This window comes from Platalea leucorodia (assembly GCF_965183815.1).
Source record: "Platalea leucorodia genome assembly, chromosome: 1".
Classification (NCBI taxonomy): Eukaryota; Metazoa; Chordata; class Aves; order Pelecaniformes; family Threskiornithidae; genus Platalea; species Platalea leucorodia.
In genome coordinates, this window is record NC_138823.1 from 51318808 (window position 1) to 51573238 (window position 254431).

The window sequence follows — 254431 nt, forward strand, 5'->3', positions numbered from 1 at the left end:
AGTACAGTGTTGTCCAGTTAAGTGGTGGTTTTCGTAGTGTGAGGTCTCCTTGGCAGTCAAGCAGCATGCTGGGGTGCGAAAGGCAGAAAGCTGCTCTCGACACTATCACATATCTCAAAACCCCTGGGGATTTTCAGGCCATTGGCCAGTTTTGGTTTATATCCATCTTCTTGTTAGACATTGAAACAACCTTTTCCATGACATACTCTGAACTTGAGGAATTTACCCACAGATTTAAACCTTCACTGATCCACAGGGAGTTGGTCAATGAGTGGTGTCTTTCTGTCACCTGTGATTCCATTCTATTTCAGAGAGATTCCTTCTCAGAAAATAACTGCAAAATTAAATACATTTTAAGGTTTTTAAACTTTTCTTGGGGATTTTATAAGCATAAACACATGCCTCCATATTTATACACTAGTGTCATAGCATCTGCATGCATCCATGATACCTAAAATTAATATGTTTGTTGCAGGGAGAATAGCATTCTCCTTAAATCCTTGAGGCATTGAAAACATTTCCAGGGGACGCCTTTTGGTTTCTGTAGAATCCTGCTGCTTCCATCTCTATCAAAGTCTGTGACACTGCTCCTGAGGATTTGCTTCTGCAGAAACACAGGTGTTAATTCTCAGCAACTCTGCATGTCCAACCCGCTGTGAAAATTACAGAAACTCAGAGCTGTTCTAATTTATTCTGTGCTTCCCACTGCCTCCGAGGGAGCAGCTCTCCAGCGTTGTCCCATTTCTTCTCCGTGTTTCCTTCCCTGATGTCTCTTGGACTTTACAAGGGAGATGATAGATAGAAATCATAATGCTGCATATCTACCAAAATCAGGGAGTCCCTGAGTACAACAGCTACATCCTACTGTGAAGATCCACTGCCATCAAAGCCCCTTAACCTAAGCAAGTTAATACAAAGGTTCCCTAAAGTAGCAGATTCTCAAGTCCGTTTTCTTAATAGAATAATTGTTCAAGCAGCTTGTGAAAGTGGGAGTAAATGTTGATGTTCAATTCTAAAAGGGTAAGATGGAAAACTCCTTGACGTACTGAGCAATATTTTAGCTATTCATGCAGACCTTTTATGCTTACCTGAAACGAGGAGGAAGATTAGACTGTTATATACATTTCCGATTTCACTAGCCTTGTACATAACTAAACTTCTCCAGTGTAAGTCCATAATTTAAATACCACTGGAACATCAAAACAAACCAAGCTTCCCTTCCCAGGACCACAGGATGCCTTGAAGTCTAGATCCAAACCCAAACTGCCCCAGAGTTCTGAGAAGCTCAAATGTGGCCACATTATTGATTAAAAGTGGACTTTTTTTCATATAACTCCCTAAGTCTGGTGCCTACTTAGGTGCTATCTAACGCAGAATTATTTGACTGGGAAGCCATCGCATCAGGGGCGCAGAGAGCATTATCTATCATACTTGAAGCAAGTCCATGGATACTTGAGGCTTTTCAGGCCATTCTGGATTAATATTGTTCAAATTAAGGACTCTTAGCCAGTTTATTGACAGGAATATTCTGATTAGTCATATACCAGTCCTGACTCTATGCCAATGGCTTCAACACCCACAACCTTCCTATCCTCCAGCTTCTCTACCTTCATTTCCTTTCTAAACTATCAATCTTCCTTCTCCTAGTCCATCCTTTCATCCTGTTTTCCTTCAAAATTCTCTCTCCTTTCCTTTTTCTTGGCTTTCTTAACCTATTAAAAAAGAAATTGAACTCACATGACATTTACTACTGCCATGACGTATATCTTCATGGTGGACCACATCCCTTCCCAATACTGTATCTGGATTGTTTTTATAGATTTATGGCACAGACTATATTCCCCTGTCTGTGCAGTATAGCACAACAAGGCCTGATTTTTCAGTTGGCCCTTATGAATTACGGATAATTATTATTCATTATTAACAATATGAAAATTTCTAGAGCATCCCTTCTCACAAAGATCTTGATCCAAAGATCACTGAAGCTAGAGGAAGGACTCCTGCTGATGTGAGTGGTCCTTACATTAGATCTGGGCACTGTGGTTGATATAGCCCAAAATGAGAACTCAACACTTGGGAAGCCAATGCGCACTAAATCAAATCTTTTGAGGATGAGTCATCACTATACTCAGCTCTGCTCAGTGACATTTAATAATAGTGTTACAGATTTCCCAAAGTAGCCTTTTATATCTGCATAAAAATGTAAAGAAGCAAATACCGAATCATCTTGTTGTATAATGAAGAGGGTAGAATTGTGCAGCTTTTACCACTCTGATTCTTTTATCTCTTTTCAATTTAACTTTCAGAGATGGTGCTTTTGAAATAGAAAGCAGTTTTTTTAAGGGATAACAACACTGCAGGGCTTGGAATTACACAACTGAATAAGAATATTGAGAAGGCTGCATACATCTCCCAGTCAAACACTTCCAAGTAACCATCATCGGTAACTGAACATAGTCCCTCGGCCCATCTGGATGTGAATATGGTTTTCAGAAAGTACTGGCTCATGCAGCACTGTTGCAATAAAAATATTTATTTATAGACTTTTAATAGTTTCTCTGCCACAGTTGCAAATTCTGACTTCATTCTCATGCCCCACCAGAGCATTATTTGCTTATGGAGGAAGTACAGAAATACAATGGAAAACAACCCATTAAAAAAAAAAAAAGTCTATTTGATTTCATCGCTTTGTATGCACTACTTTGTGGCTTTCCAAAGGATGATGTAAAGCATTAAACCACAGTTGTCCAGTATATCCTGCAAGTTCTGGGATTTCAGATGGTCTGGTGACCTGCTCCTGGAAGAGAAGTGATGTTGAGTTCCCTGAGGTCAGCTCCAGTGGGAGATGGAGCTCATTTGGCATTTTGTGGGTTTTGTGTTGGCCGTTGTGCACAGGAGGTCTCCCTGCCTGATCAAGCACTGAGAAAAAAAGACCTGAGAAGGGCTGTCAGGTCTTTTGTATAAGAGAGAGCCCAAAAGTAAGATTTCCAAAAAAATGCCAATACAGGAAAAAACCATGCGGTGGATGGGCACAGTGTGGGGAGAGATGTTTTGTAGTGATGGAGTCACAAGAAATCCACACTTTAGAATAGCAGTAAGCCAAAAATCCACAGTGAAGCACAGTCTAGTTAATGTGAGACTGATTAGATCACTACAGACATAGTGATCACTAGATCACTGTAAATGTATATCAGTGACTGTAAACAAATATTAAGAGTCTAAAAACTAGGATGGATGAGCTGAGGTGCCTTGTTTAAAATGAAAGTTTCCCTATATTTGCAACTATGATTTAGGGGCATAAAGATGATCAGTGAGACATTGTAATGCTATGATACAAAGGAGACTCAGTCGACAAGTCAATTCGTTTTTTAAAGTATTGGGGAATATAAGATTAAATCTTAGAAATAACTTGGGACATGGCTTAGAATTCTACACACGTTAGGAGTGCAGGGTTATAGTCTTCCACAAGCCACTGAGGAAGGGAGATTAAGAAATCTGTGAAGGCGTACAATGATCAGATGCTTCCACATAAACATGCTACATCTCTGAGTCAGCTGTAATGCAAGGGCTAGTTTTCAGACATGAGAAACAGGTCCTCCTCGGAGCAGCTAGTCTGATCATTTGCAAGAAGATCAGTAAATTGTAGCTTTACTTGGTTTTAAGCAGGACTTTAAAAAATGTCCAAGATTCAACCATGACTCTGTAATAGTGACTATAATGCACTCAAATTCAGTGTCATGTCTTTTCAGAGGAAAAAATTTTTGGAAACCACACTATGTACCATTTGATTTTTAAAATAGAGCTACATAAAAATGAGGAAATAATTTAAAGCAAAATAAAGGGAGCTGCTAAAATAGATAAAATGTTTTTTGCTGTTGTGGAGGCTGTCTAAAGACTCCACTTCGCAAGCTCAGGTTAAAGGTATATTACTCCAAAAGATCCTAACATGCCAGTATGGATAAATGTCAGAATAAAGGAGACTATTATGAGTAAAAAGGCATTTGTCAAAAAAAGGAAATTCATGTATAGGTGTGGAAATAGATGAGAATATGGACTTTTAAATATAAAATATGCATCTAAATATATATATATATATATATATATATGCACACGCTAAAATATAAAACACACTAATGCAAGGCAAGAAAGACTGAGGAGCATCTACCTTTACAGCAAGCAGAAAGCCTACAAGAAAGTTAGTGGGATCAAAAATCATCAAAGACAAGCACATCACAAAAAGCTAATTGACTTATTTGTATTAGCATGCACATCAGAAGCCAGAAGTTTTTCACACCAAAGTAACCCTATATGGGGAATGATCTTGAAAGATATATTGCAAAAAAAGTGTCAGTGAAGATGTTTCAGAGAAATTGTAAGAAATCAGGAGGTAGGATATTTTTTTTTTTTACCCAAAAGCTCCAAATGAACTCAAATATGAAGGTGATCACAACTAAGTTTGGTTTGAACAATAGTTTATCCAACAGTCCTGTTTCATAACACAGGACTGAAAAATGGCAGTTATGACACCAGTTTTTCGATAAGCCTTGCAGGGGTGATTCTGGGAACTACAGACCAGTAAACCTGACTTCTGCACTAGGAAAATGCTCAAAGCTATAATAAAGAATGGAACTGGTAGACACAGGAATAAATAAATTTGGGGAAAAGTCAACACCTATTAGTCCTCTTGAATCTATTTTGAAGAAGTCGGTGAGTGCACCAGTAAGCAGCATTCACTTAGCAGGGTTTATTGGTGGCTACCAAGCATGATGAAACTTCCAGCTCACAAACCCACTAGGCTTTCAATTGATGGAAGATGGATGTCTTTTCTGGTTTTATAAGGCAGCACATGATGATTTCCCAAGGCTCTCAGTGATATCCCTGTCTCCACTCCACCAAAGCAAATGGTAGTCTTGCTAGGAGCAGGATGAGGCTAGGAGCTTTTAAGTTTTTTGTGTTTTGCCTATGCATTTGCAGTGGCACATCTTTCCTCCCCTTGTACTTCTTCTGTATGTGCTTTATTTATCATCTTTCTTGTCTTCATTTTAATGAGCTATTTTTATTTGAATTCTATTTTTCAGTTGCTTATCACCCCAAGTGCCTCTGCAGGAGAGTGGGGCATACTGTGCCCTTTATAAATTAAGTATTAATTACATGACTAATTATTATTATGTTCCATTCCCTGGAAGGTTTTATACAAAGACAGTTAAAATGCATATGTTCTCTAAGGTACATCTGTAGAGTGATTATGGACTTCATGCTTACACAAAACTATTGATTTTTCTCATGTACTGTAGTCTATAATATCATGTTCTGTTCCAAATAGACACTACTTTAATATGTTCCTCCTCTTTATGATCAAGTTTTTTATAAAATTTTATGGAAAGAAAAAAAAGAAAGCTGCATAATTTCTCACGTGTAGACAGAAATTTGTTTCCTGGAAAAAACCTGTTCCCTTGGGAAGCAGGGAAATTGTACTTAACCTTTGCTTTCATTAGTTGCTCTATATTGCCATTTTGCTTCCACGCAATGCAATGATGACATTAATGAACCTTGCAGGCAGCGAAAGGATTTGCACTCGTAGGTGAACTTGTAAGAAACCTTGCAGGTGTTTTTAAGCAAGGTCTGCTTTCACTGTCATTGCCACCTCAACAACAGCCTTGGGCCGCGGGGGGTTTACACTCTGTAATTTATTTCAGAGGCGCTTGCGAACCCTGTTGGATTTTTGTGCTTCCCACTATTTATCCAGTTCTCCCTCAAAAGCTGAAGAGCAGCGCCTGCATGTTGGAGGGTGAGTACAGCCCTCCCCGGGCTCAGGGGCACCCTGTGCTTGCCCCACTACTGGGGCTTCACAGCATTCAAAGGGAGGAACCTCTCTCCAACCATTTCCTTCCCTTCAGTAAAGCTAAGAAGGCGGAGGCTTATGAAAACCGCAAAAGAAAGAGATGAAATGAGGACTATGGAAATCCAAGGCAATAGAGGGGCACAGACGGCATGGGCTGGAGACCCTTCCCCATGGGACTTCTCCAAGAGCAGTGCTCAGGTATGGCAGCCCACACTCATGAGCACCACAGATATGGAAAATGGGGCTCCTTGCACCAGGAAGGGTTTCACCACATCCTCTTCCCATCTGATTCGAGCACTGTTCTGTTCCTCCTCCTCCTGATCCTCATGTGGTGGTGGTGAGGGGGGAAGATCTTAGTTAAAGGATCAATTTGAGAGAGCAATTCATATTCTCAGCAGTACCTGAGGTTTATCTAACCCTATCAAACCTCATTACTACTGTCATATCTTACCTTCATCAGCAATAATCAAAACAATATGAAACCATACAACATCCCCTTCCTGGGGAGAGGGATGTTCTGTTTTGTAGGTTAGAAATATTTTTTAAAAAGCCAAAGATTGTCATCAATTCCTCTAAAAATGATCTTGCTTAACAACATGCAAGTAGAGAATTGCCTCCTCCTCATGCAAGAGCATGGATGCCATCCACCTCACTGACAACTAATCCTCTGCCCTGGAAGGAAAAATCTATCTGCTTGTTTGTCTGTCCTTTAAACCATTTGACCTGGTAAGCTTAGCTAAACAACTTCAGCACCATTTGTCAACTGGAGCTTGTGTGCAGTACTCGTAGGCATTTTAGAAGCTATATTAAAACCTTCTGCTGTCTCTCCTGTAGTCCGTGGCTACTGGGCAGGTGACAGCAAGGTGGACAAGCATGTTGTGGTAAATATTTGCACTGTCATTTTCTTTTTTCTACCAGTTCTTTTTTTTAAAGATATTGTACAACCTTTGGTTGTGCAGTAACAGCCTTTGATTAAATCAGTCCTTTTATTGCAAATCATGTAACTAATCGTTTTCAGTTATTTAAATATGTTTACATGCAAAATAATAAATTACCATAATAATAACTATGGTGTGAAGAGGGCAGTACTGCCTGTCTGAGTTGTCCCAGTGGCCCAGGGGTCAGTACCTACCTCTGATCAGGTTCAGACTCTAGATATTGTACAGAAGCTAGATATTGATACCAGAGCCATGTATTTACAGCTTAAGAGTACTTGTCTCCTGAATATCAGGCCGGAGAAAGTGGTTTTCTGCGCCTATGCCTGCACTCCCACTGAGACAAGTTAGAAGTGAGGGAGACAAGGCTGTTCTTTCATCCTAACAGCAGGGCTAACCACTGCCAGGCGTCAGCCGGTGCTGAAATGTGGTACGGCGGGTAAGTAAGAGCAACCCTCCGTAAAACAATGAACTAGCACAATCCAGCTGTCACCACTGCACTTGAAGTCCCATTAGAGAGATGGAAAAACACTGCTAGAGGGCAACCAAGTAAGTCATACTTTAGGTACTCGGCAGACCAAGTAACCATTGCCTGGAGGAAACATCTTCAGCTGACCTACTTGTGCAACGGGAGCTGGAGTCCTGGTCTGGACTCGTGTAAGGAGCCAAAGCAAAAGCAAAACTAATTTCTTCCAAGCAGCTTTAACACGTGAATGAGAGTGCTGCTGGAGGGGGACACCTTCAGTCCACAGGTCACTCTGTCCAGCAGAGCCAGTGCAGGGAAGGAGAGGTGGCAGGAGACGTGAGCACCGGGGCTCGGAGGCCAAGCCAGTTGCCCTCTCTTGCCTCCAGTGCCTAGATTTGAGGCACTCTCCCATTACTCGTCCTGTAGCAGCACGTAAAGCTCCATCCCAAAACATGCAGCGTGTGCTCAACACAGTCGCTTGAGGCAGAAAGTGGCAGGAGAGGAAAGGCGTCGCAGGCGTCACAACGAGGGAGCAGGGCCCACAAAGGACTGCGGCGATAATTGACAGCAGCAATACCTCCACTGACCTTCTCTGGGGCCGAAGAGATCATCCTCAGCTCCTGAAGCTCGGCCCTGCTGGTCCTGAGCCAGCCCAGGCCCCCTGCACCAGCTCTGCCCTTCATGCCGGGGGGCTGCTGGTGAGCCACCGTGCCTCTCAGCGGCTCGGCCACGTACCGGCTTGTGCCACCACCTTGGCAGCACGTCCAGGAACAGCCGCAGCCAATGGTAAGTAGCAGTTGTAAAGCGGGGATGTTCATGGGCTCAAACTTTAAGCTCTGTCCCTAAAATGAATTGGAAGCATCTGGCTGTTTTGCTGTCGGTGGGTAATGATGCAGCCCCGTCGCAAGCCCAGATGTGATTCTACATTCCTGCAGCTGTTCTGGTGGGAGTTTCAACACCCGAAACATCTGCTACTGGGAATCAGAGGCACGATACTTACATGATCTTTTAGGGCTGTTATTTTTGTATGTTTGCAATTTTGTTTTTCCCTTTCCTCTGGAAAATACATTTTATTTATGTAGCGTCATTTTCTGTTTGTCCGGCAGTGACTGCTCCCCCAGTGAGAGGGGATCCCCACGTAAAGTTGTGCTATGCATCTGCAGCACCGGGTGCAAAAGGCAGCAGATTCAGGGTGTCGCAAATGAGGTTTATGGGGGTTGACACTGCAGAACATTATGGTCTGTCATGTAAATATATATGTAGGGAGCTGCTAAAATGAAGTCATTACTGTCTGCTGCATAAATATGTATTTAGACCACCTTAATAATATAGAAATGCCCATCTATCAAGTAATTACATGTTTACACTGTGGGAGAAAAGGCTGTTTTGACATCCAGTAGTTACTTAAATCCATTAAAAAAAAAAAATCATCAAAGCAAAAGAGATGAGAAGACCATTCCGTGACTTTACAAGGACAATAAAGGGAAGATAAGAGTGTGCAGGAGAAAGCGAACTCTGGGCTGTGGGAAGGTGGTAAAGCCTTATGATGACCAGACTGATCTACTGAATTTTGTAAAGGGAAAAAACACAGTCCGGCTGGGACCTCTAAATTCCAGGATTAATCCTGAAGTGAAAGTTCATGACTGTATTACTCAAACCCATTAGAAAAAGATTTTCTAATGGAAATGCTGACTTTGCACTGTAACACAAGCAGTAGATATTATAATTTCTTATTTCCTGTTACCATGGACAGTTAATACACTGAAAAGAAACAGAGGACCTGGAAAATTTATGCAAGAGACCACGTTGTGCCATTTGTTACCACGCTGTTAATTACACTTCGGTTCCCAGTGCGCAGCTCGGCACAGGCTCGCCAGCCCCCTGCATCTGGAAGCCATCCCTTGCCCTCCCACTTCAGGCAGTTAATTCTACACCTTTTAGGCACTGCAAAGGACACACAACCCTGCCAAGTCTTCTACATGCTGATCAACTCCCAAGCACCCATGAAGTGATAATCATTGTGCCTCTGGTCCCCGTGTTACTGTATAAAAGTAAGGTGCTGGGAGGCCATGGTGGTGGTCGCAGGGCTGTTGGGAGGGTCCATCCGCGCGGGACTGGCAGGCAGCACCACACCCAGGGGAGAGGGAAAAAGCCAGAGCAGGTGGTAGGAGAAGTTGGGGACATCAAGGACAAGGTGGTAGGGGTGGCAAGAGAATGGAGGGAAAAGGCAAGGAATGAGAAGACAGGAAAGGCAGGTCAGAAAAAGAAGGAAGGCAGCCTGGAAAAACTGCTGCCCTCAGAAACATTGCCTTACTCATGCACTGTGTGGTGGGGCTGCCTGGAGAAAAGCCACTTCTGGACAGGGTAAGGGCTCCTGGGACAAACTGGGAAGCCCTGAATTATCCACCCCAGCATAGGGAAGTAATGAGGTAATGGAGCTGAAGGGGGAGGTGGGGGAGCAGAGAGGAAGGCACATCAAACAGACCAAGCAGAAATATTCTCTTCATTTGCAGTAGGGGAGGAAGCCCCGATTTAACTTTTCCATGTTTTCTTTGGATTGTTTTCAAGTGAGGCACCCTGGGTTGCATGCTACATCTCAGGCAAAGAAACTCCAGCAAAGCAAGCCCGGCTCCTCACTTTGGCACTTCAGTCAGCAGTAATTTATATTGCTGTTCCTCCTTAATAAAATCCATCGTGCACTCCAAAAGAGTAACTAGGACACTTAGTTTTTATTCCACATGCATCTCATTTGTCTTCAGCAGGTTCTTCCATAATCTCATCATTATTGCAATCACCCTCTGAGGACAGCTGACTTGCATTAATCAGCTAGGCCTCTCATCCCTCACTAGATTCTTTACAGTTTTACTGTGCCCTTGGGCATCCTAACTTTACTTGAAAAATTAATAAACCTCCCCTCTCTTATCTTACCTTATTAATGTCTGTCTTTGTAACCCATTATCCCTGCATCTCTTCGGTGACCATTTGAGAATGTGGTTACCACCAAAGGATTGTGCCCTGGTGAGGCAGCACACAAGAGTGCCCTACATAATTGGAAAAAAAAAAAAAAAAAGGAGGGGTGGGGGTGATGAGAGAAAGAAAGAAAAAGGCCATAAAAACTTTCAAGTCCAACATCATTGTTTACAACACAGAATAAAAATATGGCAATTGCTAAGAACCCAATATAGACTACTAAGACTCATCAAATAGTTCCTTCTTGCCTTATTCCTCTTTCCATGTAAGCAGCCCCTTGCCCTGCAACCCCCCCATGCATACCCCAGCTCCCACCCTTCCTTTCCTGCTCCCCTTCCCTCTCATGCACCCTATTAAACCTGACTCGTTCGTTTTAGATGTTTTGAAATCCTGGTACATTAATCACTTGTGTTTGCACACACTTTATGTGGGTTGTTGGTCATGGTCTGTAGTTATACTGGCTGTCTCCCTTGCTTACTTAAAAGTACAATCCAATTGAAAATAAAGATTTTGCAGGTTTGCTCATTTCACACAGCGATAGCAGCTGGTAAGTGTCTTTTGCAATTCATCAGAGGCCTCCCAGACCACCTGCTCTTGGCATCCTGCAAACAGCTGGCTCTGTGTAAGTACCATAAGCTATTATCTTACTCAATAAATAATGAAATAAAGAAAGAAAGCAGGACAAAACCACGTCTTTGTAAATAACATACATTCATGACTAGCCACCTCTCCTGTTTCAGAGAAGAAAATCAAGTTAAGATCCTTTGCTGGATTTAGCAGTACCTTATGACAGAAGATGGAAATAAATCAACACCAATACATAGGGCTCTGTATTTTCTTTCTTTCTTTCTTTTTGAAACCTGCTCTATTTCTGAAAAGGCCATAGGGAGCTTTTATGAAACTTCAGCTAATGTCACCAGATGTCCCACTATTGAGAGGTGACTCTCGGTCTTTGAAGGACTGCCCCACTTAGGTTTTTTTGAAATGAACTTTTGTCCTCTCTTTCTGGTCCCAAGAGTAGATACAAGGTCGCTTTCTCCTCCCCAGTGCTCTGCTGCCCGTGAGGCTGCTGCAGGGTCTCCTCTGGGCAGGAGATGGGCTGGAGCTGAGGTCGGAAGGGCCATGGGCTGCTGGAGCTGGAGCACAAAATGCATCCCTGTGACGGGGAAGGAACTTCAAAGGTGAGAAGGAGAAAGAAGATGATCGGGGAAACGGTGCCAGAATATCCCCCCTGAAGATGAATAAAGGTTTTAATAGGAAAGTGCTGCATTTTGGGCACAAAGCCTGTATCTCTTAAGGATTTTTATTTTTTAATCTATGAATTCTATGAGGTGCATCTGACAGATTTCTTACACTGCAAACAAAGGCAATAAATAAATGCAATCTGTTGCATGAATGATTTATATCAGCACAATTTAAATTTAGGGTCTGATTTATCTTATTTTTTTTAAATGGCCTCCTGTTTTATGTTTGCCATAAACTGAGGATGCGAGAGATGGCCGTTGGAGATCCGACTGCCCGAGCTGCAGAGAAAATCGGGAAGTTCAGTCCCTGCCACAGTCTGCAGACACAGAGCCACTCTTTTTCCCGCAGAGGAAAGCCTTGCTCGGCAGGCTGTCTCATTCCCATTAATGGCAGTCCTCTTGTAGTAAGGTATTAATCACTGTGAGAAAGGATGCCTGACCCCAGCTCCTGTTATTGCAAGTGAGGACTGGGAGAGGAGTGTTTAAAAGCAGGCTTTTAACATCGTGTAAAAAAAATACTTGTGGTGGTTTTCAGAACGAGTATTTTCTCCCTCTTGCCTTGCAACCACCATATGGGATTTGCTACTGAAACTGCAGACCCAGGTATCATCCCCTCTCCTTAAATCGGATGGAGTGGCTGACTCCGAAAAGGGGGTGGAAGGGAAGGAGCCCTTGTTTGATCCCATCTGTGCCAGGCAGCACAGCTGAGCTGGCACTGGGATGTTTTAGTTTGCTCCTGTCATAGATCAGTGGCGAGTTAATACCTTTCTGACACGGCATGTAGCCAGGAGAGGTTGAGGCACGTACTCTGCCTCAGAGAGATGTCTCTGATGGGCCCCTTAAAATCCTGTGATTGACAGGGCCATGCCATGCACTTCTAACAAAGCATTTAAATGCCCCAGTAAGTACAGTAAATGTGCATGACATCCCTGCAAGTTTTTCTGTTTCATTTCAACCTTCCTGCCCTTTCCAACCTCTCCTCTTGTTTCCAAGAGCAGTCAATTCCACAGGCCAATTCACACGTAAACATAAGATGCAAACAAACCTGCCCAGCACTTACCTCTCCTTTCCATAGATGCTGGGAACAAACAGCCACAAAGAAAAGACTTAAGAAACCCCTGGTGCGAACAACACCAGTGGCTGGTTTCTGATAATGCTTTTTAGGGCTGGCTTCCAAGCCTGCAACATGGCAGACTATCTCTTTGGGCCATTGCTATTCCAGCAGCAGGGCGGCCCATTCCGGGAGCACGGCTGGCCGGAGGCCTTACAGAGGGAACCCCTCACCCCAGCCTCTGCAGGCGGTGTTTTTCTGATGAAGCGGGAGTGAAGAAGAAATGGGCTTTGACAAGTGTTGAGCAGTTCAGCTGCCTTGATGAATCCTGCAAGGTCTCAAGAGAAAAATAGCAGAATGGGTGGCAGCATCTCTGTGGGTGTCAGTGGGATCTGCAGAGGGTGGAGAGAAAGACCTAAATTGGTCTCAGATACTGAATGTTTTGTGACTCCCCTCCTGTGGCATTTATATACTTCTGCCACTAAGGAGACGTATGCTGTCCTACTGAACATTATGGCAGCATTAGCAGTGGTTTCTTGTGCTTGCACTAAACTGGAGCCTGAAGCAAAAGCACAGACCTAAATGTTCCTCCATTCTGTGTAGCAGATTTTCTTTATGCCCTATATCTTACAGCTTTTTCTCTTTTTGCCACTAAGCATTTTCTGAAACTTGTGGCTAGAAGCTATAGTTTTTATGATATTTTTAGTACACTGCATGGTTGTTTAAAGTGCACCTTATAAAACTTCAGTCCTCAGCCAGCTCCCTATAAACTGGTTCTGTTTTACATCAACAGGCTTCAAACCTTCCTTGCTGTTCCCCACCCTCCCCTTTTAATAACGAGGCAATCTATAGCAACAATTTCTCTTGCATGTGCTGATGCAGCCTGCTCAGAATTCAAGACAGGAGGCTTTTACTTTACTTTATTATTTCACCAAGACTAAAATCCTCCAGACACTATTTTCATTTTTAAGAGCAGCCTGGGTAAACACTGAAGATGGAATTAAGAATTTTGCTCTTGACAGAAAGAAGCTTGAATAAAATGAACATGGGACATAGCATAACCTAGCCAGGAACCCGAAAAAAATAGCTAGCAAAAAAAAAAAAAAGCTAGCAATTCATTATGAGCACAGGCTTGCTCTATCATAACTCAGGCCCCAAATGTCCTGAAACACATGGGCAGTTCAGATCTCATTTCTGGTCTGGCCAAATCTGTGGTCGAACTGGTCTTTCAATATTAATTTTGAAGAGTTTGGCTTTGCAGCCAGCAGCTCATGTTTTTCTATAAAAAGCAATGACGGGCAAAGCTCAAAGGGTATGAGCTTTGGTTTACATCTATCCTTCAATGGCAAGGATATTTCTTTGAGAGTTAAGTGAACTACTGCCAGCACTTAGATCTGCAAAACTGGGTTAGAAACACCACAGTTTTTCTGATGATATTGACTTCTTTTCCATCAAGACGGAACTATCCAAGTATCCTCTCCTGGACGATACTGATGTCTCTAATTAATGTATTACAATATTTCTGTTGGACACTGCCTAGAACACCCAACCAAGGCCAGAGCACCACTGCAGCAGGCACATAGTATGTATAACTAATAAGAAAATTAATGCTCTGAAAAAATAGCCATCAGTGAATCCCATTCATCACTTTTGCACTGACCTCAGTGGGGTTTCTTTTCTGCTTGGATGGGGAGCACATGCTTGCAAAACTGGAACCTCGTTAGACTAAGGATGCCAGAAAGGAAGTCTTTTTACTTTCTCTATCATGGTTATTGTTATTATTTTGTTCTAGTGTTATTTTCACTGAGGGAATGGAGTATCAAACTCTCACTTGTGGAAGACCTTCGCTTCTGAATATCGTATTCCACTCCAGCACTTCAGCGCTTGCCTCCCTTCCTCCAAGCATCATCACGCACAAGGCAACATGTTTTTCAAGCTGCCTGCAACTCCCATACTTTAGTTAAAAACCAAAAGTAAATGGAGGATATGGAGTATCAATGGGAGGTAGCACTCAAGCTGATGGTGCAGCACTGTTAATTACACAATACTTTTATTGAGCAATTCAGTGGTAATTCTTACTGCTATTCCTCCTTAATAAGATCCATTGTGCACCATAAAATAGTAACTAGGACACAGTTTGTATTCCACATGCATCTCATATCTCTTTAGCAGGTTCTTCCATATCCATAATCTCATCGTTATTACTATTACCCTCAGAAGACAGTTGACTTGCATTAATCAGACAGGCTGCCATTCCCTTGCCAGATTTTCTGCAGTTTTATTGTGCTTTTGGACATTTTAATTAACTTGAAAAATTAATTAAAAATCTTACCTTATTAATATCTCCTACCTTCCCCCTACTCAGTAATCTATTATCACTGTTTATCATCGCTGACCATTCGATTCCAGAATGGTCTTGTAATGAGAGAGCACACCAGAATGCCCAGGTAATGCTAAAAAGATAGGGTGACTAAGACATCTTAAAATGCTCAATTTGGTCTTTTACTTAAAGTATGCATGACTATCAGAGAAGTAAAACCAAACTGCTACAGCTCATTAAAGACTGTTCCAATTCCTTCCCACTCACAATCCAGCTTAAATGCTCGGATCTTTCTTCTGTTCTTGTACAGTTGGTTGGAGATTGCCAGAGAATGGACTGAATGAAATGAAGGCAAACTCATTTAAAGATGCCATGACACATCCCTGAAACTTGGTCACCAATCACATTAGTTAGAGTTTTACAATCTTCTTTATGAAAAAAAGAAAATTAAACAGGGAGCTATAGAAATTAATAAGGAGTCCATGGAAATTACTCTTAAAACATATGTAGTTTAATAGAGAAAAAAAGCCTTTCTACCGATATTTTTCAAACAAGTTACAGAAGTTGGTAAAGAACAGTTGCCCCAACATGAAATTCTTTAGGGTGGTTTAAAATTCTCAAGAGGCTGCAATATTTTGTACAAAAAATACAGTGCTTGGCAGAAAGACTGTTTTTCATGCATATTTGTCTTTTCTGACATGCTTCTCTCAATTGCGCAGCACTATTAATATCATTAAATCATGATTGTACTAGCATGAGCAGTTCCACTGGAGCCAGCTAGACTAACAGCAAAGAAGAGCGCACCATGCCACGAAGGTGCACTGGCTTGTCCTCAACATTTTTGTTTGAGGTGCCAGCTGGGATCTCACCCCTGTTCTCCAGCTCATACAAAGTGTGATGCCTGAACTGAAAGATTTGCAAATAAAACATCAGATTTTTGATTCAGTGCACCATTATTTTGAATTGTCTGCTTTTAGTGACCATCCACTGATATGTCAGTGGAGCCACTACATATTTCACCAGCTTTAAAATTTACTTAATGTTGTATCTTGGTCTTTTGTTGAGAAGGGCCAAGAGACACCTGAGCCAGTTCCTCAGGTTTCAGGAATGGGAGTCCTCAAGCTGCTGAAGTGATAGAAGATCACTCTCCTTGCAAGGGCTCATCTCCCTTTTCCCTGAGAAGGAGAGAGAGAGCACCTGCTACTGTAGTCATCCACACAGGGTTTCTATAGGGAAAATAAAGAAATAAACCCAGGTTCCTACAGATGTTGCTTGTGATGCTGAACTTCTTTTAGAAAGAAATGGGACCTGCTGGACACCTGGTGAGATTCAAGCTTTACTTTCCTAACACTAAGGAAAGCTTGTTCCATGGTAAAGGCACTTGGCTCATGGCTTAGGAGACATGGGTTAAATCCCACCTATGGGCATCCTGTGTGTACAAATAATTTAGACATTGCCTATCTCTGTCCCTCACCTGTAATCAGAGACGTGTAAGCAGCTGTAACTAACACTAATGCTCAATGGAGAAAGCCAATAGCAGGGAAAAAAATGATTTTATTATTGATAATTAAAAAAAAAAAAAGTTCCCAGCAGATACAATAGAAATATTCAGAGCACGCACAGCACACTTGCAGCTCCTCCCAAACAGGACAATTCCAAGAGGTCTCCATAACGGAGGATGATCCAAGAAAGAGATACCCAAACTGCCTATGGTTTTAGTCCTTCCAAGAACAAAGAATTTGTTTTTTAATTGGTGTCAGAGTTTCATGCACAAAGGCCTTCACCCACTTTTCATCCAAGTAAACACCTGGATTACCAGAAGACAAAGAAAAAGGAGTGACCAGTATAGCTTAATTCCTAACAAAAAACACTTTGAGGTAGTTTAAAGCCATGAATCCTATCACAGCCAGGAGAGAAGCTTCTGAATTATTTAATAACCTCAGGCCTTTCAAAAGGAGAAGAAACTCATTGCCCGGTTCCATGGGACTTAGATGAAGTTGTGTGGGTAGGAGTATTAGATATTTATTCACCATGGACTTTGATAAATAATTTACTGGTTCAGCTGTGACTAACAAGATCGCTGAATGGTGAAATCTCTGCAGTAAGCAAATAGAAATGTTTCCTCTGACGACTGCACAGGTGAGGTCCCAAACTCATCAAAAGAAATCCAGGCTTCATTTAGTAAAAAACAGCCAGGTAGCCAGAAAGCTTCATGGCAGTGGACAAAAGTATTCTGCTTCATAGTTATCATTATGGACTCAGTCTTACTTGGCGTTATGGTAAATTCAGAGGTTTATTAATATAAGCCTGGACTACTGGATCAGAGGGGCCCTCTGCCCCGTACCACAATGCTTTTTACACAGAGGTGGCAGAGAGATGAGGAAAATGTCTTGTTCTTACAGTGAACAAGCGAAAAGCGTGTGAATCCTCCCACTCAAAACCCAAGACAGAGCACTTTCAGCTGTGCGTACAGAAAGGGAGTTCTCCACTAACGCTGCTAAATGTACAGAAGCAGAATTTATGCGCATTCCTAAATAGTGTATCTTTCTCGCTCCTTTTAAATAGATGGCCCAGAGGCCTCCTTTAAACCCCCTGTCCCACTCTTCTTTTGAACTAACCCCATTTATACTCTTGCAGTTGCCTGTTCCATGTGCTCATTGTCAAGCAATAGTGACATCAAGTGGTCTAGCTTAGCTGATCGCTAGCATTTTTGTTTCCTCGCTCATCCGGAGAACAGATATCGATCGTCATCAATCCTTTGTGTAAACAGATCTGAAATAAATCCACTATCAGACATTTATCCTGTTGAGGGTATTGCTCATCAGCTTGATTTAAGTTATATTTATATGTGAGTATAGTATGATTTACAAGAGACCTTCCAACTTTTCACTGTATGGTAGTTTAAAAGTTCTCTATCAGAAATATACCTGTATAATCCTGACAGTAAGAAGATTAAGAGCCACCTTCTCCCATCTGATCTATAGCACAGGTAGACCAATGCAGCAGGAACGAGTATTATTTATTGTCTGTATTTCTTGAGTGCCTAGTATCCACCAGCAGAGATCGGGGCTCTGTTGTGCTAGATACTGCAAACACATGGGGAAAAAAGCTCCCAGCACCAAGAGACCTCGTAGTATCCCCGACGAGAAATGAAAAAGGAAGAAGCAGGCAGCAGATAGGAGAGCACAGGACTATGAAGAGGCAAAAGCAATATAGCAATGCAGTCCTGCCCCACCAGCTCCCTAAGTAACAAGAAGAAGGCATAAAACCTTCTTTTATAGCTACACAACCCCTAAAAATATGAAGACAATTGTGATGGCAAAACCACCACTGTCGGCTGAAGGTATCTGGCAATGGAACAAACTGCCAGAAGAGATCCAATAAATCCAAGGTCTAACCATCACCTGGGGACATAGCCAAACCTTCTCTTTTTCCCTAGTGATACCTGCAATGGCAGGTCCACCTCTGCTTCTCAAAAACAACAGCTGAAAATGTTTAGCCTTTCCCTCAAACATACCAGCTCTTTGAAGATTTCAGAGAAATGTGCTAACTGGTGAATATAACCTATTTTAAGATATTTTCAGCATATCCATAGTGATATATTCAGTTTGCTATTTCTTGTGAGCAGTAAGTCACCTGATATATTTGGATGGCCACAAATGCTACTTCAGTAAACTCTCCCTGAATTCTGAAAGTTTTCTGGGCCAAAGGGTTAAATTCCTAAAGGTAGCCATTCCTCAGAAGTACTCTGACCAGCATCAGAGAGTAGGGCATGGAAAAGGAGTTGCTTAGCAGGCAGCAACTCCACCACACACATTTTCATCTAAATCACAGACTTTATGAGCCCTAGCAGGTTTAACACATGCCTTCAGTCCCTCTGGAGAGAGGGCTTAGCACAGCATATGAGGAGGGTGAGCTAGTCCATGAACTGAAGATGTCAATACAGAGAAATAAGGATAGATGCTTTTGAAAGGAGAATGTTTTTCTCTACACTCCTTCATCAATGACTGTGATGGTGTATATGAACTATACTTACCATCTTTTCAGAGGTACCTTTGGGTCTCAGCAGCAGTGGACATGGCTGCAAAGCAAATTGGGGGAGGTGATATCATGAGCATGCCAGCTTTAACCTAGTAGTGGCAAGCGTAAGATCATGGAAGACACAAGAGAACACACCTAAGAAGGATGAATAAGGGTGGTAAGAAGGAGAAAGGTGCATGATCAGGGATGCTTTTGCCTTCCACATTAAAGGTGATGGTCACAGCCACATGACTGCACAGCCTCTCGAGTCTGGCTGCAGCTGTCCTACCTCCAAGCTAGTCACCAGGCACATACCCATGTCCCTGGTTGCCAGCGGGTGTTGAAGACTGTGCAGTGTGCCTTCAGGGGAACTGATAGTCATGCTGGTTAACTGGCACCTAGCACTGATTCCTCTTCTTGTGCTAAAATTACATCTTCAGTTTGCTGTGGAGGTACATCCATGGCACCACTTGGTTCCTCTGCATCAGAACTGCAATATGAGGGAGCTGGATTTCCTGCTAGAGTAAAGCGTAAGGGGCTGGGTTGTCCATGGTCTTGTCCCATGTTTCTTTCCTGTTTCCTAACATTTAAATAGCCAGATTCCCATTTTCTTCCCCCTATTTTGAGAAGTTAGCTGGTTTATATACAAGTGTCTACAGGTGGAGCCCTCGTATGGGTTCCTGAGGCCCCAAGTCCAGCCGAGCAAAACAGTAGTGTCTTATGGCACACAGCAACATGCTACACACCCAGAGTGACCTGTATGGCACATGCACAGCAAACACAGCACCACAGCAGGGGGAAAAGAAGCCTTTGGAGCTGGGAGGACCAGGTTACCGGCCCCACCACCCCATGCTGTAAGACAGCCCTGGTTATTGCTGAGTACAGGTGCAAGTGAGAGAACATGTTCCTCGTTATTAGCTATTCACCATGTGTGCTCCAACATTCATTAGTCTCCTGTTTAACTAGAGTTATTCAAGTAAGGAGCAGAGACAATACCATATGACTTATGTGAACACTCACACACCATGAATAATGAATAGCGAATAGCCAAAGTGAACCTCTCACTGGACTGAAAATGCTTTGTCCAAGCTGTTTAACAAATACTTAGGAATAATATTCCCATTGACAGAAATTGGATCTTGTTGAGGAATAACTGATGCACGCACAGAAGAAAAGGAAAAAAAAAATACTGCCCCCATCCCCCCTATTTACTGAATTTACTTACAGTGAATAATCTCAGTAGGCTCTGCTTTCCTGTAACTATGGGAATCCTCCCTTGGATCCACAAGAGGAGGAAATACAGCTTTATATATCTACACACCATCCTTGGTTTTGCTGCTGGTATGGCTTTTTGTAGTTTTCTAGACAGTAGTAGTACTGAAATAATTTCCTCTGACAGCAGACTGTTAAGTGGAGGCACAGTGGAAAAGTAGGACAATGTTGCAGCCACACAGGGGCTCATTCAGCTTTTCAGGCTTTGGGGAGCAGGGGTATGTTCCTTTCAGTAGTGAGTTGCCCAGGTAGGATGCGGGGACTATGCAAATGAATGGAGATGCCTGGGCACAGACCCGCTCTGTCATTCGGGTCTGTCAGGGGATGACATTTACTCTGGCTTTCTCATGTTGGGTTGTCATTTTGTGTCCAATTCAGTACTCGACCCAGAAATGAGAGGTGGCAGGATCAGAATGGTGAGACAGCTAACAACGAAGATTACATGAGCTGGAAATTATCTCTTACAAAGCAAAAAAATAAAACTAAAGCTAGCTGTATCTCCTGGTTATTATACTAATAACAGGTAGGTTGGGCAGATATGCACGGGCTATGCATGAATGCATTGGATAGCAGCTTGAAAATGGCTCCAAATGGCTTAAGGGAGCTGCTGAGGAGAAACTAATGTGTAAGACTTTCAAAGCAATCAAAACTCTAACAGAATCTGAAATGGTTGCATCTTCTGCATCGTGTTCTGCCACAAAGTGCTGTGAGCCTTGAATTAAATCACTGAGATGCAAGCTGAAAATGAGGAGCTGCAGCCACAGCTTGATCCTAATGTAAAGGTTACCTCACCTTACCAGAAGGATCCAGGATAGCGTTATAAGCCAAATTTTCACATCCTCTGCACTCTGGCATAGCGCATAGCATCATCCTTGGAAAATATATGACTTACCAGGAACAGAAATATATAGATCCAGGATGCCAAAAAAATTTGCCCTTTGCAATCAGGATCAACTTTTGTTCTTAACACATCTCTTTGGTCCATTTTATTTCATATTGGTCTGTTTTGGTTTTTTGCACAGGAGCCATGGGTAGTGCTGCAGATAGAGGGGGAAATCCCAGGGCTGTGTTAAAAAAATTCCAGACGTAAAGCAAAATGGATTAATACACTTTTCTACAAAGTGGTAAAATGAAAACACAGCTGATGGACTTCCACACAGTTTGCCTCAGGCAAAGAGCATTCCATTAAAATAAAAATACATTTGGTTAGAGCAAATTAAATGTTCCCAAGGAGGAATAGCTTGAGGTCAAAGGTGAAGCCACTTTACTTGCACACATGTTTTCAATCTGTTTGACCTCTGTGATCAGCAAAGCTCAGATGTGCAAAGGGGAAGAAGCTTAAAAGAGATTGGGAAGAATAAAAAAATAAAATACAAAGAAATTCATAAAAGATCTGCATAACATAGCTGTAAACTCCCTGTACTGACAGAAGAAAAGTTGTGATTAGTTTTTCTGTGATCCTTCTCTGGGTAATAAAAAACCTGGAAGATCTTAACCATATTGCAGAATAATGTTTTTTCTCATCAGCTGGGACAGAAAGAATCACTCTTAAGCCCTTGTGGCAGGGATTTGTGTGGCTGATGGTGAGCACGCCTGAAAAGACTCAAGGAAAGTGGATCAAAAAGAAGAAAAAGAGCAAGTGAAAGACTTTCTGTTGAACCAGTGCCCCGTTTCATGCACACTCCCTGCTGAATGTGCTCCAGCTGCTCTCTTACAGACAGGCTTCTGGGGCAGGTTAGTGCCCAAGAAACCAGGGGGCTGGAGCAATCAGGCAGAGGACTGCACCCTGCCAGCATGCCGGGTGACAGCTTCCAACACAAGCTTTGCTGTGGCTTAAATTCACAAGGGAAGAGCAATCATGCCCTGCCTCCTTTATGAGACTAGCCTAACCTAAGGTCGTATTCCTGCACTCTGGAGAGATCCAGCAGGCTCAAATATGGCCAAAGAAAAACAAAAACCCAAGGAAATCCCAATGAAGGCTCTTCTGGAGCTTGCTCACTTCAGCATATATAGCCCAGAATGCTACAAGCTACAGACCCTTTTATTGCCAGCCACGGGTTTATGATGCCTGCTAACACTGCACATTCGCTGCCCTGGCAGCCTGTGTTAGGCTGGCTTTCCCCTGCGGCTGGTGCTTGAGAGAGAAGCCTCTCAGCAGTGGCTGTTCCTTGCAGCCGAGCCTTAATCGGGTCAACAACAATGGATTTTGCTTCTCACTCCCAATGAAAGGCTGTCGCGTGAGCAGACTAGAAGTCCATAGATCCTTTGGACAAGCTAGGTTTACCCAGGAGCCACGTTTGGTCGGATTGCTATTTTGAAGCCAGTCAGTTTAGCTACTCAGTATTTCACAACTCATCTGTTTGCTATGGGTTAGCAAATCCATTGGCCCCTCTCCATCTATGACAGCTGTGTTATTGCCTGTGTCACTGCAGGAAAAAAAGAAAGGTGCTTTACATCTTTCCCAGGTTATTACTGTGGATTGATCCACCTACAGCCCTGCAGCTGCAGGTTGCATCCCCTGTGGCTCACTACCCACCCACATGCTAGCAGGCACCAGTGCAACCAGTGCATCTGCTGTGCAGAGCCCTGGGCTCAGTTGGGGGTTCAGGGCTCATCTGTGCACCCATCTGGGCTCGGAAGATTTGAGTGGCATTTCCATCAAGACTTTCAGCACTCTTTTTTCTTCTCAGCTGCTTCAAAGCAGCAGATAACCATAAATGCATTTTTCAAAAGGGGAGTGTGTCTGCATCTCTGCTAACTCCCGATCAAGAAAAACAGCTCTGTGTTTTGTCACAAATCCTGAAATCCCAAAGCCAGCACCTCAGCCAGCATGAATGAGAGGGCCTGAATCAATCTCAATTATATGATATGGGTTAAAATCAGCTGAAAATCTGGGAGGCAGTGTTCAGAAAGTGCATGACCATCTAACACGTGGTTCGGCTGCAAATCAACCCCAAACTTCGGATTGTAATTCACCCTGCTTTGAGTCAGTCCCAAACCCCACACCCCTGAGCTTTGGGGCAGAGGGGATCCTGAAATTAGGCTTGAATCGTTTGCAAGATCAATGCTATTTACGCCTTACCCGATGGCAGCAACACATCCAAAAGGGGTGTGCTACACCTCTCTTGGAGTAGCCTGGATCTGTGAGGTCGGCTTTTTTATTAACAGGTAAGTCTGTGCCATGTGAGGAACAGCAGAATTTACACTTGCCATCTGCAAAATGAATTACGTGTTCCAGGCATCTGCGGCTTCATAAATTATAACACAGTGTCAACAGTGCACCTGTGAGGAGATTTTAGACAACAGGAGCAAAGAAACTGCCAGTGCGCCGAGGGGATGCGCAGGCAGAAACGCTGGAAAGGCATTTGGCCGCTCCCTGCTTCAGCTTGCTGAGCTTTTCCCTCCTGCGTGCCAGCAGATTTGCACCACCCTCACCCAGAGTGGGAGAGGGCACACTTTTATCAGGCTTTTAAATGCCCAGCTCCTCTCTGTAATTAGGTGTGGTGATGAGGCTCTGCTTGGCATTCCTCTGTGGCCCCCCTTGAACACGGCTGGTGAGGGCCCTTGGGGGAGAGGGGAGCAGGCCGGGGGGCCGAGGGGGGCTGGGGTTTTGCATATGAGATTAAGGACTGAAGATCCCGTTCATTTCCCTTTTATCTGTCTGTGTGCTGTAGCACTGAAGTCTCTGCTTTCCCTGTGTTATATTCAGTGTGCAGAGTGACTCATCTGCAAGCGCAAATTACCTTGCTAAAGTATTCTTAGGAGAAATAATTAGCCACAAGCACCTCCTCTCCAGCCTCCTGTATGTGCCTCCGGGGACTGGGGCGCTTGACATAAATCATTTAGTCCCGAGCCCTAGCACACACCTTTCCCAAAGGACTCCATAATTGGCAAAGTAGTTGCCAACCGGGTTTAAAGTGATTTGAAATTGTTTTCCATACAGCCTTGCTGATAGCAAAAGGTTTCCCCCTTTCCTCAAGCATGAGTTACAGTAACATGATTGAATGTAACCCGTTATTCAGTTCAAGCTGTGATTCTGATACGGTATAGACAATATAAATTCCCCAGAGCTCTGTGAGGCCACCTCAATGGTCCATTTAAGTCCAATTCAATTAGGCTCACTATAGTTCTTAGGATTTCTTAGGTGTGTTTGCAGCAGCCTTGGGGTTTGAATGTGAGAACAGTATTCATCTAGGAGTTTTAAATTAGGTCTCAGGTGTCATCATTCTAAATGAATTATTACAGTGGTGTGTTCATGCCATTACAGGTAAGGTTATGTTAGTATCTCCACTCAGCCATATTAATGCACCGAGGGCTGGAGCTTGGTATGTAAGGTCCTTGCCTTACAGTGACTTTTTTAACCCACTTTTCAAAATAATCGGGCTGCCGGGCACCGAGCTGTATTTAAAATGCATGTAAATAAGTTGTTTACTTTCAGCTTCTGACTGATTGTCAGCGATGTGGTTTAGGAGATGCTGTTATGCCCATAGCACTGCCAGTGTGCTCCCCTCCACAGAGAGTCAGGGGGAAAGGGTCCCTGCCCTGCCTGGCTCAGCGTCATTGCCCCTGGCAAATAAGTAGGCAGCGGGGAAGGGAGCGCTGGGACAGGCAAAGTAATGGAGGAAGAAGTGCGAGCCGCTGCCTTGCTCACGTCTTCGTTTCACTGGCTGGATTTTGAAGTCTTGGGTTTGCTTTATTTCCCTAGCCACAGCTGGTGGGGTGGGAATCATAAAGATGATGCTTTATTTTGCTTTCCCCAGCTTTTCTCCATTTGTGCCTGAATCTGATCTCTCTCCGGTATTTAACACTCCTCTCAGCGCTTTCAGGAATGAATGTGGTGAGGGGAGGGAAGCACTTCAGCAGCCCAGATGGCCCCTCCATATTTTGTGTCTGCAGATGGACACCATTTGGCTCCTCTAACAAGGCAATGCAAATGCCAGGTATGCAGATGAAGCTTACTTCAAAGAAGGAAGAAAGAAGAAGAAGAGAAGATGTTTAATTTTTGGCAGGTAACTCTGGAAGCCTAACTGACATTTGGGTTGATTCCCGAGACCAGTATTTAAAGGGTAAAGATAATATGTCTTTATTGGCCTACATGGCAAAATTATTTTCATTATTTTACTCTGGTCCCCTCTAGTGGCTCCAACAGAAAGTGAGACCCCCTTGGTCCATCGCTGTATTAACGGGAAAAGTCACAGTCCTGCTAGGGCTAAATAGAGAAGGGGCAGGGGACATTTCACGGGTGGGGAGCTGAGGAACGAAACAATCAGGTGGCCTTTACATAGTTTTACAGAGGCTGTCAGGTCTCCTGGATCCAAGCCTCCTGGGACCCATGTTGTACTTTCTAGAAGAGTATCCTACCCTTCATAGCCCTAACCTTTTCCTATTGCTTTTATCCTAGAAATTTCACTTAGTTTCTCTCCATTCAGATTTGCTATGTCCTACCCCTATGCTCCTGGGAGAAACATGCCAATATTTTGCCTGTGTTATGTAGGGGAATAGTCGGAAGAAAAGACTCAAAAATCTCTTTCCTCCGATCTCTGTCATATCTTTGCTAGGGCAGACTGTAGCCCTAAGATCCTTCCAAGATCAAATAAATGCCTCCAGGAAGAAAAGATCAAAGGAGAAAAAAGCTTAAGAAGTCACTAGTCTGGGTATTTCCTTGTATTAGAATGGCCCATTACGATTCAAGCAGTCTCCTGGGTTACAAAAATTAAGGGGCAAAGTGTGCTTCTCCAGGGACTGAGGCCCCCAGGTGAGGGAGCGCATCCGTAGGGCACATCCACACAGACAGGAGGAGACCTTGTGCACTCACTTTTCCCCTCTCTCAGCCATCTAGAAAAGAGTCAGACCCTACCCACGGGCCAGGTAGCAGCGTTAGTACAGATTATTTCCAAGATTCACAGCAAGTCTTGTGAGCAGCACAGCACTAGCATGATGGGCTCAGAGAGCCAGACACCTCACTGCCTCTTCTGCCTGCCACAGCCACAGTCCCATTCTGGTGGAGCACAGAGACATGGGGACCGGGAAGGTCACAGTTCCTCCAAATGCGTTCAGGGAACACACCAAGGAACGGCTCATTTGTTTCTAGACCTCAGCTGGGATGTCCTGACAGCCCCATTATGCCATGGGAGCTTTTCTGTGGGTTTAACGCTAACCCAGGGATGCCTGCACTGCGCACAGAGGACCACTTAACCAAACATGTTAGGTCACCTGCTGGGTGCTGGATGTTTTCCAGCCTTTCTTCAGTATCCATTTCTAGTAATGGAATGTCAGCAATTCATTTTCTTTTAGCTGACTTCACTTTTCTATCTTAGTTTTGTTTTCCATGGCATCTTCCTCACTCCTTTTAATACTGCTAGAATTAAAGTGCAATCACAGTCATTTTAGGGTGTCACTCGTAGGACTGTCCCTTGTTTGCAGAAACCCAAGGGAATTAGATCCAAAAGACTTAAAGTTAGTCACATATTTAGATATCTTATTGAGTCATGATTCCAGTGAAAGGGAATGTGTTAAAAGAAAAAATAAATATCTCCTAAGGAGCAGTGTTACTTTGAGACATTTTACCTTGTTCACCAGAATGTTTTTTCTTCAGATACTGGAAAAGCTTATGCCTTCCTGAAGTTTTACTTAAGTAATTTATTTGCACAGATGTGGTTTTTTCCCATTTAACTATGTCCTTTTGCTAGAAACACTTTTGGAGTTTTTGCATCAACTGGACAACGAGGATTTAGTAGGAAAACAACAGGCATCCACTTTCTGTCTTAAGAAAGGTAGGACATTTCACATGAGAAGACAAATCTTGACATCTCTCCGGAGTTAATCTAAAGCCGGACTGGCAATTGGGAGCAAACAACCTTCCCTAAAGCACAGAAGCACAACAGCTCTGCGTTGGACTCTCAGATCTACAAACCAATCCTCGTCAGTCAGGGGCTTGTGTTCAGCACAAGTATTGGGGATGAGGAAAAAAGAAAAAATTACGTCTCCACTGTCTCTCTGCTTCTCCTGCCTTACAGCCTGCTGGGGCCTAACCTGTTCCTACAGAAAGCAGGAGTATTCACAGGTTTGTTTAATGTTGTACTGGCTGCAGTCATCTTCTCTGGACAGCCCCGGTGGTGTTTGTTGACGGTCCTCTGCACTGGGAGCACCCAAAGGCACTTCCCGTCTCCCTAACTGGGCAGCCCAGTTGCACCCCAGCCCCTTGCCGAGGCAAGGCTGGCCACACGCTACCTCTTGCAGGCCTTGCTTGCCCCGGGAAGCGAGGGAGGGTGTGCTGGCAGGGGGTGACATGCTCTTCCCAGCCCCTTTCCTGGCACCCTGCAGCTCAGCCCCAATGCTCACTGGTCCGTGAGCCGCAGCCTGGGTGCCCTGGCCGGACTCCCGCTGCCCTCAGACCTCCGTGTGTGGTGGGAAAGGATGAAGTGAGCGGCCACAGGAAATGTCAGAGGCACCCTAAAGCTGCTGCTGGGGGATCCTGCTGGCTCTCTTGCTGGGACTGGCTGAAAAGAGGCTTCGTTTGAGCCAGAGATTTGTGTTGCCTTATTTCTTCCCTCTTTGTGTCAATTGTATTTTTGCAGGCTGTGTGCCAGGCAGCTGAGAATCCTCTGAACCGGTCCTCAGCCCAAACCTGTCACTCCAGGGAAGCTCTTTCTGTCCTGTAACTCAGCTGATTTCGTCACGGTTTCCTTCCAGCGTCCATAAGGAACAGACTCTCTCACAAACAACGCGCGGCACCGGCACAGCACAGCCTCAGAGCTTACAAAATGTGGCACCCATAGCATCCGTACCCCACACCCACAGCATCCATACGACCCTTTGCGTGAGGCTGGACTGCTCGGAGCCACTTCATCCGGCAGACCCCGCAGAGGGTGTGAAAATCTGTGCCCTGCCACCCAGTCGCCACCGCACCGCCGCCGTGGGTGGCTGCCGGGGGGGTTCCGCGGAACAACAGTGACATCCAGTGGCCACAGCCACCCGGCCGAGCCGTGTCACTCCTGCTGGAGGCACTACGCGGGAGCGTAGAGATGCTTTGCCTGCGTTATGTAAAAAAAAAATGTATGCAAAGTACTGCCAGGCTGGTGAGACAGCAGCCTTACGGGAAATGCAGGTCTCGCTTTTCAGCAGCAAACCTGCCCGCTACTAAAGGCAGCTGAAAAGGAGATTTAGGATGAGAAACTGCATAAAGAATGCAGTATTTCGGGGAGCAGGGAGAGGGTATTTCTGGAAGGGGAAGGTCACCTCCATGCCTCTGGCCACTACCCCCAAAACCAAAAAAGTGATGGAGTGCAGCCCCACATAAGGAAAATTGGCTTGGAGTTATTTTTCCTTCTCATTATTTCAAACCTTACGACTGTGGCTGTAAATATTCCAGCCACAGTCAAGGGACTTTAAAAAATAAAAAAAAAAAAAAAACAAAGCTGTGATTCTCCTGATATCCGCCCATCACTGGAACCTTGGCTCCAAAATAGTGAGTACTGGGAAACAGGCAAAATCAAAGGACCAGTGATGCTGCAACCTCTCTGACTTTTTTTCCCCAACAGTCCAGCTTTAGCGTAAATGATGACAAGAGCTACCCTTACAAAAGTGACCTGAGGCTAAGTCTACACTGGAAACCTCTATCTGTGGAACCACATTGGTTTAAGCAGTGACATTTTTATTCCTGTTTTTTATTCCTGGTAAATCCCTAGAGCAGGATTAGCCGTACTAGCAAAAGCTCCTGTGAAGGAGTGATGGGAGGCAAGTTAATAGGCAGTAGTCTCTGCTCACTAGCGGTGCCTGGGGCAGCCCTAGCCCAGTCTCAGTGTCCTTTCCTTCTCACTCTCCTCCCTCTGAACCACAATCCACTGCCTGTGAGCTGTGCCTGTGCTGGAGGGCTCTGCGGCTGCGCCAGCTCAGCTTTCCTACTACAAAGCAGCCCTTCATCATCACTCTTGCCTGTAAGATCCCTCAGACAGCAACATCCCAGTATTTCCAAGAATATGAATTTACTGGCAATAGTACTGATTACAAGTACTTCAAGGTAATTTACCACAACTCCTACACCAATCTTTCCTCTCGTAAGATCTCTAATGGTAAAAATACTCATCAGGTGGAAAAATGCCATCATAAAGGAGGGAGAAGGGCTCCATGTGTCTGAGTCGTTGCTTGTGCATTAAAGATCAAGGACTGGAGAAATTACATGAGAAGCCACTTCCCAATGTCATCACCCTTGGCTGCACTGTAGGTATCATAGCTCTAACATTTAAATAAGTTGCATGGATGTTGAGAGAGGAATCCATGACCCATGAATGTTGAGAAGTGGCTTCTTGGTTTCTGAGAGGAAAGAAAAACAGATAATTAATTAAGGTAACTAGCAGCTTGCTTTCTAGCTTTCCCAGTAGTCCCAGGGACGTTCAGGACTGTCAGTGAATTGGAAGAAAATCAATAACTAATTGAGAAGTAAACATTTGCTGTTACAGATCATCCCCTGCAACCACAAGCCGTGGAAAGGGATCCCTGTTCTTGTAAGATCTCCATCCCTGGAGCTGCTTGAAGACATTGCCAGGACGTTATTGTGGCCACCTCCTCCCATCATATGGTAGGTCTGAGGGAGGAGAGGTCCCCTTGGGGCATCCTGCTAGAGCAGAAGGTTGCAATTTCACTCCAAATCATTGCCTGCTTCTCCCATTTGTGTGCCACTCACAAGAGTGCCTGGGACATCCCTCTTGCCCCGGCCTTGCTCTAGCCCTGCTCGCACCTCGTAAGAATCACTTTCTTTCTAGAAATCCTGGAGGTGGGTTCCTCACTAGCAGTGAACATTTTGGGGATGCCATGAGCACCTGAGCAGAGCTGGAGCTATCCTGGATGAGATGGCACCAGCAGGCGACTGATGGCACAGGAGAGCCTGCACAGGTGCCACTTCTGTGGGTACACACCCAGGACATGAAAAACTCCCCTTTCCCAGTTTACGCCTCACTGATCTCATGATGATAAGATGGATTTTTACCACTGCCACTTTCATAGTTACCATTGCTGGCTGCTCTGGCAGGCAGAGGGGTATGCTCCCTGTCCTCATCAGAGAGCTACTCCCATCGCAGGGCACCTGCGACTGCTCCATGTATGAAGGCCAAGAATGAGGAGAATGGACTCTGCTTTCTCACTCCTCACTCAGCAGCTGCAGTGAAAGATGGACTGACCGAGCCCGTAAGAATAACCTTCTTACCCAAGTCGCTTGTTTAACAGTGTTGGCTACTGCTGCTGTCTTCCCTCCCCAAACCTAACAGGGAAAAACCCATGGGAAACCAGCTGCTGCTAGGTGCACAGAAGCTCCAGTGAGAGGCCTGGGTCAGCGACAGCGATGGTAACGTGCCAGGACTCCTGGAGACAGGGTACGGCTGTCAGCGCAATAGGCAGGCACCAAAATTATGCCAGCGCCTCATTAACCTGGAGAGGCAGCTCTGCGCAGCAGAGGAGGCAGGGATGGCCGAGGAAGGGGGAGGCCAGGCTGCTGCTCGGGTGTCAAAGCACAGGCGATAATTGACAGCTCCATGCTGGCAGGCAGCAACAAAGGAGAAATCTGTAGACTTGTCCTCCCAACATGAAGAAAGAGCTGCGTGGTTCTCTTAACAACCTCGCTTCGGCATCACCTTCCTTTTCATGTGCGTAATAGCTACCAGCAGCAGCAACGGCATCTCCTGTCAGTCGCTGACAAAGGACCCCACCTGGCACCGTGCAGATGCTGCCTCACGAACAACAGGCCACCAGGAGAGAGGTGTTGAGTGTTGGAAGATTTATAGGAATCAAACTCTTCTTTGTAAAAGAGAAGATATGTGGGTGGCAAGAACAAGAAGGATGGCAGTAGAAAAAAAAGCAGGGAGGAAAACCTGCTGTGAGAAAGTACAATAAGGGAAATAAACTACAGGAAAGAAGACGGTGCTTGTTGCTCTTTGCTGTCATGATCCTACTGACTCCTGGTATATTTAGCCCAGCAGTCCTTCACGAACTCATGATATCCCACTGGGGTTTGAGTGGGGAACTTCTTGGAATATTTTGCTTATGTATGCAATAATATGCAATTCTTAAATAAGTCCATATTCAACTTGGTCTGGCACCAAGATGATGTTACAGCAGCTCTGTCTTCTGCCTTAGTCTCTGCAGCCAGCAAAAATCTGCAAATCTGCTGACTTCTACCCTGTTTTGTCTTTCGCTTTTAAACTGTCAGGATCTTCAGTCACAGACACTGCCTTCTAGATGGAGGTCTGAATTTCCACAGATAGCTCCTACAACTCTTTTTAACTTATAAAACTTCCAAGCAGTTGTCATATCCCTTCCTCCAAGAGGGCCCAGTAGGTGAGAGGAAAGCCCCAGCATGCAGTGGCATTTTACCTGGGTACTTCTCCATTCTTTCTTCTCATCAGTTTAAGTTTCAAAGGTGCTGAGGGCTTTTCCTCCCCAATAAATGTCAGTAGGTGTTGTCAGGTACCCACTGCACCTATGCCCACAGACACAGCTCTACAACATGCCTTCATTTTTCACCTTTTTGTTTTGCGGAGGCACAGCCCCTCTTGCTCACCTGGCAGACTGAGTCATCTGACATTACATTTGCACTTTCCCAGAGGCCAGCAGGCTTCAGCTACTAAGCCATCATCATCTAGCCTCCCCCTATGGGCATAATATGCTAATTTATACCCACAATCAAGCATCTGTGATACCATTTGTGTTGCAGATACTGTGGAGGGAATTGATGGTTATTCAAATCTTGTGTTAACTGAGGAAAAACTGATTTATTTCTCCACTGAGTGGAGCAGTTACTAAAACCAGTGTGGATGAACTCTCCTTTTTCAATGTGCCTTGGCTGCATGCTAATAGTTTGGAGTCTCGGTGACTCATTCATTGGAGAAACTTTGCTCTCTGAATTATTCACTTATTCAGCCTACTAAGCCAGATAATAGGAGATGGCAGAACCTTTCCTCATCTCTCAGAGGGTATATTATTATCTTTTAAACATTCATACTCTGCCCAAATACATATATTTCAAGACTTATTTGTGCTTGCATTCTTTTTCTTTAGTCAGTTTGATACTTTTTTTTTCTAACTTTGCTTGTATCACAAAAGTTTGGCTGGGGATAGAGCCGTGCTCCCATACAAAGAAAGAAGTCTGGTTTCCTTTTTTACACAGACATCTTATGTGTGAGGATGCTCAGCATTTATTCCCTATGATGTGGAAAATCCTAGCACCATCGCCCTCTTTCCTGCCCTATAGATGTAGTCTGTATCCAAAGATACAGTCACTTCACATTTATTTTAAAACAAAAAAGCCTCCAGCTGTATGATTGAATCCTTCATCATCATTTACATTGCTCACAGCAGCTTTTCTCTGAGGTAAAATCCAAGATACACATTACTTCTTGTGTCTATTAAAAACAGATCTTATGACACCTTTGTAGCTGCCTGCCCTTTTCCTTATGCTGATCCCCGTTTTGAGTTCACCTCCTGCCTTACAGTCCTTTGCTGCACCAGGGTCAAGCTTCCCGAAGTGCAGACCCCCTCTGCCTGCCCTCCTCTTCCCAAGGGCGCCGCTCCTCTGTCTGCTTTGCTTCCCCTTTTCAGCCACAAGCAGGAAAATGAACCTACTGCTCCCTCCTCTCTCCTTTTCACACCTTCCTTTACGCTGATCTTTTGCCTGGAGCACGCTCTCCCCACCACACACTGGTCACTCGCTGAGTCCCCAAGCTGTTCCCAGCTTCTCCAACAAAGATGAATCACCAAAACTCCACATCAGGAACATTCGAGCCCCAAAGGAGAGAGAAAGGTACCAGAAGACCCTGTGCACTGGCACAGACTTCAGCATTGCTATTGCTCTTACATATGTATCACCACATATTTATATATTACCACATATTCTGTTAGTGAGGAAAAATACCGAACCCAACAACAGACAGATAGACAACATATGTCTGGCCCACCATCCTAGATCCCTCTTCAGGACCCATCTCTTCCAGGGTCTCTGAAGGCTGAGAAGGAGTTGCGGATGGCCGAGATGCTCTTCATGTACTGATTTTATTTTATTGCATGAGTATCAAGGCTGTTAACAATTCTTCAGGCAAGGACCAGATCATTATGTGATTATAAAGCACCTAGCACAGCCAAATCTTGGTCCAGCTTGTCTGTCAGCCTCCAGTTATGCAAACCATGACAATATCTGATTGCCTGCCTTTCCCTTTGTCCCTCCCTTGGAGCATCAGGTCAGAAAGTCAACCAGGGACTGAGTCACCTTTTGCATTTTCTGTTGCAACAGACTCTTGTCCCAAAAGTTAGTTCCTCTACGAAACTGAGAAAACATAATAATATATAGAAAGTCTTTACTCATACTGCTTTTTTTCCATTTACTTTTACTATAGAAACTTAGCAAGATTACATATAATGATAATGAGATTAAGTGTAATTTTGAACATATATGAGGACAATTCCTGATCACAATAAGGTGAAACGCGCTTTTTTTTTCCTGCTGAGGCCTATTTGCTCTGAGTCATTATTTACCTCTGGCTCTTCACAACCCTGCTGTGCTAATACTGTTTCAACAGAGATTTTTAACATTTAACAAAGGCACTATGTTAGCTTTTAACCAACTGATTGTTGTATTCTACGTTGCTGAACTTAATTTTTCCCCTTCACTTTTTTCAGCCTAAGCATTACATTTCATTTCAACCAAGTCAGTCTCTGAATAGCCCAAATTTAAATATCTGCAAACTTTCTTGTGTTTTATCCACTTTGGGATAGTAAAGCAGCACATGAAATGAGTGTTTCTGAAGTTTAGTGATGAATGACACATTGAGAAATAAATAACACAGACGGAATGGGTGAAAGAAAGAAACAACATGATGAGTGCTGTTTTAAGAAGAATTAACACTTTCAAGGAGAACAGGAGACACACAGGGACTGTGCCTGGCCTGTGGATATGAGCACAGGAGACACTGAAAGGAATTCCGTCTTGCGCAGCCAGTGTAAACCATAGCAATACCCTTTGTGTCTGGTTGCTCCTTGCAGGGTAGAGAAGCAGTGAAAATCCAATGCAGAGAGAGAGAGAGAGAGACACTGGTAGAGCCAAAAAAAGAGATCTTCCTCAGAGGTATTCAGAGTCCTATGGGTCCGTGCTACTGCACTATCTAGCTCAGAGCAATTGCCATCCCTTTACAGCAGGTGAATACAGGAGAGACAGTGTTAAATTTTCTGGTATGTAGTTTAACACATCTTCCATTCTGGGACCTTAATTATATCCAGGTGGTGTCCAGGTGCAGTTGTCTGGACTATCTATCTCCATTGGGCACATTTGCTTATAGAATAGTCTGGTTGGTGTTTTTTTGTTTTAGAAAAATGTGCTCTCCTGGCCATTCATTATGGGCTTCCACTCTTCCCAAATTTTCCCTATGTCCCCAAACTGAATAACAGCTAATCAAAGCCATAAATAAAAGAAGCCCGCTTTGACAAATGAGAACACTTCTAACATAGTTTATGCAATATGCTTGGCCTCACTGATTTTTCCAAAATCCACAGCAAGGGTGTATTTTAAAGCATGCAATATTATTCCTGAGATGAATATAGTTGGGTTTTTTCCTTTTTGTCCTTGGGACCACTGAATTTCACCATGAAATTTAAAAAATAACCTGAACTTTATAAGGCAGTTATATAAGAAGGAAGCCGTAATAAGACAGAAAGATGGCACCAATATACAAGAAGAGCTTGAGCATAAAAAAAATCACTGTTGAGGGACAAAAGCATTTTCCAATGATAAGCCACTGAATTCTACCACCACATTTGGCTATGCCCAACAATCTCACCAAGGTTGTTCAAGAGGTAAGTGCTGTCAGAAATGTTATTATGGCAAACTGTGACAGCCTAGATATAGGTTAGCAACCAAATGCTTCTAATGGTATTATGGTCTGACAATACCATTAGCTGGGATGGCCAACAAGTGTCTTCATCCTCAGCAACCTTCATTCAACAAACATGAGATATCACAGTCTAGACTTGGTTTGGTTCATATTAAAGGTGCTATACAAGACAGCTGATCATAGAAAATATTTTTTACGAAGTTATTACGAACTGTTTCAGCTTAAATTAAATGGGAAACACAGCAAAAATGTTTTTTAAGTAAGAAAGATCATTGATTTCAAAGAACAAAAGTGCGGGTAAGTCAGCCAAACAATACAAAGAAAACGTGCAGCTTCCCTAAGACAAAGGTGACCAGCATGCTCAAATAGGAAGGATGAGGAAATATCCTGCTTTAAGTAAGGAAAACTCTGTCAGGTGATTTTTCAAGTCTGTTAGTAATTTGATAAAGTAATCAAGTTGTGGACAGTGCCATGGAACTGGGGAACAGCAAGGGTATGACCTGCAATTAAGAAGGTGAAAAAATTGACCCATATTTTCAGGTCTATTAGAGCCACTTGAACAGCTTGCTAGGCTTTAAAATAGCATTCTGTGGGGAGTCTAATTAATGATGCAGAGGTAAAAGCAATATGAGATAAAATGCAACATGGGTTTACTAAAGGTAGACCTTGCCGGACTCACTCAATTTCTTTTTTTGAAAAGGTAACTGTGAGGGCAGCAGGGGAGGTATTTCCAGTAAAAATAGGGAAGCATTCATGTCTTTGTACGAGGCCCAGGTGATACCATATGGAAAACTGCATACAATCCTGGTCACCCACATTTCAGGGAGATACCTTCTAGCTGGAAGAGGCACAGAGAGGTCAGCAAGAAGGTTAGGAAAATGGATGTGAGTCTGGCTGTTCAGCCTAACAAGGGGTGGCTGGCTGAGGATGCGGCTGCAAGAAGCAGCCCGAGGAAAGGAGACCTACCTAAAATAAAAGACAACACTGGCACAGAAGCTATGCATACAAAGTGGTCAAGAGTAAATTTAGGCTAGAATGAAAAAGAGCTGCAAAAGCTTTGCAGCTCAGGCAAAGGTTTCCAAGAAGAGCTGTGAGACAGAAAGCTAATTACATATCAGGATGAGCAGTGGATATTTGAGAAGGGGTGGCCCAACAGTGACCTGGGAGTAGGGAACTGTCAGACACTTGGAGATTGTCTTTATTTCCACAGTTCCCACTCAGTGCTTTTCAAAGACCATTGCTATGGTTTTACATAAAACACGCACTCTGAACTAACTTTAAATTCAAATTATTCAAATTAGATCATGTTAAGAAATACAGCATAAAACTAGCATTACTATTAATTTTGCAAAATGGCAATTAAATGCAAAGTTACTTGAGAACCAATATAAGTGGGTCATTTTAATACTTCACATAATTTGTATTCAAAAATTCCTGTATTTTAATGTCAATTAATATTATCTTGAAAATAATTTATCACGTGAATAAGTTAATAAAATTAGGAATGGAAATAAAGCCCAGCAGCAATACACAGTTATTGGTATAGGTATAGGCTGGATGTTACTAGCCGTTACCATGAACTTCCCATATGAGTAAGCGAAGTTGCAAAGAGCCCAGTTCTGTTTCCAGTTAAATCAGTTGGACAAGAGTCAAACGCTCCCCCACTCTTTGATTCAGTTTCCCCATCTGTAGCACTGTAACGAGGCATAGCATTTTCAATCAAAACTTTACTAAGGCTGACCAGGTTGTGAAAGAAATTGTGGTAGCTTACAGTGCTCTGTAGGTGCACGAAGTCTGGGAGACATTGACATAGTAAATGCAAGGAAAGCCCTGGAAAGAAACAGGGGAAAAAGTTGTTTTCATGTTGTGGCTACTACCACTTTCAATACTTTCCATCTTTAATGTCCAGTTTTCACTAGAGACCAACTACGTTATCAGGTAACTAGTCAACAAAATAGGACCTGTCAGCAGTGGCAGAAAGGAGGTGAGGTGGCAGGAGGTGTTGCTGGCTGCTCACAGAGTGCCCTGGACCCGTGACACCCCATTTCCCCCTCCGACGGGGCAGGGTGCAGTGGGGAGGTAAGTACCACACTGTGGTGGATCCCATGTATAGCGATTCCCATTTCGCTGCTTCAGAAGCATTTCCCACCATTTAAAATTTGTCTTTCTGTAGAAGCCTCTTAAATAGGAAAACAGTTGTGAACTGTAGCACTGTACTTTCTGTGCTTTCACTTATTATTCACTCCCTCAGAGGATCAAAAGAACTGATACAGAGAAAGAAATGACAAAAAAAAAAAAAAGTAAAACTTATTTATACATTTAAAGCATTCTCTCTTGAACTAGATGACCTTCACAGGTCCCCTCCAACCAAAATTATTCTGCAATTACATGAAGTGGTACTACTGGCCCCTTCAGCCTCTTCTCCCAGCTGACCACTATCACAGAAGCTGGAAAAAACAGGGAGCAGGAGAGCTCCATTCAGGGCCAGGTAGTCTACCTTCAAGGGTGACACTGCAAGACCAAGCCGTAAGAAAACTGCTTGCAGCACCCCTAAGATCATGAATGTTTGGGGGAAAAAATTAAACTTTGGATAACAGTCATTTCAGTGGCATAGATCACTTTGAAAGGGACGTAACGTGTAACCGAGTCAGCTTTGAAACATGCTGGATTTTAAGAAATCTCTGCTACACAAGGAAGCCTTAATATATTTAAAATATCTGAGGGATGGCCTGCAAAGCTGCAGCTAAGCTGCGTTAAAAGTCTAAAGACAATTTATTATTTTCTGCTGGTCTAAATCCTTAAATCACCTTAAACTCTTAGCTCATGTAAGACCTTAAAATGAAAGAACTTAAATTCCCTCTGTCGCTGTATCAAGCATTAATCTGATCAATATTTATTAAACTTAAGTATGTAAATAAAAGTATAAACTTTATGTTATTAAAAAGTTGTGAGGTTTTAGAAATGTCATGACTGAATGTGGCTCACAGCTGACTTTACAAAGGCAGTCTGCATTCGTGTGAAGGTTCCAACTTCAGAGATAGTTTACTCTCCGTATTGCAGACAGCCCTTAAGTTTGGGGACCCCTCTTTCTTTGTCATTTATGAGGTTGGGGACCAAAATGAATAATAAAATGATACCATAGCATTTTGGTTTTATGAATAAGGAATGCATTCCACAGTATTTGAAGCTTGTATGAATAACTGCACTCTGTCATTTTGTTTTCCTTCAGTGGGGTTTTAGTCACACGTTGCACAATAGTCACCAACAGTGTGAAACATAAATAGGCTTGCAGCTAGTCTTCTGCTTTCTTTTTCAAATCTTCCCTTGTTTTTCAGAGAAACTTTACTTTCCCTACTCAGTGTTAAGTAGCCTTGTACTTCCTCCTATCGCATCTTTTGTTGTAAATAAAGGGTAGCTTTGCTTCTTCTTCCTCTTCCCTTACAAAACCACACAGATGGAGAGAGATTTTGCTTTCCCCAGCACTGAGGAGACAACCAGAGCAGTTAAGGATGAGATAAGGAAAAGAAGGAAAGAAAAGAGGCTTTAAAGGACTAGCAGCTCCTGTTACTGGAGCCACCCTGAACATTGCAATGGAGGGGGAATTCACGGCTCAGCAGAGAAAAGGGACTGCAGCGCCTTCATACACCCCAACAGTGTAGAAGTAGCCTAAGGACCCAGCCAAAGTGTGTGGTCAGCCAAACGTCTCCCTTGCTGGCCCTCGTCTCTTTGCTTCACCCTGCAAGAAAACAGCTCAACCCCACTCACTCTTGACCAGCAAATAAACAGATTATAGACTGGAAACCTCCTGAGGAAGCGTTTGCGGCATTAATTTGAGGTAGTAAAGAGGAGTCAGTAGCTTTTGGTTATAAATTGGAGCAGGAATCAAAGAAAAGTTTGCAGGCAAAAAAAAAGAAGTTATTTTTTTTGTAAAGCCTGAAATTTAGTGCAAAACGAAAGGAATCAGAGGACATCATTGCCCAGCTTTGAACTCACAAGCCCAAGAAAAATCCTAAGTTAGGCAAACCTGCCCTCGATGCTTGTTGTTACATGTGAAGATAATTTAGAACTGGAGCCCCTGCAGGCTGGGCCATCCAGGTCCCCACACACAGGGTACTCAGCTCCTGAGAGGTGCCTCCTGGGCATGGTGCCATGTTGCCCACCTCGCATCTCTGCCCTCCTCTCTCGGGGGCAGGGCACAGCTTTCAAATTCGCCTCATAGCTGTGGAGCCCTTTTTGCCTATTAGAAAAACTAAAGTGGATGCTAAAAGTGCCCTGATTACCAGCAAAGCACAGCTGACGGCAAGAGCCACCTGGGCAGTCTGAAATGTAGCACTTCTCTTTGCAGGCTGCTGCCCCACCGCAGCTCACCAGCAGCCCTTTGGGTGGCTGGGCCATGGTGGCAGCTTTCCTTTTAATTAATAATTCTAAACTTGGAAGAGCCATGGAGAGGCAGGAATTATGCAGGGCAGTCAATGGGGACAAGGCAAAGGCTAATGGCCTGAAGTGAGAAAGAAAGACAGTCCAAGATGAAAAGATCCTCACAGCAAGGTCCACCAAAAAACACCCACAGGAACTCTTACACTGGTGATTTACACTTTGGGAGGATCAGGAGGAGGAAGGAGATGAGGTGATGGCCTATATGAACACTTTGTGGCTTCAAGTGCAAGAAATAAACAAACAGACTTGCTCCAGGAATACTAATCACTACAGAGAGACTTTGAGATGCTCCACTGTGGGTGAGGTGGTCCCCTCTCCTCGACCTGACCATAAAGCTGTGATATTATCAACAGTGCAAAAGTCCAACACACACTTTTCCCTCACTGGATATTTCTTTACACAGCTGACATGTCAAAAATTAGAGAAACCATCTTTTTCAACCCCAGAAAACTAATAAACTACACCTATGTTACTAACATCCTTTTTAAAAGGCACTTAGCTAAAAACCTAGCAAATTTTGGAAAAGAAAAAAAAAAACAAAAAAAAAAAAACCAAACCAAAACCAACACAACCAAACCAAGAAAGACCCTATTTAACCTGTCAGATCTTTTTCAGCCCAGAACTGGATATGGCACAGCATGGAGTCGCACCTGTTGCTCTGCTGGGTCCCTTTCTCATGAAAAATACATCCAAAGAAGTCTGCTAGCTCTCTCTGTGGCAATTGATTCAGCTGATCTACAGACAGTCCTTTCTAGTGTCTAAGAAGCTATGCGAGAAGAGACATTCAGATACAGCTCAAGGTCTTTACCAAAACCAGACATTTTTTGCCCATTTACTGTTTTAATAGGCAACTAATTACTCTGCCTCGCATCCCCCATTTGGTTCAGGATTTTCCTTTCGACCTTTCAAGATCTGTGCGGTCCAAACAGAAGTACAGCAATTCAATGTTACATTCATATATGCCAGCAGTCTGTGTATGGTAGTCTATGTGTCTTTTACTCACCCATAAAAGAGATTATATGTATTTTTATCCATTGGAGCACTGGTACGTAAAATGCATCTTATTGCTCGATATTCCAGGTCATTCAGTTAAAAAAAGTAAACAATATTTTTGCCAAATTAGGAGTAGCAAAACTCCCCTGGAGCTGACCAATGGTACTGGCTCCAGCACCCCAGTGCAACAGGAACAAAATGCACAATCACTCCTCAGATGGAGCTATAGTTTCAATGTCATTCTCCTCCCACCTCCCATCGTCACTGGAACCCTGAAGTCCTATCAGTATGAGCGTCAGTAAAACCACTGATTTCAGCCTGTGAGCCCATTCGAATTAGACATGAGTTTTTTCCTAATAAGCCCTGCCTTGGTCAGCAAGGGACCAGAAGAAACCTCCTTAGCTCTATCTGAAAACTCATTGCCCTCTCCAAGTTGGTCATGGGTTTATTCTATATTTTAAATGACAAAGCAGCTCCTCAGATCAACATCACATCTTTTTGCAGGTCTATTACCTTGGTGATTTGCTCTCCACACTGGCTCCCCAATGGAGTTCAGGTCTCTCTTTTAAGGCTCAAAAGCTGGAATAAGCTTAATCCTAACCTTCTGCTTTTTCTCCCTGTGCAGATATGGCCTCCCACAATACCAAGGAGCAACAAATCTAGTAACTTCACAAGAAATAACTTGCACAGAGACCAGGGCCTAAGCTCTGGACATGGCAAGAATCTCTGAAGGAAATTAAAGCACCTTTTTGCTTCAGTTTTGGTTTAAATTCTCCTTTCTTCAGTCTCTTATATGCACAGATTCAAGTGGCAAGGAAGACATAAACCTGGGTGCTAGATGGGAGGAATATTTAAAAAGATAATATTGCCATTCTTCATCAAGAAAAAAACCAAGCATTTACACGCAGCTCCTCAAAGGACCATATTTCCAGTTTCTCCAACATGGTAGAGAGGAAGGGTACAACACTAGGTGTAAGGTTGTAAAAGGAGGTGAGCCAATGCTGTTTGCTATCAGGATACACCTAGCCTGGTGGTCTGGTGCAAAGGGGCAACTGCCCAGGCAGAACACAGCAAAGGAAACCTGATGTATAATAATGAAAAAATTAACCAGTGTGAACAACGCACCGATAGAGAATAGAAAAGGAACAGTGTGCCTGTCAGTATAATACCAGAAAAGCCAGGCAATGAGTTAACCTGAAATAGCAATAGTAGAACAGGTTGAAAACTGATTGATCTGTGTACGCCAGAAATTATTACTGAAATATGATACAAATAATGCAAACAGTTAAACTTCAGAGGCTACACCCATTAACTTCCATGGCATTATTCCAGAAGTTAATTTGGCTCATGTCTTGTAACGCATGCATTGGCACTGACATACTGTCTTTTTCATATACTTGAGGACTTGACTCTACTTGCAGTCAGTTGTCAAAAGCGGCAGAATCAGTTGAATGTAAATGTCTCAGCAGGGAACTCCACTAATTTTAACAGTTACGGACAGTTTCCCCCATACAAAGGGTGCAAGACAGAGCTAAAGTTGATAAGACCCTTAGCACACCAGCGAAAGCAGTAGAACTGAGATCTGTCCCACTGGGGAAGTCCTCCATCCCCAAAAGCCCAGCTGAGCTGATCCTCTTGAAGTTGTCCACTGTACAGATCAGGCAAGGTCCTACTCCATCCTAGTTTGGCACAACTTTGCTAAGGTCACCGGAGGTTTACCAAGACAGCCAGGCTAAAGCTCTGAACTGTAGCAATGACTGAGAAACATATCCAAGTACTCATACCCAAAGCTGCAGCTTCATCATGACTTTAAGCTGACCCAAAAGTAAGCTGCTGATGAAGGGAGAGGTCTCGCCTCTTCTGTTACACCAGCAGCTAGCACCTCTATGCTTGTGTGATAAGCTAGATAAGGTCCTCACCCTAAACTAACCAAGTAAACAGAGAAACGGTTACTTGTCACCTGGATCAGCCCCTAAACTGAATTTCCTGCACAGCTGCACAAGCCCTCACCCAGGATGGCAGCAGGGCAGGACCACGGGGCCAGGAGCAACAGCAACAGCAGGAAGGCCAGGAGAGACGGATGGCTGGTTTAGCAGCAGTCCACAACTAGAATAGCCTTATAGCAATCATGAGACCAAAGCCTTTTATATCAGAGGAGAGGACACATTTTTTCAATGAGCCAATACTGAGGACCTGCTCTCAGCTCGGCATTTCTTTCCTTTTCCAAGGGAGATATAAGGCTCTGTTTTAAATGCAGAGCACAAGATGATTTCTATGCAGGGAAACTTAGGAAGAAGTCCTGCACTGACTTATGATTATCTGTATGACTAAAGTCTCCCTTTCTTTGCCAAGGTAATAAGCCCTACCCCTAATCCTTTCTGCAGCAGAGTAAATATTAGATGTGATATAACAGATCTGGTGGCGTTTCTAGCAGAAAGGTGCTGGTGTCATGTCATGCAGGATTGTACGTACATATGGCACCTTTTGAAAAACTCATGGATTTGCAAGGTTTAAAAATACCATGTAGCACTAGTGACATCTGCAGGAGCATGTCAGTTGGAACAGCGAGAGGAAAATGACAAAAATCAAGCTTCTGCGAGAATCTCTCATAAGGCAAACTGGCAGATATGTTCACAGCGCCTACCTTCACAAGCCTACCAGGGGATGAACAGGCCCTCTCAACTGTTGTCTCAAGAGGTTAAATCAGATCCCTCCTCTAAATCACACTCTGGAGGAACTTCTTATTTTGTTGGCAATATAGGTGGTGAGGAAAAGTTGGCCTCTTGTTTTACAAGGCACGCACTTACACAGCAGTGTGACTGTTCTCCTTCCTAGGAGTGAGAAATAAAAGCATGATCTTCAGGGGGAGGTTGTGTTGTTTCCTCGGTCAGACCTAGGTAGGGTGACCAAGAGACACCAGTGTGAAGGGGACAAACACAAATCATTGCACCTTGTCCTATAGAAAATGGAGGAAAGGGAGAAGCTGATCTAAAATGTTTCCACAGCTCAAGAGAGAACACATCAGTGAAGAGTCACTGTTGGTTGTATTGAGTCTTGTTGCAACCGATAGGTCTAACGAACGCTCTTCTTTAAAGATATAGTGATAAGGGAGAGTTCCTACCAAAAAAAAAAAAAAAGAAAAAAAAGCATACTCAAGATAAAAACTTTGGGCAGAGTTTTTTAGCAAGGAGAGAAAATGAGTGAGCGAGTATGCACACGACTGAAAGTCAGAGCACTGTGCAAACACTTGAAGGCAAGAAAGTTTGATCCATCCTGAAGTACAGTAGCCAGATCCTGAAAAAAGAGCTAGAGGGGAAAATACCTAGATTTGGTGATGTAAGGAAGGAGACAATCTGCTTTTTTCATTTCCCCTCTGTTCAAGAAAGCAATCCCTTTTGCACAGTAAAAAATTGAGCTTCCTCTTCTCTCATTATGTGATGCTGTTCCAGTTTTGCCATACACAAATCCAGCCACTCTAGTTTATAACACTTTACACTACTTACGCAAGGAAAGCTATTTCTAACTCACTTCATTAACACTGCTGTTGAAACATTGTTTTTAAACTAGAGGCACACAGGTAGAAAACCAGAACAAAGAGGAATTGAATTCTTTTGTTCTGGATACACCTGTTGTGTTTCTTTGCTTAAAAATTATTAATTTCTGATCTTGGTTGATTTTTTTTTTTATTATTTTAAATTTTGCCTTAAATAAAAATTTTGCATTTTACATCATGTTTAGTCCAAGTTCTCAAAACCCTTACAAAATCGTGTGCCAGAACCTTCACACCATCAAAGGGAATCAGCTATGATTATTTACATCTGTTAGGAACAGAGGTCATTAAGTTTGGGCATTTGTGAGATAAGGCAGCACTGTCATTTTAGTGATGATATGCAAGAATCCTGTGTTCTACCCCAAAATTACAGCAGCCTTACAGCAAGCAGGCTACGAATGGTAAAGTTTGTATAAGTTAAGGGAGGTATTTATGGTTGTGTTAGACTGCTAACATGTTAACAACAACAGATTTTACCCAGGGAATATTCAATTTCTGTGTAGATCTCTTAAAAAGATATTTTTACAGTACAGGAAATGAGAAAGAAAATGGTAATATGAGTGAGAACAACAATCAGATCTATGATATGTTTAGTGAAAAAGCTCTACCAATATGACTGGGGAACTGTTGAGCAAAGCACACAGAAATATGTGCTGTAGCAAATCTATAGGCACTACAACAATATGGAGGAACACAAAGTACCTGATGCAAAATGGAAAACCACGTACTACAGGAATACAAGAAATGTGGTGAGGTGGCAAGGAAAAAAACAGTGTTGAAGTATGCAATAGTAAGGGAAGACTGATATAACAATAAAGTAGTAGGATAGCACTGCACTACGTGCCATGGTAACCTGATAAAAATAAATAAAAGGAAAGGGTGGGATTTGGAATTGTTTTGGCTGAAGAATGGCAAGAGACCCTTGTCAAGCAGAGCTCAGGAGTCCCTGATCAGGCTGGATTCACTTGGAAATCACTTGTGTAATTTGTCTCTGAGAGACAAGCAATATAATAGATAGTCTTCCACTGTGGAAGACTTGAGTTCCCCAGGTACGGCTGGGGGAGATCATGACACAAACATGATCTGATGAGCTGGGTCCAAGGCCAATCTCAGAAGTCTAGTCAAAACCTCAAAAAAATGCAAAAGACAGAGCTAAGAGCAGCCTACAGGCACTCACATGGCTCAGACCAGGACTCCCCCAGTCTCACAGTGCTCCAGGGCCCGAGGCTGATGTTGATGGTGCGGGTCCAGGTGAGGGTAGTCATGGCAGTTAAGACCTATTGGGTGCCCACAGGGCCCTCACACAAATAGCGATAAGACTCAGTTGTTCTTGACTAAGATTTGCTCAGCAAGAGGTCTTGCCCTTCTTAATTTCTTTTGGTTAGATCCCAAAGAAGATTTGTTAATGAAGGATTATGCTGCTGTTCAGTAATGAAGCCAAAAAGCCATGTCTCCAGAATCTGGACAGATTCCTCCTAAAAAGCATGACACTGTCTTTTATTCAACTCTAGCTTTTGCACTTAGATACACATCTGAATTTTGTTTATAAAAGCTTTTTCTTCACACATTTTCACAGCAATTTTCAAGTAAACTTTGTACTTCAAAATAAAGTTTTACTCCAGTATTTTGAAACAGTATTTTTTTTTTTTAAAGTGTAAGAAAGAAAGGAAGTTGCCTGGTCACTCTCACTTACCAAATAAGGCATATGTGAAAAGGCCCACATGGTTCTGTCAAACCAAGGGAGAACTGAAATTTGAATTTGACAGCAGAATCACTTTGCCCTTTAACCAGCACCCTTACTGATGCCTTTTACCAGTGTGGACCCCATGCCATGGCTTGCAGGATCTGCACTGACCATGAGTTCAGAGCAGGTGTAGAGAGAATTTCACATCATCGGCACTTAGGTCAGTAATGCAGCTTACTTGTGCAACTTCCATGGGGACTCACAGTCCACAAGAACCTTCTTGGACCAAACACTCCCTCTGACAGTTTCCAATATTTCTGCTGCCTGGCTGAAGGATACGGAGTACAATGTACAGAGATCCTGTGCCTTTGCTGGTAATAACTTCTACATCAGAAGAATAAGGACTAATCTAGCCCCTTACCTAAAACACTCCACTTCTCTTGCCCATGAGCTTGTTTCTTACTCCTCTGTCCTACAAACAATAGCTCACAAAAAGTGAGAGAGACAAGAGCAACTAGATTCCCAACTTATTTGCCAGTACAGTTGCAAAGGGTGCCAGAAATAAGCCAGAGATATTAGTGAAATGTCTGCCCATGCCCCTAAAACCAAGTTTGCATCAAGAAGCACTGTCCAGTTAGAGTAATTATTCTGGCAACTTCAAACATGTCAAGTAAGCCCAAGCAGAGGCAGCATTAGTGACTCCACTGCCCCTCAGAGGACCTAGGTTTATACTCAGTATCTTCTATCAACTAACTTCAACTTGCTTTTCCTAGGCCTTGCACAGTGCACTGCTGCAGGCTTCATGAGGCCTCAGGCTGCTTAAAAATAAGTCCCTGTTGATATCAGCATTCAGCTGTTGTTCTGGCCTGTACGAGCCAGTTGTGGCAGAGACCAGGCTGGTATGAGAAGCAAGCAAAAGACAGAAGCAAGGAAGAGGAAGAATAAATTAAAAAAAAAAAGTAATAGATATAAGAGTATGTGTCCTTATCTACACAGGACAATGGCTTAATTTCATAGACAGCCTTTTTATAAGCTAACCAGAATGAGATCTTTAACTCCCTGTTGCTAACACTATCAAAAGCATGTCTTATAAAGCGTTTTGCTTATAAAGCCATTTGCTCTTAAGGCTGACACAAAAGGATTTGTTTGCACCTGTTCAACATTACTGAATTTACAAGTTACATTTTAAAAGAATGACAAAAGCTTTGCGGGGTGAAAAACTGGTACATGCTGCACTTAAAAAATGGGTGTAGTGGCCACTTGTGTTTTGTGTTCTGACCTGCTTTGGACATATCTGTTGACTTTTAGCAGTAATTACAAGCCCAACTCATTGGCCAAGACCCTATAATGGCGTTTAGACATCCACTAAAAAGATTACATCTAGTCTAAAGAACAAATAAGAAGTGTATTCAGAGAACGCCAGAGAGGAGGTAGAAAAGCCAATATGCTTTTGTAAACCTCTCCGTTACCCATAGGCTTCCTAAGTTTACATTTTAGCCTATGTTAATCCAAAAAGAAACGTCACAGAAAGAAAGAAAAAAAAAAATCAAAGGGAATGATAATAGGCCAGAGTCTGTAGAAGGAAAGAACTTTTCACCTCAACAGCTGAGTGTGACAGTGGAACAAGACCAGGCTAGGCTAGGTAATCACCTGGTCTGCCTGGAGAGGATACCAACAGAAGCACATCTTTTTCCTGTATTTGTCATAATGCAGCTTTTCATTAGTTATTAGACAGGCAAATAAGGGTTGTGTCCCTTGCCATCATTCTCCTGACACTGAACTCATGTTCATGTTTCCACCTGCAGGTGTAAGAATGACCGTCCTTCCTCAGCACTTCACACCTGAATCTTGGGCAAGTTTATTCCCAGAGGGCTGACTACCCATCAGTGTTTCCTAGCATTTAAAAAAAACTTTAAAAATATCACCACTGAGATTCTTCCCTTTAAGTTTAGAAAAAAAAAAAAAAAAGTATTGCTTTCATGTATTCTTTGCATTATGTTGTTTTTGGTTCATATGTTGTATCTCATGATTAACATCTTCAGCAAAGCTCTATCATCTAAAAAATAGGCTTTTGAAGTAGTTTCTATCGACTCTTATGGTTCTCAGCTCATGTTTGAGAGACACTTCCTACATTTGTGAATACATGGGTAATTTGTGAAACTAGACGAGTTTAGCTTATCATACAGTATAGCAAGACAAATAACCGTGATTAATTGGTAGTTCAGCCCAAAAGGAGAACATTCAGAACAGTGTTAAGTAAAATATGCTAATATACTGCATGAATATACACTAAACAAAACCAGAAGATAAAAGGGACATCCACTACCTCTCACATTTCTTTAGTATTTATTCTTCCATTTATTTGCTGCCCTTCTACTCACTGACAGTATGATGAAAAGAAACCATTTGTATTTTAAAGAGTTACACTGTTTATTTAGTAAGGAATCTAGTACCTGGTAATTCCAGAATTGTGCAACTAAATAACCCTTAACACCTTGGAAACTGGGTATTGAAAGACCGTTACCTTCATGCTGTCTCAGCTAAGTCACCACACCTACTGCAGGGAGTCGTCAAGGTCACTCATTTTCCTGGCTCATGCAGCAAACCAAACACAGCCTTACATAGTGTGTAAGAAATTTACCCATTTATCATAACCTCCAACAAATGGCTTGTAACAGAAATAGAAATAGTACAGAAGAGGACAAATGAGATATAATATTAACTTTTAGCCTGTTTCTCAATTATTTGAATTGCTCGCCCGTTGGCACACTGAACCAAACAGGGATTTGCTCAGGTGTGGAGTCGAGTTGGTCCCTGTGCATTACGTCATATTTGGAAGTGAGCGGGGCTTTAAGACCAGCATTTTTTGCAGTATGGGTTACAGCTTCACTGGGAGTCCCAAAATGATCCAGAAGGGGCTATGCAGTGTTAGAGCTGCTCGGACTGCTGCACATATCCTGCCCTGGGCCAGCAGCAGCAGATTTTCTCCCTCAAGGAGTAAGAAAAAATACTACTCTTTTCTATGAGCTCTCAAAACGATAGCTGTAGAAGGCTTGTTTCTTGAAGAATAGCTGGAGATGCACATAAATGCTTTACATACCTAAATTCTCTACTGCTGCATCTGAGCAAGTACACAGATTAATGCCCTTCTGCAGAGAACATCTTCACTCAAGTTTTTAAAAGTAAGCCCTGTGGTCCCCTGATGTCTGAACATCCTTAGTGAAAGGAAGTAATCCTGCTATGCACTTGACAACAAAAGTCATAACTTAACTGCATGTTTTATGATAAGGAAAAAAATGCTTCTGAATGCAGTACAAACTGTTCAAAAGAAACAGAATAGGGAAGATATTAACTTTAGAATATCATTGACTTTACGGCAAATACCCACCTTTATTGTATTTTTAACTAATACCACCCATGAACACAAATATAAGCTGTACTGCAATTGAAGACAGCGTCTTCAACAACCAGAATGAAGATAATGTGGACAAACTACTAGGGAAAGTCAGACTGAGGCAATACCCTTTAATGGGCCAATTAAAATAGCTGGAAAAAGTACACAAACTTTGAGCATGTATGTTTGTCTGAAGGAGGACATATTTCATGGAAGGCTTATCTAGGCTTTCTAACTAGACTAATCTCCTGGAAGAGACTAACTCTAATTTCAAACTGTGGCTTCTCACATCCCTCATCCAGCTCTTCTTGAGCCTTTTTTTTCTTTTTCCTTCTAAAAAGAGCCAGATCTCAATGTTGCAAACTTTTTGGGACACAATATTTTCATGAAAGCCATTCGAAATTTAACATGACAGAGAGGGTAGAGAAAGGGATTCAGAGAGGAATTAATCCACAAAAGCCAAAAGGTTATTTCATACAAGGAGTTATGGATGCACTTTCCTCGGCAGGCCCCACGAATAATCATTAGTAAAGTGTAGGGGGCCCAGCAAATGGCAAAGACACATACGATTATGGCAAGTGACTTTGCTCTTCTCTTGTCCTGCTGCAGTTTTGCCCTGGTCATTGCACAGAAAGAAACAGAGAAGTCATTTTCTGGCGTTACAGAATTGCCTCTGGATGGAGATGAGATCTCAGTTACCAAAGATTCTTTCTTTGGCCTCGTGGAGGAAGAAACACTGTCTTCTGCTTCTGATGGAGAAGATGATGCTCCTGGCCTTGGCAGGAGGCAAAATCTCCAGGACAGGCTGCCGCTCCTTGGAGGCTCGCAGTCCTGCATGCTGCCATGCCACTGGCGCCTCTGGATGCTGTGGAAGATGTGCACATTGAAGTAGGTCACTGAGAGCAGCGGCACAAAGAACTCCAGGGTGGACGCGCACAGGAGGAAGTACCAGTTGTGGAAGAACTCGGTGTGGCACTGATCCACTGCTACCACGCTGCATCCAGCCACGTGCTCCCAGAAGAGGATTGCTGGGCAGTAGAGGAGGAAGGCCAAGACCCAGATGGCCACCATCTTGATGACAGGGTTGGATGTTATTCCCTGCTGGGCTCTGTAAGATACCTGTGAAGGAAAAAAAGAAAAAGGTCACTACTGTAGAGACACATTTTGGAACCAACAGAAGTAGGAGGAGAGGAACTTAATAGAGAGCTTGGTAATTTAGAGCTGCGGCTATGCTGATCAGGTGAAGCTCACCCAAGTATGTTTAATTCGTTGATGCTGACATAACACAGGGGTGTCTCTCTACAGGTTAATGTAACTGTGCTAGGGTTCTGGTCCAGGTGATGAAACATGTTCATCCATCAGTACCTAGTAATTTGGTATGCCTTGTTTGAGACATCTGTGGTCTGAAGTGCCAGAGTAATTAGCATTTTATAGTTGTTCAGAGCATGACTCCCATTCACTGACAACTGCATTGCTTTTCACAGCATTTTGCAAGCAAATAGGACTATATGCATCACAGTGGTCAACAGAAAATGTGGCATGTATGTTTAACACCCACTTTTGAGAAAATTGTTTATTGTACACTTCATGTGGAGGTAGGAATAGATTCCAGCTCTGCAATGCAACCTTTAGCTGATGAAACCACAAAATCATCCCTTTTCTTTCTTCTCCCCCCACTCTGGGGCCAGTACATGTTTTCCACTGTATGTTGCAGAACAGACAGATATCTTGTAGGTCACATTCTGCTCCATCCCTTTCACAGGATGACAGGGTGAATGTGTAATTCTGGGAGCTTAGATATCCAATTGAAAAAAAAAGTATGAGTTAATGCCATTAAAGACCACCATACAAATGTCCATAGGTCTTAATTACATTCGTGCAGGTGGTCTTAATTTTGCACTTTGTAAATGCTGAGTCTTTGGCTTTCCAGTATGTTTCTTATGTGCAAAATGTTTTAGTGTTTGATTTCCAAGATTTTTTCCTTTAAATAAAATAAAATAACATAAAATAACATAAAATAATAAAATTTAATAAAAAGGCAAGTGTAATAAGTAAAATTAATTATAATTAAGAAAAATAAAACTGAAATTCTATCATATGACATTATGTTGACATTTTCATACCTCGCCAAAGAGCTGGAACCTTTAGCTCTCCCCGACATTTCCCTGCCACTTGAGCTAACTGAGTGACCAGTGAGAAATTCTGGTCTCCATCCTTAGCATGAACCAAGACACAAAGTACAGGTATGGTGGGTAGGATGCTCTGCAGGAGCAGAGACATAGAGTGAGTATGAAGTTTGGGGTTCTGCCCCAGACACCCAGAGGAGTTTATCAATCACCCCATCTCCACAGGCAGTCTCTGCAGTCTGCCCCTTGTCCCACTCTCTGTCCTGTTTGCTCTTGCTCCCAATCTTCTCCAGGAACATTTGGGGCCATGTCTCAGGCCTAGACATCCTCCCCGGTGTCCTTCACCTCACTGCCCTAGCCCCACTGCCTTTTCCTCCCATGCCTGATTTTTAGGTCCAAACCCAAATCCAATTTATTTCAAATTTCCTCTTTCCTTGCCCCCTTTTTACCAGCCTCCTGCCTTACCCTTTTCACCCCTCAGCCTGCTTTCCCTCAAGCAGTAGCACAACAGTAATCTGCAGCAGAAATTGTGAAAAAAGTCCTGTTTGACTGGCTCTGGGCTGGAGCACGCTTAATGCAGAATTTTCACTGCAACTAGCTTCAAATATCTAATAATCTCCACATGCCAGCATATTTTGGAGGGCTATTATCCCTACTAAATTTGAGCTTATACTGACTAACATGGCAAAGGTTGGTCAGTATAATTCTCCAATGGTCTTGCGACAAAATCAGAGAAGCGATAAACAGGGTACTTACAGCTTTAGTAACTGACAGGAAACGGTCATAGCTGATAAGAACAATGTTAAATACTGAAGCTGTGCACAGGAGATAGTCCAGGGCTAGCCAGAGCTTGCAGGTAACTCTTCCCAAGTACCATTTGCCCGTCAGGCTGTAAGGGATGTAGAGAGGCATGCAGAACGCACCTAGGAAAAGCAACAGAGACACCAGGTGGTTCATATGGACTGCAAATGGTACTCCTGGAAGCAGAGAGACACACTATTCTGGTGTTTGGCTAAAAAAAATAAATCTATAAAGATGAATATGTAATTTATATACAGAAATTCTTACATTCTTGTGAAATCTGACTTTCTATGTATTAGATCTTAGTATATTTGGGTATGCTGATTGTTGGGAATAAGCTCAGGGCAAATCAGCAAAGACCTTCGGCTGGGGCTGCACGGCTAGAAGGCGCGTCCCCTGGCTGGTGGATAGGGGATCCCTCTCTGGAGGGTGCACCGGATAAAATTGAAGAAGATGCCACGAACCAACGCAGCCTAAGGGAAGGCCACCCTGACAGAAAAACCACTGGCCCTCCAAGTCATGGGGGTTGGGCAGGTGGCCAACTACCTCCTCCCGGAAAAAAAAATAAAAAGTTGCAGAAACGACGAGCATCAACTCGGCGATGGAGAAAATCAGTAATGAAGTGAGGAGGAGGAGATGGAACTGGATCGGTCATATCCTGAGGAAAAAACCAACAGAAGACTGCGCTGTGGCCCTTCCAAAGGGAAGAAGAAAGCAGGGTTGCCCAAAAACGACCTGGCATGGGATGGTGGAGGTTGAGAGGAATGGTGCAGGCTGGAACTCTTGGGAAGCGGCACAGCACGCAGCCGCAGACCGATCGAAGTGGAAGAACGATGTTCGCGCCTTGTGTGCCTCCTGGCACTGAGAGAATTCAGATCAGAAATCAGCAAAGAAGGAACGGCTGAAGAAGAAAACTGCAGTCTATCCAACTTATAGTTTCTGAAGATATATAATCAGTGCTGCAGCAGATATGCACCGTGGTTGTGCTCTGACATGTAACCTCATCGCTGTGTAACCTCTAGTCTTTTATCTGTGTTAGAGTTTTCCCCCAAACACAACTACAGATGTTGTTAATGTCGGTTATTAATGTAAGATCAGTTACCATTTGTAAGCTAGATAATATATTGAACAGTCTGTGTGGTATCTGGAAACCTCTTCTACCAAAGATAAAGCAGACACAGCAGGGGTCTGAAACCCTCTCCCACTTTTAAGACATGTTTTAATCTCATGCTGGTTCTCCAGCTGAGATTAACTCCAGAACTACTTTTTGGTTTGTTGCCTTTGTTTTTTCTCCAAAAGGCCTTCCACTGAAGTATTTTTATAACAAAGTCATGTTTGTGTTTTATTTTTAAGCCAGCAACATCTTCATTTTGCCCTTAATATTCTTTCAAAAGTATGGTGCAATATCTTATGCTAAATTCCTGAAAATGCTGATGCACTAGAGACAAATATAAAACTATATGCAGCTTCAAGATCCATTTTTAACTCTTCAGATTATTCTTTTTCAACATATCCATCAAGATGTTAGAAGTTACTGAACATATCCAGGCTGATGTGGCCCACTGACAATAATCCTCTGGGCAATGAGCTGACAGACTGTTATCAACAGGCAAATGCACACAACACTTTCAATACTGGTGGCTTGTTTTAACATATACCTTAAATACAAGCAGCATCACTTTTGTACAAAATACTCATTTTTTCAGAGTTGCTGGTGACAGCTACTGCTCTCATCAACTGTAACGGGATCAATGTTTGGCACCATGTCAAAAAGTAGTGACTGCTTTTAGCTGTAGATATAAATACAGATGCAAGAACCAGGTTTTAAGCATTTATATTTGAAACTGTTCTCATTTTTACTAATTAGAGAATGCAAAAGACATGGGTCACATGCCTGGAAAGACTCCAGTCTTCTAAGAAATTAAAAAAATACCATAGCACCTTTAGAAAATAAAGCATTTTCTGACTGATCCCAGAGACAAAGTGCTAGATTTACATGGTCTATAGGCCAATATAATACTGATACCAATCATTTCCTCTTGGCTGATTTAAGACTCCATGAGGCACCAGCCACAAACAAGAACTGATGTGGAAGGTAGATATTTAAATCTCTTGACTAAACTGTAAGATATGAGGAGAAACAGGCTTTTGCAGAAGACCTGAGCAATGAAATGGCAGCTTTAGCAAACTGTCTGCCTGGAGCAGGAAAGCAAAGGCTCCAGCACGCGTATCGGTCGGTTTCTGCCCCATGGGGTGAGCCCCAGAATTAGGCACCACAGGTTAGAAATGGCATAAATGAAGGAAAATCTTAAAAGTTAAACTAATACACTTCATTACACAGCACTGACAAAGCCACAGCAGTTAGGAGGGATGGTATTGCCAGAAGTAGGTCAATGAGTGCTGTTTCCCTCCTCATGATTTAGTGAATACCGGTCTCTGTGACTGTCCTGAAGACAGAGCACTTATGTGTAGAAATACCCCCTTGCTAGCCTCAAGTCAAGATGTCTGCTGAAATATCTTCCACGGGACTGTGGTTTTGTCAGGCTTTCTCTGCTGCATGGGCTCTTTCCCTGGTCTGAACCCTGAAGGATGGCTGCACAAGGCATTCACGCTCCCCACCTCCTCGCCTGGCATCACCCGCCAGGACTGGGTCCAGGGCACCTCCAGGGCCCAACTCTCCTGGACTTCTGCAATGACACCATGGGAAGAGGGGGCTAATGCAGAAAACAGATGGGAGATGCCAGTGGACTGTTGCTGGCATCGGGCAAGCCACCTGATCTATAGCCTGCATTGAGTTGAAGCCAGTAAAAAGTCATAGTGGTAAGTGTTTTTTTGTAGTATAATAAATACACTCATAAGCCTTTAGTACTATGTAGAGAACTAATTAATTTACCTGGATGTACCACAGCTGGCTGTATAAGAAAACAGTTACACTGTCAAATATAAGGATATTTTGAAGTGTGTGATCTTACAGGAGGAACAAAAGTAAATCATAAACTGTAGCAAACTACCTCTTTTCCTTCATTTGGTATTCACATACAATAGTTGCTCCTTTTTCCTGAAGAAACATTAAAAGTATTTGTATGAAAAAAGGACACATTTCTCATTATAACATGTTTTGAGACATAAGAGGCTGCTAAGACACTTAATGCAGCTTCCACCATTCCTTACTCTTCCCCTAGACACACAGCTGGGAAATAGTTCTCCTAGAAGAAACCACCCAGCAAAAGAAGCCCCATTGCTTCTCCTAAGATTCCTAGGAAACAAATAGTACCTGCCTCCACCGTTAAGACTTACCTACTGCAAAGTCAGAAATAGCAAGGTTGAGAAAGTAATAGTTACTCCGATGCCTGAGATTTCTGTCCATGATGAAAGCAAGGATCACCAGGACGTTTCCGAGGATGGTGATCACAGCTAGCAACACCATCAGGAAAGCCAGCAGCACCAACACGCCCAGCGAAAACTCGGAGCTCGGTGACAGTGTGGACAAAGTCTCATTACACGTTCCAGTCGTATGTGGAGTTTCGGCCGTGCCGTTGTGCATGTTGTGTATCCAGGTCAGTTCAGTCTGGGAAGAAATTCGCATCTGGCAGAGTTATCCAAAAGGTTGAGACAAGTCTATTAACAGGATAGGCTGAATACTGAAACATCAAAAAAAGTTCACAATATCAAAATAAAGGATCACAAGACTTCAAGGCCTGAAGTCTCTAATGTTCCTTGATCTGAATGCACCTATTGGTCTGAAAACAACTATAAAAAAGACACCTCATAAGCAGCAGTAAGTGCACACTTTAAAATAAATTATCTCTTTCTCTCCTGAACGCTGATCCTTATCTACTGAGGTCAGAAAAGTTAGTCTGAAAACAACTCTCTTCACAGTCAAGCAGTTTGCATATTAGTATTGTGTAAGCATTTTTACACATTGAATTCTGCTGAAGCTAAAAAAAGATCTCATTTTCACTTCCCCAGTGGTCAACAGGATTTAAATTATTACAGTTTTATTTCTCTTACAGTAAAATGTCGGCACTCTTGCACTTGCTGTTATACGACTTACTAAATTTTACAGTTAAGAACAGAGACATATATATCTTAATGCTGCTGATTACAGAGCATTTAAAATTCAGTTATATACAGCAGAAGTACCACCAATACCTTTTCAGCTCATCCTAATCAGAAGCAAGTCTAGCCCTGGGCACAGCAAAACAAGTACCTGGACTTTGGAGGACCTTTTAAGCATGGCCCATGTAATCCTCCGCTTCCCAAGTAATTCCAGGTAAGCTCCCACTCCACAAAAAGTGCCACACCCTTAGCCCTTTGCAGGTGTAAGAAGGCGTACCCCTTCCTCATCACACTTTCATTTATTTTGGTAAGAGTGCACAGAAGTCGGCAGGCCATGGCTGCGACTCGTGCCTGCAGCTCACCAGCTCCGTAGCACCATGGCACGCCCTGCGACCGGATTTTTGGACTGCAGCCATAATGGTGGGTGCTTGAGAAGACATAGGGCAAGAAGCAAGGAAAGAGAGGGTGGACAAGACGTGGGGAGGGGAGGTGCGGTCGTCTGATCCTGCCTTGGGGAACAAAGGGAAATATATCGTAAAGAGTAAATAAAGCAAAAGGTGTAGGGCAACAGGAACAGAAGAGACCTCAGGAATGATAAAATGTGGCAAACAGACACCTGTCTCAGGTGCATGTGCACAAATGCAGTCTGGGAAACACACAGGAGGAACTAGAGCTCCCTGTGCAGTCACAAAGCCACCAGTCATGAAGCCAGTGACATGGGTGACATAGTGGCGGGAGTGTGTTGCAGAGCACCCCAATCAGGATGAGGGAGGTGATGAAGTCTTTAAGCAAAACAAGGAAGCCTCTGGATCACAGACCCTGTTTCTTGTGTGGGACTTCAGTGTTCATGACATCTGCTGGAAGGGCAACAGAGCAGGTACAAGCAGTCAACAAGATTCCTGGAGGGTGTCAGGGAGAACTGACACAAGTACTGAATAGGCCAATGGAGGTGACACACAGCTAGATCAGCTGTTCACTGGTAAAGAGGAGCTGGTTAAGGATGTGTAATCAATGGCAGCCTTGGCTGTAGTGACTATGAGGCAGTGGAGTTCAAGATCCTAAAGGGGATCAGGAAGAAGAGTAGCAGAGTACAGACCACGGACTTCAAGTGAGCAGACTTTGGTTTATTCAGGAAAGTGGTAGGTGGGATGCCACAGGAGGCAACTTTGAAGTGCAAAGGAGCTCAGGGAACCTACACAACTTTAAGGACAGCAGCCTCCATGCACAAGAAAAGCGCATCCAAATTCTCAAGAAAACAAGTAGACATATCAGGAGACTGGGTATCCAGGGAAGCTACAATGCAAAAAGGCAGCATGGAGAAGTTTGAAGCAGGGACAGGCTACAAAAGAGGAATTTAGAAATGTTGCCTGGCCACATATGCATGATGTTAGGAAAACCAAAGCTCACCTAGAGTTGATGCTTGTAAAGGACATCAAGGACAACATGAGGAACTTCAGCCACCCCATTAAGAGTAAAAGGCTGAATAAGAAAAATGTAGGTGCTTTGCTGAATGGGGCCAGTGATCTAGTGACAGCAGATGCAGATAAGGCTGAGGGACACAATGCTTTCTTTGCTTCATCCTTCACTAATTAGGTCTCCCTCTCCTCCATGTTTAGTGAATGAGTTCAAGGAGGAGACCTGTCAGGAACAGGAATAAGGCAGGGATTACTTGAGAGGACTTGGCCCGTAAGAATCCATGGGACTCAATGGGCTGCACCCAAGGCTGCTGAGAGAACCAGCTACCATCCTTGCAAGGCCACTTTCTATCCTCTGTGAAAGGTCATGGAGATGAAGGGAGGTTCCCAACAACTGAAGAAAGGCAAGTGTTGCAACCATCTTCAAATGATGTCACAAGGACAAAAGATCAGCCTCTCTTCGGTCCCTGGAAAATAGTAGAGGAAGTCCTTTTGGAAGGCATTTCTGAGAACTTGAGGGAGGAAAAGGTGACTGGGAACAGTCATCATGGGTTTGTCAAGGGTAAATCATGCCTGAGCAACTTGGTTGTCTTCTTTGATAAAATGACTAGATTAGTGGACAAGAGGAGAGTAGTCATTTGCTTTTAAAAATTAGGGAATAAATCAAATGTTGAAGTTTTAATCATAGTTCTTCATGGGGCTGAGGGAGAAATCTATGTGGTCTCTCCTTTCTTTCCTGTAGAGGAAAACCGTAGCCTAACACAAAGGTGACAGACATTAGGAGAATCATTAGGGTTAAATACATATCCCAGAAATAAACAAGCAAAAAAACAAACAAGAGATAACACAATTTCTTCCAACGTGTATGTTTTATTTAGTTTTTTTTTTTTAAGACCTGAGAGGGTCAAGTTAGAAAAACACTGCTGTGGTTTGAGTTGAACCTCACATAGTCATATGCCTACCATCACCAGGTATTTACAAGACCTACTGCAAAGACAGAAGAAAATTCAAGGACATAAAATGGTGAAATGGATGAGTGAGTGGATGGAGACTTGGCTTAGAAATCACTTTGGCAAGCAAAGTCCATTTGTGTCAGTGCATGAAAGGTACACCCAAGAACAAATGCTGAATAAGTATCTTACCATAACCCTGCAAAATGTCTGATAGGGAGGAGAAGACTTAGGATGCCACCTTGAGTAAGACAGCTTTAATGCTGTGAGCACAGCAGCTAAGTGCTCTGACTTACCCTGGGAGCACTGAGCAGAATTTTGACCAATTAGAAAAATACAACAAATTCTTCAAATATACAGGAGTGGTGTGACAAAACAGTTTAAACACTGTGTGTGTAATATAGAACATCAAAAATATTGATCTCTAGTAGCTTCATTACTCTATGTGGATTCAAATTTGCTGTACATTGTGCTCCCTGACAAACTCTAGTTTTCCAGTACTGCAAAATGTGGGTACGGTTTACCTAGTCCATAATTTTGTAGGCCATTTTTCCAAGGTAAAGAACACATTCTTCAATTACAAAATGCAAACTGAATTTTTACGTTAAAAGGATAGGGTGAGAAAAGTAGATGACTCAAATACTTTCCCATTTTGGGCCTACCTACAGTTTCTCTGTTTAAAAGATGTTTGTTTAGTACACCAGCTATTCTATAAATGTTCTAAATGTGTGCGTATGTGAGTGTGAGTGTGTGTTTGGCTTTTTTAAGCCTCCCAGAAAAACAAACCCCACAAAATCTATGCCATCACCTTAGCTCATGACAGTGAAAACAGCTGTGCTGAATCAATGGCCTCCTCCTGAAGCTGTATCTCTCTTAGGAATCAGACTCACAATCCGTAACACTATCCACGTAAGGCACGGAAGAATAACGAGAACGAATGGTGAAAGACAATCTTCCACCAGTGTGAAAACTGGCAAGAGAAGTCTTCAGTTCCAGACCTCTGAACAGAATGGCATTTCAGCTCCTCAAAGCCATCAACTTTTGTGCTATGATTAAGCTGCTTACATGCATTTGAATTGTGCTTGCAAAGGAGTACTCTGCTTTTGCAACACTTCTACAGCCAATTTCAAATTAGATAAAAAATATTATTTAAATTGACTATTGATCTTCATTGTTCTGTGCATTAGATTTCTCTTTCAATATTTTATACATTTCTATATATATACAAAGAGGAAAGAAAAATCATATAAAAGGAGAGGAAAAAAAATTAACCAGTGACTCTCACTTACCCATCCATGAAAGCCTTCTGGGTGAGCTGCAACACCCAACATAAGGCAAGAAAGTTTGGTATGTGGAATGGGTTATAATCAAGCTCCATTGCCTTCACCCACTCCTTTCAGCACTGCACATTCACCCGCATTATTTATTAATAGCTGCTTAAGACACCTCTGTGTCAGCTTTCAGATAGACCTCTGTGAATCCCATTCTCAAGCAGTGAATATGGCCCTTGTTCAGTGATAGAAAAAAATCCAGTTTGATACTGGTTCAGTGGCAGAGAAAATCCATGTAATGTCACAGTAACGGGACACAAAGAACTGATCTAGTATAAAAATCACTATGTCAGTTCAAATTTGTTCCAGACATTTTGATGGAATATCTTTGCACTTGCAAAGCTTTACACCCGAGAGGGTATTGTCCGCTCTTGCACAGCCAGCCAAAATCATAAATCCAACATGAACTTTGTATTGCTTGCTCTGCTAATTCAACAGGAATGTGATCATGTGCCCAAGCCTGGCATATCTATTAGGTAATCAGATAGTGTACAAATCTGCCACTAAATATCATTTAAGCATGACCAAAAGGACAGCCACTGTCAGGAGAAAAGACAACACTGGTGAAAAGAGTAACAACCATTTATGCCTGTGACAATTTTGATAACCAATCTCAACATTCCATTATCACAGAAACTTTCATTCTCTGAAAATCATCCAGAATTACTAACTTACGTGTACTGTGTCCTGCAACACCAGGTATGGACTGTATTAAAATTAGAAAAGGACAGATATGCTGGATTAGGCAGACCATTCACTTGCGTATTGCTCACTGTGGGAGTTATAACGACTACAGGGCACTATCTCGTCTTTGTAATAGTTTTTAAAACAAAATTATACTGCTCCTGTGAGTATTTATACAACTTTTCAAAAATGTAGCAGAACTGCTTCTTCACTGATTGCTTTGGGCTCACAAACAGGACATAAATTTTAATTCATCAAACATATGAACAGGTATCTCCCTCCAATGAACCTCTATGGAGATACATATAGAAGAGTTCTTTCATAGTACCAGCTCTACGTAAAAAAAAAAAAAAGAAGAGAAAAAAAGTACCTCAAACCCACAAACCAAGAAGGATATCCAGCAAAACTTGTTATTCTTTTCATTGCACTAGATGGTGTTTAACTTGGCATCACACTAGCAAAACCAAAAACAAAATCCTGAAAAATAGCAAAATCAGGGCAAATACATGTCTCTGATGCACTCTTAACCAATGCCATTAGTAAACAAAAGTTTTTTTCTCTATTTCTGTTGAAGAGACATATGAAAAAATAGCACTAAATAAGAGGGGAACCTCTTATCTGTAAGTCATTTATTTTAACTCTCTAAAAAGATGGGTTACGTGATCTCATTGTTGCAAACTTTTTGGGACATAATATTTTCATGAAAGCCATTCGAAACCTCATATGACAGACAGGGTAAAGAAATGGATTCAGAGAGGAATTAATCCACAAAAGCCAAAAGGTTATTTCATACAAGGAGTTATGGATGCACTTTCCTCGGCAGGCCCCACGAATAATCATTAGTAAAGTGTAGGGGGCCCAGCAAATGGCAAAGACACATACGATTATGGCAAGTGACTTTGCTCTTCTCTTGTCCTGCTGCAGTTTTGACCCAGTACTTGAACGGAAAGAAACAGAAAAGTCCCTTTTGAGGGCTGTGGGACTGGTTTGTGTTGGAGATGGACAGTTAGCTGTCGCTGCTGATCTCCATGACCTCGTTAATGACGAAACACTGTCTTCTGCTTCTGATGGAGGAGAAGATGCTCCTGGCCTTGGCAGGAGGCAAAATCTCCAGGACAGGCTGCCGCTCCTTGGAGGCTCGCAGTCCTGCACGCTGCCATGCCGCTGATGCCTCTGGATGCTGTGGAAGATGTGCACATTGAAGTAGGTCACTGAGAGCAGCGGCACAAAGAACTCCAGGGTGGACGCGCACAGGAGGAAGTACCAGTTGTAGAAGAACTCGGCGTGGCACTGATCCACTGCTACCATGCTGCATCCAGCCACGTGCTCCCAGAAGAGGATTGCTGGGCAGTAGAGGAGGAAGGCCAAGACCCAGATGGCCACCATCTTAACAACAGGGTTGGATGTTATTCCCTGCTGGGCTCTGTAAGATACCTGTGAAGGAAAAGGACATGTCACGTATTCAGATAACATTCTGGAACAACTATCTCAAAAAAAACATCAGCAAGTCAAATATAATATTCGTTCTGTAATTCCCCAGACACCTACAACATCTTCACTTATGTAAGGTTCATGAAACACTCTGTTAGTCTTGCTCATCAAATACTGTAGCTCTGTAATTGATTTTAATATTTGGGATTGGAGAGGTGCAGAAATTATGATGGCTAAACTACTGTTTGTCTTCCAGGTGTGAAAGGACATGGCTCGTTTTCATCACCACCACAGTAAAGTAGCAATAAGCAATCAGTTTATGATTCATGAAATGCTCAGGCTCAGAAGAGAGTGAAAGCAGCTGTGGGACTTCGTTGCTGCACAGGCAAAGGTAGAAACCTTCTATATTAAACAGATTGCCATGTGAGACTATAATCACTAGACAATGTAGCTTTTAATACTATTTCTTCTTGCCATAGCAGAAAAATCTATCCCACACATATACTTTAACATCTCTTACTTTATTAAAACATTCTGTTTTAACACTCACTTTACCTTGTAAACAGCTCATTGTATTACTGTAAATCTTGATGTTTTTATGTCTACCCAGACTGCATGAATTTATTTTACTCCCTAGCTATAAACAGCTATCTTTGAAAAAAATATTAAGAATTAAAATCATGTCATCCAAAGTTAGCAAATACAAGAGTTAAAACTGCCCTTGTAATAGGCCAGGCAGTATGTACAATACATACTTCTAGCTCTTGGTCCCCTGCATCTTTCACAGCACAAGATGATCAGTTAATGAGAAGCTGGACAATTTTATTTTCTCCATACTGTTCAACATTTGTCATCCCAGGCTTTACTCAGACCCAGAACTACTACATTCCTCATCAGCTTCCTATGTCGTTCATTAACGTAGCACCTGCATGCTATACAAATATTAAGGAATGGTATCTTCATAACCATATACGGCACGAGGGGCATTGTCCCTATTTTACCAGTAAGTAACAGAGCAGTAACGCAGTGTTACACACATTATTTTAGATTCTCTGTAGCCTGAGGATTCAGACTCCTTTACATCTTAAAGCAACATATCGGCTCAGAGCACAGCTCCAGTTCTGCAATAATGAATTTGTAGCCCTTTGTAAGACCACAAGCATCTCAGTTTAGTAGGCAGAAAACAGGAAGCTCAGCACAGCTTCACAAAAAGTTGTCTGAAATGACTGGCCCCTGGCCACAAGCTAGGTTTGCAGCAGAGGCAGAGGTGGATCCCAAGTCCATGAGGAAGCATGATAACTGTTTCTTTTGGGTATCATCAGCCCTATGTTACACACTCCTGGACTCACTCCATCCTAATTACCTAGAGAAGAAAAACAGAATGTGATCACGTAAATGAAGACCATCAACAGTGTATAAGAACATGGAGCTCGGTTGGGTTGCAGAGACCTTTTTAATTTACATTTCTCACATTCTGAGCTCTGCAACTTCATTAGTATTTTTCAATATTACTATTTCTTAAAAACAGGGGTTTTCATACTCCATTGTTCAGCTTTTTAAAAAAGCAGCAACAAACAACCCTAAAACCACAACACTAGGGAAGAAAAACAAGAGATTAGGCATTGCATCAGCACATCCCAAACAAGAACCTCCCGATCTAACACAGCCCATATCACTCAAGCTAGCAGACTCATCAAAAGCAAAGGATGTTGATCATCTTCTGTCTGGACCAAACACCACGTAGAGCTTAGAAATGGTGAATGATAATATTTATCACTGGATTCCCCAGATATCTTCTGAAGCAGAAGAACGATAATACTCAAGAAACACCTCTTACCTCTCCACATATTTTGATACATTCTTTTTGTTTCAAGGGATTAGTTTCCACCCAACTGCTTGTTGGCAGCACATGTCAATCAGCCCTTGCAGTACTGCAGATCCTCATCTGATCTTCAGTCAGTCCATCCCACATCTCTCTCCATACCCTTTTCTCCTTTTACACTTTATCCCAAGTCTAAACACATCCTTGACTCAACCTAGTTTCATTACCACTCTTCTAATGACCAAAGCCTGAATTCTCCACACTCCTGCTGCCCCTTTTCTACCTTGACGTTCCCACCTCCTCTGTAATGTAAATAGTTTCTAATCCAGGCAGCAGGAGGGAAACATTGAAATCATAGGCAAAGCATTGTCCTATCTCTAAGTCCCAGTGCAACACTGAAGCATCAAAGTTTCTGCAGAAAAAAATGGTACAATAATGAAGGACTATTTAGCTTTTAGTGTTCTTGTGAGCACTCTGAGTTTTATAGAAATCTCAAGATATATAAAGAAACAATTAGAAATGCTCTTCTTACAGCTTTTGTAACGGACAGGAAGCGGTCGTAGCTGATAAGGACAATGTTGAACACTGAAGCTGTGCACAGGAGATAGTCCATAACTAGCCAGAGCTTGCACAGGCCTCTTCCCAAGTGCCACGTCCCTGTCAAGGCATAAGGGATGTACAAAGGCATACAGAACGCACCTATGGAAATAAACCAAATGCACATGTCAGTCAGCACTGCAGGCAGTTCTCATGAAAGCAAAGAAACTTTTCTGCGGTATCCAATAAAAGCGCAATACTGACTGGAATTGCCATGTGGAAGGCTTTGTATTCTCATGCAACCAATGAACACTTGACCACAAACTAGGCACCAGTAACATTCTTGTAATTAATACCTTTCTGAAAGGTGTGTCATGTTTATTGTGTATTATTATTACTTCTCCTGTTTATATCACCTGCTAAAGGAAGGAACAGCTGACTTTTTTACCTGTTGAAGCAAACACTACTCTGTATTCAGCTACTGAAATTAAAACAAACAAACAAAAAATCTTTTTTCCTCCTAAAGTAATTTACCAACTGCTTTTTACAATAAACAATCCAACTGCCATGCTTCTATCCTCTTAGAAGCATGATACAGTGTCCAGAAGTGCTCCAGAAGTAACTTTTATAGAAATACAATATGAATTTCAGACTAATTTTTAAAACTATCTAATCAGAAGGCTGACAAAACCTGCACAGTTAATTAAGTACACCCAGTCTAACATTTCTTCTCATCATAATTCTTGATCATAACCGCTTTTCAGCGGTGAGCCGATAGGGTACTATCTATGGGAACACACCAAGCAGCAGGAACATACACGAGTGACCCGCACCCATGGCTATTTAAATTTAAGCTGTTAAATCCAAATGTTGTTAAGTGCCAATATGATCTCATTTTAATGGATTTCTAGGTGATTACACTACACAGAGTCACAATGCAGCCCTGCAAGGCTGAAGAGCTAACGATATAGTTTGCTGTGACGCAGAAATGCAGTGAACAGCATCAACGCTGCAATGAAATGAAATCACTGCATCTACAGAGCAACTAACACTTGCTCCTTCCAGTAAAAGGTTATATTACACATTTTAACATTCACAGGGGACGAAAAAAAGGGTATTATTTCAACGTTAGATTTACTTCATGATAGTGTGCACTCCTGCAACAGGTACCAAAGAGTATCTTGAGAGTTTCTGTTTCCCTAAAAATCCTACAATTCCTGTTATTCTACCTCTACTAAGAATCAAGAGATCTCTATTCAAATCCAGCTATACAGAAATAAAGCAAAAGTTGTCAAAGGTCAAAATCAGACAAATTAAATATATCAAAAGAATAAGCAAGGGGCTCTGCAGGCATGAAAGTGTGTGCTTTTAGCAATTAGGATGAAGTGGAAATTAAGAACAATCTAAGTATATCCTGAATCTAAATAATGTAGCTACAGAACTATAAACCAGTTTGACTCTAAAGTATGCAAAACTTCTGATGAAATTTAGAATGAAAAACTAGACATTCAAGTAAACATAATATCATGAAACAAAAATTTATGGAAGTTAGGTAATGCCAAGTAAGCTCTACTTCCTTCTTTGATAGAGGACATTATTTACTGGGTACTTCTCAGCTAGATGCCGGTATTTGTTCAATACGGTGCTAGATTGTGAGCAAGATGATAGAAGACCACTCTGTCCACATGTTTACTATCACTGCTGTGTTTTTTTTCCCTGTGTACCATAGCCGAACAGCAGGCAGCAAGAGCTCTGTGGCACAACAAGGCAGTTATAAGCTGGAAGAAAACATCGTTCATATGGGGGAAGGAATCAAAACATTATACAAGGAGATCTGGACATCATGAGGACCAGCCTATTAGAAGCCGTGCCCTGTAACAGAATTTCTGACACTGGCAATACATCTTAAGAACAGTTTCTTCAGTTCTTTCAGTAGCCCTTTTAAATGTGTAGGTAAAAGAAGCAGAATAAGAACAGTTTCAAAAGATTTTGTTGTGATGTGACGAGTCAGAATATAGATTTCATGGAACAGCCACACCTGTTTGAAACCATCCTTCTGCCTACTCAACAATTTAACCAGGACATTTACCAGAGACACTCAACTTTTCACAGAATATTGCAATACATCAATCTCTAATTGCACATCTCACTAGTGTTTTAACTGTACTTTTTCTCAGTACAAGTTTCAAAATAAAATGCGTCCCTATGTATAAATATATATGTATAATATCAAACTTCTTAGAAACTGTTTGATTTGTTATTTTTATTTACCTATACAAACACATATTCCTAAGGTATGACTCTAGATAGAGCATGTACAGCAAGATGTTTAAAAATACTATTCATCACTATTTAGTTGCAAACTTCAGGTGATTATCTGTATTGTGTGAGAATAGATTGAAATAGAAGATACCAAGATCTGCCAGATAATACATGCTGTATTCAGTTTGACTACCTAGACTTTAGTCAAGACTCCTCACAAACAACTTCCATTCTTTGTTATTCCACATTGATTCACACACAGTAGTATTTTTTCCTGAAGCAATAACATTAAACATTATCTGTTTACCTGGCAAAGGATCCACTTCTTATGACAATGTATTTCTGAAAAATAGTAGGCTGCTAAAACACTTAGCATGCAGCTTCCACCATTCCTTACCCTTCCCCTGGACACACAGCTGGGAAATAGTTCTCCTAGAAGAAACCACCCAGCAAAAGAAGCCCCATTGCTTCTCCTAAGATTCCTAGGAAATAAATAGTACCTGCCTCCACCGTTAAGACTTACCTACTGCAAAGTCAGAAATAGCAAGGTTGAGAAAGTAATAGTTACTCCGATGCCTGAGATTTCTGTCCATGATGAAAGCAAGGATCACCAGGACGTTTCCGAGGATGGTGATCACAGCTAGCAACACCATCAGGAAAGCCAGCAGCACCAACACGCCCAGCGAAAACTCGGAGCTCGGTGACGGTGTGGACAAAGTCTCATTACACGTTCCAGTCGTACGTGGAGTTTCGGCCGTGTCGTTGTGCATGTTGTGTATCCAGGTCAGTTCAGTCTGGGAAGAAATTCGCATCTGGCAGAGTTATTCAAAAGGTCGAGATTTGTAAGGAGTATAAACACGATGGGCAAAAAATCCAATAAACATCAAAAAAAATTGACTCAGGAGGGCAAAAATTAAAAGGTTCTGATGCTAGATAAATCTAGTTTTCCTAAGATTTTGTACTTTTAATAAATACCAATGCATCTGAAACCATATATATCTCTAGAAGTTACCACTAAGAAATATGTAGCTTTTCCAAGCTCGTATTTTAAAATGCAAGTTCCTCTCTATGCAACCTGATCCTTATCTGTGGAGGTCAAGAGGGCTGATTTGAGACTCTCTCTTACTTTCCTCCCTCCTTTGTTCCCTCCCTTGCAGAAGTGTTTTGCTTCTTAGCATTATGGACATCAACATTTCTAGAAATTGTTCCTTGGTACCTATCCTTAAGCGAATGTAAACTACTTCCTAATTTCATCCTTGTTTATCTAGTGTCATTGTATTTTGGCAAGTCTGTGGTGCCTCTCTATTATGTTATATATTTTTGTTGACCCAGGCCATGGGCAACTTTGTTGTTGCTGTTGTTGCTCCTCTTTCTGTGGACCCTAGGGCTGAAAACTGATATGCTGTTAGTAAGCATATATACAATTACTTACCAGAGCAGTTAACCAGTAATGGCCCAGCCCTCAGAGATCAGTTGCAAAACTCCCACTGAAATCAGTTTCAAAACTCTTAGGAGCCTCAGTGACACAGCATTGGCTGCTGCCGTTGCAGAACTAAGGAACAAAATACTGACTCGCTGAACGTGAATGAGAGCTTGGCAATTAACTCTAACAGGACAAGGCTTTTCCTTCCACACTGGTGGGAGAAATCATGTGTCTTCCACAAGTGCTTATATTTTGTATGAGTAATGAAGCCGCTTGCAGAGAGCTGTGAGTATTCCACAGCTGTAAAAATTCAATCGTTTTTTTTATGGGTCCTAAAAACACTTGGTGTCTAATTTTAGATACTTAAATTTGAAAAATGTTGGCTGTCATGTCTGTGCTTCTGTTGTGGGAACAAATTCATTAGCATTTGCCAAGTGCTTTTATTAAATGTTTGAATGGCAGCAGTACAAAAAATGCAAAATTTTATTATCCAAACAAATATCTTCACAGCATGCATGTCCATTACTGCTTTAAGCTTTATTTTGTTTCCAGGTAATGCTAGAAATATAGAAAACACACTTTGGCATTGACTACTATGTAATACTGCTAATCTTTCTTCTGCTAGCAGTACTGAAGCTGATCTACATGATGTTTTTGAGGTCCAAGCTATTACATGGTTCAAAAGAAAATAAAGTGGTGAACAAATGTGAGGTCAAATTAAGGGTTTGGCCAAGTCTGTATCCTGTCTGTCTCAGCTGTCTGTAGCCTAAGAAAGAGTGTAAGAACGTGGCAAAATACACTGCTGGTGTGCCCCCCATGCCTCCAGTGATTTGCAGCTCAAGGTGCCGATACCAGAAGTGACATTCAACCATTTTACTTTCACTTCATCTTCTAAACAGTCACCTTCTTACCCCAAGAATTCTGCTTCTGCATTTTATTGATAATAAAAGACATCACAGGGCTTCTATAGGCCTCTAAGGAGGGCAACAGTCTTTCTGTGATTGCTTCTCTGCATTCAAACCCAGAGAACAGCAGGAAAATTGCCACGGATACTGCTAAATCATGGATCCTACATAAACTGTTACCGTATTCCAACTCTACTTTTTCTTTCCTCATACCTAATGCAACCAGTCCTTTTTGACTGGTCTCACCTTATCACGGGAGCAAGAGCTCATTCCCGTGCAGTCAAAGTGACAATCCCTTGGTAAGAATCACTGAACCTAGGGCAGCTCATATGCAGACAACATACCTGCTGCAAATCTTCGTCAGTGGGTGCTCAGAAAGTGCATTGAGTCACATGCCCTAGAGGAAAGTACATAAAAGGTTTTCTTCTTTTAGACATGGGGCTGCTTGGCCTCAGTCAGGAAGGGGTTCTGGAATGGGTTTCCCCATCCCAGTAACACTCCCCCCTTTTCAACTGCAGAAAAGGGGAGAAGACCCAAGCTCTTAAGTATTCTTTTCTACTGGAAACTTTTGGATATACTTTCAGTTCTTAACTTGTCCCTGAATGGCCAGAAATGCCAGCTTGAGCTGGCAGGCTTTCCGCAGACTGGTGTCTATGATGAATCAATGCACAGCCACCAGTCTCAGAAGAAAAGAATTTGTTACAGTCTCCTGAAAGCCCCATGAGGACCAAAAGGCTGAAAAAATCTTATAAAAGCAGAAAAATCATAGATCCAAACTGTGTTCCGAAAGAATGTAATTTTGTAAAAAACATACAGATAGACAAGCCGTGAGGCTGAAAGCTAGTTTGTAGCAATTGCAGTTAAAACTGGATGCTCTTAATAGCAAAGCTCTTACTCAAGTTTTATGCATTTTTTCCTTCAGTGAGAATCTATGCTAAAATAATTAAAGCTACAGTGGCAGTTACTGATGCAATTTGCAACTACTGTGCCTTAGAATGTTGCAATTACAGCTCTTTGCAAAAGTGAGTATAATGTTTTGGACCCTGTTCTTCTCTCTCAAGCTGCTTTACAAAGTATAAATAGAAAGGTTCTCATTGTATCTTAACCCAAAATCTTCAGTGCTGAGGAACTGAATTAGGAGAGTACTACAAGCATTAAATACGGAGGCTGCCTACATAATGACTTCCAATATACAAGAACCACATCCTCACTTTTGTAGCATGCAACAAATTATCATAGTTTTAGTACACATATATATAACAGCTATGCTATACCTTGTTAAGGCAAGATACAGAGAAGAATTTAAACAATTAAGCTAAGAAATATGGTATCACTTTGAATTCCCTGCTTTTCTTTGACATTTTTATTTATTGCTGCGAGAATTAAGACATCAGCTTAAGTGCAATAAAGTTTAGCAGTCAGAGAGTCCCCTGGGAACCTGGAAATTCTGGGCTCCACTTCTGGTCCAAGTGGACCCGCCTTGTAACTTTTCAGTCTGTTACCTGATGTCTTTGCTTCAGTTTCCTCAACTCTAAAAGGAAGGTAATGCTTAGCAAGCTTCTCAAAATCTGAAGGATATTCTGCATTATTAGTAAAGCATGTCAGTAAAAGAGAGTAAAAGATACACTGTCCAAAGTACCTTTAGTCTGTTAGTTAAGATAACTCATTTGGGAAGCAAAGAAACCAGATTTCACAGCCTCCAAAATCAAGCTGAAGACAGGATTCATCCTAGCTGAGCACTCTACCCATATGCTCTTCAGTCTCAAGAGGAGGCTCAGCAGCTGCACTGTGTTTCATGAGAAACAGCTGACCTTATCAAATGGCTTAAATCTTAGGCTGCTTTCTAGGAGTATATAGCTACCTAATTCCTTTCTATCTCCCCCCCTCAACATTTCTTCTTGGGGCTAACTTAGATCTAACTTGGTTTCTCAAAATCTTATATATCTCACTCTTCCCCACCATGCTTAGAAAGTCTGTGTGCAGCAGGGCACCTAAAATTATGGATGCCACACTCATGTGCCCTGTGAATGTACCTCCGACATCACAGTCCTATTTTCATGAGTCATGATGCCATGTAACTAAACTGTTCACATCCAGAAGATAATCTACACCAGTCAGCAAGTTTTTTTTAAAACATCAGCAGTGTAAGTGAAGTTTAATAGAAGATCCACTACATAAGCTTTTAGCAGAACTCTCTTGTGTGGCTTTGTGTGACTATAACCATGATTAAACCAATCTAGAACACATGTTTAGCTAGAAAAATATCTGAAGTAGATAACAAACTGCTGATTTTCTACTGGCATCAGGGCAGCATATGAACTGTTCAATTATAACCCTATAAAAAGATATGGAATTTTTATTCAAATAGACATGCTAGACAACAAACACATAGCACAGATTAATATACCAAAAGGATCCACAAGTAAATGTTCCAGCTTTCTCTTCCCTTCCTTCTTCCCCAGGTGTTAAACAAGAACACATACTAACCAGTAAAAGAACCACTCTGAATTACTTGCTTATTAAAGTTTTCAGACTTTGCAATATCAAGAAATTACAAACAGTCCAGAATTGATATGCTGCAATTAGAGAGACAATTATCTTCACTTTTAAAAGTTAAGGGCAGTAGATTTTAAAAACAACTGACCTTTCCATATTTCAGCGTGGAAGATTTCCAGATATATGGTAGGACATTTAGACAAAATGTTCTGTCTCATCACCACTTCTCAAAGAGAAGCTTGTAAGAATGACAGGAGTTCTTTTCCACTGCTCAACTGTCTTGAATTTAGTATTTGAAGTCTCTGATTTACAGAGAAACCACCTGGCAGTTCTTGAGAAGATACTTTGCTAACAAAATACCCCGATTAGAGACCAGATATAAACTCCAGCTCTTGGTCCAGTCACTTAAGTTTAAGCAACAAAGAAAAATAAATCATTCTGATACTACCTTGTAGGAGAGTGAGGTCCTGTAATGGCTAATCTGGTTTCAGCCATACTCCTGATTCATTTCCAGAAGAGCAAAGCGAAAACAGTAAAAGAAAGAGATAAGATAGTGGCAAAAAATATTAAACAGAAGTCGCAATCCACCTTTTTCTGCTAGTGTTTGATTCTTCACGGACATATTTTTATGACAGGCAGCTGTGCTTTAGATATGGATTAATGCTATAATCCTTTTCTTTTTTTTTTTTTTTCCAGGTAATGGAGTTTGTAATTCTTCCACAAGTAGGGGATATGTATACGGCTTATGTTGTCTTAAACAAATTTACAATATTTGACAACAAAAACTCACTGTTAAAACTGCTGCTTCAGTTTAACGTTATACATTCTATCAGGACATTATTTTTAAAGTTAAAGTTGGAACAAGCCATTTTTGTAATCTCTTTCCCTTGCTGGATCCCTTGCTAGTTCACACACACATCATTTATTTAATGCAATCTCGTTTCTCATCAGGTTGCATTGTCAAGTTCTGGACTGAAGAACATTGGCACTCCATTTTGATTAGTTGATTTTCAATATGTTCCTCTAGATCCTTATTTATAAATCTTTAACTTGCAGGAAAATATTAAACCATCATAGTTTACATTGATAAACAAGATTATTACATTGATTAGCAATAGGAGTTTAGAATATCAGTATTTATAATAATGCACTTAACAGGAGTATGGAGATTGCGTCCCCAACTTACTCAAAAGCAAAGGCTGATCCAGCCCTTGTTACCTGGTAGGGGAGGAAGCTGTGACAAACCCAAAGCAGATCTCCTGTCAGCACATTTCACATAACAGAGTGCAAAAATTCACTCCTTTCCCACTGTCAGGGGGACCTTTGCTGATTCTGCTTAACTTCGTTTCACCACAGAAACTTGCAAAAATGGAGGCACATACCTAACAGACAAGGCAAACCTTTCTCTTTTCTGCATAGACACACAGTGAAGGCTACAACTTCTCTCTTAGTATTTGTAAATCACGACAAAACCTTACCCCAAAATATAAAATTATTACTTATGTCAGCAACATAAAAACTAAATGGTTGTTAGTTACCAAAATGACAGGGTTCTTATGATGACAAGGAGTTGTCTATTTTGTTCTCTTCACAATTTTTAATTAATAAAGGAATACCAATCTAAAATTACTATAGTTCAGAGACAAAAGACGTCAGTACTTCCAGTCCGTTCAAGAGCAATACACTGGCTTCAGAATAACACACTTCAAAGGCACATCCTTCAGCACTCTCAAACTTCAGCAGAGATACCAGTCTATCCAAGGTTAGACTACAGGAACCTGCAACTTCCACAAATATTATGAAGTATAATTTCACTTTTTCTTTCTTTTTTTTTTAAGGTATCTGCATATTTTTTTGGAGCAATGACTTACGGCCTCAGAGCACAAGTGACTTAGGAAGTAAGCCAGCTGCTTGTAAGAGTAGGCTGACTTGTTTTCTTTCTCAGATTCTGGGGGACTTCTGTTCTCCACTAAGAGAAACAAAATGTTTTATAGCCCCATTTCTAAAGAATTTACGTTCTTGATTTCTTTGTTAACAAGCCAAATGCATTATAGGCAATGATGAAAACGTGAGGATGAAAATATATTCTGTGTGTCTGCTGCTGCTCTGCTCTACAGGCAGAACAGGTTATTTGTGTCATTGGTTACCAGTCCCAGTGTGAAAACACTCTTGACATCTCAAGGACTTCAACTGCTGCATCAGTGCTAAATTTTTGATCGTGACACATAATGATCACTGCTGCTTTAAGATTCTCTGAATTACAGAGTAGAAACAATTGTATTCAATTAAGTGATGGGATACAGCCTCCTTGGAGCATAGCTAGTAATCAAAGAGCACGAATCACAGGTTCTTTAGGCCATGAGGTACGCTCAGGCGTCGCTCTCAAAGGAAAGGACAAAATCCTGCATTGCAAAACTCTTCTGGAAAGCCACATGAAAACTTGTTCTTAGAATAAAGGAAGTTTAAACTTAGGAAATGCTTTTAAAAAAAAGTAGCAAGAGAATGCAACTTCTCTAACCAAAAGTGTCCACAAGACAGCCAGCCAGCACTTCATGTTCTTCCGGAAATACCAACTGTTTTAAAGAATAGGGGATTCCTTTTGCTCACTAATTGGACGATCTATATGGTCTATTTAATTTATGCAGCAAGTGGTTATCAACAACTTGTTTCTTCCGTTTTGGGGTTTTGGTTTTTGCTAACACACAACACTGAAACATGAGATTCTTGGGGACAAGGATCAGCACCTACTGAAAAAAACAGTCATCATTAAAAAAAAAATAATTAGACACCTAGCTTTCACATACCTCAGACTGAACACCCAAAAGTTCAGACCCTCAGAATCACTTGTTGATTCTGAGCATTCAAGCTAAAAGGATGCTCTTTGGAAAAAGAACATGCATTCCCATGAGTGGAACTGAATCTTGGGCAGCTGTAGCAGAACATCTCACAATTCACCTGCTTCTCATATTAAGTAATTACTGCAATTTCAAACTTTCATAAAAGCAACGGAAACTTTGGAATACTTAAGTTAATAAGGCACTGGAAGTGAATGGCAAAATAAAAGTCTAGCAATAAGACAGACAAACTATGAACAAGAAATACTTGTATGACCCAAAAAATGCAAGACTACTACATACTGTAATATACGGACCTCCTTCCCCGGGACGAATGCCATTTTATTATTACAAGTACAGATGCTAAGCCTGAACCCAAAAGAGCTTTACTATGCAGACAAGGTAATGTAAGTGCATAAAATTGTTTCAATAAATCAATGCAGGATCTATCTGCCAGAGAATTAGTGGTAACCTTTTTTTTTTTAAATCATGTATTTTAGTGGTTACTGAAATTCTTAAGGAATATCTCTGTTGCTGTATCAAACTCCAGAGTAGTTACTTTGATTAGATGAAGTTTGCCCTAAGAAAGGTTTTCTGGGGTACCCCTACTGGAGAACTATAATGAACAGTTCAATGTAAGAACATACTGGCAAAAAGATGTATATCGAACTGGTAGTCAAATAAGCTAGTCTTACAAATACACCTTTAAACTATGTAAGTGTCACTACAGAAATGTCATTAAAATAGTCACAGCCCTGACATTACTATATGAGCAAACTATACAAGGTGTACCTGACCTAAGAAAGCACCGGTGACTCAGCTAGTACTTAATGAATCACAAAGTTTAGAAAATAACTTGAGAAAAAAAAAAAAACAAAACAACAACACAACAGATCATCATCCTCCCCAAGTAGAAGATATCAAGGGAATGTAAAAAAAATTATTTCAATCATCTCATCTAAATAATAATATGACAATTAACTGACAAAAAGTTCTGTTAATTTTTTTGTAATGCATTAGAGAAAAGTCTGGAAGGTATTAATAAAAATTAATAATAAAATTAATAAATTTATCAATTAAATAATTAATAAATAATTAATATTAATAAATAATCAATTTAATTAATTATATGTCACTATAGCGATTATTATATTAATATATTGTATATAATATATTATCGATATTAATATGAATTATATGTAATAATATTAATTCTATTATTAAATAATTAATATTAAAAATTAATTAAAAAATATTCTACAAGCGGTTGGCTGAAGTCTCACAATCCCTAGCCCTTGTTCTCGTGGGAGACTTCAACTTACCGGATATCTGCTGGCAATACAACACAGCAGAGCGAAAGCAGTCTCGGAGGTTCCTGGAGGGTGTGGGAGATAACTTCCCGACGCAGCCGGTAAGCGAGCCACCCAGGGGAGGTGCCCCGCTGGACCTCCTGTTTACGAACAGAGAGGACCTGGTGGGCGATGTGGTGGTCGGAGGCTGTCTTGGGCTCAGTGACCATGAAATGATAGAGTTTTCAGTTCTTGGAGAAGTAAGGAATGGGGTCAGCTAAACTGCTACCCTGAACTTTAGAAGGGCGGACTTTGGGCTGTTCAGGAGTCGGGTTGAGAGAGTCCCTTGGGAGGCAGGGCTGAAGGGCAAAGGAGTCCAGGAAGGCTGGATGTTATTCAAGGAGGAAGTCTCCAAGGCGCAGGAGCAGGCCGTCCCCGTGTGCCACAAGTCGAGCAGGCGGGGCAGAAGACCGGCCTGGCTGAACAGAGAGCTTTGGCTGGAACTCAGGAAAAAAAGGAGAGCTTGTCACCTTTGGAAGAAGGGGCAGGTGACTCAGGAGGGCTACAAGGATGTTGTGAGGTTATGCAGGGAGAAGATTAGAAAGGCGAAGGCCCAGCTAGAACTTAAACTGGCCACTGCAGTTAAAGATAACAAAAAATGTTTTTAGATATATCAGCGACAAAAGGAGGGCTAGGGAGAATCTCCCTCCTTTGTTGGATGCGGAAGGTAACTTTGCCACGAAGGACGAGGAGAAGGCTGAGGTACTTAACGGCTTCTTTGCCTCAGTCTTTAATAGTCAGACTGGTCATCCTCAGGGTTCTCATGCCCCTGAGCTGGGAGATGGAGATAGGATGCAGAATTAAGTCCCAGTTTTCAAAGAGGTGGCAGTCACTGACCTGTTCCTCCACCTGGATGCTCACAAGTCCATGGGGCCAGATGGGATCCACCTGAGGATACTGAGGGAGCTGGTGGAGGAGCTCGCCAAGCCACTCTCCATCATTTACCAGCAGTCCTGGTCAACCGGGGAGGTCCCACATGACTGGAAGTCAGCAAATGTGATGCCCCTCTACAAGAAGGGTCAGAAGGAGGATCCGGGGAACTACAGGCCTGTCAGCCTGACCTTGGTGCCAGGGAAGGTCATGGAGCAGATCATCTTGAGTGCCATTACGTGGCACGTGTGGGACAACTGGGGGATCAGGCTCAGCCAGCATGGGTTTACGAAAGGCAGGTCCTGCTTCACTAACCTGGTCTCCTTCTATGACAAGGTGACCCACTCAGTGGATGAGGGCAAGGCTGTGGATGTTGTCTGCAGGACGGGAGGAAATGGCCTCAAGTTGCACCAGGGGAGGTTCAGATTAGATATTAGGAAAAACTTCTTCACCGAAAGGGTGGTCAGGCACTGGAAGAGGCTGCCCAGGGAAGTGGTTGAGTCTCCATCCCTGGACGTATTTAAAAGATGGGCAGATGTGGTGCTCGAGAACATGGTTTAGTGGTGGACTTGGCAGTGATAGGTTAACAGCTGGACTCGATCTTAAGGGTCTTTTCCAACCTTAACGATTCTATGATTCTATGAAGAGTAGAAAACTCAAGTGTTTTTGATCATATCATTAACACTTGTTTTTTCCCCCCACTCTACACCAACGGAAGTCACTTCAGAATGTTTACTAATGTTCACCACTAGTTGTAACAGTCCGATTTCAAAATCCCCATATTCTTTGTTGAAATCACTTGTTCCTTTAATTATACAACACTTAATCCTCAGCTTTTCCACAGGCTCCTAGAGTCCTGACACTCACAGTACAATCCTCAAAGAAATTTTGAAGTAATTTCTTTACATTTCTTAGTTCATCACCCATGTTCAGTCTTTCTTACGTCACCTACCTAGCATGACCAAGAACTCCATAGTCAGGACCAGGCTCTCCAAGGCCAAATAGCACTGGGCCACACGTTTTCCTTTTAGGTATAAAAAAATGTAAAACTTTGTAAGTGTCCTTGCCTATGAATGACTCCAGTCTTGCCCTCAATACAACAAACTAGGGAATTCAATTACTAATACAAGACAGGTGTTTGAGTTCAAACCCAGGAACAGAGAAGATAAGTAAACCACATTTTAAATTAGCCATTGTTGGGTGGGAGGTGGTGGGAGGGAAAATGGTTCCAGATGTTACAATGCCCTCAAAGCAAGAAGCTGAAATGTGTAAGAATACAGAAAACTTGTGTTTAAGCTCTACTTCACAACAGCAGAAGAAATCACAGAACAAGATGAAAATATATCTACAGCTTTACTAAATTCTCTTTTGAATACAAAATGTCTGTTGTATTTGGATAAGGCAATAGCGTTCATGTTTTCATTGTATAAATATGTGCAAAATAATCTTTTTATAGTTTTAAAAAATAAATTAGTGTTCTGTTCTCTTCTTGTTGTCCTTCCTTATCTTTTTGCTCTTTCCTGCTTGTTTAGATGATTCCTCCTGAAATGAAAAACAAGCATTTCAAAATTTAATCAACATTCTTACATACCGTGAGCATTCTCTCAAGGTCACCCATGAGAATTATTTTTAATATGAACAGTGTTCATAGTTCACTGGGATTTATTGAAGTTTTCAGTTGTATAATATTTAACCACTCAGTTTCATTAATTTGTCTGCTCATCTTGCTATTTAGAAACTTCCGCCTTCAGCAACAAAATTATAGACATAGCTATGCCAACAGATGTATATAATGTAAAAATAATGTAAGCCATTTCTGCTCAAGGAAAAGGTTACCAGCATAGGAATACATCTACACTATACTGCAAAACTGCTTGTAGTGCAGATGTGGCCTTATCAAGAGACATACTGTTACATCAGTACATTAAAACCGTTTCCCTAAGTGAAACAAACCTACACTGGGACAAAATTTCGCCAGTCTTGCTGGATCAACATTGTAATGTACAGCTTACTCTGACTGCCAATTCTGAAAAACAAGTTTTTCTTCAGTAGGCATTCATTGCAAGCACTCCCCAAAATGGTGAAGGAATCTGTCACTATATATGACAGAACCTGGGACATTTTAATCTTCTCCCTTCTACCTCTTGCGCACAGGAGGGAAATGGGACCCTAACAGAATATTTGAATTCTGCTATTCTGAAGAGTTAAGTAAAATACTTTTTCCAAGAGCCACATCTATGGTGCTAGTATAATAATTACCATAAATTCCATCTGTTATTTTTCTGATGGACACTAGTAACAAAACATGTTTGTTAATACACAATAAAGAAATGCAGTCTGATTTAAGTCATTAAAAATAGAAAGGAAAAATGCTTAAAAGTCTTGTTAGTTTCCTTTTATTTTATGAGCAATGCTTTCAAATAAGAGAACACTGATAAACTGCCAAGAAGGTAAATCGATAAGTATATACAAGCACCTCTAAAATGCAAAAAGCAAGTAATTGAAAAGTGCAGGGGCCGGAATGGGGAAGAATGCTCAGCCTTCAGCCACAACAATCTTAGATACGTTCACATAAAAAGGAAAACTGACAGTTGCATACATTTTCAAGTATCCATTAGTAATTATTTCCTACTGTCTTAAACTTTCTATTGTTAGCAATTACATACTATAATGTACATCGACATATCTAATATGCTGTTCTGAGGATGAAGAAAAGAAATGTTGAAAACCAAGAACATTAGATGATTAAATGACCTAAGTCCCTTAAGAAGTAAAATGTCATTTAAAGACATTTGGAACCTTGTCTCCTGAGTTATTTGAGCTCCCTTGAAACATTTTCCCTTAATCATTTCTGTAACAGTTAATGTTACTTTGTTTGAATTCTCCTAGTCTAGATTTTTTTTAAATGGTGTCTATTATCTGTAATTCTGAAAGCTTCTTTATGTGTAATAAAGTTTTCAGTTTTTAAATGCCTACTAGTTACAGTGATTCCCAAGCTCAGTCTGCCACACACTACAACTGGTGCCACAGGTAAGCATGAAAAGCAGCAGCAGCTTCCAGTTTTCTGCACACACAGACAAAGGCATTTCCCCTTCCCGTTCTCCCCCAATCCTCAGATTTGTGTTCTGGACCAATGTCCTCCACGGCTGCCACCCTTCCCTTGCACACCTCACACTTACAAACCAGCTCACTAACTTCTTTGGAAGTTCTTCCAGAGTCTTTGCAGTGATCCTATGCATACTATTAGTGCATCAAAGCAACCAGAGGATGACACAGGTAGTAGTACTTTTCTTCTGGCTTCACCTAACAGTGACAATTTACACAAGTTCACATACAAATGCCTTCATTCCAAGTGGCAGAAACTTACCACTGAATGTACATAGTTGTATTCCACAAGTACATTTCTTGCACAATTGTTTATATGTTTAAAACGATCCGGTCCTAGGAGAATACCTCCATACCAGCGGGACACCACAACTAACACATTGTGGACATTCAAAATCTGTTTAAAAGAAAAGAAAGAAAGAAAAGTTATTATTTTTTACTTGAAGTAGTTTTACTGTTGACACCTATTTTAAACATAGAAATAGTCTACTATCTTGCATTTTTAAGAAGAACTTACAGTCAGGTCTGTTTCACATATATGTTGTTATCAGAGGGTAACGAATAATGACAAGTCAGCAGTTGTGGTAAGTTTCCCTCTCCAAGCTCCTACCCAAAGGTAAATTCAAAGTAAAGTGAGTCAATATATCCCTCAGCAAGAGCACAAAGCTATATCATGTGCACTACAGTTGCTCATTCGTGTGTCAAAGGCTTCAGGCATTACTTAAAGGGAAAATTACTGAGTTGCATTTATTATTCTTTGATATGATGAATTATTATTTCCAGGGAACCTCTGTCACTAAGCAGATTGTCTATCCACATTTTTGGAAGTGTTGGTGGACGAGGCTAGTAACAGCCAGGGGACAGGCATACATATGGATACCTAAAATGCCATAAGCTAGCACTGTTGCCATGTGCAGGACTTAGCAACAGCACCTGGATAATCCATAAACACCTCTGCATTTTCCAGGTTTGAGTCTTAGTCCCTTAGAACCAAGCAGTTGCTTTCTGAATTCAAAAAGGCATATATAAAGTTGACACAACATGAAATAATCGTATTAGCAATTAGGATTGAAAGGAACTAAACAACCTTTATATAGCTTTTTCAAGACTGTAAGTAACAAAATCAAGTACAGAGTTAAACAGAAAGTGATCGTTTCTTTTACTGCATTTAAAGGCAAGAAGCATGGAAGGCCTTCAACAACTTTACTCTTCACAAAATCTAAATGTGACTTGACTAGACTTGAAAACTAGCATTTATTCCGCTCACAGCAATTCTGTGCTCAAGATCTCCCCATCACCAGCAAACACTAGTAACACAGGGAATGCCAACTAAGTATCAGAGTGAAATGCATGGAAACTGTAGTGACAATAGAAACGTGTAGTGACAATCACCAGTTAGCATTTTTGCTCAAATTAGTCTTGCATGATCAGTGGCCACGATCCTGAATCTGTCCCTCAAACTAAGGCATCCGAAATCTCTGCGGAAGGTCTTCACTTATAAACAGCTCTCCCGCAAGTCCTGCGCAGTACTACACTAATGCACACAGATGGCTTGGAGCCAGACAGAGCAAACACAGCTTTATTTGCACAAGGCTGAGCAAAAACACTGTGGTCTGCAAGGTATCAGGCTGGTTTGGTGGAAGTGAGAAAAATCCCTTAAGAGCTAGCTATCAATAAAGCATGTTAACAACCACACATTATCTCCACTAAGGAGAAAAATACATATATTTGGCTACTTTGAACAATACTATTAGAAGATTCTATCATTGTTTGTGAAAACAGAAATATTCTTAAAATTTTAAGGAAATGATGTAAATTTTCTACTCTACATTTACACATTGGCCATAAAGTCTATGTATAGCAACTGTTCACAGTAAACAGGATGCCAAACATAGTTGGGAAATTTTTTAACTCTAACTTTAAGTTCAAAAGAATTAAGCTAAAAAAGAGTTTCTTGTAACCGGAAAGTGCTATCTTGACTGAAGTACTAGGTTTATCTGAAATGAGATAAGATTTCTATTGCAAAAGAAGAACTATAAGTACAGCAACAATAAGTGTATTAAACCACCTAATTTTCATGCCCATATGTGGTAAGTGCTTATAACAAAAAAACTACAAGACCTGTGAACATCTAGAAATCAGACCATAAATGATTTTAATCTTTTCTTACAGGTGAAAATTGCACTTCTCTGATTGCTACAGCAGTACTCTTCCAAAACAAAAATATTCCCAGCACCTAGGACGGAGAGCAACTAGGATGGAGAGAGATGATCTGTATGATTTAGACACATTCACATTTGAAAGGGGAAACTTCATGTCACTTTCTACACTGGAATTTGTGGAATGTTAAGTGCCTAGACACTGTAAGTCTCACAACTTTCAAAAGTATACATTAACATGCTGAGAAAAAGCTGGTAAGCTCAGAACAAATTGAGGTACAGTAAGTGCAAAGTTGTTTCTTTACATTATTTTTATTACAATAGTGTTTTCACAATTACCACATACACTTGCATATATTACATAAAGGAAGTTTTTCTTCCCAAGTCAGGTTTGAGTTACTTAGGAAGTTTCAAAAAGTCATAAATGAAAAATGTCAAAATATTTCCATCAACTATATTTTTTTCAGGAAAAAAAAAAAAGCTTCAAAGTAAAAAAAAAAAAAAAAAAGCTTTAAAACAGTCTCCAGGAATAAGAGTATAACACGTTAAGCAACAGAATATGCAAGCAAGCAAAGGACAGGAAAAGAAAAGCCTGGTTGTGAAGGGGACATCAATCTAAAAATCAAAATTAAAAACAGTAATTAGTGTGCTGATATAGCTAAGTGACTTGAGGCGCTGCATAAGATGTACCCAGCTGATCCCTGTAGTTATGATATTTTACTTATGGCTTTACGAGGGCTTGCATCATGCCAGTGAATCAAAATTTATCAATCTCAATTCACATTTAGTAGAAACTTTGCTGAGGGAATATTATTTCAGCACTTGAAAACTAAAATATATGTATGAGGGCCAAGGACCCAGAACTGGAAACAGCACAAAGAAACAGATTAAATGATCAAAACAACTTAACTCCTTCACTCCCACTACCTTTTGTATTTGAAGCTCTACTCTGCAAGTTCAAACGTAAGTGTCTTTTTATTACGAATATTTGAGGAAACTGAATGAAAGGCTGTGCATAGGTCAGCTGTTACATTCTGTCTATCAGCTTCTTCCAGTCTTCATTTTCTATATACCTTGCACCACATAGTAAGCAGAGGAATCAAAACTTATTTCTCTTTTAAACCATTCAAACTATTACTACCACCTATGAAACACAACTTGTTTCTATGATCCAAGACTTGGAAATCCCAATTTACTACACGCATGCAACAGTCTGTGTTTTTTCTTTCACCTTTAAGAAAGTAATCATCTATTTGGCTAAGAGCAGAGCGAGAATTAAAATAACCGTCTACAAGTTTATTTACATTGTAGTGATTTTTAAAATCTGTTCAAGACTTCCAGAAGTCAAAGATTAATTTCTATAACCTGCATAAGATGAAGAAGACGTCCACCTGCTGCTGTTTCCCCATCATCTTCACAATCCTGTAAGAATGTCTGCTTATCTTCACAGTATATTCTTAAAAAGAACAAAAAGGAAAAAAAAGAAAAAAGTGAACATAAAATAGATTCAAAAAACATCAATCAAGTAACATTTTGACATGATTAATGAAGTCTCAGGGATCTTTCATACGCATGTGTATCAATTCTACCTCTCTACTAGGGACATTTACATGAAAACAGGATGAGGCTTAGGGTAAACCACAAATATTTATCTGAAGCGTAGAACAAGTTTTGAGAAGCTTTTACATAGACTTTAGCTACTTCAGGTTAACTCCAGACTCATTACCAGTATAAAGTCCCTAATAAGAAAAATCCTTAGGTTTTTAGCCTAATAATTACACCTAGCTGAAACCAACTCTATCAGATACAGGTTCAAATTATGGTACACACCCACAAGTTGGAAGAACTCACACAAAAATATTAAGAATAATTAGGTAGGTCTATATTTCAGCAGCAGCATGAAACTATTACTGAAATTCACCTTCGGATTCTCCATGCCATCTACTTCCTCAGGGGGCATTCCAAGAAACTTCAGGGTGTATTGTTTTATACAAAGGTCTAATTTTCCAGAAGCAATGTTCAAAGGTCTACTGTTTGTTACCAGTTGATTTCATAACTTCCAAACTTAGTTAATACACACGTGACACAATGACAAAGAGGCTTGTGGTACGAGATGACAAATATGAAGCAATAAGTATGTTTCTGTTGCTTTTTTGAAGTGTATTTAGACAGTATGAGTGAAAGAAGCTAGATGAGCAGCAGCAGCAACAGAAATCCCCTCTTTACAGAACGTTTTACTTCGGTAGACTTTTTGGTAAAGTAAGTTTTCACTTGCTCTCATTTCATGTTTCATTAGGATCATGCCAGGACATATACAAACAGATCAGTGTCAATACATGCTTTTTCAGATGACTGGTTCCTCCAGTAATGAAAGGGACTCCTTTTACTGTCACTTACATTGCTCAGAAAACCTACATCATTATCTGGACTAAGACCAATTAATTTCACGTAAGCTATGTTCACAAGAGTTGCCAGAAATAGACCATTGCCAAACTCATTTTTACCTGTTTCTCATCTTCCCTGAAGTTTCTCGTATTTCAGCTGTAATTTCATATGCCAGATGCCTGCATCAGGCTTTCTGTTTCAGCTCTTATTTCAACTAAAAATTTTCAGCTATTTTGAAATATAAGGTTGGGGGAAAAAAAAAAAAGTTACTTTGCCCAGGTAAAAACACATTTAGTTCAGGATGATGTAGCCCTTCCATGCTCACACATACTACACAAAGTATAACAACACATGTTCAAATCCATTTTTAGTCTTTTTTTATTTCTAATGCTGCTTTACTATATTAACACATTTCCTACTACATGTTCTACTTTCTTGACCTCAAATTCAAAACGAAGCCTAAAACCTTTACCATACAAATAAGAAAACTACCCCATAAAGATTTAAAAGCAAGGAACTTCTTTGATGGATTTTACTTTTCTCATGCCCTGCACTCATTTGTCAAAGAACACTGGAAAAAAAAAAAAAAAAAAAAAAAAACACACCACTACTCATCTCTCACCTGTATGCGTATATGTTGTGGGTAGCACTTGCAATTTTCTTATTCTCATACAGTTTTTCAAGAACTCTCTTTACCTTTAAAAAAACAGAAATAAGCTTCCTTTTACAACAGGGATTTCATACACACCATCTCAGTATCACTGCTAAACAAACATCTCCTTCTTAGTACTATAATGAAACAGTTTTACACTTTGACATGAAATGAATTAAATATTGTTGTGATTTAACCCCAGCTGGCAATTAAGCACCACACAGCCACTCGCTCACCATCCTCCCTCCCCGGTAAAAAAAAAAAAAAAAGTAAAACTTGTGGATTGAGAGAAAGACAGTTTAATAAGACAGCAGAGAAAGAAAAAATCATAATAATAATGATAGAATAATACACAAAAGAAGTGATGCACAATGCAGTTGCTCACCACCTGCCGACAGATGCCCCGAGCAGCGATCGCTGCCCCTCAGCCAACTCTCCCCAGTTTATATACTGAGCATGACGTCATATGGTATGGAATATCTTTTTGGCCAGTTGGGGTCAGCTGTCCTGGCTGTGCCCCCTCCCAGCTTCTTGTGCACCTGGTAGAGCATGGGAAGCTGAAAAGTCCTTGACCAGTGTAAAGTCTACTCAGCAACGACCAAAACATCAGTGTGTTATCAACATTATTCTCATACTAAATCCAAAACACAGCACTATACCCGGCTACTAGGAAGAAAATTAACCCTATCCCAGCCGAATCAGTATCAGTGTAATAACTCAAGAAGCAGCTTCTCAGTACTCTCATGCGAGTTTCAACTCATTTTTCTGGGATACTGAGAACAGCTATTCCTTGAATTTGTACACCATGTACATTCATGTTATTGCTGAAGATGCAGAAGTGTCAAATCGCTTTACTAAACAAGGGACATGGTAAGATCTAGAAAACATTTTTAATTGGTATTATGTATCAATTACACCTGCTTACTTTTAACTATAACATTAAGCTGGACTATAACACAACTAGAGATGCATTTTCCCATTACACACTGCTTTTACCTATTTCACAAAAAAAATGTGATGTTTAGAAAGCTCTGCTACATTTTGAGTTTTTCTGTTTTCCTCAAACATACTTTTTTTCAGATTTTCCATTTCACAGAAAGAATAATAATAAAAAAGTTCTATTATGGGTCTGAAAGTGTCAGTATTTCCCAGAAAACAGATATTCCCACCATTTCCATCTCTCTGCTCTTAAGAAGTACCAAATTCAAAATATTTATCAATATCCATTCATTTTCTGTTTCTAATTAAACAAGCTAGCAATTGTTCAATGCTTTCCAATTTGGTCTAGCAAAAAGGAGAGCTTTGATCAAGACACTGTTTTAGTACATAATACAAAATTAATATTACTTTGAGCAAAACATTGCTGAAGTTGAGAAAGCTTGGGGAAACATGCTTGGCAAGTAAACCGCCTTCCACTGCAATGGAAAATGTCTCTCAGGAGTAATCAATATACATATTTATTATCTGTCTTAGCTATACTGTGCTATTTCCAATTCTTCTGGAAGAAATTCAACTTACAAAAATCACCTCAAATATAAGATACCTCAATTAAAAAACCTCCTATTATGAACACTTCAGACACCTGTTTTCTCCCTTTTTTTACGGGGAATACTGAAGAAAGACATATTACTTAATACACTTTCATAAATATATTTCAATACATGGACTTAGGGTACAAAACATACAAAATTATCATCACCTTTGACATTAGTTATTTGTCAGCTACCAGGCTCCTGAAAACATACCTTAAAGATTCATTATGTGTCTGTATTAGCAATAAACCTCCAAGACACACATCTTACAGCTAAGCAATATTTTATCCTTTTTCCTGTTGTAGCTCCTGAGCCTTTTTCTCCTGTTCCCCTCTCTATTATTCCTGCTTTAGGGAATTAAGGGATTAATTCTCTACATGTCAATGAGGCACCTGCTCATAAAAGACACAAGATGCTTAAACAACAGATCAGTTCTTAGTCCCACCATACTAAATCAATGTCAAGTCCAAGAACCACATACATTTTAAACGTCAGAATAAGCCAAATTGAGACAAGGAAAAGCAATGGTACCAAATACAGCCTGCTACCTGAAATATGTCTATCACTTTCTTTGCCTCATAAGGTTTATGGTAGCATATTCTATTACGTAAGTAACTACAGTATTACTCTGGCTATCATTATGGAAAACTACATTAGAAGTTAAGTTCCACTATTAAAAATACTCAATAAAGAAATTTACACAGCAATCTGCGTACTGTCTTAAAATATCATTACAGCATATAGATTACACAGATAATTTATTATGGGCACACACTAACCTCTTCAGCTGGTAAAGAAGCTAGCTTTCACACAGGTGCAGTGTTTACCCTATTCCTCACCTTCTTTGGCTTTCTTTCAGAAAAATGAGTCCAACCACAACAAAGCTTTCCTGCAGTCTGAAGGCCAATCACCTCACACTGTACAGCAAGACTCTGTGAAACAAGATGGATTTGACACTTGGGGAATTGCTCTATCTTTATGCTAACCACATACCAAGAAGCCTTGACTGGAAATTCCTAGGTTTATTGAGTATATGTTGTCTTTAAAAAAAGTCATAAAAGAAGAAATTAAGAATGTCTTTGCATGCGAAAGGGAAATTAGTAACCTGCTTTAAGTGAGTACTAGTTCTTGACACAAACCTGGCCTTTTGGAAACCCATGTCTGTGGGTACAGACTTCCTCATAAGTAAGAACAATCTTACTCATACATCATGATCAAAGAGCAAGAGTTTTTTAAAATGAGAAAAGGACATTAAGCTAACGAGTCCAATTTCTTCCCTTTCTAAAGCAACACAGTTCATCGGCACTCACAGTTCATAGGGACTGAGCACAGCTAAGAAAGCCCCTGAAGTGCAGTGCTACTTTAATGAAAATGGTAATGTACTGAGTATTTTAAAACACTGAGTTATTACACATTAACCTAACGAATAAAATTACTTTCACTTTGCAAAGCAGTAAAAGAAGAGCTCAAAAAAGCTGAAAGTGTGTTCAAAAAAGCTCTAGTTTTATCTAGATAGAGAAAAATAAGATAGATGACAAGATAGATGTGAAAAGCACAGCACATTTTTGAAGGTGTAAAAATAAAATTAGTAATATTTTTTTTTCCTCAAACACATAAGCAGCTGAAGCTTACCAGAGATCTGCCAGCAAATACAATATATATAATATATGTAAAAGAATCACTTAAAGAAGATACAGCTGTAGCACAAAAACCTAAATGAATGTACAGTATTTATGAACTTAAAAGGTCAGGCAAGGATGATATAGCGGAGCCTAACCACAGAATAAGGTTGAGCAAGCTGATAAAATGAACAGAAACAAGTCAGCAAAACCAGATCAGATTTATTTAAAAGTTCAAAGGGAATTGGAGTATGCAGCTGTTGAACTACAGCTAAGATATCTAACCTACCAGTTAAAACTGTTTCTGCAGCAGAAGGTGACTGATGAGATACCGACATCTCAAAAGTACTCCAGGAAGGATGTAGGGAACTAAACACCAACAAGTCTTATGTCCATACTAGGCAAACTAATGGAGGTGAAGTAAAACCAAAAAAAACCCCACAGACAACTTAAAACGTTACAGCTTTTGTATAGAGAAATATGCCTCAAAACTCTGTCAATCTGTCAACATTCTTTCAGAGTCACGGAGCATGTAGTTGATGTACCTTACCTGGAATTTCAAAAAGCATTTGACAAGATCCCTTACCAAAAATTCTTAAAGTAAAAGCTAGAACTGGATAAAAGGAAAGAGGAAAATCCTCTCAAGGTTTAACTCTCAGTTAATGAGAAGAAAAGATGAGTAGATCAGTAGTTTCCACGCTAAACAGGGATGATCAAAGGAGAGTGGTGTTAATAGATGCGAAGTGACACACAAAGCGAGTCCAAACTAGTTATTAGCATTTGCAAAAAGAGATCTTGGGGTTATAACAGACATATCTATCAAAACACCACTCAGTGCTCAGTAGAGGTCAAAAAAGTAAACTGAAAGATATTACTAGGAAAAGAATATGGAAAACAGAAAAACTCTTTACACCACTCTATAAATCCTTGGAGTGATTACATCTTCAGTGTTGCGTATCGTTCTAGTCTGCCTCTCAAAGAGGTTAAAGCATACATTACGTGTACAGAACAGCCTACATCTACAAAGCACCAAAATAGCCTGGGGGTCTTCAGCCTGGAAAACGGAAAACTAAGGTCTATAAAATATGATAGATGTCTATAAAAATCCAAACTGCACAGAAAAATTGGAGAGGTGCAACAAACAAAGTTATGAGTGACTGATTCACAGAAAACAGAGGAAGGCATATTTTTACACAATGTTGTTGATTCTGAAAGTTAATTCTGGTGCAAGAAGCAACTGGACAAATTCCACAGAGGCAAAAAAAAAAAAAAAAAAAAAAATCAGTAATATTAAACACAAGGATACTTTCTTTACCTTGTGTTAAACTGCTGAAAGAGAGGAATCATGATAGGAAACAAAATGTAGCAGCCCTTTTCTAGCATTCTGTCTAGGTCTACATTCACCACTGATTCCAGTAAGAGACAGGAACTAGTGCAGACATTTTTTTCTAGTTGTAGGCAAATACAACTCTAGAAGCATGCTTACCCCTCTCACTTAGGTCTAGATAAAGGTTTACTCATGCATTATCCAATTCTTTTTTTCAATAGAATTCCTTTCTGAAGGAGGGAAAACATTTCTAAACTCATTTCAGTTCATTTTCCAAGTAACACAGGGAAGACTCAGTAGCTTCCAAATATCGTATGATAAACTTGCCAACATCCAAAAGTCAAATTTTGATGTCCTATTCTCTTACATCTAATACACTTAATGGTAAAGAACAGCAGGAAGCACTGCAGAGCTGATATTTAGAGCTATTTAGCTGATAGTGAAAGCAAGAAACCGACGACTACTCAGACAACATTAGCACACAAAGATGCAAAGACAGACAGACATATTCAGCTAATCCCAAGTATTTCAGTAATATTTTGTCAAGCTCAAACTGCAGACAAGAAGAGTAGAATTGATCTGTACTAACTTGTCTGGGTGTCACCACAGGAGCCAGATGTGCCTGGAAAGTACTCCTTCGATCTGTGATTGGGTTTCCATGATGTATGGATGGCAGTTCTTCATCTACTGATCGCAAACAAGGAAGTGTTTGTTTTCTTTTAAGGGTACTGAAACAATGTATATGGCTATATAAGTAAAGAATGTCTCAACTTTAAAAAAGGGATTTGTTAAAGTTAAGTATGCAAGATGACATATCACCAAAAATATGTTGGGTTTTTTACGATTGTTATTAATCTTTATTATAATTTTAATGTTATTGATTTTACTCAAAAGCCAAGTAGAAAACCAGAATCTTAAGGTCTCTCTCCTCTAGAATACTTCATCAGAATTAACAAGAACGTATTTTTTACCTTCTTGACTTTCAGATGTAATGTAATTTAACATTTTAATTGGATCTTCCTGAATGGGCTCATAGTCTAGGAGAAAATCATCTCCGTCATCTTCATCAACTTCTTCACTGGTTTTCTTAATATCTGGTTCTATTAAGATACAAGTAGTAGAATTTATTACACATTTTTTTGTGAGACAAGTAAGACAAAATTTCAAATTCTTTTTCTCAAAAATCTCTGCCTTTTCAGTTCAAATCAGTTTGCCATTAAGAATTATGAAATTCAGAATAGTAACATTAATTACAACAAAACCCAGAAATTCTTAGTCCAGTATTAACTAAAATCTTACTTAGAATTAGGAATACAATACTCATGCTATGGGATCCTTGCATAATATCTTCTGTTTCAGTACTAATTAACAGTATTTCTAAGAAGAAAAGAACAATAATGTTTAAGATTTCCATTAAACATTTACAATGCTACCATTAATTTAATCTGAATTTAAAGATCAAAATAGTCTGATATGTCACAAGAACTCCAGTCATTTATTGGTCATTTGGGGAAAAGTGTAGAGCTGTTGTTCAATGCTGCGTCATGAGGTTATAAAATCATTATATTCGAAACATCTCTCTGGGCATGTTTCAAGCACTCTGGGATTCCAAAAATCCTATCTTCCTTCATGCATAGGACATACAAAAAATAATAGTCAAGAGCAACAGAGTAAATATCACACACAGTTAGTTCTCTGGCAACTGGATTTAGAGAGAATCTACCATGCAGACAAGTTAATATATCACAATCTAATTTCCTGTTTAGAGGACTTATGATGTGGTGATGATGCAGTATTTTCAATAAAAAAGCAGAGGGGTGATAGAGCATGTTCAAAAGGCTTAGAAAGATCATTAGATGTATTAAGTAGAAGGCACAAGGCTGCTGTCAAAATACCCAACATCATCAGTACAATTTTCACTTCTCAGTATCCACTCCTTTAGTCATGTCAACAAAAAATGACTTTTTAAATGTCTGTGATGTAGCAACAAAATGCACAGTTTATTGAAAAACTAAAACTGGACCTTATCAGGAGGAAGCACTGAGAATACACATTTTTCTTCCTCTTCAGTCTTTTATTCCTCACAGGACTAAGCTAACATCCATGACATAGAAAAATAGTTCTATTTTCTTTTGCCACAAGTGTGTGCATGCATGCATGCATGTTACTCATGCATTTTATAGCAGTTTAGCATTTTAATGCACAAAAAAAACCACAAAAAAACCCCACTACTTTTTGAAAGAACAACTGCGAATTTACACAAACTCTATCACTATAAGAGTAGCAGCAGAAGAATCACTGCAACTCGAGTGATGTACTTCTCATCCCAATACAGTAAAATGCAATTAAGATGGAATACTTGGTCATTTGTCTCCATATTCCACTGAAGCTTATCTTCTCTTGAGGCTAATTCCAATCCTCCAAGAGTGCACTCAACACCAGAATTTAATTACCGATATGAATGATTCCTTTGCAGAAGAGAGGACAATGCATGATGTATCTGTGAGCAGCACTCTGCTTTCATGCAAGTAATTTAATTCCTGAGAACTGAGGACCTTGTTCTAGTTCACTGAGGCCAGCTCCTTCCTTTGCTTTCCTACTGCTTTTTAAAAAGGGAAGCTATCACTGTAAAACAATAAGCCATGACACTGGAGACTGTTTTCTGTTATTTAGATCCAATACAAAACTGGGCATAAAGGTTTAACTTGTAATGAAATCTTACTTTGCAGTTGAACAAGAAGTAAACTGAAAAACTCGTGTATTTTCTGAAGTACCTGGATCTGATGACTGTGCCTTTTCTATCAGAACTTCTCGTATCTTCTCCACCCATAAATAAAGTATACTTTCACCGAGGTTCTGCCTGGAAGTTAAAACTCACAGTGAATGAAGAATCATTTTTCCAGATTTCACTTGGAAAGTACCCCAAATAACATACAGATTTCAGACATGCAAAAATAGAACATTATAATCTAGTGAGATAAAGAGCTTAGACAGGCTTGTGGAAAGCTCTGTCTCAGCAGTTCACTGGGTGAAACACATGGTATCTGCATCATTATATACTCGCTTTGCGGCTTGCTTTTTTTTTTTTTCTTTTTAAACAGTAAAAACACCAATGCTGGAGAAAAATAGGCAACTGACAGAAACTTTCTGATCACTAAAGAAAGGGAAAGCAACTGCGAGAAGAGTAAGTTGGACAGTCCTCAGTATTTTCAAAAGAACACTAAGCCAGGATGTCTGGCCTTAGAGCTTGCTCGGGATCGGTTTTCTCTACAAAAGGTACCATACCGCCAGTGATGAGCTCCTTCAGCCACTCTGTGGCTGGAGGGGACTCTTTCCCTTCATGTTTGGGAGGGGGGCTCTTCCTTGGAACAGCGCGACGTCTCTTCCCCCTCAAGCAGTCAGTGCACACACAGCAGAGGTTGATCTTGGTGGACTGTGATAGTAGGTCAGTGGCAGTAGACACAGTGGAGCGTTGGACTTACATGCTAGGGTTTGGGTAACAAGCAGTCCTATAGGACAGGGAGGTAAGGATTTAGGTCTAGGAGTCCTTAGTCAGGGGCACAGGTGTGTATTAAGGTACTGGGGGAGGATGGGATGAACACTTTTTTGTGTGCATATTCAGAGTTAAGAAACACTGCCTTAATGTGCAGCAGGACTCAAACAATACAAAATATATTTAAAATGGTGTCCTGAAAAGTTGCCTTTGTAATTATATTTTAATATGTTTATGAACTGTGCATGTTTGTCCCAAAAACAAAACTAAAGATTTAGAGCTGTGGGTTTCTCACTAATTTTATTCTTACTGCCACCACCTGGAGCACCACATATCAGTGACAGAATCACATTTTTTATATCTTACTTTGCTTAATGTATACAGCACTATTCCTGAATGCAATAAGAAATTCAAACAAATATACATATTTTAGAGAAAAATATTCAAGCAAAACCAAGGAATTTATAACCTTGTAGCTCTGTCTTCAAAGTCTGGACAGATTCCAGAACAATTCAATGCCCTGATTTCATGCTGCTTCTTATCATACAGAAGCACTGCTTTAATACATGAAGAACTGTATTTGTTTTAATGATGGCATGAGAGAGATTAGACAATGAATAAGATTTCTCTGCTGTATGCAAAGAAATAGCAATTTCTTCAGCTACAACCCAATTTCAGTTTCTGCCTATTCACGAATTACACTTACTCTCAAAGGTTACCTTTCTATGTTGCTATTTTTCTTTTACTTCTGTCTAAGTCATGAAACAAAGCTTTGTATTGAATAAAAGTCTTACCAGAAGAATATCCGGAGAAAAAAAAAATCCAAATATTTGCTACTATTCTTAACTTCTAAGAACTTTGTGTCTCCCAAAACAGACTTGCGATCTCTAATTATCTGTTTTTTCCAACTCCTCGAGAAGACAGTGATGGACAGCATAGTTCATACTGTTTTAGAATTCAGAACTAAGCAATTTAGATCAGTAGGGACTTGAAACCTGGTAAAACACACATTATAAACGATGCAGAGTATCTCTGTTTACCTGACAGCTATTTAGCCATTGGATACATAAAGGGCTTTCACGAACACTGTGCTCATCAGTGACTACTCCAGAAGGTTTTTAAACAGTCTAAAGTGACGTATATGGCCTAAAGTACAAATGCATCCATTTCCTGCTGAACAACAAAAAGGAGAGGAGACCAGAGAGGGTTCTGAACAGCAACTGATATAGACAGAATGGAGCTGCAAGGGACTGATCTAACTAGCACAATTTAACAGCCTACGAGACTGCAGGTGGAAAGAAAAGGGGGAAAAAAAACCCAAACGCTTCACAACCATGCTATTTCTCCTCACAGTCCTCAGGTGGCAACTTGCGCCAGATGCTCAGGACATTTGAAGAACCACCTACAGCAGCTCTACCTCTAGCAGAGACTCCAGCAAATCCTATTGATCTGGACAGAGTTAAGGACAATCTCTGTACTTTTTGCTCCACTGAATAACTGTGATTAATATGATCCCATAGAACTCTTCACTTAAAATTCTTGTGCATTTTTAACACTTCAAATTCAATTTAACTTGCTTATCTGTTGCTTAATTAGATAAGAAACCCAGCTAATCAAAGTAACTGAGTAATTAGATAAAAAACTCTCATGCAAGCTAAGTGCTCTCTTCCTTATTTTATGGCATTAAAAACCATTCCTTATGTAAAATGTTCAGATTTCAATATTTTGGGCATGACTGTGCTTCCTTATGACATATTTTCATTTCATTCAGTTTATGTTATCTTTGGGATCTGAAAGAATTAAATAAACCATATAAAATTACTACATTTACTACCTCAATTTCACAGCAATTCAAAAACATGTAATTTGAGTATTACTAGATGTTCTGTTTATTCTCATGCATTCATTATGCATTGTTGTTGTTAGCTGCACACTGTGATAATAAACAGTCCGCTATGTTACAGATTCTAGTTAATAGATTCTACATGTTTAATTTGTTTTAAAACCTACTTATCCCTTAGCTATCATTTAAGAAAAACTGTTTTGCCACTTACGCTCTAAGACACGAACAAATGCTTTCACATCCTGTGGTTTAACATTCAAATGCAAAATAGATGGAGAAATCTCATACTTCATAGTACCAATGCATAAGCAATCTCATAGATTTTAAGAGAGAGTCAAAATGAAGACTTCTATCCTTACAGAACACCAGGTCTAAACAATATAAAATAAATTTGTCAGAGTTTAACACAATTTGTTCTTGCAAAATGCTTAGTAAATACATGGCATCTTTAACTGTTAGATTTATAAAAGAAACTTGCTGGTTTATGGCTATTGCAGCAATCACTTCACAAGTACTAGTTCATGCAGGTACTTCAAAAGAATACATTGAGCAGGGCATAAAATTGAAAATACATTGTCGCCTTTTACTATATTCCACAGTCTCTAACTTACACATATATTTCTTCCAAACTATTTGCTAGTTCCATATAATCTTGTCCTCGAAGCCAAGGGGCGCTAGAATGAAAAGAAATGCAATGAAAATTGTGCCCATACGCTGATTCCAACATCTCAATGAACATTAATTTTAAAATAAATGTGATAAACACCTTGAAAATTAAACCTTGTCAATCATTCCCACTTAACAAGATTCCAGTTGTAAATATCCTGATAAAAACATGGTCATCCAGTTCTCCTTCAAGACTCCTAACTTGAGCTGCCTTTTCTTACCTCAGGTAGGAAAGCTGGACTCATTTTTCATGGTAGGCCATTGTCACTCCAGAGTCACCTTACATATTATTAGTTTACCTTTCCAACTCCTTCAGCACCATAGTACCTATTATACTTAGAATGACCGTTCGGTTCTGTACCTGTATCCTCCTGGTCTCATGTTAAACTATAAACTTTGCCTCAAGTTTACCAGCACTATTTTGTATTGCCTTGTCAATACTGCTGACTAAAACTCAGTAGATATGCTGTGTGTCATGCCCTGCAGGTCCCTCTATCATCGAAATCAGGGACCTGGCTAATGCGTCTCTATTCCCATCTCATTTACATGTCAGGAGACAAGGGGAGAGCAGGGAAGGAAAACAGGAAGACGGCACATGCCATGGCACCAGCCCAACAAGAGTCAGTGCTCCGATGAAAAGCATGCCTTACAATCTGTAACAAGGATCCAGACAAGAGGGGTACACCCAAGGAGGCGATGGGATGTCACTGTCCAGCACCACAGCCAGCAGCCACCATACCTCCACAGTCTAATTGCTGCCTTGCCACAAAATAATGCTGCAAGAATTAAGAGTTGAGGGAAGAGAGCAAACTGTCATAGGGAGCTCCATGAGTCTAACTCAGGAGAAAGAATAGAATATTCCTGCTGGGAACACCCCCCAACCCCGGTATAGTTTAATTCAAGGAGTAATCTTAATTAAACTTCAACTTACACTGTAAACAATTAACAGCGGTAATTCAGAAAAAGAAATACAAATGTTTGAAAGAAAACTTGACTTACTTTAGTTGATAAATAGGTGGCTCTGCAGTTGGATATCCTGGTGGCAAAATCACCTGAAAGAAATTCAGGATAAGTATTCACTGGACTACTCCTCTCAGCTAGCTGAGCTTTACTGATGGACTCTGATGTCGAGCACTGGGACTACAATCAGTGTTACAAATTAAGAAAATAGTTGCCTATGTTGTTACAGAACGACAAGAAAACCTGAATATCTATATTTAGGATTCCAGTAATGGTAATGCATACAAATATTATATTTCATGGTGCAATTTTTGCGGATGAAGTGTCATGCAAAATAAAAGTGCAGCAGAAATTTGAAAGGAGCTGCATACATGGTTACTGGACTTATTTAAGTGGCACTGCACTTCCATAAGTAGACACTTCAATGTTTCTTCCACTAAGTAAACATTGTTTTCAGTTCTATAAACATAAAGTAGCAAGTTACTCAGTTAAGTTGATCCGAATTTGGTTTTGTCTCCACACTTTCCAGAAAGTAAATCTAGAAGCAATTCCAGCAGATTCATTGAGGTGTCCTACACAAAGCCAATGTAAAAAATACTTTAAAAATTAGTCTTTGGAGAATAACACTGAAATTAGTTTTTGTCAGATATGGAATTAGGATATGTAGCTACTGAAAACGTCACGTGCGTATTGACGCGTTACAGGAACAATGCCTGAAAAGTCTATCACAGATTCCAATCCAAAAGCTCCTTAATCCAGCTGAGTAGATAATGAATCCTATTTAAAAGGGTTTCACGCAAGCACAAGATTTTGCCTGCATCAGTCCAGCTGCAAATTATGTGCCAAACTCCTTACCACCACTATACCTGCAGACAGAGGGTCCATTTTGGTTGATCCAGACAATCATTAATCCTAATGCAATAGATTTTTTCATCTTCATCAACAACACACCAATCTTCACCATATATGGATGAAAGGGCTTCAATTTCATCAATCTAGAAAAAGCGTTATGCAAAAATAAATAAACCCCCCCAAAGCCCACAACCTTGTGGGCCAATCTGAAAAAGTCTTGCTCTTCTACAGCTTATTTATGAATGTGATGAGACTCAGCATACTGGAGGGCCATAAAGATTGGGGATCCAATCCCGATTCACGGCATAAGTAAACTTTGCTCGGTTCTTCCGTACGTGCGCCAGCTTTTGCATTTCTGTGGACAGTCCTGTAATTCTCAGCAGTGACAAGGCGAGTAAAGCGACACGGGGCCGCTACAACACCTCCCTGCAGCTCCCCACCGCTGCCACTCCCAGCTGGGTCATCCCTCAAAAAACCCCAAGGCCTTGGCACTAGTTCTTACTAAGACTGAATGAATTTACCCAGCAAATTCCCGTAAAAACCGGACGGCCACCTTTCCACCTAGAAATCAGACACCTGAAAGGGCTTTTCAGCGCAGATGTGCAGTCACCCGTCGGCGCCTGAAGGGACACTCGGGCAGCACGGCGGCCCACGCAGCTCCTCACAGAGCCGGGCTTCACCAGAAGCCACCGAACGCCACGGCTTTCGACGCGGTGCTCGCACCGCCTGCCCGAGGACGCCGCGGCCCGGCCCGGCCCGCGCTGCCCGCAGCCCTCCTCGCCCCCACCGCCGCTCACTTGCTGCTGGGCCGTTTCCGCGTCGCTCGCCGCCATCGGTGCCCGAAGGGAGGCCGGGAGGGAGGAGGGAAGGGCGGGCGGCTGCGTGCCCATGCGCCGACGGGGGAGTTTGCGCGGTAGTGGCGGCGAGGCCGCCTGCCCTTCCCTCCGCCAGCACCCCCTCCCCCAGCACCCCCTCCCCGCCGACGGGCGGGCTCCTGCCCAGCGCTTCTCGGGCGGGCGGCTGGTGTCAGGAGTGGGTGTCCGTGCGGGTCGCCGCGGGGCTCGTCCCGTCCCGTCCCGTCGCCCTTTGGCCGGTGTGCCCGGGCGGTTGCTGTTGCGTCCCGGCTGGCGAGGGGATCGAAAGGGCAGAGGCGGCCGCAGCGCGGGGCTCACAGACTCCCAACGGGAGCGCCGGGCCCTGCTCGCCCGCCCGCAGGGCAGGGCCCAGGGGGAGCCGGCGAAGCGTCCGTGGTGTGAGGCGCTCCCGTAGGCCTCGCCGCCCTGCCCCGCCGCTCCGGTTCTGGCGGGGCTGGCCGTGCTTGCCCTGGCGGCGCAGCCCTCGCCACCTTCCCCTCTGCGGCCCGCGTTCCTCACGTACGGTGTGCCTGAGGGCAGGACTCTCCCGTGGCCCAGGCAGGCCTTCAGGGACCAGAGCGCAGCTATGTCCGAGCCTCGCTCCCAGTAAACTACGCGAGCAGTCCCTCTTTCTACTCTTTTCATCCCCGGTGCCCCGCAGTGCTGTGCCCCAGAACCATCCTTGCGCGTCTCTTAAAGAATGAGGGATCATGAGCGATCGCTTCCTTTCTAGCTTAGGTTTAATCGCTGCCCCAAGTAAAAGAAACTTAACATATTCATACAGTAAGTACCCCAAATAAGTAGGTCAAGATGTAGCATTAAATCGTTACAAAATCTACTTCTGTCATGCGTTGCCAGGGAATCAAGGTTACGCTTGTCAGGTGGTATTCTCGCCTTATTCATGACATCCTATTTTAAAAATGAAGTGTATAAGCAGTTATATTTCAGCGATGATTCTGCAGATGCAGACATTTTTACCTTGCATTTATGTCACTCAAAATGAGTGATTGGCATTCTTATAACTACATAATTTCCTCTAAAAGGATTGAAGAAAAATCATTAAGTGTTCCATGCAGTTTTCACTACAGTTATAGAAATGCAGTTCATTTATTTAACACTGACAAGTTTTACGTATCTCTTTTAAAGACAGCACTCATCAGCAAAGATCTCTTTTTGCTTGAGTGCAAAGTATGGGTGTCACCTTTCTTGCAGTTCGCAGTTCATGTGTTTTCTTCCAATGTGTTTTTATAATGACTTAGTTGTGAAGAATTCAAGGCAAGCTTTGTTTTCCCCTTTCTCAAAAGCTGGGAGAATCTGCACCTGCTCTGGAGGATAGGATTAGAGTTCAGAATGATTTCGACAAACAGAGGACACGTTCTAAAAACAAAAAACCAGCAACAAAAAAACCCAGATGCAACTGTGTAGAGACAAACCCAGCGCTGTATTATCAGCTGCATACATTCAGGATGGAGAACTACTGGTTACACAGCAGTTCCACAGAAATTATTTGGGAGTTACAGTGAATCCCAAGCTAAGCATTTGGCAACAGTGCCATGCTTTTGCTTCAAGGAGAACCATCATGCCAGGATGTTCAAACAGTTGTGAGGTAATGTAAAACATGTGAGGTAATCCTGCTTTGTACGGAACCACTAAAGCCGCAACTGGAATTCTGTCTCCAGTTTTAGACACTTGAAGAAGGATGTACGCTAACTGAAGTCTGGATTAAAGCAATGAAATCAATCACAAATCTAGAAAGCCTGATATCTGAAAAGAGTGGAGAGGAGGAGTTCGTTAGTTTAAGGAGAAGTCTGAGAGAGGTAGGCATCCTTACTATGCTACAGATTGCTGCAGAGAAGAGACTACATTTTTCTCCCTCTCAGATGTAGAAAAGATGTGAAGTACAAAGATTTAATTTTGATGTTTGAGAGATTCAAATCAGATGCTACAAAGTATTCGTCGACAATGAAGTAAGTCATCCTGAGTGAAGAGGGGTGGTGGTGTGATAATCACCTTTATTTACACATTGGCTGTTGCAAAGACAGGCACAGCACTATGTGCTGATGAAGCAACACATTACCTTACATTGCAGGAAGGAAGATCCAGCTAATTATGAGGAAAAACTAAGCACTGAGGAACTTATTGAGCCATCATTACTGGAAGCTCTAAGAAAGGTTAGGCCTGGACAAAGTTAATCTTGTCTTGGGGCAGGAAAATGGGATAGATTGCTGTGAAAGCAGTAATTCCTAGGATGCTTATGTGAACGTATCCTTGGGCGTATAGTTCTATTGGAAATTAGATCGTCACTATGAACTACGACCCTAACTTGAGGGCAAAAAGATGAGAGAGATGGTAAAAAAGGCAAAATTTGGTTCCACATTTAGACCTACATTAAAAAAAATACTTAGTTTTCATACTCTTATTTTGGCTCCTAAATTTCAATTAATTGGAATTTGGAAGTATCTAAGAACATGAGTATTTTTATATGCATATCAGAACTTAATGAACAATGCTATTGATGCTATCTGAGCCCGAAATCTTAAATCCCACGTTCAGATTACAGGGATGGAAGTTTGGAAAAAACTTTTGTCTTAGTTTAGCCAATCTATAGTAACTGAAAAAATAAAATAGAACTCTATCCTGATGTTGTTTGAGTACCAATATAGCTAAAGATATAACTTTCCACTTGTGAGATTATAAATACTAAAAATTGTTCCATATTTGATAAATGGAAAGGTAATTTTTCCCAAGATCAGTGAGGCTTCTTTGTCTTCAGTGTCTTGGACAGAGTTGGTTTAATTATTTTTGAAACAATAATAAAAAGAATACACCCAGTTTCAGAACATGACAAAAATGCACATTTTATCAGGTGAAGTCACAGCTTCCACGGGGGAGGAGGGGCTTTTTTAAACAATTGCCTTCTGACCAAAACATAACAGAAAGCTTTAATCTGCAAGGACCTAGAAAAGGTGGTACTGCATCTGTTCGTCCTAATACGAAATTGCCATATAAATTTAAGAGAGGACTATGACACCACAAGACTTTTTTTAACTTTCTGATAGCAATCTCTATATAGTGCTTGCGCTTTATGAGTTGCTAGTTTTGACTTAGCTGAACAAATGAGTTTACATGACTACACACATTATTTGTTATTAAATAACTTAAAGTTGTTATTGACATTTTTTATGACTGTTGTTATCTATAATCCATATAAAAGCATTGATATGAAGGAGTTTAGCAGCCTGCCATAGGGCCAGGAAGAAACTGTACCAGATAAAAAGATGCCAAGAATAAATCACAACAACTGTGTGGACTGTAGACATCTCTGACAGACTTCTGAGGACTCTGTCATTTCCTTTCATTGTCAGTTATATTTGTGATAATTCTTACTATGTTGAAATGGAGATAAATGTGTTTAATGAATCTCCAGCATGTTTATGTATACTAAATTAATAACAGAGTAGCTGAATTGATATGGTGCACAGGAGTATTTAACAGCTAATTACTTTCTTTGTCTGTCTGAGATAAACATTCTGTTAAAGCAGGATATGAAATACATAGCCGCAGCTTTCAAACTAGGGATCACAGCACAGTAGTGTTTATTGAAATATTTCGGGTCTTCTTTTAGTACCTAACTGAACCTCACTGTTCTTTATGGCAAGGCATCTCCTAAACTGATACTCTTCACAGCAATGCATGAACTCTGATATTTAAAATGGTTACTAAATCTAACCTTTGGTCCATCAGTTCTGTCTTTGTGAACTACAGATAGCAAATGAAAACATTCAAAGCTCAAATCAAATCAATTAAGCAAAAGAAGACCCTGAAGGTCAGGAAGTGTCCCAAATTACTATAGGGAATTCGAATTCTTTGTTCTGTCTTGTCAGGACAAGATAAGACACTGGGTAATTACTGATGCCTTTCTGGAACCGGAATCTAATCCTAGAGCACAAAAAGCTTAAACCAGATACAAATAATATTCACATAGATAAGGAAGCAATATTTACACAGAAAGCATAAATAAGAGGAATGTTAAATGTACTGCATGCAAAAGCTACCAACAGTTTTGAAAGAAAAAATTATAAACAATTCAGAAATGCTTTTTTATTTAATGAAATACTGCTTACATTCTACTACCAAATCCGTCCAGAGGGGGGAGGTAAATAGCCACATTTTTATGTTACTCTAAAGAAAAGGGAACTAGCTGAAAACTAGTCATTCTCCCTGTGTATATAGCTTCAGCTCATGTGAGCTTTACTTGTTGCAAAGGATTTTATGTTCGCTAGTCGGCTTTTAACTTCATGATGCAAACCTTATAAACTTTAGATTTGCATAATACACCAAGGTATTACATAAAAGATATTAGGAAAACAGAGGAAGACAGTATAGAGTTTGACAGCACAAAGTAAATGCTGATTAGGAGTAAAATGCCACAATTGATATGAGTGAAGAATTCTGATTTGTGAGAAAGAGTCACATCTAAAGCGTACATCATGAAATCTTAACTTCGCTAGAGCTGATGGCATTTTGACTACTAACTTTGATGGGGCCACAGTATGTAAACATAGAAGGATAAATTAGGATTGAATCACAAATAAGTGAAAAATATAGAACTAAGAAATATGTAAGAACTAAAACGTTGGAGTAAAATATCAATAACCCTGCTTGATTTTGCATACAACAGTTCAAGCAGCATAGTGTATTTGCAACTTCTCTCATAAAAAAAGAAGATGATTAAGAACAAATGAGGACAATGTCATGTTGCGTACTACCAATTCATGCCCTCAGTTCTGTATTCTGTTTTTGAGCAGGATTTTCTTCTACTGAGGCTCTGCCAGTACTGTAGCTTTCTCTTAATAATAGCTCAATGAGAGCATTTTGCTATAGTAACTCACCAACAAAATACAACATTTTTCTCTAATGTTCTAATTCTACTGTGCATCCAATATAAATCTCAGTCTGGGCTATCCAATAAGGAGCATATATGCATTTAAGAACAAAGTAGTTCAGCTGATTTCAGTTTCACAATGATGTGTTTTGCTAGATTGCGATCTAAACTGACATAAATTAGCTATAAGGTTTGTAGTTATAAGCTCTCCACATGCAGCTAATTTATCGTTTTGGAACTAAAACCAAACAAAACCAATTCAACCACAAGAACAAAAAAGTGCATTAAACAAGCCTAAATCTTGGTCTAAGAGTACATGTCTGGTAAGACTAAGGAGAAGTATACGTACAGGTGACTTACACCTTGGTTAAGACTCTTTCTTCTCTTTTAGCCACAGCGCAGTTGGGTACTGGCTATAGCAGTGCACAGTTGTCTTCTGTAGACCTAGAGAAATCCAAAAGCTTTTCTACAAAGTAATAACTGCTAGCAGGTTTTAGGAGCCTCCTGGCAGAAGAGGATCAGTGAATTCTCACATTTTCTCCTGCCATGCCTGCATTCAGATACAAAGGGCATGTTCAAATGAACTCTTCTCTATTATGTGATTTTTTTTTTTTTTCTGCTGGAGGATACCTCCAGAAACAGCCTTAGTGTGCTTCAGCCCTGCTTTGAGCAGCAAAAAGCATTCCTAATCTCAGCAGTTAATCTGGCTCACACCATCTACAAATTAACCACATTACGTGGTTATTTCCTGCAAAGTATGAAATATCAGCAACAGACTCGCATCTGTAAAAATTCCTATTGCAGGCAGTTCAGAACAACATGAAGATTTACTTTCATCACTCACTGGAAGTTGCTCTTGGTAATCCAGGGAGAAGATCCACAGGAATCACGTCTGAGAGCGTCAGTACTCTAATTACTTCTCCTGTGCCTGTCTTCTGCCAGCCTAGTAAGTAAAATCAGTATGGAAATATGGCAAGGCCCTGTGCTTGCTATACTGCTTTCCAGACAGAGTTGAGAAGTAACTTCCTCAGGAAGTACACCAGGGCTGCATGCAAGCTATTAGGGAACAAATTTTTAATTTCCGTCCAATGACTGTTGGTCCATCAACGAACATTCAGTCATTAAACATTTTATTGTGTGAAAATACACGTGCAGCCTGTCATGTATCATTTATTACTTCACTAAGCATTTCCATGTGTACACTCCCTTGCTAAGTGGTATATCTCAGATTTTACCAGTATGCTCTAGTCTGAAGAGGAAGAAAACAAAAAGTGTCAGTGGAATAAAGAGTTGTTGCATCATAAATAAAATTGTGATGTTTCACAGGGGGTGGCAATATAAATGCCCGGTAATTCTTGTCCCTTTCCAAGTTTGAAATGTTTTCCAAAAGTTCTTCAGCTCAGCCCTGGATAAACCATTAGCAACCTAGCTCAACTATGCAGAGGCAGAAACGGGTGTAGGGAGGTGCTGCTTATCTTCTCTCAGCTGCTAATGGTACCTTGCAAAATGAGAAGCGATCAGCATCTTGGCTTGCATAGTTGCTAATGATGACACCAACCACAATAGTGTGGGTTTTTTTTTTTTAGTAACGGCAATGAAGAGTGGTATTATGTCAAAATTTCTAGACAAAATACTTCTAGTCATAGGGTTTGGTTGCCTGCAGCAATGAATTCAACTAGTTGATTACGCACTACACCCAGCAGAAGCTCCCTCCCTAATAAGTTTCTCCTCAGGAAGCGCTCTGGCCTTACAGCTTCAAATTCTGCAGTCAGGTTCCCTATCGCCCCACCCCAGAATATGAGATGATGTAAAATATACTATGCTGTGAAAATCAGTGGCAAAACAGTTCAGTGAGTTCTGTGCAAGGCTGTTTGCCAGTGCATTCGGCCCTAAGATGGGAAGCATTTCATGTTTTCTCTATCACTAATTTCAGCAGGTTATCTGAAAAAGGAAAGACAAGCAAAAAAAGATAAAAGACACGCTCAAAACAGAAAGAACCCTTGATATCAGCAGCGCTGTTTTTCTTATTTCCACACGTCAAAGTCCAAAACACATTATTATTCTGGCATGTGCAAGGATGCAAACCATCGGTGAAAAATAGACGCTCCTTGAAGACACTGGAAGCAGCGGGAGTGTAGCGATTCTGACCAGGAGACCGCTGTACATCCAGGAGTCAGTGATCCACAGCACAGTGAACCCGAGCAGGCGCAGGTCTGTGCTGTGCTGCCTTCAGGCCTCTGGTGCGGCATACAAATCCCTTGGCTGCAGGGTAAACTCCACCAGCTCCTCGTCACAGAGAAGCCTGTGGGCAGCTCCAGCTTGCTGCAGGCGATTACACCACCTGCGTGTCCTTGCCTTTATCTAGAAGTGCAGCAAGAAGTTGTCATGCGAATATCCTTTACGAATAGCTGTTTTCCTGTAAGATAATTAAAATAGCTGGAATGACCAAGGAGGAGCTTCCCTCCACAGGTGGGATCTGTGCAGCGAGCCGTGGGAGAACTCCATCTGGGACATCCAGTCCAATGCTGCAGGAACGTGGGGTCCACAGCACCTAAAGGGCCACAAAGGTTTACTCGCTAGCTGTATTACTCTATTCTGCCTTTTTAAAACAGGAATTTTATTAAGCCATTTGTTGTCAGGCCTTTCTTACTGAGATTCAGAAAAAACCCTGCACCGTCCCTCTCAATTCACTGCCCCTACTCCCTGGTGCAGAACAGGGAGCTACAATATAATTAACTGGCTGAAGGGGAAAGCTCTGTGATATGAACTCTGTGCTGCGTTGCAATGAGTTATAGAGTAGGGGGATGCTTACACTTTCATTTTATTACAAAAATTATAATAAATATGAGGAAATAATATAAATATTTATATATTGTATTTGTGTATGTAAAATACAGTACAAAACAGGAAAAGGGAGGGATGCTTGATTTTATTGTGAGGTTGCTTGGAGCAGTTACGGCATTGTGAAAGATGCCTCAAAGCAAGAGAAGGAAATAAAGGTAAAGAAGCTTAGACAGACTGACAGCGGTGGCTGAGAGCATAAGAAAAGATGGGAACGTGAGCATGAAACAGCTACTGCTCTGAAGTAAGGATGGCAACTTGAAGACCTGCTCCTAAGGAAAGAAAGTCAACGTGATCCTTCACTGAAGCGTCTCAGATGTCATATACTCACTGCTGAAGCACCCCTGGAAGCAGGTCTCTTAACTAAGATAAACTAATTTAAAGTAACGAAAAGCAGGAGAAGTCCAAACGTGGGAAATTTGTGTTATCTCTGCAGGTGTGGAACTATTCCTTTTCTTCTTTTGGTACTTCATTCTTAAAACATTAAAAATACATGTAGCTATAGACAATACAGAAAAATGAAGCATGCCTCATTATTTATGTCTCAAGAGTTTCACAAGAATCGCTCAAGTTTAAACTTGCCCACTTTTGGAACAGAAGTTTAATCCTCATCTTTTGAGATAGTTTCTCATGTAACCTGTGGCTCCTGCCCTGCCTTTTCAGCCCTCCTTCTGCATGTGACACAGGCTCAGGCATGCCTCAACACCTCAGAGCTTCCCTACTTCCTCAATAAATTCCTGCAGGATTTCAAAGGCACTGTGGGAGCTTTCAAAAGGCAAAACCCCTCTCAGGTGCTAAAGGCAGAAAACGAAGGTGCCGGCTATTGGCTTGGAGAAGAAATAGAGGCAGGACAAGCAGATGGGAAGGAGCGGTGGCCCAAAGGGCCTTGAACCGAAGGAGTACCTCATCCCCAGGAGTACCAGGACTCTCGCTCTCTTAGGTTGCTTTGGGGCACGCTGTTTTTAGGAGCAGTGCGGGTGTTCGCCATCTCCTCTTACTTGCTCCGCACTTGTACGTGAGGCTGAAGCCATTTCCGAGGACACCCCCTTCCCCCCCGGCGATACATCGTCCTTGTACTCCGACAGCCCTCTCCTCAGGCCGTTCTGCCCCAGCCCCCTCCGCCAACGCCCGTCAGCCTCTTCGCGTTCCCGCCGCCTGTTCCGCCCCCCTCCCGCAGCCCCCCCGGCAGAGGGCGCGGGCTGCGCGGCTCTTGGGCCAGAGGGGGCCGAGCCGCCCACCCAGCAGCCGAGCGAACCCCGGCGAGAGCCGGGCAGCGTCCGTCCGGCAGCCCCGGGGTCGCAGGGGCGTCCCGGTCCCCCCCCGGGAAGGGCGGCCGCCACCGGCCGCGCCCGCTCTGGGCTCTTGCTCTCAGAAAACGGGCGGGCGCGGGGCCGCGGCGGCGAGACCGGGACCCCCGGGCCCAGCCCCACGCGTGCGGAAGGACCCCGCCGCCTGCCCCCACCCGCCGACGCGGTCCTGCGGGGGGGCCGAGGCGGGCGCCCGCAGCCGCGTGGGCCGGGCCGGGAGGGCGGGGCCGTGGCGAGGGGGGCGGGGCTCGGCCCCGCTGGGCGGTGGCGGCGGGGGGGGAGCGGCCCGCGCTGCCCAGGCGCCGCCGCCGCCGGTCACGTGCGGGACCGGTGCGTATCGCACAGCGGGGGGGGGCGGCGGCTGCGCGGAGCGGTGAGGCGAGGGGAGGGCAGGCTGGCGGCGGGTCAGCCCGCCCGCCCCGGGCGTGTTTCCTCCGAGGTGCGCCGGGGGGGGACGCGGGAGCGGGAGGAGACGCGCCCTCCCGCTGCGGCGTTTGCTCGGTCGCTGCCGTGATGATGTCCCTTGTCGTCCCTTCTCCCCGGGCTGCTCCCGGGCCGGCGCTGCCCGCCCGTGCCCGCGGGGCGGGGAGGGGGCGCCAAGTTCAGCCGGAGCCGGCTGCGGGGGCCGCGGCGGGGCTGCCGGGCCGGGCCGGGGAGGCCTGCGGGGCCGGCGCTGCGGGAGGGGCTGCGTGCCCCAGCCGGGCCGCCCGCCCCGGAGGAGCCGGGGCCGCTGGCCGCCTCAGGCGCCGCCTCTCTCCTGCGACCGTTTGGGGGTGGGAGGGGGGTGCCGCCACTTCTCCCCCCCTCAGAGCGTCCCACAGCGTGACCCGGCAAAGGCGCCCGCCCTGCGGGGAGGCGGCCCGCGGGCTGGGGAGCCGAAGGAGAGGCAGCCTCGGGGGGCGGGCGGGGGGCGGCCTGGCCTGCAGGAAGCGGCGTGAGCGCCCGCTGCGGTGCGCGGGTGCCCCCCCCCTTCCTCCTCCTCCTCCTCCTCCCTCTCCCTGCAACTGCCCCGTCGCCGCGGCGAAGCTGCGGGCGGGCGGCCGGTGCCGAGGGGTGCGGTGGTCTGAGCGCACCTTTCCCGTAGGCAAGAAGTTGCTGCGACGCCCGAGCCTGTCGCCTTAAAAAGCGTTTAGTTACGGGTGCTGAAGGGAGCTGCTCCATTTCGGACGCGCGTAGAGCTCTCCAGCGGTCCTGCTGAAGTTCTTGCTTGCTTGGGACTGTGCTCGCCTGCTGATCCGGTGAGATCTCGCACTAGCCGTGGTTGGTAAGCTTATTCAGAGCTCCTGGGCTGAAAGAAAGCCTTTGATGTAACAGAACTAAACCATGTGCAGAAAACAGCCAGGCAATGCCTAAGAATGAGGATTAGTTTAAATAGCTATTGCCTTGGCAAGGGTATTGAACAGATATTGTGTTATTGCATCCGTGTTAATTGCTACTGAGCAGACAGTAACTTTATTATAGATAGTTGCTTTCACATGAAGTGCCATGAGACTGTCATACAAGCGTGTTCAACTTGTAGAACCCTTTACCTGATGATTAAAATGACTCCTTTTAGATAACGTCACCCGTGCTTCTAGTACTGCAGCTCCTTCTTCTTGGAGCAGCTCCTGTCAGTGCAGTGTGTTGTGTGGGTTTCTAGACAGGTTCTGTCTGTTTGTGCGGTTTGGTGCATTTTGTCCTCCTTCTTTACAAGCATCACTTCATAACGTGTGCTTGCTGGGACATGTAAGAAGTCCTCCTAAGCAGGTATCATCCCTTCCTACAGGAATCTAGTTTTCATTGCTAGAGGGAGATCTCTTGAAATACTAGCCAGTGCTGTGCTTTTTACCAACCTTACTCTTTGTCATGAATAGAAAAATTCCTATGCAACCAGTAGCTGCTGACTCAGAGCCTTAACATTAAATTGGGCAGTGCCAGTACTGCTTCAGTTGCTTGTCAAGCTGCAGCAGAGTGAAAACCAGCCATGTTCTGGTTAGTGTGTATTGTTGCTGTTCTGGGCTGTGTACATGGCAGGAGGTCTCAGCAGGAGAAGAAATCAAAAGCAATAATCAAAGAAATCAAAGCAAAAGCAAGTGGGTCTTATCAATAGTGCTGCCCTGTGGTCAGGGATGGCGCTTTAGGTCTTCGTAGACCGCTTTGTGAGAAAAGCAGCTTTTTTTTGCTTGGACTCTCTCCTAGCAGTTGGGTAAAGTTGGTAGTCTGTATATCAGTAGTTAGGTGGCCTTTCATGGTTAAGTATTCTGCAAAACTCCCTTAAGCAGGTGTGCAGGCAGAATGGTAACCTGGGCTCTCTACTCTGTGTTGGAAACAAACCCTGCGTGAAGACAGACGCTGTAATAGCGTGAGAAGATCACTCTGGTCTACGTCTCATAGACAAAGATAAAAGCAGGACATCTTAATGCTATTCTTTATACCTTCTTAAAGGATAAGATTCAATTAGCAGTCAAGTACTGCTCCGGTAGTCCTAATGAGTTCAACCAAAGTGCCTTGCAGTCACATCTCAGCTGTATAGGAGGCACTAAATATTGGTCTTGTGTTGTTTTCTCATGGTACGCCAGTGACTGTAGAGGGTACCATACAAGCCGTTCAGTAGCACAAGGCATAAAGATGAGCTGTGGAAGGCAGTTTAACCTATATCAGCTGCTTAACGGAATAAGGTAATGCTGGCAAAACCACTGACTGAACAGATGTCCACTCTCTTAAGTGGCTCGTAGCTTTGCATATAGGCAGCATAATTCATATAGATTAACCTGTTAGTAGTATCTTATGGCTAATAAATCCAAATTAAGCTGTTAGGTTTCTCCCTCAGTGCTGCTGGTCTGGCTCGGCACCCCAAAACTGGTGGGTGAGGATTGGGGAGCTCTCTTGGCGGTGAGTCGTGTGACCAAATAAACTCCCGCCTGCAGGGGAACGCGGGTGGACGACCTACAGCTGTAAGCGCACAGCATTTGAGTGCCCGTGTATTGATTTCTTTCCGTACTCTAAACTTGCCACTCAGGTGGTCGCTCATCTCCATTATAGAGCAAATCCTGTTGCTTGAAACAGCATTTTCAAGATTATGCTAAGTTTTGTTAAGACCACCTTTGCTGCCAGCTTCATTTAGGCACTTCATTTAGCTTGTTAGCTAAAACTTTAGCTTCTGTATCACTTCTCTGATGAGTAACTGCACACAGATTCACTTTCCAGCTCCAATTGTAGGAACATTTTCATGCGAATGATCCTTCTAACTATGACTAATAGCCAGACAGTCATTCTTCTGCATCACTGCATGCTTTAAGCTTACAAAGTGTATTTGAGATTGGAGGCTTGGCCTAAACAGCAAAGTCTTTGGGAACTAAAGCAGTGAAGCAGACAGACCTTTCTTAGCCATGTTACTATGCATGTCACTCTACTGCTAATATTTGCTGTAAGGGTACAAACAAATTCGTGATTTTAACCTAGTGACTATTTGGGAGGAGAAAAATCAGGCAAGTAATTTTACAGTGATTCAGCTTTCTGTGTATCTTAAGCTGTTTAAGATTCTGCTCATGTATGTAACTGGCCTTGCTGCATACAAGAGTTGTGCCTTTGGATCAGTTTCTTGGTTCCCTTCCCAAGCAGTCTTTTCTTCCTTCACATCAATATCAAATAGAAACCACAGGTTCTTAATGTGTTGAAAGTGCATTGCTCTTCATACCTGTTCTGCATGTGGGATGTTGACAAATGATACGGGGGGTAATGACAGGAGTGTGTTTCTCTCATCTGAGGCATTTGAGATATCGGTAAAGAAATATTGTGTGGGAGGGGGTGAAAATGAAAGATAAGCTTTGCTGATTCCCCCTCCCCCCCCCCATCCCTGATGAGTAGGCCAGCAAAATGAGCTCTAACTATCCTTTTAGCTTTTGTCTGTACGATTCTCAGTGCTGCATTCTGTGTCCCCCTTAAACAGTATCACTCGGCTTCAGAGAAAGTATTACAGAGTGATTATACATTAACATACTTGATTTTGATCTTTCTCTAGGTGCTGTTAGAACTGAGTCACTGAGGAAAATTATACCTACCCCAGTAACAACAAACTCTGCTGTGTTGCCTCAGAGAAGTGGATAGACTCCTGTTTAAAGGAGAAGGTAGCTTCAGGGCTTGAAGGATTACTAGAAGGACTAGTACTGTTTTGTTTTGGGTTGTTTTTTTTTTTTTTCCTAGTAGAACTGAAAAGCAGGCACAAACAAGAGTGTTGTCTAACCACTGCTGGAGAAGGCATTTGTGTCCTGTGTCTGTGGTAGATTGCAGGTGACTGATCCAGTCTGTTCTTCTGAAACATGCTAGAAAGGGCTTGCTTAGTCTCTCTGTCAAATTCTTTGAAAATGGATTCCCTCTTTCCCTTTGCTGGTTGAGCAAAAGGTAGGGAAAACTCTCTTCTCTGTATTGTTAGTGCTTTGGCAGTCTGTCCTGTTCTAGGCTTCTGTCTCAGTCTTGAATATTACAAGATCTGTCACTTACAGGCTTATTGTTGCTTACCCAGTGTTCTCACTGTCTCTTTTCTTGCTGAGTGACTTCTCATCTTACATTAGTCAAAGAGCTCCCTGCATCTATTTTAGCTGTGAGTGTGTGTGGTGCAATCAAGCTGCCTGTCCGATACAGCAGAGTGTAAACAGTTTGTCGGACCAACCAAAACCTCTGCTAGTATAGGAAAGCTAACTATGTGAGGCCAATAGTGTTCTTTGCAGTCATTAACTGACTTAGAAATCTAGATTCTGCAGGATCTCGTAAACCTAGTGTGTCAGGTGAAGTTGCTAAACTGGAGACACTAAATTTGGGCAACCTCTTATCTTACTGTTGTTTTTAGTAGCAATAAATTGTGTATTACAGCACAGTCTTTTGAGGCTGCTTTTAAAATTGCTTCTTGACACCTCTTAAAAACAGTGTATTTAAATGGGACATTAAAGTTGGGTTTTGCCTGTGCTGAGCTGTGCTGCATTTGGGTCTAGTTGTTGTAATGGCATTTAAAAAATAAAAGGCAAAAGAACTTCAGATTGTGATTCTGTCAGTGTGAAAAGATTGGTCGAGACATTACTTAATAACTGTATTCAGTGAGAGACCTGGTAAGTAGCAGTATCACGTGCCCAAAGGTCTCTGAGAGCAGTAAAAATAACCATGATAACAGGTTTTGCTTTCTCCATTCTTTGAAAGATGTAAATGCACCTTTTTTGTAGTTCAAAAGCAATGGTAAGATGAGAATTAGCTAGTTATGCTTTACAGTCACATGTTAACTTCTTTATATTGTACTGTTGTGCTTAAAGATAAGGTCAAATCTACAAAGTTGTTGAGTATCTGATTCCCCTTCATGTCAAGGTTGGAGGGGCTCAGGTATCTTGAGTTCAAGAGCTGATCGTACAAGTCACTGATGGGTATCTGGGGACCTCCATGTGAAGGTGTATTCTGTTCCCTAGGGTTGGCAGTCAAAATAAGTCTCAGCTAATTCTGAAGAAATACTTGGGCTAAAAGGCATATATCTTGTTTGTTTGTTTTTTATTTGCCTCTGGAAACCTTAAGGGGTAAAGGTGAAAACCTTATGAGGAAAAAGTAAATGCTTACTGCTTATGCTTGTAGCAAAGCTTGCCTCCTTTGTGGCATACAGTTCTAACTCTCAAGCCACACTTAGAACCTAGAAAACGGAGAAGCAAGAAAACACAGATATTTTGTTATTTAACTGCTTTGTTTGTATGAAGAATTTTAATGCCTGTTAGTGGCATGTCTGGGTGGGGGACCCTTGAAAACAGCTTGCACGTTAAATGTGTTCCACATAGGAAATAATTGTGTTTCTCATACCAATGTTAATATCAAATAAGGGAGAAAAGTGACATAATATTGAGCCATAACTTATAGCAGCATAAGAGATTGCAAAATCGGTTCTTTCATGTCTTTATTAGAGATGAGTACTGAAGCAGAACAGCAGCTTCTCCATGATGCTAGAAATGGAAATGCTGAAGAAGTTAAACAGCTGTTGGATACCATGAACAAAGGAGAAATAAGCTTTGATATCAACTGTAAAGGTTAGTAGCCTTCCTCAAATGTTTGTAACCTCACTGTTAAAGCCACAGGTAGTGAAACGTACTGATAGTATAACTTTGCTTTCTTTGGAGTTCTCAACAGAGTAATAAAAAACACTTATACAACTGCTTTTACCCTGTGACTCTTAGGCCATACTTGTTTAGGGGAGAGATCATAAAAGCAGACTACAGATAAATGTAATGTACAGAAAACCTCAGAGTAATTCACAGAAGCTGGAAATGTCAACAAGACAAAGAATCAGTGCCTCTTTCTGCCTGTGTTTGTGCATATGCCAACTTTGGAGCTTTATAATATTAAACAAAACAGACCATGGTGCCAGGGGATGGTTCAAGGAGGTAAAGAGTCTCCAGCAAGGCAGCAGAGAAGATTCAGTAGTTTATTTGTGCTCTGCTAGGTGTGATTTTTTTTTTTTTTTTAAGGCCCATGTTTCATTATCGTGTAGTAAGAGCATCTACATCTCTTGCCACTTGTCGGAATGGTTGGAACAAATGTATACTTCTTACTCCCAGCAGTATACTAGGTTACTGGGAAAAGAAAGTAAAACTGCCAGTCATCTGTGCATCTGTGTCTTTGGCCTACATTAAAGTTTTGCAGATGCATAGCTAACATAGTTATGGCTAAGCAACTTGCTGAGCATTAAGACTTCAAACTGGGGCTGGATTTGCAACCTTATTAGCAGTTACAGACTGCCCTATTTCTTTATTCATTTAGTAACTTTCTATTTCTCTTTATTTACATGACTGTGTTTCTGGTTGCTTCAAAAAAGTGGATGTGTATCCCACTCTTTCTGCATGGGCTGGTATTTCTTTGTTCAGCATTTAACTGTTAAGCAGCACTGAGAAGATAGTGCTGCAAAGGGACAGGGGAGAGAGCAACTATGCTTCCTCTCAGCTATGACAGAGGAAACACCTTGCCCTAAAGAGCAGGAAAGCATGTTATCTGAACAAGCTCTATCCCTTTCCCAACTCTAGTTCTTAATCATCGGTTTACTCATCCTTTTGTTTGACTACTCAGTCATGTGTGTGTTTTCTCAATAGTTAATGTGCTCACCTCCAAAAAACAAGTTGTAAACCCCAAATCGTTGATACTTCATCTTCAGGGAGCTAGTTCATAATTTAAAGGGGGAAGCTAGACAGAGCTCGATCGAGCTAGTCTTCCACCCTCACAAGTATGTCCTTTGCAAATATTCATGACATTGTGTGTAGTGCCTAAACAGCTGGAATAAAAATACCTTAAGATTCATGCAGCAGTATCCATAAATAAGTTGCTGGAGTCTCTTGTGCTTAAAAGAGATTTCAGAGCTTCTCAGATGTGTTCTTAAACATAATCTGAAGTCAAGAAAGCATAATGAAATGGCACAATCTGCAGTCCTGTATTATATCAAGCAGACTGGTCTCTTGTCAGCATTCCTGCTCAAAGTCAAGTGTTAGTATTGTGAAAGTTTGCAGCTAGGTAGAAGAGATTCAGCTAATGAAGGGAAAGATAGATGGTGCTTAGCTGTTAATCTTCCACTTTAGCAATACATGGCCAGCCAGCTAATACATGCTTGCTAATGGGAGGTCTAGGAAACTAGAGGGAACATGCTGGTGATAGTTTAGGTTAAACAAAATAATTCTGAATATGGAATCTATACACAGTGAAATTTCTGTTCTCTATGTTCTGGTTCTTCTAAATGTTAGAGGATACAGAAATGTAACTAAAGTGTTCTCTGGGGGAACTGTTCTGGTTGTGTGAAACTTCAGAGTTAAATCTCTGTTCTTTCACAGTCACTCTTCAGATACTGATTGTTTCAATCGCTTTGCACCTGTGGAATACCCCGTTGGAAATAGTCTAAGACAAATTCAGGCCAGCCAGCCTCTACAGTATAGCTACTCCTGCCATTCTGCCTCCTCACTAGCAAAACCACTATGTCTTGCTACAAATCCTGATCTGTTAGGTACTTACAGATAGTAATTGCACAACCACATGATGATTAACTAAAATACAGGCTGTAGACTGTAACTGACTTTTTGCAACCCTTAATCTTCCTTCTCTTCCCTACAGCCTTTTGTCCTTCTGTCATTACCTTCTGGATAATCAGATATCCCTAGAAAGTCAGGGTATGGGGAATGTCTTCAATGCTGCAGCAGTTCCTTCAGGATTTGCACCTGATGTGGCAATGACACTTGGCTTGGAATAAAGTACTTTTGGAGCAGGTGGGAGACTGTACTGGAGGTAGTATAAACTTTGCCCAGAGCATGCCCTAGGAGACATAAGTCAGACACATTAATGCACCTGGGTGTCAAAGCCTACCTTCAACATCTTGTAAAACCTGTCTTGTCTTTCAAAGGGTGAGTTTATATCTGAGGCTGTGCTCTAGATTTACAAGTGTGAAGTCTGACAAGAGTGATCCCAAACATCCTGATTTCAGCCAAAATGAAGGAAGAGAAAGTAAATCTAGGCTTCTCCTACTTTTTTCTGTTGTGACTAGATTCTAGCCAGTCAATACTTGGAGATAAGCAAGACTTGCTTGATGAGAATCCAGCCAAATGGTGTGAACTTTCATTTCCAGTTTTCTCAGTTCACTGGTTTCAAAAGAAGGTATCCACATTAAAACAGCACTAAACCTGGGTTTCATCCAAAACTATCATATTTGCTAAGGCTATGTTAGCTTATTGTCCTTAAATACAAGGAAATAGAATATCTAGGACTTTACAAAGTAAGAAGTAAAATTATGTCAATGGTCAACAGTGTGTTATGCCAAAATATACATTTGAGTGACTGCGCAGTAGCCTGGCAGACTACAACCAGGAGATGACTGCCTAGTTTGTCTCCATTCTCTAAACAAATGCTGACATTTGAGACTTAGAGCTAACTGGCATCAAAGCAAAGGACTGGGTGGGAGGGCTATTCTGTTTATTCTGCTTTCCTGTCCTTGCATTCTCTTCAGTGTAATGATGTCCTGGTTTAAAATACTAATAAAAAAAAAAATGCAAACACTTGTGGTCACTTGGAGAGAAGTAACTAACACATCAAGAGCTTGAGAAGTAACTGGTCAGCTAACATCAGAAATGCAAACATTCAGAGTGGATGCAGAAAAAGGGCCTCTGGCACTTTATTCAGTAAGAACTACAAATCTGGCCAGGTTCCTTTTTTTTTTTTTTTTATGACCGAATTCCTTAACAGCAGCACTGTCTTGTCAGTGCTGTAACTACTGATTGTCTTGGGCTAACTGTATGAATTCAGTGCAACTTGGACCTCTTTCGTGTTCTTTGAAAGAACCTTCTTCCCTACTAGACTGAGGGATGGATGATGTCCATTTAGTACATTGTCCAGCATATGTAGCTCCAGAATTAGTCATCCACACAGTATTTATCTTCTGTGGTATTTTTAGCCCATCAGTCACATAGGGCAGGAGTTCTGTTGTAGGCCAGACTGGGATGGGGGGAAGATACTAAATCTGGGGTTTGAACAACAGCAGGAGTTGAGAAGAGAGAGAACCAAATAACAAAGTAAATAGCCAACAGAGGGCAGAAATGTTGGCTGGAAACAATCATAAGAAAGGGGAAAATATTTTTGCTGTGAGTCACATCCTAATGTTAATTTGTAATATGAGATGAGAAAGAATGATGAACTTGCAAGACCAGCAGTTCTCTCTTCCCTTGTGCTAGTGGCTTGTCCCCTCAGGGCAAACTTAATGTTATGCATGTTCCAGACTTCAATGCTTGAGGATACATAAAAAGGGAAAACTTAATGGTGGCAGTAACTTCAAAACAGTTTCTAATGCTTCATTTTCATTTTGCTTCCAAATACAAAATTATAGCTTTTAGATGGCACTTGGAATGCTGTGGTCTGTTGCTTAGTAAAAACAAAGCACAAATCAGCTTTGCTTAGTACAGTTGAGTGTTGCAATTGGAAACTAACATGAGTTGTTAAATTAGTAATCTCTAATACTTGTAACGTCTTGCTTTTGAAGAAGTGATTGTAGAATTGTTCTTCAATTTCATTCATACAGCCAGTCCTCCAGGACATGCTTTAAATGCTCTTTAAAGCATAAATGATAGTTTCCTTTGCATGGTCACTTCTGTGCCTGCTTCCTACTTAGGCTTATCATTCCTGCAGAGGCTTGCAGCTGTAGATGGTACGTGAGTTCTGCAGGGCACAAAGATTTCAAATCCTGATACTTAATAAGGCTATCTTTATTAAAATTGAGTACAAGTACAAGACAACAAAAAACCCTAACATTAGGCCATCCCACCTGTTTTGGTTTGAATCATCAGTTTGGAAAGGTGAGTTGTCCTACCTCTCACTTGTGTGCAGGATATAAAATCAGGTAGACCAAACTGGTTTTTGATAAACAAGAGAAATGGGTAATTGCATGTGCTATTTTCATAGTGACTGAAAGTAACTGAAGCTTCTTGCTACTGTTGAAGAACAAGGTATTACATGAAAACAAAAGTTGTATTCTCCATCAGGCCACATGACTTTCTCCTTTCAGAAAGATTTTGTAGGTTTGAATCTAATGTTCTTAGACTGCATCCTGATTTAGTAATTCAGATGACATGAATAGTATTGATGCTTCCAGCCTCCTTGCTCCTCTGTTACTGTGAAGGATGATCATCCATGCCAACCTCCAAGCACGTGACAAGATCTTTTTTGTACCGTGTGACCAAAACTTAATTTACCTGTTTTGTCTTTTAGGCAGAAGTAAATCTAATATGGGTTGGACACCTCTTCACCTTGCATGCTACTTCGGACATGCTGTTGTGGTAGAGGATTTGCTGAAGGTATATTTCTATTTGCCTTTGTGTATAAGGCAGAAAATTCTGTTTTGCTAGAAACAGTTAGTATTTATTCAGGTTTTTGTGATAGAAGAAAGGCGGCTTTGTAGAGAGGTGGAGCCACTCCTACAGTTTATCTGCATGTAACATAGAGATAACTAAGCTGATTATTATAACTAAGGAATGCAATAGTTGTTGTATTAAGATCAGCCCAGTTTACAAGGATTCAAAATAGTGACACTGGAAGTCTATACCATAGTATACAGCTGTTACTCTGAACACTTTTTACAGCTATCAGTACTTAGCTAACTTTCTCATGAAGTGTGTGTGTTTTTTATCTATGTAACCATCTGAATTTAGGAATTAACGACGTGTAGTATATAGGTATGCGCTTGTGAAACCTTCAGCCCTTTTCAGGCTCAGTGGATATCTGCATATAATAAGCCAACATCTGATACTAGTAATGCAAATGTTTCAAGGTCCTGATCTAGCTTACTGTACTACCTAAAGTATGTAACTTAGGCAATTTCGCTTACTGAGTTGCAGGGAAGGCTAAAGTGTTGCAAATGCAAAAACGTCTGTGTTATCTAATTGGATGTTGTGCATAGAAGTATGTTCAGAATTCTGTGCAAAGTAACTTTTATGTGTTTCTTTCCATGCACAGGCTAACGTAGTTTGACTCATATTTCTTTCTAACATCTTTGAAATAATGAACTGTGTGATGAACTTTGAAATTATAAACCTCTGTGGTCAAAGCTGACCTATTTGTATCTTCATAGCCAGATCTGCACTGCATTTGCCGTTGTTTGTCTGAGTTTTTTTGTTTGGTTGGTTGGGTTTTTTTACCCTCTGCTCGCAGGGTAGCTTCAACCAACCTTACCTGTGTTATACTCTATTCCTGTTTGAGAGGTTTTGCTGTAGATGGCAGGAACACACTAAACAGCCTCAAATCCAAAGGTAGCTAACCTAAACTTGAATTTCATCTGGAATAAAGGCTACCAGCCATAATTGTGACTAAAGTAGGAAACAAAGTTGAGATTTCTTTGAGAAGTCCTTCTCTAGCCTACACACCTGCTCAGTAGATAATGCTGTTCTCAATCCAAGAGGGCTACTTAAAGCAAAAGGTAAAGTTTTGTCACTTAATGTGTTTATCAACACTTCCAGAGTTGAAAGAGTATGTGTAACTTTGTGTTTTCTTCTTTGCTGATAAGGCTCTTGAAAGGGTATTATTTAAAGAATGAGGGGAATAATAAAGGAGGCTGTGCACCTCTGAAAGCTAGGCACATATAGGTGTCTCTGTGTACTTGTGCCTAGATTTTGTGCTGAAAGGGCAAGTGAATGAGGTATGGTCAGAAACAGAGCTCTGGAACTAGAGTCAGGTTCATCAGTTAACTTTAGGCAGGCAGCAGTGATCTGGCTAAATTATGTGATCTAAACATATGTGATAAAGTTATATATATCCTGCCCTCTTTCTGACTTTTTGAGAGGCTAGGTAAAGTGGTGCAGAAGAAATGCTTAAAGGAAAGAAGGGTAGGCTTTCTTGGTTTCCTGGAACAATGCCTGTGCAAGCAGTCTTCCTTTCAGAGAAAAGGTATGGGCTGGAGAACGTGTGTGACAGGAGGAAGGGAGATTCAAGACAAAGATTATATAAGAGAAAAGGGAGGAGAAAGGTTAAGTTTCAGATGGTACCATCCTAATGCTAACATGAAAGTTTTCACTTCAAGTGGAAGAGCAGCAATAGGTGCCTAGAGAGAACTCCACTTGTTAAATCAGGAGCACCAAGAGGCTGGTGCTACTGTGTGCATGTCTGTAATAATATGTGTACGCATGTTATCAATAAGTTGTTTGGGTTTTTGTGTTGGTTTTTTTTTTTTCCCCAACACTGCCCCCCCCCCCCAAAAAAAAAACAACCCAAAAACAACCCAAAAACTCCCAAACAAACAAACAAAAAACCCAAAAAACAACACAAACAAAAAAAAAAAACCCTACCAACAGCACCTCCACCCCCTGTGTTAAACTTATTTTCTATATACCTTCTTCTCAAAAGTGAGAGAGATGCCTGGAAAAAACACAGGAGGCTTTTCCTTTTTTAAAATGGTTTATAGAATGCTGGTTATGAATCTTACATATGTATTTTATCTTCATGTCCAGGATGGCTGTGTTACAGTTCTGATCTGATTTGCCACAAGGCCTACATTAGTGTCTTGTCCTCCCTCTTCCCCTGGTTAAAGGCAATAGCTATGTAGTTCTTGTTGGAAGGGATTTGAGATGTCTTTTGGTCTTGCTCTTTAGGCTGGTGCAGATGTGAATGTGTTGAATGACATGGGGGACACTCCACTTCATCGTGCAGCTTTCACAGGACGTAAGGTAAAGTATGTTCCCTTTTTTTAAAGCCTCAATCATAGAATTATTAAGGAAATAATAGCAATAAGATCACTTCAAAATGATGTTTTTACACTGTCTAAAAAGGAGTTATCATCTGTTTTGGTACAGTGCGTTCAAAAGAAGTAGGCATATTACCTAGCTGGTGTAACTGTCCAAAACGAAAACATAGTACAGATATCTTTTCTTGAAGGCAGGAGAAGACTGGTCTGTGTTTTCCTTGGTATACTTTGTCCTTTTTTTTAGCTTTTTATTGACAAAGATTTTGCTGGCAGACAGAAAAAAAATAGTATTTGTCTTCCACTGTAGCCCTGTGCATCAGTTGTGTAACTAACTGATGTTCCTTCTGTTCTGCTTCTGCCGTGTGTCAGAAAATGCTAAAGCATAGCACTACCTTTAGCTGCAGGTGCTAATTACCATGTGGAAACCAGTGTAAAGATCTCCCATCTACTGCTAAAGTACAACAGATTAATTTGTGTTTGTGCCTGGTGTGTTTGACACAGTAAAAGGAGTAAGGATTGCTCCTCCTAACTAACTGCATGTTTACATAGGGAGAAACCATATTGTTTTAATCTTAGTGGCTTCTGGAGGGGGGAAAAACTATAAATTAGGACACAGTGGTCATTTGGTGTCTTGAAGTGCTGTTTCTTCATAGAAAACTAGAACTAAAGAGCTTTTTATAGGCCTGTAACGTGAGACTAGTTTGATTGTTCCCCACACGCCACCATCATTCCCAAACTAGTACTACCTCTATGGATAACCTCTTGGCCCTTCTGAAGGAGTGACTACTTAGTCTCTTATCAAAAGAGCCAATCGTACTATTTTTATCTGCCACATTCAGCATTTGCATCAGGTACACCAGCTTTTAAATTGGAGTGGGTCTGTTCAGCCGTAACTAATCTCCTGTTAGTTCCTTCGGCCTGACTGACGTGAGAGAGAAGGTTGCAGTTAGTCCCACTCTTCAATCTCTCTAAAACATCCCTTCCTGTTTTCGTAAGTCAGCAGTGGTGAGAAGCCGTTATACAGCTCGTCTTACAGGATGTCAGTAGCTGAAAAGACGGATTGTGGCCTTGCCATAGCAGAGATAGATAAGCAGTGTTTTTCAAATTGTTTTCCAGGAGGTGGTGATGTTACTCTTGCAGCGTAATGCTGATACTTCTATTGTTAATGGGAGTGGAGAGACTGCAAAAGAAGTTACTCATGATAAAGACATAAGGAATATGTTGGAAGGTAACTTTAATAGGTTATAGCGTGGTTTTTTTTCAACACTTGTACATTCTAAAAGCTGATTTTTCTCTTGCAAGTTACAGAAGCTCAATTGAATTTTCTTTTTAAATTTGGTCATTAGAAAGAAAAAGTTACAGTTTTTGGTTCCTGTCTGCAGTACTGACAATTGGGGTTTTTTCACAGTATGTCTGCAAGTGACTTGGATAGTTAAGTATCATGAATGCCAATAGCATTATTCAAGTAACTATTTCAATCCTGTTGGGGTAATCCTTGCTACAGCTCTGAACTGTATGTGGCAGTCAAAGCCTTAGCTCACTGGAAGAGGAAGAACTCAAGTCAAGAACAGTAAGTGACTTTGTGTCAACAAAATCATTAAAGAGCAAAATTCTGAACAGTTTGCAAGGGTGACCTAGTTTTGGATCAAGTTTAGGACTTGCTATTGCAGTCTTAAAGGTTATGTCAAAAGGAAAAAAAAGTAAAAACCATTCCCCTTGTTTCCTCCATTGCCTCACAGGTGTTGAAATTGAGGGAGATGGTGTCCAAATACTTACGTAGGCTCACTGCTTATAGTTTTGGAGAGTTCAAGAACTGTGTTGCTTCCTGGTATTACTGTGTGATACCCCTAAATACTGCTGAAGTTCCATGTTCAATACCACAGATTGTATATGTGAAAAGTGATCTCTCTTCTAATTCTACATGCAAGTGCACAGATAACAGTCCTTTCTGCTGCTCATCTGCTGGATTGTTAGAGAAGAATAAAATTTCTGTAGGATGGTAGGAATAGTAGAAGAGAAACTGAAAAGAACACAGGGAAGATCGGATGGGGGTGTCACGTAGTTCTCCAGCTTTCGCTTTTACTAGGGAGCGAGGTTGGGTTTTAAAGTGTTTAATAGTAACATATATATATATATATGTGCACATGTGTATACGCACTCACACATCTTGTCAAATGTTACATGTTTTTGAACATATTTTTGCTCTGACAGACTTTTCTGAATAAGTATTCCATTTATACCTGTCCCAAGTAAATAACACTGGAAACTCTTGTTTCTCTAGGCTTGTTTTGATATAGTTTCTTGAATGCTGTACTTTGTATGTACTTGCTACTTTAGTGAGACTGACCTTAATTTGGGGTTGTTTGGTTTTTTTTTAATAGCAGTGGAAAGGACACAAGAAAGGAAACTGGAAGAAGAACTCTTAGGAGCAGCAAGAGAGGGGGAAACAGGGAAGCTGACTGCCTTGGTAAGAATTCAAGTGCTTGTAACACTTCTGTGTTGGGTGGTTCAAGTCATAGTGCTAATGTAACAGTATGTGACATTAGGCCTTGCATTTCAAAGTGCTGTGACTTCAGAATGTTAGTGCTGTGCACTGTGTTATGTTGGTAAGGTGCTGAACCCTCAAGGGTGTTCCAGCCTCCTTGTTGGAGGCTGCAAAACACTGGTTTTCAGCTTCTTTCATGTTTCTAAATACTCTTCAGTTAGTTGTAAATAGCAGCGTAATGGTTCTAGATCTACTGACGTAAGCTTGTTATGTTTTTGTGGATACCTTAATGTCGTGGGTGCTTAGGTTTTCACCACAGTATGGCTTGTTTTAAATCTTAGTTTTTAATGGACAGTCATCTGCACAACACAATTTCATCCTGAGCAGGACTTGAAAACCGTGTGCACACACACTCTCGTAGTAATTCAAGCTGAATAATACCATGGTAAGGCTATAGGAGAAGCAGATCACAGAAGAATTGAGACTGGAGGGCACCTCTGGTCATGATCTAGTCCAACTCCTGTTTGCAGTGCAGAGGCAACTAGAGCAGGTTGCCCAGGACCATATCCAGTTGGATCTTTGAAGCCAGGTCTCAGTGGTTGAACTCAAGCTTTTGAGAGACCTGAAGAGTTTCCTTGGAAGTAAGATGTGCAGTGGAGAACATTATTCTACCTGGGTAGCATCTTTAGGTAATACCTTTTAAGACATCAAAGCAGGCTGAATGCTTCTACTCACTTCTAATAGAAAATACACAAATGAGATTTGTATGTTGAGAAATTCGACATTCTTTCCTTTTCTGCCTAGAAGCCAGAGTGAACACCTATTCAAAATTGTGTTGTCTTTCCCTCCTCTAAATTTATCTCTTCTAGTCTGAAGAACCCTTGCCTTTCTAAGTCCTTCTTGCATGGAAACTGGTTTTAAATCTTTGGTTATCCTTGTAATTTTAATTTGTACTTTTTGTATTATCCTCTTCGAAATGGAGAGAGAACCAGAGCTGTACACAGTACTTAAGATGTGGAAGAATAGTGCATTAATACACTGGCATGATTGTATTAATTGTAATTAATACACTGGCATAAGTGATCTGTTCTTGATGCTGGTAATTCCTAACACTTGTTGCATTTGATGTTGCATGCATGCTGACTAAGCCTTAAACTGATGCAGGAAAAATTAGAAAAAGGTGAATGCTCATAGAAATCTGTCATTAAAGAACTTGGTGCTTTCTGTCATGTGGCATGCACATGTAACTCTTCCTATAAAGAGTGTAACCATGCATGCACATATAACTCTTCCTATAAACATTTTTCAATTCTAAGTGATCTTTTTTATACTTAGGATCATTGAGCTCTGTATATGTGAGGCCAGCTGTATATTGACCGCTAAAACTTTTCAAAGTACTTATCACTTTTTTTGACCCTGAGGCAGTTTTTAAGTCAAGTCATAACAGGTTTTTCCTGGAGTGCTTCGGTGAGTACTTGGACCTCTGGCAATTGAATTACAATTTTAAAACTCCTGCTGACTCTTGAGGAAGTCCAAGGCACTTTCTCCACTTACAGTTCTGTGGTGTAAACCTCCTTGACTTTCCTGCTCTTAGGTTAATACCTCTGTGGAGAATTTGTGTAGCTCTTCTGAACTGCCCTTTATCTTGAGAATTCCTTACACTTTGGCTATTGATGTTCAGGCCTTTCTGCTCCTACTGTATCTTTTTTTAATTAGCAGACTATGCTTATGAAACTTCTTTAGTTGCTTAAGTCTGCTTTTATTGTGAGACTTAACACACGAGAATTTGTTCTCTACTGCCCTCCTTTTGGAACAGAGTGCCCCTTACTTGAAAGATAACCTTTTATTGTTAATTCTCCTTTATCTTGATTATTTTTATCAAAAAAGACTGTACTGCATATTCTAACACAGTTGTCTGGAAAAGATAATTTAATGGTGCAGTTTCTCTAAACCTTCTAATTTGACTTCAGACCATTCTTTCTCTTTTTCCTGCATGTGCTTTAACTTTATAACTGCTCCTTTTATTGAAGGTTCTTGAAGTCAAATGGTAATGGTGGCTTTTATGCTTCTCTTCTGTCAGGATTCTCAGTAGATCACAGTGTGTTTTGCTACTAAAACCTAGACCTTCAGTAGCTGAATCTTAACCCAGGCTTTTTAGTCTACTTGAGGCAAAACCAGTGTGTTCTTCATGTGAGTTCTCAAAAATGTATTGTACACTTACTGAAATAACCGGAGAGCTTTTATCTCAATGAGTCTATGCTGAAACTTTCTTCAGAATACTGCTTTGTAACAAGGTGTGAGCTGCTAAAAGTAAAAGCACAGGCATGCAGCTTAAAAAGGTGTGGAGGCAAGAAGTCAAAACCTGAGAAGTTCCTTACTCTAGCTGAACATCTTGCTTCATTGTTGTAGTCCTTGCCCTTCTCTGGAAGGGGGGCATAACACTTGCTACATGTCCCTCTTTGTTGCCAGATCTACACTGAAGCACCCTAGTTAGGAACAGCTAGCTTTCAAAAGAATGAACGTGGCATCTGGAGAGGGAGGAAAACTGATAAGTAAGCAAAACTTTGTTTTTTCCAGTTGAACAAGCCCAAACCACCTGATATCAACTGTACAGATCAGATGGGGAACACACCGTTGCATTGTGCAGCATACCGTGCCCATAAGCACTGTGCATTGAAACTTCTGAAAAATGGAGCAGATCCTAAAATAAGAAACAAAAATGGTGAGTACCAAATGAAAGTACATAAAGTGTTAAGAAGAGACAGAAATTTAACAGCTGCTATAAGCTATGTTACTTACCATTCAATGTTCAGGGAAAATCTTACGCTGCTTTCCAAGCTTTGTGTCACTAATAAAGGAAGACCAACACTGACTAAATTGCAAGAGACTTAAGAACTGTAGCAAAATACTTATCATATATGCTTTTATTTTCCAAACTTACCCATTTCTAGAAAAATTTCTGCTGTCCGTCTTAACCATGAAACATGCCTGGCCTTTGTTTTCTTGATGCTAAACACTGAACACGGGTAACAAAGGAGGTGATAAGATTGAAGGTGTGGCCCAGACAAAATGACATTTCAGAAGAAGGCTTCTCATGAAAGCAAATCCAGGAAAATTTTATGCAGATGTTATGCAGACTGTGTACTTGTCATCTAATTAAAGATGCCTCTATGTTGATATTTGTGAATGTTCTGAACTGTTTTATGTAGTTGAAGTGCAAAACCAAACTTAAGTAAGAGCAAAAGTCTCCTCTGTGGCCAGTAGAACTCTGAAGGGCGGTTCAGTGCACTAAAGTTCAGAGCCGTTTTTGGTCTTCTGCCCTTGAGGAGCTTACGTTCCCCAATTCCAGGTAAACTTGGATGCTTGTGGGACCAAACTTGAATGGGTAAACACACTGTCAGAGTGATTATTTTTAAGTTAAATATGTCTAGGTTTATATGCATCAAATTCTCATGCCTCATGTTGGTTACCAAACAGATCAGACACCTCTTGATCTAGCCCAAGGTGCAGAAATGAAACTGATACTGGCAGGTAAAACTGGAAAGGTAGGAACTTTTGTATCCATTTAAAATGCCACTTGCCAAGGCTGTCTCGTTGAAGCTATGCCTGTATAAGCTTTTATTTCTGTGCAGGTTATGAACAAACCCCTGAGACGATACGAAGGTCTCCTATGGAAGGTATGTCTTATTTCCTGTTCTAAAATAGCTTATAAGATCTCAAAGTATGTAATTTTCTGTACTTAAGTGAGTTGATGAATGAGGGAGGTTTTCAATAATACATTTGTTAAATGACTTGATTTTAATCTAGTATATTGGATAAATTATAGATGGGCTGGCTGAGTGGAGAGGTTACTAGATTCATGGCACTGTGATCTTAACCTCAGTCCCTAAAATCTCTCCATTTCTTGATAATTTTTGTGGCAAAGCTTCACTGTGGTAAGGTTTTGTGCCTTGTCTGTGTGGTGGGCAAAATGTTTTTGGTTTGATTTTCTTTTTTTTTTTTTTTTCTTTCCTGAATAGATGTCTTGCTCTCTAATAATCTATAACTAATATTTTACCACAAGTTCACCTTCTTCTGGAAATTTAAAAGCTTAGAGGGAAGATGTCAGTCAAACACTTGTTTTGCTCTGATACTCAAGTGAATCTTCTTTTTTCCCTTGTTAAAAAAACAAGTTTTCTCCATCTTCTACGTGAATGCTTAATTTTTATGTTCCTTAGTGAAATCTTTGAAGACTCTGAAGTTTTCTTCAGTGTAAATTTTCCTATGTATTCACTCACAATTGTAATATAAGGAACTGTTTTTAGACCAGAACTATGTACTAAAGCTTGTGAAAGGTAAAATGTTGTAGTTCGATATCTCAGTGTGTTTTGTTTCTAATTTGATTTTATAAAGTAGAATTATGTGGTGATCAACAACCCCTGTAATGTTAAAAAATGCAGCATTTTAATATTTCAGTTCTTACTGAATAGCAGGCTCAACAAAACTTTTGTCTTTAGGTATTTCCAAAAATGAAAATAGCACTGTAATTGTAAAGTATTCTCAGGTTGCTGTGATCACCAAAATATGTAAAACCTAAAATGTTTTTCTAATGACTGCCAGTTTTACGTAGTAGCCTTCAAGCTATCAAACTTACTGGGAACAGTAACTCTTCAGCTGTTAACCGTACTTGGCCTTTTTTGTTTTGCTTTGGTTTTAATTTTTTTAGAGCTCACGATTTTTTGGTTGGAAACTCTACTGGATAGTTCTAGAACATGGAGTCCTTTCTTGGTATCGGAGACAGTAAGTTCTGTGTTTAAATTTCTGATAAGCAATTTAAATAATTCTCATCTTCAATTTATTAAATCTCTCTTTCTTTCAAAGAGCTGATGCGGTAAATAATGATCATCGTCAGGGATGCAAGCATCTAACACAAGCTGTCTGCACGGTAGGAAGTGACTTGTAACGGCTGGGTTTTTTATGTGCTGGTGTTCCATACCTAGGCAATGAAAACTTCAGCTAGGTTGGTAAGCATGCCTTCTTTATAAAAAAGGGGAAAAGCTTGTGCTGTTGCTTGACAAGAACCAGTGTTTCTTGCAAAGTATTCTTATATGTAAAGTGGCCATAAAGCTCCTTCACTTCTTTCCAAAGTCATAGAGACTTAAACATAAGGCTTCCTAAAAAGCATGCCTCTTCAGTAGTACAAAACAACTGTTTGGAGCATGTGATACAGAATAGCAAAGCTCTAGTTCCTCCTGTAGCTGTCACTGGCTACTTGTGACTGATTGTGTAACTTCAGTTCTCCAACTGAGATGAACTTACCAATTCTGAAGGTGACTTTTGGAAAACTTCCTTAATTGGAAGGGGTGAACAGAGGACAAAGGAAAGACAAGCCAGGTGTCGTGTATAATACACAGGAAGACCAAGTGTTTAAGGAGAATGCATTTAGGATCATTTCAGTACTTTTTTCTTCCATAACCAACCTGTCCTAGTTCTATAGATTGGAGCCACAAGTTCTGTTAAACTACAGTACTATATGAATACGCTTTTCTATATGTACAAATTCCTTAATATTGGTGGTCTTGCACCATTGTTGAGATTCTGTCTGAATCAAGTGGTGCAAATATATGCAAATATAAAATTTTGACATAAAGAACCTCTATATTCTCATTCATGATGTACAGTGCAAGAGAGCACGCTTTGCAAAACTCTTCTGACCAAGCTTTTTGTGAACTGTAGTTTTGCATCAAAACCGAGGCAAAAACTTCTGAGTTAAAAGTAATTCTCTACCTTGCTTACTCTTAACAGTTTTGTCTTTTCTTACTGGTTCATTATACTAATTTTGTCTTTTCTCTGTGTCGCTTTAGGTAAAATCTACAGACAGTTGCTTCTTTTCTGTCAGATGTTTTGATGACACAGTTCATCGTTTCAAGATTCCTAAAAATAGCCTTCCTTCTCAAACGAGAGAGGTAATAATGACTCTTTATCAAAGGCTGTAAAATGTAATAACTTCTGTAATTAATAATTTGCATTCTGCTTACTATGGATGCATTAGTAGTGGGTTCAGTATTTTGATTATCAGGACTTGGTAACGTAAGTGCATATATTAAATCTTTTAGCACAACTATAGACTAAATAGAAAAAATGGACAGATTGCCATTTTCTTCTTTGCAATTAGTGCCACCTTGTTTTCCAGCTCTGTGCATGTATTATGCCCTGTAGTCTAACTTCCTCTTTTTTTTTTTAAACTTCTCCATGTGGTAAATTTCTATTGCAACTTCCTTCTGTTGCACTTTCTTTCATAGTTCATTATCCTGAATGAAAGAATGTTTAATGGTACATTCTACTCTTAGCCATTCTCCAAGATGACCTAATAAATTATATTTTCTTAAAAGGTGGATCTGAAACAAGAGAATAACTTTTTTTTTTTTTGGCGCTATTTGTAGTGTAGTTACTGTTGTACTTCTATAGGCGTACTAACTAGAGATGAAGTAGGGGTGGAGGCAACTGGAGTACTGTGTCCAGTTCTGGGCTCCCCAGTACAAGAGAGATGTTAGACATACTGAAGAGAGCCCAACAAAGGGCCACTAAGGTGATTAAAGGGACCACAGCATCTCTAGTACTAGGAAAGGCGGAGAGAGCTGGGACTGCTCAGCCTGGAGAAGAGAAGGCTCAGGGGGATCTTGTCAATGTACGCAAACACCTGAAGGGAGGGTGCAAAGAGGACAGAGCCAGGCTCTTTCCAGTGGTGCCTGGTGACAGGACCAGAGGCAGTGGGCGCAAACTGAAACATGGGAAGTTCCCTCTGAAGGTAAGAATTGTGAGGGTAACCAAGCACTGGCACACGGTGCCCAGAGACGTCGTGGAGTCTTCATCCTCGGAGATAATCAAAAGCCATCTGGACATGGTCCTGGGCAACCAGTGCTAGGTGGCCCTGCTTGAGCAGAGGGGGTTGGACCAGAGAACCCCCAGAGATCCCTTCCAACCTCAGCCACTCTGTGATTCTATGAACAGGAAAAGAATCTACCTCTTAATTATGATAGTGCTTGAGGTTTTGTACAGAGTTTGTCATGCGTAAGAAGGCAGACATTGTCACAGAGACCTTACTGTCTGAACAGAAACCCAAAGATGCAAAATACATTCCCTAGTCTTTTCTTAATTGATGTGACTTTTTTTATGTGACCTTGGATAGACTGAGGGATGAGTGGCATTTGTGCTTAAGGTTTGATTAGTCAAGTCCTAGATAGCACTCTAACCAGCGAGTATCTCATCTTGAATACATTTTACAATTTTAACAATCTATTTTGTGCTCATTAAGGTGTCCCATTTTACTAATGCGTATCTTATTCACATCAATAGAAAATTTTAATTTGTTCTTTTGCATGTATGCTGTTGCCTTCTGGGGATGACCGTTGAGATGTCTATTAACTCTGGATTTTTTTTTTTTTTTTTTTCCATTCAGAGTTGGCTGGAAGCAATAGAAGACCACTCTGCATATAGCACTCATTATTGCACACAGGAACAGTTGAGTAGTGATGATGAGGAAGATGATACTGTATCTGTTACAGACCTACAGGATACTCTGAAAGTATGTGCTGAGTACTTACTTGGCTCATGCATCTATGCAGTTGCAGATTAGTACTGTTTTGTATTGAAATACCTTAGTGTACTTTTGGCTAAAAGTAATGATTCTTTCTTTCCATGGATGCATAAATACTGCTTGTATTTGCACTGCTTACTGTCATGTATTGCTGTTCAGCCTGTATGCATAAAATGGCATGTTTATCATAGTTACAGGGTTGTGGTTTTCAGTTTTACCAGCACTACTGCAAGGTAGAAAGTTGCTTGGGTTCACCGAGCAGTAGTGCTGGTCAAACTGAAAACCAGCCAGGAGAGGGAGCCGTGTGTACTGTACTTGGTGACACCAAGACTGGAGGATAACAAAGCTAACCTTCAGCGAGCTCTACCTCTATAAGAAGACAATGAAACGGCATAGAAACGATCCTTTAACACCTCAGGTCACGTTAGATGCGTTGTATAGTGATTGTTCAGACCTGCAATGGAAATGAGTCTTCCTTGATAATTCTAGCATTCAGCCTGTGATTCTTGCTTTTTGCCATACATATACTTCTAAAACCCTTTTACTTTAAGGCAAAGTTGACATGGCAACACAAAAATCATGTGACTGAACTCCAGGTGGCTAGTACCATATCTTTTGGTACAAGAACTCAAAGTAGCTCATGGCAGAACAGAGATGGGAGGATAACTGTTGCTGGCAGTTCCCAGCAGCCAACAGAAGAAGATGGTATTATCTAATAGATAACTGTCTTCAAGTTCAAATGCAGGCTTGGAATATGATCTTGGGGTGGGTTCCTACATGTCGCTGTACTTGCCATACATCAATTAGCCTATGCATTTGCTTATTTTGGCCTTAGGTTTGTCAAAGAACAAGCAATGGCTTTTCCTGGGTTTTCAAATTTTTTAATAAAAAAGGGGGGAAAATGCAAAAGTGGTACATACAACATAGCTTTGGGTTTTGGTTTGGTATGCTAATTTAAACAAAAGCCTGTCAGCAATATAATGTGCATAAATCTTCTGTTTGCTTTTGTGTCTTTGAAGGTATTTCAAGTAATTTCTTTCAGTTTTAATGTATCAGTCTCTGTCACTGGGAATCTTTGTAAGATTTAATGTTCTTCAAATGTAAAAATTTCAGTATAGTTGAGAGAATAAGCATACGGTTTCCTTAGAATGAGGCACTTGTGAACTAGCTGTCCTTGCTGTCTTTCAGAAAGCACAAGCATGCCAACAAAGACTCAGTAAAGAGATTTCAGACTTTCTTGCAATGGTTAAATCTTTGGATGCTACAAAAGGTAAAACTTATTCTTCTGAAATGCAGTTTGTTACCAGGCAACTAATTTTTTCTTTTAAGCAGCACATGCTTTAATTTCACTGAAATTAAATTTTCAGGAGCTTGAAAATACAGGACTGTTTTCCTCGTTGAAAAAGATTCAAATAAAGTAACATTATAATAATTTTTAAGAACTAAGATTTCAGATTTGGGGAAACAACTAATAAGTACGTTAACTGAAAGAAATTTTATTAGTGGGTGTAAATGTAGTGAAACTGCCTTTAGATATAGTGCTTACTGAGTAGTATCAGAGGAATATAACGTGGCAGTTCACTTTCAAGGTTCTAAAAAAACTGTAGTTGGTAGCTTATTGCAGAGCATAAGTGTCCACTGACAGGTGCAAAGAGCTAGCTGTCTTACTCTAGCATTCCCCTCAAAGAACTTACCTTGTAGTGAGTAGAGACACAATGAAAGCTGAGGTATGATAAACAGGATGTGAAGTGAAATCACAAAACTATACAGGGAACTGGAGGCATGGTGTGATGGGATATATTCCACAGGCTTCTGCCATGAGTTTTATGCCAGATTTGAACTACTTGGGCTTCATTTTAAATAATAACTCTTAAATTAACATGTAGCTGGATTTTTTGCAGCATAATTGCCAAAAAAATAGCACAAGCATCAAGCTGTTAGAGATTAGAACTTGTTTCATTTAATGCCTTAAACATGTACAGAAGTTGCTCGCGTATTAAACACACAAAGGAGGTCTGTAAGAACTGTTGCTCCTTTGAACCCGAGTCCTAGTTACATGTTGTGACTAAAATTTATGAAGCTCAAACTAGAGAACAAGTTGTTTATCTGTACAAATCCGTAGTCTGTAATAGAATAGTTTTGGGAGGAGAAAAGTTCTTCCTCTTCCATCTCTGTGCCTTCCCAAAAGGAGTCTAAAATACAGCTTTTTCTCCATAAGCTACTGGGGTAAGTTACTGTGTGATGTGAACCTATCTTGCACTAACTGAATTTTTACTGAATTTTTATTTCACAAAGAAAAGTAAGGTTTCATAATACATATGAGTGTTTTATTGGGACGCTTTTGTAATTAATAATATAATAAAACTGAATCCTTCACAAAAAGCAGCTTGAAAATTAGTATGAGGTGGATATGTTTACCTTTGGTAGATGTAGGGACAGTTTCTCTGACCTCATATTGCTGACCTGAAGAACCAGTGAGGAAATGAACTTTTTTTTTAGTACACAACTTGAGTAACCAAAACCCATAGTAAAGCAAAAACAGATACTATCTCTTTCCTAGAAACTGCTAGTCTTGGCCAATAGCAGTAATAAGTTCCTATTTTCCTCCCAATGAATGTTTGTAACTTGATAGGTCAGTGAACTCTTCCCAGGTTCATGTGTAACCTCTGTAGGTCTCAACAGAGAAAACTGCTGCAGCTCTTCCAGTTCTCACATAGGGTTGATGTGGTATCTTTAATGTATTCAAGTCCTCTGGCTCCAGAAGAATGCAAATTTCTGAGTTAAAAGTCCTTCCACATGGAACTTTTCCTAAAAGCTTTTGCGTAATATAAAAATGGCTATCTTGGGAGCTGATATTTAGAATTCTCTCCCTAACCATCTCAACATGCTATTCTAAATCCAGGTATCTTTGAGATTTATGCATGTTATTTATTACAAATAAAGATGTCTCCTGCTCCTGCACTCCATGTGCTGCTCTTCCTTCTAGAGGTGCTAGCTGTTCTTGATAGCTGCTGTAAGTAGAGACTCCTAATTCCGGTCAGGAGTGAGCTTTGGTACCAAAGACAACAATTAGTGTGTGGATATGTACTGTATCTTGTCCTGCACAAGCAGTATAAGTTGCAAAATAAATTCAAGAACTGTCACTGCCAGACCTCTTAATCTTTATTGGTGTGACATCAGCTTGAAGCACCTGTGTTACTAAATGGTGTCAAATGATCCTGGAGTCCATGGCCACTAAATGAACACTTACTTTAATTGCAATGAGTATGCTTCCTGAGAGAATGGCTTGCTTGACTTCTGAGGAACTGCTGCACATTACAAAACTTCAAAGATGAACTCCGATATTAAATAATTTCTACCAGCTGACTGGGTTATCATGGTTTTCTGCTGGTTCTAGACATGTAGCCCCTTCTGTAAATGGTCACAGAAGTCAGGATGTGAGGTGGTATTGCTCTGCAAGCTGTGCTACTTATCCAGAAGATGAGTCCATGAAAATAAGATCTCCTTCCCCTTTTATTGATCAGTGTCCCTGTAACTCCTCACCTATTTTTCAAACCTAAATCTCCAGCTGCCCTGTAGTAAGCTTTTTCTCTTCTGTATAATACCATGGTAGAAGGCAAAAAAAGCTACATTTCTCACTTTAACTTACATTAAACTTGCACAGTGTCCTTTGTATTTGAATTCTGTCACCTGGCAACTCTGAGGCTTTTAAAACTAGAAAGCGGTTAAAAGGAGATTGTTGCTAGTCACTTTTCCAGTGTCTTGCTGCAATAGCTTACTACCTCTGCTTTCTAAGCCATGCCGAAAGAGAAACTCAGTCCATTCATGTGCCATTTATTCCAGTACTAGGGAAAGGATGCAAAAGAAAGGACTTATGTTCCTTCAGTGCTACTTTTGCTTGCCCTTTTCTCACACAGATCTCACAGTGCACCAGCCTTCCTGTAGAATATGAATGGTATGCCTGTATTACTTAGATGAAAAAATAATTAAAAGAATCCTGTAGTTTACAATGTTGCCATAATGCTACTAATCTTTTGTGCTTTCAGGAATGTCTTCTCCCCTCTTGCAAAAAGTTGATGTGGTCTCTGAAGTATCCCAGGAAACATGTGAGGCCCTGGCTGACTGCCTCAACCTATTCACAAAGCAAGAAGGGGTATGTATTGTGCTGTGTGGGTCTATAAAGGGTCTGAATAGCTTAGTATATTTTGCTAGTTCCCTGCTTACCTGTTACAAAAATAAATACACACGCCCATAGAACTTCATATTGTTGGTAAACTGTCCTTTTGCATGCTGAATGTCTGATGAAAACTCATGCTTCTAGAGAAAGAACAGCCAAGTTCCTCTACAAAAGGATATCTTGGTGTTTGAGTGTTCAGAGGAGACCCAGATTTTGCTTACAAACTACTGCTTGTAATATTCGGACTGAATGCTTGAATTCAATAAAGCAGTTGCTTTGCTGATTTAAAGGTTAAAATATTGAGAAAATTCTTTTTTTTTTTTTTTTTTTTTGTACTGGCTAACTGTAGTGTTGAACAGTATTGCTTCTGAATTTGTTTTTCAGACCATGTGCTTAGTGGGTGTGCGAATGCTATCTATTGAACTTCTGGCTTTCCTAGTGACAAATATCTTGTATGGTGTTAAACAGAATGCAAATGCTTCTATTTGGGAATATATGTCAAACTCATTAATTCCTGGGGTAGGAGATCTGCTGTTTTTCTCCCCTCTGGAAGGTACCCTAGTACCATGGAATAAATTTGTCATCCTGTATTGTGGTAACAGTAATCCCTCAGTTGGGCTCTTGTTGTCACCAGTAAGCTGTTTCAAAATGAGGTTTGTGTTGGTGCTGTTAGTCTTCCAGTTATTTAACAGTGAGCTGCAAACACTGGCTCCATTGTCTGTGTTTGGTTTAAGATTTTTTTTTTTCATTCCTTTCCAAGCCTTTTTGTCTCCAGTCACAAGTCTTCTAGACTTACTTGAGTCAAGCTCTAGCAGAGTGGAACAAGAACTGCTTTTTTACATTGAGTTTTTTCTTTAAGAAAATCTAATATTAAAGTTGCCAGTTCCATTTGTGGGTGAGGGGGAAATTGTTACAACAGTGGGTGTACAGTGTTAGTTAGTATTCCTTAATTGTGTTGGCATCTTGCTTCAAGCTAGACTGAAATAGCTTTCCAGAGTGGAGTATGGCAAAACATATGGTGAAACTGTCATGTCACCTTACGTGAACTTGAACAGTCTCCGTAGGTGTTACAGAGGCCTTATTTTAATCTGGAAGCACAGAGGGACAGGCTGAGGTGTGAACTTGAATTTCCACCATAGCTAGCGAAATCAGTTGGTCATGACAGGGAGAAGATGTGATCCTGGAGAGTTTTGTGTCTTGGTATTTTTAAACTTCAAGCTATAGCAATTCCAGAATATAACGCAAGCTTTTAAAGATGCCATAAGCTCATAAGGGAAATTTCAGCAGCAGTCTCTTCCGAAGACTCAAACCTTTCCAAGAAGTTCTGTTCCTTGAGCATTACCGTTCTTAAACCCGCAGCATTTGGTTTTGTTGTCTTTTATAAGACAGGGCCCCATTCTTTGCTATTCCGTGTTGATTTCTAGATGGTAGTTCTGTTGGCATTGCAAAAGCAATATATTGGGTTCTGCATTAGCAAGTGATAGGACCCCAATTAAATGCTTTAATATTCCTTCCAAGTATATTGAATAGTAAAGCATAACTCTAAAGTATCAAACTCTAATGTAAAAACACTTGTCTAAAATACTCCAGAAAAAGATGTTTTATAGTGTTTGTTTCTCTTCTGATCATGATCTCAATAATGAAGTTAAGGCTTAGCTGTTGTAAATGTTTGGGAACAACTGCCGCGAGTGCTCTGCCCTGGCAGCGATTGGCTGCTGTTAACTTAAAACTGCCAAACGACCCTCTGGGAGGATAACTCTGCAACTGGTGTTTAAAAGCTTCTTTCCTGCCTGTCCTGTTGTCTCCAGGCCTCTCTTTGTGGTCAGTGGGACTGTCTGATTGCACCTTCTCTTACGGGGACTCCCTGGTAGGATTTCCTCTGAGTAGAGAGGAATTACTTGCTCTACGATACCTTTCATCCGTATGGTGCATGTCCCATGAAGTCTGGTTCTTTCTAGAAGCAGCGTGTTCTCAAGCTCAGTGCCTTTTTATCTTGCCTCTTTAAGGAGAATTCTTTTCCCCTCTAACTTAAATTGTCAGCATACCAGAAGCCGCTGCTTGGCTAACGAGGAGAAGGCTGCTAACTTCAGTAAGGATAACCACAGCGAACGCACTTTTTGTCTTTTAGAGAAGACTTTTTGTTTGGTATTGCCCGTCTCTGTGCTGTGTACATTTTGGCATAATTGTGCAATATGCAAATGAAACGGCTATTAGAGCACCAAAAAAAAAAAAAAAGGAAAGGTTCAGCTGTCTTCCACTCGCGCTAGAAATGGTGCATCAGCGTGCGATAGCCAAATGCTCCATCTCTCCGCTGCCTCTCCCCCCCCCGCCGCCCCGCTGCCGCCGTGCCGGGCTCGGCGTCCGCGCTGTCGGCGGCGGCGGCGCTTCCGAGCGGCTGCGGGAGAGCGCGGCCGGGTTCCTCGCCCGGCGGGCGGGCGGGCGCCGTGCCGCTGCCCCGGGAGGGTGCTGGGGGCCGCTGCCCTGCCGGCTGCGGCAGGAGGGGAGCCCCGCAGCACCGTGCCGCCCGGCGAAGGCGTGACCTCACCGCTCCGCACGGCGGGAGTTGCGGTGACGCCATAGAGGGGAGCGGGGGGAGCTTCCAAAAATAACCCACTGCGGCGGGGCTCCGCGCGGGGCGGCCCCGGCGGGCTCTGGGAACCGCGTACCCTGCGGCTCCGGCGGGGCCGCCCCGCGCCCGCCCGGGGAGCCGCGGCCCGTCAGCGGCGGGGCAGGGGCGGGAGCGCTCGGCCTGCCAGGCCATTTTTAGCCGGGCCGGGCGCCGGCTGCCGCCCCGCTGTTTCGGGTCGGTTTCCTCCGCCCCCTCTCCGGGAGCCGCCGGCCCGGGCGGGGCGCGGGGGGGGCGCCGCTCCCCCGCCCCGCCCTGCCCTGCTCTGCTCTGCTCTGCTCTGCTCTGCTCTGCCCTGCGCCGCGCTGCGCCGGGGCATCCGCCCCAGTCCGCGGCGTGCTGCAAGGTGCGGGGGCCGCCCGCTGCCCGGCCCGGCCCGGCCGGTGCTGCCGCTCTTGCTGCCGCCGCCGCTGCTGCAACCGCTGCAACCCGGGGCGGCTTCCTCAGCCGCGCCGGGCGAGGTCTCGGAGCGGCTGCCTTCCCCAGATCGGTTCCGCGGTACGTAGTGTGCGTGATGGGTTGGGTTTTTGCTTGTTTTTTTTTTTTTTTATCCCCCCCCCCTTCTTGACATTGGGATGAACCCTTCAGTGTCAAGCGGAGAAGGTAGAGATGAGCACGGATACTTTTTGCCGAACAATTAAAACGTGTGAGGGAAACCCGAAGATAATTTGGTGGTTTTAATCTGAGTATTTATTGAGGCGTTTGTGTCGGAGCAAGTGCAACTTGAAACGTTTTCTGCAGTGACTTTGGCACAAGGTTAGTAAGTATTGTTTCAAAGCAGACTTCCCTTGTGCTGTTTCTGGCAGATATCAGAACCTGCATTTCAAAAGCAGTTTGATTCTAGTATTTTTATATTCTAAGGTATTTTTATGTAGTTGTAGGAGAAGTGTAACTTAAGGTTCTTTGCACGCTATTATCTCTGCTAGATTTTCTGGGCGAGTTTAAAATTTATCTCTAATACTTGAGCTGCATGCACTGAAGCTCTATGAAACTGATAGGAAAGGTATTCTTCAAAGAAACCAGTTTTGGGTGTTTTTTGGTTGGTTGTTTTTTTTTTTAGCTTGCTTGTTCATTAGCCAGTGCTAGACAAAGTGTGCTAATGAGTATCTTGACTCTCCTAAGTTTTACTTTTACCATCAAAGGTTATATTTAACGGTAAATTAAGAGCTCGTATTGCATGAGTTTAGAACAAATGGCAGTTGTAAACTGAGTTCATTTGTAGTCTGTCTGTGGCTTTGATCTTCTTCCTTTGTTTGTAGGTGTTGTGATTCTTTCTAGGTTTTTTGGGGGTTTTTTGGGTTGGTTTTTTTTTTTTTTGAAAGGAGATTTGTTTATAAGCTGATGAAAAACCTTAGCTGATGAGATAAGGGATTCAGAAAAGGTTTTTTCATTTTTTGGTTTAAATGAGTTGTATACTCAGCTAGGTAGAATTTGTCATAACAGATTAAGCTTGTAATTTCTACAGAAACTTTAAGGTCAAAATACTGTGGGACATAGTCCTTGGATTTAGTTATCTTTACCATGGCGTAACATGCTATCTCTTGTATGTATAACCGACGTACTGTAAATAAAAAATGTGCAGGCAGTTCAACTAGCAAATATTAATCTCCAGAAGTTCAGTGTACTGCCTTAGATCATTTCATATTTCTTGGAAACATAATTGAATGTCCAAGGGTTAGATGTGTCTGTGTGTGTTCCTGTGAATGAATGCATGCATGCTTTTTCAGCTACAAATAGTTGTCTTTAATATGTGTCTGGTTTGTGGTCTGGGAGATATGTGTGAGCATGACTGTTACCACTTAGACCTACTACCTTACTGGATTGTGAATGAAGAAGGTGCCTGTAAGCTGTGTCCAGGTGACTCCTTAATGAGACTTTTTATTATCTATTTCCTTGTGGGGGTGGGGGGAGCAGTGATGACACTCTGCAGTCAAGGGAGAGCTATTGATATGGGCAACCTGAGCAAATCTGTCTAGAAAAGTCCTGGAGCCCATCAGCAGTCCTTTTCTGCCACCTGGCAATATAGTCAGCTACATTAATCTGTCGGGTATTGGGAGCCTTTGGTGTGGGGGAGGGAGAAATGAGGAGGCGGTGAGGGACTCCAGTAAAATCGGGGAAGCTAAGAAAGAGGTTAATTTTATGATTTCTGAGTTAGGGCTGGGAAGGGGATCATGTCTTGGCTGGCTGTTGTACTAGACCTAAAACCATGGAGTCCTTAGCCCCTCAAGTCATGAAACCAGTGCCAGTGTTTCTCTTCTCTTTTCTCCTTCTGCTTAGAAACAGGTGACAGCTCTGGAGGTTTTGGGGTTTTTTTGCTTATTTTCAATCACTGGAGCACAACAGAGCAATTCTGTTGCCCCTTCTGTTCTGCAGCTCTTGCTGAAAGTAGTGGAAATCAAGGCAGGACCTCAGTGTGGCAAGGCCTGTAGGCAATGCCCCAAACAACTGAAACGCTGTTCAGCTTGTAAACTTGGGGAAAGGAGGAGAGCAGTTTTCAGGCAGTTGATGATTGCATTGGGCACAGCGAGAGGTATCTGGTGTCGAGACTCGAAGTGTGTCTGCATCAAGAAAACCTTTATTGGCTGTATGAATCTCTAACTGACTTGACCCTGTTTCTTCCCCTCTCCTCCAAATGAGTAGAAATGTACTAGAAATTCCTAGTGCAGCTTGAATCTTGTTTGAAAGCAACAAGTTAATTGGAAGGTTCTCTATGCTCAAACAGGTGCCCAGGTAAAGGCTGATATTTTTCCCTTACGCAGAGGAGCACAGGATATAACATGTTGTGGAAGATGTATAGGCATGGTATATGAGAGAACACAGCTACTGACAGGAAAGTCATTTGGCAGGTTGTTTCTCCTGCTAGAACATCAGCAGTTCCAGTCATGCCTTGATGATTCTTGCTGTACTAGTTTTTGGGTGCTGTACATGCATATGTCTTTCACCTGTGCTAAAGCTCTAAAGATGAGATATTCAGTCAGAGGAACTCAATAGTGAAATGTTTGCGGATAGCATAGTGTTCTTCCTCTGGAAGCATTTTCTTTCTGCCACTGTACTGCAGCTTTGCAGATAGAAAGCTAACTACAGGTCTGTGAAGACAACGTCCATATCAATATTATGTAAAGCAGTTTAGTGAGTCCAAAGTTTCTAGGAGATAGGGGAGTTAAAGAACATTTTTTCAGAGACTTTCCTAGAGCAGCCAAGACCAGGTCACCAGAGTGAGCAGAGAAGCTAAGCAGCAGCCCAGACGGAAGCTTGTTAAAATAGGAAATACTGGGACTCCATTCAGGGAAAAGATAAGTAAATATTACTACTTTTCTTTTATGAAAGGGTATTATGTGTGTTGACAGAATGCTTACATTCTGAAGCAGTTGATAAGATCCTTGGTTGAGTGCCATATATACGAAAGGCTTCTGGGTGGCAGATGGTCCTGGCTGACAGAAGGATGTCTGGATGTTACTATAGGGTGAAAGATGAATGCTTCTGGTCTTTGTAATATAAAAGGGTCCCAACCTTTTTTTTTTTTTTCTTTTTTTTTTCCTCTCTCTCCCCTTAACAGTGTGCACTTCAAAAGTTAACCTTTTTCCGTGTAGCTGGTGATGTGTTTGAATACAATCTGTTGGCAAAGTGGCATACTAATTTCTAGCGACAGGGAAGCTCTTGCTGACTTGTAGCTCTACAAGCCTGTGCGAAAGCTGGTCACACAACTTGTCTGAAGGCATTCTTCACTCGGTTCTGCATTGCCCAACTCAAAGCACACTGCTAACCTGTTCTTGCGCTTTCCAGAGTGGATTAATGCTTTTTCAAAGCTTGGCTTGTAGTTTTGGTTGAGGGTTTGGGTTTTTTTCTTGGCAGTTGTTAAGCAGCCTTGTGTAAACTAACTTGGAATCCATTCATGGGCCTCTGGGGAAACACAGTGTAAAAACATATTAGTTTGAAATGAAACCCCTTCTCACTGGGTTTCTGCAGCTCCCACTCTTGAGGTTTACTTCTGAGGTCTTGTCTATGGCTTGTTTGGGGACTTTATTTTTTTAATGCAAAAACATGGAGAAGAGAGGCTTAGCTGAGGCTGCAGGGAGGAAAGATCAAGCAGCCATTAAGTTTAATGGAATAGTATTTGATATAATAAACTTCTAAAATAGGAATTAGCAGTTCTGTTTTCTGTGAATGTATTTGAAAAATGGTGCTCTTGTCTCTGTGTAAGCTGATAGAGAGGAACAAAAAAGAAACACATAACATGGAAATTTTCTGTGTGTTATTGCTACTCGCTGCTATGAGGATATTGTTTGTTTTCCTCTGCCATGCTTGGAAGACAAACTGGACTGAGAAGGGTGCACACTTTTATCCTTCTTGTGTCATTGTGATTTCATAATGGCATGTAAAGCTGATCAGCTTGTTTTCAGTGTTCTGGCTTAATGTGATTCTGGTGTGTTTTGGAAGAATGGATGAACAGCAGAGTTCTAAAACTTGCTAGCTCCCAGACAGCCAGTGTATTGTCAGCTAAGCAGAAAAAAATGAAGCAGCAAAAAACAGGATTTAAGGCTAAACCTCTGTGCATAGCACCATACTTGTTAACTTTATGTTTGCTGGGATTTTGCATGCAAGTGTGAGATACTTGACTGCAGCAGCAGTCTGGCTGAGTGGTCTGGTTTTGTCTCTCAGCTGCATAAAACATCAGAATGCTGAACTGGGTGACTGCGATCAACGCATGTTTACTAATTCTTTGGAGATGTATTCTCCTTCTTGACCTTTCTTTCTTGAAACTTAGGGGTTTTATAATGCCTTTTTCCTGGTAAAGCTGATAAAAGCTAGTTTCTTAGAATAATAATAATAATGATAAAATTATTTCTACACATACGAAAAACAAATTTCATGCAGCCTGTCCAGTACTGGTTATGAACACATGCTTTTGAGGTAGATACAATGTTTAACTTTTTATTACTCATATGGTTTGTGTGAGGTTGTTTTAAAGACATTCTCCCCGAGTAGCTTAAGTGACTTAAGGCTTTGTGTCACTTAACTGTTGTCAAATCATCTTAAGTTTGCCATATGGTGGGATTTTTGGTATGTTTTATTTGACCTCCTTAAGCGTCAGTGATTTCAGATTTCTTGCCTCGTGGCCTAGTAGGCTGTCCATGTGCAATTGTGTAGCCTTTCCTTGAATAAAGGAGGATGACTCAGTCTAAACTTAATTTTCTGCTGTTCTTCGCTGTGTTTTTAGTTGGTGTATTTTCGTCACTTCTGGTTCCATGAAATATAGGGGTCTTCTAACTATGCAGAATACAACGGATGATCTCCCATTAGACAGTACTAGTGTGTGTGGGAGGGTGTGTTGTCTTTTTGTTTGTTTGTTTTTACTTCACCTGGCCACAATAATGGATTTTCAACCAAAACTGCTTTTTTTCACTTTTTTTATTCAATGACTCCTCAGAGCTGATACCATTTTTATAATAGAGGTAAGCCATTGTGGAACTTGACCTGTTGTCTGATTTTTAATCTCGTGAACCAAATGTGTACTTGTTGGCCTGCCTCTCTCCCAGACTGCCAGTGACTTCAAAAGCTTTTTTGGTTTTAAAATTAGTATTCAGAAGTGTGTTATCTCTGCTTGCTGTGCTGTCCAGTGAAGAAATGCGTTTTTATAATGTTGAGTGCTGAGTCATTGAGGTTATCACTAGAATTGGTAAATGGCTTGTGTTTAGAAAGTTTAGGTACTGGAAATAAATCACTGGTATTATAGTTTTCCTTGAAGGTACATATAAGGCCTGTACCTCAAGGAATGTTAGCAACCTCTTTCTCCAGAGTGCTTGTATTGTTCTCAACATCACCCCCTTTTAAATGCATTAATAATATACTTTAAAAATAAATGTGTTCAGTGTTATGTGCAAATGGGAAATGCAGGCCTATGCTATCCTATAAGGATAGCTGATAAGCACACACAAAGCAAAGGATGCTCCGTTTATAGGAAAGAGGTTGTAGCGAGGTGGGGGTTGGTCTCTGCTCCCAAGTAACAAGCGACTGGACAAGAGGAAATGGCCTCAAGTTGCACCAGGGGAGGTTTAGATTGGATATTCGGAAAAATTTCTTCACTGAAAGGGTAGTCAGGCATTGGAACAGGCTGTCGGGGGAAGTGGTTGAGTCCCTATCCCTGGAGGTATTTAAAAGATGTGTAGATGTGGTGCTTAGGGACATGGTTTAGTGGTGGACTTGGCAGTGCTAGGTTAATGGTTGGACTTGATGATCTTAAAGGTCCTTTCCAACCTAAAGGATTCTATGATTATATTCTATGAATGTTGCTGCTAAGGAGTGGTAAGATAGAGGGCCTCTTACAAATAAAGCGTATCCACTTGTGAATATCCTGAAGAGTCCAGTATAAGAAGGTGTCCAGCTTTGATGTAAGGATAGTCCTCATCTGAGTATCTCGTCTTTATAGAATGCATTTGGGAGTGACACCTGTGATGTGCTTACTTTGCTTGCATAGCTTCATGTTAAGCTGCTTGTAAGGTAAACATGGACTCAGTCAGTGGTTTTGAATAGGAATGTTTTCCCTCCTCTTATGCTTGTCACTGCTACATTATTAGTGTTAAAACTTGGACATCAATGCAATAACTCTTGGATCCATAGATACACTAGGAGACTTTGAGAATGGCTTTAAACCATGCCTATTTGAAGGCAGTCTGCAGTGTACATCATAATGTAGGGGTACTTCTTAGCTTAGAACAGTTTAGTCACAGAAGCAGACTATAAACTTTTTTATCTGCTTCAGAGGGTTTTGTGCCGCCAAAGCTACAGTGCTTCCACAACATAAGCTCGTTTAGATACGTTGTTTGATCCCTGAATAGAAATACAACTTCCTATTAATCTTGCTAGCATCAGTATTGCAGGTCCCTTTTTTTGAGTCAAGAGCTATGGTGGCAGAAAGGTCAGGGAGAACAAAACTATTCTCGCCTTGTCTGGAAACATTCAGTTTAATTGGCCAGAGTATCAGCCTCTGGGCCTTGTGCAGGTCTACTGTAGCAGAAAAGCATCTGCAGGAACTGATAGACATGAACTAATGGGTCAGAGTCATACACGAGGATTTTATCATTGTGGTTGGGAATAATCTTAAGTTGTCAAGATAATGGCAACTCTAGGTAATGTGGTAATCCATATATGTCAGTAGTTCATACCTTTCTGGAAATGCCAACAAGACTATTAATTGTGGAAGTATTCTGTGCTATGCATGCAAATTGGATTGTCTGTTGTTCCAGTGAAATACCTTGCTGCAAGGTCAGACAAATCAAATTGAGGTGAAAATGAGCTGGCTGAGCCTTTAAGATAGTTTGAAACCCTAGACAGTTGCATCTGTGCCTATGGATAGCAGAAACCTAGTTTTGTCTGACCTGTATCTCCTCCAGCTCTGAGGCCACATTTCAGGCTAAGGGCTAAACTCTCATCTCACAGAATAACAGAATGGTTGAGGTTGGAAGGGACCTCTCGAGGTCGTCTGGTCCAACCCCCCCTGCTCAGGCAGGGATACCTAGAGCAGGTTGCTCAGGACCGTCCAGCTGGCTTTTGAGTACCTCCAAGGATGGAGACTCCACAATGTCTCTGGGCAACTTGTTCCGGTGCTCAGTCACTCTCACAGTAAAAAAGTGTTTAGAGGGGATCTCCTGTGTTTCAGCTTGTGCCCATTACCTCTTGTCCTGTCAATGGGCACCACTGAGAAGAGCCTGGCTCTGTCTTTTTTGCACCCTCCCTTCAAGTATTCGCATAGATTGATGAGATCCGCCCTGAGCCTTCTTTTCTAGCGTGAACAGCCCTCAGACATCCACACAGTACTTAAAAGGCAGTCCAGTCCAGTAGTTTTAGACAATTTCAGGGAACCATGTGTCACAGATCAGCTGGTAACATATGGTCAGTGTTTACTATTGTCTTTGCTCCCACATACAATTTATTTAATCTAAAAAACGATGTGTCATTCTAGGCTGTCGGATCCTTCTTCAGCTTGGGGTGGGCAGAACTCTTGGTGTTCCTTTAGACTTAGACTTTCATCAGATCTACCTTCTAGTTTTATTCTAGCAACCAGTGTTTTTTATTGGAAAGGTTTGTAGAAGTGCTTACTAGAAGTTTAAGCTGTAGCCACTTCTTCCTCTGAGCTGTAGATGCTACTAGATTGCATATTGGGGAGCAATAAATAGAAGATTTATCAGTAAATAGTTTCGGTACAGTGCTAAGTATGTATCTCAGGGAGAAGCAGGCTTGTTTTATCTACTCAGTTCATCATTAGTTTTTGCACAAAAAGGACCTGAGTAGCAATGAGTAACACACTGAATTCTTGCAACAAAGTAAAAAACAGACAAAACCAACATCAACAACAAAAAAGCCCCCCACCAGATAAAGGCAAAAGTGTTTGAGATCATTCATAAGGAGAGATCTGTTCCACTCAGTGAGAATATCTGGATTATCTAGCTGTTCTGCATGGCAATGGTGGTGTTCTGTAGTGTCTCCTTGTAATATATCAGTAGGGATCATATTTTGGGATAATTGTAGTGGTTTTAGACTCTAGCAATTATTTCTAACAAAAATAAGAAGTGGGAGGCAGTACTTCAGATTTCACTCTCAATATGCAAATATCTTTTTGCTAATTTGATCTAAGGTTGTGGACTTTCAATTTGAATTTCTGTAGCCCACAGCCTAATTATGTCTGCCCTAACTGCAGAACCAACTTCTGTACAACGTACTCTAATTTCAGGAAGTGTCTTAGCAGCCTACCCAGGGCCTAGTTGATGTCTGCTGGCTGTTGCCTGCTTAGGGCAAAACAGTGTCTCAGAGGAAAATCCTCCCTAAGAAGAGACAAGCTTCTTCATGCTGCGAGTCCTTCTAAAATCTGACATAGAAGTGGGATTTCTGCATTTGTGTCTGTCTGTGAAGTCTGATTCTTTAATATTGGGAAGTTGAGAAGAGCCTTTTCTGGGCTATAGCAAATGAGAATGCTTTCCAAGGTGGATTTCATTTGGAGATCAGAACTCCAGCACTGTGTTGTGAAACTCACGTTCGACCTCTGGCCTATGTAGAGTTAAACTTTTTTTCATTTTTAGCTAGTTTGCTTAGCATCCAAAATGAAATAAAAAACTAGCAAATAAGATGTCTGAGTTTCTCGTAAATGCAGAACAACTGTACAACATGCATGTTTGTTTTGGAATTGCTTTTTTTAAAAAACTGTCAGTTATTCTTCATAAATAATTAATAAGATTCCCAATGCGGAGCTTGTAGAACAGACAACCAGCTTCAGAAGTGTTAATTTTTTAATAGGAAGCTGGTTTTGCTCTGAGTCAACAACGCGTCCAGTTGTGTAGCAGCACTAGTAACCCAGTAAGAGCCAACAAAAACATAGCAAAAACACGACAGTTGCTTCAAAAGAGAAAACATCAATACGTGCATTGCTGTGATCCAACTGGGAAGAAGTGGGAGGGAGGTGACCAAAGGGGTTGATCAAAGTAATCAGTGGCGTATACTGAAAAATACTTAAGGGAAGTAGCTAGATCAAAACTGCCTTAAGATCTATTTTCAAAACAGTCCTTAAGAATAAAAAGGAAATGTTTCCTGTGTGAGTTCTTAAGAACCCTTACATCTTAAAGTCTGGTCTTGCTGTTTGTGAGACTGGCAAACTTCAAAGATGTCCAGAGTCTCTGAAAGGGAAAAGATGCAAAAAAAAGTCTCTACCAGATATGCAGACATGCAGCAATATACTGTTCTAGTCCTGTTGGCATCGGTATAATATATCAGCTTGAATGAGACCATTAGTTTGGGTAAGGCTACTTGTGGCATATGCCTCTGAGGAAAAAGATGCTTAATCTCACTAGAGCAGCAAAGTATCTTTGGGGTGTGGTTTTTTTCTGGTAATCTTGTAGCTCTGCAACTTGAAACGAGGTTCCCAAACATGTACATCACTGGTGATGTCATTCAGTCCCAGCTTGTTTTGGCATAAGCTATTGGCAAATGTGAATAGCAGCCATATTTAATTTCAGCTTTATTCACAACAGAAACAATACTTAACAGAAAATGACAAAATCGGGAGGCTTTTTGTCTGAACTCCTGATATTTGACTAATCATTGTAATAATACTGGAACACGAGTAGGGGCAGAATGCACTCTGGTAACAGGCAACTTCTGCAGCTCTCGAACCTAAGTAGACTTCATGAGATTTATCAGTTTACAGTTAAGTCGTCTAAGTAAAATGTAAAAAACAAATACTTTTGAGAGGAAGACTTGGAATTGCCATTAAGTCTTACTTTAGAAACAAACCAGAAAAAGCTCTGTTAAGTCTTGATCAGTGCAGAATCACTTTGAAGAAAGCAGTTTCTCTGACAGAAAAGCTTGAACCCAAGCTTTTAAGCCAAAACCACCCTTCTAATCTGCGATCAGAAATGCAGTCTTTGCAATTTGTTCTTGCACTCTTAGACAGGTTCTTGGCTCAGAACTGCGACATTCTCCGCTGGTTAAAACTGCGGTGCTTCATCAGCCTCTGAATAAACAAACTTTTGACATAGCCAAATGTGGAAACGGGAGAGGGGAAGGAAAGCAGCGAGCTCCACGTTGAGGAGGAAGTGTCAATGTCTTAGTAGGGAAAGGTGGGAGGCAAACAGTCTTTGGTCCCTAGCATGTAGATAGTTCAGAAACTGTTAATCCAGGCAGTCTTGAATTATGAATTTTTATAATAGACTTGTGTGCTGGAAGAAGGATGCTCACTGCTCTCAGCATCTCCAGGTCTTCTCTTGAATAATGGTTTTCATACTGTCTTGATGTCTGTCTGTGTTGACATGATCCTGCCAAAGTCTGAGTTTCTTCAGTGTGGACAATAGCTTGGCTCTTGCTTCTAGCTGTGGCTCCGCTGTCTCTTTCTAAGTTTTATGATCATATCTGGTCCTTTCCTTCATTAGCAGAATATTATTATTTTAATAAATCAAATATAGGGAAATATTATAACTCTGTACTCAGAAGAATGAAACGTAGCCTTTCCAAATCATCCCTGCTAAACTCCTCCTTTTGAACTTTTGAGGTAAATGTTTGTAGTTGACTAACAATGAATCCTTGTGTTCATCTGGGGAGTGATTGAGGCAGTCTTATGACTTGATTTACAAAGTCTTTGGTTTCTTCTATAGGCTTTGAGTTGGGATGTAAGTGAATAGATTACCAGGACTTCAAATTGGTATGTATGGGATTTGCTTGTGTGTATGGGGGTCTTTCAGCCCTTGTACAAAAATGAACTTTATTGGTGATGTTTCCTGTATATGGGTCTGAAAGAAAGCAAAATGTTATCTTAGCCTTCTGAGTTTTTTCTTTTGAATTTGATGATCTTAGTTAGATGAGGTACTCTGATGCTGTAGCTGTAGAGTCAGCTGGCCAGACTTCTGAGATGAAGACTGATGCTGTCTTGTGATACAGTAAGTAACTTTTTACCTATCAATCATCAGTGAGCTCAGCTTACCTCCTTGATTAACTGATCACACCTTGTTTTGCATTTCAGTAGTTGCACAAGCAGTAGTTCAAGTCACTGGCCAGTGCTATCTAACTATTCCATTTTTAACTAGAGATCTGATAGATCTCTGAAGCTGGGTAAATGGTAAGCTTGTAGCACAGAGAGAGAGAAAATCTAAGCAATAAACAATGGTTGAAGTAAAGCATGACTATTTTGGATCAGTTCTCTGTACCCCGGGGTGAGCCAAGGCTATGATGAAGTTTACAAGAGCTAGTTTACTCCAGCAAATGAAGAGTTATGATACAAGGCCTTAAGGTATGTTAAGATAGCAGATGTTTGTCACAAGTTCCTTGTGGTTGATGGTGATGGGGAGTGGTGAGTCAGCAGGGGGACTCTGTGTGGAAAGGCCTATGTGTAAACAGATAAGAACTCTGAAAGTTTTGTATAAAATATTTACATGCTTTAGGGCTTTAGGAATCTAGTGATGTGTTCATGAAACTGATTGCATCTATTTGGGAACACTTTGGTTTTGCTTTAATGTCACACTTGCAGTTTTATGATGTGTCATAGGAGTATTCATAAAGCACTTGTTCCTTTCTCAAATACCTGAGGTGTGCTTGCAAAGAAACATACTGCAACTAAAACTGTTCCTGTTTTTTTGGGGGTGGAGGGGGAGAAGGGTAGGAGAAAAGCAGGATTATGCATATTCATATTATATACTAATGTGTGCTTAGTGGGAGTTAAGTCCCATGAGTAGAGGTAAAAATGAAACCTTTTCTAAAATTTTCTTTCTGGAAAACTTCCTCTATTGAAGCTCAAATGTGGTTAAAACTATGAGCACTCCACGTGAGAGCAACTGGTTTCAGTTTTCATTTCAGTAGCAGCTTAAGCAACAACTTAGTCCTACTCTAGGTAGCAGAAAATCTAAAAGCACTTTTTCATAGAAGCATATCTTGTAGAATTAGTGCTGCAGTAGCATGCTTCAAAGTTAGTAACAAAATATATAGAACTGTTCCATTTCTAAACAGATACGCCTTAGGGAAGACACTCAGTCTTTACACTTCTTCCATGATGAAATGAAAAGGCACGTTTTGTTCAAGGCATGGAGGCAGACCTGACTCTTCTCGAAACTATGTAGTTCTCATTCTACATTAAATGTAAAAGAATAACAGATTTACTCAGCACTAGTTTAAACTGGTCATCACAAAGAACAGGCTTATGCAAGGAGGCGCTAGCAATAGGGACTGCATTGTACTAACAGCAAAATTGCAGCTATGTGAGCTCGTCTGTTAGAATAGACAAACAGTGTACATATCAAACTGCCTGCATTGAGGTTGTGATTTGCACTGTTAGCCTCACATTTTTTGGTAGGGGTTTTCATTTGGTATGAAGATCACAGAGGAGGGGAAAGAATCCTTGCTTTGGATTCCCAGTGCTTCCTGTGAGTAGTTTTCCATAGCGTAATGTGTTACAACACAGAGCTTTGTAGGTTCTGTCTTTCAGGATACAATGTCCTGTTTTGGAGTAGCTGACCCTGGAAACTAACAGTTTCATGTAAACAGATGTAGTGTGAAACAAATGGCAGGTTTGACTGGCATTTACTTCATTACGGAAAGCAGGATTGCATTTCTTAATGTCAGGAGATGTCCACAGAAAACTGTCAGTTCTACTATAGCAGCGTTTTTCTAATTCCTTGGTTACATGTTAGTTTCCAGCCAGGTGTTAGACTAGCCGTTAGCTTGCTACTGAAAACTTGCACCTTGTGTCTGTGCCTCGTGGCAAATGTCCCATATGCAGTGACATTTTTGGGAGGATAGAATTTCTGTGGCAGTTGGACAAAGCCATTCATTTTGAAAACCAAAACCCCACTTCTGAGTAGTCAGAGGCATTGGCGAGGCAGTGTCATAGGCTGCTTTCCTGCACTCAGCTTGCTGCAGAGCAGAATTGGTACATGGCGTGCTGACACTCCGGCAGAGTCTGGCTTCAGATCCCCTGGTGGTTGCTATGTGAAAGAGGTAGTTCTTCCTACACAACTTGAGAGTCTGCATATTTTGGGCATTCTTATTCCTAACACTGAAGTTGAGTGTTTTAAAAGTAAAATTCAACTAAATCACACCGCAATGTTGTGAAGTCTGTCTTTTCTCTCTCTCAGTCCAGGAGAACCTAGAGCTAAGGTATGCTGTCTTTTAATTTACTGTTCTACTGTTAAAGGCAGGTAGCCGTACATATTGTTGAGGTGTCTGTGTTTGTTCTGTGCTTTGCTTGCTATGTGCTGTTTCTAGGATTTACTTGCAGCTGCAATAGCACGTTGCTGAGATGATCATTTATTAGCTGGGCATACAGTGGTGTGACCCTTTCCTACCCCACAAAAGTGCCACTGTTATCGGGCATTAATTTAAATTAAAAGCATCCAGCACCAAACAAAGCAAGTATTTTGTGTATTGTACTGAGATGTCTTCAGGATGACACAGAAGCCTTCGTTACAGGCTGCACCAATATAGTTCAAGACTTCAGGCTTTAAAAAAAAAAAAAAAAAAAAATTAGTGGTTTGGTGCATGTTACTAGTCTCCCACCTACCTCATGGAAGCTGAAGGTACAGAAAGGAATGGGACTGGTGTTGTTACACACATAAGCTTTTTGATATTTTGGAATAGGCATATGAACTTTCTGCTAGTAATATGCACTGAAGGAGTTAACTTTTAAACGATGCTCTTGTGCATACCAGGATTTCTAATAGCATTGAAAGACAATAGAAGTGTCTGCAAATAGCTTGCTGCTTTCCTTTTAATAAAATAAAATAAATAGAGGTCTAACTGCTAAAATAACTCAATTCTACTATTTAAACTCACAAGTCGGTGCTTACAGCCTGAAGGACTCAAATATTTATGGGAAGCTGTTGGAAGCAGATTCCCATTCAGTGAAACCAGAAGTGAAACCACTTACCAGAACTTGGATATCAAACCGCTTCAGCTGGAGAAGTTTTTTAAAAAAAAAAAAAAAAAAAAAATTGTTGCACTGACCTAGATACTGGAGTCTTGGTGGTTCTGTGTCAGTGCATCAGGTTATAGCTGTGTCTGTAGCTCTACGGATTGAGTGATTGTTTACTTCTGTGAGACAAAGCTAGATAGTTTCCATCAGCAATTATAAATCTGAAGTTTCTCTATAATAATACTCTCTTTAGAGATGAAAACAAGACTGATCTTAACTGTAATTGTCTAACAGTGCAAGCACAAGCCCAACTTTATCGATAATGGTAATTAACCTTGTGCAGAATAGCTCCTGACAAGGGTAGGGTAGGAAGCCTGACCAGTTGAACATTGGGAACTCAGCTGGCCTCATGCTGGGCTCGCTAGAGCGCTCTGTGCCGTTGTCCCTGTGAAGCTCAGTGGAAAGCTTATAACGCTGATGGTGGTGCTGGCATTGCGGGGACCAGCGACAGGGATCAAAAAGACGACAGCCGTTCCATAGCTGGAGGATGAGGAGCTGAACCCAGTACGATGTGAATTGCCATCTGTCTCTTTCTCAGCTTAGGCACCACTACTAAAGGTACAGAAACCACGGCTGTATCACAAGCTGTGCCTGTGAATAAAATGTCTCTTCTGATATTTTCCTGGGTGTGCTCAGACTGGATTTCCAGAGCTGTGTATACACTGATCCCTGCATCATTTTGGTGTGGTATTTACTACCTTATATAAATATTTGCGTCACTGTGTAAAATGGTGCAGTAAGCTAATGCAACTTCACAAAATCAGATGATATTCCATTGAAAAATGTTGGTCTATCTGCATCCAGTTTAATAGACTGAAATGCATATGCATCTGAAAGTGGGTGTTTTCTTCGTCATTTTATCCTCATCTTCCTGCTTTATACATAGATTCTAAAGATTTTATGTTAATAAGCATTTTTAAGACTGGTCTGGCAGTTCCTTCTGTAATCTTGCAGTTGTTTATGTGTTGGGACACTAAAGAAAGACAAGATGGGGAAGAAAAAACTTGGGGAAAACGGATAAAGCTGAAGTGTCATCTCCAAAAATGGTGGTGGTGTAGCCAGGAAGATGGAATAATTCACCTCAGAACTTCATCATTGGCCAAGTCTTCTGAATGAAAAATAGAGTATGGCAAAATTATGCATAACAGCAATCTTCTACTTACATTTTGGGAAAACCTATCACTCGGTCAGTTATGTTGTTCAATAAACTTATGCTTTGAAAATAGTGCCAGTCTGCCTGCGTATTTCTTGCTAAGCTTGGAAGAATGGAGTGTGTGGTTCTGGAAAAAAAATGAAAACATCCTGCCTTACAGCCAATTTACTGCAAGAAGGGTTTAGGAGATTTATCTCATCAATAATAAAAGACAAGGTGACAAAATCATGGTATCACTTAAAGCTGCTTTGTGTTTAAATAATAAAAAACTCCAGTATGCTTATTTCAAACAAGGTTATTTCTCCAGTGATATCTGTATTTTTAAGTAGAGTACATGAAGGTTGTACTAGCTCTGTCTCTGCAAGCATTGCTTTTCTACAGGTGAAATCAGTCAAATAATGGTAGTAAAACCTTTTTTTGTTTGTTTGTTTGGGTTTTTTTGTTACTAGTGTGTAATTGCTGTTCTAGTAAGCGTTTGGCAGCTAGGAAGCCTGGAAGTACACAGAAAAGTAAACTTTACTGTAAAACTGGCTATTTATTTTCCAAAAAGGGAATTTACTTCTAGTATACCTTCTGCAATTATGAATAGCCCTACATTATGATAGAGCAGAGGAACCTTAAACTCAATAAAAGACCTTTTTGGGGAGGCATGGTGTCTTAAGGCTGTATCTGTTGTTGCTTGTTTAGTCACACTACCGTGCTTTTAGAGGGTGCAAAAAAAGGTTCATCTGGGTTTTGTTAGATCTATTTTGATTTTCTTTCAATTTGCTGTTAAGTAACATTGAAACTTAAGTTTTAGGCAAAGATTTAAATCACTCAAATCATTTATCAAAACTAAACATTAGAGCATAAAGGCATGTAATTCTGCAAAAAAAAATTGCAAATACCATTTTAATAACTGATTTCACTTTGCTGTTTAATAAGAATGAAAAATACCATTTTATTTTCAGTCCTCCACCCTCCCTCTCTCAGGAGAGTGAAATGCTGATGCTGTTTCTCTAAATAGGCAGTTCCTTAACTATTCGATAGCATACAAAATGTAACCCCTGCAGAAACTGCTTGATAACAGATCTTTCGCAGTGGCGTGTCTGATTGGTATGAAACACTGCAGTAGTTGGCTTCTTTGGTACTGTCAGAGTGAACTTTAAATGAAAGTGGCAGTAGCTAGTCCAGACTTTTTTCATTTTGTTCAGGGTAAAACTATTAGACAGTAAGTGACTTACTGGTTTTATTGCTTTCAATTAGCAACCCAATTTTATACTCTTTTACTTATCATTTAATTGGATTGCCCCTTTACACTCAGAGCCTGGCAGCCAAACCAACTGTTTTAATATTTGGCACAACTGAGGGGGTGAAAATTTCTTCCATAAATCTTTCTCCAGAGGATATGCTACTGCCAACATAGAAACTCTTCTCTGGAAGTGGCAAATCTGCTTTAATATCTCCTTTCTAGCCTCTAAATTTGCACCCCCTCATATGTGCCCAGCTCTGAATCCACTATTTCAGTGGTGGTTGTAACTGAGGGGGCTGAAGCCTCCAAAGGGAAGCTTTAATGTAAAATGTAACCAGATAGGACATACGAACAGTTCTTAAATTAGATTCAAAGAGGTAATGTTGGTATATGTGTAAGTTGCTTAGGAAAGTGTGTAAGTTGTCCCTGTAACTGTTCCAAGAGATTGTCATGTCCTTGCCTGTTCTTAGCGGAATTAGCGTTGTAAACTGACCTTTGAGAGTAAACTAGAGGACAAGGCAGGGGTTGGGGATGCTTTTAAAAGGGACTGGAAGAGAGAAAGGAAGAGAAAGAAAAAGAGTCAATGGTTTAGGGAGTGAAGGAGAAGTAGCGCATTGAAGCCTTGCTAGGCTGGGAGAAGAGGCCCTCTCCTGAGCCTTCAGCTACAGCCCTCTCCCCTCCCCTGGCAGAAGGAGGAGGCGGGAAAGCACCAGCAAAAAAAAAACCGAGGAGGAAATAGGAAGGACATGTTGCTCTCCCGTTACTAGTCCTGGACTCAAAACATGGATAACATCATCCTCTCTGGAGCCGATTGCATATGTGGGCTTAAAAAAAAAGGTCCACCATCTGGTGGCTGGGCTTCTTTTTTTGTCAGCTTCTGGCTCCTCTGTAAACTGTTTTGGGAGTGGGGAGGGAGGGCTGTTTATATCGACGTTGAATCAGTTAGTAGAGGAATCTTTTTTAACCTCCTCCTGTAATCCTCAGGGTTAAATGTTTTCAGCTCATAGTTCAGTTGCAGTTATTTGTAGCTGGCATTCACATTTGCTCTGTAATTCAATTTAGATGATGCTGCTTGGCCCAAATTAGAGCAGACTAGTACAAGGAGCTTGGTGCGTGTAGGAACTGATCACTAACTCCATAGTTAAGGTCATCTGAGTAGAGCTGTAAATATTTCCCCTCAGTGGCTTGAATTCACTTGTGAAATTGTGATTTGTACTGTCGGATGTTATTTGTCAGATTTCTCAGCTACTGAAAATGCTGAGTAACAACCTTATTGTCATCACAAAAATACCATAATATTCTCATTAATCCACGTTTTCAGTTCCAGCTGTTTGCCAGTTATTTATTTATTAGAGTCTATTTTCTGAGTAGCTTCCAGCTGCACATTCTTTGGAGAGATGAGATTTTATTCATACATGTATCTACTTATAGGTGAGGAATTTGAAACTGGAGCATGAGCAGGAGAAAAACAAGATCTTGTCAGAAGCATTAGAGACGCTGGCTACTGAACACCATGAACTAGAGCAGTCTCTGGTTAAGGGATCTCCGCCTCTCAGCATCATCAGTGAAGAGCAGTTCTATGATGCTGTTTCAGGTAAGTCATGTCCAGAATGTGAGTGTGTAGCCAGCACGCGTGTGATGAATGTGTTGGGGGGGGATGCAGGGGTGGGAACAGTCTCACTTCAAGTGAAATCTCTGCCTTTCTAATGTGGAACTCATTTTAGGAGAATGCTTCATGTGCTTTATAAGCAGGCCTCTCAAAATTTGCCAGAGTTCACCTGTAGAATTGTATTGTTTCACCTTAGCATGACAAAAAGTTACAAAACCACAGGGCAGTCATGAAAGGTCTGATTGCTTGGGTGTCCACGCCCTTTTTTTAAATAGCAAAACTTAAGGCTCCTATTTTAGGAGATGTAACTGTATCTGGTAGCCTTCTGACTTGCTTTCTTTATGGTGGTGTATGTTTTTTCTTTTGTTTTGTTGTTAAGGTCGGTCCATAAAAATCCCTATTTTTGTGGGATAATGAGGTTAAGAAAGGCTTGTTCTGTTTCACTTTTGTATACCTTAAGTTTCACAGGTGGAAGAAAAGGATGAATCAAAATCCTGCATGCATTTCTGAAATATCTTTTCTTTCCCTGTCTGCTCTTCAGTTTAGTGTCTTTCATATTTTCATGTGCAGAACGTGCACATGAAATAGCGATTTTGGAAAACTCTGAACTGCATAAGATGATTACAAAATGCATTTGTATGGAAAGGCTGTACGTAGTGCAGCTCAGTAATAGCTCTAGCTGGGTGATCCTGCAGCGCACAGCCATCTACAACTATGAAGGATCTGGAAGAGCTTGAGGGTGAACATAGTCTAACGGCAGCAGATAATTAGGTTGTGATGGCGTACTTCACGAGCAAGTATGGGGTTACTTTTTCTGCGAGCTGAACTGCATGATGCTTCTGACAGATGAGAAAAGCACTGTCCCCAGACTCTTTCATAGGTGTTCTGCAGAGAATAAAAACAGGCAAAGTGGAGTCTATGCTGAAGTATAGCACTAGCAGAGGAAAACGGCAAATCAACAGCAGACTTTGCTGCTTGGCACAGTAACAAATTTATCAAGCCTTCAAGGAAGAGAAGAGATTGAGGAACACTAGAAATAGGTTCTTCAACCAGAACCAAAAAAACGATTCCACTGAAAGGCCTCAGGCTCTTTTGCTTATTGCAACAAAGCAGAGAATAGTTGTTTATCTGGTGCTGCTGGAATGTAGTCTCTCCAGCCGGGCTTGCTTTGTGTATATGAGAGAATGCTCAGCTTTAAAGAGCTGTTAGGTCTATACATCTCATAACTGACCCAGTCTCTAAATCTTCTTGAATGAAAGTGTCTGAAGTCTCCTCTCTAGCTGGAAGAGGTGGTGTTTTTGTCGCTTGAAGCTGGAAACAAATCACGTGGAGTGGATTTGTATAACTGAAACTTGTTGAGCACATATATATATACACACGCGCGCGCGCATATATATACACACATATAAAAACTATATATATAAATTCTCTCTCCTTCAGGAGAAGTTATTTGACATAATTCATCTTGATTGCAATTTAAATAATTTTTCAGGACAGACTCACTTTCTTGACTGTCTGTCAACTTCATCAGACTTGTGTTAGATTCTCTGCTCTACATTGTTCACATCAGTGCTTTGCAGTGATTATGGTCCTCTCTGTCTCTGAAGGCACGTGTTTGGGGGAAGGGCACTCTGATTTTTGGGGGAGGGGAGGGGGGGCTAGAGAAAGGGAAATGTGACATATTTTCCTGGCTGCTAGATGCATGTTATGGCTTTCACCGTAAACACAAAAGGAATTAGTTTTTTGTGGGTGTGGCTTGGGGTGGGGTTTTTTTTGCTAATCACTAGGATCCTGGTAATACTTTCAAACCCTCTTGCTTTTCTGCCGTGTCTGTGGAGTCTCAACTAGAAGGCTCATTGTCTCCATATGACAAGAATACAGTGAGAGCAGAGGAGTCAAGGCTATATGACACTGGCTCAGAGTTTGGGAATGTGGGTCTTCTTTCTTGGGCTAATGAGACAAAGGATATGATCATAAATATTTTCATAACAGAGAGCAGTGACTAGGCCTAATTGTCAGAAGCTAAAAATTTATATCTCCAGAAATCTAAACTACTAGAACTTCGTCTTCAAAGCTTTTGCTAAACCTGATTTGCAGTCTGATAGTATTTTATTAAGTCAAATGATATTGATTTTAGATAGAAGACATATTCATGAATTATCTTACTAGGCCATATAGGAGAGTGAGCAAACACCAATGTATTTTAACAGGGTGATATGTCAAGTTATAATGTCTGTCAGTGGAAAAATGTCACTACTTCGAGAGTATTTTTTTTCTATTAGGATGCCATCTCTTTCTAGTTACAGTTCTCTGAATTTTTCAATCTCTGCCGTAGGAGTGAGTTTAGAAGTGAGAGTATTGCATAACTAGGCTTGCACTTTGAGCTGAAGATGTTAGCTTTGACTTGACACGTTGAAAGAAGAAGCCACTGCTGCTTTTTTTTGTTTTTTAAGAGAATGCGGTCTGCATATTAGACACTTCTGCTTGTTTACTGTCAACAAAAGTATCACTAGCTGTGACAATTCAGAGCAATGCAAGACTTTTCAAACAAGTTTTTGAACAAGAGGTGTATTAGAAAGGATACCTTCACAGCAGCAGCTACTTGTCCCCATTTACCATGCTCTGATTCGCATTGTAGAGCAATCTGATTGCATGAAGCAGACTCCTGAATGAAGCTGAATCAGAAGATACAGTCCGGTTGCTATTGGACGCTCAGTCCATGGTAGGAGAGTAGAGCTCATCTGAAGAGAACACCACCAGAAATGTATCTAGTTCAAGCATCAAGTCCTCAGCACCATCTGTTTGGCTTGCAAATCTGCTCCAACTGAGCCATGCTACCTGCTAATGTTGGCATAGACTAAATTGGTCACTGATAAGTCTGTGTTGTGTAGTTCTGTTTGTAGAAATTGTGGGCACAATTACAGAAATATCTGCTTTCTTTTCCAAAACTGGGGTGAGGAAAATGTTTGTAATGCAATAAGATTGCTTACTGAAGTAGTAGTTTGTTTGTTTAAAGTCTCTCCTCTTTTTATTTTTAAGTGATATGCTGTTATCAATGCTTTCCGACCGCTGCGGTAACTCCTAAATCCCTGCAATGGGAGAGCAGTAGACACTGAATGTAAAAGGAAGAACCTACAGGAAATGGGAGTTATTTGTGTTACCAAAGCGTGGTATCCAGTGTTAAGAACAGCAGAGTTAAGGGTGTTATTAATCTGAACTCTGATAGCAGTAGGCCAGATAACTGCTTCCTGGTGCACTGGTCCTCTCATCATGGAAGTGGTGGAAATGTGTAATTAAACTCAAGAGCACATGGAGTGCTGGAGCTCTCGGTTTCAGGATTGAATGCTTAACGTGTGTCAAACTCTTCTTCTGTGTTTAAAGCAGGGTGAGGCAGAGGGAGGTGAAATTGGGGAAGAAGCTCTAAACAAGTAGCAAAATTGGTTAAGACCAATGACATCTCCTAGAGACCTGGAGAAGTTATTAGTTTTGATTAAGTATGCAGACCTCAGGAAGCATATGAAAACAGAATACAAATGCAGAGTCCATCCACAATGCTGAAAAATGGCTAAGGAGGTCAAGAATTAAAGGGTGAAGGCACTTGGGTTTTGCCTTGCAGATAAGATTCCCTGATTATGCAAATTGCACACCCCATTTGGGAAGAGCTTAGAACTGTCCTGATTTTTCTCTTTAACAGGTTTTATTTGAGAGGTGGGGTTTTTCTACAAACACAGCTTTTGTGTGTGTTGAGGCAGGTATCGATGGTTTTACATAGATGCAATCTTACTAAAAAAGCGGTTATTTAGCTATAGGAATATTTAGATTGTACTAAAGCTAATGTGTCATAGTACAGCTTCAACTGTTATGTACCACTAATGGGTGCTGTGTTTATAAATCATTCTCCTAAATGGTACAAGAAGTAGTAGACTAGTTCTGTTGCTTTTGCTCACTTCCTAGTTTTTCTCCAGTTATCAGCTCACTTAAAAGTAAAAATTGTACAAAAAGCATAGAAACTTCTTTATCAGTGACATAGACAGTGGGATCGAGTGCACCCTCAGCAAGTTTGCAGATGACACAAAGCTGAGCAGTGCAGTTCACACGCCTGAGGGAAGGGATGCCATCCAGAGGGACCCTGACAGGCTTAAGGAGTGGGCCCATGCAAACCTCATGAAGTGAACAAGGCCAAGTACAAGGTCCTGCGCCTGGGTCAGGGCAATCCCCAGTATCAGTACAGACTGGAGGAGGAATGAATTGAGGGCAGCCCTGCAGAGAAGGCCTTGGGGGTACAGGCGGATGAAAAGCTGGACATGAGTCAGCGATGTGCGCTCGCAGCCCAGAAGGCCAACCGTATCCTGGGCTGCATCGAAAGCAGCATGGCCAGCAGGTCGAGGGAGAGGATTCTGCCCCCCTACTCTGCTCTGGTGAGACCCCAGCTGGAGTGCTGTGTCCAGCTCTGGGGTCCTCAGCACAGGAAGGACATGGAGCTGTTGGGGCGGGTCCAGAGGAGGGCCACAAAAATGATCAGAGGGATGGAGCACCTCTGCTGTGAAGAAAGGCTGAGAGAGTTGGGGTTGTTCAGCCTGGAGAAGAGAAGGCTGCGGGGAGACCTGATTGCAGCCTTTCAATACTTAAAGGGGGCCTACAAGAAAGATGGGGATAGTCTTTTTAGCAAGGCCTGCTGCAACAGGACCAGGGGTAATGGTTTTAAACTAAAGGAGGGTAGATTTAGACTGAACACAAGGAAAAAATTATTCACAATGAGGGTAGTGAAACACTGGAACAGGTTGCCCAGAGAGGTGGTAGATGCCCCATCCTTGGAAACATTCAAGGACAGGCTGGATGGGGCTCTGAGCAACCTGATCTGGTTGTAGATGTCCCTACAGGGGGGTTGGACTAGGTGACCTTTAAAGGTCCCTTCCATCCCAAAGCATTCTATGATTCTAAACTTATTGCCCTTCCTTCCATGTTTAGGATAGTTTGTCAAGTGGCTTTTTTTGAACGCGTACCAAAAATACTCCACAACCTCTGCAAGAACACTGCTGCCTGTGAACTTCTTGCCTTGAATATAGTTAAAAGAATGAATTCGGGCATCTCAGAGAGGGATGGGAAACACCTGGTCAGAACTAAAACCCAGCCTTGCCAATGGTTAAACACTACCTTTCTCAGGTGTATTTATTAATCAAATATTTTGGCCAAACTTTTCTATCTGGAACTGAAGACTTACCAGTTGTTGCAATAGGAGATGAACTTCCCTTGAGTTAAGTTTCTGTCATTGCTTCTGCTGTTTTCCTGTGCTCTCCCACTCTTGCAAAATGTAGCTGGTGTTTTTACTGTTACCCTGACACTTCAGGTTTCATGAGCTAGAGTGCTTCCTAGTCAGCCTGGTCTTGTCTCAAAGATCACTTAAAAATTTTGGCTTCTGAACAGGGACTCTTATTCCTTCTCCCCGCTCCTCAGCCCACACCCCGTTAAGTTCAATAGAGAAAAAAATCTCATTTTCTCCTAGTCATCTGTTTGACAGCTGCTCTGTAGCAACTTGTGAATATAAATCTTTTTTTGCAGTGACGGGGGAGTATGCAAATCTTAATTCAGAAAAGAGTTAGCTGCAAGTACACAGGGAAAAGCTCAGTTTGAGTTGCCTGTTGATCTGTGCTTGCAATACAATACTAGGCTTGTTCACTCTGACACCTAAACAAACTCTCAAGGCTTGTTAAGCTCCTTTGGTCAAAGGAGGTAGCTGAGGTTTAGGGATTGGAGATTGATATCTTTGATGGCAGGAGGTGTTGTAGACATACTTTCTCAATGAGAGCCATTTCTCAGGAAAATGGGAGAGATGGCTTTAGAGACCAATTTCTTGTAACAGTGTCTGGTTCCATTCTTCTACTGTTCTTTATTGTATAGCATGATCTGGTTGTACTAAGGAAGGCGTGTGCCCTGGAGAAGGTTGGCTGGGCAGTGTCTGCAGCTCTGGAGAGGTTTGCAGGTGCTGAGCTCAGTCCAGCATAATTGTCTCTCAGCACTGTAAGGCCAGCATTAGGAGAACTGATCATGCGTAGTGCTTAAAAATCCTTGTTATACTGACAAGCATATCAGACAGGGGTCAGCAGTTCTGGGGAAGCTTACCTATTCTTCCCTTTACACCTCTGGAGTCCTAGGTCTGTTGCAGTGACTCAAATTGAGGAAATTGTGTGTTGTGACGCTTGCCTGAAAACAAGGCAGTCCCAGATGGTGCAGAAGAAGAAAGGAGCCTTACAGGAGGCGGACTCTTTGCTTTATGTTACAGGGTTTGCTTCATGCTTTTTTTGTCACGATAACTGTTGGCACAGTTGAGCAGGTCTTTCAATAGAGAGGTGGAATACTTACCTTGAAGGGATTTATAGCTTGTCATGTGGTCAGGATGCCAAGGCCCAAGTTGATGTACCACCAAGCAGTGGTACACTGCTAGAGTGTCTCTTCCTCTGTGATATTTGGATATGCAACAGTGGTTTCCTGGCTACCTGGACTTAGGGTCTCTGGAGAAATCTGCATTTTATGTAACAGACTTGTCCACAAGTAAAAATGCTTCTTCTTATCCTACTTGTTATATACAGTACCCACCAAACTAATGCTTTGATATGTTATATCATAATTTGGCACAGAACTAGACTGACAAATTTGGGGAAGCTTGTGAGAAGATTCTCTGGAGTGCCAGTCCACTTTTTTAACATATCCTCAGCACCAGCTGGCAGTTCTTTTCATTCCCTAGCAACTAGCTTAATTTCAGTACTGTCTTGATGAGGATAGGGATAGATGTTTTTAATGAAAGCAAAGATCTCCTTTATGCTTCTAGATCTCACTCTCTCTAGAGAGGATGGAAACCTTGTGGCACAGCCCATCCATTTGTCAGGATTTTGTCCTGTTCTTGACCCTTCTGTAATCTGGATGTAGTAGAAAGTCCTCTTGTCACTGTCACCTTCACTAAAGCAACATATAATTTATGTGTTCTGGAGAAGCTACTGGCATCATCTTTTAAGAGAAAACAAGAAGGCACCTGGCAATGGACAGCTGTGACTGAGATATTCTTTTGGATAGACTACTACTTCAGCAGGTTTTGATTACTAGTTTTGAATTAGAATCAGTGTGTGAGAGAATGACTAATCTTGCAATTATTTCTCTGGGTATTTGCAGCCAAGAGCAGTAGCATATGCTGAAAAAAGTACATAGCAGGAATGGTGTCTACTACACTTTGGGTTCACTTTTTTTCAAAGCAAGGCTTGCATTAAGCTGTTTACCATTCAGTGTTGTACCTGGTTTCTGCTAAAGGATTTCCCAAATGGGGTAGAAATTGGTGCATCTTTACTTATCTTGAGTGGTTCCATTGCTTCTTGGAACTTGCAATTGGATAATCTTTTGACAACCTTGTCAAGCTTGAAAAAAAAACCCATGAAACAAAAACACAGCCTTTTGCCAGGAAATTTTTACTTTGTGATTTGGGGCAAGACTGTTTCTTCTCCAGAACTGGTCAAGCACTACCTGACCAAAACACTAGTTGGAAATAAGGTGGTGTTGTTGATGTTGGTTTTAGTTGTAGGTGTGGTGTGGATTGTACTATTAACCTACCTTCCAGAGTACAAAGTTTATCTTATTGATTGGTGAGCTTATCATTTAGACTTTGCTGGGACTTACGTGGCTAATGTAATCCACCACGTACGATACCTCCTTTTCTTCTTTGATACTTGTTCAGTGAGTTGGGAAGTGAAGGTTGCTGAACAGCACAGAGTGCATAAGAGTTTAGACCAAACGGAAGTCTTACATAGGAGGAGTCAATACTTGAATGTTGAGGTAGCTGGTATTTAGTTAGGTAAGATACTGGCATCTACATGACACTGTCACTTGTCCTAAGCAAGTCATAGTAGCTTCAATTTAATAAAAATGTCAGATTTTGGCTCTGTTTGATAGAGAATTTTTAATCGACTGTGTTCATGCTTATCTGGCAATCTCTTTAGTCTGTACCTAGATACAGAGCTGCAGCGGTCCATGGCAGTACTAGTTACTTACCAAATGGATACTGTGATCAGGACACAGTAGCCTACTTAGGTTTCAGTTTTGTACAAAGAGGGAAGATCTGTTAGTGACTGAAGTCTAGCACAGGCTGTAGATTCATTAACATGCATCTGCTCTTTTGCAGATTCAGAATCTGAAAAATCATTAAGTGGGTTTGAAACAACAACAGCCTACTCATTAGAGGACAGCATGGATTCAAAAGATACAATAACTTCAAGCATGTCTGAAGAGAAGGTTTGTGGCAGTGGGGAGTCGCTGTCTAACGGAATCAAAAAACACAGGTAGGATGTTGCCTGGTCTTCACGTATTATAATATGCATTAATGGCGAGTAAAAGACCACAGGAATCTCTGAAAAGCTGTGAAAACTTTTAAAACTTTGTTAGGGATGATTGATAAGTTGTTGATTGTGCTATGATTTTATAAAGAATATTTTTCCAAGTCTAGTGTGCTCCTTTGCATCTTGCTTTTTGGTGATCAAATCTGAATAAGTAAAAATAAAATAAAATGTGCTATGTAAAAATGGACACGCTTATTTTTTAATAGATCTTACTGAAATCTATGTGGATTTTAATTCCTTCATGTATCTTTAATACCCTTTGCCTCCTATTGCCTCTTTAATTTCCAGTCATTTGATCCTTCTATTGGTATCAGGAATGAATGAAAAATATTGCTAGCCTGGCATCAGAAACTCAAATGTGAACAAAGGGAGTCTTATTCTAAAAGTCTCATCTATGTTTTAGGTGCTTATTTTGTGTTGTCAAATGATCCATTTTTGTTTGTTTCCTTTCCAATAAAGGAGGACAATAGGTCTGGAGTTAATGAGATGTAATAGACACCACTATTCTCCAGTTTCAGTGAAGGGGCAATATAATGTTTGTGCTACTGATCAAGCCAGACTTCAGTGTGTTTCAGAAAGACTACTCTGGAAGTGTTTTGAGTGTGGGGAATGATGATGGGGACACCAGATTTCTGTAAACCCGGGAAATTCATATTTAATTTTACAGACGCAAGCAAGATATGCTTTAATTACTTGGTAAATTAAATAGTTAAGTTGCAGTGGCTGCTGAAGTATGTGGTAACGTCAGAGACGCGATGTTTCAAGGTTCAACCTCTGCATGTATATCCCTCCCATACTAGGCAAAGACTAAGGCAAATGAGGGCTTGGGTGGAGCAACAGGGTGGTTTGGGAAGGTAATATAAAGCAGCTGACTAAGCATGTTGCTTTGCACTCTTGTGCTGTTAGCAAGGGTGGTATTTATGGCCTTGGCTAATTGCCTTTCCTAATTAGAGCAGGAAGTTCAGGGGTGGGGGAGAAGCACTAGGTGAAGGTGGACATTCATTGCCTTGGAAACAATGAGGAGAAATGAGGCAATTCATGATCAACATGAAAATGATGATGCATGTTGACATGAAGAGTTTTAACAGAAATTGATCTTCTGTTTACTATAAAAAAGAAATAACTTGGCAAGTTTCTGTAACGCTGCACTATGTTGTCAAAACTGTGGGGAGCAGGTGACTGGAGGAGCATTTAAGATCTGCTGGTTTTATAAGGGGGAATGAAGAGTAATAAACAAGTACTCCTGCGTAAGTTGTTTCTCGTGAGTTGCGTGTCTTTTAGTAGTAAAGAGAGTACAGGATGTTGGAATAAAATGAGTGCACGAATTGGCTGGCTAATAATTTACTGCTAAAAAAAAGAGGAAGCATGTTTTGCGTATAGATAAGAATGTATGGTCATATTTTATGTGACTAAATGGCTATAGAGCACATATAGGTTGAGCTGTAATGTCAAGCTTTTTTACCTGGCACCTTGGTGACGCATTGGGATTTGTCCACAAATGTATTGATGCAAACTGTTTCTCCCCAGAGCTTAGCCAATTTAAATCTTACCTCCAAGAGAACCTTCCCAGGGGAATGGGAGTTTTGTGGTGTTTCTAGCCTCGTTTCTGAGGCTCTTGGTAGCAGTGATGTTTGGCCTGGTACGGGATATGTGTGCTGTGTCTGATTGCAGTTCTGACTTCAGAACTGTTACCTGCCTGGAGCTGCTGGCTCCAGTTTGTACCTCTCTTGGTTTTGGGGCTCGTTAGAGGGCATGTGGTCAAATACGTGTTGTCTGTGATGCAACCTATGTACTTTTCAGAGCAGAAACCTTAACTTCTTGATGCTGTGCAAAGTGAGGGGGTCAGAATGTTTTGACAGCACTTAATTCCATCCTTAAACCCTTGGGTTTGCTATAACTTTTTTGTTTAACTTCTGTTTATGTTAAGCACATGTAAACAAGTCACATAGAGAATAGATGAGATTAATTTCTTTTGCATAAAATCTTGATACCTTCCTGTAGTTTCTCAGATGAATGGAGGATCTGCAGCTGCATTTGGGTTGAGACTACCTAGCACTGTTTAGCAGTCAGTATAAATAAGACTCTTTCCTACCTTCATGTAGAAAACCTGAGTTCTAATCTGCCTCTCTTATTTGAGTGGTGAGGGTTTTGCACAGGGAGGTGGAGGTCGGTTTTTGATGGGGGGTGTGGGGGTGTTTTGGTTTTGGAGATGTACGAATAAATCTGTTGGTTCCAAGGAATTAAAAGTGTTGAGATGTACATATATAGATAGGTGAAGCAAGTGCCACTTATAATCTGCTGTCTTGTTCTGCTTTTTTAAATGTAGTTTGCATCCTACTGATTGTTCATAGAGTGTTTGAAAGAATGTAGGCGGCGTGACTTCTTGTGGTTTAGGTTGATTTGAGAGTGGACTTAAAATTTTGGAAACTTTTTGGAAGAGGATTTTAGAGATAGGAGAACAATACATTAAATCTGGAAGCATTCAAATCACTTCTTTTTAAGAGGGAAATATTTAATCTGAGCCAAACTTTTTAAAAAAAAAAAAAGGAAACGACCAACCAACTCCACCCACCCCCCAATCCTTGCACAAAAATGTTCTGTAATACCTGTCAACATTTAACATGCATTTATCACTGCTGTTTCCCTCTTATTGCTGAGTTTTTGTAGTCAGCTTTCCCTTTGGTCCCCCCATGGAGGGCCTTTCAGAATGCAAATGTGTTTGTGTTTGGCTTTTTGGGAGCCAGGAGGTTATTTGATCAGGTTTACATGAAGAGCAAGCTAAACACGCCTTTTTCACACCATATACCTTCTTCCCCACAAGATTCCTGTAGTAGCTGATCTACTATAGATAATGCTTCAAACAAGTGTTTTTGTTTAAATGAGTGATCTTGAATGCATCTTATCTGTTCTACTGCACAGAAATTCTAGCAGATGTTTTTGTCAGTTAAAGCTAAAATTAACTTCCTGAGTTGTTTCTAAAATTGACATCTGGAAGGAAATTTTTGCATTCACAACCCTTTCCCTTAATCACAGTGAGTGTGTCAAGGTTAGTAGGCCTCATGTCTTGGCTGCCTGTCGTTTTTCCACGTGTCCTTACTTGTCCCTGGGATCTTTCTTGGTGGCTTAAGACTACTTTGTTTCTTCAGTATGTGTGTGTTATATGGAGAAAAGAACTGAATCCCATATCAGGGTTGGCTGATATATGTAAGAAGTATGGATGAATGGCTGAAACTGAATGCCAACTTTCAAGTAATTAAGCAAATTGAATGGAGGTTAACTTTAATGAAAATGTAAGTTTTAATATGTAAGGAAAGCAATCCCTGTGTATACTTCAGCAAACCAGAGGCACATGAGTGTGTTTTATATGCAGAAGGGCTTACTTAAACACAAATACCTGCTCTGCTAACTGCCTTCATTAAAGAATACGTAGAAAAAAATAAGTAAACACTACAAATGAAGATAAGGCTGAATACTTGGTGGACACTGTCCTCTCCTGGACGTTTGTATCAAAGCATCCACAGAAGTATTTTATACTTAATATTATACAAAATGAGCTGTTTCATGAAATATTTTTGCATCAGTAGAAAATCAGAATAGGGAATGAGTGATATCATGTTGGTCAATTAAATCCTCCTACCCACTCATCCCCTGCATGGGAGCTGAGTAAAACAAGTCAGTGTTAGGCTGTTAGCTACTTGCTAAGAAAACATAATTTGGTACTGTGAGGAGTTCAGACATATGACTGGGTTTTTGATTGGATGCGGCTTTTTGTATTTTAAGGAGCATTTTTTGGTTTTGTTCTTTCTGAAATAACATCAGTCTTGGTAAAGGTGTTTCAGTATCAGATAAGTATGGGAGGTAACACAGCAAGTAGAGCTACTGAAACTAACAACTTAGCCTGAAGAGAGTTGTTTGTTTGTTTGCTTTTTTTTTTGTTTGGAGATGTTTCTGTTTATCAGGAAAGGGGGGTGGAGGAGGCAGCTACAGCCTGTTCACACTCTCTAAAAAAGATATTGCTTTAGCTACTTTGAGGGGAGACAAGACCTTCTTGGTTAGGAGGGCAACACGATCATTTAGACAGAGTTAACTAAACTTTGAAACTCAAATAGTTCATGCAGTTTGAGTGAGCTGTAGGTAATGCTTATCTATTGAGAATTTTTCTCATTGGTAATAGCTTCATGATCCAAACATGAGTTTTAGTATTATTGTGGACAAAGGGCTTTGTCATATATTTATATCTTTGTATAGGTAAATTGGATTAATATTTGAGCTGGTCAAGAAAACTGAACAAAATCTGTGCCTGATTTCTCGTAAAGCTGAGAAATACAGGCGATATTACACAGCCTAAATGTTGGTCTTGAAAATATGTTTAAGGCTTGCTTCAGGATATGTCAGCCCCCTGTAGAACAGGCTGCTGGGTTTTCTGTTCTTTAATTATGCTGCTTTTTCTGTTGTTCCTGAGGGCTGATTTTGATATAGGCAATAAATGTCATGGCCCTTCATTGTCAGTATACAGGTGACTAGCAAAAAAACCCAACAACCCACTGTTTAACCCTCAGATCTGTTCAAACATAGTGAACATACCTGTGTACCTACTCGGAAAGAACTTACTTCTTCTCACAAAGACACAACTAAATATCTTAACAGTGCCATTGTGAAAACATTGTTCTGATAACTGATGTAGAAATTCTCTTCCACTGCTCTTATGCAAAATGAAGGGAATGGTTCTGGGTTTTGGAGAAATTCAGGTTTCTGTGCAGGTGAAACAGTTTAAGTGCTTCAAAGTAGCACTGTCGTTTCCCCCTTAGTTTTTAACTTAAAAATTGGAAAACTGTTACTTTCAAAAAAAGAGTATTTGGGTTTCTTAGTCATGGTTAGTAATGGAAAACTTTTCTTACTTCTGCTTTCTTCCCTGTTCCGTTCCACAGAACAAGCTTGCCATCTCCAATGTTTTCCAGAAATGACTTCAGTATCTGGAGTATCTTAAGAAAATGCATTGGAATGGTAGGTAATCAGAAAGCTGTGACACAAGATGTGAAGCGATTGTTTCATTTGAGGCCCAAATGAAAACTTGTTGGGGAGAGGGATTTTTTTTTTTTTTTTTTTTTTTTTTTTAATTTGCTGCTTATGCTTTATTTGCTTTCACAGCTCGAGAAGGTAAGACTTGGTCAGAGCAATATTCCTTCAGTAAAAGCATTTTCTCTTGATTTTAACCCTTAAAGTACCTTGTGGAAGCAAAAAATTTTTACTTCGACTGTGAAAAAACCAAACCAAACAAACAACTACTTTAATTTTGCTCTTTTCCCTTCCCCTTAATATCTCAGTCTTCCCCCCGCCCATGGTGCTAGTGGCCAGATGGTGGCCAGCTCAGAGGTTGGCTGGCTGGCACATAATCTGCTTCCAGCTAAGGGTTAATTGAGAAGAGTTCTTCTCTCCGTTAGATCCTGCAGTAGGCTGGAAGTACTTACTGCTGATAAACCTCTGTCAGCCTGTAACAGTAGCCTAAGGGTACGTGTGTGTTTAGTCGCTGTTGTTTTCTCCTCCTCCCCTTGCTGTAGTTAGAAACAGCACCAAGCAATGAGATGTGGAAATGCTGGGGAATGCCTCTTAGCAGCAGCTCCAAGTCTCCTGAGTTGTTGTGCAGCATCCAAGGCTTCTCACAGTGGCTTTAGCGGAAAAAAATCCACAAAGGTCTTAATTCTGCTTTGCAGAAATTGCTGTACAGAAGTTGCGGTTTGGGGGGCAGGGGAGAGCAGAACTTGGAGTGGATTGTACCAAAGTGTCTGCCAAAGCTGTTAGTCCCAGCTGCTGCTATTATGGTTAAGAACAGTGCTGTTTACTGAGGACATTGCCAATGGTCATACTATATGCTTTTAATTTGCTGCTGCGGGCAATTTAAAACATTGCTATGTTACGCATTCAGAGGGCATGCTTTTTAAAATGGGAAAGAGAAACAGCATCAAAACTGTAGGACTTCTTTTAAATTTTTATTCTTGTTACAAAAATTCCTTTTTTCTTCAGAATACAGAATCTCTGTTTTTACTCCTGTGCTGCCATGTCTCCCTGTCCTTTCTCATCCTTCTCCCCCCCACCTGCCTCCAAAAAAGATAATATGTTTAAGTAATTAGATGGCCTATATCTATTTTAAGAGTAATAAATAACTTAGTCTTTAAAAGGGTTCTTAATACTTCATTCCATTGTTTCATCTCACCTTTTTAATGCATTTGTTGATAGGAAGTTTGTTTGTTTGATGTTTGGTTTTCTTTTTGTTTTAAAAGTAGCCTTAACGTCAACACAGATAGGCTTATCAAGCTCATAAGGGATGTACAGGGTTGTTTCCTTTCAGCATTAGTGGAGCCAGGTCAAGCACATTGCATTAGCACTAAGAGCATAATTTATTTTTGTGATAAGCCAATTACACTTGGGTTACTGCAGGTCAGTGTATCTAATCATTTGGTTTCTAACACGAATTTCATTTGTGCATCAGGAGTTGTCGAAGATCACAATGCCCGTTATATTCAATGAGCCACTGAGCTTTCTACAGCGACTTACAGAATATATGGAGCATACATACCTCATCCACAAAGCCAGCTCACTTTCCAGCACAACTGAGCGAATGCAGGTACTTTGGGTGTGGTAATTCGTGTTAGCTCTTGATGAATGCGTTGGGGTTTTTTTCTTCACAGATAGTCTCATTATAGGAGGAACTCCTGTAATTTGCTTCATGTTGGATTCTCTTATTCATTAACTGGTTTTGCTTATTTAGGAGAATGTTTTGCTTTTCCTAAGGCTTGCTTTTTTAGCCTTTTGATGAAAACTGTTTATTCCTCTGCCTTGCAAACAGAACTTTGCTAAGCTATTTCAGAAGAATCATTCTGTAATACCATGGCTGCTGTTGATACTTGATAAAGACTAGAATCTAGGAGATCAGCTGTGTACTTTTACTCTTTTGAATAGTGTGTTGCTGCATTTGCTGTGTCTGCTGTAGCCTCACAGTGGGAACGTACAGGGAAGCCATTCAACCCATTGCTTGGAGAGACATATGAATTGATCAGGTAATGAACAGAAAATGCACTGAAGAGTGGAGAGTGGTATTCTGTGTAACTGATGTTTCATTAGACTCGTCAGGTGGCTTGCAGACTCCTCTTCGGCTTGTAAGATTCCACCCATTCTCCTAGCAGCTGCTGGAGGCTCTTGCAATGCATGTTGGTGTTCAGCAATGCACCTCCCAGTGAAGGGAAACTACTTAACTTTTCAACTCAGAGCAGGCAAATGCAATTTGCCAGGTTTAACACCAAGTTTTATTTGCAAAAATGACTTTTTTTTCTGAAACCTTCTGAAAGAAAAGATGCATGGTACATAAGGGAGGTGTTAGAATTGTAATATTCATTATGTAAGTGTCCAGAATACAAATAGGCAATGTTAGCCTCCTAGTGTGCAGCTGCACTTACGGCAGATTTTTCTGTCAGGTGAGGTTTTGGCCTATTGTTTATGCAAAAGTTTAAGAAAGAGGTCACTATCAAAAGTAAATATATTGGCTGATCAGATGTGGTAGTTCTTGTTACCTTTTTAGGTTATGTCCTCAGTTATTTAGAATGAGGATGTTCTGTGTATTAGTTGGTCTATCTTTTTGTTTTATCCTAGGGTTTTAACTGACTCTTGCACTGAGTACAGCAACTATGCATGGGTCCAACTATCTGTTTCACCCCGGGGAAAAAAACTGCAACTTCACTGCACTTGATATGTAGATACATGCTTTCGGTTATCTTTATTTTGCAGGGATGATCTTGGATTTAGACTTCTCTCAGAGCAAGTTAGCCATCATCCACCAATCAGTGCTTTCTATGCTGAAGGTTTAAATAATGATTTTGTGTTTCATGGGTCAATTTATCCTAAACTCAAATTCTGGGGCAAGAGCGTGGAAGCAGAACCAAAAGGCACAATGACTTTGGAGCTTCTTGAGTAAGTTGATAAGTAATAATTGCATAGGCACAGTGGCCCCATCCATGATGATTGGTGTGCATTAGTGTTTCATGGCTTAGGACGGGCATGTCTAACACCCACATCCTAATGTTTGGTGGCAGATCGCTTTGGGGGGAGGAGGGGGTGAGAAGATGAAAGGAACTGCTATCGTTTCTCCTAATATACAGCATACTAATAGTAGCAGTAGTTGGGGCTTGTATTTGTATGTTCTGCAGATAACTGGATGTTGGTCCTACTAACGCTAGCACGCTTGAGTCCTGTCGGCTTTCCTCATGGCCTTCAGTGCTAACAGTGACTGCACTGAAGTGGTTGTTTCAAGGAATTGATAAAATCAGTAGCAATACGTTAATAAACTTCTTGAGTTTCCTGACTTATTGCCGTGTCCATTTCAAGACTTGGTGCGATTTATAGATGGTGGCTTGTTGCAGGAGTGTCATCCAGTACAAAGATAACGTATTTTAATTTTCATTCCCCTCCCTTAGACACAATGAAGCCTACACGTGGACAAATCCTACGTGCTGTGTGCATAACATTATTGTGGGCAAACTTTGGATTGAGCAGTATGGAAATGTGGAAATAACTAACCATAAGTAAGTTAAGAGTGTGAGTCCTTTCATTTGCTGCAAGTTTGAAGAGGGAAAGTATTTGGAAGTAATTAGTGCCCTCTTGTTCTGCCTTTAGAACTGGTGAGAAGTGTGTACTAAGCTTCAAGCCCTGCGGCCTCTTTGGGAAGGAGTTGCACAAAGTTGAAGGCTACATTCAGGACAAAAGGTAACAGCTTCGTTCCTGACAGGAAACAAATGGCTGCCCTCTGTTTCTGACGGGAGCTGTAGAACTGAATGCCTTTAACTTAGTCTGTCAAGGGCATGAACCTGCAACAGCAAGGTTAGGAATTGTGCAGCACCAATAATGGAGCTTTAAGAGTTGCTCTCAAAAGTTCTTCTTTCAAATATTTTTGTCTGAAATGATGTAATAAATCTCTTTAAGCTCCTTTGTAAATTTGGTCTTTTTTTTAACAGCAAAAAGAAACTTTGTGCGCTGTATGGGAAGTGGACTGAGTGTTTGTACAGTGTTGACCCAGCTACGTTCGAAGCTTACAAAAAAAATGACAAGAAGAATGCAGAAGAGAAGAAAAGCGGTAAACAGGTATTAATCACGTAAAGACGTGGTATCTCAAAAGCATGATAAGACAGCTAAATATTTTAGTAGTATTTAAGAGCATTAAGACTTCTTTTCACTTATTCTCGCTTTCCTAGTAAGATACAAAATGGATTGGATGAGTACCAGCATTAAGGGATAAAATGCTTTCTCTCTCAAGGATTTGTATTCAAACTTCCCAAAACTTGGAGTGATCTAAGTAGTGGCTGGTTCATTACCTGCCTCTTCCTCCCAAGTCACATGGAGGAAATAGATATCCATTAGTTAGACCATGGTTCTGATCATATATGATAACATTTATATTCTAATAGGAGGATTTGGACTCTTAGAGGCAGGATAGACTAGTTTCTTATCTTGGTAGAGGATCATATTTTCCAGCTTTTACAAGGAATTTTTGTATTGCTTTTTATTAAATTTTCACAACCATAGAAATGCTTGCTTCCCCCCCCCCAATTGCATTTTTTTTCTTCTGGGAAAAAAAACTCATTCTTAATTCTTCCAGATTTCTGGTCAGCAGTATGCTCATTGTTTAAGGTGAACATACATATGGTGACAGTATACAGCTTGATGAAGAACAACCACTCACATAGTAGCTTAAAACAGGGATTGTTACCCTTTGGTGACTGAAGCCAGATTTTTTTTGTTGGTTTGGGTGTGGGTAGTTTTTATACTTAAGAAAAAAGAGACAGAGAACTCTGAAAGCGGTAGTTCCTGTGCAGGTTCAGATTGTTGCTGTATCTGAGATTGCTCCAGTGCTTGTCATCAGTAGAGTGCTTAAAGCACTGGGGATTATTGCTTCTCTTCGAGTCTGACCCTGTGAGCTCTAGGGAGAAGGAAGAAAGAAAAACATACCCTGTGCGTTTGTTCAGCTACCACTTTGCATTTTCTGACAATGCCTAAGATGATCCTTGCTTTGCACTTCAAAAAGAAGCATCCTATTGCATAAATCTCAAGCTGCAATGTTCCTCTGACTCGAGAAAAGCATGCTTTTTCTACTCATTTAATAGAACTATTTCTGTGTAGAAAACTGAAAGCTTTGTAATGCACGCTATGAATCAGGCAGACTTTGTTGAAGATGTGTTCCCACTGCCCCCTTGTGTTTGAGGAGTTGATTTTGTTTATGATTTTTTAGCATCTAGGTGAGCCAAGTCTGGATGTGGTTTGTCCCTTCATGGTAGTGAAGGATTCATTCAGGCATGAAAGCACATGGTGTTTCAGACTCCTCCTAATTTACATTTTCAGGTTTATTTAGTTGTTTTCCAGTTATTCCTTCGTGCTGTGTTGCTACTAATGAAGAATCACTTCTGTCTCCCTTTAGGGGACCTACTTGGATGCAAGTCCTTTTGCAAATTGCCCCAGATTTTCCCCTGATTCCCTTTGATTTTTATAGGGATAAAACTCAAGGAAAAATAATTTTGCAGAGGGCCAGACAAACCTTCATGTATGCAAAGGTGAGATTTTACCAACATCAGAAGAGTTATAGTAGACCGGGTCTAGACCAGGATTATTCTGCTCTGAATGGACTAGAGCCTTTTTTAATCAAGATAAAGCATTTCGTGCAGAATTTTCAGTGCAAATATATGGAAGAGCATAATGTAAGGCAACAGCAACTGCCCTCACACGTGCCTCGTTTACAGACATCAGAGGTCTTGCTTTGGCAAAGTCTGTTACTGCCCTCCTAGCAATATACTGGGAGGTTGATTACTGCTGAGCATAATATATGGATCATTGTGGCAAGAGCACATGAAAATCCACTTTTTACCTAGTTCTTTGTAATTCTTATGACATTTTTGAGATTATGTATCCAACAAGGCACAAATTGCGGTGTGTATTGTAGCCTTTCTGTAAAAGTTGGTTTGGAGTTTGGCAGTCTGGTATTGAAGTGTCTTGTTTTAATACAAGGATATCTTTCTGATCTATTCTGCTTCAAATTCCTGATTTCTGAAAGATTGATCAGTGTCCTTTAAAGGACAGAATGGCAGGTTGCCAGCACAGTTCAGATGTAGTCAGCTAAAAGCCCTGTTTATCTTCCTAATAGCTGAGGGGCTGAACCTGGTCTGCATGTTGTTCTGGTTACTTTGCAACCTGTTCGTTATTAAAAGCACTGTACCCAAGTGCTCCACAGTGAAACAGAATCCTTGATACCTCCTAATTTTCTTGGAGGCTTAACACGTGAATCATCTCAGAGGACAACTGAGTCCAGTTTGGGTACTGGATTTTTTTTTGCACTAAAACATCAGTCTGTATTATCTGGCGCAGCTATTAGAGAGCAAAGCTTATTAGCAGCAGGATTAAAGCTGTTGGCATGTAGCCAAAGTATTTAAAGTATTAGTTGCCTTTAAGTTCAGCTTTAGAATCATAGAATCATAGAATCGTTAAGGTTGGAAAAGACCCTTAAGATCATCGAGTCCAACCGTTAACCTATCACTGCCAAGTCCACCACTAAACCATGTCCTCGAGCACCACGTCTGCCCTTCTTTTAAATACCTCCAGGGATGGAGACTCAACCACTTCCCTGTGGTTTACTCTTCAGTGGTCTCTGAAATGTGCTGCTGTTTTTAGCTGTGATAGTGACACCGAGTTTTCTTGGGAGAGACGTATTCATTGTCTAGCTGGCTTTAGTTCAGTATTGTAACATATGCTTGTGTGGCGGAATTGATGTCAGCAGCGTTGGACACCAGCTTGCTTTAAAGATGTGTGTAAAAAGGGTGATGGTTTAGAACTAGTTCAGGTCACGTATACTCTGTGACCACCAGTTATGCTCTGCTGCCCTAGTAACCCTGGGTGGAGTCTTTCTGGGAAAACCATTTCACAGTGCTGTGGCTGCAGCTGCCTCAGGCTGTATATGTCAGCCTTCATAGGATACCCTTCCCAGAAGAAGTAGCTAATCTAGGATATTTGTTTTAACATTTGCAGTTTGCCATTTTAGTAGTGTGGCGGTCAATGGAAAGGAAGGTTCCTCTGAGCAAAGAGCAGTAGCATAGGGCTTTCTGTTGTGCACAAACTGAAGACAGCATTTGCGTTATGTGCTGGCGTTTCTTTGATGTGGAAGGATGAGGAATGTGACTTCTGTTCTTCAACTTTAATGAAGCAGTAATGGAGTTAAATATCAGGCATGGAAATGCTTGTGTTTGAGGAAACGGGACATCTCTGGGGTGGAAAAATTGACATTTCTTAACACTTGAACATCCAGATTATATCTACGAAGATGTTGATGGAAGAAACTGTGGGTAGTCTTCCATTGGGAGGGAATTGGGAGTATGTATGGTATGTTAATGCCATTATCCTTCTTGACAAACATCTGGAAAAGTCTTTTTGTTGCTGAAATTATTTACTTTTGGTCAAGGAAATAATTTTATGTAAGTTCCAGTGATGGAATGAATAAGTGTAAATGATCTATGACTCCAAAGAACTCCTTCTCTTTTCTTTGTGTGCTGCCTTTAGGTGGGCAATACTGAGGAACCAGATGAGATGCCGTTGCCAGATTCTGAGAGTGTCTATGTTATTCCTGGAAGTATTTTGCTATGGAAGATAACTCCAAGACCTCCAAATTCAGCACAGGTCAGCTATGCTTCTGCTTATTGAAAGCGTGTGCTATCTTGTTATTCTGCATGTTCAACACAAAGCAAATCCATTTGTTGTCTTTTTCATTAACAAGTCTGGATTTGCCTGTTTATTGCAACAAACTTTCCCACTACAATTGTAACTCTGTAATGTAGGGTTGGAGGGATAACTGCCACAGGCATGACTCTAGAGTTAGCAGAATTTCGCTGGAAAATGGGACGCTTCATGTAGCTAGCAGTATGGGGGCTTTCCCTACCTCTTCTCTCCACCCTGCTCCTCCCACTGAGGCACCTACCTTGTGAGAAATCTCTTCTGAAGGGCTTTATTAGAGGACAGACGCTTCCTAGGAGATGTTTGCAAAGGCTGCGTAGCATGAGTTGGTGTGTGAAGGGCTGTGGAGCTGGAGAGCCAGTGGGTGGGATACAAGGGTATGTGTGCAGCTGGAAAGACAAAGAATTGGAACAAGAAAAGGTGCCCTCAGTGGGTTAATCAAGGGGGAAATCTCGCTACAGAGATAGGGAAAATACCAGCAGGACTGGAAAAAGAAGATAAGAGAGAAATAGTGCACTGAGTAATTGGATGCTGGCCTGCTTAAACAGAAACACCAAGGATCACCTACACTGCCTGACAGTGCAGTTTTGCTGGTATCTTGAGTATTCCTATCTTGAATGATTAAATAATAAAAAAGCACTTGGATATTTGTTTTTAGATAGCAGCTTTTGTGTGTATTAAGACTAGCCTGCTAGAGACATCGTAAAGTCACCTTTTATCTTTGTCTCTGAATTTCAGATGTATAATTTTACTAGCTTTGCTATGGCTTTGAATGAGTTGGACAAAGATATGGAGAGTGTCATTCCCAAAACTGACTGCCGGCTAAGACCAGATATCAGAGCCATGGAAAATGGAGAAATAGGTAACTTCTGTTATTGGCAAAGGTGGTTTTATTTTTTGTTAAAACTGAGGGACTGGAAAATAAATTCCACATTCAAGTAGTTAGATGAACTGTAGCTACCCATAAAGATACATTCTTCCATGCTGCAAGACAGTAACTCTTTAAAACAGCCTTCTGCAGGTTGTGGTATGCTTCTAATGAAAGGTATGTCACCCACCTGTACTGGGGCTGGTTGGGATGGAGTTAATGATGTTCTTCATAGCAGCCCATATATGGTGCTGTGTGTTAGACTGCTGACCAAAGCAGTGTTGATAACACATCAATGTTTAGCTATTGCTGAATGAAGTCTGCACAGTGTTAAGGCCTTCTCTGTTTCTGGGGTCAGCAAGAGGCTGAGAAGGTACACAGCTGGCACAGCTGACCCAAACTGGCCAAAGAGATATTCCATACCATATAATATCGTGCTCAGCAATAAATTGTGTGTGTTGGGGGGAAGTAGCTGTTGTGTGGAGACTGGTTGGATACAGTTCTGCTGGTGGAAGGTAGTAAGTGATTGCTTTTGCATCACTTTTTTTCTTTCCGTTCACTTATTAAACTGTCTTTACCTCGACCCATGAGGTTTTTTTGCTTTTGCTTTTCAGTTCTCTCCCTTAACCCGCTGGGGTGGATGGGAGAGGACAAGTGGCTTGTAGGTGCTTAGTTGCTGGCCAGGAATCCACCACACCACCTACTTGCTTACGTTCTTCCATATAAGCATGAATCTTAAACTTCATGATGCTATGCTTTTTATTTAGCTTTAGGCCCTCTGCTGTGCTCCATAGTCAAGCCCTATAATTGGAAACTATTCTAAGCAGACAACCTCTGAGCATCGAAAGGAAGTATTTGTGAACTTTTCAGTTTTCTGTTTCCATCAGCCTGATGCAAAAGGAGTATTTTGATATGCCAATTCTGAGAAATGCAGTCTAAACTATTTAAGCGAAACTGCAATGCCAAAAAATATATTTGATGCAAAATTATTCTTCACTGGATACAACACTTCTGCTGCCTTAGAATAGTGAATTAGAAATACTTTATGAGACTTTCAGTGAGTAGAAATAGTGTGCTTTTTAGAAACTGCATAGAGATTATTACTGTAGATGCCATAGAGTGAAAAGTGTCTTTTAGTCTTCTGACATGTGACTTAGTGTTAAATACTTTGATATGGTGTGGAACAGCCTTCCCCTGGCCCTCTTTTGCTCCTTTTTCTGTGGCATTTGGCATATTAAAGCAGGATGGCCAGCTTTGTAGACTAAAAGCATGGGGGCTCTTGCTTTCTCTGGACTGCTAAGTGATTGGGGTAAGTCATGAAACCTCTGATGCAGATTAACCTATGTAATAGGGCAATGACTGTGGCTACTTCTGATAAATAGTCTGAGATCTAGGTATGAGAAACAGTGACACGGGCATAATACAGTGCAGTTGTACTTGTGTGGGTGTTTTTTTCAGAAGCTGATAACCACTTCTTTGAGGCTTTTAAAAAAAGTGGATCAGTGAATTCCCACAACCCCTCCTGCCTGTATGATTCTTGTGTGGCCAGCAGGATGGACATACTTGGTTCAGAGCATCCCCAGTAATTTTTCCATCTAAACTCAAAGTGCAAATAAGCGTGCTGTTAGCAACAGACCGTATTCCTTAGCTATACTAACAGCATACAATTTGTCTAGCAGATAGACTGGTAATACGCAGTGTTAGTAGCTGGCAGGGTAACTGGGAATGGCTGATAGTCCTCCAAAAATTATTCTCTCAACTGCTTCTTTCTAAGTTGATTATGAAATTGTTTTTGAGGATTCAGATGTGAAAGAGATCGCCCTTCACCTAATCTGCTGCTTAGTCTGACTTACTCCACAGCCCTTCTGACATCCTTTCTGCCAAATAGAAGCAACTGTTCTGCTTGTTTAGGACCATGACCTGTGCTACCTTAGTGCATTAACAAAAAAATGAAAGGATGCTGCAGAGAAGACAGTTCTTTGTGGTTTGGAAACGAATATTCCAAACCCCTGTTGATCAGGAACGAGTCACTAGCAACAACTTACCCAAAACCTTAACAAGAAAGAAGCAGGTGGCCAGACTTCTGAAATAAATCCAGCATATCTTAATCAGTTTCCCTACTGAAATAAATTCTAGGTATGCCACCTCTCCTAGCTGACACTTGCTGTCATGTAAACACATTTTCAGGGTCCTCAGGCCATGGATAAACATGTATTTATCAGTCTTAAAGACTGGAATTCCATTGGCTGATCTTGTGCCACAGCCGGCCTGGCTTTGCTCATACACTAAACCAGAAGCTCTTCTGTGTTATGTAGGAGGCTTTTTAAATGGACAGCTTTTGGTACTTCCCTTATTTATTTGCTGGGTCAGATGGAGTAATGTGTCTGTCTTATATTACGCTCCAACATCTTCTGTATTTTTATTTCTTCAAGATCTAGCTAGCGAAGAAAAGAAGAGGCTAGAAGAAAAACAAAGGACTGCCCGCAAAAATCGTTCAAAGTCAGAGGAAGACTGGAAGACGAGGTTAGTGTGTTTGCCTCTGCGTGTGCGCGTGTGGTTACATAAAGGTTTTGAACATTCAGGTTAACTGCCAGTCCACACCAGTGATGTGCAGTGTTGTGTCAGCATGAAGAGCTGACATCATCAGGTTTGGCAGTGCCACTGTTGTATTTGCAGACTTGGTCCCTGCAGGCTGTAGTGCTTCCAAGAGGGAAGCGTCAGGCTTGGTCTCAGTTCCTTCCCTCTCACTGCGTGCACACCCGTATTCAAATACAAACTGTGTTGTCTTTTCTGAGCACCTCTTGGTTCTGACACGAAAAAGATGTTGCCACTGATAGCTGCTTGTAAGGACTGTTGTTGCTGATTAATTTATAATTGCCTCAGATCAATTGCTGTGTGCTGGCAATACTGTATTCCCACTGCATACAGTTATTCTCGGAGTCGGTGAAGTGACTTTATCGTGCAGATATCCAAGTCGTTGTCTCCTTTCTGTGAGGGTTACTAACTGCAAAAGTTAGAAGAGCTAAGGGAAAAATCAGCTTACAGGGGATCTGCCAGGATGTTTGGGTTTTGTTGGTGGTGGTGGTTTTGTTTTTTGGGTTTTTTTTTCCACCATGGGAGAGGTCACTTGGGACCTCTTACGCACAAGCTAAGTAGAAACCGTGAAAACAATGAATCTAGTTTGACCAGAGGTCTATTTAAAAGTATGGTAATAAATTGGCAGTCTCTTCACAGAAAAGAAATTATAGGTCTAAACTCTCTATAAGTAAGCAAGCTGCATCTCTTCCCTGTTAACTAGCTGTTAAGACACCCAGACACTGTGGATTAAGTATCTTTAAACTGTCTGTTTGTAACTATAAATCACTTTTTTCTTTTTTTCAAATGAAGTCACCCATCATCCCAGAGTCCCAGGTTTGGACATGTCTGCCTTTGTCTTTTTCCTGTGCCTGCTCTCCTGAAGTGTTTGGGTTTGTTTGCCCTGAGACTGGTGGGAAATAAGATCTTTGTAATGCTTCCAAGTAAACTTGTTAAGTGCTGGACAGCCTTGCGCCTCCCTCTTTCCTGAATTCAGAGTGGTTCTAGCTCTCACCAAGTGTTTTCAAAGCAAGGGATAGTGATGCTGTGTTCTTCCAGGTGCTTGAAGTAGCTTCAGGTATAGCTCAAAGCACCTGAGGTTGGTATTGGAAATTGGGGAATTCCCAGGGGGCAACTCAGAGCGATGGGTTTTGGGGTGTATAATTAGTGCAGACACCATTCACAAGGTTCCTCAGTTGCTGTTGCACAGGTGGTGTTGACCAGCTCCGCACTTGCCCGGGATGTCCTTTAAGAACTCTCTGTTTTCCAGGATGTGTCTAAAGCTTTGGCAGAAAATTCCTAGTGTCTGATCTCTTCAGTAGGAATGCCAAGTGTGACTGCCTCCAAAGGATGAATGTAAAGTGTGGAGGAAGAGTTGTGCTTTGGGGGAAAAAAAAAAAAATGCATACTGTGAAGGGAAACTCTCCTGCCTGTTCCCAGAAGGTCAACTCTAGGTCTTGATCAGCAGTGAAATATAAACTCTGATGTAAACTGCTGCAATTTCCTTGCCACAGTAAGGCTTCTTACTTTGTCTAGTAGAGTTCCTCCCTCGTAAGACAACTCTCCACAGTGCCTAGTGATTTTTTAGAAATTATTTTGAATCCACTTTAGAAGTGGGGCCTTGGTGTTTCTGAAGAAGTGATGTATGTTGAACACTTAATGTTTTAGAGACTGACCAGTAGTCTTAAGTCTCGAGTAAAAGACTAGTTCAGTTCTGCAACACGGCAGTGGTCAGTTGCTTTTGATGAAAATCAGTCCCCTCCTTCCCCCATCGCTTACCTGGCTAGATTACCTGATTGCTTTGGGTCTCCTACGTCTCTCAAATTTAGTTCTTCCCATCACCTTTCCCCTTCCTATTGAGGTAGGTGGTCAGTGGAGGAGGGGCACGTTGTCCTGACCCGTACAAGTGTTGAAGACGCACTAGTGAGGTATTGGGTGGTAGAATTCCTTAGCGTGAGAGGTGAGGTGACTGTGCTTATAGCCCTGCCTCCGCAAACTCTTCCTGCTCTGGAATGAGCCGCTATTACCTGTGAACTAGGAGGTGAACTAGACGCACGTGCGTGCGCACACACCGGTTACTTTGGAATAGCTGACGCATCCTGTGTGGGGGTGATGCAGTAGTGAACCATGTGCAGTACAAGGGTTGAGTGACTTCTATCTTCTGTTGACTTTGGTTCACTTAACCAGGACAGCAGGAGAACCATTAGCGTTCAACTGCTCAGTTTACCGCCCTGAAGACGGTACAAGCCATTTCTTCCAATATGCATCTCAAATCTTTTAAGCCACGCAAGACTTGCCTATTGGCTGCCCTGCTTTGTAACATGGCTGGCACTGCAATACCAGTGGCCTTTTTGCTTTTTAAAGAGATCTTTGGTCCGAATGTGCTTTAATTTCTGTCCTGAAACCTTATGGTACCCTAGAAGGGAAGAGCAGAGTTAAAATGGGCTGCCTTGCACACGCACGATTTACTTAAGTGAGCGTGTTCGCTGCAGTGCGGCATGTAAAGGAAGAACCGACTTTTGTGGCCAGTGAGGAGGTGAAAGGAAGCTGCGGAGCCCATTAACCACAGAAACAGCTTCTAGCAAGCTGGCTTGCGCCATAAACACGGCTTGGCAAAATACAACCAGAAGTTAAAATGCTGGAGGTCTGGTACTGTGCAGCGTGTGCTTTTGAGGCAGAAGATGGAGTAACTGGGCCCAAACAGACAGCAGTGTTCAGTAAGGGGCTGCAGGCTTGCCAGAAACGGGTGTGGGAGAGGAAGGAGGACACATTTCTGTGGCATGGTGATTTGACAGGGTTGTACTCACCACTGGGGGATACTTGCCAGTAGCACAGCCTTGTAAGTGCACCTTATTTTACAGATAAATAGCGCCCCCCCCCAAAAGGTTACATGCACGTGTAATCTGCGCGTGTGTATACACAGTGCCTCCAGATGAGGTAGGAGGGGAGAAAGAAGGAAAGAAAGAAGGTGCTAAACTTCAGTGATCCTAGCAGCAACCATCTTCGCAAAAGCTTGCAAGTAACTTCATGCAGACAGAATCAGCTTTCTGGCCATTCAGATTAGCCCCCTGGTGCTCACAAACAGTGCCGTACAGTTAAGTTGTAACAAGCCAGGACTTCTCCTGCAGCCTGCGGGTGGTATTTCATCTACACTGAGGGTAGCTGGCACACTTGTTCTGAGTTAAATCCATTGTAAAACAAGGCTTTAAAAACCAGGGGGAAATCTAGATCCCGGGAAAATAATGTTTTTCTGTTTTCAGGACTGCGGTGCTTGTGGTGTTTACATGTCTTGCAAAAACTGTTACTGCTTATGCATGCCAAAATGATTGTTCACAACTGCTTTGAAGTAAAACTGTATCTGTCCTTTTTTATGCGATAGTCTTGACTGCTTCAAGTGACAAAATACTGGTGTCAGTAATTTCACCTAGGAGACATTTAAGTGGTGTGGCAAATGGGCCACTGAAGATGACTTTAAATTCACTTACGATTTTAAAACCAAGAGGGCTCCTGCAATCACAGTAATTACTTTGAACAGTAAACTGCTGACAGTGCAGCAAAGCAGTTCTGAACTCCCATAGAAGTGTGTGTTAGTAGCTTCACTAACGTGCTGTATGTTTCCTTGCAGATGGTTCCACCAAGGCCCCAATCCCTATACTGGTACGCAGGACTGGCTTTATTCTGGCAACTACTGGGACAGAAACTACTTTAACTTGCCTGATATTTATTAAAATGCAATAAGGAGCCTGTGACTGATACAAAGGAGTCTTAATCTGTTTTAATGTTTTCCCTTGTTTTACTTACCTCCTGAAAAAACTGACATATTATCAAAGAGAATATTAAGCATCTCCACAGTAAAGCTGGTGGCACATGATCTGCAGTCCCGTAGGTAGGGGAGTAATTTTTCTGGCTGATGGTGGGTCCCGTGTGGACCAAGTAAGTCGCCGTGATTTCGAGCTGCCCTGTTTGCTGAATACACCTATATTAGGTTGCGGTGTGTGAGGAATAGAACACCCTCGGCTGTTCTGTGAATACTTTCTTTCGTAAATAACATTGGCACAAGTAAAACTGGTTTTATTTACTATGACATGGGAATGTTTAAAAGCACACACAGTAATTACAATATTCTGTTCTTAAATGAAGAAGGGTGTGTCACTTTTGTAAAGATGTAATTTTTCATAAAGTGACTTTTCTTTTACTAAGTAACTCCCTTAAATCCTAAGGTCTGGTCAGAGATTCCGGCAGTGTTCCCATCTCTGGAGCATTAATGCAGTCGTTTAAGCTGGTAAAGTTACTCAGAGGAATTTATTCAATGTTTTGTGCAGTGTGTTTTGAATTCTGCTCTCCTGTTTTGCTACCAACCTTATGGTTTAAGGAATTAAGTATGGTTTAAGGAATTAAGAGCCATTTAAATATCTATGGATTTGATTTGAACTGCACACTAGTAACAGGTTTTAAAAGAATCTGTTTCATGCACTAGAAGTTCTGGTGCCCAGCACCACTGCAAAAAGGCAAGAACCTAATCAGTCCAGGACCCGGTGGAACATGGCAGGGAGGACAGGACCTGTGTCTGTACCGTGCAAACTCCCTGAGAGGAAGTCTTGTGCATTTCAAAAGTAGTACAGCACCTCAGTGAGGCCTCCTGTGCACAGCTGCTTTACCCCTTTTCAGTGGGGTGCATTCAATCTTAGAGTGTAAGTTTATATTGAACTGTGTACAGAGCTTCTAGAGGGCAGGCTGCTCTTTGTATGATATTTTAACTGCTGTCTGGAAGTTAGTGTTAATTGAATAATTTAATTGCTACTAAATAAAGGCTTCAAAACTTCTTGCATCTAGTCTAAAGTGAGTGGTGTCTGACAGTGCTGACCCTTTCTGAGGAAGCCTACTCCAAAAGCTGCTGCAGTGAAGTTGCAGAGCGTGCTTCCATGTGCTTCAGGGACCTCTCTCCCCCTAAGCAGGAGCAGTCTGCTTATGGGGGGGGGGTGGGATGGCTGGGGAGCTGGGTGCTTTCTCCTTGAACATGCAGTGAGGCTGCAGCTCTAGCCTTGAGGGTGGAGTACTGAAATTGTGAATAAGGTAATGAGATCCTTTCTATTTTTATTCTGTGCACTACTAGAATTACCCAGGTAGTGATGCTGAGACATATTTGCATAGATAAGGGAGAGCCGCCTCTTTGGCAGTCTGTCATGTGAGGTCCCAGTTCTCACAGCAACCTGTAGATGCAGAAACCAAACCACCACACACCTGCAGTCTCTTGGAAGCCTCATGTCTACACTCAGGCCTCTACTCGGGCCAGCATTTCTTGAAGTCTCTCTTAATTCCTGTGCAGCTGGGTGTGTTGCGCTGTGCTAGGAAAGTATAAAATGCATAGAACTGTATTGCTAATTGCTGGCTTTTTTTGAGCATTTGCATTAATTTATTTGATTTAGTACAAGGTAAACTCCACTCCTCCTGCACTCTTCCCCAAGTCCAGTCTCTCTTCTCAACCTGTTTAAAAAACAACATGAACTCAGTAGAAAGTATGCAGCAAGAACTACATTAATTGCTACCTGAACACAGTCGAAGTTGAGGGTATTGTACCACACTGAATATTACACTATGCCTGCAGCCTGAACTTTAAGGGTTCACAATGTGTATGAATGTGAGACTAAAAACTTGGTTCCCTCAGACTAAAACTAGAGCAAGACTAGTACTACTAATTGCAAAGTGTAACAAGCAGAGGAAGGCATTGAGTCTGTTATGTACAACAAGTAGTTTAACCACTGGTCTTAAACCTTATTTTATTTTGAAAAGGGTTCAATTAAGCTTTTAGTAGTAAAGTCCAAACACTAACATCTCCCTATGCAAGAAGCAAGCTTACTTCTCCATGACCCTGCGCTCTGGGCATGGGGCCCGATGTAATGGTAATCTGTCCTGCAGTACCATAGCTTTCTGCAAGAGCATTTATACCTGTGTGCTTATCGCCAGCTGGCAAGCCTTTCTTTGCAGACATCACATCATCCAGAGGGATGGCAACTGAGAAGACATCAGGTGTGCAGGGCTTAGCTGTAGTTTCCTCTGCAGACTTAGAATTGGGGCTTGCCAGAGCTGTTTTCTCATCAGCTGGCCTGGCAACTGGGACTGGGACTGTAGTGAATCTCCTCCTAGCACCCGCACCTTGCTGTGCAAAGACAGCATGGCTAGGAATAGGTTTCCAGTCCTGTATGTTCTGAACATTAGAGCCCACTAAAATGAAAGGTGGAGCATCTCTCCTCTTGCTTGCTTCTTCTGCCACGTAAATTGGAGCAGATACTTGTGACAGCTGACCACACTGTTGATCTTCCCCCCTGGAAAGACTGAGGGTTGCCTGGGAATAAGGAACACCAGCTCCAGCAGGAGAAAGGGATGGTGGTGATTTTTGACCTTGTCTCAAGTCAGTTAGGCAATAGAGGGTCCATACATTAGAATGTGGTGGTGGCTGCCCTGCTTCACTTGATGCCATGGCTACAAAGATAAAAATAAGAGTGCTGGTATCAGAAGCAGTGAATTTCATTCATATTGTAAATCCTTATGTCTAAACCAAACATACCTACACTTGGAGAAAGCAAGCATGTTAGAGAAGAGAGCTGGGATAGCAAACTGTTTGCTGACAAACACCTGCAGCCTAGAAAAAGTAAAACTATTTAGTCAGAGCAGAAGCTCTTCTGGGTAAGCATTTGTCTGGTATTTCTGAAACTGCAGTTTGTCAAACTCCCCTAAAAGTTTGGGGGTTGTTTGTTTTTTGGGTTTTTTTTGTTTTGGTTTGTTTGGTGTTTCTTTTTGTTTGGTTTTTTTTTTTTTTTTTTTTAAAAGAGCCAATGTTAATTTACAAATCTGCCTAAGCTCAGCTCTCTGCTACAAAATGCTTTGCTGAGACCTCACAGCCGTACTACTTCTCCTGGGGCCTGGGACAGGGCTCGGACAGATTCTGCGGTACCAGGGAGACTCGAGGCAGGGGAGCTCCACGCCAGAGGGTTTCTCCAGCTGGGCAAGGGAGGAGCTGGGCACATGGCACCACAGAGAGGAGGTGCTGGTGAGGGCCTCACCAAGAAAGATGAGCACCAGCTCTCTTGCTGCTTGTCAACTGATGACCAGTGCTTAGCCCGCTCAGCCCAGCTGCAGAAACTCACTGAGCTCAAGACAGCACAGGCAACCACCACCATTCTTCTTCTAAATGGAAAACCCCCTAGGTCAGTGCTGGAATATGAGATCTTTCACAGGAGGAGAATCAAAACTAGGGCTCCAACTGGTCACCTCTCTTCAGCCACAGGGCACATGTATTACATCTTAGGTCTCTAACGCCTGCTTCAGAAAATACAGCTTGTTTTGAGCAAGACCATTTGCCATCAACAGGCACCTTCCCATCACTCTTATCTGCATATTTGCCCGCAGGAGTGCAGGAGTCCTGCCCAGAGCTAGCCACATCTCTTGGAACAGACGGCAGAGAGATCTAACACATGTGCACTGGGGCCAAGCAGACAGTGTCGGTACCGTAGTTCCTTAGAAGTCATCTCTGCCCCACATTGCACTGACATAGGTGCTTTTCCATTTAATGACCACTGATGAAGCTGTAGAGCTGGAAGCTGAAACAGGAAGATGACACCAAGACCCAAACTTTCTTACCTGACAAGACATAAACGTGCTCAGCTGCTTCCACTTGTGCTGTAGATTCCATTCTCTCAGGATGGCACACTAAATCGTCAGCAGGTGGACCTAAGGTTGTAACACTTGAGCCCTGGCCTGAATTTAATGGCTGCTCCACCTTTACCAGATAAGCTGTTTGGTTTACAAAGGGAATGATTATTTTCTGTGGAAACTGTTCTATATAAGATGGAACCTCTGCATCCGTAATCAGCTCATCATCCCAACACAGCGATACAACCTCAGTGGTTGAGGTAACCTCAGCTTCGTTGCAGGAAGGCACAGCCTGCAATAGATCTTTAGGAGCAGGTGATGGTGGTGGTGAAAGAGGTGATGGTTCTCCCCACAAGGCGACCAAGGAAGCTCCATTTACATCATTTGTCGAGACACCAGCCTGGCTGTCTGAGGGACCTAGTTCTCCAGCTATGGAGGACTGACTCCACACTCCTGGTTGTGACCTAAGAGCCTCTACAGAAGCCTCAGCTGCTGGGACAGCAGAAGCATCTTCAGCAGCACCTTCTACTGGTGTAAATTCATTCTCTGAGGTCTGAGAGTCTTCGTAAAGAGTCTGCACACTGGTTGCCACATCCCTCACAGAATAAAGACAATCACTGTTACCTAGCACATGGGCAGCAAGCTGTGCAGGCTCAGCAGGGACGTACACCAGTTCAGGTCCCTCAGGGGATGAAGCTCCATCAGATCCACAGGGGAATTTGTTTTCTTCAATGGAACTGGCAACTGATGGGTGTTGAATTATTTTGGAGCTATATTGAATATCAGGTTCTTCAAGGAGCTGGTCTTCCTCTGTGTCAGTAGATTTGTCCATTTGCTTGGGCTCCCCAGAAAACAAAGTATGTGCATGCTCTGATGTCTTTTCTTCCAGTCCCTCATTCCCATTTTCTGCAAGGTAAAAAGCACGTAATGGCAGTACATGAGCACATGTTGCCATTTAAATAAAACTGATTTCAGCATTAACTCAATTAGATGTTCTACAGCACATTTATGAGGCTTCCCAGGTTGCAGAGATGGAATAGTTCGGGGGGGGGGGGGGGGATTGCTGCTTGCCTATCAATAAGGAGAAGAAAAAAAAAAAAAATCAGAAAGCAGTGGCACCACTTCAGAATCTAGGAAGCCTTAACTGCATTCATGATCCTGCAGTGATGGTTACATTCTTATCTACTGCCCACAAACATCGCTACACTTACGGGTTGAAAGATTAAACCTTTTACATTAAGCACATCAGATAAGCCAGCTAGACGACCATGGCTGCTCCTTGCAACACCTCAGAACTCTTTGGATCCATAAAAGTTTAGATGCATAGACGGTGACAGTGTAGCTTCCTCAAGAATCTTGATTCGTTGAAATGACACGTATCCAAATGAAGAACAGGGTAAGCCAGGAACCAATTTTAGATATAGAGTAAAAAATGGCTTCTAGATAAGTTATCAATCAAGGGAGGAACATAAGGGAGTACTTACAGGACCAAAACAGTGTTCCATCACATGGTTAATAAAACCCTCAGCATCGGGGGGGGGGGGGGAAACCAAAAACCAAACCAACAAACCAAGAGGTCTGGTTTCTATCGTGATTAGCAAGCATTGGCCAATACGTAAAACTAGCACAGCAGCAGAAGAGAAGGCGAGTCTTTAACACATCATCACAGCTCAGTGCTGAGCTCTTTTCTGGAGTCGTGACTGGATGAGATCAGAAATTATGAGAGAAATATAACTCAAAGGATAACAGAGCTAAATCCTCTGAAAAAAACATTATTCTGTTGGTCATCCCAAGCCAACACAGACCCATTGATAATCCAATGTCAGTCTCAGGCAATGCCACAGAAAAGAAAGGCTCCGTTGCAGCTACACAAACTGGCTAGCTACCTGCTGGTGCACAAATGGTCCCAAACCCCAGAGACTCCAGAGGAAACCTTGCTAAGGAATTCCTCTCTGATCATCCCCTCTCATAACACAGTTATGTGACCACATAGTAGAGGATGGACAACACAGAAAGAGAGAGACTACGTGGTCTGTAAGGAAAAAGGTGCAAGAGGGACCTGTTTTGGAGCTTGGTGAACATGCAGGGGTCAGTTCACAACCACATAAGCAAACCACTGACAGGCATTCAGACAGAACATGTCTGCATTATGCAGCCACTCTCCATCATATTTGAAAAGTCATGGCAGTCAGGCAAAGTCCCCAGTGACTGGAGAAAAGGGAACATTGTACCCATTTTTAAAAAAGGTAATAAGGAGGACTCTGGGAACTACCAACCAGTCAGCCTCACCTCCATGGCTGGTAAGATCATGGTACAGATCCTCCTGGAAGATACATCGAAACATACAGAAGACAGGGAGGTGATTAAAGACAGCCAACATGGCTTCACCAAGGGTAAATCGTGCCTGACTGCTCTAGTGGCCTTCTATGATAGAGTGACAGCATCAGTGGACACAGGAAGAGCTATGGATGCCACCTACCTGGACTTCTTTAAGGCCTTGGATATGATCACACACAACATTCTGGCCACTGAATTGGAGAGAGGTGGCTTTGATGGATGGACTATTTGATGGATAAGGAATTGGCTGGATGCCATGTCCAAAGAGTTACAGTCAACAGGTCAATGTCCAAGTGGAAACCAGCAAGAAGTGGTATCCCTCAAGGATGCGTACTGGGACAAATTCTATTTAATATTTTCATCAATGACAGAGAGTTGGACTGAATGCACCCTCAGCAAGTTGGCAGACGACACCAACCTGCATGGCGCAGTTGATATGCTAGAGGGAAGGGATGCCATCCAGAGGGACTTGGACAAGCTCGAGAAGCGGGCCCATGCAAACCTCATGAAGTGAACAAGGCCAAGTACAAGGTCCTGCACCTGGGTCAGGGCAATCCCCAGTATCAGTACAGACTGGAGGAGGAATGAATTGGGGGCAGCCCTGCAGAGAAGGCCTTGGGGGTACAGGCGGATGAAAAGCTGGACATGAGCCAGCGATGTGCGCTCGCAGCCCAGAAGGCCAACCGTATCCTGGGCTGCATCACAAGAAGTGCGGCCAGCAGGTTGAGGGAGGGGTCTCTGCCCCTCTACTCTGCTCTGGTGAGGCCCCAGCTGGAGTGCTGCGTCCAGCTCTGGGGTCCTCAGCACAGGAAGGACATGGAGCTGTTGGGGTGGGTCCAGAGGAGGGCCACAAAAATGGTCAGAGGGCTGGCACACCTCTGCTGTGAAGAAAGGCTGAGAGAGTTGGGATTGTTCAGCCTGGAGAAGGCTCCGAGGAGACCTTGTTGCAGCCTTCTAGTACCTGAAGGGGGCTTATAAGAAAGACTGAGAGAGACTTTTTACCAAGGCCTGCATTGACAGGACAAGGGCCAACAGTTTTAAACTGAAAGAGGGTAGATTGAGATTAGTTATCAGGAATTTTTTTTTTTTTTTTTTTTTTACAGTGAGGGTGGTGAGGCACTGGAACAGAAATGCCACAGAAGTTGTGGTTGCCCCATCCCTGGAAGTGTTTGAGGTCAGGTTGGATGGGGCTTTGAGCAACCTGGTCTGCTGAAAGATGTCCCTGCTCACTGCTGGGGGGTTGGACTAGATGATCTTTAAGGGCCCTTCCAACCCAAACCATTCTGTCGTTCCATGATTATGCAAAAATTGCTGTGTGACATCATTAATGCAACATCTGCAAAAGCACCAAAATTCAGCCTTCGGTGATACTTTAAGTCGCACTGCAACATCCACCAGGCGTTTTTACAAGAAGAACGTAAAAGCTTTACAAGCTTGATGTGCTGAAATCAATCGTGGCTAGCTTTTTTAGAGGAGATCCTAAGCTAGGAATAAGATAGTAGCACTTTCTCTTCATAGCTGGGGCTTCTCCTCATTGCTGTAATTACCTCAGTGTATAGCACTCAATCTATAGACCAAGGCTGTCTCAAGTGCTGATTAGTTCCAGGGTTACTTGGAACCCAGCTTAGGTGGCCTTTTTGAATAAATTGAATAATATTTTGAATTGAATAATATTTTAAGCTGCTGACACAGTAACCAGATGATGGAGACCCAAACCAGTGGGGCAGATACAAACAGGCTGTGGGCTGGGCAACGCACCCATATCACTGCTCCCACACAACCTTCATGTGGCACCATGGATCCTAGCCCTTACAGCCAAACCCAGGGAGCAGATGAAAGCTCCCAGCACTACCCAAAGGAATCAGCATTCCACAGAATTAAATAATTTCTTTTTATAAGCAAAGAGATACATATTTATTTGCAGAAAACAGATAAAGGTAAAGTCACTACCTGCTTAGGGGGTGAAAAATCACACTGCAATGTCTTAAAATGACCAAAAGCATCCAGGCCCTCGCCTACACTCAAAGAGAAAGTACAGCAGCCCAGGGGACTAATTCTTCCCACATTAAACAGAAGCAAGTGCTTTCTGAAGGTGCCTGCCTCTTCAATAGCTCAAAGCCTATGGGCCTCTTTCACGTGACTACTTATGGACTGGATGCAGCCCGTAAGTGAAAACTACTTGCATCCATTCGGGTTGGAACATTGTCTCAAAACATCCTAAAAGAACAAACAGCAACTATCTTACCTCTAATGAACTCAAAGTTTTCGACCAGTTCTGTTATATCCAGGTTTGGATTCCCTGAAAACAGAAGCAGAGGTTAAGCTGGAGTAGGATAGCACTTCTCAAATAGCTCAGCTCTTCGGATGAAGCACTGGTAGGAACAAACCTTTACGAAAGGCGACGAGCTCTTGGAAATAAAGTGCGAAAAACTCAGCAATGTCGTCTGGGTTGCGTTCCATGACAGCCCGGCTCACCCCCTCAAGCAGGCTCTTGAGGCCGTGTGGAATAACCAGCCTGACCTTTGAAGACTGCATCTTCGCCCACTCAAGTCGGCTTACTGTTTCGCATCTGTACAAACAGAACCCCTCAGCTGAGCGTCTACCCCACCCCAGTGGGAAGCGTCCGACACCGACAGTGGGACCGCAGCTCCTCACCCCTTGCCATGCCATCACTAACCCTCCTCCTCCACCCCTTCCCAAACGCTCCTTTAACTCAAAGAGGGTATTTACCATTTGCGGTGACCAAACCCTTTACTCCCCCTCCGCACCTTTAGCCAGAAGGCACGGTCAGGGGGGCCAGCCAACTGGGGAACAACGCTATGAATTCAAACCCATGCCGTGAATTCCCCTTTTTTAAAGATAAAACCCACCAAAGCCCCCCCCGCAGCGCCACAGGAGCCATTCGTGTTCAAGCCAAGAGTTTACAGGACGCTTCTACCACCCCTCTCCTCCGTACCCTCCGGCACTTGCCCTCTCCTGGTCCCGGCCTCCCACCGGCGCCCCCTGACGAGGGCCGCCACACCCAGCCAGGAGGGCGTGACGTCACAGTGCCCGTGCGTCGTCAGCGCAGCGCGGCGATGCTGAGGTTCACAGCCATCAGCGGCTGCGCTCCAGCTCTGCGGCGTTACTGTCTGTTGGTCAAAAAGGATTAAAAAAAAAAAAAAAAACAAAAACAAACAGCAAAACAAAAAAGGAGTGGGAGGCGAAATAGCTGATTTGAATTTAGTCGGGCCTCCGGAGCGCTTCGCAGGCAGGCAACGCTGCAGCTCATCAGCGAGGGCCTCCCTCCTGCCCTGAACACCTCAATTCTCATTGTCGCGCAAGAACCGGTGGCATTTAATAGATGCGACTGTTTGAGCACAACTATTTATAGCCCTTTTAATAATATATTTTAAGACTGAAGTACGGCGTCGTGGCTGCTGCTGCTCAGGACAGGGGCTGCGAGGGCGATGCCGAGCAGCTCTGGGTGCTGCCCGCCGCATGGCGCGGGGGAAGCGAGCGCCCACGGCGCTCACGCCCTGTGAGCCGCTGCCTTTTCTCCCTTCCCATGCCACTGCGAAACCAGTTCCTGCTTTCTGCTGCTGACTTGCCTTCAAGCCCACAACCAGCTGCTGGGGGTGCACAGGCAGAACCCCTCTGAGGAATTGTTTTGCCTTTGCCAAGACATTATTTTTCCTTACCAGCAACAGGCAGCCGAACCAGAGACGTTTCTTCCCGGTGCAGCAAGAGCGTAACTTTGTGCTCAGTCTCAGGTTATGACAACTGCACACGATCCAATGCTTCAACCTGCGGGAAGCAGAAAGGCTGCAGCTGCATCCTTCCCGCCCCTCTGCCAGCCGCCGTACAGCGGGTGGGTGCACAGACCCATCCCCCGGTTCACAGCCTGGCCTGTTAAGACAGGCAAGATACAACACTCAAGGGATTTAAACCGACTTAACAGACTGCAAAATACAGCACCTGAGAAGCAATGTTCTGTAGTGACCTCTGGCAGGAGCTCAGAGCAAACACCTGGAGACTGCAACCACTTCAGCCACGGCAGCTACACCCAAAGAGGAACCAGATTATTCCTTAATATGGCTCTGTTCATACCACAGAACCTTATGATCACAAGGGCAAAACCTGAAACAAATCTCAACAGCCCCAGGGATAGCATTTGCTTCCCAGTACACATTTTCAGTGGATACACACAAGATCATTCTCTGTTCCAATAAAAGAAGCACAAAAAAAGTAACTGTACAGTGCCCTGTTTTCACAGTTACCACTAACTGGGTTTCTGAGGATCACGAAGGCAGGAAGATCGTGGGGGAAGCCACGATCAGGAGTCTGCTGCGGGACAAAAACTTTTATCCACCAACAATGCCACAGATCAGTCCTCATCACAGTTGGACCATCATCTACCTACCTGCTCTTGCATTCCTGGATGTTTGCATCTACAAAAACCCAAGGGGAATCCCAACAGCACTGAAGATTTAAGACTTGAGCGTCATTGCTGCTAAAGCATTCAGACTATCTTCAATAGCTTCTTTTAATACGCTAAGTAACATAATATTCATAATAGCTCATTCCAAATTAACAGAATATAAACACTTTCAAGTTAGTTCACTGGAAAGTACGTTAATGGTAAACTCAACACAAAATGCTTCTTCCATAAGAGAACCCTTAGAAAGTAATTTCTCATTAAGAAACTTCTCACAATAGCTCATCAGTCCTGGAGAGCGACAATACAGACCATGCTATTAAAAAAATTAAATATGGAATATGCTATGATAGCTCTCCTACGGAAAGAATAAGACGTACTTCAAGAATATATATGGGGATTAGAAAATGTATCATTTCTGAAGTCAGGATAGTGATCTGAAATCTAGATTTCTGTATTGAGAACATACAGAAGCAACAGGACTTCATAAAGGCATTAAACATACCTGTGTGCAAAGGCAGTCGTGGTTACTTTGAAACCATCCTCAATGAATACCGATCAGCAGACAACTTGTAAATTTGCTTCTTTTGAAAACTTTCAAAATTCTAGGTCTGCAAAGCTCTGCACAGCAAAAGCTCCAAAGATGTTTAAATACAGATGTCATAAACCACAGAAAAATTTATTATCAGAGGTAACCAAAGAGAAGCATAAACCTCCTTAAATATTTAAAAAGGCTTCAACCACTAACATAAAAGCACATCTGGCTGAAACTTAGGAAGAGCATATAGGAAAAAAATACGTCCAGGAACTAATTCACTGTGCTGGAACTTGAATGCCATTTTTCGAAACCACCTAGAGTAAATCCATCATACAAAGTGTACCAGCTGCTCTACTAAAACGTGTTGCCCTTTGGCCCCAAACTGGAGAGCCTGTCATGAATTTGGATGGATTTGATCCCAAGAGCAGTTTGCCCAGCTGAAGGTAATCACCTTGTCCTACCATCCTTTGCCCCATCTGCAGAAGGAACAGCTTCCAGGCAATGTTGAAGTCGTAGAGACTGGACAGAAATTCAGGAAATCAAGGTCCCAGATCAACCTTATTTTTCTGCCAAAAAACGATCAGCTCATTCACTAACTCTTCATTAGACAGTTCACAACAGGTTAATAAATCACACTGGTTGGGGGGCATGTGGGGTGTGTTTGGTTTTATTTTGTCTTTTTCACTTGCAATCTCTTTCAAAGCTTCAGCTAAATAGACAGGAGAAGAGGACTTGCATTTTTTGAAAGCACCACCTTTGTGCTTCTACCTGCCAGAGACTTCAGTAGAATTCTAAGTGGGGGGTTCATTCATATACAAAAATCTCCATGAAAATCTTCTCGCTTTTCCTACCAAAGGTACAAAATACCATTTTTATTTAAGGTGTCCTTATGTGCATCTCTGAAGCCTCTCTGTCTTCCCCTTTGGTGGGGCCTTTGCTACAAGTGGGAAGAAGTATGTGTCCCAGGAATACAATTATCTTCTATACAGTAAACATATTACTTTTTGTGAAAGACTGGGAGGCGTTTGTTACGTAAATGGTTTTGCTCAGCAAAGTCTGACAATCTCTTTCTCCTTCCCTTCCCCTCTCCAATATTCAACTCAAACTTTTTTCCTTTTATCCTCTCCACCTGGGAGCCTTTCTGGGCATCTCCTATTGGTAGGCACAGCTTGCCAAAAAATGATGGAAAACGACTGAGGACCAGCCAGTCCTGCTGAGCTCAACAGATTACTTGATCAAATCGAATATTACAACACCATCTTGGAAGAAGTCACATCAAAAGATAAACAGCGGTTTTGAAAAAGCAGCAATGAAAAAACAGGGGTAAGGCAACTGACATGAACTCCCCATGGCTAAAACACAGTGGTTAAAACACAGTGGCTAAATAGGTCATGAAAATCTTGGGTAATTAAGCAAGGTTCTGAGCAGAAGCAGGAAGGCGATACATAACTGTAATATGCACCTACCCCGGTAACCTATGCTGGGTCCAGTGTCGGAGTCTGAACTTGCATTAAAAAACCACGGTGAAAAATAGCAATAGTTCAGTATTTAACTCTAGAAAGCCTTCCTCAAGTTGACTTTCTTTTCTGTGTAATTTATATTTTGCTCATGCAAAAGAACAGTAAGAGGTGACCTGAACATTAGAATGCCAACACCGAGACATGGCAAAGAACACAGCATCTGATACAGCAGAAGAAACCAGGAGATGCAGTGCCTGGACACCAAGGCTAGAGACCTCTAGGTTTAGAAGAGCAGAGGGACTGGATCCTTTCAGGTGCTGTTCTTCTGCAGCAGTCCATCACCCTGACCTTCCGCGCCTCACTTGCTGGCACATGGTCCCTTCTGCAAGCACTCTGGAGGATGTATGCAATGCCAGCAACAAAAAAAATCCTACAAAGATGGAAGGGATACTAAACAGTATGATATTTAATTCCATCAAGGGAAACAACCTTGAGTACACAGGTGTTGGGGGTGGGGAAATCCCCTTTTGCCATCTAACAACAATGGCATGATCAGTTACAAAATTGTGCCAAAGTTCAGGGAGAACACAGATTTGCAACATTGTGACAAGGCTAAGCCTTTTGTAAAACAGCTCAATTTTTTTTCCAGTGGACCTTGTACACCGGCTAATTTCATACAAGAATTTATTTTGGCGTAAATTAAGAGTATTGTATATAGATATGGATAATTCAGTGTAAAAACACCAGGCTCCTGTGCTTTCTGAATCTCTGCATAGAATACCATATTTTAAATGTTCTTTGGTGAAAATGAACCAGAACTGGAACTTACCTGTATTATTTCCATCTTCTGTAAGTCAACTTTTCCCCGATAGAAGTAGTTTTTGAAGCAGTATTTTCTAGCTCACCTCAAAACACTAGAATGCAACACAACATTGTATAAGCATCTACTCAAACTGTAATTAGCAGAGAAACGATTCCCTGTCCCTTTTTTCTAAACTAATTTATATAAAATAATTTGTCGTACAGTTCCTTCAGAATGAAGGATCAGAGGCAATATACCTGTACTTCTTACTCCTAAAGTCCAGTGGAGTCTACCATGCATGCTCTCAGCTGCCTGCAGAGCCTCTGCTGAGCCAAGGACAGGAGTGCTGGTCGGATGCCACTGCGCTGCCCAACTGCCTTCAAAGACAGGTAAGAATAAATTTACTTCTTAACATTAACTTTAATAATACTTGTTTGTGATTGCACAATTTTTCATGAAAGTGATCGCTACCGCTGTTAGTATTTTGCAGTGATGACTGGAAAGGGAATCTTGGTGTCGTTTATAGGCTAACCTGCTTTCACTCCGCTCACCGGTTCAGTCAGCACCCTTGCAACACCACGTACAGCCAGCCCGACACCAACCTAGCACTTGCTCCTGCTCAAACTTCAAACAGCTACAGAGCAATTTTTAAACACGAGTAAAGACAATCAGGTTGTTGTAAACTGAAAAGCAACTCAATACAACATTTGGGGAATTTTATTTAAGAATAAAGCATAACTAGAATATGAAACAAGCATTTGAACTCAGAGAAAGAAGAAATTAAAGTGCTTGCTTTAGAGTAAATTAGAAACATTTTTCAAAGATGCAGGAATACAACAAATACAATTGTGTGTGGTTCTGTGTCTTTAATGAAGAACAAGTAAATTTGATGTCTTAAAAATGCATCTTAAACCTTGTTCACTCTACGGTTAATCTCGACATGACACATGTAACTCACTTTCTAAACCAGGAGACTGTAATTATACTGGAAGAACAAAGGCTGAGGTAATTGCTGACTAGAAAACTTTGTTACAGTCACTTGACATCCCAGAAGTTTTCCCAATACTTGATAGCATCTTGTTCAGGAGGCCACCAATTAAAAGACAAATTTGAGGAGCAAGGGAACAAAACTCATGTCCATGTGTCCTTTAATTTTACTCAGAAATATAAAAGTGCAAGTTCTGTAAATTAACAACATTTACAGTACATCACAATAAATATGCCACTTTGTGACATCTAAAAAGTCGTTATTTATTTGAAATGAGTCATATTGAGATAAAAACTGCATCAACATCAACAAAAATACCTGACCCAGTAAAGATAGTCTTAACATATTAACTAGCAAGATGCATATTCCATTATTGCTATTAGACCATGCCTCCGAGTTCCAAAGTATAAAAACTTATCAGTTTACACAAAATACAGTTGAAATTTTTCTCATCACAGGCACAATCTAACATAAAAAATAATTTTGACATTTACAATGTAGGAGATTCTCCTACAAGGGGAGGGGAAAAAAAAAATTAATACAGAAACAGATAGTTCTATTTCAGTGATGATTTGCTAAATCCACAGAAAAGCTGCAATTTGCACAGAGTTAAACTGTTACATGAATATATAGTGTCTTTCCATACCCACTCCTGGCCTGGTGAGAACAACAGGCCTTTTAGTAAATTTACTACAATTTGCTTGCCACCTCCAAGTATGTAGACCCTAGATATCCCAACACAAATCGCATGCAGGTGCTTTGTGTCCTGAACAGCCTAGTCTCACGTTATATTTAAGCAGTGTATTTAAAACGAATTTTGCCAGTAACTGTACCGTTTCTAGCTATCTACCCAGAATGGACTGTCTCTCTCACTGCAAAACACTGCAAGTCAGATAGGACAACGTAAGATTTCAAGTACATTAAAGCCCATTTTTTAAAATCATTATTTGAATTGTAAGTAGTCACTATATATACAATATATTGTTTTCTAGTCAATACTTATTTGGATTGACCAAATAAGGTTGAACACTCATTTGTGACTCAATGTTACTGTCAAAGTTGAATAAAAAAAACCAGTGTACTATCTGTAAAACACCTAGATCATAGAAAAATAAAACTGCTTTTTAAAGAGTCTTTCTTCTCCTTCAGGAACTGCAACAGAAGTATTTAACTGCTCGAGGAATGCCTTTCATAGCAGGAACTGTGTATTTTTAGAGAGAAATAAAAGTGTCTCAACCGTTTAATTTGGCCTACCAAATAGGATATTATTCTTCTCCTCCATATCAGTCTTGCTTTAGATGCAACCTCAAAAGCAAATCAATGAAGGTTACGTGTGGGCAAGGTCTAAAACTTTGGCAACATATTCCACAAAAAGGTAGGAGAAAAAAAAAAATGTTTAAGCTAAGGAACTGTTTAAGGCAACCTGACCAAAGTAAAGATAAGGCTTTTGGATAACTATTTCCAAGAATATCCAGTTTTCTTAGCTTTGCAAAGTAACATAATTCAACTAACCTTCTGGTCAGATTTCCATTCATAAGCTTCTTTAAAAAAAATATTCACCTTCCTAGAATATAATATTAACTGAATATAAAACATAAGGAGATACTATATATTACAGACAAAAGTAAAAAAGCTACAGATGAGCACACAAATGGCCAAGTATTAAAAGTTATATGGTCATGATAAAAGTTTTAAGCTCTCTGAGGTATTTCAATATCTTAATACCACAGGTTTGGAATACCATATAGAGACTTAGGATATTGTAGTATTGGTACAACTACCAAACCAGATTTTTGGTTTTGTGTTTTGTTTGGTTGGGGTTTTTTTTTAATACCTTTAAAAGTCACTGCTATAAAGATTCAGCAGCTTAAATGAAAAATATGTAAAATTACTGTAACTGGCTTATGTATTTTAACATAATATTCAGAATATCAAGAGCAGAAATAAGAACTGCCCACACTGTAATTGCATGTCAAACAAAGTAAGTATTTGGCTGGAATGTACCAGAAGCAGAGATCCTAAATATTGACATAATTTATATCACAATTATGAGCTGGGTTGGGAGGGAAAGAATGAAGACTGGAAAGAGATGTGAGGTTTAACATTCACACATTAATCATCATCAAGTCACTGACATAAGCCACTAAAATTTAGTAAGATCTGCTTTTTGTTGCTGAACAGTTCTCCTCCTCCTCCATCATATCCTGTGTATTGGCTAATGCTTGAAGAAAAAAAAAAAAAAAAAAAAAGTGTTCTGACCATTCCCAACTTCAATATTTACTCCAATTATTTTTTAAAAGGTAAATATCACACCTGCCAATATTGTTGAAGTAAATCGTGTGTGCTTATTGAGGCTCACCCACAGAGTTACACGCAATTGTGTTCAGCTTGGTTTAAAGAAAATAAAAACTGAAGAGTTAAAAACACAAGGTCACTTAACCTTCTTCCTGGTTGATTTATTTTTAGTTAAAATTGTAATGTTTTACTAAGCCATACCACCTCTGACCATACTAGGAAAGTGTCTCTGGCACAAGCGGTTTTCAGAAGAAAAGCTGGTCTTCCCAACAGCTTTTTCTTCTGCTTCATCTTAAAGTGCAGAAACTGTGGGAAAGGATAACAAGACCTCCTGTCCGTCACTGTGGAACGACTTCCCTTAGTGAGGCTAAGGCTGCGTGTATGCGGACGTGCAATCTGTTCTCAAAGTCATAGCCAGTGAATTCCTCCTGGGGCAGGGGGAGAAGAGAGAAGAAAAAAAAAAAAAAAGCACATCATTATTAGCCTCCTTTTCTTTATGATATGAAGATAATTTTACTACTAACGCTTAAGAAGTCATGTTACAAAACAGACCGAAGAAAAGAGGTGAACTGGAGACTGCATGTTGCAATACCCCTGCATTACCCAAAATAACAGAATTATTACAGAAATTCCAAGTTGGTGAAGAGAGCAGAAGCTTTCCAACGTGCTGTTTGGATCCCATGTAGTTGGAACAGCACCTAGGAATTTCTGCAAGTCCAAAAGCTCTAGAATATCCCAACATGCCCAAGGCAGGAACCAGTTGGATCAGGTATGTGGAGAGTTGTCATTTTCAAGCTTTCTGTAGCCAAATCTTAGTTGAAAAACTTGGCAAGGTTCTAATGCTCCAGGAGAGGTCACTAATGTGGGCTCTGTGCTATGAGTGACCTAGAAATACATATCTACATAACACACATAAATGTGTATCATATACATTAATGTATATGTCTACATGATTATAGAGATTATAGGTACAGGACACTGACACTTTAACATCCGCCCGCCCCACCCCAAACCCCTCAAAACACAACCTCTCAAATGCCTTCATCTCAGATATATAAATTTGAAAGTGTCTTAGTTTTTACCTTGGCTTGGAGAAGTAAGGTTTTGCCTCTTGGCACAGTCTACAAAAAGACAAACATTGCATTAGAAGTGCATTGCAAACGTTACAGAAAGTATCGTAAGTGTATGGCCTGGTCAGTCCAGAATAGCATCTTTATCTTGAAAACAAGGTACCAAGCAGACAAAACCCTCTCAAATTAGGAAACTAGAAATACAAGCAAGGGACCCAAGAAATGCCATATTACATATTTCTAGTCTTCTACAGAAAAGGAGAAATCACAGCTTTAAATGCAAGTTGCTACTGATGATGGTGAGCTACAACAATGCGCGGGGAAACAAATGAGGGTACAGATATATGACTAACTGATCAATAAAGTAATTTTTGTTTCTTAACCAAATTTTAAGCCATTTATTTACAAAACAAGTTACAGGATTGTAAGCATTAAAAGTTGTTTCAGAAATCTTGATTTCAAACTCTTAAGGAAAAATATATGTATTTGCACATTAATGTTTACTACTGAAAAGCTCATGTTTTATTTCTTATCATACATTTTTATTTTAAGCCTTACAAATAAATAATCAACTGCCTGATAAGTAGACAGAAAAAATAAGTTTTCTTATTCAAATATATGAATATGAATATATGTATTTATATCGGTTAAATTACATTCAGTGTCTAAAACACCTACAAAAAGATCTGTAAACTTCTGGATGTAACCATATTAAAATCTTAAAGAACTTGATTAGAACTAAGTTTAAAATAACCAAGATGATTCAGATGACATGATAAATCAAACACCTAATTATGAGTAATTTTAAAGTAAAGTAAATTTGATAACAGCATGCTTTTTATACTAACATGCATATTCATATCTATATCTGTTGCTGAGGTCTTTAATACACTCAGCCTCTCAGGTAAATGTGATTTATAAAATCCTATTCCCTTCTCTTTCTTAATCGTTATAGAGCTCTTGCATGACACCTCAGCTAGTAAATGGAATTTTCTATAAATAGCATCCACTCGCCTCTAATTCTAGCTCTTGCTTTTCCCCACCCCGTGCCGCTTTATTCAAGTCAAGCATCATTTACGTCCTAATTGTCCGAGTGCCACGAGAGGGAGTTTGCTGCACGTTCTTCACATACTAAGCGCTACCATAGCTTCTCAGTACAGCGACAAGCCGAGGCTTGAGGAGTCCTCAAACGCCCAACACAAAGCACGTTCGGTTACTGTGTGCACATACTACACGTAAAGCAGGGAGAAAGGAAGGAGTGCTCCCACGTTCTCAAAATCTCCCGATAACTTCACTACCCACCACATTTTTTTTTTTTTTTAAGAGACACTTGCCATGATCAAATTTAAATATGAACATAGCAAAAAGGCAGTAGGAACATTAGGAACATTACTGGACTCAGACCTCCCTACCAGGCCTCAAGGCCCGGTTCTATGTCATAGGGCAGCAGGTTTTCGAAAAAGAACTATTATTTTTAAAAGCATTTTCTCTCGTTTTGTCCTTTGTCATGATGATAATTTCTACTGAAAGATTTCCCTTTCCTTCCCTCTTTAAGGGCAAGGTTCAGCTTAGATGGTTAAATCTGACAAGATTAAAACCAACTGAAAACAGAATCTTAAGAATATGAGATACTATCAGCCCAATCGCTTTATACACTACATACAATGATGTGGGCGTTCGAGTCATTTCCCTGTAACTGCTTCCCCTAACTTGCAATCTGATTCAGGAAGGACTACATAAAGCAGCATGAACTCCAAGTAGCGGTGTTACATGTTTGAGGAGGGGAAACAGCACCAAGAGTGGTGCAGAAGTTGCCCTAGTTGAAGACTCCCTGGGCTCCCTAGGAGGCAGAGTATGGGCAAAGACCTGAACGATCAAATGTATCATCAACCAAGCCATTTGGATCATTTTCCTCTTCATCCTGAACAACAAAAACCTCACTACTCAGGGTGAAAGCCAAAATGCCAACACATCCAGCTTTAACAAAATTTAAATGACTGAAATCACTTTACTTATACATCCCCTGCAATGAAGTAATATGATGGTATGCGTGCCCTCAGTCCAGCGAGGCTTCCAAGATGCACTGATGTGCAAGATTAGGAAGGTATCTGTCCTAAGAGTGGGGATAAATAATCCCAAAGTAAAAAGACTTTTGACAAGTACCATATTGTTCCAAATAGAAGTTTGATCCCCAAAAACATGGAGCTATTTTAGGAAGGCACCAAATTATATTTGGAGAGTATAACTACAGGTAATCTTTGAACTTGAACAGCATCCAACAGGAAATTAAATACATAAGAAAAGGATCCTAGGCACTCACCACACAAAATGCCACCTGCAGACAACAAATCCCTGCCTGCCCAAGGCGTTATTGCCAGGCCTCTGCTGCCACCAGCAGCAGGAACGCTAAGACAAGCAAAGGCGGAGAGAGGTCTTTGCATCCTGAGGGGGTGATGGAAGTATTTCTATACCCCAGTATTTATATGTACACTGTTTCTGTAAGGCACATATGAAAAAATGGGCATCACGGCATGATCAGAGAGGTGAAAAGTGAAGTCTTTGTGGTGCTTTTTGGGGTAAAGTACTAAATAATAATCAAAACAATGTGGTGCTACACTCATCAAAATTCTTGTTTTACTGCTTGCTGCAGGTTTGCAGACATATTCATTTTACTGCTAGAGAAAGACACCACTAATGGTCAGGAACGTAACAGCTGCCCTGTAGAATCCCAGAGAGTCTCAGACTCTGTTTTTATGTAAAAATAAAACCCAGTAACAACAAAACAAGTCATTGCAGTGTTATCAACAGATAACTAAGCTCCTCAGAACGTCCTTATAGCTCTTGATATTAAAAAATTATGACGATGTTACCTAAAATGCATTGCATTTCTTAGTTTGCGAAAAACCAAAGTAGTAAGTTTCTTTATGGTACGTATAAAACAAATTTTTAAAACTTAACATACAGTATCACCTATAAACTTTGTTTCATTGTTTGTATAGTGGCATGTTGACTCCACACCCTCATTTTAAGAGTTTAAAACCAGGTTATGCTATTACCTCTGGATTGTCTAACAGAAGACAGCCAAGTTCATAGCAAGCATATGGCTGGACGTATAAGTTGTTTTGACGGCACACTTCATCTTTAGCAGCTCGCTGAAAGAACTATAAAAATTAAAGAAAAAAAAAAAGGATTGCAGTAATACGTTAAAATTGACGGTTTGATACTTAAAAAAAATCCAGAAGTACCGGTCAACTTTAAGCACTAGAAATTAGCCCAACACTAAAATGAGAATACATTAAAAATTTCCAATAGTAGAGATTCCCTAAGCAAGGACCCAGACTTTTTCACTGACACTACTGTATCAAGTCAAAAGTATTTGTCTGGATTTTTACCAAGTAATATATTGACTGTTTCAAGAGTTTTCCAACTTCATATTGAAAAAAATTCTAGATCTAACAAGGAACTTCAACATCAGAGATGAAGTACTCAGATTAGTTAAGATATGCTGAGAGAAGCAGGAAAAAAAAAAGAAAAAAGATTTAAAGCTAGCATCAGCTCCCTTGTTGCTTATGTGAATTGCATTCTGTTTTGGGAAGGAAAAAAAAAATCATGCTTACAGATCAAAGCCTGGAGCAGTGGCAAAATTATTCTTTGGTATGTGCTAATAATCAAACCTCTCAGTGTCGAATAGGTCTGGAGGAGAAGCAGCAAACCCATGATTTTGAAAGGTCAATCTCAAAGTTATTTTTTTGAAAAAGATGAATTTTCTTTGTTGGACAAAGTAAATCCAGCAGAGCCAAGAACTTCTTCCCAGCTTCCTAACTCTTCCTTAACTCTTGCTCCTACAAGCCACTTTAGCTACCACGTTCATTCAACATAGCCAATTACTTTTACAACACAGAATATAATGAAAACTTGCTAAACAGAAGATTTGAAAAGAACCTGACATACTCTGTTGGAATTCACAAAACAGCACTGACAACTAATGGCTTAATACTCTTACTCAACAATATTTACTGTTTAACAGAATAGCTCATAAAATAGGATTAATGGTGTAAATCATAATTTAACAACTTACCTGAACAGCATCTTCAGAATTTCCTAAGCATTTGTGTATGGCACCAAGCAGCAAATTCCTCAAACCAACAGCCGATGAATCATCAACATCCTGACAAGCTTAATGAAAAGATCCGAGTAAACAAACAAGATGGATTGAAATCCTTCCTTAGACAAGAATTGTGGTCTACGGTGACTTTTATGATTAAATTTAACCAGAAAAAGGAGATACTAGTAACATTAATATAAATCAAAGTAATTTGGTTTCTTTTAAATACAACCCATTTTGTATCGACCTCATCAAGCAATCTGTCACTCATGAGAACAATTCCTAACAGGAATGAATGGGCTGAAGTCAAAGGCAGTTGGTGTGCTGTTCTCACAAGAAGAGACGAATCCATTTCTCTACTGGTCTTTGAAATATCCACTAAAAAGTAAAGTTAAGAAACAATCTCCTCTTTCTGGTGTTATGAGAAACGGCGTTGTCCCAGATATTGAACAAAAAATACATAGTCCAAGTTACAAGGAGCACAGGGCAAGCAGTTCAGACAAAGCCGATTTGTTCTGAACTGAAGCCAAGTGACAGACGCACAAAAATCTGTACTGGACTTAAAAACCCAGACTAGGGTATTTTGGCATCACAGTTCTCAACGCTGATGAGAGGATAAGGCTTATTTGCCAGACCCTAGCTGGTCCACAGTCCAGGGACAGACTGTGCCTCAGCTGAGTAGTGCTCTGTTTCCAGAAAGAACTGAATCATGATGCATGTAACTGTCCCTAGATGAATCAGGCTCCATTTTGATCAAGCTTATTAGTGCCAGCTCAGTTAAATCAAGGCTAGTTCCACAAGGAGCCTTTTGCACTTGTCTGCACCGTCACCTCCAGCAAGGCCGGGGTACAGGGAGGCCTGCAGGGCTTTTCATCCCTTTAGAAGGAGCTGAGCTGCTGTGCCTGGAGCAGTGGAGTTCCTTTAACTTCACATTCTGCCTCGTCTCATAAACCCTGCCAGATCCTAACTAGCTCTGCATTCACAACACAGTTAATCCACAGCCCAAATAAGCCACCTATGAGTAACTAAGAGCTGGCTGCATGAATTATTTGGACGTTACAGACTACACAAGGCTGTCAACTCCTGCTTGTATTTCAAGTCTTAAGTTACTTAGCATTTTACTTACAGAGATACATGTGGATACAAATTAATTCACTTAAGTCAACTTCTAGCCCTGAGGAAAAGCCTGGAAACTCGCCCCAGCAAATTGCATTCCAATTGTTCAAGAAAAGAGGAAGCAAATTAAAAAAAAAAAAAAAAATCCCCTATCATCTCATCGTTCTTGAGATACACATAAGGCACAGCAATAGCACTCTCATTGCGCAGAACGTCTTCAACCAGGGATCGCTGATGCGGACACATCTGTCGGCGTCATACATACAAGCAGCGTACCTCTGAATTTTAATCTATACTGCTATTTCACATTAAAATGTGAACCGCTGGCTAGAAGCTCACACAAGGAAGATCTACATTGCTTCTGAGCGTGTGGGAGAGAAGTATAGACCCTTTATACCCTCTAAAGCTGGTTGTTCTGAAGGCAAATGACAGATAAAAAAAATCCTGAAATTTATTTTTACGTAAGTAGATCTAATTTTAAAGCCCTCACCATTATCTTTGGGACTAGAAAACCAGGGATCTGAATGTAACCCACTGCCATCACACAATTTAAATGGACAAATTATCTTAAATTAAAAACAGAACAAAACCCCACAACTAGTCCTGACTCTCAACTTAGAGACTGGTAGTTTTCCAGCTTAACATAAAATTAATGTACAATCCCCAAAATTTCACAATTACAGAAAAAAGGAAGTATCTCAGTGGCAGATATTTTTTGTTTCATTTTCTAAATGAGCAGGTAATAACTTGAAACTGCAGAATGCAAACAAGACTGATCGCTGGATGAAGGCAGGAGTACTGGAAACTTCACGATAAACACAGCTACCATAAGCTTCACGTGACAGACATCCTAAGACATGTAGAGACTAGGAAAGAGGCAACCATAAAATGTTCCTTTCACCACTAAGATGGCACCAGCAGCCAAGATAAACAGAACCCTTATCATGTCATAGATGACCTCACAAGCTACATATTTCCCCTTAGAAGAAAACTGACCTGCAGAAATGAATTGGTAGTTTTATTTTTTTACTTTGTAGCTAGGTTTAAATGAGTTAAATTTTGCTTAGTGACTCTGAACAATAACTATCACACTATTGTTTCATTTTAAACAATGGGCAAACACAACTGATTAAAAAACAACTATATGCAGCAGGCAGTTAAACTTCTCCAAAAAACCTCTCCAAACAGTAAAAATGAAGCATTAGGCTGAATCTTAATGGGTCATTATTCTTTTGTTACTCAAACTGCTTTGCTACGACACATGCACACAGGTTTAAATTTTCATGCTACAACAATCAGCTACTCCACACAACAGAAGAAAATTATACACCTCATTTAAAAAAAAAAATAAATAAATAAATCAAGGAACTATATTATACCTTGGCTCATATGCTGTAAGTTTGAGAGGGAACAGTTTGGAAGGGCTTTCCATAAGTACAATACTTCAATGGATGCCAGGACGCAGAGCTCTTTGGTCGGCATTTGTTTTCTAAATCTATCTGCCTGCAAAGTGGGGAGAAAGAGGGGAGATCTCTCATCTGTCTTTTTACACAGAACATAATATTCACAAACAATATATCACAAACAGTAATTCTAACTGTTTCATGAAAGCATCCAAGAATTTTATGAAAATAAAGTCGGTGGTAACTTAGCTTAAAGACTTTAAGACTAAAAAGCAAAATCTTTCAATTAATTTAAGGGCTTACATATTGATCAAAATTAAAGCTTCCTGGTATGCAGCCTGATTTGTTTTATTGTATTTCACAATTCCAAGTACACACTGACTGGATGCTGAGATGGTAACATCTGCACGATCATCAGTTGGGCGATATTTCCTAGACAACTCCTAGCTTTCAAAAAGAACTAACGTTTTGACAAACATGACAGGATAAAAAGGAGTAAGAAAAGCAATGCTAGAAGGAAAATTACTAAAACAACTACAGTACAATGTATCTTCATCTTTAATAATTACTTTAGTTGTAAAGTGAATAGCTAATTCACATTTCCTTTGCTAGGTCCTTAAAATACATGACACTATTGTTCTTCCACCTGAATCCTACTAATTCTAGAGAAGCAATACAGCAGAAAACAGATACATCCTTCAAAAATAAATACTGGTAAAGAATCCAACAAAATTACCAAGTGTAATTACTGTACTGAAACAAGTCAGCCTATGCTAAACCAAACCTTTTTCACTGAAAATTGTTCAATCTGATTGTTTTTTCTTTTGAAAAGCTTCTGAACTTCCTTAAACACATTCTGAGCACCACTGACATCACCAGTGGCTCCTTGACACACTGTAAAAACACAGAAACAAAAATGTGTTAACGCTACTGGGATATGAAACAGGAAAAATTAAGATTAGATATCATATGGTCACAGGAGAACACACACTCACTTCCGAAAGGATCTAGACCGGGGATTTGACAAACATGCAAATCCCAACTCTCCCAGGTACTCTCTGTGATCATTAACAAGTCAGTACTTCTTTTTCGTACTCATTAAAGGAACTAATACCACCCAGCCTCTCAGGATTTATTTATTAAATCTTTGCAATACACTGTTATATGACCTGTAACTACACTGACAATCATAATTGCATCTACATCTAGAAGCGGGGAGGGGGAGAGAGAGAGAACGTACACACATGCATGTACATGTGCAAGCATTCAAGTGTACATTATATAAACAAAAAAATTACGCAAGTCAAGTCTGGCATAAAGCTGCATAAGCAGCAAGCAGTGTGGAAAGTACTACATGCACTAGTAAGTTTCCTGAAACAAATCAGTGCCAAAACCTTATCATATCACTGATCCAACACATTGAATATACTCACCTGCTGTTAAATAAGCATAGTAGCACTGGGACCACCTGGATTCATTTTTAAGCCTTTCAAAGGATTCAAACGCATCTTTGAAATTCATCTCTATCATGCTGCACCAACCTAAAAGCAAGACTAATTTAACTTCAGAGAAAGCACAGTAATGCAAATTTCGTGCGAACATTACTGAAACACACAGTCTGTTATGAGAGCTGGAGCTAGTTTAACAATTATAACAATAACTGGAAAAGTTAAAAACAAAACAAATCAACGACATACATTTAAAGCCTGGTTTAAATTTACTGGGAAACATTGAATTATAAGATTCCATACAAAGCAATGAATCCACTGCAGAGCAACAACAAATATATACAGACAGCAAAAGCTTTTTTTTATTTCAATACTACATTTTGTAGGATGATGCTACCTACAAAGCTACTACTTGCTCTCTTATTCTTCCCCACTGTGACAAGATCCCTTAACAAGACACATTTAAAGCAACATTATCTTCTCTACTTTAAAGACCTGTATGCAAATTAAGAACATACAGCATATATTGCTATTGACAGAAGGCATGAAATACAGGTCCTGCAAACTGTGAAGCTTCACCAGACCAATTAATTTTTGGCACAGAAATGGTAAGTCCACAGACAAATCAGATTAATTAATTCCTCATTTTATATAACATTCTGTAGGTGAACAGTTTGCCCGTGATTCTATAGTCTACTCTCCCATTTTGCATCACCTCGTATTTGCAGAAAACTTTAAAGTTATGAAAAATTGTTGAATTCTACTTGCCTAGGCAAGAAGACAGGATTATTACCATAATCCATACAAGACAAAGGCCAGTATTCTAAAAACTTTTTAAAAATCCTAATAAAAATAATACAGTTTATTGAAGTTGCTCGTCTGAACTTGAAAGTGAGCTTTTCACAGTATAAGCATATCCAACTTACCTATTTCATATAAGCAGACGTGTTGAATCTCCCTTTGGTCTGTTGCAAGTTCCAAAGCGGTATGAAATGAGGTCAAGGCACTATTGATTTGACACTAACAAAAGTGAAAGAAGAGAAAAAAAATTCAGATGTCTGAAATTTAAAATTTCTTGGATAATTTGATTAAGAAAACATTCAGATTTCTGTTAATAGATATTTAAAAATAACTATATGATTTAAAAAAAAAATGAAGTGTCTTACAGATTGCAGCCTCTGATTTGATTAGATGAAAGAGGCACAACATCCCACTGAGAAGAAAACCTCAAAATTTGTTTCAGACTCTAGATTATTTTAAATGAGCTAAAACCCACCACAGAGCTAACGGTTTGAAGGAGAAGGGCTAATATTAATTCAATATACCAGCTCCACATTGCAATTCCTTTGGCCAGCTTCCCTCCTCCCAGCTCTCATGACCTGATCACTCTTGCATAGAAGTATGGGCAAATTATGACAAAACCTTTATTTACAACAATAAACAGATTTTTCCATATATTTCATATTCATGATATGAAACATAATACAAAAGCTAAATTATAACAGACAAGGGAAGTAAGAATCACTAATACAAAGCAATTTGAATTTATATTTAAATGAGACTTTAGACAAGAATGCAAACCGTTTGCTTGCAAAGTACTAACAATCGGTTCCACCATGTGCAACGGTAAAAATTAAAACGTACGGTAAGGAACCTGCACTCTATAAGTCATACAAAAAGAGAGACGTACAACACTACAGAGTTAAAACAGAGGGGAGGGGGACAGTAGAGGAGTTTAATAATATAATAACAACCACCAATAACTTACAGCCAGTTCAGATCAACTCTCAACCTTAAAAATCAGTGGCTGTATTCCTTCTATTTGCTATTAAGCCCGAAATGCATTGGTTTTGTGCAGTAAGCTTTTGAGTAATGTCATTTCTACTCCTATTAGTCATTCTACCTTTAAAAGTCATATTTTTAGCATTTGCCAATAAAGTTTAGCTTTCTGCACAATAAGGGTATCTTTAATGTTTAATTTTATTTATTTTGAACTATTTCACCCTTTTCCACATCCCTCAGTAACAACTTTAAGCAACAGTTAATAGAGAATTCATAAATGCTGCATGACATGTAAGAAGATAAAGAGGCAAATGAGATAAAAAAAAAATCTTGATAAAATCATTGGTTACCAACAGCTTAGCAAAAAGGGGCTGACAGTTGTGTAAGAATTAGAATGACAGTTCTTTTGACTACCTTAATTTCTAGTTTTCCCAGTCTAGGATGGGACTTCTCCGTAACAATCATCGGGGGGGGGGGGGGGGGAGTGATGCAAATTAACATTTAATTAGTTTTATACACAGACACACTATATATCCCAATATGGCCTATACCCACTTTAATAGTGTTCCTATATTTATTCTCACATACAATTATAATAATTTATACAACAGAAGAATTTTTAAGCCACTCTGCTGGCTAAGCACGTAAGTGAAAGAAACCCTTGAAAAAGCAAACCTGTCATCTACACAAACATAACTGAATTCAAAAATTCCTGCATAAATCTGCAGCATTGTATCTTAAGACCACACGCACACACACAGCTCTAAAGTGATTTTATTAGATTTTCTTCTTTGTCTCATCAGGGAAAACTATTTTAGTTCCTAAGGAACAATTTAACCGTAAATCATATCTATTGCATCAAGACAGCACAACTGCCAGCAAAGTGATCCAGAGCTGTGCCAATACAAACACTGTACACTTAGATAAATAAAACGGTGATTAGACTAAGATGCTTGTTGGCATAACAGAAGAATATACTACACAGAAAGACAGGCGAGTTATATTTGCCCTCAAAGCTACCAGGGAGCCTGAGCAACATACACCTTGTTTACTTTTGTAGCAGCACATTCTCTCCGTTATACATTACTCCACTGATGCTGCATCACCTCAACACGACTACCTGGAAAATAAGTCTTACGAGCCCAGTCTTACAGAAAAAATAAAATAAACCAATGTCAGCTTAAAACTTTATCTTTGTGCTAAGAAGTTTAGAAGCTCAGTAAATCTATGTTTTGAATGCTTCTGTGGAAAACGCCAAAAAAAAAAGGCAATCTAAATATTTAGTCTTCTCTGAAGATACTTTGCCTTCTAAAAACCTACAAAATCTAAACATTTGAAAACAGAAATCACTTATTTGTACAGCATGTTATTCCACACAATGACCAATGGCAATTGCATCACTGTCTGCAATGCCATACACCAGCCTGGGGCAGCACATGAAATACTGACCACCTAGCAATATACAAGTCCAGTTAGTTGAATATTCAATCTTCTAGAATCCATTTGTTTAACTGCCTAGATCTCTCAAGTGTTTTGACATCTGCCTAAGTTTTCCTTAAGCATCAAGCTCAGCAAGTATGTTTCAGAGGCAAGTTTCAGTCATCTCCAGGGATTGTGACAACATGCTGAAATATGAATTTCTACTCTTAATTATTAAAATAAATTCATTACTATTCGTTTACTGTTTCAGAGAATAAACAGAAAGAATTATGAAGTCCTAAGAGCCTGCAAGTATAACATCATGGCTGACACTTGAAATTGACGTTCTTGAGATTCAGAAATATATACATACACACACTTGTAATTCCTTCAACAGGCATCAGTCATGCCTCTCTTGGACATAATACAAAGACCAAAAAGATTAATCCATAAAATGTGTAATATACAGAACTATGTAACCATGAAGAGAATTATTAAAGCTAATGTGAGAACCATAATCTTACATTTCTTGACTTCAGATTAAAACCAAAACCACCCTAACTGACCAGCTAAGCATCTACAGAGCTTACCGAGCCAAGGCAGCTTCCTGAGCCGACACACATTTCCCTGCAGAGTTGTTCTGAAATCTCAGGACACTTTCCCTCTCCCAGGACCTCTCTGTTCTTGATCAGCACTATGAATTTGTAAAGCTTTTAAGAAGTCATGCTCATAATTAACGGGAAACCAGCAAACAGTATCTAAAAGGGGACAACTTACACTGGAAGACACCATATGGAAATTTCAAAGCCTGTATTTTCTATTCCTTAACACTGCCCCCTCCCCCCATTTTTCCCTAGACTTGCCACAAAATCAAAATAGAGTAAAATTAGGATTCTGTATTTTATAGCCTAGAAAAAGTAACTAGAAAGGCCAGCACAATTCCTGAAAATAAGCCTTGACATTACACAAGCTCTGAAAATTTCTTAAGATATCATTGTGACTTTATTCCAGAAAATTCATTGAAGACTTTTCAATGCTTGTTATTACGCTTGCCCTCAGTCTACTGTTCTGTGCCACACCCTCCCACCCCTAAATAAGAACAATACCACTGATACCCAGATGTCTACAAAGGGTCTGTCAAACACTTTATTTTTGCTTTATATCCTTACCACTCTCCACATGAAACGTATCAATCTATTTAACTATTTCTGAGTGGGGTGATTTGTACTATTTAAAAAAGCAGATAGAGATTTTTAAAAAGTGTTGCTGATTAGGGAAAAAGAGGAAGCAAAACTGCAAGCTAAAAAGCAGAAATACGTTAAGACTCAGAACACTATCTTTTACTCTGCCCTCTCCCACGCTACCACCATTCCCTTCTTTCAATACTGGCCACAATGCCACACTTGAATAGTCTAAGTCACATTTTCAAAAGTAAATTGGTATTTATTAATGTAAGTATAAAATTAGACAACACACATTTAGCAAATGGATGGCAATATTTTTATTTTCACAGTAATAAGGAAGGCCCAAGGGTACAGCTGGAAACTCTGGATTTCAGACTAGTGGGTTTCAGCAGTTATTATACTAATTACATTAAGCACCCGTTAGGCACAAGTATAAAACATTATTCCCACTTGTTTTTAGCAGCTTAAGCTTACATGAAACATCGTTACCAGCTTTAATGGAAAGTATTTCAAAGACAGAAATAGTCAGAAATTCACAAAAAAAAATACCTGTGAGGCTGGAATACATACCATAGAATCACAAGTCAAGCACAGCAATAGTTGTGTCCATAAAAACAGCCTAAGTGAATTATGTAAAAGTCAGGAAAAATGCTATTTTTAATATGCAGTCTCTTAACCTACTCTTGGGGGGGGGGGGGGGGAGATAGAGAAGAGAGACATTTGATCAGCCTACCAGTGCAACCTTTAACTTTCTGGTGCACTTTCATTCCAGCTTTCCGATATCCTCCTCCTCCTCTCCTTTCCCTTAACTTATTCATTTCAATAGTCTCCAAACGCTTTCAGACTTGATTTCTCAAAAATGTGAATCTGAGAAAAAAGTTGAAAGATAATTTGGTCCATGTTTATAGTATCTGTAAGGCTACTTCTTAGAAAACCGAAGACTGTTAAGGCTTTTATTGACGAATATTTGTGCATGCTTTTTGGTGCACAAACCATTACACAGTCACATGCTCTTCATTTTTCTTTCATAGCACTGTCACTGCAAAATCTTCCTTTCTCCTTGACTGCCTTCCTTGGCAATTTTCTCCTTTGTCAGATTTGTGTCTCACTGTCCCGTCTTGCATTACTGCTTCTGCCTTTTGAACAGTTTCCCTGCCTTCAGCTGTTCATAACTGAACTATGCTCCTTACTGTTTCTTTTCTCCATAGAAAAGAAAAGAGCACACACATACAGGTATATAGGTGTATGCAGACTTGCTAACAGAAGCTGAATAGACCATCAGCTGGAAGTTACACAAAACATATGCAGGATCAAAGGCTATAAAATAATCCGATGGACTGAGTGCTAGTAGGCTCTAATACAAAGCCTACAATGACCATTACTGATCTCTACTTCCAGAAGACAGAAGCTCTTCTGTATAACAACATTTAAGCTGCCTTTCATCTATGTACAACAAATTTTCTCACAGAACTGTTAAAGGATGATAGATGTTAAAGACTAAAAAATATATAAGCTTTGGCGCAAGGTGTACTTTTAAGTGCATATAGGTTAAAGCACAGACTTCCCAATTTCAGTAAACCATCTGAAAATAATATTCCCATGCCTGGTGGAAAAAGAACACCTGCGTATTAACAATTTCAAGGAAGGCCACATAAGCACTTCTCAGGTTTTGCAGGAGCTCTCCTTACCCGCCTTGGAGATGAGGCAGACATTACAACTCAGCATATCAGTTTGTAATCTAAGAGTATATGTGCACTTCTGGATCAGAATGTACAATGGATGTTGTAAGACCAACGCCTGGATTTGAGACACGTGTAACCACAAGTGTATCGTGCAGAAATCCAGCGCAGCTCCCCATGCCATTGCCACCAGTCACATATCTGCCTTCACTATTATGTCAACAACATTTGAGGAAATTAAGCTTGTAAATTCCTAACAGAGTCTACAGAAGAGCTTGAGACATTTCACCAAAATATTTATACACAGCAAAGCCTAGGTGATACAGTACCACTCAGAACACAGCAATGACAGGGTTGGGGCCGGGGGAAGAGGCTGCTGAATGGAAAAGCTCTCATGCAAACAAATACATGAACAGCAAAGGGACATTTTAATTCCTATTAGCAACCAATAAGCTTTCTGCTGACTAAGGGTATGGCTACACAGCGCAACACAGCATTCTGCCTGCCTAAGCTAACTAACTTCGTTAACATGGCCATACTGTCTTTGGCACAAACTCTTTCACTTAGAGCTAAACTTTGGCATCTATATACTGCATTGTTTAATGCACAAATACATAAGATTACATGTAAAGAACTCTGCTTTGAAACATAAGGGTACTGCAGAAAGGGACCGACTACACAAAACTGACACTCATCCCAAAACTATCCTCTGTATTTAGACACAGAAACATACACCCAGTTTCTTGACAACTTGTGTTTACAATTTTGCCCTAGCTTACCCTGAAAGTTAGAAGAATCAGTTGCATTTTATTCCTCATTATACTAAACCGGGGGGGGGGGGGGGGGGGGGGATGTAAAAAGAAAAAAGTTTCAAATACCAAGTCATACTCTGCAATCAACATATTTACATTTTTAACTGCACTTGCATTCATTGTGTAGCTATTCCTAACAAATTTGATTTTTGCCATAAGAATAGGATACGCATATAATTGAACAAAGACCATTAAAATCTTTCCCACTCAGAAAACAGCAATACTTCCCAAAGACTCACAGTTTGCCTATGACAGTGTAATTCCCCAAATGCACTGTTGCTTTCAGAAAGACAGAAAAAGAAAACAAAACACCCAAATCCCCCACAAGAATACACCTGCAAAATCTGGTAGGCCACTGAAGCCTGCCCCTCTGTTCTGTTACTGTTGCTACCTCCCTCAAAATATTAAGCTGTATTTGAGAGTCAGCTGCAAACCCTAGCAAAGAATGACCACCAATATTAAGATCTGGATTAGCCCTTGTAATTATGATGTTGAGATGAAGGGTTTCTGGGTTCGTGCTTTTGTGTTGCGTTTTCTTGCTGATGTACTTGCTCTGGAACTATTCTGGTCTGATAAAAGCAGCAGCTAGGAGTTGGAGTAGTTTAAAGTACTCACCACCGTCTTGTATTATCACAGATCCTTAAAGAATAACTCGGCCAAAACCCACGAGGCTGTTACAGTGTTTGAATAACACTCTGCAACAGCATTCACAAATACATTTCCAGTGAATAAATTTCTGCTTGGGTCAGAGCTCACCCTTAGCAACAGAAAACATCCTGGTTTGACCTCTTAAAAGCAAAAGCAGTTATTTGAGGGAAACTATTGCACAGAATTAGCTGTATATGAACAAGGCATAAAATGAAAAGGGGAAGATAAATGCTATGTACTCAGCAGATAATCTCAGATTTTAGCTTGACAAGCAAAACTGAAATAGCTATTTATACCACAAGAAACTCATGAGTGACCAAAAGCACTTCCTTTCAGCACACAGCTACAAATGCATCAAGCTGAAAAAGATTTCAAAGTGCCATTAATTCAGATATAGAGTAGTGGAAGAGCAGGTTTGGCATGTGAACTTGAAACTAGGAAGGAGTTAATCCTTTCTTCTTATTTATCTTTCCATGTATCTATATCTTTATTCACAATTTGCTGAAGCTTGCACAGTTCATTCACATCAGAAAAAGATATAAAATAACAAAGGGTGAGGAGGAGAAATCAGGCAAAAGAAAGAAAACATGCAATACCTCTAATCGCTGTATCCTTCCCTTGAAGAACATGAACAGAGAAGAATTTGGATAGGCAGATTCTTTTTTCGCAAGAATTTCTTTTGCCTCTTTCAATCCTGCCTTGTTATCGCTACCATCAAGGGCAAAAAAGGGACGAACAACTGTGTGGTACCACAACAGAGCTAATCTAAAAGAAACATAAGGGTAAAAATAATTACAGCTCCAACACAAATTTAAGGATAACATTCTACACAGGCAAATTTTTAAATTATTCTGAAAGACAAAGAAATATATGAATCTTTTCTTATACCACCTGGCTTTAAAACAAACACAATACTGTTGCCATACTTCAATGTACTCCTAAACTGCACCTGAACATACAATTTAGTGCACATTACCCAAAGGTAAAGTAACAATCAAGCTCATATCATCAAAGCAGCTGAGCCTTTAGAACTCTCTAGATTTTAAGAAAGAAAAAACAACAGGAAAACTTTGAAAACTAATTGTTCATTAGAGAGGGGGGGACCCACACAAACAAAACCAACAACAAGACTAAACACACATCAGCAGACACACTTGAAGTCAATGTCAAACAGAAATACATCCGGTGTTCAGAAGGGCAGACTTCTACGTGACCTACATCACTCCTGGAAACAAGGGCAGAGCACAAAGATTTCCAAGACCATCTGAAGGAGGAAACGCTCCCAAAAATACTGTTTTTCTTCCCCAGAAAGGAGGAAGAACAAATAAACAGGAACATTTAATCTTAAGCTTTCTTAATGAATCAGAAATCCAATTCTTCTCCTCCAGCAGAAGAGACTTTAGCTCTGCTGTCAATGTTTCAAAAGTGACATCTGATAGTACCTGCAGTAGGTCCAGTAATAAAAGCATTAATTTGCAGACAATGGAACAATAAACGCATTTATGAGGGCAGTTTAGATTAGGTCTGGCAAACCCTTCACCTGATAAAAAGGCCTGAATGCAGTATGAAGGCTCGGGAGAAAGAGCACACAAAAAATACTCCTCTAAAAAGACTGTAAAGGAACATCGCATTTTATTCAGATGCTAAAATTAAAAATAAACTGGAAAAAATCTTTGGCTAATAGTAAGGATAAATAGCTAAGTGAGATTAATGACTCATACAAAATAGTATGCTCTCCATAGTGGAGAATATAACTCGGGTAAATTTACTCAGCCTTCAGGGGGTGCTTTTATTTACTCTGCTGGCATATAAATTACTAGACATTAGAATAGCAGGTACTGAAGAATACAGCAAAATACTGACACAAACCCCAAATGCATGTAAATAACTAACAGCAGAGAGATCTCATACACTAGTGATGAATTTACTAAACTATGGCATGTTAAACAACAAACTACAGGCTTATTTTACCTGCTGTTGTTTCCTTTAAAGCAACATGACTTTTTGGTTTTTACTTCTTTCAGTTTACTTACTTTCACTACTAAGTTATCTACCAAAGCATTTCAATATAGCTACTCACGTAGCTAAAGGGGCCTTCATGTCCTTACTTTCACTTGCATACATCAGTGAAGAAAGCCCCTGTAGGCGGTCTCCAGGAAAACCCAGCAGGTTGATGATTTTGAGCAGGTTTGGGGGCACCATGGATATGCAAAGATGAAAAAGTCCATATCCAAAGCTAACAGCACCTTTCAGTCTGTTTAGCGAATCCTCCGTTACACCTTCTGCAGCAATATGATTATCATTTGCAGCATCAGAAGTCACGGATTCCTGAGTTGTTTTCTTCTGATATATTTCCTGAAGTGTATTAATGTCCGTATAGCACTTATTGTAAATTTTCCAGGCTTTTCGGAGTATCCACCCACCTTTTATGTATGCTAAAAATCAAGGAAAAAAAAATATTTCAAGGACGTATTTCAGAAGCGTAACAGTAGTAAATGCTATTTCACAAACCCTAGGATGTTCTCTCTATTTGCATTAACATATTGTATGAAGAATTTTGTAATCGCTACTGTCATCTGAAGAGGTCTTTCATACTGGGCACTACAAACTTAAGTGCTTTTCAACCAGAGCTTTAAAACAGCATGCAATACAAAGGGACTTCCCCTCAGCTATGTAGCAATACAGCTGTCAGAAAGAAATAGAGAATTCAAAGAACTTAATGCTGGATTCTGCTCCACTATAGAGAGGAGATGAAATGGCTGCCTGGCAAGCAGAATCAAGACGCATAAAGATTACATGATGTTAAAAGACAGTTGATGCGAAAATACTAAGAAAATCCCTTCCTTTGTGTTAGATAAGATTTTTCAACGCCATCATTTTCCTGCCCCTCACAGGAACACAGTGCCTTATAATTAAGAAAATAAAAATCATAGGAAAAAATGCATAATTTTTATGTTTTTAAAACATTTTTAAATTGCCTAACACTCTCAATTTCAAATGCAAGCTGGATACCTAAATTTCCTTAAGAAACTAGTCTTGAGCATTCTCAGTTGAGAATGAGAGAATTCTCAGTCTCATTACCCTCTTTACAGGAAGGTAAAGAAAAGTATGACACCAAAAGATGAAGATGTCCAATTTGCCTATTTACACAGCATTCATCTTGGTTATAGCACATCCTTGGACAATGATAACTGGTAAACAGAAAAACAAACAGAATATACTTGTACACATTAATTGTAAAAGCAGACACCAGCATTTTGTCTGTGATAGAGCCCTGGGAATTAGGAACTGCAGTGACAAAGGAGTTAACTAAAAATGAGTGAAAATAAAAGCATGGTTATAGCAGCAGTGTTCTAAACAGATACCACCAAATTTGCAGAGATCAGTGTTATAACTGGTGCCAGAATTAGATTGTAACAGGTGGGGTGTGTCAAAGAAAAGGAAAACGCTATTAATACCAAACCACTTTTTATAAGCCTTTGACATCTTTGACAAAAATCCTTCCAATTACAAAAAAATCATTTCTAGAGAAAGTACCATCACAGACTAGACTACCTCTTCCTGGATTCTTCTTGTATGAAGAGGGGATGAAGCTAGTTTGATATTCTCAAGAAATCGCACTGAGAAAGACTGCAAAATTTGTATTCTCAGTTGTCACAGAAGGGTTCTGTCAACATGAACTTAAAGCATTAAAAAAACTAATTCTCTATCTTGAGTTCCGTATTAAAGTGTTATAATAAAAGAAGTAAACCCTGCCATGATTCAGCTGCATTACAAGACTAATATTACTTCAATTTTAAGCAATTAGGTCACTTTTTGGCTGCACAGAGTATTTTTAAGGTTATGCAGTTCACCACAAGATGAATGCTCATACAACTACGCATAGCAATGCGGCAGACAAATAATAAGGAAAACCCCACATTTTACTTGTCCTACAGATAGTGTTTCTGCTAATAGCTAACTACTGTGTTCTCATGCATGCATCAAATGGAAAGGATATGACGTCGAAAAAAAGTATAGTTTTAGGCTTTACTTCCATTAGTGTGCTGTCATGAACAGTTCACTAACACAACACAGCCCTAACAGATTTGCTATACTAAAATAGAACAATCTAACAAATGAAAATAATGAATTTCTGACTTTTTAAACATACAAAATAAATCAAGCCCAGTCATTGAGCTAATTTCCCAGTATGAACTTCTGAAAGTAGTCAGACCCATGACAGCAGTGGTAAATATCAAGAAAAGGTAGTTCAATATTGATGTGGGAAGCTAATATAAGTTGCTGTGTTACTAACTTTATGATGAAACTATTTCTAATACATCCACGAGGGTGGAAAGGAAAATCTAAAATGTGTTAGGCATATGAGAAAGCAGCTTGCATGTCATCATATGCTTCTTGTCAAACTGTTCTGGGAAGAAAGAGACAAGAAATTTTTCACCCATCCACTGATGAGAAATATTTATTTGCCTCTGAAGAATGCATTTTTTTTTTAAATGACAGTCATTTCAATAATCTGGTTGCTACTTCTGTACAGAAACATGATAAAAACAGAAGATGTTTACACATAATTAGAAAGATAATATACTCAAAAAACTGAAATAATGGATTCAACAGTTAAGCAACAGCAGTAACCAGCAGCCGCTGAGGTGGCATTTAACCAGTCAGAACTTTAGCTAGATTTCAGGTTATGTTTTTTATTCAGTAGAGTAACCCAAATATACTGCATTTTCTGCAGTACTCTGCTACCTGCTTCAGTTCTGAGCCTCAGACAAGAGAGAAAGGGAACAGACACCACCCTCAATTACAGCCTCCAACCCAGTTATGCAGTTGCAGAATATATACTGAAATAAGAAAAAAGCTTCAAGAGGGGGAGAAAAAAACCCAGAAACAAAAACCCAGAACTGCATCAAAAATAGTAAGAAAACCTTTTTGCAGTGCTACACACACAGCAGACAGAAATACCCCCTGAATTTCTGCTAGGTAGAACCAAACACATTCTTGATGCCATGGCTTGGAAGAAACCAAGTCTGCACATCGCAGAAAGCATTATGTCCTTGACTAGAGATCTTAGTGTTATTTTAAATAATCTGAATATTATTTCCCTGATTCCGTTCAGCTGATCAGCAGGGTTTTCACTGACATTCTGGTCTGACTGCCATCTCTTGGTCTTCGTTGATTTGGTAAGAACCTGGGAATGCGCTCACTTTGTATATGACCTTGACCACATTTTCTATAAACTCAAGGATAAAGGCATGTTTTAAGATTATGAAAGAGATCCAGGAATGCAATAGAACATTAGAAACAGCTTTGCAGCCGAGAGTAGGAGGTTTGTATTCAACACAACAGGATTAACCTCTTTGGCATGCAAGGATGCACTTTGTTGACCAGAGAATAAGAATTGATTCAGCAGTTCCATCTTCAACACACTTCATTTAAAATTACTTTCACTGTTAGTTTGTCATCTCCCTGAGTTGTCATGAACATAATGCATATAGGACATTAGGATTTTCCCAGTGTCCTGGACTTATAGCCTCTTATCTTGCAGGCCACATGAATCACCCAGATGCTACTCATCTTTGTACCAACTCCTCAAATGCCTACGGCAACATGCAAAGGATTCCAACCTATCTAAGGAGAATCAATTGAATATGATTATTGGTATGAAAAAAGCAGAAAGCTGTAATCCGTAGCAATCCAACTCATTTTATGATACTACTACCTACACAAAGGTAGAACAATATCTCTGCAAGTATACCAATCTTGGAATGTTTCAAATGGAACTCCACTCTTTCTTACAAAACAATCATCTTTACTGATAAGTCATCTTGCCACTTTATGATCAAGCTTTATTAAAAAGATATCATGCAAAAAATATATCTAAACATCAAAGCCACAGCACACCTGATAACTCTTGTTTTACAAATGAGAGCACAGCCAAGTAGACTTGACAGTCTGCTACAATTATTTGTCTTTGTAGACGATCTATCATGGATAGAGTGGATTTTCGTCCATCAACCTGTTTGGAATATACAAACACAGAGTGCAGAAAAATGTTAACAAAGATAATACAGAATTACAGAATACAGTTTAAACCTGACAAACTAAAAAATCCAAAATTAACTGCAAGTGGTAGTATTGCTACTAAATTAACACAGCATTTTGAAGTGTAGAACTATGCTAGAAGTTCTTTGCTAGCTCATCAAGCAAGCTCCTACTTAATAAACAGGGAACCTTACATATTTGCTATCTGCTATTTTTCATTATGATTCTATGAATACTCAGAACAGATTTAAATTTCATTTAATTATTACTAAATGCATCAGACACACGACTAAAAGATGTTAGATAGGAAGAACACAGAAAGGGGTATATGGCAAGTGGCAGGGAAAATACAGTGCCTCTTAAGAGCAGAGAGTTAAGTATGTCAGGTTGAATACTTTTTATCAAGTAAACTAAATATTGAAGAGAAAGGGCTTTCTTCTCTGTTGTAGATCTGCTATGTCACACTAGGCAAGCCACTCACTGGATGTTTCTACACTACTGCTTTAACTTGTTCTCAATCTGCAGGCTTTATTCTTCCTTCATTATTTAGAATGAAAAAATCTAAAAAAGGAAGGAAAATTCCCTAGGAATATGCCTGGCACACAGCACTATGTAGCCTCAACATCACAACTTTTGAACATTACTAGAGCATGTATGAATTAAAGTTAGCCTGATTTAGACAGGCCACAAGCTTCCTGAAATAACTTTAGCAGGTCACTAATTTGAGGTTAAGAAAATAATTACTAACATCAAGACAACCTGCTGCTTTAGAAGAGGAACTACCTGACTATTTTATGATACTTAGGAAATCCAAGCAAAATATTTGACTTAATTTCTAAATTTATTATTAATCTTAACTGCTCTTCATATATCAAAAATCATCTATTCAAAATACAAAGAGGACAGACACAATTCCATATTTTACAAATAATGTTCTTACATTCTTTTTAATTTTATTCTTGATTGTTTCTATAACTCCAGCTTCTTCACTTTCACAAAGTTTCTCTGTAGCCTTTAAGTCATCACATGCCAGCTGCATTTTCTCTTCTTCAAATGTCATCATAGCATTCTACGAAAAACCAAACAGATTTGAATGATAAAAATCACAAATATTTTTATTTCTACAAAAGCTATAGAATACTAAAAGTTTTAATAAAAACTTGACAATAAAACTTACTTAAAAAAACAAACTTATTAATACACACACATCAATACACATACTTCTACAGAGAAACACCAGACTAGAGATTTGAGTGTGCTTTACCAAAATTTCAAGACAAATCAGAACATAGAGTGTCCTAACCCCTTGTCTTAACAAAGCTTCATATGCAGACAAACTGAATGCACTGTCACATTACATTAAGCAGAAGAAAAATTCATATAAATTAATTTTCAATTATTGTTATGTAAAGCATGATTTGCATCTGTGCAGATACTGCTTTTATAGAATTCATCCACATAAATCACAGGCCTCCCAAGTCAGTAACAAGTAAGAGCTATTGCATTTTTCAAAATAACCACAATTCCTAAGAAGAGGGGAAAAAAAAAAAAAATGCATCCAGCTCCAACTACTGCTGAACCAATTTAGAAAGAATTTCAGCACAAGTAACTTCTTTTCTTGATGCTTTATTAAACGAAAGCTCTGAACGACACAGGGACACAACGTGCTGCTGCTATGTTTAGAACAGTAGCTAAGCAAGGTATTTTCAAGATCCACTGATGCTGCACTGTGATGTTACATTGGTTCAGCGCATCAATTCAAATAAGCAAGCCTGAGAGATTCTCCCTCTTTCCTTTCTCCTCTCCATTGACTTAAAAGCAAGCATATGCCCCAGGAGGTTTCCTAACCAATATATTTTTCCATACTGCATAGTCTACAGACACTAGAGAGAATTCAAATTAATTTCACCTACAACTTATCTATTTCTGGCATATTATAATAAATTCTGTCTTTAAAAAGAGTATAACCATAGATAATTTCTGGTGCAATCTAAGATTAAGCAGCAGTCAGAATAAGGACAGCCTAAAAAACAGGATCCAAACATTTTCTAATACACCTGCTCAGTTTTTATATAGGATATTCTAATTTTTAATACATTAAAAAAGAAGAAAAGCATTTAACAGACCTAACTTGCTCATTACAACTCTTTAGTCAATCAATATTCCCAGTTCTCATATATTAAAAAAGAAAGCCATGTGAATGGATTGAATTAACAACTTCAATCTGGCAGTATGGATAAAGAAATTTTCAATAGCAAAAGCTATCAGGAAAATGGCATTTATGAGTACTATTTTAATAATACCTCTACTGCTCACTTAAGAGAGGGTTTTATTATGGTTCTTTTAATGGAACACATAAATATTTCATACATTTGAGCAGCTGAATCACAGAACCTTTACTTTCTATTTAAACCACATCAGTAAACAAGTTTTATATAACATGACTTATTTTCTAGCTACATTTAATCTAAAACTTTGAAAAAAATTAAGTCTCATAAAAAGAAGCAAATTAAGAGTATCCACGTTTATGAACGCATGCATGCACATACAAACATTAACCACAAGAGAAGAGATGTGTACTCTCTGCTCCCATCTACTCACCAAAAAACTGACAAAACTGGCTCCAAAACTCATTAATGGGCTATGGTTTCTGTAAAGAAAACAAAATGTAGTTACTATATTTGCAAATATTTCCTATTGTAAAGATCAATACTGCATTTCTTGATTTTAATTTATACACCTGTAAATAAATCTTGGGTTTTCGTATTAAGTTACAAACGTTGTATCATACTGCAAGATATAATGGACACGGAAAGCCAAAAGCGGCATCATTTTTACAAAGACTCGAATATATCTTTAAAAATTTTTTTTCAATCATTAAGCTGTAGATATTTTTTAAGATAAACCACTGTCATCAAAATACATTCAGTGCACATCAAAAAAATTTAAGAGCTACAGAAAATTAAAAATCTGCTAATTCTACTCTTCTCTATGATCCATCACTACAATTTTGACCTAGCACACAAATGTTAACTGGTCCTATTAAAAGATTCCCACTTCTCCTTGTTCCTGTGAATTTAAGTTAATCTATCCAGATTTAAAAAAATGCATATGCCACATAACTAAGCTGCTGGAAATACAAAGTTCTGACACATCTTATGGTTTTATAGCTGCTTTGTTTCCAGCCCAGAACACATATCTTACTACACCATGTAGAATAGTTTTAAGATGTTTCACCTATTCTGTTTGCAGGGATATTCCAAAAGGGTGACATCAACTGCTAGATCAAAAAACATAGGCAGCCAAAATCTTGGTAATATATGGCACAGGTTTCAAGCTTCAGGACTACTGTAGTCACACAAACCATGAGACTCTAGTAATGTCACATAGAAGGCATTTAAAAAAAAAAATAATTTCAGGATCGCAGTGGTACCACTGATCCACACTGTTCAGCAGTGGGCTGCCAGGTTATATATCCATGTATAAGTATCACTACTGGAGTAAGGATAAAACCCATACAGCACTCAGAAGGAAAAAAATTACATACAAACACTGACTTCCAGGATTTAAGGAAAGGTAACATTTATGCTACAGGGACATATATTGCTACAGTATAGTACTTATGCTGTTTCCAACTTAATTTGGCAAGCATCAGATTAAAGCAGAGTTTTAAAATAGGTCAAGCACTTGAAAAACATGGAGAAAATAGTATGTTGTTTATTAAAACACTTATTTCCAATGTAAAGCTGTATTATAATACAAGAGATTTTTTTAAAGGTAGTCATCAACATCCCCCTCCCTTCTCACTTTTTGATTTAGCATAAATATCTAAAAGGACATGAACAAGAAGAAAGACAGGGAAGACAAACAAAGCAAGTTAGAACTGAAAAACCTTCCCTTTTTATATACATTGCTCAATTCTTGATATACATATAAATGCAAGATAAACATAACTTGCCACATTTTTTCAAAAAAGAAATAGGTTAGGTATTTTCCCCTTTGTTGGCAGGCCAACTAGAACAGCTGCCAGTAAATGCCTCTGCTATTCAGCACCTGGACCATTCTCTACCAATAGCTGTGTTACACAGAGCATCAGCAATGAGCTACACGAGTTATACTTGCTGCTGCTGGCACTTTCAGCATGAACTCTTGCTGAAGAGGGCACACGGCTCTCTCACCATCCACTTCTCAACCCACGAGGTATGTGGGACCCATTCAGCAGCCTGTCTTATCACCATATTCCACAGCACACAACCTCCACCACACGTTTCAAGGTCACACTTACTGCACTATCAACACCCAACAGATCTAAAACTGCAGAATAGATCAGCACAGGAGATTTTTACATTTATATGCTTATGTACAAAGTTGCACTTACATCATACTTTCAAGGAAGCACAAACATAAATCAAATGTTTCATTTTTGAGCTTTCTTCTACCTACATATGCACAGAGAGAAAGAAGTTCTGGGGAGGCAAGCAGGTAGGCATCTCTAGATAATCAATCTTTCATACTGAAGTCCATTCAGAACAGAAAATTATCAGAGTAAGACTGTTTATCAGAGTGAATTAAAAGAAGTCAACCACAACAGTCTTTAAATATAACCAGAAAAATAAAAATGCATGATACAAGAAATAGTTCATTAGGCTTGCACTGTTCAGTAGGAGTCCTGGAACATGCTTCTTGAACATTAAGTTTCCCTCCACACTGAAAATTTTACTTCACTACCAGGAATGGATCCAAAGAAATTATTTTAGTGGAATAACTAAAATTTGAGCAACTGAACACCTGTAAAAAGTTTACTCATAAAATTGATAACTATTACACTCTTACTAAAACTTTGCACAACATAATCAAGATTTTGAGGTGGTTTTTTTCCCTCCAAAATGTGCATACGCAAATCAAATAAACTTAGCAACATATGCACTTGGCTCTCAGAAGAAAGTAGCATCCAGGCATTCCTTAGGACTTGACAAGAAAGATAGAAGTTTTATCAGCAAAACATAAATACAAATTAAATGTTGTGGAATTATAGAATAAATAGTAAAAGTGTTGCACATGAAAACATTTCAAGTTCTAGACTACTTTTCCTTTTCTATGAATTTATAAAAAAGATCCCCCTGTTGTAGAAATAGTTACTGAAGCTTAATAAAAAAAATAAAAATAAATAATAAAACAGCTTTAGAGGCAAACTGATTCCCTGTCCCATATTCTATGGAAATATATTTTCAAACAGAGCAACTTGAATAATGGCCATGTTTGGCTGTGAAACCACTAAAAGTGAATGAACAGGAACATAGCTGAGAAACAAATAGCATATATATGCTGTTTCAGCAGCTCAATATATACGCTAATTTGGGCATACTATTCAAACATTTTGCAAAATTTGGTTTTCTTTTATCTTCTGGACTTTAAGAACCTGTTCTTAAAAGTGAACATATATATGTGTGTGAAGGTATCAACATTTAAATGTACATTTTAAAGCCTTTATATTTCTTTTTTGGTAAATTTTAATACTATGTTAAAAAATGAGGCAGCTAGTTACAGTTGAGAGCCAACTGCTCTTCCAAGATTACAAAAGATATCAACGCACTTACTGCAAGCAATGAAAATTTGTCAAAGTATTTTAACATATATTTGTCCAAGTAAACTGACAAGTTTTTCCCCAAATATTTATCTTTCAAAACTGCTTCCCACTTGCACTTTGACACTCACAGCTCACTGTTTACAATTCTTCCACCATGATTAAAGACGATACAACAAAAAAATTTGAGAGCCACATCACTCTAATCTGAAATTATCACTAGCTGTAATACAAGAGGTAAAATGTTGCAGATTAGTCCTTTTTAATTTTCAGTCACCCAATCTATAAAAAGCATTGTCATTACAGCACATATGGGCTGTAGCACATAAGGAGCCTGAAGCAAGAAAACATGATGCATAATATTATACTGTCTGGGAGATGCTTCTGTTGAGACCATGATGTTTGGCAATGAAAACATGAAAACTTCACTGCAGGCGCTCCTCACACAGCTTGTGTCATCACTAAACAAAATAAGGAACGCTTCCTACATAGTCACTGGGTAGAGACTATAGTTGCAGCATTTGCTAAAGTAATTTCAGCGTTTAAACTCCATTTTAAACAACAACAACCACGTTTAGTGCCCAATCTTTGTGAATATCATGTTGACTGATAAATTCTTCAACAGTTTAGGGTTATCTTTTCCTCGAGAGCTAGGAAAAAGGTTTGCAATGGCACAGTACTGTCCCAGTAAACACTAAGGCATGACTAATGATGACAGTAAGTTTCTAAGAAAAGCACAACTCCATGAAAATAACCCTTGGCTCAAACTCCTTATAAGTGACCTTCAGTATCAGACATAATTTTACATCTTTTGACAGATTCCAAAAAGTTAAGATACAAATGAGGCAACAATTGAGAAAAGACTAATAGCAAACCAATGCCCATATTGATGTTGACAGGAGTTACGGAACTGAATACAAATGAACACTGGGACACTGCACTACCCAAGTTGTCCTCGCCACTTTCAAGCAATAACCTCCATTAAGGAAAGAAAAATCTCAAGACTTTTAATTAGCTCAAAGACAAAGAAAAAATCCAGTCTTCAGACATGTTTTGTAAAATACTGTTTGCACCTCACCTATTAAACTAGGACTCAGAAGAGATCTTTATTATAAAAAAAAGTGTGCTATTAACACCATTTCTACAAGATACCACAGTAAATGGTTGTACATATCAATAAAGTTGGTATGTATAACTAAACTTAAGTCATAAGCTTAAGAGCACTGAAGCAGACCTTTTTTCCAGGTATATAAACTGGTCTTATACGAGACATTGCTTCCCCCAATAAACCCTGACTAATTCACCTCATTTCACAGCGTATCTTTAAGATGTTAATTCACCTTCAGAAGAAAGGTGTTTGCCATGCCCCATTTTCACACATGATGATAACATTCAGGAGTTTTAAGCCTCGGTTTAATAAGGCTGAGATAATAGAGCCCAATTTTACCATTAAAAAATACACCAGAACTGAAGCATACCACAAGAAAAGTCAATTATTTATCAGTATTTTCTTTTTTCTGCATCGATTTCCATGGTAGTATTTCACTTCCAAATACATCAGCTTCTAAAGGTACTACAGCCTAGCTCAGGTTTAAATTTAAGTAATGTAATTAGCCCGCCAACATTTCCTCCCCACTTTCTAGGCACTGTTACTTTAACCACAGCCCACTAAGAATTCCAGTCATCATGCTGATAGTGGTGCTCACGTTGAAACAAAACAAGTTGTTCTCCTCCAAAGTGGGAGAGTAAAACTTAATGAAAAATTAAGAATTCATGTAAGTTCACAGATAAATATAGAAGCAGCTACTGAGTATTTTAAAACAAGCAGAAATACATATAACCTATATAAAAGGTAAGGAATGTATTGCAAAAACATACAAATCCTTTCGTCACAGATTATTCCAGAACACATTCTAAAAATTTTTTGTGAGACTACAAACATAAGACAGATCTTTATACAAGTACACATCTCATCCAATATTGGTATATGAAAAGCTAAGGCAATGTAAGTGTCGTGAAAGCATTACAGTATTAAGACACACATTGAGAACTGCAAATGTCAGATCTAGGTTTAGTTTATGTTTCATAATCAGCCCAACTTTGTTTTAATTGTTAAACGAGCTCTTGGCATACACTTCTGTTTTCACTAGAAATACACAACCAAAAGAGAAATATAAAAAGAGTAATTCTGTAGCTCTGTCCCATCAAGTTTTTACCTGATTTGTTTTGTCCTTACACAAATTAACAGGGGAGTGTTTTGCTCTAACTTCAGGCTATTAAGTTTAGATGCACGAGAATATCAAAACATTGGGAATTATGAGAAGCATTTTAAATTGCACCTTTACTTTGAAAAGTAGTTACAAAGCTGAGAGACAAGCTAGGTATAACGTATCAACTGATTTTCACTAACTGTACAATTGCACACTCTTAATCCATAAGAATGATGGACTTTTGCAAAATCTTTTTCACTGTAGGTTCAACTAAGCTGACTGAAATTACTTTCCAGGACAAACTACCACAGATTAACTGACATCATATAACTTCTTAGTATCTCTGAGCTCCTGAAGCATATTAAAACAAAAATATATCGATCCCATTACAATAGCCTGAAACAATTTATTAGAAATAGTAGATCAAAGAATGGGTGCACTAGCAAGAGCGAAAAGTCTTTACAATATCTGTCTTTCACAAAGTTAATTTCTTCAGTTTTAAAATAAGATCTGCTTACTATCACACCGCTTCTGCAATCTCCACCAAATCTGACTTCTAACTTCCAAGTTACAAACTCAGATTTTTGTTTAGCTTTCTGTCATCTTCCCATGGATTTCTAGCCATCAGATTTTGCTCCGTATGCCAATGGATCCTCAACCTCCCTCTGCCCTTTTTACCACTTCTTTTGGCGACACTTGTCTCTGTCATGAAGTCCACAAAACTAAATGTCACATTCAATGTCACCATCTCTATGTACACAGGTCTTGAAGATTTAAACTGTAGAAGACATAAAATTTTTCTAACCTACCCACATAACCGGAAAACTGATGCTGCTTTTACGTGCATCACTATTACTGTAATGTGCTCTGCCTAGCCTTGAGCAATGAAATCTTACCTCACTGAGATACATGTTTATTACACATTTAGAACATTGCTGCTAAAAATCACTTCCCTTGTACATAACCCTCCTTTCTATACATCCATCAGGCAGCATGCCATAAACAAAAGCACACAGGGTCGCTACCAGGGCACCTATGACTGATTCTCATGCTGCCAATCAAGATGCCATCATCCTTCCCCCAACTGACTTATGCCAGTTCCCACCCTGCTGTCCTTATCTTTAGAGAAGCTACCAAAACATCCACTAAATCACTTAATTTTTTGTTCTTAAGGTTCCTTTGCTGAGCTCCATAAACAAGAATTTCAACAGCGGTCAGACTGCCTATACATGGGCCATAATCTACCTGCTGATCAATGCTGGCTTAACGTCACCTTGTCTCAACTTGTATTTGGGTCAAAAGTATTTTGAGCCACAGACACCATTTTAAATTGGTAATATTATGTTTGAACACCTACCCACAATGGAATTTCTGGTCCATTACTGAAGTTTGTATGTCTGTTAATACGTATATTGTAAGATGTCATAACTTTAAAAATTTCAGGTTTTTAAAGTAAGCGTACCAAACTTTTTTCTCACTTTCCCATTTGCTCCAACTTTCCACTCTTCTCCATGTTCTGCTTTACCCTAGCAGGTTGTACAGCATGTTTTCCTACACTGACCCCATTCTTTAAATCTTTACACATTGTGTCTTAGAATCACGTTTCCTCTTTAACATCTTCATTTTCTTCCTTGGAGATGACCTTATTACATACATTTTACTTAGCCATCTTATACCATTTCTCTTTTCATTCAGATGCAAGTTGAAAACTTTATCAAATCTTCTCAGAAGTAAGAGCCGTTCACACAAAAAGTCAAACGTTTCCCTGGTAGGAGACAGAAGACTGCTGGATTTCTTTTAAGATAATATCCCTGATCTTATGCTTTATGTTGTGAGTCAACATTCAGCACAAAAGCTCCTGCTTATATTCGACACTGTCTTCTCTCCTCTTAGCTGGAGGAAGTTTTTAAATCATTTTTGAATTGCAAATGTTCTTAAAAAGTGAAGAATCAGCAAAAACAAAGGTCTTTTGACAGTTTCTTCTTTTCTTAAACATTTAGGAATCCACAAAGCTATAAGGGGAAAAAAGAACACTCCAATTCCAGCCTTCTTGCTAGTGTCAGGGTGGTTCACCAAAATGATACCATCCCACGGGCTGATTGCGGGCTTCATCTCCAATGCCTATGTCCTTGGTTAACCTCCACATCTCTTGCAGCTTTCAGAGGTACTCAAAGTTTAGAGCGATGCGAACTGGGATGGCGTCCACATTGTTCAAGCTGAACAGAAAGATTGATACCTGACAGTTTCAAATATGAGTTAGCGCTGTGGTGACCTGACACAGATACAAGCATTAGAGATGGTGGTGCTGTCTGTTGTAGATTTATGAAAATATCATATCCATTGGTATTTGATTGAGGTTTGGAAGGCTGTCACCACTAGCAGGTGGAAGATCTAGACTTCTTAAAAAAAAAAAAGAAATGACAAAAAGCATATGCAGATGTCAATGCTACTTGCAGATGATTTTTCAAACCCTGGTATCTTCCCTCAAGTACAATTTAAAACAAAACAAGTCACAAACTACACCTCACAAATCATTAACTGCTTTACAGTGATATTCAATGCAGTTCCAACTACATGTTGTATCCGACACACAACAGACACATTCATCTGACTTCTTCGGATTCTAAATAGATATATATGAGCTCTAAACACCAAAAGACAAACTATTATGCTCCCATGCCCAACACAGAAACAATGGTTCTATAGCCAATGACTTCAAAGTCACTCTTCAAAGGCAAGACTTTACTGTTACAGTTATACATATGAAACAGAGCTGCCATTTCAACCCTGCTTTCCTCAAGGACTGCATTATGACCAGTTTTCAAATGTAACTGATTTTGGGCTCATCAGCCAGCTTTCTGGAAGCTGCAAAAACGCAAAATAGCAAAGAAAGAAACAGATCCAGCCTGCTTTGGAATGACAGCTATCCTTAGGCTCATTAAGGTTGTCTACTGTCCCATAAAGACAGCAGTATGGATTTGAATTAATATTTCACAAGATTCTTCAGGTGACAAGTGAAGAAAAAATTAAAGAAATAATAAGCAACAACAAGCAGAGGCAAAAACCAGTAGTTTCTAAGAAACTAGTTTAAATGATGTGGCTAATGAAACTGAAGTTTTCCTGAATTATTGAGTTTCCAAATATTCTTGTAGGTTCTTAAACGGTTTCCATAAGAAAAAAAAATTCCATTGCATTCCTACTTCCAGGATTCATCTGATAACTGTTAAGCTTTTGAAAAAGAGCTAAACTACCTGCATAGGCAGTAGTCTAGAATTAACACTTTCTGTAAGAAAGGTCACTCGAAATACAGACAACACACACTCGCATCAAGGTCAAAAAGCTGCATTTCATCAGACGTCTTTGAGCTCTAGTGCTGCAAATTACAAGCATCCATATTACATTATGGAGAGCTCCCAAAAGCTGCTCCTTCTGCTTACCAGTCCCATTTAGGATGGGCTCTACTTCATAATTTCAAGCATACATCAACAAAAATATAGTCATTTAAGGCTGTACGCCAGGAAACGTATAATGGCACTACCTAAGTCCGTGTAGGAAGAACGCATCCAAGACAAGTATAGAACCAAAAACCATTGGGGGGGGAAAAAGTCAACCTCATTGCACGTGTCTCCAAAATCCAAATTTATAGGAAGTTGAGCATACTTTGCTGTATCTTCTCTCCTACCTCTAATACAATTCAATAAAGGTCTACTAGTTCACAGCAAGAGGAACCCTGATACGAATTTTGGGATGAGGCAGACAGGGCTGGAGATTTTTCACGGTCATTTAGAAACTAAGGCTGCAATTTTCAATTTATGAATCATAAAACCACTTAATCTAATGAAGGAATTCCCGTTTACTCCTTGCAGGTAGTGTTTACAAATCCAAGATCAAACAGTACACTGAACTTAAAGTCACCTCTTGATAAAAATCAAACAAAGAAAAGCCCGCACCTGGAAAAAAGATAGATCGTTTTCTGCATTTAAGAAATCCTTAGTAATAAACCTTCTAGATAATCAAGAGAGCAATTTGCAAAAGATATCATTACTCACCCTTTCAAAGGAGGATTAAACTGCATTTTGAAAACAGGAATCTTAACAATTTTACTCCCTAGCATTACTATACAATGTAAGAAGCATCATATATTTAGAATTCCTAGACTACTTCCAGATTCACACTACTGACAGAAAGAAATGGCACAACACAACAAAAAACAGAGGGGAGGAAATCTCATCAAGTGTTCCTGATCTGGCATCTTAAAAAAAAAACATACACAACTCAAAACAAACAACCAAAACCAACAGGTTCCCTAGATACCTAGAACAATTGATGGCTTCAACGGACTCAAGAAATAAGTAACTCATATAGTGCAACTTCATATGAATGCGAGCTGCATGTTATGCATGTGAGGAACGCAGAATCGGGGCCTTACTTGTCACCTGCAATATTTCAATTAATTCTACACAACAGTACTGCCTATGTAACATAGCAGTACATACTAGAGACAGAATGACATGTTTAATATTAGACTGTGGCAGGTACACAGTGAAGTTATTATTCCATTATTATTACAGGGAGTTTTCTTAATTTGTCTCACTCCCCCACTCTACCTCCAAACATCCTTTTTGTAAATAAGATTTAAGTGCGTAAGTACACCATCGCTATGAAATGCTATTTTAAATCAAAGTCTTTTTTAATCATACAGACAACAGCAGTACAGTCGATATTAATTATTTAGAATGTATGCGGAATTACAGCAGCTCAAGCTTGCGTGGAGTGCATTAGTCCTCAGACAAAAAGGACAGGTATAGGCTCTTCTTTAAGAGTGACTTATGCAGTTGCGTTAATGCCATTCCCACCGGATGACTACTTAACAAAGCTAGACACGATGTAGGCAGGGATTACGAAGATAATCTTCGCAGCCCGAAGATAATCACAGCAACATGCAAGGACCTTTTGTCGGTAGCCGTTTTTGCCGGGTGAAGCCAGCATCAGACCGCATACGAGCGCCGGAGCGAAAACCCCCAGGAAACGCCTTCAGCCGCACGTGGGTGCTTACCCGCTCGCCGCCGCCAGCGCTACCGAGGCACCGGCCGGCCCTGCCCAGCCCTTCCCCACCCCTTCCCGGGGCGGCGGGCACCAGCCGCCTTCCCAGCAGCACCCCGCCGCCCCGCGGGGGCCCCGCGGAGCGGATCCGCAGCCTCGCACCCCCCCGCCACGAGGGCGAATCGCGCGTGCCCCCCCCCCCCCCCCCCCCCGACAGCGCCGGCTGAGGCGGCAACCGGGGGCGCCAGCCCTCCCCGCTCCGGGAGCCGGGCGGGGCGAGGCTGCCCGCGCCGAGCCCCCCTGCCCAGGGCGCGGGGCCCCGCCGCCCGCTCACCGCCCGCCCGCCGGGCCGGAGGAGGCCGCCGGAGGGGAGAGCGGGGCCGGCGCGGCCGCGCAGGTGGGTGACGGGGACAGGTGCGGGGAGGCCGGGCCGGCGCCGGCGGGCGGAGGGGGCCGCCCGGGGAGCGGTCGGCGGAGGGGCGGCCGGGGCTACCTGTATTTCTTGAAGAGCTGGTCGGACTCGCGGAAGCCGTTGTTCAGCAGCATGTTGATGCCGGCCAGCGCCAGCTCCGCGTCCTCGATGGGCAGCGGCGCGTCCCCGTCCTCCCGCCGTGGCGGCGGCTGCTCCGAGCCGGCCATGACGATGAGGAGGCAGTGGGACACAGCCGGCTCGGCTCGGCTCGGCTCTGCTCTGCTCTCCTCTCCTCTACCTACCTATCTACGTACCCGCCCGCCGCCCCTTCCCGGCCGGCTCGGTGCCTCCTCGGCGTGCCCGGAGGGAGGAGCCGGGGGCGCCCGGTGCCGGCGGAGGCGCGAACGCAGTGCCCGCCGCCGGGCCCTGCTCCGCCCGCCCGCGCTGCGGCGACGCGGCAGCCGCCTCGCGCCCGCAAGCCCTCCAAAAGCAGCGGCGCCCGCCTCGCTCCCCAGCGCGCAGGCGCCCAGGGGGCCGCGCATGCGCGGGGGCGGCGCGGCCGCCGGCTGAGGGGCCGGGGGTGTAACGGTCGCGGGCGGCTCCGCCGGTGGCGGCGCCCGTTTTGCTTCCCCCCGGAGCCCTGAGCCGCCTTTCTTCGTCCTCTGCCCGGGGACTCCGTCCCCCTGGCGCCGGGGAAGGCACGGCGAGCCTCGGCGAGAGGCAGGCAGGCGCTGATACCCGGCTTGGAGGGAATTTGTGTGCGGAGCTTGCTTGTTTTGTCCCGCTTCGGTTTTCTTCCCTCGGCGTGGCTTCCCCACGCCTCCCCTCGCCGCGCCGGTGGGCGCGGCGCGGCCGGCTGGGTGCCGGGCAGCCCCCCTCCCGCCAGGCGGGCTGCCCGCAGCCCTGAGGCCTCTCCCGAAACCCAGCGGGGTTTTCCACGGGTGGGATGCGGGAGCTGGGGCCGCAGCCGGGCCTTGGACGTGAAGTAATGAAGTCCTCCTCTGATAATGCAGCTTTCCCTTTTCAGGGAAGTGATTTTTTTTTTTTTTTTTTTTTAAGTAATTTTAGTCAGTGGCCGAGGTCACTAGCACAGAGACTGAAATTCCTCATTTGTACAAGGGTGACTTTGCAGCCTCCCTAGTGCAAGTGTGGGAAACCGTAGTGTTTCGAGAAATTTACTCCCTAGCTCTTGGCACCTACCTCCATCAGCAGCAATGTGAACTTGCCCGTGAAGCTGACAGCGAGTATCAGTGTTTTGAAAGTTTGGTTCAGATACAGGGTAGTCTGGCAGGTGTTTCCAAGCACAGGATGGATGAGAAAGTACACTTGCATAAATGTATCCATTCCAACCCAAAATGGTCACGTACAGGGTACTGAAAATACACCCACGTTGTTTTCACCCTCCTTTGCAGGAAGAGGTTTTCTTTGCTGCACTTAAATTTGGGTGGAGACAAAGGCTATTGCCTACAACCTGGTCTTGCTTCCTGTCAGCTAGGATGGTGCTACAGCTGCTCTTGCGAAAATTTAAGGATCAGACTTCCCCCCTCGCCCCATCTTGCTAGCATAAAAAAGAATGGGACCACGCTCTACTTTTAGTAGCAACACCTCTTCACTGTCAAGAAAAACATCTGTCTTCCTGTGAATCAATTAGCAATATTTCTGTATGTGTCTTATGGGAATCACTACCACCGCCTTGGGAAATACTCTGTACCAAAAACCTTTGGAGACAACACTTTTTGAAAGGCAAGGATTGTCTAATGCCAGGAGGCTTCTGAAATCTGTCAGGTGTGAATCGGGCCCTTTGGCCGATTCCCGGCCCCTCTGTCTTGACTGAGCAGAGCTGGATACTCAGAGGGGTGTTTAAAGAGAACATGCCTTCTGTTACAATGCACATCTCCAAAACAGCATCATCTACACAGCCTAGAAATCCTCAAGGGCTTGTAGGAAGTCAGCACAGCATGAACGGGGAATGACGTGTTCTCTCATGTGTTCGCAGGTTATTTGTGAAATTTGGACTCCACAAATTCAAGCAGCCTTGCTAAAAAGAAGTTGCAGTTGCAGTTTCACCACCTTTGGTCTCTGTTTCAGGTGTGTGCAAGCTTGTCAAAGAGAAGAGCAAAGGTACAGGCTATCTTGAGCTATCTAACAACTTCTAGGAAACCAGAGTAAAGGTCTTGGAAATTTTAGGCCAGTTAATTTATTAAAAGTGCAATTCTTGCTCACCATCAGTAATTTCATTGTCCTTGAGTAATTACAAACCAGTCACCTCAATCTGTTTTCGTAAGAGAGAGGTAACATAGGCCACAGTAGCATGGGTTATTTAATACTGCACTGCAGTGAGCTGTGAAGCAAGGGGAAAGCTGGCCACTGACTGGCCCCTCTGCTGAAATTGTTGGCTGATGAGTGCCTATCGTGCTGATGATAGTATGCTACCAGGATTAAAAAAAAACAAAAAACAAACAAACCAAGAAAGATGTTTAGAGTGTTGGTAGGCAGGGAAGTAAATACAAGGTTTGATTAGCAAGTACAAGTCATCCATGTAGCTCTGTTCGCTGTAGTTTCCTCACTCCCCTGGCCATTTTTAGCAGGCTGAATCAGAGGTACCACATCCTTCGTGTGAATCAAACTAACTGCAACCCATTACAAGACCTCATCTGCCGTTACAGAGCGGGCAGGGAGACTTACAGCCCCGCTGATTTCAAATCCAGTTCTGCAGGAAAATGCGGTTCCAGTGCAGTTCACAACAACATAGGCACTATAAAACTGCTGCTGCTCAGCTGTTGAAATCAAACTGCAGATGTCATACTGCTTCATTACTGGTGTTTAAATGTGTTACTTCTCTACTTGAGCAGTTGAAATGCAGTTTCATTCTGCCAATTTTTTTCCGTAGATTTATAGCTGTGTTTCCAGAGAGTTGATTTAGCTATTCACGTCTTGAGCTTCAAAATGAATAGCTAGCTACCGGAGAGTTATAAAAGCATTTGTTACAGAAAACAGATTATCAGTGCCAGGCCTCAGCAAGGTCTGGAGCAACTGGGTGCTAGAAGGAAGATCTCAAAGAATTCTAGCTCCTTGTGCATGGGGCCAAAAACCTGCAGAGAGCACACAGCCCTGCTACACTACTATTCAAACACAGGGGCTAGGAAATAGGAGTCTAGCTTTGGAGAAACGGAGTAGGTGTTTCACAAAGGACTTGGCTCTTTGCTGCTCCTCAGAAATAGTACTTGGAGGTAGGAGTTAGCCTTCTCTATGCTGAGTTCTCAGAGGATCCATAAGAAGATTGAATTGCTCTTCCGTTTGACGAGCTTCCCAAGTTTCTGCCCTGTCTTTGTGCTTCTGACAGGGAGAAGTCCTGCAAGTCATCGTCTTCACATACTGGTCCCTGAGTCAAAAATTGGTTTTCATTAGTGTTTTTCCTCTGTAAGTCTAATTGGAATTTAGCCCTACTATAAACTCCATGACCTACAGAGAACGGCAAAAGTTGAAGTAGCAGGGAATAAATTATTACAGAAAAGCATATTGATTTATCAAAGGCATCAGAGAGAAAAGAGTTAAAAACAAGAACAGACCTATATTCATATTTTCTTTAATATCATTTTCATACTCTGTAAATTAGGTCCCACTTGTCCCAGGGCCCTTCTCTACTGTGTCTGGATGAGGCAATCTAACCCCTTGCTTCTGTCTCAGAGTGCCCTAAATCTGATTTTGCTGGGTTTCTTTTTACCTATCTTGTTCCAAAACTTTGCCTCTGTCCTGGAACACCTCAAGAAGCCTGGTACAATTTACACTTTTTAAGATGGAGATGAAATTTCAGCAGTGGACTTAGAATATTTGATCATCAGCAATTAAGTTAGAGTCGCTGCACGTTTAAGTAGAGAGAAGTAAAATCCTTGAGAATGGAATTAACTTTTTTCCTCTGTGTTGCAAAAAGTGTGACTGTGTATGTATATAAAGTGTTGAAAATACTAGTTAAAATCATAAAGACATCTCCCACACTTTTTCAATCTCAGACACAAACCTGCAGAATCCGCTCCTGTAATTTTTAATTCCTTTTGAGGATTTGCTATTCTAGTTAAATATCAGGTGTGGTCCCACTGTTGGTTATGAAGGGGTGTCAGAATCCAGGGTATAATCATCTTTTCCACGCCAGCTGTCAGAGGGGTCTTATGTGTGTTGGTGACTGCCAATAAATGGCTAGTGAATACATAAATGTGAGTATCTTCCCTTTTTGAATATATTGTATTTGGTAAGAAAAGAATTATTAAGTTCACAAGTACATTTCTAAGGAAATGAACTTTTTAAGTAGCTAAAGGCACTTGTTCTTGGGCTTTGTGCCTCGGACTGTATCTCTGAGTTTTGCAGCAATGAAGGTGCCTGCCTTTTGTGTCTTATCATTTAAATATTTATGAGTGGTGAGCTCTACATCTGTTATCATCATGCATTTTCCATACAGTGCAACAACTAAGCAATACTACAAAGTGAAGCTAATCTTCAGAGCTGGCTCTCCGCATTTTCCTATTAATATGCATTGTTGTTTTAAGGGCTAAACCCCGCCTAAGGACACACACATGAAATGACTGTTGAAATTATTTGTCCTGTCAATAGACAAGGAGTATGCATACATATCCCAGTAAAAAAAAATAACCAGGCTTAATGAGCCTCTTTGAATTATTCCAAGGATACTGAAATGAGTCGTTTGACCCTTTCCTCTGATTAAAGAGTGTTACAGTAATAACAATTAGAAGAATAACCTCCGTTTGTTGCAGTGAACTTTACTCCAGAATCAGCTACTCCTTCCTCTCACAAGCTTTCTGTTTTCCCTGCCTATTTTTCACAGGAAGCCTTTCGTGTATGGAGAGCTATCAGATGGAAGGTGACTGATCCTGGTCCCTTGAGCAGTCATTCCTGGCTGCTCTCATCTAGTTTGTAACAAGGGCTGCGCTGTGGCATTTCTGCACAGAGAAATCACAGAGATGGCTGGGTCAGAGCAGGTAAAGTTCTAGGAAAGTCAAAAAGGAAAGTGAAAGATGAGACAGAGCAAGTAAGAGCAATTTCATATATTTTTTCATATTTTGATTATATTTTATAATGTTTATTTTTATCCACACTTATTGTTGCTCTGGACCCAATATGTAATCAGTCATATAATGGGATAAATTCATGTGCAGTCACACAGAGTTATTTTTACTGAAGCATATGAAGGTGTATAATTTTTGCTATATAAAGGATGCTAAATGACAGAGCTTTTTAGTGTGGGTTTTTTTCCCCAGAATGTGCTAATGGCCAAACATATGCACACAGTTCCGCAGAAAACAAAGGAATACACAAGTATTAAATACTAACAGCTGCTCTGTTCAGGCAGCAGCCACATGCTGGCCTGTTTTATGAAAATTAATTGGAAAAACTTCCACACAAAATAATCATCCTACTTGAATTTTTAAGAGCCAATTTAAAATGTTTTACTTTCAGAGGAATGACTTCCTGCAGAGTTCAGATCTACATTTGATTGTAAAAATACCTGCTCTCTATTGCCAGAGAGCATGAAATGTAAAGCCCAGATTGATTGCCAGAAATCCACCAGTTCTAGCCCAGTCCTTTCTGGGGAGTCAGAACAAATTCATCTAGATCATAAAAGGCAAATCTTTGTCTAAATGTCCTTAAAATCTTTTCAGTACAGAGAGTCTGCAAATTAATTTTCCTTCTTCTTCTTGCTCCAGTGACCAATGAAAACGATTGATTGCATCTTTGGTGCAGAAGCAGGGGGGTAATAGCAAATTAAAACAGGTGAACTTAATGGTTTTGTGTATGGAGAGTGAGGTAGGCCTGTCTTGCTCAAACTGGAAAATATAAACATTATTTGTCCCACGCAATACTCTTGTTTCTAGATTAGGGGACCTTGACTGGGGCTCTGTTCATCTTTCACTTTTTAGAACAAATAAGAACCTATTCACTTTGACCTTTTGCAAGCAGGCCATAAATTGTAATACTCTAATCATTTTTGCTGATCTGCTTTGGAGGATTCCTCCAGTTTTCCTGCATTTTTCAATTGTGCATGAAGCCATTTCACAGACCAGATGCATTTGTGAAGGATTTTTCTCTATATATTCCTCTATATACATGTACATGTATCTAACTATATGTATAGCATTCACCAACAAATTATTTGCCCCGTCACTGAGGATATACCTTTGTACTTTCAAGCTTATGATGAAAAATGAGTAGTCAGCAAGGCGATAGATAATCTATGGCAAACACATCAGCCTTAATAAACACCCTTTGTGTTAGTGCTCCCCACCACTCCTTGTAATTTAAAATAATCAAAAATCCTTGTAGGACGTATTTTGAAATGTTTGGAACGTAATAAACATAATATCTTGCTAAGGCTTATTTTCCTTTTACTAGTTTAGCAGTAAATATTTTCTCACAGGTGTCAAGCAGCTTGATGCATAATGCGATTTGAAATGAGATTATTTAAAGATTACTTGTCAGCAACATTCATACTTTTCTACTTCCACTTGGGACTTTTGGCATTATATATGTTTTATATTTAGCATCTTAACATTTTTCACTAGCTTATTCCTCAGTCCTTCACTACAAAAATAGAACGGCCTCTATTGGGCTACAGAGGTTTTATTTTGGCCATGTTAGATGTCATGTTTGTTTTTCAGTTTTGAAATCTGCACTTCTTGCCCCTCTTCTTTTTCCTAGCCTGAGAGCAGGGAATATTTTGTTAAAAATTCTAGGCACAAAAAGCTCAGTAGACCTCACTGACGACAGTTTTTTGTGACACAAGACACAAGTTTATGTAGACAGATTGTCCAGGTAATCATCTAGAGGAGACTGGGCAAGGCTGTGTGACCCAGCTTTACGCTCTTCTCTTTGGAAGATATTCACCACTGCAGTGACCAGTAGTTGCGGTAAACAGAAAGGAAGGCATGAAAGAAAGACGCGGTGGGCTTATGGATGAGTACCAAAGGCAGCCAAGAGCTCAGCTTGGGAGGCAGACGGAGGTTATGAAGCAGCCATGGCAGAGCTCTGAATCTCCCTTTCCCAGGATTAGTAAAACTGCAAACAGTGGATTCTTGTGCAGATGTCACTTTTGTCCTGTTTTCACATTTGCTTGTTGCTGTAGGCTTGTAGATGGGCGTACCACTTCAAGGTCTAAGAAACCATCGCCACCTGATAGTCATATGTCACTCACATATGAGGAAACCTTGCCTCACCTGTGTCTTTTCAGCAAGCCACTTAAATTCTCCATGCATTGGTTCTCATACGTATTGATGGGGTGGTAATGCATGATAATTTTGTGCATTAACATTAGTGACTATGCTACATCAAGGCATTCACTAGTCTATGACTGCCTCAGACTAAAGCATCTTGACTTTCTGTAACTGGAATAGACCACACAGAGTATGTTCATTTGAGCAGCTCTGTCAGCAACATATATGCCTACAAAGATGGTGAGCTTCTTCCCTTGCATATATGCTGTGTTAGCTACTGATATCTTTGTCTCTGATTCTTTCAGTTCCTTATGTTTTGGGAGTTTAATCATGTCTTCTGGAACATAGTGCTCTGTTCTTTACAAAACTCTTCTCTGAGGCTTGCACACATAGACATGGCAACTGGCTTTTAAAAGAAGCAGCATGGTCTGCAGCATATATCATAAGGCAGAAAGAAGCCTAGAAAACATATTGAGAGACAGATGCTACCCCAGATATCAAAGTTTTTATTTCTGGATACTAGCTTTTCATCTGTGAAACTTGTGCCTTGGTCTGAATGCTTTTGCTGCTCACTCAAGAAAATAACTAGTTGTACCATTTAATTTAGAGAATCATTTAAGTTGTGAGAAAAGTCATCGTGTCTATTTGTATAAACCTAAAGTGAAGGGATCATCTTCTATTAAGTGTGTATTCAGGCAGTATGTATATTTATATATACTCAGGTTACAGCATTATCTAGAGGCAACAGCTAAATAGAGCCATGTGCTTAAATAATCTTCATTCTATTCTTCTTTGCCTTAATTTGTTTTTCTATAGTTATAAACATTAGTTTATGTGAATGGACTGTCAGTTTATATGAATGCAAGATTCTTCACATTTTGATGTGTAAAACTATAAAGTAGACATAAAAATATACATTTGTCATTTGGTGAGATTATTTTCTATATCTGACATTTAATTTAAAAGAGAATTTAAGACACTGGAAGCTGACGCTTGACCAACTAGATTTTGAGTTGACAGTTCCATAATGAAATTAAGCAAAACCAGGAATGTATGTGTTATCTTCTGTTACTTAATGAAATAAGCAGCATGCAGTTGACTGAGGTTCCTATTCTCTAAAATAAGAAGTGATGTCTCTTTTTGCTTACCACTAGGTTTTCTCATTCTTCCACTTACTTCTGGAAATTTAGGCCATTTATTTGGAATATGTACTCTGTCCAAATTGGTTTATAAAATGTTCCTATTTGGGCACCTGTTAATCAAGGTATGTGAACTGGGAAACACTCTTGAGAATTAAAGATTCCTCCAAGCAGTGACTACCAGAATCAGTTCCCGCGATGGGAAGTGGCAGCGTTTGCTCTGCAAGTGAAACGCTGCATTGCAGATGAAGAGAAATGGCAAAGTCAAGATTCTGTGTGCATGTAATGGTAACCACAGGAGTGACTTAACGTGCAACAAGATTTTTATTAAAGTAACAGCAGAATAACAAATTTAATAACCCTCCTTTTTTTTAAAGTGTATTTGGATTCTGCAATCACTCCTGCCCTTAAACAGCACAGTGCCTTTTGAAACCACATATTGGGCGACTTATCCTGTACTGACTCACTATTTATTGTTCTACTAACAGCGTTTTGTGAGGCTAAGAGCTATATACCAGGCAAGCATCTTAAATTGAGTTGCGTAATTTTAGCCATTATGAGTTACACACAGCAATAACCAGAATACCGTGAGAAAAGCTATGCTTTTACTGGCCTTTTTTTCAGAGTTCCTCTTCCAGACATAGCACAAGGAGAAATAATCTTTTATTTTCTCAGTGCACTTTCCTATTTTTCATTCCATTAGCATTTTTCTCAAATGCTTTTTTCTACTGCAATTCATCCAGCAAGCGTTCCTCTCTTTTTCCTTCCATTCCTTTCATTTTAATAGCTCTTGCACTTACCTATTTTTAGAGGAGTTGTACAAGCACATGTAAATACACATTCTATCTCGCATCTCTTTATTTGATATGCCTTTCACTTGGGGTTCAGCCTACATTTTCTTCTTAGGTTCTCAAGCTTCAAATCATACAAAGCACCGAAAAAATAGTTCATATATGTTAGTTTCTTTGGTATAAGGTAGAAACTAAGAAGAAACATGAGTCCACCAATGTGTCTGGCTCATCACAAAAGCAATGAGTTCAACAGACATTTCTTCCAGTGGTAGCACCAAGACACTGAAAAATAAGAAGGTGAAGAAATGCTGGCAAATCTAGTGCCGCAGATCCGAGCACTGTCCTATCATCATGATGAGTCACAGCATTATAATATGGAGATGCCAGGAGCTAACCACACTATGTTTGGGTAACTCAGTACTGAAAAGGATGAATGACAAAAGCATTTATAATGACAATTTTTCCTTGTAATTGGAAGCAGGAGATAATTCCCCATGGCTTGTTCCTTTCTTCACTGAGGCCTCCTGACAACACTGCACAATGGTATTTCTATAGCTAGGTTGTAAGGTGGTCTAATTATTCCTGAGGACTAAAGTGTAATCAAGCACTGCATCCATCTTCTGGGAATTAGTTCAGTAGATTTCTTGCTCGGAGGCCAGAGCTAGGTTGGCTGCTGCCATGTCCTCTTATGGCATCTGTTTAAGATGGTGTGTGGATGTGTTTTTGTTTGGGGATAACTAACCCCCCTCCATTGACTGTAGAAGGAGAGCCTAGAGTAGATACCCAGTTTTTATACAACTGAAATTGTGAGATGAGTAACCATGCTATTCCACAAATGCTATGGGTCTTACTGAAGTCAGGTAGGTGTTATGTACCAAATACCAGTGCTGCTGACCAGTTTCATGTATACACAAGTCTGCCTAGCCATGCTATTTGCTTAAAATCAAGTAGGTCCACATATGTGGGTCCCAAATGAAAAATGAGTTCACCTGCCCTAATAGTAAAAGCCTTAACATTTTTGTCTGGATTTGGTGTTGGAATGTGCTCCCGTAAGCACAGCTATGCCTGAAATGCAGATGCACGTGACAGTGTTACAGTGCTTGTTGGTGCCAGCCAGGGTCATGTTGTGCATTGCTGTTACAGGACATTCACAAAAAAAAGCAAACTTCCATTTCAAACAGGTCTCTGGGCCTTAATAAGTTTCCGAAAGCTGCATTTATGTTTTCAAACGACTACTTGATGCAAATGCTTTCTGCAGTTTGTGTGAATTTGTTATAGCTGGGAATGCCTACATACTATTAACAAACAGAAGTAACTCCAACGGGAACGTTGCAAATTATACCCAAGAACGTTATTTCAAACATGCAAACATTCTCCGGCAGAGATCATGATGCAGGTATGACACTCTTACCTCAACAAAAGCCTTCATCAGGCAGCTTGGTTATAAGATGAGCGAATGCAAAGGCGACATGGAATAATCACTGTTGTCCAGATTATGAAACCATTCCATTGAATCTAATCCCTGCTTGAGGCATGGTGGTCCCTTTGATCACACTCCAGCCCTTTCTTCTCCAACTTGCACCTGCCCTTGCTGAAACCCGCCCTATTACTACACTCCGTTTTAGCATACAGATAAATTAAAAGATGCGATGCCAGAGGCTGAAATTTGGGAATATACAACACAGTCTTTGGTTTTCACCAAACTAGAAATTTGTTGTGCTTTGCAAATGACTCTAAACTGTGTGTCTTGGTTGCAGCCCTGAGTAACTTCTGCTTTTCCTATCTAGAAAATTTGACTCTCTCAGAGGACAAATGAGGACACCTATCCTAGGTGACAAAATGCTACCTATGGCTTTATTGCCAGGGGACTCTCTACAACTGAAAGACAGGCATAGGATATATGTATTTACTTAACATGATAAGATTTTATAATATGCTCTTCATAGGCCTGGGGTGGAAACTGTAGGGCAAACATAAACTTCTTTATAGCTGCAGGGAGTAGAGAAGCCAGTATTTGCCTTGGGCAACTGCAGAGAGGCAAGGGTCAGCCATAGAAAATATCAGCAGTCAGAAACGACTCTCCAGAGCTCAGTTTCCTCAGATCTGAGAGGAGGAACTAGGAACAAAACCTGCTTATAGCCCCAGCTAAGCTGGGATGCAGACACTGGTGTTTGGATTTGGGTCATGTGTCTTATGCAGATAGCAGTTTCTACCAGAAGTTGATATATCAGAGGAAGTTCATCCTCGTCAAAGTTATCTTGAAGGGTTTAAACTCAGCTGTACAACTGTCTTCACAAATAAAAAGGAGGCCAGCGCTCAGTGCCTCTTGGAGATGCATGCGTGAGAGGGCCCTCTGAGGGGAACAGAAGAATAGGCAGGAAGGGGTGTGGAAAGCTATCTTATGACTAATTGCTGTTTGCAGCTGCAGAGAGACACGTGCTTAATTATCTGCTATATGCATGCAAATTTGGTTTGCTGTCACTGAAGTCCAGATGTTCCCTTCCATTATACCAAGTACAACAAACAAAAGGAAAAGGGTCAGAGAGCAAAATAAAAGGGGGCAGGAGTGGCAGCTTTGTGCAATTTTCCTTCCTGTCACATGCTAGGCTTGGCCTACCATTTTTCTGAACCCCCTCAACACAGAGAGACATTTGTGAGTTCATAGGCTGAGCATCTGGTCAGAGAGGAGGTGAAGCCTGAGAAAAGCTGTTCCCCCCAGCTCCCCTCCCAGGGCAGTACCGGGGAAGGGGTGCAGGCCAGCACCCTGCCCCGCAGCAGGCAGAGGCACCCAGGATGCCGCACAGGCACGCAGGAGCTGCCCAGGAGCCTAGCACCGAGTCTGGGGTTGGAAGGGAGCAGTGGCTGGGCTCCTTGACACCACCACGTAGCCTGAAATTGTTCAGTCAAGCTAACAGTCATCACAGCTTCTAACTAGCTTCTCTCCTGTAGACATTTCCCTTGGTAGGGGTAAATCCTCTCAGAGCAGTCTTAAGGCTTACTTTTCCTTACATACTTTTCCTTCTTCAACTATAAAGTCTTTTTCTTTCTATCCATCCTCTAGGCTCACATCTGTTCTTTAAGTAATTTTTTGTACTGATTAAAAAAAACAACAGTATTTTTTTCACAGAAAGTTAATTGAAACATTCTTTGTTTTAACTCTTTGTAGCAAAGTGCTTTTCATAGGAGCTACACATTGCGTTCCCAACATTTAAAAACAAGAGGCTACATAAGCAAGACTAGATCCGTATCTCCTATCAGCCCAAATCCAGGAACAATAGAGCTATGTTGATTTATACAGATCATGCACCTGGCCTTTATTCTGTTTGATGGCATTCAGTGTCTCTTTGGAAGATTTAACCTATTCATTCCATTTTAATTAAATAACAATGATGATCATTAGTGGTTTTGTGGTGTCTGTTTTGAATTAAATTCGTTCTGAGTATGTACGTCATGTTGATTCGGTTTATCTTTTGTGATAAATGCAATATACATAGATTCAGTGATCACATGTCATCTTAAGTGGCTCAGCAGTGGGAACATTTCCTTCCTTTAACAAGGCAATACCAACTTACAAGAATCTTGACTAAATACAACTTATCAGTTCAAAATTTGGTCCTACTCTCCTGCATGCAGGGATAATGAAATTCCCAGAAGGGTTTTCTGTTTTTTAAACCTGATAAAGGCATAGTGGGATGACTGCAGTTACTTCTGATTTCGAGCAGCATGGGAAAGGGCTGAGCCCGGGTGGGCTCTTAGGGTGTTCAGGCTGGCTGGCTTACAGTTGGTGGTCTGAGACCACCCCCCAGCGCTGCCTTCACCGCTGACACTTGCCAGGCAGAACGGTTTATCTGCGTGGTCTCCTTGCTTCCACCCCTGTTGCTGATGCCAATGACCTTTGTGTTTCTGTAAAGTTTCCATTTATGTATATTTGCATAAAAAGGGTTCTCTTAGGTTTTCTGAAGACTGTGTCCTGCCCTGTATTACATAATAGATTTAATCTGCAATAACAATTCTCTATAAACCTTGGCAATATCTTAGAATACATTTCTTAGAAACCGTATGTAAGATTTTCTGTGTGTTTTAATAAGGTGTGTGAGCCAAAGTCCTGTGAAGTGGTTAGATCTTTCCACTAAGCCACTGAACTTTGGATCATGCCTATGTGTTTTCTTGGAGAATTGCCCAGAGCGCCTTTAGCTTCTTTACTACTTAGGTTACTGTCCCCAGGGGTATGTCGCTACCTTTGATTTAACTGAGTACAGCAAAGGGAAAGTTAGAACTTTATTACTGATTTGAGACCTTGCTGTCAAGTAGATTTTATTAGTTGAAGCCCTTGCCTTAGCCAGAGGAATTGGTATCCGGGTGTATTACTGACTCTCTAGGTTTGTAGCATCCAAACAGTAATTCTGATGAGAAAGTAATCAGAAGGATCTGGAATTAAGATTTATGGCAGGTGCTGTTACCTAACATTATAAATCCTCTATTAAGTAATATCTCATGCTGATAGATTTTGGCTCATTATGTTATTAACGCATTGTTAATTAAAACTGTGTCTGCAACAGCCGTATCCTTTAAAATTATTTTCTTCGTTACGCCTTCAGGCTTCAAAAACCAGAACTGAGCAGTTCTTTCTGGATTGAAATTCTGAGTCTTCTTCCATATTAATTTACAAATTACTGACATTCCTATGAATGTAATTATTCATTCTTACCAGTGCATAGTCCTCCTGTGACAGGAATCCTAGACATAGGCTCCCGCACAATAGAGAAATCTGTTGCTATTCCCAGTTTAAATATAACTGAACAGAGACAAAAGATCATGATGCCAACTATCTGTCTTTTTATTCTGTGTAATAATGCAGCAGTGCTCAATCTTTATCAACAAGCGGGTGACATCTTAACAAAGAAACTGCGTCTCATGGAACACTTCACATATGCTTCACATTCGGAACAACCTGTAGGAAGCACAGTAATTGGCTGAGGTGCAAAGTAATGATAGAAGCATGTTTAAAAAAATTTTATATATTTTGAATGCTATCAACTGCAAACCAGGAGACACAGTATGATATAAACAACAGGTCACAGTTTGGTTTCATTGCTACAGAGGATCCCCAAAATTGACAGAGACAGCATAAAGGCTCATTGGCTATTTTGCTAGCAATTCTTGATGCTCAGAGGATGCTTCATTGCAGCTCTGGCAACAACCAGCCTCTTGCAGTTTTGAGATGTCTGGGTCAGCTGCAAAAAGGAGGTTTATGCTTATGCCTTGCAGTCTTAATGCCTTCAGTGAAGCTATAACATTGTATTATGGCACTATCCCCTTTAACGTAAAGTAGTTTCTTTTGCCAGGGACATCCATTTAATGTATTTTTAGAAAATACAGACAGATTTACAGAAGACTGGACCACTGTGCCCTAAATTTCCTTACATCATTGGAGAAAGATGCAGAAGAATTTTTAAATGAGGAAACCACAAAAAGAATGGTAAGAGGCAAAAAGCATGGCAAGAGTTCATTACAAAGCCATAATGCATTTTATAGCATTTTCAGTAAGACTGCATTTCCCAAGCTATTTTATGAGCAGCAGAAAGGAAGCAGAGGGGAGAAAAAAACCCCAAATAATTCACAGAGGACTCCAGAAGAGGCAAAGCTACTATCAAGAGGAAGGGATGAAATGAAATGGCTCACAGGTGACTCCAAACAAATGGTTACAAAACTGGAGAAAGTTAACTCACCCAATTCATTTTGCTGTTGATGGCTCTGGATTTTACATGAAAGCTTTACAGTAACAAAAGCACAGACCTTCAAGCTCAGATACAGGAAGACTGTTAAGAAGTTTTACTTGCAAGTTTTTGTTTTTAGAAACTTAAGTTATGGTATGGTTTATAAGCAGTGAAAAGGAAAAGTGTTTTCCTTGTATATATATGTTTTGTTCCTACAGTGAATGTATATTTCTTTTTGCAGTGCCCTGTGATCTATTTCATTTTATTTGCCTGCAGTTCTCAGTGTTAGGCTTCCTAACTGTCTGTCAGCTCCCATTAATCTGGCTGTGTTTTGTAGTTATAATAAATGGAACTCACAGACATTGGTGTCGTCCACCTCAGATAACACGACCCTGTTAAAGCTAATCCAAATTAACTGGAGGAGAACCCCTTAGACCTTGATACTTATATGGACAGAGAGAGATTTGGCGCTAGCAATACCAATGTGGTTTAGTCTGGAGAGGAAGTCTTCTGCTCTCCTTATGTAATTGATTTGGGATTCAGATGAGCCATTATGGCAATCTAAACACACTGTTAAAGAGCATGGGTTTTTAGTCATGCACTCTCAGTGTATTGAACACTATATTAGATTTTTTCTCATTGAACTTTTCAAAACTTTCCTCCAAAGCTTGAATTTCAAGAGATACAAACCATACAGCAAAATCTTGCCAGCAGACATCAACATATGCATTTCTTTGGTTATTACTTCTCATTTTAAGGTGAATGAAGCAAAATGTAAGCTGTAATACCTTTGCACCCTTGAACGCAAGCAATGAGTAATAATGCAGGCTTAGAATGGATGATTGGAGCTGAGAGTTTTTTACCATTGAAAATATTAATATTACCTAAAGGCTTGAATAGCAAATAGTAAAGATGACTAGAGAATAAAAAATCACAGGGAAAGCCTCTCCCATGGGAGTGACTTACGTTTGTTCTAACACAGAAATTGATAGATACGGGGGGCCACCTGAAATGCTGTAGACAAGGCAGGTAAATAATCCATGGAAGCTACTGTCAAATGGCAACAATCGGATGATGAAAGCCTTGGAAATACAATTTATAACAATTAAAAAAACCCATGACACAGTGTTTACCCAAGGGTCAGATTGCTATTTATTCACATAACATTTCATCTTACTACAAGATTTAGTCACTTCTGGTCTGCTATAAAACGTACTGGGGGAATTGTTTATTTTAACTTTAACAAAGATCTTCTCTGGTGAACCTGAAGAGAAAGAATCTCTACAACTGAAATTATGTCTACCATTCATGACTTGAAATGCTTGAAAATTCAGGCTCTTGTTTTCCAGAGGATGTTTCCCATGGGAGAAAATTCAGAATATCCTAAGCACAGAACAGACAATGCATGAAATACAGTTCAGTGTCTGTGTGGATTTCTTCAATAATAAGAATTCTTCATCAGACTAATCTAAACAGGACAACTTCTTTCCTCATGTTAAGATTATCCACTGGCTCTTCAGGATTGGAAAGCTTTTTACTAAGTGTTTATCAGCCTGATATAGATTTATCTATATTAAAGTACAAAACCTGAAACTCTAGTTGACTTTTATTGATTGTCCCAACAATGTGTGACAGCCTGACTCTATGGAAGCAATACAACGGAAGAAACCGGGGGGGGGGGGGGACATGGGACGGACACCTGACAACCAAGAACCTTAAAAACCAGAGCAACTTTTCTACTTTTTTGTTATGCATTAGGATTGTACTGGAATTAATACTTACTAATGATTATAACTTACATTCACTCAAGTCTTTATACATTTTTCATTTCTTCTAGTCAGCATTAAAACTACTTGTGATAAAATAAAATCAGATGGAAGCAAACTGAAATCCAGGACTGACTCCAGGTTGTGATGCAAAAATCTTTGCCATGTTTGCTTTTTCTGAGGCGGGGAAGGGAAGAAGGAAAAGGCTTTTTTGTGACTCGGGAAAATCTGCTTCAGTGAGCAGTCTGGTGGGCATGAGATATGAAATGTTACTAGAGAACCGCTTCATAAAGTTTAACTGTTCTTCCTTTCTCCTTGTGGAAATTTTCAGTGCCAACTAAGGCCAGTAAATCAATTGAGTATTTCCACAGTTTTGGTCACCTGAATATTTGACAATCTACTTTGAAGGCAGGGGGCTTTACACATAGAAAGGATTCAGTTGTTGCTCTCTGAGAAGATGATTTCCAAACCCCACCACCTCCAGGCCGATGGGTGTTTCTGTCCCACGTGCCAGGCAGCCATACAGGAGAAGCTGTTTCTGCAGAGCATCTCCAGAGAGAGGGCTCTGCCATTACGTGCCAATCCTCTGCTCCCTCAGAGGCCTCAACCCCGGCACGCTTTCACTGCATCCCATTCTCTCCAAAACTAGCTCTACAGCTAAGAAACCTCTGCGTGGACATAGATTTGCCTGTAGCATAGCTGCCATAAAAGAAAAAAGCAACACCGGATTTGGTGTGAACAGCTTTCTGACCCTTTTGCCACCCTGCAAAGCTGCAAAGGACCTGCAAAGCTGCAAAAATCTGATAAGGGATTAATGACCAAAGCCATAAGGGCTATAGGTCTGGCTTCTTCTTCTATGAATCCAGCTAGCACGTCATTCCAAACACACAGAGGACACACTGCTGCGCTTTGAGCAAGAAGGTAGTGGAAGGTGGGAAGGAGGTCTTGTTTTCATTGCTGTCTACTCCCACCTAGGACCAGCCTTAGAAAATGTTATAATTTTGCAAAAGAGGGTTGGCATCAGGGAATTGAAAAACAAAAAAGTAACTGTCAAAATGCTGCTTCTGAATGATAGTGGAAGAAGAAGCCATGTCAAGCGTATTAAGTCCAGCCCTGTATTCAGAAGAATAAAGCAAACTGGCTCCCCCACCCTCCACCATGGGTCGCGATCAGGTACAAAGTAAAGATTTGAATGTCAAATAAAACAGTTTTGCTGCTTTAGTCCTGCAATTCATGCTACATAACTGTAGCAGGTGCAACTGCTGTTCCTGATATAACTTGTCTTCATTTAACCAAGGGAAAAAAAAAAAAAGCCTATGGAGGAGACTTTCTGGCTCTGAAGATTACAAGAAAAATTACTCTCTTTCTGAGGTTTTTATATAACCAAACTCTAATAAGCAGAGATGGTGGACTCCTGCTTATTCAGGCAAATCAGCTTCTTAAAGCTACAGAAATAT

At 40.8% G+C, this 254431-nt stretch overlaps 6 protein-coding genes across 15 annotated transcripts; 1 reads left to right on the forward strand and 5 right to left on the reverse strand.

The window, feature by feature from the left end:
* Positions 1-49381: 49381 nt before the first annotated feature.
* LOC309588400 (histamine H3 receptor-like) lies at positions 49382-55754 on the reverse strand (the record flags this gene model as incomplete). The annotated part of the gene is made up of 3 exons (XM_082307663.1): positions 55273-55754; positions 51931-52097; positions 49382-50167 (listed from the first exon to the last, which is right to left on the reverse strand). Exons 1-3 carry the CDS (start codon positions 55559-55561, stop codon positions 49382-49384), a joined length of 1242 nt encoding a protein of 413 aa, XP_082163789.1. The 5' UTR covers positions 55562-55754.
* A 4020-nt stretch (positions 55755-59774) lies between these two features.
* Positions 59775-67278, reverse strand: LOC309588395 (histamine H3 receptor-like; the record flags this gene model as incomplete). Its single annotated transcript, XM_082307648.1, has 3 exons — positions 59775-61848; positions 64200-64366; positions 66990-67278. The coding sequence occupies 3 exons, from the start codon at positions 67276-67278 to the stop codon at positions 61057-61059; spliced, it is 1248 nt and encodes a 415-aa protein (XP_082163774.1). The 3' UTR covers positions 59775-61056.
* A 10421-nt stretch (positions 67279-77699) lies between these two features.
* On the reverse strand, positions 77700-98047 carry IMPACT (impact RWD domain protein). Of its 3 annotated transcripts, none has more exons than XM_082307919.1 (11): positions 97734-98047; positions 96951-97079; positions 96124-96176; positions 95070-95132; positions 91897-91982; positions 90094-90222; positions 89712-89806; positions 84615-84688; positions 82973-83063; positions 79711-79845; positions 77700-77885 (listed from the first exon to the last, which is right to left on the reverse strand). In XM_082307919.1, the coding sequence occupies exons 1-11, from the start codon at positions 97824-97826 to the stop codon at positions 77814-77816; spliced, it is 1020 nt and encodes a 339-aa protein (XP_082164045.1). In that variant the 5' UTR covers positions 97827-98047; the 3' UTR covers positions 77700-77813. The 3 variants fall into 3 exon arrangements, with proteins under 3 accessions (XP_082164045.1, XP_082164044.1, XP_082164046.1); XM_082307918.1 differs by having other exon boundaries at positions 89712-89809; XM_082307920.1 differs by lacking the exon at positions 97734-98047 and having other exon boundaries at positions 89712-89809; positions 96940-96977.
* Positions 98048-107187: 9140 nt separating this feature from the next.
* On the forward strand, positions 107188-183653 carry OSBPL1A (oxysterol binding protein like 1A; the record flags this gene model as incomplete). Of its 8 annotated transcripts, none has more annotated exons than XM_082313914.1 (29): positions 107188-107262; positions 107908-108087; positions 112733-112855; positions 117555-117640; positions 119927-120001; positions 121135-121246; positions 122400-122485; positions 125081-125225; positions 125981-126034; positions 126119-126180; positions 127209-127282; positions 127364-127427; positions 128347-128448; positions 129942-130067; positions 131268-131349; positions 134126-134232; positions 155141-155303; positions 163483-163639; positions 168625-168700; positions 170184-170318; positions 170654-170751; positions 171476-171658; positions 172162-172269; positions 172361-172450; positions 172699-172825; positions 176282-176398; positions 177191-177314; positions 179753-179843; positions 183520-183653. In XM_082313914.1, the coding sequence occupies 27 exons, from the start codon at positions 112735-112737 to the stop codon at positions 183620-183622; spliced, it is 2868 nt and encodes a 955-aa protein (XP_082170040.1). In that variant the 3' UTR covers positions 183623-183653. The 8 variants fall into 8 exon arrangements, with proteins under 8 accessions (XP_082170040.1, XP_082170042.1, XP_082170041.1 ...); XM_082313916.1 differs by having other exon boundaries at positions 107908-108061; XM_082313915.1 differs by lacking the exon at positions 107188-107262 and having other exon boundaries at positions 107828-108087.
* Positions 183654-184875: 1222 nt separating this feature from the next.
* On the reverse strand, positions 184876-196391 carry CABYR (calcium binding tyrosine phosphorylation regulated). Its single transcript, XM_082328978.1, has 5 exons — positions 192269-196391; positions 192127-192180; positions 187467-188450; positions 186528-186534; positions 184876-186397 (listed from the first exon to the last, which is right to left on the reverse strand). The coding sequence occupies exons 1-5, from the start codon at positions 192612-192614 to the stop codon at positions 185731-185733; spliced, it is 2058 nt and encodes a 685-aa protein (XP_082185104.1). The 5' UTR covers positions 192615-196391; the 3' UTR covers positions 184876-185730.
* A 4095-nt stretch (positions 196392-200486) lies between these two features.
* Positions 200487-236722, reverse strand: TTC39C (tetratricopeptide repeat domain 39C). The gene is made up of 14 exons (XM_082313985.1): positions 236423-236722; positions 225694-225742; positions 224033-224161; positions 222952-223066; positions 219128-219482; positions 217644-217812; positions 210450-210543; positions 209509-209616; positions 208860-208969; positions 208052-208175; positions 205530-205627; positions 204508-204612; positions 201464-201502; positions 200487-200809 (listed from the first exon to the last, which is right to left on the reverse strand). Exons 1-14 carry the CDS (start codon positions 236566-236568, stop codon positions 200720-200722), a joined length of 1731 nt encoding a protein of 576 aa, XP_082170111.1. The 5' UTR covers positions 236569-236722; the 3' UTR covers positions 200487-200719.
* Between the last annotated feature and the right edge of the window lie 17709 nt (positions 236723-254431).

What these genes read in the sequence shown, in the direction of transcription:
- IMPACT (XM_082307918.1), bottom strand. Translation starts at nt 97,826, where the DNA reads ATGGGCACGCAGCCGCCCGCCCTTCCCTCCTCCCTCCCGGCCTCCCTT. An exon ending in CGGAAACGGCCCAGCAGCAA is followed by an intron (nt 97,080 to 97,733) that starts GTGAGCGGCGGT and finishes CGCTTTTTCTAG; the next exon opens with ATTGATGAAATTGAAGCCCT. An exon ending in GGCACAGTCATCAGATCCAG is followed by an intron (nt 90,223 to 91,896) that starts GTACTTCAGAAA and finishes GTATCTTAATAG; the next exon opens with AACCAGATATTAAGAAAACC.
- CABYR (XM_082328978.1), bottom strand. Translation starts at nt 192,614, where the DNA reads ATGGTAAATACCCTCTTTGAGTTAAAGGAGCGTTTGGGAAGGGGTGGA. An exon ending in GCTCGTCGCCTTTCGTAAAG is followed by an intron (nt 192,181 to 192,268) that starts GTTTGTTCCTAC and finishes TTCTGTTTTCAG; the next exon opens with GGAATCCAAACCTGGATATA. An exon ending in AAACTTTGAGTTCATTAGAG is followed by an intron (nt 188,451 to 192,126) that starts GTAAGATAGTTG and finishes TTTACCTTGCAG; the next exon opens with AAAATGGGAATGAGGGACTG.
- TTC39C (XM_082313985.1), bottom strand. Translation starts at nt 236,568, where the DNA reads ATGGCCGGCTCGGAGCAGCCGCCGCCACGGCGGGAGGACGGGGACGCG. An exon ending in AACAATTTTCAGTGAAAAAG is followed by an intron (nt 208,176 to 208,859) that starts GTTTGGTTTAGC and finishes CCCACTTTGCAG; the next exon opens with GCAGATAGATTTAGAAAACA. An exon ending in TTCTGTTAGACAATCCAGAG is followed by an intron (nt 201,503 to 204,507) that starts GTAATAGCATAA and finishes GTCTTTTTGTAG; the next exon opens with ACTGTGCCAAGAGGCAAAAC.